General features: G+C 42.6%; 8 protein-coding genes and 4 long non-coding RNA genes across 23 annotated transcripts; 9 read left to right on the top strand and 3 right to left on the bottom strand.

Annotated features, from left to right (window-relative positions):
- Positions 1-10,128: 10,128 nt before the first annotated feature.
- On the top strand, positions 10,129-43,028 carry ADGRG4 (adhesion G protein-coupled receptor G4). Of its 4 annotated transcripts, XM_084534270.1 has the most exons (26): positions 10,129-10,279; positions 11,001-11,183; positions 13,545-13,603; positions 14,975-15,079; positions 16,836-17,450; positions 22,747-22,830; positions 23,291-23,385; positions 23,711-23,763; positions 25,278-25,317; positions 25,823-25,842; positions 27,113-27,261; positions 28,174-28,306; positions 28,826-28,944; positions 29,988-30,198; positions 30,773-30,938; positions 31,060-31,209; positions 32,074-32,196; positions 33,933-33,978; positions 34,843-34,946; positions 36,377-36,498; positions 37,310-37,578; positions 38,794-38,887; positions 40,070-40,359; positions 40,915-41,016; positions 41,852-42,004; positions 42,657-43,028. In XM_084534270.1, the coding sequence occupies exons 4-26, from the start codon at positions 14,989-14,991 to the stop codon at positions 42,782-42,784; spliced, it is 3,357 nt and encodes a 1,118-aa protein (XP_084390396.1). In that variant the 5' UTR covers positions 10,129-10,279; positions 11,001-11,183; positions 13,545-13,603; positions 14,975-14,988; the 3' UTR covers positions 42,785-43,028. The 4 variants fall into 4 exon arrangements, with proteins under 4 accessions (XP_084390396.1, XP_084390398.1, XP_084390397.1 ...); XM_084534272.1 differs by lacking the exon at positions 25,823-25,842 and having other exon boundaries at positions 25,278-25,328; XM_084534271.1 differs by lacking the exons at positions 10,129-10,279; positions 13,545-13,603 and having other exon boundaries at positions 11,035-11,183.
- Positions 43,029-52,185: 9,157 nt separating this feature from the next.
- BRS3 (bombesin receptor subtype 3) lies at positions 52,186-62,865 on the top strand. Its single transcript, XM_084534253.1, has 3 exons — positions 52,186-52,854; positions 55,328-55,679; positions 56,288-62,865. Exons 1-3 carry the CDS (start codon positions 52,424-52,426, stop codon positions 56,693-56,695), a joined length of 1,191 nt encoding a protein of 396 aa, XP_084390379.1. The 5' UTR covers positions 52,186-52,423; the 3' UTR covers positions 56,696-62,865.
- Positions 62,866-63,012: 147 nt separating this feature from the next.
- On the top strand, positions 63,013-72,318 carry HTATSF1 (HIV-1 Tat specific factor 1). Its single transcript, XM_084534089.1, has 9 exons — positions 63,013-63,294; positions 65,960-66,164; positions 66,497-66,544; positions 67,252-67,406; positions 68,536-68,699; positions 70,338-70,437; positions 70,712-70,801; positions 71,311-71,448; positions 71,870-72,318. The coding sequence occupies exons 1-9, from the start codon at positions 63,106-63,108 to the stop codon at positions 72,152-72,154; spliced, it is 1,374 nt and encodes a 457-aa protein (XP_084390215.1). The 5' UTR covers positions 63,013-63,105; the 3' UTR covers positions 72,155-72,318.
- Positions 72,319-78,018: 5,700 nt separating this feature from the next.
- Positions 78,019-86,672, top strand: VGLL1 (vestigial like family member 1). 4 transcript variants are annotated; one of them, XM_084534269.1, is made up of 7 exons: positions 78,041-78,226; positions 80,940-81,004; positions 81,804-82,033; positions 82,622-82,810; positions 82,924-83,038; positions 85,039-85,104; positions 85,951-86,672. In XM_084534269.1, exons 3-7 carry the CDS (start codon positions 81,823-81,825, stop codon positions 85,964-85,966), a joined length of 597 nt encoding a protein of 198 aa, XP_084390395.1. In that variant the 5' UTR covers positions 78,041-78,226; positions 80,940-81,004; positions 81,804-81,822; the 3' UTR covers positions 85,967-86,672. The 4 variants fall into 4 exon arrangements, with proteins under 4 accessions (XP_084390393.1, XP_084390395.1, XP_084390394.1 ...); XM_084534268.1 differs by having other exon boundaries at positions 82,619-82,810; XM_084534267.1 differs by having other exon boundaries at positions 78,019-78,226; positions 82,622-83,038.
- Positions 86,673-96,392: 9,720 nt separating this feature from the next.
- LOC311443795 lies at positions 96,393-101,493 on the top strand. Its single transcript, XR_014697501.1, has 3 exons — positions 96,393-96,717; positions 96,887-97,051; positions 101,086-101,493. It is a non-coding gene; the product is annotated as an uncharacterized lncRNA (long non-coding RNA).
- A 3,400-nt stretch (positions 101,494-104,893) lies between these two features.
- Positions 104,894-110,487, top strand: CD40LG (CD40 ligand). The gene is made up of 6 exons (XM_084534265.1): positions 104,894-105,134; positions 106,970-107,107; positions 107,974-108,019; positions 108,262-108,309; positions 108,502-108,564; positions 109,911-110,487. Exons 1-6 carry the CDS (start codon positions 104,979-104,981, stop codon positions 110,276-110,278), a joined length of 819 nt encoding a protein of 272 aa, XP_084390391.1. The 5' UTR covers positions 104,894-104,978; the 3' UTR covers positions 110,279-110,487.
- A 1,912-nt stretch (positions 110,488-112,399) lies between these two features.
- On the top strand, positions 112,400-118,255 carry LOC311443793. Its single transcript, XR_014697500.1, has 2 exons — positions 112,400-112,465; positions 117,023-118,255. It is a non-coding gene; the product is annotated as an uncharacterized lncRNA (long non-coding RNA).
- Positions 114,898-153,046, bottom strand: ARHGEF6 (Rac/Cdc42 guanine nucleotide exchange factor 6). 3 transcript variants are annotated; one of them, XM_084534254.1, is made up of 22 exons: positions 152,825-153,043; positions 151,742-151,825; positions 144,334-144,418; positions 139,392-139,519; positions 138,777-138,978; positions 136,067-136,137; positions 134,517-134,611; positions 133,303-133,398; positions 132,551-132,673; positions 131,154-131,292; positions 129,307-129,366; positions 126,869-127,015; positions 125,903-125,989; positions 124,837-124,915; positions 124,324-124,457; positions 123,903-124,028; positions 121,267-121,287; positions 120,338-120,431; positions 119,513-119,602; positions 118,641-118,740; positions 117,645-117,699; positions 114,898-117,247 (listed from the first exon to the last, which is right to left on the bottom strand). In XM_084534254.1, exons 1-22 carry the CDS (start codon positions 152,987-152,989, stop codon positions 117,107-117,109), a joined length of 2,322 nt encoding a protein of 773 aa, XP_084390380.1. In that variant the 5' UTR covers positions 152,990-153,043; the 3' UTR covers positions 114,898-117,106. The 3 variants fall into 3 exon arrangements, with proteins under 3 accessions (XP_084390380.1, XP_084390382.1, XP_084390381.1); XM_084534256.1 differs by lacking the exon at positions 123,903-124,028 and having other exon boundaries at positions 152,825-153,046; XM_084534255.1 differs by lacking the exon at positions 121,267-121,287 and having other exon boundaries at positions 152,825-153,044.
- Positions 153,047-155,470: 2,424 nt separating this feature from the next.
- On the bottom strand, positions 155,471-171,419 carry RBMX (RNA binding motif protein X-linked). Of its 4 annotated transcripts, XR_014697499.1 has the most exons (10): positions 171,296-171,419; positions 169,864-169,990; positions 169,571-169,677; positions 164,076-164,247; positions 162,897-163,013; positions 162,405-162,519; positions 162,161-162,286; positions 161,981-162,069; positions 159,256-159,342; positions 155,471-156,892 (listed from the first exon to the last, which is right to left on the bottom strand). XR_014697499.1 is itself a non-coding variant. In XM_084534262.1 (9 exons), exons 2-9 carry the CDS (start codon positions 169,970-169,972, stop codon positions 161,175-161,177), a joined length of 1,161 nt encoding a protein of 386 aa, XP_084390388.1. In that variant the 5' UTR covers positions 169,973-169,990; positions 171,296-171,419; the 3' UTR covers positions 160,870-161,174. The 4 variants fall into 4 exon arrangements, 3 of the variants coding, with proteins under 3 accessions (XP_084390388.1, XP_084390389.1, XP_084390390.1); XM_084534262.1 differs by lacking the exons at positions 155,471-156,892; positions 159,256-159,342 and adding an exon at positions 160,870-161,482 and having other exon boundaries at positions 161,981-162,087; XM_084534263.1 differs by lacking the exons at positions 155,471-156,892; positions 159,256-159,342 and adding an exon at positions 160,870-161,482 and having other exon boundaries at positions 161,981-162,084.
- A 3,388-nt stretch (positions 171,420-174,807) lies between these two features.
- On the top strand, positions 174,808-205,758 carry LOC311443791 (transmembrane 9 superfamily member 2-like). Its single transcript, XM_084534261.1, has 17 exons — positions 174,808-175,069; positions 175,535-175,602; positions 176,924-177,017; positions 178,243-178,370; positions 178,593-178,722; positions 180,907-181,034; positions 183,447-183,558; positions 186,026-186,105; positions 186,997-187,105; positions 190,692-190,824; positions 192,343-192,462; positions 192,636-192,693; positions 194,743-194,902; positions 195,514-195,665; positions 196,237-196,348; positions 197,535-197,706; positions 205,140-205,758. The coding sequence occupies exons 1-17, from the start codon at positions 174,953-174,955 to the stop codon at positions 205,205-205,207; spliced, it is 1,941 nt and encodes a 646-aa protein (XP_084390387.1). The 5' UTR covers positions 174,808-174,952; the 3' UTR covers positions 205,208-205,758.
- Positions 205,759-208,767: 3,009 nt separating this feature from the next.
- Positions 208,768-212,253, bottom strand: LOC311443674. Its single transcript, XR_014697393.1, has 4 exons — positions 212,160-212,253; positions 211,494-211,759; positions 209,992-210,756; positions 208,768-209,867 (listed from the first exon to the last, which is right to left on the bottom strand). It is a non-coding gene; the product is annotated as an uncharacterized lncRNA (long non-coding RNA).
- LOC311443673 lies at positions 210,998-212,751 on the top strand. The gene is made up of 2 exons (XR_014697392.1): positions 210,998-211,136; positions 212,192-212,751. It is a non-coding gene; the product is annotated as an uncharacterized lncRNA (long non-coding RNA).
- The last annotated feature ends 22,283 nt before the right edge of the window (positions 212,752-235,034 follow it).

Here is a 235,034-nt window from a genome sequence, read left to right as displayed (position 1 = left end):
GAGGGCAAGGAGATAAATGACTCCAGTGTTTGTTTGTTTATTTTGCCTAAAGAAGCTTCTTTGTGCGTGTATTCCACATGAGTATTCTTCTGTCCACGTAAAATAGATCCCTTCTGTCTGAATTTATGTCTCTGAATATTGTTACTTGTGCAATGCCTTAGAAATACTTTAGAGGCATTATCTAGGAGCTTTTATGACTTCTGTCACATATTTCCTCTGCCTCCCTGCACCCACACATCCACGCACACACATAGTGAGAAATGCAGGGTCAGATTCTGATCAGGTTTATGCTCATTTTACACAGATAAAACTCTTTTTTTTTTTTTTTTAACACATTTTTCCCCTCTGAATTTAATCTCAAAGTCAGTTTTGAACCCATTAGATGGCACTTGGTAAACAGTCACCCAACTAGAGCTGTACTACTGGGAAAGTCAGGAGTTCAGTTTCAGAAAGGAGCGATAAGTGGCTAGATTTGGAGCTGAGAGCTTTAAAACACAAGCATCAGCTCATCTGTGGCTGTTTTTCCTGCTTGAGTTTTTTGGGGTTGTTTAGAGAATTCATTGACAGAATAACAGCAGTACAATTTACTCTTCAAACTGTGGACTGTATTGCAGGGACAGGCAATAAATCTAGCATCTGTCATAAACAGGTTTTGTGTTTTCCCATTTGGATTACTCTTCTTTTAAAGCTCTGAATGGTGGCATGGAGTATGAAGCAAAAGGCCAGATGTTTCTCCTTGAGCATTTTCTAATCATCTGTCACCCAAAAGCTAACCATTCCATGATCCCTTTGGCTTCATATCTGTTTTCTAACTTCAATTCTGGGACGACTTTGATATTGCAATCTAAAGAAAGCATTTTGGTTTTGAAGCAATAGCAGCAAGGAGTACTGAACAGAACAGAACAGAACAGAACAGAATAGAATAGTTCAGCTGAAAGGGACTTGAAAAGATCATCAAGTCCAGCTACCTGACCTCTTCAGGGCTAACCAAAATTTAAAGTGTAGTATTGAGGGCATTGTCCAAATGTCTCTTGAACACCAAGAGACACAGGGCATCAGCCTTCTCACTAGGAAGCTTGTGCCAGTCTTTGACCAACCTCACATTAAAGAGATTTTTCCTGATGTCCAATCTGACCCTCCCCTGGCACAGCTCTGTGCCGTTCCTGCATGTCATGTCCTTGGTGACCAGGGAACAGACACCTGCACCTCCCTCCATGCTTCCCCTCCTCAGGGAGCTGCAGAGAGCTGAACTTTGCTATATGGGGCATCACTGAGTGCTGGAGAATGTGCTTGCAAAGTTTTCCCAGCAGAACTCATTTTCAAAATACAACTGTGAGCTGCAACAGAAGTAGGCTTTCCACCACGGAGAAAGGACATGTGCTCCATTTCCAAAAAATTGATCAAAACTAAGACTATAAAATGATCAGTTTTCAATAAGCCGGCAGCAAGACTTTGCTGTGTAGAGGTGGCATATGTCAGGTTTGTCTATAGTAACTAGAGTTTTTTAAATAAGAGGTACAAATCATGCACATGCTAAAAGTGTGCCACTTACATTTTACATGCATAGCCCATCAGTTATCACATATCCCTCTAATGTAATCAGTGATGTACTCTGCAATTAGGTCTCCAGTGTATCTGTCTGTAATGAGCACTGGCTCAGTAATTAGAATTGTGAGTATAAGGTAAGTGCATCACGATGAGTAAATTGATGCTCTGGGCAATGGATTCAGCAAAATGCAGGGTTGTAGCCCCCCAAGAAATCCACTCTTTCCAGTCTGTTACCTTCTAGCCTTGCATTTGTTTATATCTTTACCAAGGACAGCTAGCTTTTTTTATTTTTTTTCCCCCCAAGGAATATGAGTGCCAAACTAGCAAGACATTTACACATTTCTGCAGTAAATGAGATATAGGAGTAGCATGTGTGAATCCTTTACATACATTTTGTGGCAATGCTTGTTGACCATATAAATGACATTAATTTAAGCAGAACCCTCCAGTGTACCCACCATCACTGTCCCATGCCCATGCACAGCATGCCATGACCAACAGCCACCAATCATCTAAATGCCCAGTAGCCAAAAAACAGCTTTCATAAAGCACTCAAACTCATGCTCTAGTGAGTTTTTCAGAACAAACTCTTTAGTTTGGGTACTGTTCAGCCCTCTGTCCCTGCCAATGGAAAACTTTAGGGCTCTTGTTTGCTGTGACTGGCATGGCTTTTGGTATGATTGCTCAGGTAATAGGCACAGGTCATAGAGTTGCTAATAGAGTCTCTACTAGCTTGTTTGCCAGGACTTCTGCTTTGACATGTGAAGGTTTGGCTCAGGTCAACAGTGGTGAGTGCTAAGTGGTTTGAAATCCTGTGGTACGTGGCCTATACAAATCACTGTGAACACAGTGCGATAATACCCATGTGTATATAGACTCAGCTGCAAATCAGTGGTTGAGGTTGCATGGTATGTCCAGTGCAAAAACAAAAGGGAGAGACATTTGAAAAGGCCCAAAGAGTATCCCTTACCTTACCAGGGTGACGCAGCACCTGCCTTGGTATATGAGATTCCCAATTTCAAGGCATTTTAGCACTGGATGAAAGCAGGAGGCTCATGCAGAGGCCCTTTGAAGCTTGCTCTGCTACAGGAAATGGAAAAGAAAGAAGCGCCTAGTGCTTCAGAAGATGTGAGTGTGTGGTGCTTTCATCCACCAGCAATACAGGTTATTCTTGGTACAACAGCAACCTGCTCGGCCTACCAGGTTTGTGGGCTTGTTTCCTCTCAGGGGATTCCCAGGGACATGATTTTCAGACAGCCTCTACCCCCTGACTCAGGGCAGAATCAAGGCTGCATAGCTTGTGTGAAAAGAAATTATGACAAATTCTGCAATAACAGCACCATAGCTGTGCAACTTTTGCTGGTGAGTGGGTGGAACAACATAGGGGAGTGGGGGGTTTCCATTTCAAATTTCCATCTGAATACTGACATTTACCAGTTATTACTGCGCAGTGACATCTGAGCAAACTCAATTGTTTTGCTATCCCACACCTGGAAAAATAACTGCTGTAGTTGAGACCTCAGGGTAATAAATGTTGGCTGCTATTTACCTTTCAGTGGTAGTTCCTTATCTGCTTAAAAGTGATGCCATGAACCTCAATTAGTTCACGGTTGTACAGTGCTTTGAAACTATAAGACACTATCTACCTTTTAAGTATTATAATGTTTCTATAACATATTTTAATGAGTACAGCAGCACACTCAGTTGTAGCCCAAAGACCCTACGTAAGTGAAATAATACGTGACCCTGTGTCCCAAAGACACAAAGAAATAAAAGAAAATCTTAATTAGTTCTAAATTTATTGTGTATGTACCTTGAGTACATGGATAGCCCAACTAAGAAATCAAGGATAATGCAGATAGCTGTCAGATGTGACGGATATAGTTCCAAACCTGCGTACAATCCAGTTTAACAACAGAGTGCTTTGTGGAACAGGATGAGGATGGAACAGTTATAATATCGTCTATTTCCAGTTATTTCCATCAATGTCCAGCCCAGCATCTTATGGTTGTTCTGAGGGTGACTGTGCAGTACTATAGATGGATTTGTTTATTTTGAAATGCAGGAGTCAAGGATGAATCTGACTTCCTTATTTTGCTCAGCAGCCAGTAGTGCCAGTGGTGAATAAAATGTGTTGCTAAATTAATAAGTCATAACATTTTTTTTGGCTCAGACCATGAAGCTGTCTTTTTCTCCTTTGCACATGAGTGTGGCAAATACATTAGCCTGGGGAAAGAGTAATAGCTCCAAAACACTGCAGTGAAATGCAGTGTGATTCTGACACAATGCAGTAAGTCAGGCCATCTGTGTGAAGGAGCACCCAAAAAGGTAACTGACAAAGATTGATAATCCCTAGCTGAGTCCTGAAAGCTTAAAGAACCCAGGCTAAATTCTTTAATAATCTTCTTTAAATTAAAGAAGAGTTAAAATTAAATGAGGCATATGGGGTTGCAAAAACATCCTACAGATAGGCATGGGGACTGGCACAGAAGACAGATGGGACTGTCTTTCTTCTGTGGGTTTCAGAGACACATTCCCATTCCATCCAGTAGTACAGGACCAGGGGCTTCACAGTAGGAAAGGAGAAGGGTGGGTGAGGTGAGGCTGTCTGCTGACCCACAGCATGAGAACCCTTGGAAGAAAATGGTGCACAGGAGGACCTGTCTGAGTAAGGGCTTCTGCAGTGGTCAGGATGGAAGGAGCAGCTTCATTTCCCCTAGCAGGAACATTTAAAGGAGTATGCATATACAGGCTTCTATAAGATAGGTACTTTTTTAGCCAGAATTGCTTAGTTCCTGTTCTATGTGAGGGAGAGGAAGCTCCTGAAAATATCATGATTTTACTCAGGTGCTGGTGGAATAAGCATTGCATCACCTCAGTGAGATGCATCTGATGTCACCGCCATCTAGGGACAAGAATCAGAACAGAACCTATTGCCTTAGCTATGAATCATTCTAGTATGTATATTGATTTGGGAAGGGTTTATAGGATAGCACAGAGATCAACTTTTAGATATTCAAAATAGCTTTAAAAGAGCAAGTATGTCTCAGAACTAAATGCTTGGTGCCACCTGCAGAGATAAAGAAAGAACTACTCATGCCTGCTTGCTGTTTTTTCTGACAAATAGCTCATTTCCAGGGGGAAATGGTACAAGCACAAAGCTGTGTTCTGCGTTTGGATTTCATCTTGCTGCCATGGGACAATTTTCCTTAAAAGCCTTTGATGCAGTAGGGCCTGTTAAGTTACCATTCACTTGAACACACTGTGTGGTTTAATACTGAAAATGAAACAACATGGATACCTGCGTGAAGTGATTAAATGTAGGATTTAGCACACAGGGGTGCTCTGTAGCATCTGATCTGAAATTTATCTCCAGCAAGCTGTAGCAGAACAGAATAAATTGGGATTTATGGAAGTTTCTTGGGGTGGTGGGTGCATCAATTGCAGACATGGCTAAAGCTGGTGGTTCTCTTACCACTCTGCTCTTTGAAACTGAATAGAAAGAGCAATTACCACCTATTTCTATAATGACAGCTAAGAGTCAATGTTTCTCTTTGGTTTCCTAGCCAAAGCAGTGGTCTACATGTCAAAGCTTGCACCTGCAATTGTAAAGGCTAGAGGATTTGAAGGAAGCCAGGTGGTTTGTGTGTCAGTGAGAAAAGGACTCATCTAATGGACTCATGAAATAACAGAAGGACAGACTGTCTTGGGGGTAGGCCATGCTCATGACCCTGATTTGGAAACAGAAGAAAGTTTGCTTGGTTTTCTTCTACTGTGCTCAAGGAAACGAGACTATGTGCAATAATGTAAATATCTGGCTGGGGTTTTTAGCCTCTCTTCCTGATGGGAACAATGCAGTAAGGCCCTAGTTATTACCTGTTATAAATCAGCTCAACTTGTATGCTTCTGACTCAAGCAGAGTCCCTACCCCTTCAATTATTGCTCCTCTCATGTACAAACGCTAAAGCAAAATTCAATTAGAAATGAGCTGGGAGAACACAATTAAAAGCTCTCTCCAGCTCCCAGACTTCCTGAACAGCACAAATGTAATGTTCAGGGTGGGAACTGGGAGGGTGTTGCAGTCCCTACAAAGATAAATCCATCCCACTGAATTCAAACCTAGGCTTAGATGGGAGCACCTCCTGCACCCAGGGCTTGGAGATGCACTTTCGGCTGTGGCTCCTGGTACTCCTGGCAGAGATGTGCCCTTGACAGCTGCCAGACGATGGATTCGACCTGGGAGCAGCACGAGCTGGGATTCTGCCAGCACAAATGGCGGTCACAAAAGTATCACTAGCTGTAGATCATAACTTTTTGGTTTCAAAAGGACATTTTACTGGATGGGTAGTGAGTTCTCAGATTTAAGCTGTATTTCTTGTGACCTCAGTGAGGCCCGTGCTCTGGAATGGGACCAGGATCACCTGGAATGGGAGCAGATAATCACCTGTAGCTCATTCCACTCAGTTTGGGCTTCCGTGTATTGGAATTTTGGTATCTCTGTACAGGAAAAAATTATCTCTGTGTTAGGGCAGTTTTAGATGATAATGTAAACTAGTACAGAAGAGTGGATCAGAAGCTCATAAATCCTGTAGGCATCTGGAGAAAATACAAAGATGGCAAAAAGCTTTCATCCCTTCAGTCTGTTTTTTCTACTCTGACAAGATTGTTAATGTCAATATTATTTCAGAGGTATTTCAAAACATAAATCTGAATTGTACTGAAGAAGTTAACATGCTCATAAAGAATTTTTTTCAGGACTACTAAAATGTGTCCTTTCTCAAGACTTAATGGTAATTTTGCAACAGAAAATGGAATGATTCAGAGAAAGGGCTTGAGAAGATCTCTGGGGTGATAGTATTGATTTTACAAACACACTGCAATCCTGTTGCTATTTTTAACTGCCTGTCTCAGCTGTAAAAGGAAAAAATATCAGAAGATGCAGAAAATGTGAACAGGAAGTAATGTCAAATGAACCCTGGGGATTGCTCAGAAAGGAAATGAGTCAGGCAGTTGCTAAGTGAAGGCCGTTGCTTACTTACAGAGGAATTAAAAGAGTTAAAAGGGTGCCTTATGAAATTCCCAATCAAAGTTTTCTGCACAAAATGCAGATGGCATGAGAGTGCACTGAGAATAAACCTGTCTGGTTCAAACCGCTGAATGCCTTGAGGTTTGCCTTGTGCTAGCAGAGGTAAAATGGACAGCCAACCGCAGGCACGGGCAGGAGGCAGAAGCCACAGGACAAAGCCCTTTGTACCCAGGGCAAACACTGGCCATGTGAGCGCTGCTGTAACCATGGTCTGGCCGCTGCAGGAGGGGAAGGAAGCCCCCCTGCTGGCCAGCCCCTGGACCCCAGGTGTGATGGCAAGTGAGGGCTGAGGTACTGTTTGAGAACAAGCTGTCCTGGCCTTCACCCATCCTAAAACAGGGCACCATCTTCCTTTTCTCCCTTTGCAGATCACTTGTCTGGAGGTATGTCTGGTGGGAAAAGACAGGTGTAGCTCATTTTTCAGCAGAGGAGTAACTGGGATCTGGTAGCAGTTTGTGTGGTGCACACCGCCTACATGAGAGGTGCACCAAAATCCCCAGCTTCTTCAGGGAAGGCCCCAGAGCAATGTTTCCATCGATCAGGCTAAACCTCTGCATGAGTGTTTTGCCTTGTCACCAGATGCAAGCAGTTGACTAGCTGGAACAGAGAGAAAACATTAACTCTTCCTCCCGCTCACATTTAATATGCAAATTTAATGGATAGAATGCATTTCTCTTTGGTAAGAGACTAAGTAAGAAGACTCCTGGCATTGCACAGTAATAGGAAAAAACAAACCAAACCAAAACAAAAACAACAACCAAACCAAACCAAACCAACCAACCAGCCAACCAACCAAAAAACAAACCAAACCAAAACAAAACTAGGAATAAATCATAGCCTGCAAGACACATTAAAGAGAAGGGCTATCGCCCCTTAGCAAGTCAGGCCATCCTGGGAAAACCAAGTGCTGATGGCACAGTGTGGTGTGCTGCCAGCTACACATCCTCATGTGTTGGGCCCCTGACTGCACCACCAGGGCTAAATCCTGGTCTAAAGTAAGCAGGAATTTATACCCACTGACATGAGATATGAATCTCACCTCGTATGTTTAATTGCAAAGCTTTTGCAGGGTTTTGGTTAACATTTAGTGAAAATGTTATGATCACTTTAAGACATTCCTCGGCCACAGGAATGAGAAAAGCAGCAGTGATGTGACACACTGAATTCAGGCTGTGGAAAAAATCTTGGCTATGACACTTATCTATTTGAGTTTCTGCGTCATCTGCACTTTCCTAGCAGAATAGCTTGCATAGCTCAGGCTGCTCTGGCTCCCCAGCTGGGTGCAGTGGGGTGCACCCCTTGCAAAAGTGCTCTCTCCTCCTATTGCTGCAGATCAGCCCTGCTGTTCCTCGGATGGGTTACAGTGTGCCGCAAGCCGTGCTTAGCAACCTTTTTAGTCTCTCAGGCTCATACATTAAGCAGCAACACGGAGCTGACAGGGATGCAGCCTGTGCCTCGTTCAGCATGTGCCAGGTTGGCACAAGTCACCTTCCACAGGGCAGCTGCTCTCATGCTGCTGCGAGCCCCGAGGAAACAAGCTCATGTCACTCTTGGGGAAGCAATGAATTGAGAGCAAAATTCACACTCTGTTTCTTGCAATTCTACCTTTTCTTTTAAATGCTGTTTTGGAAAAATAAGCAGCGTTCGTCTCCTTTTTATGCTGCTTTCACTCTTGCTTCAATGACGGCATTTTCTTAGCAGGAGCCACCTGCTGTAAGCCCAGGAAAAGGCCCATCGGCAGAACTTGCGTGGGGCAACAGTGACATCCAGTGGTCCCCAGTCAGCCCAGAATCTGCAAACATCTGCAAGTATCAATCAGCCAGGGTTCAGCTCCTTGTGGCGAGTGAACTGGGTCCCCACTGAAGTCAGTGGCTGTCACTTCTGGCACAGAGTCAGGATTTCACCCTCTGCTGTTAGCACCTTGCGCGCCTTGGCATGGCTGTAACGTGATTACTGCTTTAACAAGGGAAGGACGAGAAGTTGGTTAGAGTAAAACGTAAGTGCAATTCCATGAAACTATTTCCTCCTGTGTGTCACAAATACCTCATAAAATGAAAGCTGCATCTGCAGTTTACCTGCATAGCTATTATGGTATGTGATTGTAGGCCTTTCTGCTGTTTATTGTGTATATTTACTGGGCTCACCTACTGGGAGGTCTAGTGAGGCTGAACCGTTAGTCTAAGGACCCCACTCTTCACGTTTCTCGAGGTGAAGTTTAAAGTCACAGAGTTCTGCAGGAAGGCATCTTGGGATGTACTTAATGAAATTACTCTTGCAGCAGAAAGAATCACTGCTTTTCCCTAGTGAGGTAGGCTGGAAATGGGATTTTAGTGGGGAAAACCAAAGAAGCCAAGGGAAGTGAGGAACATCCCCTCTACCTCAACAAGTCCAAAGCCCTGTGGTCTGCTCTTAGGTTCAGTCTGTGCACATGTGTCTGCAGCATCCACTTGTCTGGGTGGGCAGGGGGCAGCTAAGGCACAACTGGTTCCATTGAGGACAGCTAAATGCACTAAAGCACTGCAGGGTGGTGCAGACCGATGTGACAAATGTGGAAGATTTTATCAGAGTCCCCGTGAGGGACTTGCACTAGTCTTTTGCATGGTCTAGGGTTTTATAAATGTTGTAAATTAGCTTGTGCAGAGCAAGGCATCTGAGTTACTGCTTTCAGAGCAGACCAGGTGTCTTCAATCATACTCTGTTGTGGAGACAGGATGGTTTAAACAGGTCATTTCTGGAATATTTTATTTATTTATTTCAGTTATGTTTTGCTACAGATCTGTCTCTCCTCTTATAAAATCCCACTACAGCCACTCACATCTACCTCTGTTTTTCTTCTCTTTCATTGCTTAAATGTCCCACAAGGTGAGTCTAACACAATATTAACTGCTCTGGCCATTCTGGTCCTGTTTTAAATTCTCATCATGTCAAATGATTTTCAAGGCAATTTTCATAATCCACAGTTCCAGAGAACTAAGAGTCAGTACTGATAATAAAATCAGTTATGAGATTAACACTGCAATTTATGTAAGCCTTCATGCTGCAGTCATCCAAGGCCATTAAGCAAGGGAGTGGAGCATGGGTGTGTTGCATAGAAGTGGCATTTTCCATCCCAGCATTAAGAGACTATGTGTTGTGGTTGTAATAGCAATAGCAGTGGACTGGACCAATGAGCCACCTCGTAGGTGCTGCTGAGAGCTTCAGGGGTCGTGTAGAAGATTCTCTGTTAAAGTTGCTGGAAGAAATGTTGGTGAGGCTTGATCCTTGGGGCTAACACAACATTTGTGGCAGGTGAAAGGCCAAGGCTGAGCCACTCCGGCTGTCAGGAACCTCACATGAGCCCTTTACTCAGTGCAGACAGCTGTGCCCAGTGCTCCAGCTGTAACATGTGGTGAGTAAAGTGATTGTACCTCTTAGCAGTTGCATGCAATGAGATTGATGCAAGTGAACAAACACCTGGTGTGTATTTTGCCCAGTGGGGGATGCACAGATGTGTATTTTGCCCAGGAAGGTCTGCCAAAACAGTAGTGCTGTCTCATGGTGGCAGTAAAAGAAAGTCACAGTGGTCCTGTTGAGTGTCATGTTCTGGAAGTTCATCACATAGAAGGGCAATGTGAGGTGATGGCAGAGGAGACTGCAATAAACAAGGTGCAAGATGTTTGCTGATGGCTAGTTTCTTTCATTGGTAATCATCCAGGGGAGAGTGGGATTTTCACTTTATTAAAAATTTTACTATTTCTTGTATAGAAACATAACCAAGAAAGAAAGAGGAAAACGTGTTTCAGAACATGTTATTTTGGGTCACAAAATATTTGTCCCATTTTTAATTTTAAAATATGTATTTTTAAAAATTAAAAACAAATGTAGAAAAATTTTGAATTTTTTTCTTCTAAAAATACCTGGGATATTTTGACAGAATCAAAAATATATGTCATTCTTGAATCAGCCTGCAGCAAAGGACCTGAATAACTCCAAAAGTTTGATTGTATTAAAGTAATACTTCTTGAATGCCTAGAACTTCATAAGGATTTTACCCAGACTTCTAATGTACCTACTATGGGATTTAATAAATCATGATCAAAAAGCTTTTCTCATAGCTTTGAAATAAAAAAGGAATGGAAAAAAAATCATTTTGTGCTAAAAACCAATTTTATCCTAACAGTTTGCACAGAGTAGCTGTTAGCTACCTCCGAAAACAAAAAAAGCACCAAAAAAACAAACCCAATTGTAATATTTACATCCTTCAAAGTTTTTGAAAGATTAACACACTGCTAATCTTTTCCTTCCCACCCTTATTTAGTGATCTAATCTAATCCTTCACAATAAAGTTTGAAAGATTGCAGTTTATGACCAAGCGTGTTATTTACAGACCATATTTCTGCTGTTGCCATGTGCTGAAGGGCAGCGTCCAGAGGTCAGCCCCAGTCAGCTGCTGCCCTGTGAACAAACCCCATCCAGCACAGTGCTGAGCTGCTTCTTCACGCACACCAGAGCCCCATTGCCAGCACAGGGAGGTCTGTGGTCTAGGAATGAATACTGGCTCAACTGATGGGTATGTATTTTTGGCCTTAACTCTTGTTTAGTGGTGCATTATCCCAGGGGAACTGTGCATACATGGGGGTGTCTGTTGACAGGAAAATAAGGAGGATATTTGCCTTCAACTTTCAATCAGTGACAACTGATGTAAATAACAAAAGCTAAGGAAATGCAAAAATAACCTCTCATTTTGCGTATTTTAGTTTAGGGACCAAATGTAAATGCACAGTGATGTGAAGAAAACTCAGTCCAGCTGAGATCTAAGCATTCTCTAAACAATCTTAACTGATGGTCAGTGCAGTACTGAGGTGTTCTGAAGAGGAAGCCTTTTAGTTAAAAAATATTCAAGAAGGTTTCAGAAGGATGGCAGCCAATGAGGCCAGAAGGTTTGACAGGAATTGTAGGCAGCTGTTAAAGGCACAAGGATATGAATCTTTTTGTTTTGCTTTATAATAAATATGTCTGGTTGAAAAACATCCTGAAGAGTCATCCACCCACATTCTTCATCCAAAGAATCAAAGATTCCCAGCTCAAAGGCTATGAGATGTAATTATAGTAAGAAGAGGTTTGGGAAAGCTGAAAAGTCACCATAGCAACCTCCTGGCAAAAATCTTCGCACATCCAAAGTAAAGCAAAACTCCTTTTTATCTGAACGGCCACAGTGAGTTTGAAAGTGTTCTGTGTTCATGGCCATTTTCTGTTTCTGTTCATGTCATTGTACTTCTTATTCAGAGAGCATTGTTTTCTGCTCTGAGTCCTGAGTGTTCTCTTCTAAAGACTCCCAGGACAGTTTTGATCAGAAATTGATGTGGGATGCTGATTATGAAATCAGGCTTTGCCTGTGACTTAGTGTTAAAGAGGAGGTGCCCCCACTTGGGTTTTCTGGATCCCTTGCAATAATCTCTAGCAAAGTTAATAAACAACTTGTGTTGAATAATTAAAAACACTAAACTGAAGACAAAACAGGAAACAGAAAGAAGAAGATGGAGAAAGGGGAGAAAGGGGACAGTGAGGCCTTCTCAATAATTGCTCTGGGGTTGCAGTAGGAACTCCTTCCATACCATGATACTGTAATGCTGGTTTAACAGGTATAGAAAAAGGATGACTTCTAAAGCACCCATCCTTGAACAGTCCTGCTCTGTCCCATGCTTGAAGAATGGCTTTCCATGCAAGAGTTTATGTAAATACCTGAAAAAAAGACATTTGCAATGTGGATTTGAAGAGGCAAGTAGTTCGTGCCTAGTAATTTCAGTGATTATGCTCTGCCCATAAAAGAAACAGAGCAAAACCTCCCACTGAGGCTGGTGGATAAAGGTGTGTGGGTGCTCTGCAGCAGCTGCTGACCATGAGCAGGTCTGTGCTGCTGCGCAGGGAGAAGGCAGTGCAGAAGGGGAGTCCCTGGGCCATGGGACAGTTTGGCTAAGTGGTGCTGTAGTGGTCTTTAGAGGAGAAACTTCCAGTCTGGAATGCTTATATAAGGGTATACAAGAGGAGGAGACAGATTTGTCAAGAAAAAGGTGAAGACAGAGGACTGGATTGTTTAGGAGAGCGGAAGAGAGGGACACTTCCATCCTGTTTAGAGACTAGACTATCTAGAGGAGCAGGATGAACTGCAGCATTAAGCAGCCTTGGGAAGTTCAGGCTTTCTCTGGTTCCTCTCATCTCCCTACTCAGATCCAGTTAGAGAGCTGAACTGCTGGGAGCCACTGCCAAAACATTTAAGATCACACACGGTGCTGCAGGAGACAGGGGCAAACCCTCCAGGGTCCTGAGCAAACCATTTCCTTCCTCCAGAGCTAACTCCCTGAACTCAAGACAACCTCAAGGTAGCTGAAGTGACAGCCATGTGGGACTCTCCTTTCCTGGTGCTTCTCATTCCTCACTTTCACCACATGAAATATTTCTCAGTAGCAAGCAGCAGTTAAGTTGATCTTTACATTACAGTGTTACCCACTACAAACAGCTAGAGAGCTGTTGTAGGGAAACTGAAACTAATGCCCTTTACTGCAGCCACTCTTGAACCAGGAACAAGGGAAACACTTCATCTGTTCCTTTCTAATTTGTATTTTATAATGCTACATGTTCTGGACTTTGCTCTGGACTAAACTGAATACAACCTGGGAAGTATCACATATTGGAAGCATAGTGATTTTTTTCTTAAACGTTATTGCAAAAGTAAGCGAATCATTGCTGGAATGATAATGGAGAAGGTTGGGAGGAGAGATTTGTTGTCACAGCAGGTTTTCCAGTACCTAAGGAATGAAGTTTCAGAATGGAAGTCACTTGTTTTTCATTGCCTGACCCACTGAAAACATCACAACGTCCCACCTGATTTTCTCTTCATGTTTCTCTTTACCTATGTTTTGGCATCTGCCAGAAGAAGCAGTGTGGAGGACTTGGTAAAAATCTACCTTGATTTCTGTGCTACGCAGGGAGGTGAGTGTTTGAGCAGCACCTTTTTAAAGACTGATGTTTTTAGGAGAAAGTATGAATCACCTGAAATATGTAGGAACTTCTGTTTAGTTACCACAGGCTGGGAGCATAATGATTTATTTCTTAAATGTTATTGCAAAAGTCACTGTCACAGCACTAAATGGAAAGCTGGATGAAATTTCTTAACTTTCTGTAAATGTTGTAAAGTGCAGCTTTAAAAGGAAACTTAGAAAGTGGTTATTAACTCTTTCTCTCTCTCTTTTTTTTTTTTTTAAATAATAATTTTCTAATGTTTATTGTGCACATCGGGACACAAAAGAACAATTTCCATTTTGTCAGTGGTCAGACTGTAGTAACCCTTAGTGGAAAGCCCCAGGTATGGGTTGCATTTGATGTTAAGCCAGGTGACTTCTCTGGGTGGAGCTTGGCCAATTTAGACGATCTGAGGACAAAGTCCTTCCCTTACAGATGTTTTTTATACATATGAGTTGAAGATCTAATCCAGTGTAGTCCTAAACCAATACAAGCCCTGGCATTTGACCCCAGTGAAGTGAGTAGAGAAAGCATACCACCATGGGGGAGAGTGCAGGATGCCAGCACTGAGTCTGGGATGCTCAGAAATCTAGGCTGCTTGTCCATTCACTTGCTCTGGTTTAACTACAGTTGTCTTTGACTTCAGTCAAACTGAAGTACAAAACAGGACAAACTTCATCCAGCTTAGAGAGGCATCTTTCCATTTTGCTTTAAGTGCTCAGTGTATGTTTATATTCTTGAGCAAGTCTTTCCCCAATTACCAGTGTGTTCCCAGGGCTTAATTAATTTGATGAAAGCTTTTTTGTAGACAAAGGCCAACAGTGAGAAAACAGTTTGTCTGACTGTGCTGTCTGTGTGCAGTCTTGCATCCTGCTTTTCTTCATGCCTCTTGCCCTGGCTGCTGCCCCCTGATCCCCCATCTCACCAGAATCTGTGGCACAGAGCCATGGATGAGCACTTCAGGCTTTACTTTGCTGGCAGGATTTTCTCTTCATGTTGTCCCAACACTTGTAGGATCTTCACCAATTCAGACATTGACTCCTTCGTCAGAGCAGATTGAAACCAGATAGCAGGTTTGCAGAGTTGTTATGGTTGGACAAAACATGCACTGACAGCATGATAGCCTAGACCTCATCTCTTTAAGAAACTAGCAGAAACCAGAGGGTTATATAGCTGTTACCCCCACTGAGATTACTGATGTAGTGACTCTGCTCAGTCACAGGGAGTGAGGCCTTCTGGGCTTATGTGCTGCAAATGCCATTTCAGCAACCTGCAGAAAGCAGACTGAATTTCTCAGCCAAGCATGTGGTAAGTGTGTAAGTGTTAACATCTTTCTTTCAGAACATGCCTAAAGAATGAAGATGTTCACGTGTAGACCTGGACAGCCCCCTTCTGACAAGGCTTTTTGCATCTTGACGGTTGCTGCTGGATTTTTCCTTCTTGCAGGTAATTCCCCTCAGGATTAGCCATAGGAATGGTGCTGTCAGGTGCCCATTGCTGCTGGCAGAGGCTCGCAGCATACCCCACAGCCCAGGAAGTGTGTGCTGTTCCCTTGGTTTGTCCAAACACAGTACATATATAGAAGTCTGTCTTTTTTTTCTTGTTCTGCCCCAGTGCAAGAGTTACCCTTGCCCTGGACCTCTCGCTGCTAACTCCAGCTGGGGCTGGGGTCCTTGCCTAGTATGCATCCCTAAGTACATGCTGGCCTGCAGACTTACAGGTCTGGGCAAGATACAATACCCTCTTCTGGTTCAGTCTGGGCCACAGATGAGTCAGTGCAAATGAGAAAATATGAAAAGGTGTGAAATGTCAAGTTTCTGTTGCATCACAAGAGTTGTTCATGTTTGGAGGTAAAAAGCCTTGAAGTTTTGTCATTATTCACCTGTAAAATAGGAACTGTGCATTTAGTTGCTTCTTGGTGTTCTGGGAAAAACATGAAGCTACAGGCAGAACCAAATTCCCCCATAATAATTCAGGTGCTGAGTCAACCATGGTAAGCTGTGCTTCACACATTCAGCACCCTCTCACTCAACCATAGATCTCCAAAGACCAATAATTAGTTTTTTTTTTTTTTTTTTTTTTTTTTTTCCCTTCTTTAATTTTACTTGAGAAGAATGCAGAACACACAGATAATTTGTGTTTCTAAAATGCACCCTGTTGCACTGGGGTCACTTCCAGCACACAGTGCAGTTGGGGAAAAAAATTAGCTCTTTCCAGATAAAGCCCCCATAATAAAAAGACTGCACTTATGTTTAGATCTTGCCAAGTGTACCCACTTTCTCTCAGCTTTGGATAGAGGCTCCTAATATGTCTGCTGTAGGACATCAGAAGGGCTGACACCTAAAAGGCCTATCTGTCAGCCTGTCTCCGGTAGAGTACAATGGTACTCTGGTCAACTGTGGGATGGGTGCCAGCTCTGCCAGTCATACATCCCGTAATGATTCCCTTCTCTTTGGCCAGCCCATGAGGCCTGGCTTCTTACTCTTTTGATCCCTGATCTGAGGTGGCTGTTTTATGGCCGTTACAACTGCTGCTCTGCTACTCTGCAGAGCTGCATTACTAAAGTGCAGTGGGGTCGCATGCAGACAAGTTTCTCTCTGTGAGTGGGGGGCTGTGGCTGGTGTTACTCAGGGAGGTTCTGGCCTTTCTCAGCAAAACTTGTATGAGTAGGTTGTAAAGATATAACTAGATAATTAAAAAATAAGCAAGTCCAGAAAAAAAAAAAAAAAAGCTGTCCAGACCAATTTTCTAGAGCCTGAGAGAAGGACCATTCTGATTATTTTTATTATTAGCAGAAACCCTAACCTAAAGGCTAAAAGTCAGGGGTCTGATATGTCACTTGGGAGCCAAACATGCAAACAGGTCTTCTCCCGGAGCATGCCAGGCCAATGCCTTTACATTGAACACCCATGCAGGTGTTGGACTATGTGGACCTGAATTCTGTATTTGGTAGGTCTTGAGGGCCTCAGCATTTCCTTTGGAGAATTAAACTCATCTTCTCTTTACTGGTAGTGTGGGTGTTCTCAAAATTAAATTTCAAAACCAGCAGAAACCAGAAATAGATTAAACTTTTAATTTTCTTTTTTTGTTTAATTGACTTTCAGTGAAGTAACCTGAATGAGGTCATATTGCAGCTTTTTCTTTGAAGTGACACTTCATTTTCCTTCATTACCCTCTTTCCTGATGCTTTTTCTTCTTACAGAAACATGTTCTCTGCGTGGAGAAAGACTGGATTTACTGGGAAGGAATGAAAAGTACGCATCTCTGATCAACCACAGTGTTCCTAAGCTATGTCAGTTCACTGTGTGCGTTGATCTAAACCGGACTGCTAACACAAGCTCTTGGGCAGCATTTTCCTATGACACTAACAACACATCCACTGACATAAATGACTTAGAGCTTGGTCTCTCTGGAGAAAACAAGCAGTTGAGAGTATATCTTTTTGGCACCAGTCGAAACATTGGGATTGATTTAGCCCTTTTCACGTGGTATAGCGTGTGCTTCTTATGGGACAACAGAACACAACTGCTGAAGGTCTACTGTAATGGTTATCTCATACATAATGAAAGCATAGACAGCACTGAGTGCCTGAAGCCCAGTGGAAGTCTGGTGCTGGGTCACCTACATAAAAAAAAGGATGGATTTATTGTACAAGTAAGCAACAGTTTCATTGGAAGCTTGTACTACTTCCAAATGTGGGACACTGTGATGCATCAGGAAGAGTTACAGGCCTGTGCTGAGGGCAATATTGTCAGCTGGAAGGAAGAGTACTGGGACTTCCGCATTCCTCTAATTACTGACCATCGCCTGCGCTGTGGTGAGTCTCTGCAACAGTTTCTTTCCTTGGGGCTTGTGTGTTGCTGAGGATCCTGCAATTCAGAGACTGGGAAACCCTCCACTGCTCAGGACAATAAACAGGAGTTATCTTATATCCTGTGTTACTGCTGTGGGCCTGAGACCAGGAGTGCTCAGGGCTAGCCTTTTGTATGGCTTTCCCCACTCACACCGCACAGGCTCTTCTTGGAGCAGATATAGAGGTTGTGGATGGGGGAAAGCTGGCAGAGCCAGGATCTGCCACCAGATTCCCTTGGAGGATGCTGGCAGGTGGCATGATTTAGATGAACCTTCTTGTGGTTTGTTGTTCTGCTGGGGTACCAACCTGCTACTCAGCTGGCCTGGCACTGAGTGATATAGGTTGAACTCAGAAGCTTTCTTCCAATATGTTTAATGATATTTAACTACAGCCATTAGTTAGATGATAGCAATCACTTTTCCACAAGGCTTCTGTCTGTTCTCTGCCCTAGATGGGCATTGCTCCATTGAAAAACACTCTTAGTAGTGTTTGGTGTTATCTCACCATTCAGTCCTGATGTCTGTGTGTACTAAACAGCAATTAAATTACACAGGATTGAACTAGAGGTCTGAGACTGACTGCTTGACCGACTCATTTACGTAAAGCTTGTGACTGACTAATTTACGTAAAGCTAATGACATGCCATGATACTTAGGAGCTCAACAATAACAGGATATGCATCTTTACTAGCTCTCTGAAGATGGTGGTTTCACAGGGAGTGCAGAGGCACAGTCAGAAGTAATTGCTCAGTTTTGGTGCCCAGTTTGAGAATCTGAGAAGCCTTCCACCAGAGAGTGCTTCTCTGTCAAGCACAGCACCTGCAAACTTCACCTCATCTCCCTGTACACTTTTGCATCTCCTGCTCCAGGTTACATCAAACTGGGTCCCAAGGAAATGAGTAGAACAGGAAACAAACAACTGCTTCTGAAACATTTGTTCAGAGGGATTTCCCCCACCTCTCATTACACACCCCTTTGCTCTGCAGCGAAGAAAAGAGGCACAAATAACAACTGCTGTAAATCACAACCTTCCCATCTGTCTCTTGGCTCCTTGCCCCATTGCCTTTATCCAGGAGGTCCTGTTTCTGCACTGCCTGTTGCCTGAGCTATTTCCTCACTTGTCACTGACTGCGGGGTCGTGAGGGAGAAGGAAGGCTCAGTACATTTCCCTTTTCCAATTAACACCACTGTTGCCTTTGCCCTTGGGCCCATTTGCACTGTGAGAAAGGTGTGTGCTTGATTTGGCAAGGAGCTGTGAGAGGTTTAGTCATGTTTGCCGATGAAAACTTCAAGAAGTGTAGCACCTAAAATCAAAGGCTCCCCTCAGTGTTCCTGGACTTCGATTGTTCAAAACAGTAACTTGGATGAATTTGAGCAGATTTTTAGTGAGACAAGATATATTGGAGAGAGGCTTTCAGTGGACGGAGCATTGTTTTCCTCTAAAGTACTCCCAAGAACCAACTGATTTCCTCCAGTTAGGATTCTCCAATGCAGCCTGAGTGGCACATTCAGTCTGGAAAATGTTAGTCCAAATATTCAAAGGTTATCAGCAAGAGGAAAGCTAAAAGGCACCGAGGCTAGTCTTGCCTATGGTGCCATGTGCCTCTGGGTAGGTGTTTCACATGGGGACAAGGGATGCTAGAATCTGGCTTTTTCCAAGGAACAAAAGTTAGATGACTATCATAAAGTCCCAGTTGTAAAGGTGTTCATAACATTCAGTAGTGTATGAGAATCTGTCTTGTGTCAGCTCTTGGCAAGACCTTTGCTTCCACTATAAATCTACTGCTTACTTTAATTAGCTGAAATTCATGAGCTAGCTGTTTCACAGAGACTAACTGGCGATATAATAGATAGAGATATCAGTGAGTGGTACAAACAGTCCTGTGTGATAAAATACATACCAAGATTTCAGTCTTACGGGGGAAGCTGCACTTGGATCTAGTTTGTCCATATGGGACCATAACTACTGAGTCTATGCTAGAACATCTGAAGTACACATGTACAAAATAGTTGTGGCAAAGTGTTGCTTTGTAATGAAATGTCATGGTGAAGTGCCATTTCAGTGCTAATGACATGACTCAAATAGTTATGTCCTATGACAATTACTAGCTGTGAAGTTTTTTTGTTTGTTTGTTTGTTTGTATTTCTTTCTCATATTTATATACTCTGTATACCTGGGAATTGCTTTAGTTGTCAGGGCTTGATTTGATTTAACAATAGACAGTTCATGCAGTTGTGCTGAGAAGCTGTGCAGCCTGCTCTGTTTTGGGAATCCTACATTAATTTTGGAAAGACAAGGCACATTTAGGCAAAATGAATGAAACTGTTCATACAAATATAGAAGGAAACAGCCTTGAAAGGGTGTGTTGACTTTTTTAAGTGATATAATTATCGTAGCAATTGCATTGGCTTTACTTGGTACAAGGAGTAAAGTTATTTTCTTCCTTTTTTTTTCCCTCTCCCCCCCCCTCGGAGTTCTTGAAGATGATTCTTTACTTTTCCAGCTCAGCTGGGCCTTTGCTAAGTAATAAAAGCATAGAAGTAATAGTGTGCGTTCTTATTCTCTGACTCAGTCTTCATCTTTTCCTCCCCCTACCTCACCCACACACTGATTTCTAATTTTCTTCTTAATTTTAAATAATCTGGGAGAAGAATTAATATACAATGTATGAAAATTACTGCTAGTAATACAAAATTATGTTTATTACAGTTCGCTTATACATTGATCTAATTTTTACTGCTTCTTTTACTGGAAACAAAGCATATTTGTAGGATACCAAGTAAACCATTTATTACATTATCAAATAAAAATCCAGAACTGGAACTTCAGGAATGGTGTTGGTACACTATTTTTCTAGCTTTAAATCTCATCTGTCATCACTTCTTAGCCCTTAGTTCGTGAAGGGAATTACATACATATTAATTAAAGCAAATGAAATTACAGGATGCAGGTGGCTAGTCCCACACCTGCCTGCTGGTAATGATCCTTGACATGTGAGAATAAACAGATTTTTTTTCTCCAGGTGATAATGAGAAAGAGAGAAAGAAAGAAATTTGAATCTGTGAAGTTGTAATTATGCTTCATTTGTTAGGAGATGAAAACTGCTTTGTGAGTCCTGATTAAAATGGATTTGGGTTTTGTTTGGCCATTTCTGTATTTTTTTAATTTTTTTTCCCCAGCAGATTTTTTCTGATTCATCCTGACTGACACTGGGTGATATCATACATCACCCCTAAGGCAATGGTTTTTGAAAACAGAACAGAGCCTGCAATCACACAGCTCTATGCAGGCTCCTGTCTGGAGAGAATCTACAGCACTGTGATAGTCAGGAGGATAAACTGAACCTCAGGTTTACAAATAGTTTGGCTTATGACTTGATAAATCATAGCTTAATGTCATGTCTGTATTCCTATAAGGAAAGAAAAAAGATTTTTTTCCAAGGATAGGGCATGTCTGCACAGCACCATCCCTTCTGCATTCTCATCACACTTCCTATCTGTCAGGAATTCTTATAGCAAGACGCTCATTTTCTTCCACTGTTTCTGACAGCTTGAAGTCAGGGACGAATTATTTGTAGTGTCGTACTGGGGCTCAGGGAGCCCACATCTGCAGCTTCACGTCACAGGAAGGCATATAGGTTTCCACTAGAAGTTTAAACCCTGGGATTAGAGTCACATGGGATGCATGGATCCCAGGCCCTCCACAGCCCCACAGGTCAGGTACCTGCAGTTTTACTCTGTGCTCTCACAGGGGTGAGTGCTGTGAGAATAGGGAGTGGTTGGTGTGCATGGGTGCTGGAGGATAAAGCACAAGTCTCCAGTTTCAGGTCCTTGTGTTTTCTTTAAAGAATTGTTTTCTGTTGCCTCTAGTTTTTTGTTTGTTTAATTTCTGGTTTCTTGTTTTCTGCATATGTATGCAAACAGTGTTAGTGGATATCGGTAGGAGGTCTGTATGTTGAATATCTAGGTCTGTCTTGCAGCTCAATGATTCAAGCCTGCAGATCTTTCCCAAATCAAGAATCAGCAGACAGCCATTATTTCAGATTAGGTGTCTGACTGACTGCAAGCTGCTGATTTGAAATGGCAATGTGACAGCTTGGTCCTGGAGTTGCATTTTGCTGGAAGAGTGAAGCAGAGGAGTGAACTAATTCTCCTGTTTCCAATGGGTTAAGGACCATGGGAGAAGATAGCTTGTGTATTGTGCCTGTTCAGTGGGGTGTTTTGGCTTCAGGTGTCTTTTCAACCTCAAAAAATAATTTGAGCTATTTAGGATAAAAACAGTAGACTATTACTTCAAGCGCTTAACAGCCTCTGTTTCTGTTATTGTCCATGGATGTGTTGCTCTTGATTTAAATAGGTCAGAGATGGGCTGTTATTTTTTTAAGCAGGGGTGATTCTTACCTTGAACTCCATTAGAGAAAACAATGTTTGATGAAGCATAGCCTTATGCTACTTATTTCCAAGCACTCCTTATTCATACATATTTGGCTTTGTATTCATGTGTTAAGTTTATTTCTCTTAGTCAGAACTATATTGTCATGTCTCTGACAGTCATGTGAATGAAGAAAAAACACAAATCACCAGCATAGCAAGGAAACTGTATCTCTAGAACAAAATGTTGTGATCACGCCTTTCTTTCATCACCGAGGCCTGTAATGTTACACGGTGATTCGGTTCATTGCAATTTTCTGTAGTACGTGTGAGCAAACATCACCCATTTTGTCCCTGTCTGTCTGATGATGTGGCAGATTGCATGTGAAATGCAAAAATCCTATCTGGTTTGACAAGGTGATTCACTTCAAGGAAAATTAGCTAGGAACAAATTCTCAGAATTCTTTACTTTGAAAATATACAGGCAGGATGGCTGGCATTTATAATGGGAATCCTTATGCCAGGTTATCATTAAATAAAAGTCCATGAATGTCAATGTCTGTTTCAATTTCATTACTTTATGTTAACCCTTTAGCATTCTGTGTTTGGCACATGGGTTTTCCTGAAGAACAGCACAGACTATTCAAACAAGAAGGGAAGAGCAAGAGAGCTGCTCTTCAACATAAACAGTGGAGAAATTAAAAACAAAACAAAACCATGCACAGATGTATTTTCCCCCTTTGCCTTTGCTTTACACTTCAGAGGTCCGCAGAATAACAACAGTTCGTGACAATGACCTTTGCCCAAGGACTGTCTTGCTCCTATGAACTATGTTAATTCTTGCTCTTTGTGCCATTGTGGATTCTTAGGCCTTTCAATATTTTTTTCAGCTGGTTCAAGTGAAGCATCATCAACAACGGCTCCTACGTTGCCACCATTATCTCCGACCAATAGTGCCAATGTTACCATTGCACGTAAGTACTTTCCTAAACAAGACTGTTTTAAGTGCTGACCTGGTCATCACTGACACTGGCTGACGCCATACACATGACAGTTTAAGACTTGGTCTCATGTTTAAGCTATTGCTGCTTGGCAAGGTGTTGTATGTCAGCAAATCTTTCTATCTCTTCTTATGCATTCTTAGTATGTGGTAAAAGCAAAGCTAGTGCACCCTCAAGTAATAAAATCAGATCAGCTGAAGTGCCTTTGCTTGTTAAATTGTGATAACTTGGCCATGACTTTGGGCCCGTAGAGTCCTTAAATTCCTAGCAACACAGTAGTAATCTAGACTTAGACTCTTGGAGGGTAGAATTTCCTAAAGAGTCTTCATGAATTTGGGAATGGAAAGCATAGCCATGGCTAAAGGGAGGGGCAGTGCAGGTATCCTTCTGTGCAAACTATAGGGTTCATCTCACTTCTGTTCTCTTATTACAGTCAGCTTCTATAACGTTGACATGAACTTTTATCTTTTCTACAAAACTGAGAGAGCTCCTGATTACTATGATGCAAGGAAGCTTATAGAAAACTGGGTGAGTAGCTTTCTTTTCTCATTCTCTTTTATTTCTAGAAAGTATCAGATGATGAGGACAGCTGGTACAGAATGCAAATTTATGGAAGAACACAAAAATAAGTATCCATGTAACAATATTGTGGCGTTTCATAATCATGTTATCCAACGCATTTTTAACAGGATAAAATTAAATTCAGAAAGAAGGGAAAAGTGTTGACATTTTGCAAATATTTTTAGACCTTTTCATTGGAATTTAGAATTTTGATGACAATTTAAATTTACAAGCAGGTTTAGATAAAACACTGATAAACAAGTTAATAAAAAAATTATCATTTTCTTTCCAGTTTAATATCATATTCACTGGAGGAGAATTTGTTGTGACGAACTTTAAAATCAGGTAAGCCTCTTGCTGTATAGTGATGTCACGTTGACACTATGTCCTTTGAGAGAAATAGCAGCCATGTTCCAAATACCCATATAACATATGACCAGTCCTGTGACAGTGGTGTAAATCAGTCCCCCAGATCTATACAACTGTGATCATTTGTAGCACCCACATTTTGTTTATGAGGCTCACTTCACCTGAAAATATATATCCTACCTAATGCAAGGCAAGTATCTGCTGCCAAACTAAGAACTCATCTTTGGCCATATAAATTGGCTCATGATGAAGATGAAGCCTTTACTGCCTCTGTGGTATGTGAGCAATGAGTCATGTGGGCTGATGTATCTCGTGTGCCATCATGGCAATTCAAAGTGTGTAGAAATTGGTATTTGTGGGAGACAGAAAGGAGGGCAGAGTGCTGGTATCTGCAGAATTCACATTAGTACTGCTGAACCCCTGTTTCAGTGATAACATGTGAGTGCAAGAGAAATTGAGGGTCACATCCATTCATAGAGCAAGCATCACAGACCTGTATGGGCTGTCCAGGTTGGATAAGTAGGCACACACTGGTTCTTATCATGGCAGGGTCTAATGAAAGTACAGTACAGTTCCAAAACCCTGCTCAGAAACAAAGGCATTTTGCCCAAGACTCTAGTTATGTACCTTTCAAACCAATTAATCTGTATTTATAGCCAAACTGTGAGCAACTAAGAGGGATAGTTAGTCACTGTTTCATAAAGGTGTCATTTGTATAGTCTTTGAGTTTTATCATTTTATGCATATTTGTCTTCCTACGTTCTTCTCTGACGTCTGCAATTACTGCTTGCTTTACAAATGACAACAATACAATAACATATGGTACTATTTATGTGAGGTGAATCTGAGTCTGAAAACTGTAAGAAAAGAAATATCAAATGAAATAGACTAGCTAAAGACAGGGTTACCTGTGGATCTTCATCCCCCATGTAGAAGGGATGTTGCTTAAAAATCTCCAAGGAATTAACAGAGAAATTATTTGTGAAGTGTGTGGAAGAGTTAAACTTAAAGAAATATGAAACATGATACAATCAATTTGTACACTGATACAGGCTTTTATTATTGAATAATTGACCTTTCAAGATAAGATGTTGTAGGCATATGGAATAAGCTTAGAATACTTTCAAAGATGCTTCAGAAAGTAGATCTTGAACTGGATCCCTCCTGTCTCTGCTGTGCAGGACAGGATTGGTTGGACAATGTCAGAGATGCCATGGTCTGGTGGCATGGGGAGCAGGGTGGGAGTTGTAACCCCACAGTTGTGCATCCAGTTCTGGAAGAGGAGGAGGTTTCTGTCTGAGTGCATATCTGTTACAGTGTTTGTTGTTGGAGATTTATGCAGATACATCTATGCTGAATTCAAGATGAATTCTCTGCTGCAAGATCTGTCTCATTGTGGTCACAAGATATTTTTAGGTGATAGCATAATGGAACATGTTATATCCATATGCTTAATATCAACTAATTATTTTATTCTGGTTTGCTTGCAGGGCTAATTCTCCACAAAGCAGTGTCTATAAGATGACTCAAGTATGTAACTTGTTATTTTCTAATATTAAAATTTACTTTCTCTTATCTTTTTACAGAGGATATAGTAGTTGTATGGTCTAAATGCTGATACTATTGTGTTACATAGAAAGTATTAAATATAATGTATCCCACGTAAGTAATTGGGCTGAAGAATCACTGTGTCTCAATAAATATTGAAATGGTCTTCATAAGACCAAGGCAGGATGTGTTCAGCATTATTTTCAAGCAGTCTACCTTGGAATAGCCTTCTGATGAGCAAGCTTACTGCGCACTGCAAGATATAGATCTACCCTGCTTTCTGTATGAATTAGCGTCCATGCACTGTGACGTTCTATTTTGTCTTGATGTACATCCAGAAGTACTGTGAAATGAAGGCTACTCTAGATAATAAGGTTCTAATAACGTTTAAACCAATACGGCTCTATTTTAATGAACACACGGAGTTTCTACTGTTGATTCTAACCAGCTTCTAACTTTTTGTGTCCTATGAAAACTGAATATGAAGGCAAAGCAGATGTCACAAAGGTAAGACACATGGTTATGAACTGGATTTTCATAGTTCATACTAATTTAATAAGAATATTCTGCCTCCTGCTATGAGCCTGCTCATAAACAGGGTGAGGAAACATTATACCCCTTCTTGGCTATTTTAGTTTCAGTTTTAGTTTTTTAGTAAGTGGGAACCTTTAGCTGTCTAAAACAGAAAAACACATGTGGAGTCAGATTCACAGTAATGCTTGACTTGGGGAAATGTATTTGAGCATCCAAGGTTTCCCTCTCATGCCCCACATCTGGGAAGTCTTGAACTGATTCCATGGCAAGCTGGGAGGTTTGTGCTGCGCTATTAGAGTTGGCTGTGAGCAGTGTCTTTCACTGAGGCCAAAACAATGAGTGGAAGACTGCATTGCTGGACAGTGCCCAAGAAGTCTGCCAGGATGAATCCTGCACCTCTTCTGGAGGAAATCCTAATTGCCTTCTGACCTCAGGCCAGAAGAGCAGAGGGAACTGAGTTCCCATCACCTTCAAAGGGTTGTAAATGGTTACCCCAAAGGCCATGCTGAGTGGGGAACAACCAAGTAGAAACAGGAGTGAGTTGGAAACACGTGAAACATCCCACTCCTAAGAAAGTCTCATAGGTTAGCCCTCAGTTAACTTAGAGGTCTATTGAGGTAATCCACCCACAACTGAGAGCTTGCAACTTGTTTGTTCTTTCTGCCATGTCTGAAGCCACTCAAAAGAGAGAGACAGTCTTTCCAAATATGCTTGAATCAGCAAACATACTTGGCCGTTACAAGGAGAAAAAGATGGAAACTAATGGAGACACTGACAACAGTTAGTTAAATCTCTGTTTTTCAGGGAGCCTTGGAGTCTGCCGCTTCTGTTTGGACACAGGGGTACAAAAATACCTCATTGTTTTATGACTAGCTCACTCTGAACATTAAAACTTGGTTGAAAAATGCTTACTTGTCACAGAGATTTTCCTTTGCCAAGATAACATGATTAGGAAACTTTTTGAGGTATTTACTGTGAAACTATAAATAGATTCTTGTACCTGCATTCCCAGTAATTTGTACTTTATAAAGCATTTCAAGTGATAAGGTACTAATGTACATAAGAAGTGGCATTTGGTGACGTTTGCTGGAGGACAGCACTTATAGTGAACAAAATGCATCAGTTATTCAATTCAATAAAATTTTCTGTGTTATTCTTTAATTTTGTAGCCAGTAAAATTATAAGGTATAACTGTGAAAATTACTGCTATGGTAGCTTTGTTTATTTTGTGCTATACTTCTAGCTATGTCTGTAAGGCCATTCTAAAGGCCATGTCACTTGAAACACAAGAAGTGCTGATTCTCAAGATAAAGCTCTTATTGAATGACACTTATGAAGATGGACTGTTATCATTATATGTGAAACCTGAAGATGCGGCTGTCAGGCCAATAGGTAATACTTCGTTAAAACCTCGCTGGAAATCATATGCTTTGTAACTCTAGCTGCAAGTGTTTTATCAAACTGAAACTTTGTGGAGATGTTAGAGCTAGAAAACGTCCCTGCAAGTATCCAAACTGACCTTATCTGATACACAAGCTATAGAATGCAATGCAATGACAAGGTAGGCTAAACCATGACTCCTGGTACTGAGGCAGGTGTGAGCACCTTTGCAATGAAGGCAAGGGCAGACTGATACGGCTGCATATCTGGGAGCCCCTGCTCATAGGTGGTGCCCCAGGTTCTGGCTATTGAGGGAGACACGAGCCAAACACTGAAACCAAACCCACTGCATGCATTCTTTTAACGCTAATGCTTATTGGATCAAGCCTCAAATTGTAAGTAACCTCTTTGGTTTGGTTACAATCTTTATCAGTCCTTACAATACAGAAATAAGGTAGAGATAAGAGATAACAGACTGTACCTGAAATTCAAAAACATATTTTGGTACAAAAACTTACAAAAGGTCAAGCATAAAAGTGCAAATCTGAAGGAAAAGACATTGATGGGGTAATGAGAGGCAGTGTGAAAGTAGCTTCAGATAGATTAGAGAAGACTGCAGGATGTACTGTCATTAAACTACAATTTATGATGTTGGGAAGGTAGCATTTCACCTGAGAACTGACCTTGTCAAACAAAAAAGAAAAAGGCCTCAGAAGAACAGGCAAAATATTTAGGCAAAATGTTTTATTTCAGCCAGTAAACTTGTTAAAATAATCCCATCCAGCCTACAAAAGAAGTAAAAATTATAGCTCAATCTCAGAAGGAGCGGAAGTCCAAAACTGGACAGCTGGTCCCTGGGTGCCAAGGAATTCTTCTTTTGACTAATGAACCTTTTTAAAAGAGCTTTTTCTATTTCTTCCTCAGTACTAATGGACTGTCCAGAGAGCTTTTCACAGACAAAATACAAGGGTAATTATTCCTGGCCACTAACAAGTCCAGCTACCAAAGCTGAGGTCAGCTGCAGCAAAAACCCTCTGGAGTCTGCTCAAAGGAGTTGGTGAGTGACGAGATCATCTCATTTTGGCTCTTGCAGGGCAAACAGGAGGGTGTGCAAGGCTTCCTGTGATGAGAGTCCAGATGGTCATCTGTAATGGCACATGACAGTGACATGCCAAGGAAAACAGAAAGTATACAGGGCCAGTCCAGTGTAGGATGCAGGAAAAGGGAGTATTGCATCATTTCCATCACCTGCAGCAAGTGCAAGCCAGCATAGTAGGAAGCTGACTTTCTGCTTTAGCAGGGAGAGGAAACAGATGCACTGTAGCATTTGTGCCTTCCATTCATGGCACATTGCCCTCCAATGGCAGAATGTCACTATCTCTAGATGCATTTCAAATTGCTCTGGCATTTGGGCTCTGCTCCTACTGTGCTAAATGACTGCTAAGTCAGGTCTCACTTGCAAGTCAGTTTTCAAAATTGGGCCAATTAATAACAATTTTAGGTACTTAAATATGGGGAACATAAAAAAATGCATATTTTTTCATGTAACTTAATGTGCAGTGTTTTCATGTTTCAGTGGAATTAACATTGATCTTGAGCAAGCTTTTTGGGAAAATCCCAATACGACTGAATGTAAATTACTGGAAGAACTTCCAAATAATATCTTAGATCTTCATGATATCACTATAACAGACGGTAAGCTACCAGATATTTCAGTGACACAGTGAATCAAAGTAGAACGCTTATATTTAGATAATGTGTATGTTGGATGTCTGAAAAACTGAAGTTACAAGGTTATGTTACGTGCAACCTACTCACTTGGTCATCCTAAAATGCTTTTAATGTAAATGAATTTCGCATTTGCTTCAAAATTCTCTAGCTATTACTCTGAAGACATTTAGATTTAGAACTAAATAAGTAACAAGAGAATAATATGACAGGTTTTGCCTGTCAATACATTCCCTGTTACCATGTCAAAGGACTTCATGTTCTGTAGACCGCATGCAAATAAACACAAATTAGCACATGGAATTTGAAAGTGTATGCACTAATTCATGTGATATACAAGGTGACCATTACCACCCAGTTATATCTCTTTTTAAAACTATGCCAAACTATGCAAGCTGTTTGAATGATGTGCAAAACCAATACCATAGTTTATCCACCTACGCAGCAGTGGCATCAATAAATAGATCATTGAAAGATATCTGCAGTTGCGTAGTCTCTCTGATTCCCAGGGGTAATGCTCTCTTTCTAGGAAAAAATTACAGAAGAATGATGATATAATGAATGGCAAATACTTGTTTTTCGAACTATACCATTCATAATTTGATTTTGCTGCTATACCAGTTAAGCAGTATTTGGGTTGAGGGAGAGTCTTGTTTAATTTTGAGCTCACAAATGCTTGTAAACATGATCAAAGTTAAAACTAAATAGTATTTACAGATAATCTTTATTACCCAAAAGCAGGTGATAATATTCTTATGAAAACTACATTGTTTTCCCCCTTTAAAATATAACCTGAGACATCCAGATTTTGCTTTGAAGTTTCTGACGATTTCATGTGGAGGGCATATTGACATATTTTGGGGTCATAATTTTGTAATAGACCAGAAGCATTATGACCATATGGAGACAGAGGAAAAGCACACTCTGCCCTCCTGCTTTAACATGGAGACTTGTAATACGGCTGTGCTGCATAAATCATCTGTTTCTTTTCTTTTTTTTTTTTTTTTCAGAGAATGCACAAGATGTTGTACAGCATATTTTAGATCTCTTGCTGGATGCAACACTGGATATGAAAGAATTAGAAATCATTGCAAATAAAATTTCTGATGTTGTGAATTTAGAAGACATAAGTGTGACACTTGCAGAGAATGTATTGACTATATTGAACTATATTTTACTTCAAGAAATAGAAGATAAGAACATTAGAAAAATGACCAATATGTAAGTAATGTCACTGCACATAAGTAGCTTCGTAATCTAAAATGGAAACATGGGGAAATTCATGCTTTTTGTCTGTTAAACAATTACCACAAGAGTTAGCAATTTTCCATACTTGGATCTTAGATATTTTTGTGGTTCCTAGGGATAGAAATTGTTTTCTGTGTGTTGTCCAAGGTGCTTTTACCAGAATCAGTTCTGTAGAAGTCCTCATCACAGAGTTGTATGTGAGATCTCATGCTGCAGGCAGATCAGGGAGACTGACTAGCTGGCACCTCATCTCAGAGGAGGTCTTTACAGGTCAGCATGGAAACATGCATGACACAGCCTGGATGATTCTATGATAACTCATTTGCTTGCAGTCAACTGACCCTGTGCCAAACAAAATGCCACCTGTCCTAAGTTGGTTTCATCCTGCTCTAGTGAGTGCTCTTTGTGATCATACACCAGAGCAGAGGTTTTTATCTGATTGTCTCCTGAATGGGTATTGTAAAACTAGGATAATATTTCAAGAGATGTCTTTTTTTTTTTTTTTTTTTCTTTTTTCTTTTTTTTCTTGCTGTTGCTCCTGATAAAGTATCCTGGAGACAACTGAGAAGATAGGCTATAAGATGGCTTACACAGAAAGAAATGCATCAGTCATAACCACGTCCTTGGCTTTGCTGGTGATGCGTCCAGATCCCAGTGTATTTGAAGGACTGGCCTTTGGTATCACCTCATATGACCAAGGAGTGGATCTCAAGGTGAGAATAAGTGAAAGCTCATGGACTACTGACTAAACCAGGCAATTTCTGTTGCTGTTTTGTACTGTTGTGTATTTGACTAAAGGAAGGCAGCTCTGAGCATGTCATTTCTTTCCTGCAGATCGATGTTCAAGAAAACTCCTTCAAAAAGGCATTGGCCTCAGTGTTTTTGCCAAAATCACTGAAGACATTCTTAGGGGACGAGTACTCTGACCCAGAAAAGCATCCAAAGATCCAGTTTAATTTTTTTGGCACAACTTCACTTTTTGTGGTAACTGTGATTTCTAACAAATGCTAACATGGTAGGAATTGGTTCAGCTGTCCTTAATGTGTACAAAAGGAAAATCCCAACCGTGTAATCTGTTTTAGGCACTTTAGCATCAGACTAATGGAGCACTGAGAAATGTGCAGGGAAAATACATCCAAGCAGCAAAACCTTCTCAGTTGTGATAATGCTCTAAGAGGTGTCTGGAGACTGTAGGTCTTTTCTTCATTTTCTGTAGCTGATGTTATTCCAATACTTTTGTTCTGAAGGAAAAGAACATACCCTAATCTTCCTCTAGGAAATAGTAAACTCTTGCTTAAAAAACAGATATGGTATACATCAAATGTCATGAAAATAATTTCAGGATTTCTTTCTCCATCAAAATAATAGCAGTAGTAATATGCAGCATTTAGGAATGTTCTAATATTTGCTGTGTTTTCCTAACTCTGGGGCATGAATGTAATCTAAAAAGGAAGACGTTTCTTTTGGTATGATGAAACATATGTTATGCTGAGCAATGCTTTTCACACAGAAGAAGCATTCACAATCGTGTCTACTGTCTAATGAGCTAAGTGATGTACAACTGAATGTTTTGATGTACTGAAATGGCTATGCAGCTTTCTGAATCCAGCTGATGCATCTGAAACTGTGTTCTGCTTCTGCTGATGTGGAGACTCTCCCTGAATTTGCTACTAACTACATTTTCCAATTAAGTAGAAAGTAGCTAAAGTATATCAGGCATCCCATGGTGTTTAGCTGATTACAATTTCCAAGAAAGACAGTTTAAAAAAATGGAAGCAGCAAAGGGCACGATTGCCGGTAACTTAAATGACTTGGAATTGTTTGCATGTGTGCATTTTTCCACTGCAGGATGACAGTTTACAGAAGGAGAGGCTGAACACTTATGTTGTGGGTGCCAGCATTGAAAATTCACTGATTCAGAACCTTAATGAACCTGTGAATATAACTCTTCAGCATATAAACCAAAATACGGTAGGATATGTTCATTTAATCAGAGAGTTGTTGAAATAGAAACTATTTCACTTATCCTTAAAATAAACTGGCAACTAGTCAGATAAGTTTAAAAATTTTTGCTGACTGACCTCTCCAACATCTATCAACTAAAAGATTGACAATCCGCACAAATCTCAGTGGCTTATTTCTTTCTTGCAGGTTAGTAAAGCTTGTGTCTCCATGCTATATCCATGCTAGAAGCAAGGGACGTTTTTCTTGTTTTCTCTGAGCAATTCTTTTCAAGGAATAATTTATTTGCTAAAAAATGGCAGCTTGGGTTTGACTGAAATGTGGTTGCTCCTAATTCAGCCAATTGTTTTAGTCACCAGGAGGGGCAAATTTCAAAAAATTCAAAAACATTGCATAGATGTTTTCAAAATTACTTTGCTTTGTTTTCTTTCAAAATGATGTTTCAAAAATAAAAATCTATCTTAAATTGCTTTTTAGTGGGCATGAGTCCAACTTGTTGAATGAGTTCCTCCTTAACATTTTGGTGTTGCAAATGTTTATGGTTCAGTCTCCACACAAACACATTGCAAACTGAGGGCAGAATAAAATTACTCAATAAGATGAATTTGATTAAAGTTCAAGTTAATGACAGCTTGAAAATGCTGCTTTTTTGGCAATATGCTCTTTACATACAGTTCTAGAAAACAAAAATTTCATCCAGATATCCTCTCTCTTCTGTCATTTTTACTCCACCAGGCCATCTGGCACCTCTCAGATTTTTTTCTTGACCTTTTAAAAATATCCTAATTAAATATTTAATGAGCTATCATCCTAACCTACATCTTTGGCTCTCTTCCTAATTATATTTGGCAGTCTACAGATCACAAGTCTTAACAGCTTATCTGTTAGGGTGGCTTCCTGTAAACTCTGTGCCTTACCAAACTTTATTCATAATAAAGGAAAAGGAATCTGTGCTTTGGGAAAGTTTGCTGCAGCATTATGAGTAATAAAACAGAATGTCCCCAAGAGCAAACATTGCATTAAATATCCGTTTAAATTTGTTCATCTGCTTGTGACCTACAGGCAAGCTTTATTTTCTCTTAGGTCTCTTCCCTGACTGATTTCAGAGAGAAAGCAGAAACACTGAAATTGTGAAATAAAGGTTTTCTTATCTTGAGGTTATTACTATTGTTGTTATTTTTTATCATGTAAAATCTCAGGTTGTTATTCTAGGTCTTAGTCATAACTTTTGAATGTCACCAGTAATTAGGCATGACACCTCAGATACCACAGGAAGCCAAAGAGGTCAGACACAGGAAACAATCTAAACTGGACAACTTGTCAGCTTTTATGCCTAAACAGACAATGAAAGGTGCAGAAAGACTGGTAAAACCAGGAAAATCACTGACTGCTACGATTTCACTTAGTAATGGGGAAGGCAAAAATGGGGACCCTCTGCTGGTTTTCAGTGCCATGGATGAGTGCACCATATCCCAGCTGGTTTCCAGGGACCAGCTGTCTCACTGCTGCTGAACCGCAGCATTTTCAGTAACCTACAGACCCTCTGAGGCACTACTGTGCTACTAATCAGAGACCAAACTCTCCTAATTCCTCAGTGGGCTTTCTTGTCAAGCAGTACAGGGGAAGATAAATCAAAGTGCCATTGTTATAAATCCGGATTACAAGCAAGATGCACTGTCTGCAAGTGCGGACGATGCACAGATGTACTGAATAAATGTCACAGCCTTTTTTTTCTCTGCTTTCAGGGTAATGCAGCAGTGCACTGTGCCTTTTGGGATTTTCAGAAGAACAGTAAGTGCTGTGTACAGAGCTGTCACACCTGCTGTGTCACCAGAGCCTTTGGCTCCTTGACATGGCGTTTGAGACTTTGAGTCTGTGCTCTTCAGTGTGGCCCCTTCTGTTTTGCTCCTTTCCACTGGCACTGATACCTGAACAATCGACATTACTGCTAGTGGTTATGCCTCTGGCATTGTACAACGGTGCATCCACACAGATAAGAGGAGTTAGTCTAAGAAAAAAGCAAAAATGCTAGGAAACATCAGATGACTTCTCACAGTCACTTCAGGGAAGTCATTTGGGGCTTTGCTGTGGTCGAGCCTTGGATATGGCTCTGAGAGTAAACAGACACAGAAAGATAACCATGTATTGGGTTAACAGCTCATGTGAGAGAGGATTCCCAGTTATTATTGTTAGATTTTATTTATTTATTTAACAGAAGTTTAGCTTCTGAATATGCCATGCATGCCACGTAATTAGGGTCATAAATTTAATGTTACTAGGGAAGATGTGGCTTTTTCAGTGCTACATGCTGTCTAAACAACTTCTCTGCCCTATAAATATTTCTTGCCTTCTATATTTCCATACCCTGAAGTACAATCTAGTCAAATGGACTTACCTTCTTGCTTTCTCTGTGTGCAAGCATGTAAATGACTTTAAATATTTCTTCATTCCACCAGAGGCTTTCATCCAAGTTTTGAGATTCTCAGGCAAATATGTAAGATGTGTTCCTGTGTGAAATGTCACTTGTGTGCTGCTAAATGACCCTGCAATCTGTACTAACTTGAGCTCATCTTCACACATTCTGCATGCTGCAGAGCTATAAATGACTGAGCATGACTAACTCTACTTAAAAATCTCTTTTTCTATATTACACAGATGGACTGGGTGGTTGGAATACATCAGGGTGTGAAATGGAATATACAGATATGAATTACACAATCTGTTTTTGTAACCATCTTACCCATTTTGGAGTCTTGCTGGTAAGTATTCCATGAATCATCTCCAAAAAAGTCCCGTGGCACTAGACAAAGTCATCACTAATTTTGGGGAGAGATGGGAGATTCATATCTATACTAGCTGTAAGGTATCTGCAATTTTGCCAAAATTGATAACAACAAACAAAACAGTTATAATAATTTTTATGGTATAAAGTCCTCTAAATGTCACTTGCTTCAAGACAAATTCATTTTATGGATGTGTTTTGTACTTCTTTGCAAATGTAACTTAATACATATTAATGCCTTATTTGCTGCATTGGAAAACTGTGTTAAATTTATTACCTACCAGTTGGCAACTAATGATATTACATCTTTTCTGTAGCTTTGTCTACACTCCTTCAGGAAGGTAAATTTAATATAAATATGGGAGATATCATTAACAATCATATGTTGGCAGGAAAGGCAGTCAGTATTTTAATACACAGAAAGCTGCCTCTGAAAGTCAGATGTCAAAAAATGAGAGTGCAGAGATGGCTGCCTGAGAATGGATTGCAACAAATGCATAGGAATAGGAAAGTTCAAAGCAAACTGAGTAAATAGTTGAGAATTGTTTCATGTCCGTAGAACCCAACCTACCGGATAAAGGCTGTCCTGTCCCTTCCCTGTCAGATGCTTGCCCAGCCTCCCCTAGAGGTCAGCATTGCCCTGCTCAAAAAGAGGCACGAAAGCCCTCTCTAGGCTTTAAAAATGTGACTTCTGAAAGAGGAAATTTAAATGTTACAGATTTTAGACAACTTGCTGAAGCTGCTATTCAAGCAAACAGAAATCAGTCTGATTTTAAGAACTCGCCTCTTTTTCACTTCCATTTAAGAAATAAGCATGGATACAAGTATTTAACAGCATTAAGTCTATCATACACCAGCTATTTAGGTTACTTGTTTGAAGTTCAAAGTTTCACCAAAGAGGTGAAAACTGTAGCAGGAAACGTCAAAAATCACATCAATATCACTCCTGGCAACAGCTGGGAGAAGCAAGACCCAGCCTCCCAGATGACTTTTGCAGGGTGATGCTTTCTGGATGTGGAGAGTCCTCCTACACTCCAAGACATTTAGCAAGTTTATGCAGTTTCCCAGCATGGCAACTGCCAGTGAAGCAAACCAGAGCTTCTCCTACAAAGCAAGTTGAACAATGTTGGTGAGATATTGGAATCCTGAATTTCTGGCTTCTGAAGTACAATTTTTCTAGCTTCACAACTAAGTATTAGATATTTTAAATACTGAATATAGGAGCTGACCATACTAGTGCGGATATTCTGTAAGGCTATACAATAAGAAACATGTAAAAATATTAATGGAAACCCTCTTAAAGTAGCAGTAGGCAGAGTATAAGTTTATTTTCTTATCCATGTGAAAATATGGAAAGCAATTTTCTTTATCTGGCAAACAACTGTGATTCTTTATCTTGTAACACAGGACTTATCCCGGACAGAGATAGATGCCAAAAATGATCGTGTATTAACTCTGATAAGCTATGCAGGATGTGGTGCTTCTTCCCTTTTTTTGGGTATAACAATGGTGACATATCTAGCCTTTGAGTAAGTCTTATCCTTTGTCTTGTGTCATCTTTATTGTTTTAGCAATGATGATTTTTCTGTAACTAGCAGAATGTTCAGTAATATTTGTTAATGTGATGCTCAGGAGGCAAGAGTGAGATCTGAAAGTATAAGTACTGTTTCATTTTGACCTCTGACTGTGGTGAAACAGGAAGGACTAAAATCCTTATACGTTGAGACATGCACTAGTCTGAACTGTTCAACAACTTCTGTGTTCCTAAATTTTTGTAATTTCCTAAATGGGTATTTTGTGGATATGGGTAAGATATCATGTCAAGAAACTGGAATATTCTCTATAGACAGATGGTACATTAGATGACACTAACAGTAAAATAGAAAAGATTATATTTCTGTTCCCTTTCTGTTGGTTGTTTTGGTGGTTTGTCCTTTTGGATAGGTTTTGTTTCAAACTTTATGCACAAGTAGCTCCTGGAACAATGGGGCTCTAGCCTTAGGCAGCTGTAGGTGTTTTTCTAAGACAGTAATATTGCAAAAACAATTAACATTTCATGCAGTAGTAATAAAAATAAAAATTAAGTTAAATATCTCTTCTACTGAGTGTGAATAGCCTAGTAGGTCTTTCATGTATATAGAAGCTCTTTTTTTTCAGACTGAAAGTTGTGCTTCAAAAATAACCAAATGTTTTGATTCAAAATGTTAATGTAGATACAAATTACACTGCAGGAAGCCAGTTTATAATGTGTTGAACACACATTTATGTTACCTGGTATTATAGAATGTACCCAGCAGAATTTGTGCAATGATAACCTTCTAACTTTCTACTTCCATTTAGAAAGCTGCGGAGAGACAATCCTGCAAAAATCCTGCTAAATCTTTGTGCCACACTGCTGATGTTGAACTTGGTCTTCCTGGTCAATCCCTGGCTGTCCTCATTCAACCAGCCAGGTCTCTGTATCACCGTAGCTGCGTTCCTTCACTATTTCCTGCTTGCAGCTTTCACATGGATGTGCCTGGAGTCTGTTCACTTTTACTTGTCTCTTGTTAAAGTTTTCAATATTTACATCCCAAAGTACATCCTAAAATGCTGCATTGCTGGATGGGGTAAGTAAGTGAATTTCTTTTCAACTTCCGTGCTCATTACATTTTCTAAGATAGGGGAATGTTTGCAAAAGTAAGTTAGGACACTGAGCTAGTAGAAATGTGGTGCTTGCCCTAAGCCTTAAGGATGTATTCTTCCCCCAGGCAGGTTCATCTTAAGTTTCTCCTGCTCAAGGAGAAAGTAGCAGGAAGTGCATGTTGCACAGTTATATGCAAGGAGGGCCAATGTTTAATGTAAAGAAATGCCTTCCCTACTGATCCTGATCTGTACAGGAATGATTTATCATGCCAGTTAATATCAGTGCATGTGCCTGAGGAAGTACGAGCTCACCACAGCCTGTGCCCCTGTGTTGGCGATGCACAGAGGTAATTCTGATCTCCCTCACCAGGCCTAGAGTTCTTTGCTGGTATCTATGCATAATTCCCCTGCAGGGGATGGATTTGGCTTTCATTCATGGGGACTTCACTGATTCACCTTTCCTCTAAGCACTTGGCGTCAAGAGACTTGTTAGGGAGAAATATGAAAAGGACCCAGTGTGCTGGCTCAGTTATTAGAAAAGGTGTTATCAGAGGCAGTGACCTAGAGCAGAATTTGACCCACATTGTTTGGGTAGCCATTAGCCAAATGTTTTAAAACATTTTTTATGTTTTTGAACAGTGTGCAGCATATAATCATCTCTATCCTCAGATTTAATATTGCACATAATTGTTCTCAGGGGCAGCCATATGTAATGGCACTGGTGGCAGCAGTTATTCTGAACAGAAGAGCCAGAACTGAAGGAAAAGTGGCAAATAGGAAGTGAATGGAAAAAAAGACTGATCAAACACTGGCTGGAAAATGTCTGTCTCTGTCAGATCTTAATGCAAAATGCTGTGGTCTGCGTATCTTTTAACACTCTGCTTTTTTGTAATAATCAGTCGGTTTTATTTTACCAGATTGGATCCCTTCTGGAGATGTTTGAACATTCACAAACATTTTGCAAACACAGATATTTTATGCCTACTCATTTGTAATTTACATAAATAAGGAGATTAATCCTGCTATGCCACACATTTAATTACACTCATTTCAGAAGGAGCTTTAGGAGTACAGTTTGATCCCAAGATGTACATGTGTGTGGTAATTACTCACCAGAAATTATGACATCTTCCCATATTCTTCTTTTTTTTTTTTTTTTTTAATTGAAATATTTCCTTTTCTCTTTCTTTCCACTTTAGGAATACCAGCTATTGTAATTATTATTGTACTCATTATAAATAAAGACTTCTATGGTGGTGGATCACAGTCTGAGAACAATCCGTTCAGCAATTTGTAAGTACAATATTGCAATTGTTTTGATGTTTTTCAAAGTATCTTAAAGATTGAAGAAATAGCCTAGAAAATAAGCTATAAACCTAGAAATAACCTAGAAAAAAGGCTACAACTGCTCTCTTGCTTTTGTCTTTTCTCCGCCATCTTAACCCTCTCCTTTTGGTGGTTCTGGTTGAGTGGATCTTTTTGGACTATGTGGCTAATATATGGAGTAACTTTCACTTGAGTGAACTGGAATTGAGAACAGGAAGGGATTCTTCCAGTTTTATGCCCAATTTGGATAGCTACACTTTTTCTCTCTAGAAAATCTCTCTTCCTTTACATGACAGTTACTCAGTTTGTTGTGACATTTGTATTTGCTCCTGAATGTTCTAGATTTCTGGTAAACCCTAAAGGCAGAATAATTGCTCTAGTATGTTTCACATTTGCTTCTTCTTCTTTTTTTTTTTTTTTAATTTTTATTTTATTTTATTTATTTATCTATTTTTATGTCAGTTCACATCACTGTCTCTTTCATCTTTAAGAAACCTTTCATGATTTCAAATTCTTTTATTTTAATCATCTCAACCTCTTCTCTTTTCCAGTGGGAAAACACTGGAAATTTCTTTCATCCTTTAAAAGGGTTTTATAACATAGAGTGCGTCTGCTTAATTATTTTTTCCTGCTTTCTGTTGAGCACAATCTGATCACTTGGTGAAGATTACCTGGAATATTTGAATACTGTACCATCAGAGGGACAACACAGACCCATAACACCTCAGAGAGAAGACTGTTACCAGTTGTTAGCAAAAAAGTCAGCAAAACTCAGTAATTGCTGTACAAGGAAAAGCTAGCCAATGCTTGTCTTTCTAAACTCCTAATTAAGTCATATTTAACTTGGTTTTCCTAAGGCAGTGTATCTTTTTTGTGCACATTATTAATTTATGAAACATTTATCAAGTTTATCTGAATTTGGAAAATATTAAATTCTCCAAGACATTAAATTTCTATAACATCCATGAAAAAGGCAACCAATTAGAGAGATTCTCTGAATGTCCTTACTGGGGGAAAGTAATGTGTGTTAAGGAATGCTCATTGCTAGGTATCAGAGAACCATACATGAGGATTATTTTGGAAACCAGGCTTCGCTAGCTTCACTGTCTGCAGAATTCATTATCAAATGCATGCTTCCTTTTCTTGCAGTTGCTGGATTCAAGATAACACAGTATTTTACATCTCCGTTGTGGCCTATATCTTGTTAGCATTTTTGATGAATACAGCCATGTTTATCACAGTTCTCCTTCAAGTCCACTCTGTGACATCAAGGACACAAAAGAGACACAGATTCTGGAAGCAGGTTTTTCTCCAGGACGTCAAAAGTGCCTTCAGTTTGATGTTCCTTTTGGGCTTAACTTGGGGCTTTGCCTTCTTTGCCTGGGGAGCAGTAAGAATATTTTTCTTGTATCTCTTCAGCATTTTTAACACCTTGCAAGGTAATTTCTGAATGGAGTCTGGGTATAAATGCTACAGTTTAGGACTGTGGAACAGAAATACATTTGTAATATTATATAATTCAAGTATGGGGGAAGCAGAGAGTTCATATAGCTTTTGTGTTATATTGTTTAGCTATTTCAGTAGGAAAGCTCTGTTGAAGTGAAATGACAGTATTGTTTAGTTAGCATTGCTGTGATAGATATTACTGTTAAAGACACAAATGCTTGCTTCAGGAACATGGATCCCAATAAGTGCATCTTTTCAGGAGCTGGTACAGTCTTTTTCATCTGGGAATACAAATGGTTGCTGAGAATCTTCAGTGATTTTGAGATTATTCTTGTACCAAATGTGCAGGCAGCTCTCTCCATTACCCTTTCATATGCACAAATGACTTTCAAGTGTAATTCTGGACCAACACGATACTGGCCCAGAGGCCACCTCTCTGCCTATACATAACTTACTTTAACCTGGTGGCATACAAAAACATCAGAAAAGGGACAGAAGGTTGGAGAATCAACTTCAACAGTGTGATTTTTTTCTTCTTACTTCTTTAGGATTCTTTATTTTTGTGTTTCATTGCCTGATGAAGGATGATGTAATGAAGCAGTGCCAGGTGCACTTTTGTTGGAGGAGATTTAATCGGAAGAATTATTCTGGTAAGCATTAAGGGGTTTTGTTTAGCTTGGCTTGTGTCACATTTGTTCTACTTTAGGAAGTATGGTGTTCTTCTTAATAGTTTTCTATTATTTCTGCATTCCATTGGATGTTTTTTTTGGACTTTTTCCTCTTCATTTAACTGCTTATATGATATGATCATGAGGTGTCAGTATGCAGTGAAAAATGTAGCTTTCTGAAACAGATTCCAACTTGGTCACTAATTCTATATGTGCTGTTCATTGTTCCAGTGTGTGAGCTATGTGTTTGGTGGATTTCCAATTTTCACAAAGTTGAGATTCAGAAACTTATCCTGTATTAACACAAATGTACTGTGTCATGAGCATTGTGTATACAGTCCTGTGCATTGTGTGCTGCTGAGGAATATGTAGCTTTCCATTTGTGCTGGGGGAATTCAGCAAGAATGCTCTAAGCGGCACATGGTGTACTTTCCCTTGAGCATCAGCCAGCTCTGTACTGTATGATACAATAAGGGTAAGACTGCCATTCCTCTGCCCATGTATCTCCTGACTTCTTTGTCATGGCCTTATCTAAATGAGTATTACTGGACTTGATCCCTAAAGGGGAAATAGAAGACTGAATTGCTGGTATCCAGCCTTACCTGCACAAGTGTGACATAGCTAGTGTAAAACTTAACATCAGGAATTGTGCGTTATGCCACACAGAGACCAGTGCTTCAGGGCAGGTACAAGGATGGTACAAGAAACAAGACCGGAACTTTCTCCTCCCTGGTCTTTGGTAGTTTGAAATGTGACACACCAGGAAGAATTTCCCATACACAGTTTTATTCCTGTGCCTTCTGGTCTCTGATTTCAGACTGGATTGGATCAAGTGCATCTACACCAAGGAATTTAAACCACCGACACCCTTCCCCAGCTTTGTGGAATCTAAATTCCAATGGAACAAGCTCAACTTCGAGTGGCTCAGATTTCCTCTCTAGGACTTCTCCGGATATGAATTTTAGGATAGGTAAGAAAATAGACTAAATACTAAGGTCCATATGGTGACTGTCAAATTCCAACCAATAAAAATATATAGGAAAGCTTTCACTGCTTTGTCTATGCCAGACTTCAGTTTGGGGTTAATGGCTGCGTTACAGATGGCTTTTGCTATATGAAGGAAAGTAAGAAAACCCTTAAGATCCTGGTATGGCTTTTTTCCAAAAGGAGGGGAACTCTCAGCTTAGCTTCCATCCTAGGCACCTAAGAAATGTTCTACCCTGTGCCAGCTGGCTGTCATTCTCATGGCACCTGCTTCCAGTTAGGGAGTACTGTAGTCTATTCTATCTCATGCATTCCCAAAAATTTGGGGGATTACAGGAAACTGAACAGGACCTGCTGTGAGCCTGTTTAGTTCAGAAGAATCCCAGCAGAATATTTTGCCTTTCAAGATGGAGAAATTGTTACAGAGATGTATTCTGAAAACAGAATTCTTTTATAGGAATTCTGACCTTATGCACCAAACATTCCTAGCTGGTTTTGGAAATATGCAGATTTCTGTTAGTTTCACAAAGAAGTTAAAGCATAGCTGTATTTATTGAGTTGTGCATAGTCAGGTTTCTTTCTAAATAAGTAAAAACAAATTAGCATCACTGAAAATTTCCCCCCATTATTTTCCCTAGCTGAACTTCATTACAACCCAACTGCTATAACTCCAGAAGATAATGAGGCCAAACATCCTTATTCACAAAGAATATCATCCATGGATAAGAAGCTCCACTATCCACAGACAGCAAGATTTTTTCATTGATATTAAATTTGTTTTCTTCTGATTCTCTAATGATGGTTGTTTTTTTGTGGCATGTAGAAATAAACATTGATCTAAATAATTACTTTTAATGTACAATTATCACTCTGCACACAGTTATAGAGCTAAACTTTCCCATGATTCAACTATCTAGGCTTCAGTGGCATGACACTACTGACCACTTAAGAATATGGTCCCCCTGTGTTTCTTAGATTAGCTGTCATATTAAACAATGACTGGAAACTTTCTCTTCCTTGTCATTTCACTTCTCACAGTCTGTCCTCAGTCATATTTTTGAGCCTGTTAGCTGGCAATCTCTGACATAGATGTCTAGGTTCCTCAATGACCATGTTTCCTTGTTTTTTAAAATGGACTCTGACCAACTTACGCAAATTCGACTCAGCTTTCCAAGATGTTCCTGTCAATTGTATGTTTTTGTTTTCATATGTATTGGCACTTCTGCCTTAGATTTAGAACTCTAAAGAAGAGTCTGTCATTTAAATGTTGGAAAACTTTGCCCAGTACCCTAACATGGAATGTAGAATCAAGAAAAATTGAAATTCCTACCTGTAATGGATAATCATAACGTCACAAAACATCACAACAGTAGAGCATTAGAGGTTGGAATGAAACTGCTTGGCATTTGCTCCTGGTATCAGCAACCACTTCTGCCTTTGTTTGTGACCAGCTCACACTCAATGTCTGCAGCAGTCTCTTGAATAACTGCAGCAAGAGATGGATGAGATTTGTGGTTGCAAAAGAGGAAATTTGATCACAGTAGTGGTAAGAAGAAATGCACCATCCTGGCTACTGGGAGATGTAGCTTTCCTCTCTTACTGAAGAAGGTATTTATTTCAACAAGCGTGCTTGAATCAGTAATGTGCCTGCTTAACCAAATGGTAGTTTCAATTTTGAATTCCCTTCTCTATATCATTCAAGTGAAGATTTTTTGGATGATTGCTAATATAGTAAAATACTAACTGGTACAAATGGCAGAGAAGAAAAAAAACACGTAATGGAACGTTGTCTTAGAGCTGGTATGTACGACAGCAAATACAAAAGGTTCTTTCATTCTGTGAATAACTCCCACACAGCAATTAGTGGAAAAGATGAATATTTCAATGTACAGTAGCTACAGCCAGCCTACTTGAAATTAGACAGACCACCTTCAGATCCTTTGCTTTCTGGGAGAAATGTTAGCATTAAAAACAGCCAAACAAGTTCCACCTAGTACCCACTTGTTTGTAATTTGAAATTGCTTTTAATGAGGGGAAAAAAAAAGAAAAAAGAAATTTGGAATGAAATACCATTCAATATGTTGGGCACGTGAACTATAATCCTCTGCTTGTGTTCCTTATTTTCACTAGTAGCATGAATGAAAATTCTGTTCCACAGCCTGCTGCTGACCATAGTGCCTGACTCCCCTTGTGCACTGAACCTGGCTGTGCCACCACCAGAGTGTCCTGCCAGAGTAAGGACGGAGGCTATGGTGGGAGGCCTTTGGGGGAAGAGGAGCTTCAGTCCTTCCCTGAACCCTGTTCACATCAGTTTGCCTCTGCGGTGAGATCACCAAGTCTAGGTGGATGGACAGCTTGACACTGTTTCCTTTTTTCTAATTCTTCTAATTTCTGATTTTAAGGTCAAATAACACTGGAGTAAGTGGTTTAGAGAGCACGTGGAACTTCTATCATTGCAAGTCTTAAAAAGCACTTATGATGCTAAGACAAATACCTGCCAGAACTGGTAAAAGCAAGGTTGATTTTGCCTTAGGGCAAAGAATGGAGTGCAAGACCTGCTGAAAGTTCTGCTAACTCTGTTTTTGGTTACTCTGGTTTAAAATAAAATGGCATCCAAAGAGAATCAATACGGAAGCAACATGAGATTGGCCTGGTCTGCATACTGTAATTGCTTTGTATCATTTCTGATAAAATATGAAATGTACCTTGATTTTCTAAAGCTTTTGCTAAATGCCCTAATATTCTTAAATGACCAGGAGGAACAAAGCTTTGGATAAAAGTGAGACATGCTAGAATACTTCAGACTGCCTAAAAATGGATGGAAATGCTGGCAGGTCACTGTATGGTTCCTGCTTCAGAGGTGTAGGAGTGGGAAGAAGAGCAAGCAGCATGGCATGTAGCTATGTCACTTCTCAATTGTTGCTATTGATTTTTTTTCTTCTGTCTCAAAAGCAAAATCTGGAAGTAAATTTTTAAAAACCTGTCAACATGCTTATGTGAAATGCAAAGCACTGTTTGTTCTAGGAAGGCAGTTAGCTCACTTCCACTCTCCATCATATGCCTAATGGCTTTTCCAGCTAAACAGTATATCATTTATGTTTCAAGCATGGCATTGTTTAGGTTGTCAGCCAGAATGAAGATGTGTAATTTTCTTTGGGCTGAAATAATATCTTCCGCACTGGCACCATTACATTTGCTCTTCTCCAATGTATCTATGCTGACATTCTGTCACAGAATTGTGCATTGATGTTTTTCACAGGGAGAGGACATGCACAATGACAAGTCTAATAAAAAATTGCTATGCACTTCTGATTCACATCCTGACAATTTCAAGTGACAGGAATAGCTCCTGCAGCTCTAGCTTGGAATAGGACCTGATGGCTTGAGGAGTGTTACCAGCACGAATGAGTCCTCTGTACCCCCTTTTGATTCTATCACTTGTCTCTGTTCACTATCAGGAAAAACAGTATCTAAAAGCTCTTTTGATTTTTTAAGTTGTTCTCAGTTACTCCTAAATTGCTTATTTTTAGCCATACATACACCAGAAAATGCATGCTCTATTTTAAACTGATGAAAGAAGGATTTCTAAAAGTGTATTTATCTGTGAAGGCAATTATTTGATGTCAGATCTCAGTGAGTTGTTAACAATGGGTTAGACAACCCAGTTGCAGGCAAAACAAATAAAAAATGATAGTAAAATCCCCACAGCCTCTGTGGTGACTCAGAAGGACAAAACCCTCCCCACTCCCATCCTGCTGCTTAGACCAGCCCCAAGCCCTCCCACCCTTTGTACCAGCTAAGCCCATGCATTCAGACCCAAGGTCTGGTAGCTCACCCACAGGGCCATAGAGGTTTTTTATTCCTTTGCATGGACTGGTGGCTAAAGCTGACACCTGTATTTACAGCACATTGATATGATATGATAGATAGATATTAAATAGTGTGACAGTTAAAGGTCAGTAATTTTGTTTTAAGTTTCCTTCTGACAGTTTATGAATCTACAGTAATGGTTAGCAATATAGGTATGTACTTACGCCCAAGATGTAAAATTCTTTCTAAATTTAGAAGGCAGTTATTAGTGGGACATAGAAAGAAATGTCATTATGGGAAAAAAATTGAGATTGAAAATCAAAATACTGGGAAGATAATTACCTATTGCATAATACTCTGTGCTTTTAACTATCAGAAAGTATTTCACATGTAATGGCATTCTAATTGTTTTAAATTAAATGAATCATTGAATGTTTCAAGGATGCCCAAAAGAATATGCTTGCTATATTATTTCATTCCCTGACTGTTCCCTTGAGAGAAGAAATTCAAAGATATGTTTTAATGTTTACTTTTCTCTCTTTTCTGACACTGGTATTTCACTTGCCATTCTCATACTGAAGCTGGCTGAGGAAACTCTTGGAAAGAGAGGCTGGAATGGGATGCAAGGGTGGAGAAAACAGGATGAAAGGTATTTGGAACCATTGATGAGTAAGTGCCTTTGAGATCTTGTCACAGGCAGACTGAGTCTCACTAACTCTTCTGCACAGTCCGGATTTAGACTTAGCAACAAAATCAGAAGATATTTTCTTAGGTTTTAACCAACAAGATATAAGTCTTGTTGCTGTGTTACTGAAGGCTGCTTTTGACAGCTCATCTGAACTGGCCTTCCACCTCATCTTCATAATGTTGCAGGATGGGATGACATTTTTTTTGCTCCTAATCCTGCTGGTAAGTCTTGAGGCATTTGGAAGTGTAACTTGGCTACTCATCTTCAGTTCCAAAAACCAGTTCCAATCTAACATTACTCAGTCTTGGTGCCTGTACAGCTCCACCTGGTCTTCATTTAGTATCAGCTCTGCACAGGTGACAGGGGATAGAGCCAGTAATAGAACAATACATTTTTCTCACAAATAAGTAGTCTTGACAATGAGTGGTTAGACTCTAGTATGAATGTGATACAGATGACCAAATTGTCACTAAAGTGTCCTGAAAAGATATTCTTCTTTTTAATAGCTCCAGCTATGTTTTGCCTCCATCAGTTTTTGCCAAGGACACTGGGCAATGGTAAAAATCAAAATACAGGATAGAGAAGAGTTCCCACATACGGGTGTCAGATTGACAGGCATGGAAACCAAGCTCCTGTATTCACAAGTGAAGAAATACAGCATGGGCAGTACCTTATGTAACCTCCCATTTCCTGATGCTTGGTAGCTCCAAAATGAATGTCTGACAAGATGGGGAGAAAATGTTCCCTCTGTTTAAGGAGGGACTCAGATGCAGTTCACGGAAATGATTCATTCCATCCAGAGCAGAGCTGGAAACAGCCTTGGATTTGCTGGTAATTTGCTCTAAACATGGACTGCTGTCTCTGACAGCAAAACTCACTCTGGGTGTGCATTCACTCTTTCCCATTTAATACTTGCCTGCCTGGGCCCTAGAAAATGGACTCAGAAGTCATATGTGTCATACAACCTATGAAATAAGTGTCAAGTAAAAGCTTCATTCATACTATTGACCTGAGACATGAGACTCTTTGATCCCTCATCTTGGTGTTATTTGTCGTGCTCACAGGAATTTCAATTTAAGGGGAAGATACTAAAGGTGCAACTCAGATGCAAGTCAGACACAAATTGCACACTCCCAACCTGCAGTCTCTATAGCAGGTACCCCTCTCCCAACACAGTGACATGCTCAAAATGAAAAAATGAGGAGCTATGGTTGTGCAAATACTGCAGTGCTCTTCAGTCACGTGGGCACAGTTCCCTTATAAGAGGAACAGCAAGATGTGCTGTGTGCTTGTAAAGAGCATAGAGAAATTAAACTCAGGTCCAAGTATAATAGAGATTAGCATGAGAGGAGAGAATGGCGGTGAAAACAAAGCAGAAGTATGTATCTTCCTACCGTTATTATTATTATTATTATTATTATTATTATTATTATTATTATTATTTGCCATGAGCAGAGCCAGCTCAGAAAATGCCAGGAAGAAAAATTAATTTCAGATAATATAACTGTAGTTATCGCTGTAAACTGTGGCTTAATAGCTAGATCTGTTAAAGAACTCCAGATTAGGACTACTTGATGGAGGAGCAAAAAATCCTCCTTCTTCACCTTTATGTCAAAATAATATAAGCTAAAAAAAAAAAAAAAGGCTTCTGAGAATCACTGGACTGTTGTCCTGGAAAGAAAAGATTTACATGGAACTCAGCAGACTGCTAAGCTTCAAATAAGTTTTAAAGGAGGGGAGTAAGAGGACTGTCCGTTGTGCAGCAGAGTTCTGCTCTGTTGTGAACAGCCTAAAATAATGGGTCTGCTGGTCTCCACCATGCTGGGAAAGGGTGTGTGATGGGCTTTGCTCTGCTGGCCCTCTGTGGCACAAATGCCAACAGCAGCTGCCCAGGGAAGCTCCCTATTTCCCACCATGTTTGCACAGTCTGTCTTCTGCCTTGGTGCTTTCCCTTCATCCTTTTCACAATCTGAGGTGCTAATCTAGTACATCATATCCATTTTTTTAGCATGGCACTTCACGGCAGCTATTTGATGGTGTACTCACAAGGCATCCAACGGCACTGCTATTATTGAGACTGAGCATTAGGGCTTTTTTGGAGTGCTCAGGGTGGTCAAATGGCTCATCTGTAGGAGAGCTCTTTATCAGAGAAAAACCTTTTTAAGAGAGGATGCCATGACAGAGTCTACCAAAATTCAAGACTGACTCCACCTACTAGGACAGACAAGCTGTTCGGTATCTCTCTGTTGTTAACACCCTAAGAACATAACCGTCAGTTCACTCAGCAGAGAGACTGAAAGATACATCAGCCAGCAATAAACAGATGGCAACACTGCTGGGAGATTCAATTAAAGCAAGGGTCGAAAATGCGTTTGAGACATAGAAGAAAAAATAAGACAACTAAATAGTTTTATGGAGCACTGATACAAATAATGACCTAAGAAAGTGAGTTAAAATAAGCCTAAAAAGAACAGGTTTGCAAATACAGCTGTAGTTCCCTGTGCATCAGTTCTGAATTCCTACCACTCTAACTACAAAGCATTTTGACACATTTGTGTAAACAACAATCAGCTCTGTATGACCAGTGTATACTGAAACAAAAAAAAAAATGTGTTGCACACGATAAGATTTTGGCTGCTTTCTCCATACTTTGGTTTGGTGCAGAGCAAATGGTTCCAAAAGAGATTTTTCTGAGTGGGTGACACTACACAGCACATGGAAATGACTTAAGTCAGCAGTCACACTGCATTAAAACAGAAAATTTGCATGAAAAATACTGCTACATGATATACTCTTGAGTGTTTTATTTGCACTTTTTTTCAGCATGGAGTTCAAAAGGAACATTCATTTTCTGTGAAACGCAGTACTTTAAACAATAGTCAGAATTACCCAATTTGCTTTTCTCTTAACACCAGAAGACAAAGCTGTAAAATAACATCTTACAGTTGTTCACTATTTAGAATAAATATGTCATTATCTTCTTTTTAAGCTGGATTTTCAGATTTAAAGTCATTGGAATCTGTATTAAAAATGTGGTGTGTTTCACCTTGCCTGGTTTCTACCCATGAAACCAATGAAGAGCACACAAGAAGTGATGAACAGAAACACTGAAATTCTACCATCACTAACAAACTGTGTATCTGATGTTTACTATCTGTCTGTCAGTTTTCCTGGATTTCCTTGGAATTTTCCTGGATTTTCCTATAGAAGATGATTCTGTGTGGTTTTTCAAAATAATGTTTTTCACCTCCTGACAGTCAACTAAGAACATCTTATGTTCTATAAGGAGAGGACCTCTCTGATGAGCTAAAGCCTGCAGTAATTCAAGCTCTGTAGGAAGAATTGTGAGAAACAAAAGAGCTTCCTTCTGCCATATTCCACTAAGGAGGCAGAAAGTTGGGGAAAATATATTCTCTCAATAGTAAGAGAGAAACAAGTACAATTTCATGCTGCTGTGAAGTTGGTTAGACATATGTACCGTGCCCTATTAGAGAGAGAGTGGGAAAAACGTTTTTGTGCTTCCAGGTAATGCAGGCCTCACGGTGTGAAGCATCAGACAGAACATTCAGGTTCAGGTAGTTAAATTTAGGTTCTGTTATGAATAAACAGTACACAAAATGTCAGGAGCAAACAGAATTTTAAGCCCTTGCACCTTTCTGGGGTTGCTTTGATCTGTGACAGATGTTAGCAACCTCAAGAATTTTAACTACAGCTTGTGAGGTCTGTCACCTTTCCTTTCATACCTGAATCATCCCCCAAGCCAAACACTGGGAGCACCTCATAACTCAAAAGTTTCCAGTCCTCTGGGTTCTCTCTTACACAGAAGGATACCAGTTTGGGTCCTCTATCTTGCTGTACAAAATCAAGGGGCAGATTAAATTGAGTTATGATCTCAAGTTGTCAGCCTAAATCTGATGGGTCTGAAAGCTCTGGGACTGCACAAGGCTGGGAATCTATGCTGCTAACTGAACTTTGCTACATCAACCAACCTCTTGTGCAAATCTAGGTAAGTAACAAGCTTCTTTCAGCTAAATTGCAGTTTTAGTCAAACACCTGATATTTAATTCAGATGTTGCCCTTGAGCATTCAACACTTGGTGGATAACAATTAGTTCCTAATGTTTGCTAATACCCCACTTCTCCTATACAGGAAATCTAAACATTTTATGTAAGTATCTGACATTAAGCTGTCACAATCTGCTACAGTTGCCGAACTCTATATTAAATATAATGCACAGTACTACACTGGTGTGGGTGGACAACATAATCGGGCATCCTCAAAGACACCTAAATCTGTGAGCAACCTACATACTGTGCCTGTATAAAAGGACATATTATGGTTGATCGTGACAAGAACTTTCTTCTAAAAGCACTTACAAAAAATGTAATTGGAATGTTTAACCCCTGCACCCTTTCTGTATCAGTGATTACTTCTTCCATCTGGCCATAGCATAGGTCTACTTGCATCACTGCCTAATAACCATGGCATGGTTGTGCTTTCAAGGCTTGGGACTGGGATTTTTCATATTTAGTACTTAGATGAGGTAATTTGAATGAAATGAGCTTGATTTGTGTGTTTATGTATGTGTATAGCTAAAGATAACGGACATGGCTATAAGATGGTTTCTGTGATTGGAGCAGACTACTTTCTTCACTCCAACATCACAGCTGAAGAACAATCTGGAGGAAAAAATACTCCAGCTACTGATCTTCATTTTCAAGACATAAAACTCAGCCCTTTTACATCCTTTCCTCTTTCATTATTTATAAATAAGATTTTGACTTTCTTACTTTCAGGAAATTTAGCCCTATAGGTCACATTCCTCATACCTTAGTTTCCACTAACGTTAATCAGGGGTTCATCACAGATTACAGTTTCATATCGGACTGTTGACTGATCTAAAGATAAGAAAGCCCGTAGTACTAACACATGTGATTGAGACAGCATCATGAAAAGTTGTTTTTTTCTCTCAAAAGACTTGAATCATCAGTTGTACCATTCAAAGCCTATAAATACACGGACTATTGCAAAATAGTGGGCTTCTGTACTGCAACTGTCTGTAAGCCTGTCCAAACTTCAGCAAACTTCTTTGTTGTCAGTGGGACCATTTCAAAGGAGAGACCCAAATTTTAATGTAAGTTAATGTAAGTGTTAGCAGCGTTACAGCCATAAATTTCTATCTTATGTTGCCTTCAGGAACGTCACTGCATCTCATTTATGGAAATACTAATTAGAATGTAGATGAGTACAGGCTGTCTCTAAGGCTTTTTTTTTTTTTTTTTTTTTTTTTTTTAAAATGAATACTATCTATATTTTGAGAATTTTTGTCTGTCATTAGGTTATACTTTACAGTTTTATGTTAAATTAGTACATTCTATGCTTACCTGTATGTTTTATAAAACTATTTCAGGTTTTAATTTTATTTCCTTTTTAGAGTATTTTGAAAAAAATATTAACAAACATTTGATAGGTACTACATGAACTGTAATAGCACAGTAAATATAATACAATAGTTATTTGCCAGATACCTCCAAGAAAAAAAAAAAAAAAAGAAAAAAGAAAAAAGAAAAAAAAAAACACCATTTCTGCTACTGTCTTTAAGGAAACTCCTTTTCTCTTTTTCCTCCTCCCTCTCTGCTCCACTAGCTGAAAAGCCAATAAAAAAATTCTCCACCTCCTACACAGTTCAGAACAAGATCTGTGTGCATTTATCCTAGGCATGCTTTGAGACCTAGAAGGGGATGAAAGTAGTCAATATGCAACGGGAATCTTAACTTCAGACACTAACCTGTACCTCTCTCTTGACCTTGCTGATATGCTGCAAGCTAATTATTAAACTTTATAATTATTTTTTTTATTTTTTGGATCAATTTAAGTCCAGCCTGGGGAGAAGAAACAGTTAAAGAAATGTCTCAAGTATACTTGCATTCATCTAATCAGACTTTGTGTGCATCTACAAATGGTACAGAACTGAAATCAATCATTGATAATGAAACCACAAATGAAAAATGGACTGAAGACTCCTTTCCAGGATTAGAAATACTGTGCATAATTTATGTTACATATGCTGTGATCATTTCAGTGGGTCTCCTTGGAAATGCTATACTCATCAAAGTCTTTTTCAAGATTAAATCAATGCAGACGGTTCCAAACATCTTCATCACCAGCCTGGCATTTGGAGACCTACTGCTTTTATTAACTTGTGTGCCTGTAGATGCAACACGTTACATTGTGGATACCTGGCTCTTCGGAAGAATTGGGTGCAAGCTGCTGTCTTTCATCCAGTTAACCTCAGTTGGAGTATCAGTGTTCACACTGACTGTTCTCAGTGCTGACAGGTGGGTCTGATGCAACTGGTTTGCCAGGAAATACCTCAGGTGTGAAATTAGAAATGAATAAAAGAGCATAAATGATAATTTTCACAACAGTAAATGGCACATTTTAATGAACTGAAAAAAAAATATATCTCCCATTTATTTTTAAAATGTGTGTTAGAAAAATTGGAACAGTTCTTTTTAATAGAGTGAAGTGAGACTCTTTAAGTCTTCTGACCTTTTATTAGTTTGAAGTACAGTACGGTTTTTTTTTCTCCATTGCACAGAAAAGGTAAATTGCTTAAGGCAGGGAAAAGACAGTATATTGGTGCTATCTAGTGGTGCACTAAAGTAGTCAATGAAGATGAAAAATAAAACTGTGAAAAATGACTGAGTGGAAATCTTTTGTCTTACTCCTGTGCACTCAGTGAGGCTCTAAAATCTTAGAACTAAAACAAGTGGCATGTGGGATGAAGAGCCAAAAGTAAACTCAGAACAGACTTTGGGACAAACTACTTTCATGACTCTCATGACTTGATGGTTACTGCAATACTTATGGTAGTTTTCATGTTAGTAAGTGCTTAGTGTGAGATAATGTGGCACAACTGGAATACTTTCTCTGCTTTGAGTTTACAGTTCTTATATTATTCCATATATATCTTAACCCAGAGGTCCTGAAATTAAACTCAGGTTACAAATGAAGCATTGTTGAAAGGGATCAGTGCTCCCATCTGACTCTTTTCATAAGGAACTGCTGAATAACCATTTTTCAATGCACCTCCTTTCTGAATGAACAATACTACAATGAGATTCCAGACCAATCAGCGTGAGCATGGCAAGGAGCAGAAAAAGACAAAATTAGTTTTAGTACTAATAAAGAAAAAGATTTTCATCTTGGATATCAGCAGTTGTAGATTGTGTGTATTAGCATGTGTCCAGACTTTAAATCCCAAGTAATGCTACTGTTACTGTAACCTAAAAAAATTCGGCCAACATAAAACGAGACATACTTTGTCAGGTCAAGGGGTGCATGCAGGCTGATACCCAGACTCCACTAGTGGTAATACAAAGACAAGAAAAGACACATAGGTAGGGTAAGAACACAGTGATGTTACAACACTACACTTAAGCCTTGATACGATCTCCTGAGCAGATGTGGTTTCTGTCTACTTAATAATTTCAGTGCATTTTTCTTTTAGATCCTTGTCCAGTCTCTTCTTGAACTTGGTTAGCAATGAATTTCACTGCTTCTTTCTTTCTTTCTTTTTTTTTGTTGGTGTTTTGATTTTTGTTTTGTTTTGTTTTGACATGGCTTCATTTGATGGCTCTGGCTCTTGTGCTGGAAGACTTAATAATCCCTATCCATCCTCTCCAGGCTGCTCATGTTATATTCCATCCTTAGTATGTTTTTTTGAGATGTGTGCAGAGCAGCACATGGTATTCATGAGTTGCTTTAACCAGAGATAGATAATTGCACAATCTCTCTTTTCAATCCTTTGCTTTCCTAATAATTCCTAACATTTTGCATTTTATTTGTTACTAATGCTGAATATTAAGATAATATTTTCATTGAAATATTTATTACAATTTCAAGACTGTGGTCCTGCATTAAGTCAATTCAGCATCCATCATTGAGACACTTGTTTCTGTATTTGATTCTTCATAGTAGCTGTTATATAAATACTCCATAACATGTTTTCACAGGATAACTATATAGCAAACTTACTCAGACAGTTCAGAACATAAGTCATGTGCACAATCATGTTCCAGTACACTAGAAAAGCTCGAAGTCAAGAAAAATTGTGTTTATTTGATAAACAACAATCCACACTTCAGTTTTCAAATTAAACTTGACTAGAGGAGAAAGAGAAGAGCAGATCCTCAGCTTGTGCAAAATATTACACCTAAACTGTCTTGTTCTCTGGATCCTTTTTCACTATGTTTCCTTCCATACCAGTCTTGTGCGCCCCTGGAAAGACCTCTTCACATTGTTAAGTGTCCCTGGTGTTTTGAGAGCAGGGTATGTTGATTTGTGAGTCTTACCCACCTTTGTGGGAGCTGCTTCCTTTTCCATGTCGCCATTCCTCAGAGATTTTGACTCATCCATAGATTTGCCCAGATTTTCTCATATGTTTCACTCAGTCCGGATGCAGCAGAATCACAGTCATGAATCAACAGCAGTGTTAGCTCATACTTTATGAATGTAAATGAACACCTGAGCATTAGTTGGAGTAAGATCACTGCACTCAGCTAGGATCTTAGGAACAAGGAGGAAAGTAAGAGTGCACATAGATTGTTTCAAGTGTTTATAAGCCTGTTAACTTAATTCATACCTTTACTTCATACCTTTACCAGTTTTGCAACTAACTCTCTCATTTATCTTTCTGTGCACTATTTCTCATTTATCTTTTCTGTGGCTTTATCCTCAGAAAGTTTACATAATCAATGCTTGCACTACTACTGTATTTACTCTGACAGTGGTGTTGGTTGCTTTTAGGTACAGAGCTATTGTTAAGCCCTTGGAACTGCAGACCTCAGATGCACTCCTGAAGACCTGCTGTAAAGCTGGCTCTGTCTGGATTGTCTCCATGATACTTGCTATTCCGGAGGCCGTTTTTTCAGATCTGTATTCTTTCAGCAATCCTGAGAAAAATGTAACTTTTGAGGCATGTGCCCCCTATCCTGTATCTGAGAAGATACTGCAGGAAGCTCACTCCCTGGTTTGCTTCTTAGTGTTCTACATTGTGCCATTAGCTGTCATTTCTGTCTATTATTTTCTCATTGCCAGAACTTTGTATAAAAGTACATTCAACATGCCAGCAGAAGAACACGGTCATGCCCGTAAGCAGGTAAGTTACGATCAAGGACTAAAGTGTCCAATTTTCCATAATCTATCAAGCTGATTCAAGTCTTCATTCTTGAGTGCAAAACCTTCTCCTAATAATATGCACAGATGAATAAAATCCTCCTTCAACTCAGGGCACATTAGCAATCCAAATGCAGCTGTACACTTACGCATATACTTATGTCTCATCAACTTAATTGTGAGTGTACATGCTTTCCTAAAGAGAAACTTTTTTTTTTTCCCTAAAAGTTTGCTTTGCTTTATTATGACCCTATGAAACTCAGGAGTTATGAAGTTGAATTCTAAGCAGTAAGACCTCATCCATGTTAGCTGACTTGTACTTACTTATAAATCCTAATCTAGCTGGGATTCCCATGTGATTTATAATAGAAGGGGAATGTGCTTTTCATTGGAAATACTTTGTTAAACAAAAAAAGTTTGATTTATTTGATTTATTTATTTTTTTTCTTTGCCATTTTATGTTTTATTTTTATTTTATTTTTTTTGGTCACTAATGCATTTAGACTTTTAGACTCCTTTGAAAATCAGCACCAAGTACATGAAAGTGTTACTAATTGCTATTAATACCAGGTATGCATTATTTTCTTGTAGATTGAATCCCGCAAGAGAGTTGCAAAAACAGTTCTGGTACTTGTTGCTTTGTTTGCCTTTTGCTGGTTGCCTAACCACATCCTCTACCTATACCGCTCCTTTACATACCATTCTTCTGTAGATGCTTCCACTTTTCATCTGATAGCTACTATTTTTTCCCGTGCATTGGCCTTCAGCAATTCTTGTGTCAATCCTTTTGCTCTTTATTGGCTGAGTAAAAGTTTCCGGCAACATTTTAAAAAGCAAGTCTCATGCTGCAAGGCAAAACTTCGTACAAAGCCTCCCAGTGCTACCCAAAGTAATTCACCAACCAGAGCCCTGTCAATCACAGGCAGCACACATGGCTCAGAAATCAGTGTTACACTGCTAACAGATTACAGTATCACAAAAGAAGAGGAAAGTGTTTAGTCCATCTGTGATGAAGAATGACAGAAACTGACCAATAGCAGCTGAGTCACTACCGTCTGCATCATGGAGAGATGCCATGCGCTGCCCTGCCTCTGAAAGGATTTTCACCAGGAGTTCCTCATCTTTTAAAGCATACAACAAAGAAATCAAAGTGTGCGGCAGACGAAGATAAAGCAGCTGAAATTTTCAGCATAGGCTCAAAGGAGTTGTTCATTTGCCCAAGCATCAACATGTGCCATTAGTGGAGATCCTTGTGTTGAGCAGGACTGGAGCCAGCAAAGTTGCTGTGAGAATTGGCTGTGGGGATTGTTTCGTTCTTGGTGACTTGAGACTGGGAGCTCCCTTCTGTCAAGTACTTCCATCTAAAGCAAGCAAGTAAAACCATGCATCTTGATAAAACCATCAACCTGACAGGTTTTTATTTCTTTTCTTGTCCCAGATGTTGAAAATCAGTAAATGCATTGGAAAGCAAGTTAAAAAAAAATGCTAAAGTTTGTAGTTTGGTGTAGTAAAAAAGAAAAGCATTATGAGCCAGATCAATGCTACGTTTTGCTCTGCCAGTAACTTTGAAATTTTGGGTATGAGCTGATTGCAGTTTAAAGGGATGGCCTTCTCACATCCCAAGAAGGTCAAGGGAACCAGCAGGTGATCATCTCTCCTAAGCTGTGATAATCGTCTTTAGCCACATTTGTAAAGTTCTTTGTGATCTATAGATACTTCTCAAATGAGCAGAATTATTCATTGTTATAATGATTTTACATCATGAAATTGGTCTGGATCTTTATGAGAGCTGTAGTTTGGATTTGTAGTGCACTTTTGAAGCAAACTGCTCAGACAACCCTATCTGCCTTACTTTGGTCTGCCTCCCAGAGTGCACAACCTGCCTTTCTTTCAGATAAAACTGTGTTCAGTCCATGGAACCAGACTGGAGCTGGAGTGAAGTAGAGCCCCCAAAAGTGTACGGGGTGGGTGTCAGGCTAACCATTTCCCTATACAGATTCACTGCACCTGTAATGTACTGCTTGATAACGTGGTCATTTCTAAATCATCTGAACCTTTACAAGCATGCTGGAAGAGCTGGATTTTTCTATTGTACCAGCCTTCTATTTTTGAGTTATTCAAGTAACATCCCTTTTTCATATTATGATAGACTGTCTTTATGAAATCGGCCTTTTAATCTCAAATCCACTGATTCTGATGACTCTGCTTGTGTAAACAAGTCAGCTATAGCCTATCATGGGAAGCCTGTTTATGCCTAAAAAGCAAAGCAGCACTGCTGGCAGGGACTGTCTTCCTAACAGGAGATAGAAGAAGCAAATCTTCCAGCCCCATATTACCGAAATGTTGAATGAAACCTATTTTTATTAGGCTTGTGTACATTGAACCAAAATTTTGTTCTGTGGGAGTTGGTGTTAAAAATCCACAATAGATTTTCTATTGCTTAAAATAAGGAACTTCTTTCTCAAAAAAGAAGTTGTGCGTTGAATTATTGAAGAGAGGTTGCAACATATGAATTATACAAACCACTGCTGTCAGTCACAGAAGTTTGAATTTTATCTCTTATTTGAAAGGCTAACTAACCCTTGAAGACATAACACTCCTCCAGTTGCACAGAGCCCTTAACAACACATGGATGGAAATCCATCCATCCGTGCACTGTTATTTGAGTTCATTATAAGATGCAGGAAATCTATTTGCAGTCTCTCTCTTCTGACTGTCCTAATCAGAATAATAAAACTAATCTACAAATCCCAAAGGCATTGGAATACAACCTCTGTAGTCATCTTAAACCAGTTTAATGATAGCCCATTTTAATCCCATCAGGCCTGGCTTTATTGTACTATGCTCTTCACATTATTTGCTGCAAGACTGTAAGCACTAATTTTCAAATGGTTTCTCCATTTTATTGTACCAATTGTATACCAGGATAGGATCATTGAAGTAAATAGAAATATAACAGCACAGAAATGCAATTTATGGGAAAGCAGACTCCAGAGACCTCATCTTACTCTCTTTGTCTTAACAGAACACATTCCCTGGTACTGAGCAATGTACAAAAAGAAGACATTACACTGATATTTTCCCCTTCTCATTCTCTTTAATGGAGCTGCAGGGTGAGACTGAAATGGGCAAATAAGCCTACACACTTAAGACCCTACTTTTCTTTTCCTAGATCTTACTATAGGGAATTCTAAATAAAAGAAAGATCAACAAACATTATAGTCCCTTACAATACTCTCTATTTTAGTTTATTGAAACTTTTAGAAAATAAATATGCCACATATTTCTGGACTTCACAATTTGTCTCTGCTGGAGGGCATATTTTTCATTACAAAGTCCTTGGCGATACCTTACAGAGACCCTTAAAAATCAGTTTCCTAATTCACCATTTTCTTTGCTTTGCATGCAGCTACTTTTTTCTTGTGTAACTACTCCTCCAACTGGATGGTTTATCAATTGCTAATATATTGTATTAGAAATGTGATGTTTTTGCTATATGCTACACATATTTTGGTTAAAGACTGGCAATATTTCAAGTCATAATTTAACTATTCTATGTTAATAATTCTATATTTTCAAATCTTCATGAAATGTTGAATTGGAGTGATACATTGGTAAATATTTATTTTTATCTAAATGATCTGATGTTACTCATTCCATCTATTCGTCCAATATAACTATCCATAAAATATCTCCATGTTACCACAACTGGATTTAGGAGAAAGGAATTGTTTCTTTCGGTACCTTTTCTGAGTGTTAAAAACAGTTCTTTCAGCCCTAAGTAATATACATGTAATTCTATACAAAATATAGGAATAATGTGTGTTTACAGAAATATTGAATGTCATTTAGCAAACAATTGGCATGAGGAATTAGGGTTTTACTATTCATATCCACAATGAAAGACTATGTAGAAGAAAGGTACAAAATACTGAAAGACAAGACTCTATCAAAGGACTTGTTCATGTGGAATTTTATTGGGTAAGTAAATACTATTTTTAAGATGTGCCTTTTTATAATTTGTTTTGTGAATATGTTCACGCTGCCAGCTTTAATAGATTTAGATGTAACAAATAATGTTTGAGTCAGCAACAGGTTCAGTATGGGTGCTCTGATTTGCACTCTCAGTATAAGATACTGGTTTAGTTTCAAAAAAATATTTTCCACATAAAATTAATAAAATCATGTCAAAGCATGGATATGGTGTAACAGGCTGCATCTCCAGCAAATGGCACAGAATAACATTAAAATCAGTTTGTGAAACTATAGCCATTTTAAAGCCCACCCTCTTGTTTCCATAGAAAGCATTGTTTTATTTTACATAGTTAAATATGGTCTGCCTGCTGATGGTCATGTGTTTCTGCTAAGAATATTGCAATTAAAGAATAAGCTAAAGTTACACACAGCTACACCACTTGTACATTTCAATCAGTGGTACTTAGAATTAAAAAAAAATATACAGGCTGTGCTGCAAACAATGCCCTCGGTGAAAGGCTGACTGTTCTGTGGAATTTCCATTGTCAACATAGGAAAGATGTTTTAGTTTTTAGCACATCTGGATCCAGTCCTGCCATTTTTTCACGCAGTTAAGACACCACTTCACTCTCACTAGCATGTGTGTGTACCAGCTACGGCTCTAGCCCCACAGAAAGCACAGAAAGAGTAATAACCTTTCTGTAATTAATCAGTATTTACTGCCTCCTTGATTTAACGTAACAAAGAATCTTCTTAAGAAAAAAAGTGTTAAATGTTTACCTGATCAGCATCAGCTAGTGAATTGCTGGTTCTGCTTTAATAGAAATCAAAACACTTTATTATGCCAAGATTTTGTACTTTTAGTGGGTGGTATCTCCAGAACAACAATCAGCTCTGATGAATCAAGATTTCCTTTTATCAGTCAGAGAAGTCAGACACAGATACAAAATCATCATTACCTAACATGCTAATGCCTCCTTTTACTGTTTGCTTTGAGATATTTTGTCATTTAAAATGCTGTTTCCTGACAGTTCAGGCTGATCTGAGCTGTGATGTTCCAGCTCTTAGCCGCATCCCCAGAACCTGCAGCTCATCCTTCCACTGCTGCAGCAGCTGTGTTTGTGCACCATTAATTCAATTGTTTCAAGGACATGATTGAGATGAATGCCGTCTCAACCAAAAAAAGTTACTGGTTTTCAGCTGAATTAGCTCCCTGAGCTGGATCACTGTGCAGTCTTTACTGAAGAGGAAGAGAACAGATGGTGGTGACAAGGTAGGAAGCTACTGGATGTCAGCTGTTCCTCAGTAGCTGCCTTCATGCATGCTGTTATCTGTGGGAAGTGCGAAGGAATTTGAGGTAGTTTGTCCTCATATCTGCAGTAAAAGTGTACAGATTAGATTTACCGTGCAGGAACTGATGTGTGGCAGCTTGTTAACCCTGCTGCATGCAACCATGCTCTCACTTCCATCAAATGGCGGGGATTAAACTTTGATGTCTTACTCCCCAGGACAGTGCCCTAATGACTTATTTTAGGCAGGTCATGCAGTTAAAACACTCCCCACTCCTCCCATCACAGCTATATCTCGTAAATGCTTAGAACAATTAGACTTGGCCTCCCTGCATTTTACCATCTAACAATGGAAATTGAGGGAGTGGGCATCGAACCTCAGTAACTAATCCATTGATTATTTTTTTTCTCCTCAAACATCAGTTTAGGCTACTCTGAGTTTACTAGTGTCAGCAAGGACAATAATTTTTCTAACCTACAGTTAGATATACTTTACTTTTCAAATATGCAGTTTATGTGAAACCAAAAGGAGGCAGATTTAGACTAGATGCAAGGAAGAAGTTCTTTACTACAAGGGTGGTGAGGCACTGGCACAGGCTGCCCCAAGAAGCTGTGGATACCTCCTCCTTGGAAGTGTTCAAGGCCAGGGTGGATGGGGCTTTGGGCAACATGGTGTGGTGGGAGATGTCCCTGCCCATGGCAGGGGTTTGGAATTAGGTGATCTTTAATCCTTCCAACCTAAACCATTCTGTGATTCTATGTTAAGCCTCACATGCACCCCACCAAAATGAGCTATTTGAGAGCTATTAAGAGTTTCCTAAGCTGTCAGCTGGTAAGTGAACATGAAACAATCTTTTGACAACTATTGGAATAGCCCTGCCAAGAGAAAATTCTTGAAGCATGAAAGATGTTGTTAACTAGGCTGCGTGTTCTTTGTGTAACAGCCAAAGGTTACTAAAAGTCTATATTTATATCCTTAGCAATTTTATCTGACGGTCTGTTGACCAGACAGCTAGCTGATACTGGTCTTCTCTCCCTACAGAGCTTCACAAGCTCAGGACTGCGTCTTTGATTTTATTATCGTTCCAGTCTATATGACAGCAAAGATATATTTGTCCTTGGAATGCTTATTTCCAGAAAGCTTCTGTACAGAATATTATTTTCATTTCTGAGTGCACCGATTGCTGCGCCACTAAAGCCACCTGGCAACCTGCCCCTACCATCTCTGGTGGAGCTGTTATATTTCCATTTAAAACACCTGCGCTGTTTTAATACCTACATTTTATAGCTCGGTGTAAAACATACTGACACGTAAATAGTGTGCCTCCTCCTACTCTAAATAAAAATAGTTTTGAATACACCTTTTACCACGTAAATTTGCTATGGACGCAGATCTATCCAGTCTGCAGTGTGAAAGCCACTAGATGGCACCAAGTAAGGCTCTTTTAAACGAACTGATTCAAGATATTTTTTTTATTAAAAATATTTAAGCGCCTACAGATAACTGCACCGGCGGGTGCCTAATTACGACGACCTTTATTAATTCAAACGTATTTAAAAATCCGAAGATAAGCTCGGTGCCTTGCCAGAACCCTCTCAGAAGGCAGCGAGGGGGGCTCTGGAAGGCGTCGGGCTGCCCCCCTGTGCCAGGGTTAGGGCAGGAGCCGATGTTTTGACATTTTCCACGCCGTTTCGGCGTCATCTACCGCCGAAATGTGTTTTGTGTTTGCTTGCAGCACGATATGAACAGGGGCTCAGTGACAAGACGGCCGCAGGGGGGCTGCTCGGCTCCCTGAGGCACAGGGGGGATGCGACGCCCGACGCCCGGCGCCCCCCCCGAGCTTTTGTTCCTCAGGGTGAGTGAACGGGCACCGCCTCAGGAGGCAGGGCAGGGCAGGGCACTGCGCGGCGCCCTCAACCAGGAAGCACCCCACCGCCCCTTTCCCTCCTCCCGATTGGCTGCGCCGCCGTCACGTGACCGCCCAGCCCGCTCCTCACTGGCTGAGGCGGGGCGGGCGGGGAGGTCGCTTCCGCTTCTGCGCTGCGCGCTGCCTCAGGCCGCTCGGTCGGCGGCGGGCCTCTGCCGGTGCGCGCCTCCCCCCTCACGCCTCCTCCGTTCCTCCCCCAGTCCCGTCGCGGTTCAGGATGAGCGGCGAGGACGGCAACGAGGAGTTCTACCGGCAGCTGCAGCTCCAGCAGCAGTACGACGCCGAGCGCGGCGGCGGCGAGGGAGAGGGCGAGGGCGAGGCCGCCCCCGACCCCTTCACCTACGTGGACCCGGCCGACGGCGCGGCCTACGAGTGGGACCGCGAGAAGAAGGCCTGGTTCCCCAAGGTGCTGCGGGCCGGGCGGGCACGGCACGGGCAGGGGGCGGGGAGGGCCCGGAGAGGGCCCGGAGAGGTGGGGGGAGTGCCTGGCTCGTGTGCCCAGCGCTCCCAACCACGTCTTGCCACCCTTTCCTGGGGTTTTTGTGCGTCGAAACGCAGCGTACGTGAGGTGCAGGTGAGGTGTAGGTGGGAAACGCTCGTTCTGCGGTGTTTCCTTCGAGTATTTTAAATAGAAAAGGTGAAACCGATGCCGCCTCTCACCAGCTTCACGTGGTGAACCAGCCTGGTGATCTGCATGTAAATACTCGTGCTGCCATACAACAGTGAGGGGCTGCTACTTCGCTTACAGCTATGAAGGTGCTTTACACCATTTATCAGGGAAATCTGTTGTGCCAGTTCGTGTTTGTGGCCATGCATTCACTGCAGTTCAGAGAATCTGTGTGAGAATGAAGCCAGGTTTGTATCTCGTAGTCCTAGTAAGGTGTCCGTGCAGCAGATGGCTCACAGAGGGCTAAAACCATGTGCAAAATCCAGGCTCACAAAGCAGAACAGAGAACTGAATATTCCTGGCTCCCTGCGGGTTGCTGTATCCAGTAAACACAGAAGTTTTTTTTTTTTAAAAACTGTTCTTCCATTCCCAGTGTTCCTTACTGTTCAAAAATTTGAAGATGTTCAAATACTTAATAAAAGTGATTGCAACTTTGTGTATTGTTTAACGACTTTTTGTTCAAAGGTACCATATCAATAGATGCCACCATTTTATAGCCATGAAGAACAAAATCACACGTTGAATTCATCTGCTTTCCTTGCTTACTAGGAAAAAACACGTGGGATTTTCTTCTGTAAGCCTGGAGTATCTGTGTTTCATTTGGTTAATTGATTCCTTTCCACTTCAGAGTAATTAGTAGTTAATTATATGCTAGCATGTCCTGAAGTATTGTGTTTCCTTTCCTATAAGGTTAAGTGAACCAAACTGTACAACAGTGGGTGTGGAGGTAAATTTTACTACTTGTCCATGATGTCTGCCACCAGAACTAGTTTGAAGTCCTGATCAAGGAACTCTGTGGGTATTTGTTTTCCATGCAAGTATGGAGTCACTTAAATTCCAGTAAAAGCCCTTATGCTTGCATGCATTCCTTAATGCTTGTACAGAGGTGTTTAAAAAATTATGTAGTTGTCATGGTAGAAATGGTGCTCTGATCACATATATCGGAAGTAAAATCTTTGATCTTGACTGGTAGAATTTGACAGTCTGTAGTAGGTCATATGCTAAGAATAAATTCAACTTTATATAATAAAAGGGTTCCTGTGAAGTTGAAAATGATATTGTTAGAGAATGGTGGCTAGTTATAGGAGGTTTAATCACTAAGTTACTTGTTTTTGTCAGAGAACCTAATGACAATAATGTTCACCAGAAAGTGTAGAAGCTTTTTAATTCTCTTGATTCCATCAACTGTTAAACTGTGGACTTGCTAAGATTGCTAGTGTCAAACATACTAAATGTTATTGGATCTCAGAGCTTTTTTTTCTTCAGAGTTTGTTTTATTCTTCATTATTTTTGGCGTTAACGTCATGCCATGTCTGTAAGAGCAGCCACTTATGCTCCATGGCAAGCCTGTCTCTGTCAACTCTGCATAGCTGATTTGATTTGTCAAAAATAGAAGTTTAGAGTTGAAATATTGAGCTTCAAATCACCATGGAAGGTATGAGAGCATCATGGTCTCTTGCTACTGTCCATTGTGTCATTCTTACAATAGCATACTGGAATGGAGTTTGTTCCCTTTTGAATGCAGATAAAGCACATGCAGCACAGGTGAAAGCTTAAGACTAAGCTTTGGGAAAGAATAATTTCAATGTGTGTAACTTAAGAAAGCACTTTCTTGTGCAGTGATGGTAGTAAAATCAGCTACGATATGTTATCGTTTGCAAGTTATGTTAGTATCTAGTACTAAAATGCACTTGGCTGACAGTACTGGGTGCAATTTGTAGTTTGTTTTCAGTCTCTAAAGATAGAAACTAGCTAATATCACCTTTTATGCAAATATTGTCTCTCTCCAGAGAAGAGCAACCTAATTGTTCATAGAATAAAAAGTAAAACATATGGAATGTATTAGTAGAATATAAAGTACAACATGCAGCCATAAACAACGTGTTAATATCACTTTGTTCAAGTGCAATATTTATTGTCTATCGCCACAAATATATTTCATCTCTGAAAATGTTTCTGTGAAAAGGCAGATGCCTACAAGTGTCCGTCATTCATCATCTGTGGATAAATTGTTGGCTTACCTTCAGTGTCACTTTATCTCTTCAGTGTGGTCAGGAGCTCTTCATTTCTGACCTTCAGGCAGTTCTCATTTAAATTGAAAGCAGAAAGCTTTGCATGAAAAAAAGGCAGAACTTGTGAAATGTTTGTTTAAAACACTTCATGTACTGTGTGAAATTAATATGTTACTTGAGGTCAGGAAATAATTTTTGCTGTCTGTATGGCTTTTTACAAAGTTTTTTTTTTTTTTTTTTTTAAGTTTTAAAGTACTGTTATTTTCTATGGTGCTGTATTAGAAAATGACCATCATTAATTAAGGTCATTTGCAGAACATTAACACTAAAACACCAGTTTGGATTTGTAGTTCTTTGAACCTTTGTTTTAATTTTCCCAATTTCTTTTTCAGATAACGGAAGATTTTCTGGCAACGTATCATGCTAACTATGGCTTCCATGCAGATGACACAGACAGTTCATCTGCTTCTGGCACAGCAACTGACAGCAAGCTACCAGTAAGTTCTAAGACATCAGACACACAACCATCGGCAAATGAGAAAGGACCAAAACAAACAGATCCAAAGCAAAAATCAGAAAAACGGAAGCTTGAGCCAGGTAAGTGATGAAGTGTTTCTTTCCATGTAGGCCTCAACCTGCATAGTACCAAGTGGAAACTGTCAGTTGTTCAGTGTTACCATGAACAGTAAAGGCATATATCGTTCTGAAAGCTTCCAAAACAAATTTTAAATTGTGTGATATTTCATAGGCATCTTTCTAGGACTGTATACGAGGTGGAAAATAAGCAAATTCAAGCGTGGTCAGAGGTTTTCCTGTGAATAAGCAAAAACTTCTTAGAAATCTGATGGAATGTGAACGTCAGAAGTGCATTGGTGTGTGCTCCCATGTTTAATATATTGATGTAACTGGATTAAAATTCTATTTTTTAGGATGGTTTCATGTTGAAGAGGACAGAAACACAAATGTTTATGTGACTGGTAAGTAAAAGCATTTATTTACCTACTTTGACCTAAAAGTGGCAAAAGAGAATTGGACTTGTCTCACTGACTTCTAATATTGCATTTTTAGTCTGCCATTTGCAAACTACTTAACGTTGTTTCTGTCCACATAACATCTTTGTGACCTTTATAACTGCATATGTAGAAAAGTAATCTAAGGGACATTCTCCAGTCCCTGCAAACTTGTAAGGAATAGGTTAAAGAGAACAAGTTTATAGTTGACATGCTTTGTTTTGTATGCATCACTTGCAATTATCAGTTGCAAAATTACTGAATTTGTGGGTAGAGAAAATGGTTGTTCATAAGGCTTTTTCTATGTTGCTTAGAGGTGTAGTGGGACTTAAAACTTGGTCAGGATAGCAGCATTCATGTAGATCACTGCGAGCACTTGGAAGGTTGGTATTATCTGTAACAGGAATACTCTAGGTCTGTATATTGGGGAGCACAACAATATCACTATGTTAAACCTATTTAGAAGTAAAAATGTTCTCAAAATATTGGTATGAAGTAATATTTAAAAGGTAATAACAAAAAGTTCCAAGGGCTGTGATTTATTATTTTATATGTAGACATTTTCCTATCTTTCATTTTAAGAAACACTGTGGTTTTTCTGCTCTAGTGAGATACGAAAAAAATAATTGAACCAACTAAACATACCTAACCTTCTGTTTTAACATACTTTGTAGGTTTACCACCAGACATTACAAAAGATGAATTTGTACAAGTCATGTCAAAATGTGGTATCATTATGCGAGATCCTCAGACAGAAGAACACAAAATCAAACTTTACAAAGATAAGGAAGGAAATCTTAAAGGAGACGGCCTGTGTTGCTATCTAAAGGTCAGTGGTGCAGTGAAATGGGGTATTCCTTTCTGGTAAAGATCCTTTTGGCCACTGCCTCAGAATCATGTTAAGAAGATTCTTACTGTATCTGAAGTATAGCTCAGAACATGAGTGTCTGTTTTAAGCAGACATGTGGGCAGCTCTGGAATCACTGTCTGTGTATCTCATTTGTTTTTCCTTTATCCAGTCCCCCCCCCCCCCCCTACTGAAAATATCCATTAATACCTGCCGAAGATGTCTAAAAAGGTTCCTGTCTTAGGTGCCAGCAATTATGGTGTGGAACGGGAGACCTCTTCACATTTTACTTAGGAAAAAAAATACACTTCTGTGTGGCCAAAAACATAGAAATAATTTGATGGAAAGGAACATATACTGTAGCTGTGTGTTCATAGCTTTTAATTGAGACCTGCTTTAAGTTCAGACTTTGATTTTAGAACTGTTCTTGTTCTCAATAAAACAGCTAAAACTGGTTAATCTATAAAAGTTAGTGTTCCAGTAGTATTTCCTTCGTGTGTTTCACTTGCGGATCATTTGGCAAGTTAGTGTACACTAGTGCAATCTGCTTTAACTCTTCATGAAGCAACGGGTAGTACTAACTCAGCTGTCTTGCATTCTGTATTCTGGCTTTATAATTTTAGAAGTTAGGGCTGCTTAGCACACAAGTATAAAGACAGTCTCCCCTCTGAAGATCTTCTTGGAAAAACTTTTAAATGGCTTAAGAGTGTTAACTGTCTGCTGTTCTAGGAGAAAACAGAAAATAAGTCAACCATCTGATTTTTTTTTTATTCCTTTAAGTTCACCAGCTTGTGCATTGCAGACTAGTTTTTATGATCAACTTGGTTGATATGTAAGCAATTGCTTTTGGGAGCATTAATCTGCTAAAACAATGGTAAAGAAATACTGGTTTTATTTTGATAGTAATAAAAGAAACACATGGCCAACCGTGTGTGTTTCAGTGAAGTTTTTTTAGTCGAGACTTAGAGGAGATCCAGCCTTATGGCTGGGGAGTGTCAGGGAATTAATTTGTAGCAGAATAATAATCAAATCTTACTGGAATAATTTGACTGCACTGTTTTTTTTGTTTTTCTGTTTTTTAAAGCTTGTACTCTGTTTTGTCTTCACATAGAGAGAATCAGTTCAACTTGCTTTGAGACTTCTGGATGAGGCAGAAGTTAGAGGCTATAAATTGCATGTTGAAGTTGCAAAGTTCCAACTGAAGGGGGAGTATGATGCAAGCAAAAAGAAGAAGAAATGTAAAGACTACAAGAAGAAATTATCTCAACAGCAGAAGTTCGTATTCTTTTTTTCTTTCAGTAGAATATTGCTTGAATTCTAAGTGCTATTAGTAAGATGTTGCTTTTAGATGAAATGCTAAGAGTTGCACAAAAGCCAGAGTCTGAGAGAGAAATAGTGGAAATAATACATGTTTGGAGGGGAGGAGCTTCTAAGTTAACTGTTGACATAATGAACTTCTTCACAATTGCCAAATTAAGAATCTTCACTCCCTAGGTAATCTTCTTTCAGGTACAGAAGAAAATATTACAACTTGAGGGAGTTAAGACTTTTTCCCCCAGTGTGTGAGAATGCCTGAATTCTGTCATATTTAAGCTTACTTGCATAAGGTGGTAACACCCTAGGTGTCTATGTACTGTTTGTACCATACTTTATTTTCTACAAATGGCAAGAGATGCTGTCTTTCTTAGAAGCAAATATCAAAATATCTCTGTAGATTTCCCCAGACATCTGCCTTTTGGTATGTGATATTGTGTTGTGTTTTTTTAATTATATATGCATATATTGTTTTTAACTTTTAATAATTGATTTTTTGCATTTTGGAGGAAGATGAAGATTAAAAAGAAGAAAAAGTTTGTATAGGACTCTCATTTTAATGAAAGCAACATTCTGCTAAACATTTTAAATAATAATGCAGATATACTTTGCTGTAGCTGAAGGGATCAAAGTCTAAGAGTTAAAATAGCTTGAAATGTATCTGCCTTAAAGATATACTGCTAGTGCTTTAAGAAGTCTTTAGTGTGGAGGGGGGTGACCACGCATGAAAATAATGAAATTGCATTTGACGTCAATTTGTGTGAATAAGAAATTGTGCTTTTCTCTAAGTCATTTAGCTGTTTTTAACCTGTCTTATACAAATTGACTTCAGTTGGTGTTCCTTTTGAGTTGAAGAGCATAATTTACTTTCAAACTATCTTGATGGGGAATCCAGGCTTTCTTCGGCTGAAGTAGCAGATACAAAGAGGAATTTAAACAAGATTTTTTTTTTCCCTTAAATCTAAGATTTTGAGATTTAGAAGTGTAAATGAATTTGTCCCTTTTTATTTTGTTACAGGATATGAAGTAGACTTCTCTCCAAGAAGTATCATTTTTATGAGACAGCAAAGTCCTAGGACAGATAACCTGAATTGCGTTGCTAGTTTGTGGCAGTGGCTCTGTACACTGTGTTTGTAGCAATCTTTGTAAGACCCGAGGTGTTCTTGCGTGTTTGTATAAACATAAGCAGTAAAATTTTACCAAAGGGAATAGTGGATTTCCTTTTACAAAATAAATCTTCATTTAGAAGGGTTATTAGAATTGACACTTTTATTGTATTTGGCAGCAGCTGGTTAATCTAAATTGATGAGGGAGGAATTGAAACTTGGAAGATTTTTTCACTGTTTAGAAAAATGCTTCAATTGTTAAAGTAGCTTTTATTTGTGAGCATTTAAGTACTTGAAAACCTCAATTACTTTGTAGTAGAAATGTTAATTTTATTTTGGTTGCATTTTTAAGAGTAATTTAAATCTGTCAAAATATGTATTTTAGTTGATGTATTGCAATAAATAAAAAATTAATGATTTTTTTTCAACAAATACTTGTAGAAACAGAAGAGAGCCGCAACAATATCTTCTTACTGTTGCTTCATTTCATTAGACAGCTGGATTGGAGGCCTGAGAAGAAAGATGGTGCAGCTCGAATGCGACATGAACGCATCGTTATTATCAGGAATATGTTTCACCCAAAGGACTTTGAGGTAGGAAGATGCAATTTGCTACTATAGATTATATGCTATTATAGGTAACATTGAACTTCCTGCCAAGAGTCCACAGTAACCGTTAGAGTGGAGAAGCTAGCACAAAATAACCTTAATAAGTAGTTTATTTTGAATAAATTTATTCAAGTGAGGGCTGTCAACTCCATGCAGCTTTGAAAATACAGTGTAACACTTGATATGTGAACTCCTAATAGATTGGCAGATGTATTCCATTGGTGGTTAAGCAAAAAATGTTTGTGTGATTGCATTGCAGGAGGATCCCTTAGTGCTAAATGAGATCAGAGAAGATCTACGGACAGAGTGTGAGAAGTTTGGTCAAGTAAAGAAGGTTCTCATATTTGATGTAGGTATTTTTACATGTTGTGTTGGTAGATCTGATGTAGTCTGGAAGTGTGCAAAATAGGAATCTTTAAATATGAGAGAAGCATTTCTTTTCTTGGATTTATTTGATGGAAACCTGACCTAATCTTTCAGTACTTTAAAACTAGCTGTTTCAGAAATTAATTTTGAATCGCTTGTCTACTTTAGCCTATGTAAAGATAAAATCATAACTTCTTAGGAACTTGGATACATGCCGCGAGTCTGAAGTCTGTAAATAAATTTCTTTATAGCTAAACTAGCTGAAATGTTTTGTTTTCTGTGTTCAAAAATTCTGCTCGGTGTGACAAAAAAAATATAAAGTAGTCTTAAGCAGTAGAACAAAACATGTAAACTTACAACTTATTTTTCAAAAAAGATTATGTATTGTCAGGATGGAGCTATATCCTGACTGATTTTGTAAGGCAAGCTATAAGATGATGGAATAGTTATGCTATTTAGAATACTATTAAATAAACTTGTCTCCCCTTACAGCGACATCCTGATGGTGTGGCTTCTGTGTCCTTTAAAGAAGCAACAGAAGCTGATCTGTGCAAACTAACTCTAAATGGAAGGTGGTTTGGTGGCCGTCAGCTCAGTGCTGAAACGTGGGATGGTGTAACAGATTATCAGGTAGTCTTTCATGGTTCTACTTCGCTAAATTCTCCCTCAGAACTGTAAATGTATTCATTTGAGAAGTGCTTGGTGACCCCCTTCCCACACCCCTCCATTTCCTCCCTTGTCCTATCTTGCTTCTCCACAAAAACTGCTAGGATGCCTTCAGAAGGACAGGATTATCCTTAATTACTGAATTCAGGAAAAAGAAATAAAAAGAAAGAAAGGACCTGTTTCATGTTAAAAACTGTGTATTAGATATGTAAACATAGAGGATTGGTTACTGGATGTAAATATTATCAGTTTGCAGTCAAACAAGTCCTATTGAAGTCTTGAGGTATTATTGCAATATAAATGTTCATATAACTTTTATCTGTGTAAATGTGTTCACTCTACAAGTATGATATTGTAGTGACTTGTATAAATGTATCTTTAATAGGTGGAGGAGACTGCAAGAGAAAGGGAAGAAAGGCTGAAGGTGTGGGGATCATTTCTAGAGGATCCTGATGCAAAGGAGCAGCAGACTACGTCTGATTCAGATTCCGCAACAAGTAGTGTTAAAATGCCTGAAGGCAGACAACCTTCAAAAGTTAATGACACATCTAAGGAGGATGTAAATGATGAAGCCCATAAGAGGGAGAATAATGGTGAGGGCATTAATGAAGATGGTGCTCCATCCACAGACAGCAGCCTCGCAGGCAGTGATGCTGAAGCAGATACATAACATTTTCAATGCTTTATGAAAGCATGGTTTTTAGGGTGATGTTTGAGTTTATCCCTTTCTTCAGAGTGACTGCAGACAATGTTCATATGATATGCATTACTAGAATGTCATCAACTGTGTGCTTTGAAGTTTTCATTAAAAGCAGTATTTAATGAGGTTCTAAACGTTTGTATTAATTGGCTGTTCAGGTAAAGTAACTCAAGTTGCCAAGAATACAGCAGAACTCATCAGGCTTTTGTTCTCTCTATGCTTGTCTGTGTTTCATTACGTAAATGTAAAATATGTTCCAACACTAAAGTTTATGTAACTAAATAGAACTTAAGTAATGCAAAGCTATTACAAGATTTGTGGATTTTGCCATTAATTTTCCTGTAGCCCTCAAAACTTGGTATCTCATCCTTAAAATTACTCTTGTCCTGAGTACTTTTGATCATTTTATGGAACAGATGCTGTGATATGTATAGGGTGAATGCATTGGATGTGTTGGTATACATCAAGTAGCAAATGATAGAATAATATTAAGTTGCAAATTTTAAAGTTAAGTAGAAAACAAACAAGATTTCTATAGCTAATATAACAGAACCGAGTGAAGATAGATGGTTAAATCACAGCATTCAGTAAATTATTTTTCTTATTCTCCTGTTTAGAACTTTATTGGTGTTTAGATCTTCTTTTGAGGCTGGAATTGTGTCAAGGAGACTATAAATGCATGAGCAAACACTCTAGCCTATAATGAAAGAAGACTGATCTTAAACTTATGGTCTGTATGCAGTAGACATGCTTTTGATGGTTTGACTTTTTTTTTAGTATTAGAATAAGGGTTTTAGTTTAACTTAATTAGGATGGCGAGTATGAGTTCTCTTCAACATTTTGGTTTAGCCTTAATGTGCCCTTCAATGGGTAGTGGGGAGATCTCCCGTATTCCATAAAACCTAAAGGCTTTTGGCAACTTGAACTACATTTTGTTGTGTAAATGTTAGAATACTTGAACACATGCTTTAAAAGAATATTACTCTTTTCTATGGGGGGAAAAAAATCAAAAGCTAGCCATATATTGCTAGCTCTCTTAGAAATATTTCCCAGAACAAAGATTTAGAAGACATTCTAGCTTCAGATAAGCAGGCTTTTGAAAATAACTCTGGGGGAGCTGTTTTGGGCGTGGTCATTCTTCATTTGTAATCCCATTATTTTGATACCTAAGGATATAAGAGTAAAGATTTACGGAATTGTTAATAATATTGGTGCTAAATTCGTAGCACATTGTTCATATGGATGGCTGTTAGTGCATGTTTGTAAGGAGGATCTTTTAATTTTTTTTTAATTCATATTGGATTGTGAGAAACCATAGATGCTAATTCTTGGGTATATTTCAATCCTGAAGTATTCAGAATACTCTGAAAGTTGGTATTTTCAAACTTTGTGCTCTGAGATCGCCATCTATATTTTTTCTAGTGGTCTGTCTCATACTCTTTTTTTTTTTTGTAATCAGTATATTTGGGTAGTTATGGCAACCAGAGCATCTAAGTTAACACTTGTCATTGTGGTTACAAATTACATCCTTTTGTGACAAAATACATGGTTTTACAACAAGTATATTTGAATTCTAGGTTTAAAACTCTGGGGGCTAATTCACTTGGCATGACAAAATTCCAATTTTAATGAGCTGTATTGTAAAGGAGAACTCTTAACGCTTGCCGTCTAAGACCACTTTCTCATCTTTACAAGAGTGTGAATTGTACATTTAAGCAAAGCAAGTGTTTGAACAGTTCAGGGAATCTGAAATACTGCTTGGTATGTAGCTGCATGTGGTGGCATATTCAGATTACATCTCTGGGTTGTTTGTTCAGCCTGGGATTTTTATTGGTAAACAACACCACAGACCTCTGAGGGCACAGAAAGAGCTTTGGCACAGAAAGAATGTAAATTAATGTGGTGAGTACTGCTTTCAGTGCTCTTTTTTTCTTCCAGCTTCTAGACTCAAAGTTTTAGATCTGTTAAACTATTGTGTTCTGTTAGCTTTTTTTTTTTTTTTAAGAGAGCCTGGTCATGCAACGCTCTACACAGTTAAATCACCTGTTTTACAGTGGAATTGCTATTGATATAAGGAAGTTATTTGACAAATGTTATAAATATTGTACAGTTCTATGAAGCCTTATCATGGTATCAAATATGAAAAATAAGGTTAGTATTAGTGTTTGAAAAAAGACTTTTGAAAAATAAAGAATCATTGCTTGTGCAGTCATCTTCCTCTCTCTGGTTGATGTACAAATTTGATTGGCTTGTTTCAAAAGTAAAATGTGATGTTAGTTGCTTCACCTTTTCCTCTAGGCTTCATGCTGAAGTAGAGCACTGACAAAGACTGAGACTAAATGCTTTACTGGCTTTCCTATTAACTAGGATTCTTAAGGAAATAAAAGCTGTTTTTCCACAAAAATGTTGTTCTGAAGTGACGTTACACTCAAACTGGTATTTTCTTTTTGTCTACCTCTGTTATTCCCTAGTAAAATGTAAAAATGTATTTTTATAAATGCCTTGGTAATTCAATGAATAGTTTAATGGCTTATGGAGAGGTTAATGCAGCCATGACTTTCTTTTCAGCATTGAGACCGAATTCTTCTGATTTCCTTTTCTAAATGATGCAAGCTTTTATAAATTAATCTGAACATAAATTACATTTTTCACAAAAGTTAAAATTACTATTTTTAAAGTAAGATTATAAAAATTTTCATGGTGTAGAGCAATATTGTTTAGTACCAAATTTTAACTAATTGGAAGCTGAACAAGCTGAGTTGCTTTTAATTTTTTCTCTGAGCACTATCATAAATAGATTAGTAAAGGGTTAAAACCCCAATCCAGTTCTCACTGTATTTTTTTTCGTAAATAAAAAAATCACTAAAATGGATCTTTCCTGAGAATGCAGGGTTGACTTTATAATCTGTTTTGCTCATCAATAGCAACAAAATCAAACTTCTTGCTCAGTTTCTAATTGCCCTTGGGTTCTGTTCCAGTGTACTGCATGTTTCTTCATCCCTAGCCTTTTAGGGAGACGTTCATCTTAAGAAAAGTTGTCTCTTCCTCTCAATATTTTATGAAAACAATAACTAGCAGCAGGTTGAAACACTTTGTGGATAATTGTTGCTCAGTTTTGGACTAAACACGTTTCTGCTAATTCGCATGGTGTGACAAATTCGATGTGAAGCAAATTTAAATCTAACAACGGGGAAAGAATATCAACTAATGGTTACTGCCATGTAATTCAGCATAGGTGATCACTTTCCTAACCATGTAGTACAAAATCAGTTGCTTAGATTCAAGACATATTGTGGTTTGCTTTACAATCAAAACACTATTTAGTGGTTTGCTGGCAAGGTAATTGTATGGAATTAAAAGTGTTCATCAGAGATTGTGTTTGAGGAGCGTGGCCAAGGTAGACGTCTAGAAACAAAAAGCCCCAAAAGAACAGGCATGGAAGTTGCAACAGGTTCTCGAATGTGCATATGCAGCTGTAAAGAGAGTTAGTTTCATTTTGCATCAAAATATTTACCTGTTTCTCCTGCTGACTTTTTTTATTACTTTTTTTAATTGAATTTCAGTCCTTCATACAACTTACACTTTGTATAGGGATTGCAATTCATTTAAAATCATTAGTATGTTAAATGCAGTGCATTTTAACTAAACCATGTCCTAGTCATTATTCAGTTAAGGTTAATCTAGTCATAATTTCAAGTTTATTTAGCTTAATTCACTTAAAGGTATTGGATGCTTCATAGAAACCCAGACTTGCCTTTAAACTTTCCAGTAAAAATCAGTATCATTACCCTGAATTCTTGAACTGTATAACCTAACAATTCTTTAAAAGAAAAAATAAAAAGGGGGAGGGGGATAAGATACCTATAGATTTTAATTGGATTTTTAAATCTCTGATTTGAGGAAACATACTGCAATATAACTATGTAAGTTGTGTACTTGTGTTGATTTGGCTTGTGTGTATTTCAGTGCTCATTATACAGGGCTTGAAGTCTTACTGTCATGATACTCTGTAAAATATTTAGAGGAGTATGGAATCTTTTGCAGCAGATTGTTTTTGGTTTTTTTGCTCATTCTGTAATATCAAAGTATATTGTTAGATTAAAATTCACTAAGTTGACATGGAATTTTTCTGACAGGTTATTTTCTTTTGATAAGTTAAATTGATCATCTTCAGTTACCTTCTAGAAAAAAGTCATTTCAAAATATTTGAATAATTTCTAGACCTGTGAAAGCATCTGAAAATCCCTTGATTTGTCTTCAATTTTGTTTCTTAAAGGGGTTGTGTTTTATACTACCTTTTTAATAAACAAACTCGTGAACAAAAAGTCTTTCCTTATGAGTTCTGAGAGAATGTATTTCTTTTGTTTTTTCCTTGGTAAAAAAGTACCGTATCATTTGGTGGGCAGTGATTTCAGTTCATAAAGCATGTGTGTTAACATGCCAGAGCTTTTGAACTGGAGTCAAGTATAGATGTTGCTAGAGTTGCTAGTGCTTACACTGGGTCACATTTTTTCTTCCTTCTTTGTGGGTTTTGCCCCAGACTTCATCCTGGTTTGGTGCATTATGGACCTTGCTTGAAGATAGAATGATCAGGAGGAATAACTGCAGAAACCACAGAGCTGTAATTGAGATATTTTTTTTTCTGGTGTGTATGTCCATGGTCATGTCCTGACCTCCCTCCCACCCCAAGTTAGGACAACCAGATTTATTTTAATTATTATCACAAATCAAAACTGTTATTTTGTTGAAAGCTTGACATTCTGAATGCTAAAACCAAACACACTGGTAATCTGTTGTCTCGGTTCATACACTGGAAAGAAACAGGGATAGCAATCTCATTTTTACATGACCATTTTTCAGGGTGTTTGCTGAGGGGCTATAAATTGATGCCGCCTAACACCACTATGCTTTAACTACAAACCTCAGAGGAAGTTCATGAGCAACGTCTAAAAAAGCTTTAGCAGAAATGATCTCTGCAATATAAAACTGAATTTAGAAAGGTGGATCCAAGAGTGATTCAGGTGTTGAGGGCACTGGCCCTGCTGATGCACTGGAAATCCAGCCTGTCTCGTGGTTGAAATTTGTTTACGTGAAGAGTGTGTCAACCAAAAGACTTAAGCACAGTCCTGGAAAATCTTACTGGCTGATAGTTAACTTGTTCTGGGAGATGTATGAATCCGTTCTGTGCTGTGTTTCTACAGAGGGAATTGTCTTGTGCTGCCCTACTTTCTGCCTAGGTGAGTAAACAAACTCTTAAGCCACTGAATGAAAGAGAGAAGGTATTGTCACCAGTCTGGTGACTAGTTCACCAGTGTATTTTTCTAGCTGACACTGGTGAATTTGACCTTGATGCAACATTTTTGGAATGGCAGCAATTTGGTAATTTTGGTAAACCTACCATGAAAACAAAAGACGGAACAAACCCACTGGTTTCTTGCTACAGCACTTACAGAACAAGATTGATATTTTCATTTTCTGAAGATTTCTGTAGTCATTTAAAGAGATCCATAAATAAATAAACCACAAATGGTTAGCCAGTTTATCTGGAATGGAGATGGATGATCTCCTTGCAGACATTTCTAGTGAAACACTTAATGCTGAATGTGATATAACCTGTAACAGGAAAGTCCTTTCTGACCCTGGCCAAGCAAGCAGCTTGGCTCTTTACTATAACTTGTTTATCACTTTATTCTAAACTCTTCTGAGGTCCAGACACTGTCGTCTTGATTGTGTACATTGTCATGAAAAAAGCCCTGCTTACAATCCTATTTTCCTCATTCCTGAAACCTCCTAACCTGGTTGACTTGTTGGAGTGCATTTCATGCATTCTTAGTAGATAGGCTGAGGGAAACGCCTAGTTCAGTCACAGCTAGAGGCTAGAAAGCATGTAGGGAGTTCATGAACGTTGCTTGTCTCCTCCTGCAGTCGCTGCCTGTGTATATAGCTGTACAGGGGAAGGATCGCAAGCTGCTGGACACAGTATGACCACCCCGCAAGGAGAAAATCTTACCGGTGTGCCAGAGCTTGTGACAGTGAGTTAAGGTATGAGAATTTAATGATAACTTCAATGCATGTTCACTGGCTTTCTCAAATGCCCCTTTATTTGAAAGACACTTAATGAAGGAGAATGTTTGCTTGCTGAATTATTGCTCAGCACTTGGAAAGTGGGAATTTTTTTTGTTTTTATTTTTAAGACTGATTCAGGCAGTGCGAAATAGCAAAGAGTTCCCTATCTGAAGCTATAGTGATGGGAAATCAGCAGCACAGACACGGGCTGGGAATGTGAGAAACAAAGTGTTGTCACTTGCGGTGAGCAGTCAACAACCACATCTCTTAAGCCTGTTTACCATGTAGCCTTGTCTGCTGAAGAGTGAATAACTTAGACAATTACTTGCACTGTTTTGCCATAATCCGCTCATTCTGAGAGCAACATAAGGCTAGCTGAGGCTGTTCATCCTGAGCTCCACTTCTACTATATTTTGGCAGCAGTCTGTGGCAAGCAGACTGGAAGGAGTTCTGCCTTTTTTCCAGTCTTCCTGCCAGAAGATAGAAGAGCGAGATGTTCAGGTAATGGAGACCACAGTGCTCCAAAACCTAAGTCCTGACTCTCATGTCATTGGACTCCATGTGCCCTGAGAGGACTGAGGAAACAGGTTATATCCAGCATTCGTATGACTATTTGTTAGAAAACCCAGAAGATTTTTAAGAGGAACGTGAAAGCAAGACTGGTGATTTATTTCTTTTATCAGCCTATTTTTTTTCCTAGTGTTGTAACTGTACTGTCGTCTCAGTTCACACAAGCGTTAACAGCTGCTACGTGCCAATAAATGGTGCCAAAGGAGCTTACAATTAATGTCATGAGCAACTTAAACATGTTAATAAAGTGGTATAAAGACACAATGGCTGGCTTGCAGTGCGTGAGGAACAAGAGAAATGGTCCTCTGGGCCACAGCTAATGCCTTGTAAATTGTATGCTGATGTGTAGTTGGAGCAGTGTAAGAGGAGCTGGTTTGGAGCTTGCTGTCGAGATCATCTGATCTTTCCCAACCCTCTCTCGAGCCATATGGTTGCTGATGACTTTGCCAAACTTTCACCGCTCGGGTTGGAATTTTCCATGGCAAGCATCAGCCTCCAGCTGAGCAACCAGAAAGTTTCATAAGCTAAATAGTGTGCTGCTTTCTAAAACAAGGCTGAAGAAAAGTAGTGCCTGTCCTTGTGCTTAAACTAGTTGTTTGGCTGAGGTGTGCTAGTTCCTGTTCCCCTCATATGCCTTGGGAAGGTAGCTGTAAATCAGGAGGAACGTTTTTGGCTTAACTTCACTGCATTTGGGAAAGTTCGGTCAGTATTAAAATTTCTGAAAGATTGTCTTCCTGATCAGATAACTGTTATGGAGTATTTCCTTGCATTTCCTAACTGGTACCCAACCTGTGTGTGTCCCATCCTCACCACTGTGTCCAGGTGGACTGGAGGCTGGTGCTGGGGAAAGGATGCAGGAAAGGCAAAGCAGCTGAAATCCTAAAATGAGGACTGAGGAACTCTTGAGTTTTAACACAAATTGGTAGCTGTTGAGAGGGGATTAAGGCTAGCTGTGGGAGGGACCATGATGAGGGGGAGAACTGAACAGAGTATAGGGGGGAGGAAGAGTTAACACCCAAAACCAGATGTGAAAGCGAACGGTAAATGTGGATGAGAATTCTATAGATGAAGGGAGTGCAGGAGTTGGGAGAGTTTAAATGTCTGGGGAGGGGGCAGTGGAGAGAGAAAAAAAAAAGAGGATAAGGGGAAGAAATAGGCTCCCCCTCAGCTTTGGGGGTTGGGTGACTAGATTAAAATGACATATATAATTAAGGATTGGATTGTAAGGATTAGTCATGAAAAGGGGGGTGGATTATGGCTGGATAATGTTAATCCCACATTTCCTAATGTCTGAGTACTTGACTTTGCAGCCTGAATGGTCTTTTCATGTGTAAAAAATACAAACAATTGGAGACAGCCATTGCAGATACTTCAGACACACAGATGAACCCAATGTTTGTTGGGAAACCTCTGAGGATTGAGAGGGTTTATTAGAAAAGAAATATCATAAATATATAGGATTGGGCTAATCAATGCTTCCCATTGCAGGGTTAGGTGGATTGAAACACAAATCCTATGATTCTTTAGGTTTTGCATGATTGACCAAAGGTTTCCCTGGTGTCTGAAAAATAGCAGCCTCCTTATTGCTACCAAGGTCAATCAATTATACTATGCCATGTGATGAGCTGACAGTGGGACTGAAAAACTGAATAGAAACAGCAGGCATTTCTCACTGCATTCATAGTATGAGCACTGCTAAATATGATTTTGATTACAGCAGAATTTGCGAGGTCTGGCTATAGAACTAGCTCCCCTGCGGCCAGAAACTGCACAAATGCATAAAAACGAGGTTTTCCCAGTGCAAGCGGAGATGTTCCTTGCCCTACTCTTACCATATCTGGCAGCAAAGATTTTAAGGAGAACAAAAAGGAGTCTTACAGTCTTCTGTTGACTTCCTGCAAACGATTTTAGAGTAATTTCTGCCTTAAATCCTTAATTTCTGGTTGAGCTACAGCATATTTTATCAGTCTTGCTACCAAAGCTTAAAGCAACTGTCAGACCCACTGCCTTTCTAGGTAAGTTGTTCCCCACCCCCCCCAAAAAAAATATATAGTAAATAAGTTTTAAAAGGCTTTTTTTTATTTTAATTTGAAGTTGAGTGTGTCTGTCTGTCTAACAGGTGAAGCAAACAACTACTCACAAAAATCTTTTCCTTGTGGAGGTGTGCGCTGACAAGTCATCAAGGTACTTTCCCTTATTTTAATTTATTATTTTAAGCTTCAATTAGTCTTTTTTCTTTTTTATTTTTTTTCACTTTATCAATATACTTTTTGAACAATGCAGAAAACAGAATTGAATAAAGCATTTTGATACACTCATCCTGAATGTCATCCACAGCTACTGCCACCTCTGTATTTTGTCTAATTTACTTGTTGGAGTGCTACAGTTCCTTTAGTATCGTTCCATCCTCAGGGTATTTTTGCACAGTACCATATTCTAGGCCCAGGGTTATAAAGATGAAGGCAGGGTGAGAAACAGCAGCTGGTGGACAGAAGTGTCCATTTTATTCTGCAACAGAGCCTGTGCTATGGCATTAACCAGTAACTCATACGATGCTGATACCCACTAGGTCCATTTACTGCTTTCAAGATGCACTATCCCTTAATAACGTTATATATTGCATAGTGATATCAAACATAAAGTTCAGCAGCAAAAGATGCCGTTTTGAGTGAGTTAGATAAGTATAACTCAATTTATCTGATTGGGACAAATGCAATTCCATCATGATTCTGAAAAAAGTAATGCATATTTAATAAAAGATTTCTCCTTTTGTTATGTTCCTGAAGTATTTTGCATTAGGAGGATATATTAAGGAAATCAGAAAGAAAAGGTGAGTGACAAGGGCAGAAACCCAGATAAAGGATCTCATTTTACCAGCAGCAGTTCTTCTGGCACTACCAGTTTCAGGAGGAAGATGGGCTCATGCTGGCTGTGTGATGTAAGTTGAATAGTACTTCTTGTACCACTCTATTTTTTTTGGCAGGAGCTGCTCGTTATTGAAAATGGAGGAAACAAGGAAGCTCTCTCCAAAGCCATGTAAAAGCAAAGAACCCGTGAAAACAGAATGGGGGTCTCAGAGTGTCGTGTTTACATATTTCCAAGGGGATATTAACAGCGTGGTAGATGAACATTTTTCTAGAGCTCTAAGCGGTGCCAAGAACCCACAAGACCTGAGCATGAAGCACAAGAGCGAGACTGTTGTCCTGAAGAACGGTGAGCCGGGGTGACTAGCTCTCACTAAGAAATATAAGATGCAATGTGCTGTGTTTTCTCATGCATACCTTGTCGATGAATAGTTTGGAACTGTGTGCAAATAGCAGCAAAATCATGCTTTGAAAGCACTGGTTTATGGAGCAGAGACTTCCTGGATAAATCCCTCTCTTTGCTGGGATACTTCCCAAACTCTGCACGGGCTTGCTGGCAAGACCAGGTCCTCATTTTCCAGCTTCTGTCACTGTCAGATGCAGTAAGTGCGTTATGGCTTAATTTGTTGTCTTTTGCAAAAAGAGATTTGTCTAAGCTTGCAAGTGTTAAAACTTGGTCTATGCCAATGGCCTGTAATAAAAAAAAATGTATAATATTAATTTGAAAGCATAAGTGGTGGTGATTTAGCCTGCTTTTGGTATTAATTTATTATTAATTTTTAAGATAGGCAGCACTAAAACTGAATATATAATTTCAGTAAAAATGAATATGCAGTCTAGGAGTGTTTCCTTAGAAATACGTTGGAATTTGCCTTGGGGGGGGAAAAAAAGCAGGAATTGATGAGACTTCAGATGCTTTCTTTCTCTTTTTAAGTAGATAGCATGTCTCCCCATCAATGGAATTTCTCTTCACATTGCTCCAAACCATATCCTTCATCTTCTGCTACAAGCATGTCAAACTCTGGTCTGAATTTTTCTGCTGCTGGTATGGCAGGCCAGTACCAGCCATCAGCTCTGCGGAGTCATCCAACTCAACCTGCAGATCTGTGGCCCTTCCCTTCGATCGGTACTCCCGCTCTTACCAGTTCGGTGTATCATCATGCCTTGCCTGACCTGCACGTGGTAGATGAACCGATCTCTGACAGGAAATACGGTTCTCTTCTTGGTCTTCTGCAACAGGAAAGGTGCCTAACATCCATGCAAGAATGTACCATGAAGCAACACTCAAGTCCTGCTTGTATGACTGGACCTACTGGATTACAAAATATAAGTCAAAGTTCAGTTCCTGGGGGAGGTAAGGAAATAATACTATCGCTTTATTCTTTGATGGCAACTTATGCAAAGAGACAAAATAACACAGTCTGCCCCAAAACTGCTAAAATCTGAGACTTCTTCAGCCTGGCTCATAGAAATAGTTTTCAGTAGATAACCATTGCTGAGTACTGTGGCACTTCACTTAAATGAATATAGATATTACCCATATGCTATCAAGATCTCTAGCCTGTAGGTAACAGGCATGGTGGCACTGATGCTCCCATATTATTAGAAAGGGGTGCCTAGGTAAGAGCCCTGAGCAACTAACTTACTACTTGTGGCATTAATGATGCTGTGAACACGAGATGTGAAATTGCAGCCCTTATCAGAAAGGCTGGGTGTTTCTCTCCCTTCCCTAGTCTCAATCTGCAGCTGGAAGGATGTGGGCAGGGGGGCTGGTGGGCCAGCCTTGCCTCACCTCATGGCTAATGGCTCTCTTCCATGAAGCTGTGCTGCCCTGTGTGTGTGTGAGAGAGAGAAAGGCTAAGACTGCTCTCTGCAGTAGAGTTTCCAATCCTAAAGCAGTTCACACCAGAGTTGCAAAGATTGTTTTATTTATTATTAACAATTAATAGGAATCACAATCCTGATGTGCATCAGGACTAAAGTCCATTTCCTAGGCGCTTACGTACCTACAGCACCTGGGGCTGCTGAATGGCATTGCTCTCTTGTGAATAATTTCTGCATTTGAGAAGTTTTCTGTGACCAAGCTTCCTGGCTGGAGCCTGGGTGCTCAGCTAAGGTACAGCTGCATTGCTGCTCCTGGGCGTTCACGGATGGCAGCTTGGCACTGGCTTCCCAGAAAGTGGGTTGTGAAATTGTTTAGGGAGTCTGCTAGAAAAAAACAGCACGTGCTACCTGGTGCTTCTAGATAAAAAGGACCAGCCGTGTGAAGAAGTGATCACGAGCCTTTGGTTTTGAAAAATAACCAGCTGCAAAACACCTACTGGTTACCCAGTTTCTAATCTGCATCAGCAGGAATTTGGCAGGACATGAGCTAAAAGTATTGTTTATATCTGCATGTGGTCTGGTCCGCAGCTCCTCTTTTGAGGCTACACCAAAGCTTTGTTGTTATAAGGACCCCAGCTGTAGTTGTGTTGCTAACTTATTCCTACTAGAGTGCCTAATGCATGCCTACCCATGCATGGAAAATGCAAATTTTCTGCTCATGATAGGTACCTATATAGATTTAGCTGAAACTATACGTATGTGTTTCACAGGCATGCATACTAGACTTTTTTCAGCTATTAAGGGACAGTCTAATTGCTTTAAAGACACTGTCTGGGTTTCTAGGACTTCATTTAAGAACACGGGTAGGTGCTCTCTTCCCCAAGGGGGCAATGTGAGCCTACCAAGGTTTTCGAGCCTGAGGAACTGACTCCTCCAAAAAAAAAAAAAAAAAAAAAAAAAAAGAGATGTTTCATGAAACTCGGGTCAATAAGGGGAAATAACACTAACAACAGTCAACTTGAGTTCAATGTTTCAGAAAGGAATTGAGTGAAAAATTAAAAGAAAGGAAATGAAACTGCCTGATGTCCCACAACCACCTGCAATTAATGTATTTTCTTTAGGCATGTTCGCAAGGCCTTTCTGAATGTTTGGGGAGCCTCATAACACCACCTGTGTAACGCTGTACATGTGCTTATCGAGCAAACCAAAAAGAATAGATAAGCAACTGGCCTGTGCTCACAGGGAGCCTTTGGCAAGTTCCTTGGATGTATGCATCTAGTCTGGCTGTCAGAGTCCCTGTTTCTTGGCTCTGTTAGATATACTCCTCATTGCGCTGTGTCATGTTTAAGAACAGCTGATATTTATATTTATGGAAGTGTATATTTCTGTGCCAGACAGCACAGAGCTCCCCAGCACCTGTGCTATAGGCTGGGCTGCAAAAGCACAAGGTTTCTTTAGGAACTGCTTCCTACTTTTAGCTCTATGCTGAATCTCTGCTCATCTCCAGTATTTTTCTTTTCTTCTTTTAAGACAGGAAAGCAAACTCTTACCAGGGCTCAGAAAATCCCGGTACAAGTGCAAGCCATGCCACTGCAGGTGAGTAATGAAGCTAGCAGGTTTGGAAAAAATTAATGCTCACTTGTAAAGGATAGTTGCCTTTCTTATGCACAAAGGATTAAAGCTGGTTTTGTTTACTTCCAGACTGTATTTCAAAATTTGCCTTTCCCTCAGAGATACTACCTCCTAAAATTACATTAACCAGAAAGAGGGAAAACATTCTGTTAAAATGAGATGAAGTTAGAAAAATCACATCTACCTTAGTTTTTGTTGTTGTAGCATCAGACTGCCACTTCACAACATGCCTATTTTTCACTACCTGTCCAAGTTTCAAATCCCAGAAAGATGCCAAATGTAAGGCGGTGGATTTGTCATAATCTTAGCTGAAGAAATGTACTGTCTTCCCTGCTGGTGAGGCACAGTTTATGCTACATCTTTCTGTAGGACTTATGTTTGTTGTGTGTCTCTAGGGGTGTTGAGGTGTAGCTGTGGAGTTTGTGGCTTTGCAGCAGGCTGCTCTTTGCTTTGTATCTCAAGCATCCAGGTCATGCTGAGCTCCCTGTTTGACCTGTGTGCTAGCTCTGGTCCATTTTTCACCAGCAAACCTACAACACTGCTAGGAGGGTAGTTCTACAAAATTATTCCCAAAGTATTTGGGCTTCTGTGTTGTTCTTTGGTCTGTATCCTGTATCTGGGAGGTTACCCTGATGCTGGTTCTTTGATGTGCAATGTTTTGGGGAGACCTTGGATGGGTCATTCTGGTTATTCTAGTAAGTGCCCTCTTGCATCAGAGAAGACCAAAAGGTGCAATTTTGTTTGCACAACATCCTAAGGGTTTGCATGGACTATGCTGTTTGACAGTCCTGATAATGCTATGTCTTTCAGGTATTCAGATTCATGACAGAAGACGGGATTTGTACTTCTAGCAACAGGACGTTTCTACTTTATTCTGACAGAGAAAGTTCTTGCCATGAACTTTTATTATTTGCAACTGTGAATCAAGAAGAAATGAACTGCAGCTATGCCATGCTTTTTCTTTCAGATGGAAGAATACACATACTATTTACTATTTTAGGAATGAAAAATCTTTCTCTATTCAGTAAATAATTTCTGATGGTTGTGGTATTGAAGGTATTGAACCTAACAGACTGTTTGTTGTGAAGAAATGTTGTCTACTTACGGCTTTTTACACTTAAACCTCTCTGAAAGGACTTTCAGCACTTTTTATTCATTCTTGATAAGAAGCACAATTCTATCTTGGAGGGATGCAATTAATATAAATTCATTGCTGCAACTTCTTATCTTGATTTGATATCTCCATAGTGTTTAAAATAGTATTAGACTGTGGGCTCCCTTTGCAAGACTTCAAGACAACCACAGGCCACCAGAGAAGTACATTACTGCACTTCCCAAAATATAAATATGATAATTTGTGGCCACAAATGCAATTCACGGAGACATTCTTCAGAAACTACATAAGCTTATGCATGAAGGCTCTGTTTTGCCCTCATAATGTATAATTTTCTGGAAAACAATAATTTAACTGTAGATCTGGAAAGAAATCTAGAAATCATTGGATGTGATTAAAATCCTACTATGAGCAAAAAGCTGGAGCTGGGAATGTTTTATTTTCCCAGCCTCTCTGCAGGTAAAAAGGAACTTTTTTCTAAATAAATTGTGTGATTTTTTTTTTTTAATAATTATACTGCAGGGCTCAGCCATCTGAACAAGGTGATTTTTGATATATATATATATATTTTTTTTTTTTTTTCAAAATTGCCTTTCTTCTCTTTTAACTTTACTAATACATTTCCAATTAGTTCTTTTGTTATTACATCCACCTTTCCCAGTTTTTTAAGGCTACATGGTAAAATAATCTGGCTTCCTCTATGAGTCAAAGCAAAGATTTCTGCACTGTACTCTCTACATCTCCCTTACCAATTTGTGTTGTAAATCCATTGAAGTTATTTCTTTAAAATTTTTGTCTGCCTCTGCCATCCCCCCTAAAAGAAAATGCTGAAATGATTTATCCCTAAGGTCTGTAAAGACATATAACAATATATTTAAATGCCTTTAAAGTTTAATGCTTCTTGAAACAATTTGGTCCTGTGCATGTCGCAGAAAAAAATATTCAAGGTGAATTATTAAGTCAGTATTTCTGGTGAGCCAACCACCTAGAGCCAGACAAAGTGTGTGTGGAGAGAGTTGGGGGTGGAAATGTTTTTTTAAATGCATGTCTCTTATTGCAAGGACATGAGACATCAGTGCTTCTGCCTTGACACCAGAATGCTTCAAGCTATTGCTGCAATGCCTGGCAATGTTGTCGTCCTGCCCCTGTGCAGCAGACCTGGCAAAAGAGAGCAAGTGCCTGGCCAGCCTGAGGGTATCTTATTTATAAAAAGCCTACAATATATATTATTTCTTCCTCGACAATATTGTTTGTCCAGAATGTACTGTTTCTTGCTTTTCTGCTCAGCCTTGCGACGTGTCCCTGATGCTCTCACACTGCTGTTATGCTCTGATGACAGCATCTTCATTCCCATTCAGAATGGGTGCTCTTTTGCTCAGAAGGGCTTGGCAAGCAGCGCCCTGCATTCAGCAGCTACCATCTGGCGCTTCCCACGTTTATTTTCAGTTCCCACTCTGAATGCAGCAATCACTTTGGTGACGGGAGAAGAAGGGATGCTTGGTCTGTGCCCATTTCAGCAGCTTCCGCCTCCCTGCATGCTCATGCATCTCTGCAGAGACTGCTCCAAAGGACAGAAGGACAAACGTGGCCTGGGCATTACATTTTCTGGTAATTTACTGACCCTGTAGGAAACAGCTATTTGCCTTCATTTGGGTAGTGTGTAAGCTCACAGCATTCTGCTCCAGCCCAGGATTATTTTCTTTGAATGGATGGCTTTCCTTCCTTCTTTTTGTGATGATTGGGGCAGCTGAGATGAGAACTATGTGCTCTGTGAGTATGAACACTGAGAGAAATCATCTATCTCTTGCAAGTATGCAAGTATATTTGATACACATATCCTGTGGGGAGTATGGCCTTTTTTTTTTTTTTTTTTTTTTTTTTTTTTTTTTTTTTAATAAGCCAGCAGAACTGTTGCACTTTTTAACCATGCATGTCCCTGGACACAGACATTTGCAGGGACAGGTGGCCACATTCCAGCTCCTGCTCTGATGGTCAGATAAACTTTGTGGGTGGCTGGGAGCAGTGTGACTGGCTTAGCTGCTCCACCCTGCTTTAGTCACTTGTGAGCAGCGTTAAAAATAGTCACGGACTGTGGTGACAAACAGGAACAATTCTTTCACTATTAAAGAAAAACCTAAAGGTTAAAAAAAAAAAAAAAAAAGAAAAAGAAAAATAAGGCAGGAATGCTACCAGGTGACTTGGCCACAGCCATCTTATTGATTTTAAAGCTCTCCACCAAGCAGCCCTGCTCCTGTTGAGCAGCTCTGAGTCTTGGGGGAAGGACAAGCTCTGGCCAGAGCAGGCCTGGCATGTCTCACACCTTTAGTTCAGACAGCTACACTGCTACAAAGGTCAGGAAACGAGTGGTGGTAGGTTTCCATTTTTTTTTTTATTAAGAAAAAACTCTCCAAGCATCAAAGAAAACAAGCAGTTTTGGGAAGAGAACAGTGAATTTATGGCATCCTCCCTCCCCCAGCATGGAGAGAGAAAGCAAGGGTAGGAAAATCTTGTGATGTGAACAGAGGCTTTCATCTTCACTTGCAAATATGGGGTAGGTGAGCTCCTGTGCCCAGAAGCTACCAGGAAAATGGCGGCTGAGCCAAGCCCTGTGTGTGGCGCTCTGAAGGGCTGCCTCCTCTCATGCCATTTCCAAGCGATCCAGAGAGCTCTCCCCTGCCTTCTCCTCTATCTTGGAGGGTTTCAGCAGAGAAGCACTGCAGGCTGTTGGTTTTAGTGCCTCAGGGGCTGGGTGCTGGGACTTGTTCCCTGTTTTGGTATCACATGCCGTTTCGGAGGGCTGTGTGTCACCTCAGTGACAGTGCTGCTGTGCAAGCAGCTCGGCTGTGGTCGCATCATCCAGATATCGTGGTTTCTTTGCTGAAGAGGTGCAAAGGTGCAATTGTGGGGGGGTGGCAGCAGTGTGGGGCCCTGCTGCTCCTGGGGCTTTTGCATGGCTGCAGCTGGGGCAGACCTGGCTGGCTGGAGCTGGATAAGAGCCAGCTGAGACGGGGCAGTCCCCAAAGCATGGCATGAAGAGCGCACCCCATCCCTGCTGAGCCACTGCGACTCCTGCTGCATTGCTTGTCAGCAGCCACAGTGCCCCTCAGCGTGCCAGCTTCCTGCAGCACTGCTGTCCCCAAGCTGACCTGAGGTCTTTGAGCTGTCTCCATGTGGTCAGGTTCCATCACTCCATGGGTTTTTCGGGTCCTAGGGCGCAGGGGAATTGGTGCAGACCTGTCCTGGTTGTGCAGAAGAGCACCCAGCTCATGCTCACAGGAAAGTGCAAAGGTTTGCATCATCCTGTGCTCTTGCATCTCCATCACAGGCTCTCTCAGCCTGGGCTTTGCAGACTCTGCGTTTCAGCCTGAGCAGAGCGAGCTCTGTTTTCCTCATGTCTTTATTCACCTGGCAAGTGCTAGGTAATGGGCAAGGTAACATAAACAGGAACAAACAATGCTTTGTACACTTCCTACAGACTACCTTTCTGCCTGGGTGAGGCATAAAGTAACAACCCTCTCCCAGCCACCAGGATTAAAGGTTTCTATGCTCAGCGTTATAAACCTCTTGCATTAGCTCACAAAGCCATGTATTTACCAAAGAGAAATGTTACTCTAGGTAAATCCCTCTGCCAGCTGGAAAAACAAATTGAGTGGATCGAAGGAAACTGAATGTACTGAACACCCAAAGGGTGTCTCTTGTAATTGAGCACAGCCTAGAATAATCCTGGGCTGTCGCAGCTGTCGCAAGCTGCCTCCTGTGTCTGGCCGTCTGTGAGTGCTGGCCCTGCTGGGGAGAAGTACTCGGTGTGCATTGGTGGTGGCTGCACCCAGGGCTCAGCAGAGTCCTTGTGCTCAGAAGGCATTGCCTCTATGTTAAGGAGCAGGTCCCTGTCCATCCCAGAGCCTCCACCACAGTGCATTGCTACAAAGGAGTTTTCCACCAATTACTTAAACAACTTTTCTCCTTCTTTTTCTGTTCCTTGTTGTTCTGTCCCTTTGCCTTGCCTACCTGTCTTGTATCCTTGCTGAAGCTAATTTGGTCCCCACTATTGCAGATACCACTGGAAGATGCAGTCAAAGGATAACACCTTTTTTTGGCCTTTCATGTGATTAACTCTCTCTTGCTCTTTAAAGATTGGTTCCTATGAAAGCTTTGCTTTCTTCCTCTTTGTCTTGATTGTTTCTCCATACATATCTAGCCATGTAGACAGACAGTGGAATCTCTCTAAGGTCTCTTTACAGACAGTGCAGACAAAAAGAGTTTGTAGGCCTGAACATCCCACCCTGAAGTATAAAACTGATCAGGTAAACCACATCCTAAAAGTCCCTTGTCCTCTTCAGTAATTATGAAGAGACCCTAAAAGGTTTTTCTCTTGGATAGAGACACTTGAAGGAGAACAAAATTTGGGGAAGCATAACAAAAGGCAGCATGACACAATCTTGGCAGAGCAACTCTCTGTTCATCCACAGGCTTCACAGACCCTATCCAGCTCCTGGTCCCACAGAGCAGCCTCCATGTCCAGCTGGTTCTGGCGGTGGCTCTGGAGACCAGGACCTCTGGATTTTTACAGTGTTGTGTAGGAGTATGGTGTAACCAGAAACATCAGGTCTGGATCTTCTCAGGAAGGCAGGAAGGACAAATATCGCTTCTTGTGAACTACCTAGATATTATCAATTCTCAAGAGAGTGCCGGATAAATGATATTTAACAGACGTCACCATGTGCAGCTCACCAGGGTGAGGAACGTTGTGTGCAATCTGGGTACTGAGCTCAACTCGCTCCAGAGAAAAACACCAGGGCTAATTAAAAATGATGGGTAATTAGATTAGTACTCCAGCTGGACTTTTTGATGCATAAAGGAGGTTTTAAAACATAGAATAAGTAGATTTTAAGGAAAAAATCCTGACTTCAGTCAAGCTACTGCATAACTGAGGCATTTAAGCCATGTTATACTAACAGTTCCATCCACCATGCATTACCTGTTGATGCTAGCTTAGCTCCACATTTTAAGAAGAGTTTAGCATCAAATACTCTTTTCCCCTCCTAAGGTGTTGGCGGTAGGTGCTGACTGGAAGCGTGCAAAGAGCAGCTAGGCATGATTTTGCTCATGAATCACAAAGGTCCTTGCTAGAGGCACAGCATCAAGGAGCACAGGGTGTTGCAGGTAGCAGGACCGTGCGTGATTTACACTGAGTAAAAGGGCTGGGGCAGGAGGGGCAGGGGCTGTTTCCAGTTTGCTGTATGAAGACTCCAAGCACCCACTCATTGATCTCCCTGTTTGCTGACGGAGCATGAAACGATTGCCAAATGCTTGCCCTGGGTGATTTGGGTTGTCCTGCCCAAGCGTGGATGCAAGCAGAGGTACCCTGTTCGTGGGTGAGCAGTCACCACATGCATCCCAGCAGGATGCTTTGCTAGCTTTGGGGTGTGTGAGGAGCATTCCTGAGATGCAGGTGTCTGATTCTGGGGCTCTCCCTTAATGGGGGTGTGAATTCTGCTATCTCTTACATGTCTTATATCTGGGCACAATCACTGGGTACATAGGTAAGTGCCTGGTGCCATCTCTGCTTCGCTGCAGCAGTCCCTGCTTAGAAACCCAGTGTCTGCCTGCAGGCTTGTATTGGTACCCCAAAAAATAGTTCTTCCTTCTTGTTCCTCACACAGGAAAGCAGCCTGGAAACACTGGTGAGAAATAACTGTCTGGGAACGAGCTCTGGAATAGCTCTGCGGGGCGCTCGCACTGCCGGCTCTGCAGCAGGCTGTCAGGCTAAGCTTTCTTAGGCATTTTTCCCACACTGACAGGCCGGAGGGCACAAAACAACTGTCTAACAGTGACTAATGAGAACTGCTGCCTGTCTCCATGCAGAAACACTTGGGAAGGGAGGGGTTTCAGGGAAATAAGAGCCTTCTCTGTTGCTCCTCCTTGCCTGGGAACAATGCTTTCTGTGGTTTGCAAACTGGGGAGTGCTTGAACCTAAAGTCAGGTTTATGCCCCTCTGCACACGCATTTCCCCCATCCTTCATGTACACAGCTGAAACATGCACAGAAATTCACTTTAATCCGACTGAAAACCCAAGGGTCTTCTGGCCTGGTTCCACTTTTTATGTGTATGAAGGCAGCCACAAACAGCGGCACATCCAGTGGTTCATCCGGAGCTTCGGCAGTGCCAGGACTGCCCTTGCCTCTGACTTTGTTTACGTCAATAAGAGCAGGATTGTTGCACATCTCTGTCGGCACAACCAAAGGAAAAATTAGTGCATCTCATCGCCCTGGCTCAACTTGAGAGGTTCTGGAATTGTGTTCTGAATCTTTTTTAGCAATCTTGAAAGCAGGGACAGAAATCTGTAATTAAATCAATACATATGTAAACGAGCATCTGCCACAGAACCAGTTTAACTTCTTTGTGTTAAACGTATTTCTGTTGACGCATTATTTGTGACATATTCCTTGTATATAAGGCTGTTATTAAACTGGAATTTTGCTTGATTTAAGCAATTAAGTGAGTCAAGCCGTACAGCTTCCCTTGTCTATGCGTTTGAAGGATTTTTTAAGCTGTTGTGTTGGCTCTTGATGTGTGTTTTTGAGACTGCTCTTGGTTGACAGCTACTTTCATGATTATTTAGAAGTAGGTTTGGGTAAATTTTGCAGCTGATAATCTGTCAGTTCTAAGGTTTTCACAGTGGTTGGATATAAATCTAAGAGCCCTTCTCTCAAGGCTGCGTTTAGGTTTGGTTTGTTGCTGTAGGTCTCTACAAGCCCTTCCTCTGAAACCTCAGCCAAAGTAACAGTTTCATTAACTCCACTCTGTCTGCGGGGGCTCTAAACACAAGTAGCTCTATTTCAGTCATCTGGCATACAGTAAAAGTCCTGAGAGCAGAAAGCCATTATGGCATGAAAGAAGATGTTGTTACTCCCCATGTAGGAAGTGAGTCTGGTTGTGCATTTCCTGAGTCCTCAATGTTGCCATTTATTTCTTGGATAAATGTGATTCATTATTCTTTGTTTCTTTAAAGGGCCTGATTCAGGGCTTGGACCTGCAGTCAAAACAGCAAGGGTCACCTCTGGCTGCTTGTGTATATTATATTGCTGTTTGATATTGCCAGTGCTAACAGCAGTGCTTTGCATGCCTGAGGACATGCAGTGTGCTGCCACACACGCTGTTAGGTTTGCCACTTGTTTGTGGGTGGATTCACTGTGCTGCCAGTGACTGTGATGGATATCTGGTGCCTGGGTGAAAAATGCAAAGTTCTGATGCTGGCGTGGTAATTCCAGGAGGCTCCTTCAGGACAAGGCTCATCTGCACAGAATGAAAAGATGCTTGCTGATCCCAAAGACTTTAACATTTTTCATGGTCTGCTGCATTGAACATTACATTTGCTGAACAGACAGCAAAAGAACAAAAAAACAAAACGCAAGAATAAGGAATGGCTTGAGGTAAGGAATGCAAATCCTGTCCTCCTGCCTGATAATAAAACAAGAAGATATTTGGAAAAGCAAACTGCAAAGCCCAGTGGAAGAGAGGTTATGCAAAGCTTGTGCATGCTGCTGGTGCCTGCATGTGCCATAGTCCTCAAAAGGAGGCAACAGCAGACTGCATACCGCAAGCCAGGTCCTGGCTCCCACAGCGACCGCTGCTTCCCCGGGAGCCGCACTGCATCCCAGAGCTGCCAGCAAGTGGTGCAGCGTGGGAAGCCGACTTCCCACCAGGTTTAGCCTGATAAGTGCTACATTGCTGTATTGCATCAGCAGGACTAGTGAATTCGTGCTGTTAAGGAAATGAAAACTGGAGAGTGGCTCAGCAAGGATCAGACAGCAGGGCGCAACAAGGGGAAGGAAGTGTTTCTGCTGCAGTGCGTAAGCAAACTGTGGTGCTCCCAGCCCTGGGATGCTGGAGAGCCAGAGGTACACACAAGGCTCTCCTAAAGGCAGTGCTCTTGATGCAAACCCTAGTTTAGGTAATTGCAGACGGATTTTGGTGGGACTTTAATTTTCTTGACTATCAGCTACTGTTGGTGTTGGGCACCAAACCTTTGGTGTCAGTGTAAGGTGTCTTGTGTTCATGGTGTCCCCTGAGCTCCAGCAGGGCTGGCCTGGCTCAGTTGTTCAGGCTGCATCACAACCCAGCTCTCAACCTGTTCACAGATGCTGGCCGCAATTCATCCTCACTTCCCTGGTCTGTGGACTTCAGTGAGAGCCCAGCTGCCCCAGCCTACTACATAGGTCTCGGCCTGCCTTTTGTGAAAGCATTGCAGGTTTTCGGGATGTGGCCACACTCCTTTGGTACGTCTCCTCTGCCAGGGGTGCACAGCACACTCTACCACTCACATCTCTGAAGGAAAACATTCGCCCCTCCTGAGCCTGCACTGATGTCTCTGGAGCTTGACAAGGGGAGCTTGGCTTTTATTTCTCTTTGGATCGCATCCCCCAAGTGTCAGGGTGAAAAAGAGCCCTGTGGGACCGTGCTGTTGATCTCCATGGTTAATGGGCTGCCCTGCACAGCATGTCCTGGCAGGAGCTGCATTGTGTAAACAGCTGCTCAGCATCCACCACTGCTTTTGTGTCTGGCTTGAGGTTAATTGGCTAAATGTGCTAATTCAACAAATGAGCTGATGTTCTGGGTGCTTTGATTTTACTGTGGGATTCTCATTACCTAAGTGGAAGTGGAGGTTTCACGGCAGGGAAAGCTGTGCTTGTCTTGCTGCTGGTGGAAGGGTTGTCCTGCCTCTGCCCCGAGGTCCTGGGTTGCATCTGATGGGCACGAGACCCCAGGAGACAGCAAGAGGTGCCCTGGCAAGCTTTGGCATGCTGTGATGGCAGCTCATGTCCTGCCCACATACCCCACTGGATTTCTGCCTGGAAGGAAACCCCAGTGTCCCCCCTGACAGCCATCAGCTGAGGTTTTGCTGGCAGTGGGGATTCAGGAAGCCTTGACAGGCTGTGAAGAGGCCTGAGGGTGAGGAAGGTCAGCTGGGTGGAGATGCTTCACATCTTCTCTCTTTGAGCTGAGCTACGTGAGGGAGAGTATTATAAGCCTTCCTGGGACTGTACCAGAATCAATCCAAGCACTTGCAGGATTATTTGAAGACTGGGGCTCGTTCTTAGAGACCTGAATCACATGCTTCTGCCCTCAAGGACAAGCTCAGTGTTTTTTCTAGCGAGAGCAGGCCAAGAGGTCATTTCTACCACTAAACTCTTCGGAGGCCGTTTCCAGCATCAGCCAGTACTCGGAAAATGAGCCTGGTAAATATTAAAAGAAGATTGTGTAATTGCCTGGTTTTGTGGTTCGTTATAGCTTTGCATGGGTGGGCATTGTGGTGTGAACCTACTTTCAGTTCCATTGATGTTCTTGCCGTGCAAAATAAAAGAAAAAAACCTAAGCGGTCCCTTTCTGAAGGTCCTGACGGGCACCTCAGAGACCATGTGCTCAGATGTTATTTCATGCACAGAAAGAGGGAATGGGGGGAAATTTGCCTTCCTGCACCAAATGTAGGCTTCTGCTTGGAAGCTGCTGCGGCACGTGGCACTGCCAGAGACCTTGCTGGTCTTGGGGGATGGCTGGTGGGGAGGAGACGTGTGTGTGTGCAGCAACACTGGGGCTCAGTATCGTGCTGCAATACCAAGCTGCTACAATATTGCTGCTGACTGCAGAGGGTTTGCCTAGTTTGTTGATAATTAGGGGGAATTCTGCACTCAGAAAATCCAAAAGCTCACTCATGCTCCTCAGCAGCTGTATCTCTTGGGATGCTGAGTGCAGCAATGGAAGCCAATTCCCCTCTGAAATCCTATTGTTCTTCGGGCAAGAGCTAGCACAGTGACTCTTTTCTAAACCCGATGTGTTGGTTTGCTTTTTTTCCACCCCTGGATCTTCCCCAGCAGCAGAGATGCCCCACCTCTGGTGAAATACATCCCAGTTGACTTCTCCAGGGTATCGCGAGCATCCTGACTCAGACTACAGCAGCACAACCCAACAGGAGCCACATCCCAATGGCCCATGGCAGGCATGAAGGAGTCTGAGGGAAGGAGCTGGGATGTTTGTGGGGTTTGCTTTAATTTCTCTCAAACCACTCAGCCCCATTTCCAGCACAGCTGCCCCAGGTTACAGTCACAGGGCTGACCACACTCAGCACTTATGTGGGTAGGTTTTCTCATGGCTCAGCAAAATGGTGTCAGTTTCTTGAGAGCAGCATGTTCCTCTTCCCCTCCCTGAACACAATCCTTTTCTCTCTCCTTATGGTTCTTGCCATTTGGGTGTTTTCCTTCAACATGTTCTATGGGTTTTCCTTTCATGGTGTTTTGCAGCAAGAGAGGGATTTCTCAGGGTTTTTAGAAATCTGCTGGGGCAGTAGGAACATGATACTGGGATGTTAGCAGGAAAGCTGAGTCCCATGATTCTGCAGTTTGCTGTAAGGATCTGCCCCTGCACATGCACCCAGAGCTCTGTGTCCAATTTAAGGATGAGTGGGGTAAGTTTGCAGTAGCCTTTTCCAGATGCAGCTTTGCTCCTCCAGTGTGATGTGACCCTGGGGAGGCTGCATATGGCTAGCTCTCATTTCCTTTCATGTGGGTTTTTAGCCCCATCCTGCTGTCCCAAGGGACTCCAGGCACTGTCTCATTTCACCCTGCTCTTGCCAGGATGTGACCATGACCGGGGCTGGGTGCTGGGCTCCCAGCACAGCAGCGCCCTGCAGCAGCTGCCTGGGTGCGAGCCTGGCCCCTGTGGTGAACACGAGGCAAGCTGACGTCTCCCAGCCCACTGCAAGCAGCCTGCAAGCTCCGAGAAGTGTTTCACATCTGCTGGTAAGACTGACTTGTACCCAGAAACTGCAGTGAATTTGGTCCCAGTGTCAGAGGACCCTGGGGTGAGGCTGCAGCATTTTCTGCTGTTGCGTTCCTGGAAGGACGGGAGATGCCCGGCTCCCCACCAGAGCTGTGATTCACAGGGGCTGCAGCCACTTCTTGGAAATGCCTCTTCTCTGACTTGGGGAGCTCTGGGGGAGCTCTGGCCTGCCTAAACCCTCTCTGCTCCCTCCCTTTGGCACCTTGGGGAAGGTTGATGTTGCAACAGTGACATTCACAGCGATCAGCAGCAGTACACACACAAAGCACTGGTCATGCCTGGGGACAGCTGCAGCAGATCTGCCAACCTGGACTCCCAGCCCATGGAGGGGATGCTCCAGGGCCATGGTGTGGGCTGAGTGGTGGAGAAAGAACAGGGTGTTAAAATGGTCTAAAGCCTGCCTGGGATAGGCTTCCATCAGCTACAGACTGCCTGCACTGAGCCCCTTCTGGTCACAAAACTCAGGTGATGGAGGAGATCTTGATGGCTCTGAAAATAGCTACTTCCCTTAGGAGGGAAGTTGCTGGGGACATCACAGAATCCTTGCAAAGCCGCCTCCACACAGCATCCTGACCCCTAGCTCACCCAGCTGCCCTCTCTCAAGCCCAGCCAGAGACATGGGTGTGCAGCAGGGACCCACTGGCTGCCCTGGCTCAGGCTCCAACCTGCTGTCTGCAGAGCCAGTGCCAGCTCCCATCCATTGCACAGGCATTTCGGTGGGCAGAGCCAGCATCTCCAAGCTTTTCCTGGAGCCTTGTGCCTTCTAGCTGAAGGCAGACACCCGAGGAGAAGTGGAGCTGCCTGAGAGGGGTGGGCTTGGCTGGGGGTGGGAGCAGGATCTCAGCACTGCAGCTGCCTGTGCCATCAGAAGTGCAGGGGCTGGCTGAAAAGGGCAGAAAGGAGCAGTGGAGGTGGGCTACCTGATGCCGTGCCTTTGCATGGTGTTGTGTGAGGCCACGTCTGTTGACCTCATTACTCATTTTCAAGTGTGAAGCACCCTTTGCAGAAAGGATGCGTAGCCCAGATAGCTCAGCAGGGTGCTCAGCTTTGCTTCTCTCACCCAAGGCCCTAAGAGAGAGCATAAGGGACCTCAGAGCCTGCAGCGGCACAGAGCTCAGGACCCAGAGCCTCCAGTGCATCCAGCTGAGAGCCCATGGCCATGCCACAGCTCCTCTGTGCATTCCTCTTTAGAAAGAGAAACATCCTACACACCCTCACATCAATGCATCATCCTGCTGCCACACGGCCATGGAAATGTCCTCGTCTGCCCCAGAGGGCTACGGGGAGAGGCTGTGCGTGGCCCCTGAGATGCAGGTCTGACATTTGTCACCATGCTGCTGACATTTTCCTCTGCAGAAGCACCCTGAGGTGACGTCCTCATCCTCGTGGCTGGTGCCTCCCACTGATACTTTCTGCAGCAGTGGCTCCTTTGCCTTGCCGTGCTGGAAGGAGAGAGCTGACCCTGCAACTAGGGCTCAGCCCGAGAGATGCCCTCCCATGCTGGCAGGGTGACGGGTGCATGACACCAGGCCTGAGGCCTTCAGGGCTGTTTTTCTTCTATTTCAACCTCTGCCTGTGTCATTTCCTTTTAATTTCACTAGAGAGGCAATGGTGCTCTGATCCAGCCAGACGCTTTGGTTTAGCCTCAGCATGGCTGCAGCAGGGATGGGCAGGGGAGGGAGGGGAGCCGAGGAGTCAGTAGATGGCAGAGTTGTTTTAGCATCCACTCTCTGCCGCATCTCTCGCAAGCTCACAGGGATTTTGTGTTGGATTTGTTAGCCAGATTGCGTCCCAAGGCTCGGGCCATTGCAGCGTGGCCAAGGAGCGAGCTGTGGCCAGGCCTGCTGCAAACCAGCCAAGGCTGTGGTGCTGCAGCATGGCCAGGACAGGGCATGGGCAGAGGGCTCCTGGCAGGCACAGCAGCATCCACGAGCCCAGCTCAAAGCTTCGCTGCTGCCAGCGCTGAGACCGAAGCGCTGTGGGTTACCATTGCGGCGTCTGTTGCACACGACTGAAGGCAATGCTACCCTGCCTTTGTGTTGCTCTGTGAGAGATTCAGGATTGGTTTTGCTGGCTCAGGACATGTGTGCATCATGTTGCTTGGGCTCTCAGACTGAGCATCTATTAGGGAGCGTGGCAGTGTGTGGGTTTATATGCAGGTGCTGCCTTCTCCAAGGTATGGTCAGTCCCAGCCAGGGGCTAAGGCTTTTCTCCTTGTCTGCCCCTCTCAAGGCTCGTCCACTTGGCAGCTCACCCTTGCAATCCTGCCTCCTGTCATTTTCAGCAGCATGACTCCCGTTCTCACCTAGGGGCTGTGCAGGATCCCAAGGGATCCCAGTGACCCAAGGGGATGCACGCTGGGTGTCTCCCAAGCAGACACCACTTCTCCCACTGTCCAGCACTTCTAGGGGGACCCCTTCAAGTAGACTTGGTCACCATCTTCTCCACAGTGTCTAAATCCTACGTTAATGCAAGAGGAAACATTAATAAGCTTTAACAACCAGCCTTTTCAGCCCCTGCTGTCACCACTCAGAGTGTGGCCGATCTCACATGGAGTGATGAGACAGGAGCACAACACAACGTGCCTTTGCTTTCCAGCTTGCCTGGTGACACAAACCATGCGGCATAGGCAGACAGAAGCCCGAATGGCTCCAGCAGCAACTTGCTACCTCTGCCACCTTCCTGCACAAGTACTGCTTTGGAGGGTTGGGGTGGCGCTGGAGGAATGCTCAGAGTGGGAGAGCAAGTCAGAAGTTTAAATTAAAGGCTGCCAAATCAGCTTTGGATGATTCCCCATTGTCTGATAATTTCACATCCTGAAATCTGGCCACGGGCTGTGACCCCTTCCTTAGGTAGAGACCCTGACCTAGGGGCATTTCTCACCCAGGTGGCGGGGACCCCTGTGGGGTAGTGGGAGCTGAAGGGTGGGTGGCCCTGTCCTGGTGGGCACTGCTGACCCCCACAGCAGCCGCATTCCTCCTCTCCTCCCTGAGACTTTTGTTTTGCTCACCAGTCCCACACAGATGAAGATGCCGTGGCTGTTTTGGTCCTGTCCTGGGCTGGAGAGCCGGGGGCGATGCACAGATAAAGCTGGGCCCCCCCCCACCCACCCAATGGCACCCTGCCGTGGGAGGCGGCCGCTGGGTGCAAAACCTCCCGTGTGCTTTGCTCATCCCCAGCGCGTTTCGCTTCGGCTTTGATGGCTCCGGGTCTCTGCACCCTGTGCTGGGCAGAGCTGCTCCCCGGGATGTGCGGGGTGCTCCTGCCTTCTTCCGTGGTGACTCACGCTTGTTTGGCAGGGCCAGGGCTGCAGCCTGCCCTGTGCCAAGCTCTATTTTTAGGAAGCCAGGAGAGGTAGGTGCAGCCGTCACTGCAAGAAGTTTCTAGTGCCATTTGTGGTTTCACGGCTGCAGCGAGGCTCTGCATCAGCAGTTTGGAGATGCGCGCTCTCAGTGGCTCAGTACGGCAGGGCTGGCATCACTGCCCAGATGTGGCGAGAGCCACGTGCCCCTCCGTGCTCTCCATCCTCCAGGGGGGCTGGCTCCTCTGCCTTACCTGGCTCTGCACCCCCCCTATCCCCTTGGGAAAGACCAGCTTGGAGTGCATCCAAGGGGCTGGGGGAGAGGACAGACAGTGGGAAGGGCACAGGAGATGACAGCCCTTGGAGCAGGACAGCTCAGAGGGAGAGCAGCCCTGGCGCTGTCCCCTGCAGCCTTTCCCTGTTGCTCTTTGCTGCTCTGCAAGGTGGTAGAGAAGGGGCAGATGTCCCCTCACCTGTCTGGGCATTGGCCCCTGGCTCCTTAGCCCGGGCGCTCCCCAGCAGCCAGGCTGTGTCACAGCCCAGGACGGCTTGTGTTCACACCTGCTGGAGCCTCACAAGGTTGCTGACCTCCACATGGGACTCCATGGGTGAAGGACACCACGAACAACCAGGCTTCAGCCTGCCATTACTGCAGTAGTGGCTACAGCCAACATCTGCTGTTCTCTTCCACAGGGAGATGTGACCACCACGAGTATTGACCTCGCCTCCTATCCTTGAGCCTGCCTCTTGCTGCTCTTCACTCTGGAGCATTCTCTAATTCATACAGTTAAAGAAATGAACGGAAACTGCAATGTAACCTTTCTTTCTCCGGATGCTGGTGATGTTTTCTGTGACGTTCTGGCCCCGTCTGTCCCGTCTCTCTGGTGACAGGCGTAATCCTGAAGACTTGGGAGATATGGCAGAAGGAAAATCTAAAGAAATGGCAAAACAAATCATGGACAAGCTCAAATTTCCCTTCTAACCATAGCCCCGCACTGAAGGGACAAATTCAGGTTTCTCTTACAGGTTCCCTTTTGCATCCCTCCCACGACATTGCAAGCAAACTCCTTTTGTGACTCAGAATAAAATCCTCTTTCTGAATCTATTGTTCTTAGTACTTCACAGCACCTGGCTTTTGTTAATTGTAAAGAGTATGTGGGGTGAGCAGCACAATTTATAGAGCTAGTTATACGAAACCACAGCAGGCACCCAAAAAAATCACTCTCTTTTCGTTAGCTTTCACCTTACTGCATTCAGAACTGCTCCCAGCCTTTGACAGATCACTGTGGCAGGCAACCGGATATTTTCTCGGTAAACAAAGCCGAGTGCCGAGTGCAGTGGAGACAATTTGCTGATCAGCGGAAATACCGCAAGTAGGTCAATAGGAATGCAAGCGATGGATCACATTTTCCCATCGTCTCACACAGGCGTTATCTGGCTGGAGGAACCGTGCCCGTTTGGGTGCGCAAGCAGACGGTTATGGTTATGTTCGGAGAGTTTGGGGTGAAAGAAAACCCTTTTGGTTGCTCAGTGCCGGGCTTGTCACCAGGTGCGGGTGAACTTCACCTGCCCTGGGGAAGTCTCACATAGGCAGGCTCTTCCCTCAGGCACTGGGTCCTCCTCTGTTGCCTATCAGCCCTTTGGACCATGACCCTCTTTTACCTCTCTGCAACACTCCCCCAAGCTCCTACAGCAGCCAAGTGGCCAAGGTTGTGCAGCCACGACACAACCTGACCTTGGCAAGAGATGACATTAGCTTTGAGGATTCAGAGCCTCTTGCCCCATCCCTACCATCTCTGTGAAGCAGTAACAGAGCACCTACCAGGCTTCCTGGCATTGCCCAGCAGAGGTAAGGGCATGGCTCGACGGGGCTTTGCCTTGCCCAGAGCTCAGCCAACACCTCCTCATCGATTTGGGCTCCTGCCCACAGCAGAAGCCACCACAGGACCTGGTGATGGGGGCTGGAGGAGATGGCCAGGACTGGGTTGCCAACACAAAGCAATGTTTTCCTGAAGAGGAGCTGCCAGCCTGCCCTCCCAGCGAGGCGTGCTGACGAATCTCTGCCAGGATCCCCCCTGTCATAATTTCCACCCCGTCTTTTTTGTCAGGGTGCTGGTGACTACTGAGTACGGGTTTCCTGGTTTTCAGAGCAAGCTGGCCAGCCCTCTGTCGATGTTTCATGTTGGGGATGCTGAAGGGGAGCCGTTCCTCATCCTCACCGAACTTCTGCCTCCCCAGCCAGGTGTGTGCAACGTGGCCAGAGCTGTGCTGGGTTTTTCCGTCATTACCTGCAGCTTCTTCTCATTTCAGTGAAATGGTGATGGGTGACTATCCAGAAACGTCTTTGAAAAAGTTTCGTCTGATGGGGACGGCCAGGGCTCAGGAATAGTTGTGCAAAACCTCACTTGCTCTCTGCATCACTCACTGCTGTGGTTTCACACGTTATCGGCTGCCTCTGAGTCCTGACACTCAGGATTCGGGGAAAGTATTAAGTAATGACTTCTCATGTCGTTTTGTTTCTCATATGAAGACTTCCTCCAAACATAACTCTTCAGTTCAGAGGAAACTCTGAAGAGCCTTGGAAAATGTCGGTGATTGCCATCTGGTCAATGGATGGGACAAGGACTTTGGGGAACAGGCACTGGTGCTCGCCATGGCCCCAAACCCTATACAGCAGCACAGCTGTGGCCCTCAGTGCCATGGGGTGTCCTTGGAGATGTCCACCACAAAACATCTTCTTGCTGGTGAAGGTGGCAAACTCTCCATGGCAGACAGTGCCTGGGAGCTTGGTGTTAGCTCAGACCCCTGCCAGGGGGCCAGGGCTGGCATTTCTAAAATTAACACCAAATTTAAGATAGAAAAGAAGGAAAGGACTGGTTGGCAGTGTCCTCAGGCTGTGTGTGTGTGTGTGGGGGGTGTGCTACAGACCCATCCCAAAGCTCCTCTTGGTGCAGGGAGGTGGCAGCCCCAGCAAGTCAAGGGAACGAATGGCCCCAGAGCACCATCAGGGCATCAGCCTCAGGCTGCCCTTTGCCTGGTCACTGAATTGCTGCCAACAAAGACCCTGGCGCTGTCACACATTTGTGATTTGGGTGCTATATTTAGGCACATGGTAACCTGCCAAGGTCACAAGCTGACTGAGTTGCAGAGATGTTTGTGCTTTGTTACCAGAGCTTGCATTTGCAGCTAAGAGCACCCTAACCACACAGGACAGGATGCGAGAGATTGGGTAGATAGAAAAAGCGAATGCTGGACCTCATCCTGCCGTGCTGAGCAACCCCACAGTGCTGAGTGCCATCCTCTGCTGTGGCTGCCAGGCAAGCAGCACCCTGCTCAGTGCCCTTCTGCTGCTGGCAGGATCCGGCCCTTTATTTGCTGCATGCACATCTGATAAGACCGTTGCCTTCAGGCTGTTACTTTCAAAACAACTTTGCATGATGGTTTGATCGCTGCCTTTAAACCAGCGCCCCAGCCCCCGTGCAGGCAGCCTGGCAGCCCAGCTTCATCCTCTTTGCTCAAGCATGGAGCAAAGGAGGCCTGTCCCTTCTTGAAAGCAGGACCCCTCTGCATTTACCATGAAGTTTTGTATGGGTCCTGCATGGCTGCATAGTGTCAGATGCCTGAATAGCTGCAAACATGGGCAGGGGATGCTCAGGGGCGGGAACACACCTCTGCTGCTGGGCCAAGGGACATGGGGAGGGCACCTGAAGTTGCATGGAGGTGGTGCTGGGATGTCAGTGGCTGTCAGGAGTGGCAGTATCGTCAGTAGCCATTTTTATGCCCAGAAAATAAATATAATATGTGTAAATGGGAGTATGATCTGAGGATCCTTGTGCCCATGGATTCAGGGTAAGAACCTCACTGTGGTGTTGGGAAAATGGCTCAAAACTTGTCTCTCCAAACTGGTGGCCAAGCACTGAGACCCAAAGTCCTGCTGGCTGTCCATCAAGGAGCACGACACCCACATTGAGGTCCCAGTGCCTGAAGAGATGTCCCTTTCCCCAGGAGCATCCATCTTACTTGGGCAGACTTCACCTACAGGGAGCATGAGGGAAGGCCAGGAGCCAGCACAACCCACCTGCCTCAGCCACACAATTGTCCTTCTCATGAAGAAAACAGAGAGCAGAAAGCCCTTCCTCTCCTTTTGAGAAACAGCTGGCTTCCCAAGTGCTTCCTAACCCCTGGCAGCTTGCACCACCATTCAGCAGTGCTGCCCATGGATTCGCAGTCTTCATTGCTCTGAGACTGACTAGTCATGAAGCTTTCATCCACAACAGGAAAAAAACACCGGGGCAGAGTCAGGAGTGTTTCGAAGGCAAATATGAATATACGGAATAAGAATCGATATCTGCTTCTGGTAGGATGGTAGGAAAAAGCATGGAAGTGAACCAGAGAAGAAAGTCTAAGTAACCTTTTTTTTTGTTGTGGGAGATGGTAGTGAACAAACGTACCCACTACGAAGGTTTTTTTCCAGGAAGTGTAGGTTGCTGCAACCTGTATCCCTTGAGCAGCGGGTGCTCACACAACAGTTCTCATGCTACTTGCAAGCAGATCATTTGAAGGCGCCCCAGCGACGTGCCCGGAGGATGAATGAAGTCTACGGCTCTGCTGCACCCCGATCCATGAGCAGCACCTCTCCCAGCACCATGAAAATGTTCATGTGCTTCCTCGCTGTATTTATGGTAGTACAGACGATCGGGACTGTACTCTTCTGTTTGTATCTTCACATGAAGATGGATAAGGTAAGTGTAAAATAAGGGTGTCTCTGACGGATTGCTAACACAATTTGCCTTCGGTGTGGACAGCCCTGATCGCTCTCAGGATGAATATGGTGCAAGATGATGATGGCCACTGGACTGATGCAGCAGTGGTGTTTATACACCCATGTTCTTATTTCTGCTTTAATTTGCAACTAAGTGAAGATGTACACAGAGGAAGAGACCTGTTCCCTTCATTAACAAAGAGAGAACGGGTCAATAAAGAGGAGCTGCTAAGAGCAAACCTGGCAGACAGTGGCCAGTCTGGGAGAGGAGAGGGGGCATAAACACGAAGGACTGTTTCAGGCTTTTTGGGTTACCTGGTGGTCTTTCTGATGCCATGGCACCGGGCAGCACTGGGGCGCTCATGAAGAGGAGGAGGGAGTCCAGAAATTAATTTTTATTCTGCGTTTGCATGTATTAATTTTACCAGTATCGCACTTTAGATACTGTCTTTCTGCTTTGGGAAGGAAACAGTGGATCTTAATATTTTGTCTTTATTTTTATGAAAGGGACACAATATCCATAATCCTGTCCCACATGTGGGACAATACATTCCAAAAATTTAAAAAATTGAAAAGCTGTTTTTGAGATTGCTATAACTGCAGCTGCACTGCATGATGCTTAAAATCACCGATCTAAAACATTTCATTCCCAAAGCAGAAAACACATAGACTACCAGTTACAGAAAACCCATCTCCTCAGCAGATGCAAAGATAAGATACATATTAGTGGGTTTTAAATGTGTTGTCTTGATCCAAATTGAGATACAAGGTGGGTAACTGCTGATCTTCAAGGGCGGACAGCAAATCTGAACGGGGTGGCTTGGAGCAGAGGGTGGAAGAGGGACTTTGTTGCATTGAGGGCTGCAGCCTGGGGGCTGGGGGTCCCTGCTGGAGCCAAGTGTGGCAGCTCCAGGCTGTGACATCTGCCCCACTGCAGCAGAGCAGATGGGGGGCAGTCATAAGGGGCAGGAGAGTTACAGCTCTCTGTAGTGCTTGTGGCAGGTTTGAAACCTGACCCAACATTGCCAGAAGTCAGTATGGACTTCTCTTTGTTGCCTAGCCAAATATTATTTTTTCCGAAAACAGGTGTCATTCCAAAAATCAATCTTTTTATATATGTATATATATAATTATATAAATATAATTATATTATATCATATAATTATAACTATATTATATTATAATTGCATATATAATATATAATTATATATGGCGTATATTATATATATATAATTACATATACAATTATATATATATCATTCTTTTTCAGCTTTCTGAAATTTTTAATCCTTTTTTTTTTTTTTTTAAATAAATCTCAAACTCCTAGCAGAATTCAGCCACATTTCACAAGCTGTGTTGACCTTTTGGCAGCTTGTTTAACCTATAAGCTACCCAAAACCAAGGAGCTGCCGCTGGTGGGCTAGGCAGGCTTCCCAGCAGCCTGCCCAACCTGCTCACTGGCATTTCTGTGCCACTATCATAAGTGCAGTCCGATGCAGATTTGCCAGCCACCTTTTGTAAAAAGTAGAGTGGAAAATATAAATTAATTATTGACGCAGGTCCAGGAGGCTCAGAGCAGCTCTCCTCTCACCCAGAGCTGCAAGCCAGCGGGTCGGTGCAGCTCCAGGTGGATGTGTGTGCACATGCCGTGCCGGCAGCTCATGGAAGTCTGCCCCTCTCCTCCCGAAGCTGAGCAACTGCCACTGAGCTTCCCAGGCTGCAATTTCTTGTGGGAAGGGATAGATACCGCCTGGCTGCGCTCCTGCTTTTCCCAGTAACAGCCCGTTGACCCTCTCTTCTTTCCCCCGCTGGCAGATGGAAGAGGCGTTGAGCTTAAATGAAGACTACATCTTCCTGAGGAAAGTACAGAAATGCCAAACAGCAGAAGGTCAGAAGTCGACATTATTGGACTGTGAAAAAATTTTAAAAAGCTTCAAGGACCTCCAGTGCAAGGTAGATTGATGTTGAGTGGATACAAACCATGCTGAAGGTGCAGGGAGGATCCCTGACACACACACATCACCCAAAGGTTTTTTGAAAACCAGGGGGGGTCCTTAACATTGGGGCTGCAGAGCATGTGGCCTTTTTTATTCTTTTCTTTTTTAACACAATATTTTTAGACTGTATTGACATTACTGAAAAATCTCATCCATTTTTTCTCAAAGCGGGCTTGAGCAGAGCGCGCCCAACTGTGGCATGCCCAAGGTGGGGTGGGATGGAGCTACCACCTCTATGCTCCATCGTGGCCTGAAAAATATTGATTTTCTGCTGTCTGGCACCTTGTTGCATCCTGCACCTGGTAGGCATGAGGATACTCATGGCCACTTGATGGTGGGAGCAGCTTTATGTTCTCTTTGCCTTGACATTGATGACAGTGCAGGGCTTGGGCCAGGCAGCACAGCTCCTGCAAGGAGGAGGAAGACGTTGTGCAAATGCCTCCCCATGGCTCAGGGACACCACCTCCTGCCAGTCCAGAGACTTCTCTCATTTGGGTGCAGAAGAGCCACCTTGCACAACATTTTAATTGCACAGCATTTTAGGCACATAAAACCTAAGAACAAAAGCCTTGCAACCCCTCCCCCCCTCCACTGCAAAAAAGCAGGGCAGACCATGGCCACACACAATCCTGGGGGGCTTGGTAGGTCAGGAGCCTTCTGCCGAGATCTGGCAGGGCTGTTGGTGCCAAACAGCACCAACCCCAAAAGAAAGCATCTTTTACACAGAGGCTTTACCAATGTTTGATATGTACATCTTAAAATATTATATTTTAGAAATGTAAGGATATGTGTTTCAAATGTATATTTTTGCTGTTGTTTCAGGATGGGGCAGCCAGCAAGGAGGGGCCAAAGTTTGAAATGCAAAGAGGTGAGTGTCCTGGTGCTGCTGGAGGGCTGGGAGATGAGCGGCTGCAGGGGACAGGGTCAGGTCCTTTGGTGCCCGTGGTGGGGTCAGCTGGGCGTAGCAGGGCGTCCCCATGGGGTAGGACTGCACGACGCTAAGCTGACAGAGACTGGGTGCCAGGCACGGCTATCTCACCAGTCAGCTGCACTGCACAAAGTCAATGAAAATGAACCCAAAATTAAAACTGCGGCCTTTTCTCCTTGCAGGCCATGAGCACCCCCACTCGAAGAGCAGGAATGAGACATCTGTGGCAGGTAAGGAGCGGACACATCCAGGTCCTGTCATTGCCTCACTCAGGGGCTGCTTTGGAGACCGTGTCTCTGAGCTGGATTTGGCCTCTGGGGGAACCCCAAGGCTGGGAGGTGCTGTGGTCCTGGTGGAGAGCCGTGCTGCAGGGGGAGAGAGGGTGCTCGGCCTTCAATAACATTGACCTTTCCCAATTTCAGCTGAGAAGAGGCAGCCGATTGCAGCCCACATGGCAGGACAGAAGAGCAACAAGGCGGTGCCAGGTAAGGCAGACCCCTCGGTGCCACCCGGCAGGGCTGGGTATGGTGGTGGGTATCCAACAGGGATGGGGACACTGCACCTCCAGCACAGGAACATGTCCCATGGCACAGCAAGCCTCCCACCTGCAGGAGTAAGGCTTTCCGAGGTGAATAAGAGTTTGCAAGGTCAGCCTCTCAATCTGGGAAGGATTTCTCAACCTGAGCATGTTTGATTTAATTCTGGAGTAACTGCCAGTAATCAGCAACTGCTCTTTCCATCTCTGACGCAGCAATTCACCCAGAGCTCAGTCTACCTGTGGAAAGCTCTGTGTTAGATAAGATCAAAGAAGCGAGATGCTTGCTGCATTTTAAAACTCCCCGCTCGAGCACTTGTTGCGATTACAAAGCAGGCTGACGCTGCGCTGCGCTCAGCGGGCTGCCAGGAGCTGGTTCTGCAGCTCGGTGGTGGGGAGCAGGGGTGTCCCCATGGGCTGCACAGGCACAGGCCACAGGCTGCATGGGGTTCCCCTTGGAGCAGGGTTTGGAGCTGGTTTGCTCACCCTCACCGCTCACATGATGGTCTCTGTAGGAAGAAGGTGCAGAACCCTTCCCAGAGCCATAGCCCGGCTCAATACCCATGGCCATGCTTTCCTGGTTTCTTTCCCTCAGCTCTCTGTGCTGGCTCCAGTCAGAATTAATGTCCATGAGCTGCTCCAAGGATACCAGTAGTGCCCCAAAAGTTATGGCAGCAGCAGGTCTGTGAGGTGGACAGAGCTCTGGGAGGTAGGAGCAGCATGTACCATGCAAACCCTTGGAGCTCTGCACCCTGCCAGGGATCCAGTGCACCAAAACTGAGGGACGGTCATTTTTGTCCTTCCCTGGAGAAGTCTTATCTTCTCCAGGAGCTAGTGGAGGCCAAGTGGAGAAAGGACTTTGGAAGAAATGCAGTTTTTCCAGCTTGGAAAAACTGTGTGGCTTGGGATGGGTGCCTCTGAATATAGGAACTGAAGGGTGTTCTGGAAGTGCTCAGAGCATTTGGAGGCTGGGCCACCAAAAGCCATGGAGATCCTCCATCCCAAGTATTTCCATTTGGCTAGACAAAGAAAGCAAAGTGCTCCTCCACTCACATCATCAACACAAGGCTTGTGGAAGGCCAGCAACCAGAAACAGGGGTTAAGCATGCCCCAGCCTCAGAGACAGGGACCCATGTCCCATGGGCTGGAGAAGGTGTCCTGAGATGGACAGCACCTCCCTGCCTGCCCCACAGGGGATGGAGGCTGTGATGCCCAATGTCCCTGGGGCTATCCCCTAAAAATCAGCCTCCCAAGCTGGATCTGTCCCAGCTCAACAGCCATGCTTTCTCCTCACAGTGCTGGAGTGGAAGACGACGAGCTACGCCCCAATGAACAGCTTGATATCCTACCACGAAGGGAAGCTGAAGGTGGAGAAGGCAGGGCTCTACTACATCTATGCACAAGTCAGCTTCTGCACCAAGGCAGCGGCTTCGGCACCGTTTACCCTCTATATTTATTTGTACCTCCCCATGGAAGAGGACCGGCTCTTGCTGAAGGGACTCAACACGCACAGCACCTCCACGGCTGTCTGTGACTTCCAGTCCATCCGGGAGGGAGGCGTCTTTGAGCTCCGGGAGGGCGACATGATCTTTGTCAACGTGACAGACTCAACGATAGTGAACTACGGCCATGGCAGCACCTACTTTGGCATCTTCAAGCTGTAGGAGGGGGCCACCCCAAGCCGCCCCCCCCTCCCCAGGAGGCCCAGCCCAACTTTGTTGAGCCAAGTGGCTCTCCCTGTTTCCCGTATTTATGTTCCTCTGCCTCTTTATTGCCCTTGTTTGTTAATTTGTATATTTTGTTATTTATTAATGAGGGCCAAGGGGCCCTATGAACAGAAATGGAACAAAGTTTGAAGCTGTCGTTGTCTGCACTTTGCTGTTTTCTTTCATTCCTGACCATTTGGGAGGTGCTGGGGCTGTGCACCACTGTGCCCCGCTGGTGGCTCAGTTGTACCACATAAGCTTTATTTAGCAGGCTCTACCAGCAACCTTTCTTTCCTAACACCATAGGATGGCTCAGGGTACTCCCTCCATGCTAGGTTCATGCTTATCTCCTGTACCAATCTGCTTACAAAACATCAACGGAAAAAACATTAAAAGGCTTAGGAACGTCTCCTCTAAAGGAATCAATCAGCCATGCACTGTCCTTACGTGGTGGCTGCTGGTGATGCATCGTTGCCACCCTAACTGCCTGTGTTATCTTGAGAACTCCCTTTTTTTTTCCACCCATAGCTATCTACAGAGCTCAACAAGCCTTCTTGCTCAGAGTGGCATTGTCTCGGCCAGGTTTGCCCTGGGCAAAATTCGCCCCACTTGGCCAAGAGGGGTTATTGGTGGCCAAGGGGTGGCTGCTGATTTCAGCCCAGAGCTCCGGTAAGGCTCTGGTGGTGAGCTGAATGTGCTCGTGAGGCTGTCCTCCTCCCAGGCTGAGGGCCCTCTGCCTGTGGATTATTTCAGACTCTGTGGAAGGGGCATTGGCCACCATGGTCAGATTTGGACCAGCATTCTTCCCTGAGACATGTCTTCCCCTGGGAGGAGGACCAGGAAAGCACAGGGGTGGCAGGAACAGCTTCTTCCCAAGTCCTCCAAGAAGCATGTGTAGAGCATCTCCTGGCTGTCCTCATGAGGACGGATGTGTCCACGGTGGCACATTGTCTGGTGCTCCAGGAGAGCAGGACAATGCAGACGGGCAGGACATGCCCTCAGGCAGGGGCACCCAGGTGACACAGCTCACCAGGGCATCCCCTCACCCTCTTCCTCCAGCTTGGCACACAGGGAGGGTGAGCTGAGCCACAGAAGGACACAAGGCTGCTGGTACAGTGATTTTAGGTATCCAGGTCATGCTTATCTGAGCACAAAGACTGGCAGTACTCTTACAAGTCAGCAGGTCTGCAAGTGGAAGAGATTTCAGATTTGAGCACTCGTTAGGGTTTGCTTGGCTTGAGGCTGCGGACCTGCTCCTACTGCGGTGCTCAACTGCAGGCAGTGCCAGGACAGACGGGGCAGTCGTTGCACCACGTTGCCAGTGGTGGGTGCCTGCTGCTGTCCCCTCCCAAAGGCAGGAGAGGATTGCTCGGAGGCTGCCCGCCTGGTATCACTGTAATTTAATTTGCAGTTGGGTAGCTGTTCTTCAAAGCTGCATAACTTTGCCAGAGAACGGACTGTTCTTGTCCAGTGCTATGTATAAAAGTGTTTATTTAACTAGAGCTAAAACTGCCTGGTATTTGTGGACAGAAAAGGGAGACTAACACAAAGTGCATGGGAAACTGTGTAGCGTGATGAGGTGAATGTGGCCATGGTTGTTTTGCAGTTTATTTCAACATTTCGGGTCCCCCTGTCTGAGCACATCCAAAGCACCACACAGGCTGCATAGCTTGGTACCCCACAACATGTGCTAGTGTAGGGTTTTGCACACCATCATGCTACAGCTAACACCAGTGATGAATTAGGACATCTGTGGCTGGGCACTTTGCTTTGGAAGTCACTGCCCCTTCTCACCTGGGGCTGAGGCTTGCTTGGGGCATGCTGAGGCTTCCTGGGGCCCTGCTCGGGGTTTGGGGACCACGAGTGCAGCAGGACAGTGCAGGGGCACAGTGGGGATGGCCAGTCCCAAACACGTCCTGCAGCAGCCTCTGTACCCTTCTTGGGGCATGGTGGGGATTTGGGGCTGGGCAGCACTGGATGCATTTTGGCCAGGCTGGGCTGGAGCAGGGGGCAGGAGGGCAGTGATGAGGCATGAGGTACAGCTGTAGGGGCTCATTTAGGGGGATTTACAGCACCTGGCTAGAAGAGAAGATTCCCACACTCACCTAAGCCCTGCAGGGCTGTCTGCTTTGGATGCTGCATCAGGTCAGATACTTCACCTACCATATACGGGGTGGCAGGGACTACTGGTCAGCTCCTGCAGTGGCACAGGTTCGACTGCATCCCTGCTGCTGCCAAAACCCAGGCAGCTCCTGCAGGATGGGCTGGTGGGGGGTGGCAGGGACAGCATGGGGTTGGGGATGTGCATGGCCACTGTGGGGATAGGGTCTTGAATACTTCATGAGGGAACAAAAAGCTATCGAAGCTGTGCGCTCTGAGAAAGGAGAAAAAGTAGGATGGGTGCGAGTGGGTGGGGAGGGAAGTGCTTGCTCTCAGGCGCAGGAAACCTTCAGGAGCAGAAACGCTGTTGGGCTGAAAAACCACTAAATGAAATTGTGCAACAACAGCTGCTGCCTCCACTGCAAGTGGGGCTCCTTGCCTCGTGCCACTGTCTTTCCTGGGGCTTTTGTTTCTTGCCTCTGTTTCTTCGCTTGCCAAAAATAGCCTGTGGGATGCAGATGAGAGGTAATGCGTGGGAGGGGAGGAGATGTGTGTGCTGCCATCCAGCTGTGCATTTCAGACCGTGGCCTTCTCCTGAGCGGCTTTGTTCTCCTCCCCGGTGCCGTGGCGGACAGTTTTCCTCTCCCCGTGGAAAGTATGAAGGTCGTCAATACATTGATTTTTCCCTCACTGTGGGGCCTCTCAGTCACTTCTTGGGCTGTGGAATTTATAGTTTGTGAGCTGATTTTTCTTTGTTCTGAGTGAAGTGAAAAGGGGTTGAGGGGGAGGTGAATACACTGGGCACATTGGCAGGACCGGCACAGAGGGACATCGATGAGCCGTGGCACAACAGCATGGTCATCTGCTGGGGATGGTGCTCGCGTGGCTTTGCAAGTGTTGATCCCACTGGGAAATGTATTGGGTTTTAGGTTTGTGTAAGAAATGAGGCTTTTGGTTTTGTTTGTTTTCCTCAAACAAAAGTCATGATACCAGTTTCCAAGTGGGGTCCCCCCAGCTTGTGCCACCAAGCCGAGGGCTGCATGGCGGTGATGTGGCTGCTGATCTGACGAGCCTGCCCTAGCATCCCTTCCTGAATCATTTGGGCTGGAAAAGACCTCTATTGTCAAGTCCAACTACTAGCCTAGCAAATGATCTTTTCCTGTCCCTAGAAAGACCAGCCCTGCTCACCTGCTTCCCCTTGTGTTGCGGTTGCTGACCCCACACTGGGTGGCGAGATGCAGTAGGATGCAGCAGGCGGTGTTCTGAGCACCACGCAGCCCCGTGGGCGATAGGAGCCTTCACTTCCCACATCCTTTTGGCTCAGGCTCAGGGGCTTTGTGGCAGTGCCATGTGCCAGGGAGGCTACTGTGAATTGGCACCTCCGGGGTTTCCCCGGCCACACCAGCGGTTTGGGCTGCACAGATGAAACTGGTTTTTGGTGTTTTCTTTCCTGGTCTGATTTCACACTGATGGTGGTTTGATGCCAAACCCTGCTGCTTGGAGGATGCTGGTGCTGCCTCCATTATATTGCTTGTGCAAAGGGGACATTTGGGACCTGGCATAACAGAAGGGGACAAGGCCTGGATTTGGCTTCATGTTGGCACAAGAGGGGAAATGTTCCTTCCAAAAGGTTCGGGGTTACCTGGGTCTGAATGTGGTCCTGTTCTGGCTCCACAGTAACTCCCTGAAGCACCAATTAGGCTCAAATGTGCTCCCTTTCAGACCTCAGTGTTTTCCACCCACGGTCAGTGTGCCTTGCTTGTTTTTCTGCTTTCCTGCTCTGACTGATGTGCTTGGAGAGGAAGAGCAGGGCTGGGCACTCCTCCATGCTGAGAACAGCCATCCTCAGCCATTCTCCTGTGCCGCTGGTCTGCTGGCTCTGAGCAGCAGCCGCGGTCAAGCCCCAGACTCGCTTCAGGCACAGGTTGAGAATGTGGCATCCTCACCAAAGAGTTAAAAATACCAGCATGCAGGAGGTCTTGTCCAAGTGGTAGACCAAAGGAAATCCTGTCACCACACCTAATCCCCAGAAGTAAAAAAAAAAAAAAGTCTCAGGCAGGAAATGACTTATCTACAGCAACCAACTAGTGCAATGGAGAAGAACAATTTCTCCATAAAGCATCCCTGTTAGCAGAGTCCGTGTGGGACTTGAGGGATGGAAGTGCATCACCCTGCCCCAGGACCACCTCCCTCCCTGCTGTGGGACCGTGCAATGGTGGGAGTGACAGTCCAACTGCCAGCGTGACCATTCACACAAGCACCCCCCGGTGCCCAGTAGACCGGGGGTGAGTGGGTGATGAAGCTGTGGCGTTTTGATATCTTTTCTCAAATCAGGAATGCCCAGAGCAAGTGTTGGCTTTGCTTTCATTCTAATGTTTGCTGAGCGCTCAGTGAGGTTTTCGTATGTACCCTCTTGCTTCCCCGGGTGCAGCCCCAGAGAGAGGTGAGACAGACGCAAAGGAAGCAGCACTGAGGGCTAAGAAGCAATTTTTATCCTTCTTTATTTGTTGAAAATGTCAATTAAAAAACTGTTCAAAATAAAAACATGTTAGAAAAGTTGAACTTGCATAAGTAGTTACAGTAAATAAACCTACATGACAAAGATAAACTGGAAGGCAGCTGACACAACATCCATCTAAAGACGGACTCACTGGAACCTATTTACAAAGCACTGTAAACAAAGTAAATATGGAAACATTGCTGTCCATCTGGCATGGCTTCTTTTCCTTTTTATTTTCTTTTCTTTTTTTTGGCTTCTAGCTCTTGACAAGTGCCTGATCCAAAATGTCCCAGTGTGCCCTGCATCACATTACATCTTAGAAACATGCATATGTACACAGCATGGGTTTTAACTGAACTGTGGGCAGCAGGGAAACATTTCTACCTTCCCGTGGGAGCACAAATGGCCCTTGGTTGACTTCCTCGCACTGACTGCACATTGCTAGCCTTGTTTCCAGCCCACCCTCGAGCAGGCAGCTGGCCTGGATGATGCTGGGGCATCTGGGCACGGCATCCCAGAACAGCACTTCAGCCATGCTAACTTGTGCAGCAAAGGTCTTTATCCTAGAAAATGATTATCCAGCACAGCAGAACTCAATTGTTGACCCAATCTTTCAACTGTGTACCCAGGCAAGGATGCAGAGAGCTGCTGTCCAACTAGGATGCCCTGGAGATGGCAAATGTAGCCAGGGAAAAAATTAAAAAGCCCGTTTTGTCCTAGAAACAGCTTAAAGAGGGCTTCTTTTTACATTCCTTGTGATGATTCAGAGTCTAGTTCTCCCCAAACACCATTTGCTATGTTCTGGCTGAATTTTAATTGCAATGAGGGAGTTGTTATTATTGCCTCTATTATATCCTTCATGAACAATGTAACGGTATGACTAAGGAGCTGCAGTGTATCTGCACGCCCTGGGACCATGCTGCCCTGTGATATACATAAGACTTATTATTAACTTTAACAGAAGGTTACTTGTATAATGCTGCTAAGGAAGGAAAACATCAGTTACAAACTAGGATGTAACACCAAATAAGATGAAGATAGCCGATACATATGCATGTTGTCTGTGTGCTGTGTTCGAGGAGCTGTGCATGGATCGGGAAGGTACTGCACGTCCTTGCCCCAGGAGCATTACAGCTCTTGTCAAAGCCTAAATATAAATACCTTTCCTATACCAAAAGTTCCTTTTTCCTACAGCAAAGCCCCTTTGGGGCAATGGGGGAGAAGTGACTGTTGGCTGCACGTTCCTAGCCTTTGGGAAGGAGAGCCTAACGTGGGCAGAAGGGAGCAGGGGACAAGCATATTCGGGTGTTGTTTTTGCTGTCAAGCAGTGTTTGCATTTCATACAGAGAAAAGCATGTCCTGCAAGGGGAAGCACAGCAAAACTATAAATTCATACAATACCTGGACACTCAAAGTGAAAAGAAGGCAGGGTGTAGGAGTTTCAGGTCATGCTTAACAAAAGGGGCTGGGGACAGAACAGCAGTTACCCGTTGTGCTAATCACGAGCTGTTAGGAGGCAGTACTGTGCAACATACCTTCCCGTGCGCTCTGACAGGTGCTCCACATCTGACTTCCCCAAGGAGTTAAAATGTCTTCATGTTAATTGCACATTTTAATCAGTATCAAGGCCACACGGGAACCACAGTATTGCTGGGCTCTAGTTCGCTACAGTCAACTAATGGGGGAAAAAAGAAGGTGGATGGGAAAAGCTTCCCCAGTTGTGATTATCTGAAAAAAAGGAGCAAGGTGCTTTTTGGTTTCTGCTCAATGCCAACTCAGTAATGTTTTCATTCAATAAATAGGTACCGGTGCTTTTGAAAAGAATGAAAGCATTAAAAAGTGCTTAAGCTTCCTCTAGGAAACTGCTGCCATACCCTTTGTGAGCGGCAATCGCTAGCAGAGATTGTGTTTGCTCCCAGTAGTAGGTACGATGAGGTATTAGTTGCTGCAGATGAATTGTGAATCACGGACCGCTTGCTGACTGTTTTAGTTGTGATCGATTGTTTCTGTTTGCTTTATTTCCTTATTGGATGGAAGAAAAACTATTTTTTTTCTCTCTGACATTTTTTTGGTAACAAAATCCCCCAAACCAACAAAATAAGGAGCAAGAAGAGGCAAAGGATCCAGTTCTGCTTCCCAAAAAACACCTGAGGTCACACACCACTGCCAGCAGCTTCTCCCCAAATTCAGGCAATCAGAGACGACTTGCGCCCCGTGTCCTCCCTGGCACACTCATCTGTCTGCTTCAGCAGCCTTCTGACCAGCTTCTCCAAGTCCTTCCTGGATTTGAGCTCTTCCTCCAAACACTGTTTCATCCTTTTGTTCTCCTACAAGGTGAAAAATAAAGGAACAAAGATGCAGTTAATGCTCATGCACTTGATGCAATGAAGTACTTCTGTGCACCTGGCTGTATGTGGCTCAGAGGCAAGATACCAGGGACATTTGGCAGGTCAATGCTCATTTGAGAGGATGAACACTCATTACATGTGGTCTGAGCTGTTCAAGCAGACCCTCACCACCTTACGGACACGCAAAGAAGTTCCAGGACTAAGCAGGCAGAAGCATCCTCCTGGAAACCTAATTCCAAGCCTGGATGGAGGACCCTGTCACGGCACCATCCAGCTGCACGCACAGAGCAGCTTCAGGATGGGACCAGCAATCGGTGAGACTTTTCCTGGGCATGGACCAGTCGACTCACAGCACAAACAAAACCACTCCAATTACCTGCTTCAGTTCCTTGACTTCATCTTTCAGTGCATAAACTGTGTCAACAAGGCTCCTGCAAAAAAAATAAATACGCAAAAACTCAAAAACCAAACTAAAACAGAACGAGCTGAAGTGCAGTAAAACAGCAACAACGTGGGAGCTTTTGTGACTGAAGCACTTATGGGGAAGGTGCTCCCAGCTCCCTTTTCTCCACTGCCAATTGCAGGCATTGGGCTGCCACTGGCACTGTTACCTATGAAGTCACTCTGGAAACAGAGCCCAGGAGCATTTATGGACTACCAGCCAAAAATTCAGGGCTCTTTTCTCAACACTGAAGGAAAAAAAAAAAAAAAAAAGCAAACCAAGCAACCTTGTTCTGCTCTCTTTAAGTTAACAACAAAGGTCTGTGGCTTTGGCTTCCTTGTTTATGCTACTGCAAAAAAAAAAAAAAAAAAAAGTTTTAAAATTGAAGTGCCTGCGTATCTTTTGTTAAATGGCCCTGATTCCTTGAGGCTGTGCTGGAGAGAAAAAAAAAAAAAAAAGGAATGCACTGCCTGGGTTAGAAAAGGAGGGGACCAACCTAATAACCCAGATGCTGAAGCATTAAGCGCTATGGAGCAGACTGGGAGCACTCACAGGCAGCATCACACAGCCTCACGAGGGGTAGCAGCAGCCTGCTATGTCTGTAGCTTAAAAAAAAAAAACAAACAACAAAAAAACACTTGTTTGGTTCTGTCCTCCCTGACCCAGTTCAGCACATCCGGAGAAGCTCTGGGACGCAATAAATGCTCTCAAGACCCAGGCACAGGCTCCCAGGAGGCTGCAGCCATGTCAGAGCAGCTGGGAATGTGACTCTGTTCTCGAAAAGGGACAAAATAGCAACTGGAATAGCCCGGCATTTCTGGCACAGCCAGGATAAGGCTCCTGACCACTTCTGTGGGCGGAGGACGGAGAGGGCACTGGTTTTTAACCATCCTTCCAAAAAGTGCCAGGGGAATCTGCAGCCTTGCTTACTTTTCCTCTGTGACAGTCTGGCCATTGCTTCTTGTTTCCTCGATGATGATTTTCTCTTCCTCAGGAAGAAGGACTTGGGGGATGGAGTCTTTACGGGAGCCTGTGTGCAAGAATTACTCATCAGGAAGAAAAAGGGAGACTTTCCCTGGCGCCCACGCCGTGCCGGAGGCAGCACAGCAAATGCAGCCGTCACTCGCCCTGGGAGCGGGAGGCTCGGCAGGGTTAAATGCGGGCTGGGGTGTGCGGCTGAGCCAGAGCCAGGCCACGAAGGGAAAGTTTCCAAGAGCGCTCAGGGCACCTAAAGCTACATCATTATTTATAAATTAAATCACTCAGTTCAGGTCAAGAGCTCTCAGAAGAAATATGGTCTCCCTTCTATAAATATGCCATTATTTGATAGTTCAGTGATTTAATTTGACATCTTACCAGCAATGATAAATAGTTATATTTCCAGAGTTTAAGATGTTAGATAGGTTCTTATGAAGTAGCTTGTTCTTAACATGCAGCTGATTGAGAGATAATATTCATGCTTCCTTTCTAAAGCTATATGCAACCTGAGATTACTATCAGATTTTCAGTGCTGACAGCCACAGGCACTGACTAGGTTCATTTAATTCCTAACAAGTGCTGCAAGTGCTGGTGAAGTAGCTGTGTCTCATCTACCCTCCTACCTCCTCATTCTCTGTGTTTAGAAGAAAAACAATGGCAACTAAACCACTAGGTAGATGAAGCTCCCTTATCTTGAAGATTGAACACCACACAGTTTCCTAGCATGAGTCTCATTGCTGTCTGATGCAACCATCTGTTTTTTTCCCAGACAGGTTATCAGTGTTACAGGCAGAATGAACATTAAATAATCTGTTTGTGCCCACCTGAACTGAGAGCTTGCTGGAAGCCTGCCCCGGTACAGTATGCCTCGATCACCTTCAAGATCTGAGCATCTTCTTCCAATGCAGCAGTACCTGTAAAACATTGCAGACAACAGCTGCCACAAAAAGCCAGGTGCTCTGGATTCTTCTCTCCCAGCCTTCCTGTTCAGGGACTTCAGAGCAAGAGAGCATTGTTTCCTTGACTGACAGTCTTGGGGACTTTCCCTAATCCCTTTTTGAATTCCCTTACATTTTCTGGCCTTTGCAACATCCTGTGACATCAAGCACTATGACTAAATGGTATGAAAAAGCCCTTCTAGGGCTCACCTTAGCAAAATTTGGGGGATGATGCCTGACTTTGGGTGCCAGCAGCACAGGGAGATGGGCAGGCAGAACAGCCTTCCTGGGAGGGCTTCCCAGAGGAGGACAGTGCCCTGGGGATGGCTGGTACAGCCACAACACAATAGGACTCTGAAAGGTGAAGTCTTCATTCCTAACCCTAGTTCAGTGCTAACTTCAAATAACCTCAGGGTCATACTGCAGCAGCGTACCACTGGCCTTTCACCCCTCCCTCTCCCGAGGAATACCCCAGACTGGCTTCAGGTAGCAGTCAGGACATCTTTCTTTGCAGGTGAACATCTCTGCAAGAACAGGGGATCTGTAAGTGCCTGGGAAAGGCTGCATGTGCAGGAGCCTCCCATGCTCAGCAGCACGTAGGCTTGCTCACGTGCCACATTCAGCGCCATAAGAAAGGTTGCTCTCAAAGCCCCGTGGAGATTACTGAGCACAAAGAAACCACAGAAAAGAAGAGAAAAATTCAACACTTACTTTTCCTAATAACAAACTCTTCATCTGATGCTTTTCTCTCAGTTTTCCTTTTTGGAAGAAACTTCTTCATGGTTTTTGGACTTTTGCTGGAGTCCTATAGAGAAACAGACTCTTGTACTTGACCAGAACTAAAGGCAGCTCAAACAATGGAGCAGCTGAGGTTGAATGTGGCTATCTGTGTTATGCACAACACATTAGAGAACTACAAAGCAGACAATGGCAAAGCTGGAGGACATTATGCTTTTTGCCTTTCCCATGCACTAGTCCTTTAGCCACTGCTCCCTCTAACAGCGGTGGGAATTGCACCTGCAGGTCCAGGGCAGGACACACTCCTTTAGCAAATATCCCTCAGCTAATATCCTTTGGCCAAAGAATTCCAACATATTCACAGCACTTTGGGTCTGTTTATCAACTTCGTGGTCTTTGTTAGAAAACCTTAAATACTGTTTATTTCCTTGACTCAATTTGATTTCTAATTAAAAAGAAGTGGGCAAATGACATCTTTTCTCAATGTATACAATTTGTTTGAGAGTATACATACCCCCCAACATACACGGAAAACAAACAAATACACACAAAGTTAGTGTTTGCTTTGACTCCACAAGTAAGAAACACAAGCTTTTAGCTTTTATCTCCTTCACTGAGTTACAAGTCATGCTGATTTGGAGAGAATTAGTATATTAATAGGTTACATGCAATACAAACTTTAAGGAATGACAAGTGGCAGGAGAGGCATGCGAGGAAGTTTAGTACCACAATCCTAAATCCTTCATGAAAGATCTCTCAAAATACATTTACCAGTCACCACTGACTCTCATGTTAACTTACTGATACAGCCAGGCAAAATTAGAGTCATGCAAGCACAAGAAGCATGAACAGCAATAAGCAGTCTTTGCCACGATAAGCCAAAGAGATGTATCTACCCTTACCTTTAAGATATAAGACATCCTCTACAATGAATATGCAAAGAAAGAGAAGATGAGTGTGAGAGACTGATGATTTTACTGACCAAGTCCATTAAATCAACATTTCTAAACCACATTTAAATGTTAGTGTTGTGATTAATTTGGCACACCCTCTGTACTGGTTTTGCTATCAACATGCAAAGAACGGTGTTATGCAAAACTGAAAAAGTTACATGTGAAACGCATGGTAAGTGGGCATTAATGCACTCTGAACACGTCAAAATAGAGAACATGCCTCCTGTGTTAGTAGTAGACTTCTGTACCTATTGGTTGCTTAAGAGAAAAGTGCTTAAAATAGGCTAGCACCTACATAGCTGGTGCCAGTGCTGCAGCCACCCAGCACGCCTGGCTCCGTCGAGCCCCGGGGAGGAAGGGATGTGCTGCTCTGCCCAATCTGGTGACAATCCTCCAGGACCTTGTCTTCTCAAAGGGGACCCGCCTGGAGGGCACCTGCCATGCTCACTGGAAACCTGATAGTATCAGGCATCAGTGCAGTAGGATTTCCCTCCACACCTTGCAAATGGTCCCATCCGAGGGATGCCCGGCACAGGGAGCCTCACTGCTCTCCTGCCAGTCTGGCCAACAAAAGCTAGAAATCCCGATGTTAAAAACCCCTTCACCTAATGCAAAGCAGGCCGCTTAAAAATAGAAAAGGAAAAAAAAAAAGTGGAAATCATCTGTAAATCTTTTTCGCTTTGCTAACCTGAATCCGGACACACTGCTTTACCCACAGCACCTGCTCTGTCATTTCAAATGATTACTGGAAACAGAACAGGAAAAATGACCCAATTTCAATGGAAATAACAACAGTGCTGTGCGGTATGTGAGCAGGTTCTGGGGTTTCCTGAACACAACTAGGTATGAGGAAATGCACAAGACTATGCCATCCCATCCTACGTTACTAGTAGCCAATTAAAGTAACACTGGATGTCTGAAAATCTCTAATCTTTTAAACCAAACTCCCCTACTCCCTTCCCTGCAAATACCATTTGATATTTGTATTCATTCATTATCTTTTTGTTATAGAAAGGTGATGTGCTGAGCTGTTAGCATAGTTCACTTTGTGCCCTACTTTAATTTTGGGCCAACAACTGAACTTATTTCGTGTTTGTCGTCACAAGCTTGTGTCCATGGGCTGCATGCCCACGCCCAATGCAAGGACACGGATTTTTTCTATCTGGGGACTTAGAACCCTCTGCAGTGCCTTTACCTGAAGGCTCATTAGAGTTGGGAGGGATGCCTGTGTCCACGTTTTTGGTCCTTCCACGCCCTGCATGCTGCCATCCAGCTTGCAGCCCCATCCTGCCCCTGGAGCTCCCTGCCAGCACAGCCTCTCTTGAAAAACCTCTCGGCTCCTTTCTATGCAGATGGTTTAACTTCTGCTGTGTGCAGCCGAGAATAACTGAGAATTTGCAGAGAGCTGTGGTATTAATGATATCACTCAATTTGTGGTTTTGCCCTGCATTATAAATAAATACCATCCTTGCACTTTCACACAGAAAAATTTCTCCTCTAATTAAAGCCTTTCCTTATATTTTAATGCACCATGCAAGCACAAGACTGTTTAGTCTACATCAGGGATTTGGAACATGCAAAGATTAAGAGTGGTTTCCAGCCTGCTTGTTTGGTTTTGGAACAATTTAATTCCCAAAGTGAAACGCACTGCTTAATGAATTTTAAGAAGTAAACCTAACAAAACGCTGTGAAGCTACCTAGAATCTGCCTGGAGCAGAGGACCCACAGCCCCGCCGGCTGCTGGGCATTCCAGTCCTTGGATGCTGAGGGACTGAGCCAGACACGAGCTCCATCCCTGTCCCTGTTCCTGCTGGGAGCCTGGGCAGTGACGCTCCCAGGCTGCTGTACCAAGAAAGGCTGGTGACTCAGAACCGGAGTGCTCATTCAGTAAAAGGAACGTTACAGAGTTACTGGTGAGTAATCCCAAAAGTTTACCGCAAGGTAGGGAAGGACAGCACTGCAGTTGCAACAGGGGGTGAGAATGGGAGCTGGGGTTTATTTTGGGTTTCCCCACACCACCTCCTGCCTCCCAGGCTGGGGGTTGCTGCGGGGGAAGCGACGCCCCAGCTGCTGCATCCCCGCAAGTTACGGGTATGCAAAGCACTGGGGTTGAGCACCCCACAAAAACATAGGTGGGAATCATACAGAATACCAACAGGCCTTTCCCTCCTCCTCTTGGTGCAGCATGGCTGGGGGCTCGATCCTGAGCGCTGCTGTGACACAGCTCTGGCCAAACCCAGAGGAGGAGACTGGTGACATCCGGCAGGCGGGGTAAGGACGCTGCAAGCTACAGCAACAAAATCCCCTGCACCTGTCCCAAGAGCGCTGGCTACAGCAAACACCAGGGACAGGGCTGACTCTGCAAACACGTGCTCATGCTTTGCTTGCAGCTCAAAGCCAGCTGCAGCGACAAGCATCCATCACTGGTTTGCACGGCTGGGCATAGCTTTACACAGTATTTTTTCTCAGCATCCCTATTAACTGAAGGAGCAGCAAACCTGTGCCTTCGCGATGGGTAAGAAACCTGGGCACAAGCGCTAGGGATTGCCATGAAATCAGGGTCCTCTGCACGCACGCAGGATTACCTCCTTGTAACTCAGTGCCGCTGATGGTCTGAGTGGAGGAGCAGGACGGAGGCAGCTCAAGCTCCAAGGCTTGAGGATTTTGGGGGGTTCCAGAGGGCCACGGATCTGTCCGGTTGAGCTAAATGTCTGAGAAAATAGATGAGAAGCAGTGAAGATTGTTAGCCACCAAACAAAGTAGTCAAGCAGAGGGGGATGGACAAAGGTTCACCATGAATGCCTTTTAGATACCTGAGTTGCAACAAAATTAGGGCAGGATATATGAACAATGGTACAAGCACTGCATGGTTATAAACAAAACTGCAGGATGTGAAAAGTTTTATAGCTGTATTACCTCAATATCACAGCACGCTGCTGAAAAAGAGAGATCAGCCAGGGCTGAGAAACAACAGGCAGCAAACAGGCTGGGAGGCAGCACGCTTACCGAATGAGCGCTCCAGGACTGCGTTTTGGATACGGTGTTGCATGTCCCTTTGGTCAGCCTTTGCAAGTGGTCAAGCCATTCGTGCAAGTCCTGGCTGGTGCTGCAGGACACGGTGATCCGCTCTGTCATGTTCCCTGCAGCAGAGGGTCAAACAACCATCTTTAGCAAGTGGTAGAGATACAGGAAGAAACACAAGAGGAGCTCAGCTCAGCAGGGCAGCAAGTGGCTCCTCTGTTTGCAAAGTTCAGTGGCCAGAGACCACGAAGATGTGGCTGCCTGTCCTGCTCTGGGCTGCCAGTGCTAGGGAGCCTTGGAGCAGCACAGAGAAGCCAAGGGAACCAGCACTGGGAGGAGATAGCCTCAACCAGGAGGGACATGCCCAGAACTCAGACAATGCATGGTAAAAGAGCAAAAAGTACAGCATAGTGGTTGTGAGGAGGAGGAGGACTGGTATCACTGGTGACAGCTGCTGTTCAGACTGGTAGGATGGCCCCAGGCAGGGGCCACACTCACCTCCAATTTCAAACATGTGCTCGTTCCCTTCGGCATCTTCCAGCTTTGTCAGCGTCATTCCTGTTAAAGGCAGCTTTCCCTAGGAGAATTGAGGAGGAGTCAATGTCTGCATCTACTTCCCATGTTGTTCTGCTCCTTTCTGCTGACTCTTTGGGAACTGCCATTAAAAACTGATTAGCGAAGGCCTCAGACTGCAGGAAGAGTATCCTTTAATGTATGGATCTAGATTTCCCTGCACAATTAGGTCAACCCCCTGAGAAGAGGCTCCCATGACAACTGAGTCATCCCCAGCTCATCTGCCACCCTTTCTATTCATGAGGTGCAAACCCTTTTTACAAAGAAGTCAGGACTATCAACTTCCCCTCTTTTTTTCTGAAAGCCTTCCCTTTCCCTCTGTTTTGCATGGCGCGCTGCCCGTTCACCTTACTCCCACTGGTGGGTAAAATCTAAAGACCCAGCCAAATCCTTCCCAAATCTTCACCGTCTGTCTCACCACCTTCTCATATGACACATCAGCAGCGGAGTGTCCTTTTCCTGGAGGGCATAGATTGTTTCAGGCAACTGGAGAGAAGCCAAGCTCGAAAGAGCCTGATGGCAGCCGTTCAGAATAGTAAGACACCTGAAGCGCATCGTTTGGGGTGCCTCACACACAGGAGATTTGGGCTTGTTTATAGTGGGCTTTGTAATAGTGAGATATTGTACGGAGACAGCACAACACTGACAACCAGCTGGCTGTCTGGGGCAAAACCCCACAGCTGGCTCACAACACTTGACACACACACTGAATTCTTGAGAAGAGCACGAAGGATAGGGATTGGTGTGTTTGATTTTTATATTTTTTCTAATTTCAAAGTATTCACACTTAGCAAAAGGCTGCCTGACCAGTTGGCAGGACAAAGCTACTTGCAGTAAGTGTCCTGGCATGCATGGCAAAACCAAGCCTTGGTTCCCAGCCCATTTACATAAAACAGAGATTTACGGAAGGAGGGGATTTGAATTGGATCAGAGATATCTGATTTCCTTTTTCACACCTAAGGCCTTGCAATTTCAAATTAAGCATGCCTACCTGATAGATGAACCCACTCATCCGTGGGCTTGCAGACAGCATGAGCAAAACATTGGAAAACAACAAGAAATACCGCTCTTCTTTCTCCTGCGGGGGTAAGAATTTAGGTTAGTCCAGTTGGCAGTGTACCATGAGTACTTTCCTGCAGCAAAAGGTACCCACTGCAGCTGGAACCACAGCCTTAGAGAGACCAAACTCAAACCAATTATTTTGGCTTTTATTTCTTTACAGCATCTTATTTCTGTACCAGCTTTTCCAAGGGAGCATACATGCATTTTTGTCTGCACCCTGCTAGTCCTAAAGATGTTACTAATTTGTCCCCAGCAGTTCACATCCCAAACAAAACTCGGGGACTAGACTCTGCAGGGTTTTGTTTTACAGGTCTTCCCTTCCCAGGAAAAACTTTTTATAGCAAGCAAGTAATTCATCTATAGTGGGCACTTTCACAGACAGCAAACACCAAACATGCGGCATACATGGGTCTAACACTATTGGCAAGCATCTGCACAGGTGTGATACTTCGGGACCAGCGATGGGTTTGGCAGGGATCCCTCCAGTTCCCTGCTAAACACAGCTCTGGAGTGGAACATCATTACAGCCATCATGCTGCGCACAGGACGTGGCAAAACGATGATGCTAATGCACACTTGAAAGTCACTCTCATTTCTCAGAGTAAGTCACAGGGGGAAAGGCGGGGAATTAGTGTACTGTATGACACTAAGACACTTCTTTTGCTGGAAAAGTGTGTCACTGAAGGGCTGAAGCTAAGCAACCAGGTCTTGATACCTGACTCTAACAGACGTGCACAGTTCCAGTTGTGCAGTGTTTGTCCAGGTAAAATTATGTACCGGCATTATTTGTGAGCACTTTGCCGGCCTGGGGTCAGAGTAGTTGTCACCTTGCACAGCCGATCCCCCAAGCAGAGGGCATTTGGTCACAATGTCTTTACCTGGAAGCTGCACTCACCTCGCTCCCCCCACTCTGCACCATAACCTGGGACATGTAGATGATGTTTCCCATCGTTTTTATGTCCTCTCCTTCCCAGCGCTGAATGGATTCAGAAAGGATCTGCAGCTCAAGTTGTTTCCTCTTCCTCAGTTCCTGACACTGAGACTGGAAATCACCATGGTATGTTTTGTTAGCAAAAGTGCAGATGAAAATGCAGACCATCCTAAGGAAGATGGTTTCACCAGCCAAGCCTGCATGTGGGCTCAGTGCTCAACAGATTGCATCACATGCAAAATTTGACTGCAGTGCTCCAGGTTTCACTACTTTACCCCAAAAGAGACCCAGAATGATATGACAAACTTAGCAAAGGTCGACAGTATTGGCCAGAGTTACACATACAAAACACTTGCCATCTTGTGAAAGCATCACTACTTTTCAACCAGAAAAGCCTGCTTTGGCTCTATTACACAAACCTTGTCAAAAATCACACCACAGCAATTTATGATGTAATGAATATGTTAAAATGTCAAAGAAATTGCAAACTGTACCGAGCAAACCTTTCTTTCCAAACCAGTTCTACCTCTGAGACTACAGGGTCACATTTTCCAAACCAAGATAGCCACAGAGCTAAATGTTGCTCATTTCGCTGGTGCTCAGAAAGATTCGTCCTACTTTGCTGAAACAGCAAAAAAACTTATCCTTGCAGCACTGCAAAGCCCCCACAACTCAGATAGGCAGATATTTTCTTATCAAAATCTGCAAACCCAGAAGTGAGAACTTGGCGCAGTATTTCAGCAATGCAGTACAGCAACACAAAAGGGAGCTTCTGAAGCTGCCACGATTTGAAAGACTGCAGCGATACTTGCAGTTGTGGACTCTTAGAGCTCCATGGAGCAGCCGGTCTTGCAGCTGCTTTCAGCAAGCAAAGGACAATGCTGACTGAGCAAAGGCAGCCCTGCAAATCCAAGCAAAACTTGTTTTAACTGACCTTTCTGCCAATGGGAAAAATTGCTGCAAGGCCAAATCTGGGCTCAGTTTTCACCCACTGCTTGGTTTTTCCAAACCCTGGTTTCTGATGGAGATTTTCCTCCTTTCAGACTCAGGAAGGAGTTGAATTTCATGTAAATTCTTTGACTATCCAGATCTTCAGGCACGCCCAAAGGAAAGGCTGCCCTGGGTCTAGTATGAAAAGACACAATTTTGTGGGGGCTTCCTCTGGTTTTGCAACTACTGGGTGCTTCAGCAGCTACCTGATTGTCTGAATTTGAAGTTCTCAGGATGCAAATTCATACTAAATGCACAGCAGTCCACCACGATCTGTACAGAGGCAGCAAATGGCAGAGTTCTGCAATTACTGCTCTGCCTTTGCCCAGGAGCCTCTGGTCCCAGCCACCACGTGTGCGTTGCGAGGAGCATCTCTGCCCATCTAACCTCAAACCTATGCCAAACCCCTTTCGTTCTACCGTAATTACACTGCATTGCTCAGTGCACTTTTCAAGTAAAAAAACTTACGAGCATTCCTACAGATGAATGACATCTTCTAATTTAACTGAATTATTCCCCTACTACCTACTAGAATTAATGGAACGGGAGCTGAGTTTCTAAGTAAATGTAACATGATCGCCCTTTCCTGTTTTCTATGAACTTTCTCCTCCGCATCTTTTATCTGCACTGCTAAGCACTGAAAGCCTGCATCTGCCATGCTAAGGAAGGAAGTTGGACCACATCTGGAGCGGTTATAGTGAAAGGTATTTAATGGCTACAAAGGGAAATGACAGCTTTTATTATAATCGAAAAAAAGCTTTGCTAGGTAAAACCTTTGTGCATGTGGATGGTTTTCACCCCTCTTTTTGATCTCATTGCACTAGGATTTTGAGGGGCATAGGTAACACAGCGCACAGAAACAGAGCTGGTATCTTCCTCTGACTCATCAGTTTGCTGCTATTTGTCCATTCCCCACTGATGGCCATAGAACCAGGAGCCACAAATATTTGCACCATGGCCAGGGCCTCCTGATGCCCATGGTGCGCATCTCAACAAAGCCCTGAGCTGTCCACACAGGGGACCCTTTGGCTGGCACCAGCATTTGAGTCAGATGCCAGTACTAACCTTTCACAGCTCACCTGCAAGAGCAAGGGGCAGTATAGTTGTATAGTTTCAAGGGGGAAATTACCAGGGTAAAAAGGCAAAAGGAGATGAAAGGGACCCAGCCACCACCACTACCCATACATGGCTTTCTGCAGCAGTGCACAGAGCCAGCGTCTAACTGCTGAAACATGCAACCAGAGGGGCACTCTAGGCTTGAAACCTGAAATTAAGCGTCTTTATCACCCATCTTTTCCATTCCAAAAGACCTTTCTTTTCTTTTAAATGAGGAGACAAATGTCAGGCTTGACTCACTCTTCATGAAATGCAGCTCTGAAATGGAGTGCTCTATTTTAAGAATTGCCACCTACCACAAGAGATTTGAAGGATGTGATGGCTTTCAAGATGTCTTCATGATCTGCATGCGCCTCCTAGTGAAGGGAGAGAAAAAACCCTGCATCACTAACAGCAACAGCCCTGCAAAGCGCCCAACATGACTGACGGCTCCAGTGCTCCCAGGGCTTGCAAGGCCCCAGGGGTAGGCATCAGGGACTGCAGGGGGCAGCCCAAATCCCCCAGATACCAGTGCTGGCTTCCTCACCACCCTGCTCAACTTGGCATCTTTTAAAGCAGCTATGCAATTCAATGATATCAGCCTATTTAAAGAGTGTAAAGAGGACAGAGCAAGACTTGATATGATTTTACAAAGCTTAAGGAAAATAAATTCAAACAGGCTGACCCTACAGGCAGGTAGGGTGGATTTCTAGTTTCACATTCACAACTGGAACTTCTATAAGGGTGCAAGTATTCCAGCCATTGCACCATAAAGGATGCAGTTTCCATGAGCATCAGTGGGATCTCCAACTCTTGGTTTAAGGGAGGGCAAATCCCAGGCCAGGGAGGGGAAAGCAGGATGCTGCCTCTTATCTCTGGCTGCAGCTGCACACTGGTACGTTCCCTGGGCATTCAGGACCCTACATCACAAGCTCTTCACCATCCAGACCTCATGCCAAGCAAATCATAAGGTATCTAGGCTGTGATGCAGCTACTCCCATGGCTGTTCAGAGGCCTGCCCCATCTCCAGCTGCGCAGCAGTGCAGGGAATGTTGTGCTATATACATCCACACTGCGTATACCCACACTGTATACATATATACACTTCCCAGGGCATCACAGCTTAAACCTCAACCCTCCTTACTCATGCAATAAAACCTCTACTCCCACACCCAGCTTAGAAGCTCAAAGAAACAGGTGATGTGCATGTCTCTGCATCCACTGCTGACCCTGACATGGCATTCTGCAAAGAGCACACTGGTCTCTGTATGGTCACAGTGGCTGCATCCAAGCTCAGCTCTGCCCCTGCAGCTCAGCCAGGCCAGGCGAGAGGACGGGAGGCCAGGTTTGCCTAAGGTACAGGGTCTTATGACCTTTCCTATAAGAAAAACCTCTTGCTCAAACACAGAGGTTTTAATCCTTTGGTTGGGACGTGGATTTGAATGATCACGGCTAAGTCTGCTGAATAATTAACTGGTAGTAATTAATATCAGAAGAGGGAAAAGCAAAAACATTTAAAACCAGACCGTTACTTCTGCTTTCCTCACCTCACCAGGCAAGTAGCAGAACCAAAGCAGTGAGGGACAGAGACGACAACGATCCCTGGGGGGACAAACGTCCGAGAGCAGATCTGCTGCCCGCTGAGGAAGTCTCTACCCGCTGGCTGCTCTCCCTGCTCCCAGGCACTCGCTCCTCCGCCCCCGTGTCTGCACTGGCTGCCAGATCCACGCCTGTGTGCGCGGCTCTGCTTCCAGCCCCGAGCACAAGCCCTGGGTGAGGAATGGGGACATGCCTGTGTGCAGCAGGATTGAGCAGCCAGGGATAGAAATCCCATAAAACGGTTATAAAAATTCTGATTTATTAGGTGCTGGGCAAATAAATGCCAGCTGTAGCCTGACGCTGAATTCCACTTTGGGATTGGCCCATATTTGGCTCAGGCAAAGAGCAGGCGATGTCTTCCCACAGCCTCCCCCACCTCCCCCGCTTTGGGGCAGCTAATGTCCCGTGCAGATAGAACAGCCCCTTCCAGCTCCTTGGAGTGGGGATTAAGGGCATTTAGCAGTGTGATGCTTCAACACTAGGGGAAGGAGCAGAGATGCCTCCTGCAGTCTGGGGACAGCTCTTGCAGCACCCAGGGGCGCAGCCTGCCTGGTGTCCCACCTACCTCCATGTGCCGCTCCAGCTCCTGCAGCAGTGTCACGTATTTATCCAGCCTCAGGAAGGGTTTGCTGAGGCTCGTGGTTAAGATGAGAATGCCTGGGTTGGCCGCACCCTGGCTCTCCATGAACTTCTCCAGCTCATCACTATAAATAGATACAACAACAAGAAGCTGGGCTCACCACCGCCGAGGGCTGTGTTTTGCTGCCTCCCATTGCTCTCCTGAGGGCCGGGGCTCTCTTCTGAGCTGCACTTGACTTACAGGCATTCCAGCCTCCCCTCCCAGTAACCATTTGCAAACACAGCAGCACAAGAGCCTGCTCCCCGGGGATGCTGCGTGGTGGTGGGTGTTTGTGCACGCAGTGTCTGGGGCACATCGGTGATGGCACAGCAGAGTAGCCCAGGGCAAGGTGTCTGGTTGATGGTGTGGGCTGGCTGACAATGCTCATGCCATGCCAGGGGACGTGCAGTGATGTGGTGGGAGCTGTGCCACCGGGACCCCTCTGGGACGCTGGTGTTTTTAGCACACACAACTCCCGTGTCAGCACATTTGTCCAAGCTGATTCTTTAAGTAAAGGGGTCAGGCTAGTGAACCAAATAAATGAATCATTTACAGGAACCTGGATCTTTGTTAAGTTGAATAAAGCTGGATTTCAGCAGGTAAGTAAATATATTGCAAGCTTCCGTTACAGAAAGGGAAGAATTAAACAGTACTGCTGGGATCCTGGCTTTAACATCACTGCAGGGAGACAGCTAAGTTGCATTAGGGATGACACAATGGCAGCCTTTCAGCTTAGTGTGCTCTTTAGCATGACCTTACACAAATTCAGGTGTCTGCTCAAGTGGGACACGTTGTGAAGGAAGGCGTTATTACTGTGATCTATCAAAGAGTCTGCAGAGCAACCAGACAGCTGAACAGCAGCTCAATTATTAAACTGGGTAACTGGGTGATTTTAACAAACATCCTCCTTTTACAAGAATGTGCCCCACACCATCATGCCACGAGGGAACATCCCCCCCATCTGCAAGTGTGTGGGCACTGCAGCAGTGAGTCTGAAACAGCATCCGGGGCCTTAGCCTGTAACAAGCACAGGAGCTGCTGCTGCAAAGGGTTATTGCCTCTGCTTTACCCAAGGCAAGAGAGCTCTGCATGCACAGACAGGACCTGTGAGACCAGCTCAGGTCAGTGCATGGCAGAGCTGCATGAGCTGAACAAAGCAGCAGGTGATAACTGCACGCTGCAGTAGAGGCAATGCTGAAGAGCCCAAAGCCCCAGCAATTTTCCCAGCAGCAGGATCCTTGCTGTCAACATGAGGGGCAAAAGCCATGCTGGCTCACATACTAATGTCAGAAGTAACTTTTAAAGGAGGAATTTTGGTCTGGGTCTCCTCCTCCATTACTCACCTGTGCTGCGTGAGGACATTGACTGCGGACGGGTGGTTAGCACAGTAGGTCAGGTAGAGGGACCGGAACTGGGGCATCAGGTTCATAAAGCAGCCTCCCACACGTTGCTGGTTCTCGGAGAGCCTACAAGCACCAACACACCAGCACACTGTTATTAAGGCTCTTCATCTGCACCCTACAGCTACGACACACTCACCCATCTGCCCAGGAGCCACCCACTGCACGGGGACGCTCCCAGGTTACTGCAAGACTGGAGCACCCATCCAAACACCCATGCCTGTCACTCGAGAAGGAGGAAGGAGGTCCTCAGGTGAGACTGGGTTTCTGTGCTGCAGACAGCTCGGTACCAGCCCGGGACACAGGGTGACCCAGCCTGCCCTGTCTCACCAGCTGAGATGTGGATGGGATGCTGCAGCCCCCTGTGGCTGGTCCCGAAGGGAAAGGATTACCTCTGATAATTTGCTTTTTGCTCACAGACAATCCCATCTTCATGCCTACCACATCTCCCATCTTTGGGCTAGTGACACTCTGAAGTCAGCTGCTTCAGCAGACACCTGAATAGTAGAAATGTCAACGTTTCTTCTACCTCCTGCCAAAGCACTACCTGCTGCCTTTCTTCAATCCTGTTATTTTCTTCTATATTTAACAAGCCTAAGACAGCAGCCAGGAGGAACATTAATGAATGGGTCTTTCTATTATTTTTAGCTGCAGTTCAATAGCTTAACACCCTCAGTGCCGTGGCACGAACTTACTTTGCAACATCTTCCAAGGCTTGATTCAGTGTTTGCTGAAACGCGCTGATTTCTTCCACATTTCCCAGCAATGATGCGATGTCCACGGCGCTGAGCCTAGAAGAGTCAAATCACCAATTAGCATCAAAAGGATGTTGGGCAGTGCCTCTGAGCACAGCTCTCAGGAGTACCCCATGGTATCTGCAAGCAGCCCTTCCAAAAAGGCCTAAGAATTTCTGTTTCCCCAGATGCACCATGGGGCGTGGGGAAACACAAAACCCATGATCTGTGAGCTACAGAACACAGCCTCCTGGAGAAGATGTCTGCTGTCAAGGATTACCTTAATTGGATTTTAATCACTTAATCACGCTAATCTTCTCAGATGTTTAGCTGTCTAATAGACACAGACAGATGGGATTTCTTCCAGGGGCAGGGAGGGAGGTGTGTGCACAGACACAGAGACAACTTTGTCTTCGTGGGCTCATGCTGTGGGTTTCCTACATGAGGAGGGTCCTGCAGTGTAGCCCCTAAGGTGGGGGTTGCTTTGTTCCCTTTGGATTTTTCCAGGTTGGATTTTTCCTAACCAAAAGTACCATGTCTGCTTCTGTCATCCTGCTTCTGTCACTCCCTTACACTCCTCGTTTCAGCCATTTACTGCCTACAAGGGAGGCAGGCTGGGAGCACGGGAAATTTTCACAGCTGGAGATATCCCAATGTGAAGATTTGGGGAAGGAAGGCAAGATGCGGAGGGACTTTAAACAGATCACTGCATATATGGGGAGATCACTTCTTGCTCAGCAGCAGTTTGGGTTTAGCGAGAAGCAACCTAACCACAGGAATATGTGCTGTTGCTCACTACACAAAGAGATGACTAGGAGGTGCCACCCGGGGCTGAGAAGTCACAGCAAGACAAATTACGAGGGAAGAAGCCATGCAAGGCACACCGCCAGGAAACATGCATGCCAGGACAGCCACACAGGAGCTTGCACATGGAGGTAGCAGCCAGCCTTTGGTCGGACAGAAATGCCCGTCTCTAGCAGCTGAACGCCTGCGTGATTGCTGAGGAATGGGAAAGAGCAGAAACCTGTACAAACGTGTGGGTTTTTTCTGGTTCACAGAGAAGTTGTGAGGCTTTACGAGGCAGTAACAGTCCCTAAACATTCAAAAGCAGGAAAGTAATGAACTATGGTCAATTTTACGGGGTTCTGTCCATCTCAGATGCCCTTATATCTTACTTATCATAAGACTGGAGGGGTCTTAAGTAAGTTCCCAGAAGTGACTGTAGTTCCTTCGCATAATCTCGTTCTGTTTCCAGAATATTTTGCAACACCTAGGGTGAGAGACAGAGCACTGAGTAGATCTTAGTACTAGGGACTAGTCAAAGGAACATGACATCAGCTTCCAAGTGTGGCAAACCACAGAAGTGTATTTTACGTCCATGAATGCATTTAAAATTGTTAATGCAGAACCCAGAATGCTCAGGAAAACCCTGGTGGTTTAATTTATGGATTTTACACTGCAAACCGGGGGAGGCCTGGACAGCGGGTATTAAGGGCTGTTTCTTCTTCTCTGGCAAAGCATGAATATAATGTAAGTTCAGATCTGAGTTTAGTATTTGATTCCTGAGAGGCTCATGCCTAACCCTGCATGCAGAACTGGCTGCCAAGGTATGCAAACAAATGATTCGTGCATGCATCCTGGGACCACTGTTTGCACAAAGGCAGGCAACGATTTAAACACAGCAGTGGCTGGAATAAGGACGGCTCTTGAGATAGCTCAAGCCAGGGCACAGCTCACTGGCCACTGCAAGGAAGTGCTGAATTTGGCTTGGCCCTGCGATTCCACCTCAGCAGCCAATTTGCCTCCAGCACAGGGTACATCAAACCCACGGCCCTCGCTCCCAGTTTCAAAATGCAGAAAAAAAAAAAAAAAACACAAAAAAACAAATCACTCCAGTTTCTCAATGCAGAAGAGCTTTTGAGACAGTGGAGGTGGTTCCCAGCTGTCTGGAGATATTGTTTCTGCTTTGCTTTGTTTGAAATATATTTAGACATGCTGATGAGCATGTTTCACCTCCAGCACCGAGAGGCAGGGACATCCACATGCATGCATTTTATCTGGCTTATACTGCGGGCCTTACTCAAGCCTGGAGGAAGGTACCTGCCCCCTCTGCCAGACATCAGCACTCTGGCAGTGAGATGGCAGAACAGGCAATCTTTCTCTAACCTTTCCGCAGCCACACGTCACAGCCTGGCATACCGACCTGCTCCAAAACCAGGCCAACAAGCCAGGCTGGGAGCTGTGACCACTGCCCCTTCTCGGGGGCTGCAGCTTCTGGCGGAGGCAGAGGGCAGACAGCTCAGGTGTAACACCTCCAGCCAAACCCAAAACAAGAGATCGTGGGTCACAGCCCTAATCTGGCTCGCCTTGCACCATGATATTATCTCCCTATCTTTATCAATGGGAGATAGTAACAGACAGGAAAGGACTGGGACTGAGATATCGTGCCTTATTCTCCAACACTGATCTCAAACTATCACCTCTGCTATGCTATCTTAGTTGCCTACTTTCAGCCTCTCCTCGTGACATTTTGCAGTGACTTCCACTTGCGGTTTATTGTCTTGATAGCCCTGAATCAAGGAAATGGCAACAACTGCATTTTAAATACAGAGTCTCGTCACCAATTGTTACAAATCGTTTCAATGCTTTCTAAGGTAAGGAGACAGTTCAGAAGATTAATAATGTGCTACTTATTAAAATGTATGATCAGCACTTTAAAACTTACCACAGGGTAATAATTCTTTGTCAGCTGAGTGCTTTCAAGTCCTTTTAATGCTTTGGGAGAGAGCGGTTTATCTGTACAAAAAAACACATCAATAAATTATAGTGCACAGCTCTCATTCTAGCAGGAAGAGTCACTGCTGCATCATGTCCAGCAACCATAACATCAGCCCTGTAAACACACGACTTCAGTTGCAGGGTTGGTTTTTCTGCTTCAGCAAATTCAGGAGCTAATCGACAATGTACAGTCACCGGCTGCAGCCAAGCAAGCTGCAGCCGTGGCAGTGCACAGCACCTGGCAGCAACTCACGGGTTTGCTCCCAAATCCCTGGCAGCAGCCCCGTGTCTTTCACTGTTTGGAGCTACAGTGCACCTTCACCTGGCCCACAAAATTTGGGTTTTAAAAACGGTTGTCTACCAAAAATGCTGGATATAGTGTTTAGTTCCAGGCAATTTGCAAACCGACGCCAACACCAATCAGTAAATTAACCCCGACCCATCCCTGCAGTCAGCTGTGATGCAAAATCCATGTGTGAATGAAGGCAGATTTGAAGACAAAAAGCTCACACAAACCTGGCAGTCAATTCTTGTCATCCTTTTCTTATGCATTTGCTGAATCGCTGCGGACGCCACACGTGCGCACAGGCACGAACACACCCCCACACCAGTCCTTTCCTTGCAAAGCATGTCCCCGGCCAGCAGACCCACCACCAAGCAGGGTGTCCTCACAGCAGAGGAAGCAGGACCTCTGCTGCATTGCTGCCAGGACATGCAGCTGGGAAACTCCCACATCTGCTGGGAGATGTTCCCATTGCAGGCTGGGTTCGGTCTCAGGACCCAGGTGAGAGACCCACTGTCGCAGCTGCGGAGCCAGCCAGTCCTCAGCCCCTCGGAGGGCTGCGCTGTGCAGGGCGGCCAGGCCGGCCTTTCTCCCTGTATGCACTCAGGGAAGGCAATTACTTTCATGCTGACAGCAGGGGAGAAGCTGAAATTGATAAATTTAGCTGCTGGGAAGTGCAGCTTGACGTATTGTCTAATTATTGCCCTTGTAAAGCTTCCTGTCACTTCCAGCCAGGAGCTCTGTGTCTCGTTTAAAGGCTCGGAGGAGCCTCTTTTTTTTCAACCCAAAGGGCACGCTTAGGACACGGTGGAACTACAGACGCTGCTGAAAAACGAGTGACTCTATTTAGAGTGACAAGTCTCGCGCTTCGGAGGCGAGGAGAGCAGCTCCCGCTGGCTTGCAGCAAGGGCTGTCCCCCGAGCAGCAGTCATGGTGGGTTAGCTGATGCTCCCTGCATCCGTCACTGAAATACAGCCATGTGCCCTCCAGCAAGAGGAGACTGCTCCTCGGCTTTGTGCCTGCACCACGGGAACAAGCCCTGCTCCCACATGAAGTGGGAAGACCAGGGGGGAAAGCTTTGCACATAAAAAAATCTGATGGGCTCCTGCATCGGGATCAATGGGGGATTCATCCTTGGCTTCAGTGAGGTGCTGCTACTTCATGCAGCTCCCATCTGACTTATCCCTTGGGACTGAATTTTGCTCTCCTTTTATAAAATGGTGCTCTTCTCCACTCACTGACTTAATTAGTGATTCCTGGGTTGTGCCAGACAAGGCTTCGATCTCTGCTGCAACGTCCTGCTCCAGCTCAGACATCATTTTCCCCGAGGGAAATAGTGGGAGATGAGATATCCTAACAAAGATCATTTCATTTAGAATTAAATAAAAACTGGCCTAATTCTGAACACTTACTCATTACTTTTGTTCTTCCTTCCTCTTCTTTTTTGATTGCTAGTGTGGGAGTAACGATGTCTAATGGGGGTTGCACGTTTTGCAGCCCACTCTTTATGTCTCACGGTGTTTGAGGCCAGGGCTGATTCTGACCCACAACACTGAGCACACAACAGGTCTGCATCTATTGTAAGTCTTCATGGCACATTAAGAAAAAACAAGTTTACTGTCACGCATCCTCAGAAGCACGATAGGGTGAACTGCTTGAATGGCTATGTAACACTAAGGGCAGTTCGCCAGGGGCATGCTTCATGTCATCGTCACCCCACATCTGGTTAAAATCACATCGCAGAAGATGTTAAGGACACTTGAGACAATGCTCAATAAAGGCAAATGTCATCAGATGGATTGTTCCCTCACTCTTTTCTCAACACTGCCTGCAGCTTCACAGCAGAAAATGCATCTGGGGGAAAATGTACTATGTGAAATCAGCCATTGCTATGCACAAAAACAGGGGTCTTTCCCTACGGCCATAGAGTTTTTGTTGCTTTCCTCACTCAGACTGGGAGCATCCATTCCACCACTGCCAGAAATGGCAGGATCAAAGGCAGATGCATTGCCTGACCTAGGTCTCTAACAAAAAGCTAATTCTGTGTTTCGACACTGGAGCGACCTGACAGCTCCCCAGAACAGTGGGAGGCAAGCAGACCCACGGAGCAATCTCCAGCCTCGTCTGCAGCGATGTGCCGCTGTGCTGCTGGGGCTTGGCAAAGCACACTGGGGAAGAGGGCAAAGCAGCTCTCAAACAAGTCATGCGAAAGACTGGGCCTTCCCCTCCTGGCGCCATTCATACTTCCATTAGCACTGCTGCTTTAAGCACACTAACAGTCCTTAATAAATAGCAGCAATTTCCCAAAGGCATAAGGATCTACACTGCATTATACCACTGTCATTCAATCAGCCCTTGAAAGCAATTTGCTTACCGGTGGATTTGATTTCTCTGACGTAGTTGCTTGGGAACCAGCCTGTTTTTCCATTCAAGGTCCCTTCCCACCAGCCCCCTTCTTCAACCCGGGTGACATAAATAATGTCTCCTTTGTTAACGGAGAGTTCGTCCTCATTGGTCTGCTTAAAATTGAACCTGGCCTTTACCACCAGCTGATGACTGCCATTCTCGGTCATCTCCTAAGGAAAGAAACATGGAAAAACATTAGTGGATAGTCCAAAAAAGCAGAAGCCAGTAGGACAAGCCATTGTTCTTTGTTGTTACAGCTGTTTTTTTCAGTATTGCACTTCAAAACAGCACTAACATCTTGCTCTTGTGTAAGCAGTCCCGCCAGAGGATCACGAGGTCCCTCCCAAGAATTAATTCAGTCTCACGGTGCATTGGGAAGCAGATAAGCATCGCCCTCTTCATTTCCCAGAGAGCAGCACCACAGTCTGAGAAGCCACCAGACTCTCTCCAGCCAAGGCAGCAAAGCTGCGATGGAGATCAGTGCAGAACAAGCCACGCTGGCATGCAGAACCCAGGGGTAGTGGTCACATCCCTCTGCCCCCACAGCCATTAAACCCTTAATAAAATTTTAAATAAAGGATACCACAGGCTTGGACTGCCTCCTTAACACCCTTGCTGACTGTGAAGCTGTGCTGTTGGAGTCAGCGTGGGCACCTCCAGCCGCAGAGCTAAGAGACGACAGATGCGAACATGGCCCTTTTGACGGCTGATCTGGTAAAGCAAAAACAACATCTGAGTTTAACCCAGCACTCCCCAATCCCTCTGCATCACACCAAGCAAAGAACAACGCCCACAAGGGAAACAAGAACATGGGACAACAGCTGGAGGAGCATCTATCAGAGCACAATACCGAAGCGACTCCCAGTCAACAGTCAGGATGGTTTAGCTGGGCTGGGTTAACTCTTCCATGAGGGAAGAAGCTGAATTACATCCCAAGGCACTCCTACATTACGCCAGCCCTGTGGCCACATATCCAATTGCACTATTTGTTTGAAATCGCCCTTAAAACAGCTGAAAAATAGACTAATGCTTAGCCCGGTGCTGCCCAGCTGGGAATGTCTCTGGGATCCAAGTAAGCACCACTGAAGGTGTTTCAAAGGTTAGCTCGCAAGTGAGAGCTCTTAGGTCACCTCTGCAGCTGCAGCATGGGCTTCTCCGCAGAGTGGGGAAGAATGCTAACAGCTGTTCAGCACATCCTTCTCTAGATAAATCCTTCTGGGTTCAGTACACAGCTGAGAGAGCCTGTGCACAATTTTGATTACTGTTCATGGACTGGTGCCACCAGCCACATGAGAGAGGGATTCGGGTTCCTCTGAGGAAGGACAGGAGCTTCACCCCCAGGAGACCGACAGTGCACAGAAACCATCCCAGCAGCTCTCAGAGCTGCTTCCTTCACTCGTTGCTTTGCATACTGGTCTCTGGGCCTGATCCTGACACCACATGCCCGATGATGGAAATAATGCTGCTCTGACACAGATCTATGTTTCACAATGAGCAATTTGCTTTTACATTGACACCAAGAAACCTGCCAAAGGGTAAAAAGTTTTGTGGTTGCAACTGCCCCGTGCTGAGAGAGAATCACCTTGAAGGGAAGCACCAGCCTCTGCAGGACCTCGCAGCACCCAGCCCTAATCCTGCTTAGATGCTGCACAGCTGTGGAAAGAGGAGTTTCAAGGCACTGCAGTTTCCAGTAGTCCTCTGCTACTGTGCCTCATGCCACACTGTGGGAAGATGATCAGATCACCCCCTCTCTATGTGCCAGCATGCAAAAATGAAGCAACAGCAGATATTATCAGTTCAGGAAATTGTGTGGAGTACTTTGAGATTTCCCTTCTAGCTTCTTTTTAGATCTAAGAGAATGTCTGTATTCCAGAGAAGTTATTCTGCAGCTGTACTGTGGAGCTTGCATGCCCGCAAATCACAAAAGCCCTGAGAAGAGCAGACTGCTGTCTGCAGGTGTCACTTTGCTGGGTGTGCAGGTCCTCTGGATAACATTTGGAGTTCTTCATTGAAAGTACTGCAACAGGAGAAGGCGATCAAGTGACCAAGTGTGTGCAGGACTCAGAAAACACAAAGTTAAGACTGCTGTTTCCCTGTTGTCCTCCCATCTGAATGTCAATATGGAAAAATCATTCCAAAGGGGAAGCTTGGTGGGAGTTACTGGAACTCAGCTGGGCTTTTATTCTCCCAAGAGGATTTTTGTTTCAATACAAAAACACCTCGTCCTTAGATCAGACCTGGAGCAACACAAACTGCAAGCTCTTTGGAGAAGGGACTGCCTTCTGCTTTGTCTTTCTCCACAATGCCTTGCACAACGGGACCAGGTCCCTGACTACGACTTCCAGGCACTGCTGCCTTACAGGTCAACAGCCATACCTTAAACATGCACCGGGCTGTCCAATCCCTGCTCCAGTGATGGAAAATGTTCATGCTAAATCAAGTGTGCCATCAGTGAGTCAGTTTTCTCTCTCGCCCTGCTCATTACACAATTGCCTGATGACCACACAGTGAATTCCCAGCTCCCCAGACTGCAGCAGCAATAGCAAAACCTCTTGGTATGGAAAAGGCGCTTTGCAAACACAGTTTTTTTTTTTCTCTGAAGCACCCTGATATTTGAGCAGGAGTGGTTTCAGCTGCTCCCAGCAACACACAGACCAGGAGGGGTGGCCAGCTGCCAGTTTGAGATGTTCTTCCCTTGATTCCTTCTAAAAAGGGAGGGCGTAGACCGCGAGTCTAGACTTCTCTGCTTATTCAAGCAATCAGCCACAGTCCCACGGAAATGACTTGGTTGCTGCAGATTTTATGCTTCTCTCTGCCCCTCCCTATCTTCCAAAGCTTTTATAAATATCTGCAGCAACCTAGAAACAAATGTAAAACTGACTTTGACAGTTTGGCAGAGAAGTGTATCATTTATATTGCATCATGACAGCGTCCTATTTTATGCCTGGTCCAGCATGGAACACTGCTGCCATATGTTGCTTAAACTATGGTTAAAATAGCTGGGTTTTCTGCTCACATTCCTACACTATTTTGGGCAGAAGAGCCTAGCCTGATCCATCACAGCTGGTTTTCCTCCCCTGCCCTCTCCTTCAGATAAAAGCATCAAGCTCTGTGTTGCTGTTATCTGATGGACAGCTGCCGAATACTGAGTTTAACACTTCACCATGCCCCTGGTTATTTGCATAGCAAGACCCATGAAGACGTGAGGATTTGGACTTCAAGTGGATGCTCAGAAACACGTTCTCGCACCGCTTCCCTAGCTGTCATCTCCTTCTCGCCGTCTCCTACATGGGTGTCGGGTGCTCTGCAGGGAAGGGCTGTATGTGCAGCTCTGCCGGAGCCCTTGTGACAGCAGAAGCTGCAGGAGCCGGCAGCAGGCTGGTCCTGCCACCCCTTTCAGCCCTGGCGGACAGACAAACCGGGCCATCCGCAGTGGCGGCTTGTAGGATGCAGGCTCCTGTTTCTCAGGAACTTGGCCAAGCCACCAAAAAGCAAACGTTTTAGACATGTATTTATTTTACCCTGTACTTTTCCCAAGGGTGCTCTCTGCCTGAGCAGCTAATTATATCACAGGCATTGCGCTTTTTAACATTTAAACAGAGAAAGCATATGCTCAAACAGATGTTTGCCATGAAACCAAGAGGATCCCAGCTCCCCCAGAGCCCCTTGGGGAACACGTGATAGAAACTATTCCACTGCAAAGCCGTGTCCTGAGCTTCCCCCTGTGATTGCAAAAAACAATTTGGGGCTGTTAATCCGGGGACTGCTGCAACGACAGCACGGCAGCCTTGCTGTCCCATCGTCACCCAGGCATGCTCCCTCTGCTCCAGCAACATGCCAGGAGAGGCAGGAAAGCCTCTGACTCTGTGCTCTCAGAATAATGAAGCTAATGTCTATCACAATTACAGCATTTGCAAAGGCTACTCCTTGTCTAGGTGATCTGCATTTCATATCCACATCATATTGAACCGCGGGAATTTTCTAAATGGGGTCACTGGGTGCTGCCATTTAATGGGCCAGTGAGAGGCTGTAAGATGTGCTGAGGCTGCCTTCCCATCACGGGCAGCTGGGGAGCAGGCTGGCGGCAGGGCTGAGGGCTGGCTGCAGAGGGCCAGTCTGGCAACCTGTGGCTCTTTGGAGCAGCACTGCACACACATGCTCACGCTTACTTCTCTGTGTGTGTGTGTATGTATATGTATCATCTACCCCTTGATGTTTATATAATATATACATTAGAGTTTATGTAATAGTTTATATAAGCACAGTATATATTACTTATAAATATAAAAAGGATTTTATAAAACCTTGCATCAGAACAGAATAGGGAAATAGAAAGAAGAGTCCCAGCAATGAGGTTGTTTAACTGAGCACCCAAGCAGCTCTGCAGCACTGTACTAGCAGACAAGAATCCCAAAGCAAAAATTAAATGGAAAAAGTGAAACAACTCAAAACCAAAACAAACTAAATTTAGACAAAACACAGTAAATCAACAAAAAAACCTTCCCATGAAAGGAAAATGGCGTTTTGGGTTTTGAATTTTTCTAATTTTAATCATCTAAAATGTAATTCCCACAGGGAAATTGAACTCGCATGCTGGTGTTGGATTTTGGAGGGTGTGCAGGACTCTCTGTGCAAATCCATTTTGTATGATGGGGTGATAAGTGTTCTCCACCCAGATACACCTCTCCAGCTCAGTGCAGACGTGTTCCTCAGCCCCTCAGTAAGGAGACCCTGGTCCTTGTATCCCTCCCCTGAACACCACACTGGAACCCTTTCCTCTGTCAGTACGAAAGCAGGGAACCGTCTGTGAAGATACAGAAAACCTTTTTGTACCTCCCATCAAACCTCTGCTTTCAAAGCCCGAGTGACTGAATACATTGGCATATAGCAGCCCGTAGAGAACAGCCAAATACTGGGGATGGTAAAAAGAGAAGATGATTTGCTTTGCTTCAGCAGCCTGCTCCTGCACTGAGTGCGACAGGAAAAGTCATCAGCTGCAATTGTCAGCGTTTGGTTCCCAATTATGGGATCCTACTCCACAGAGCCCTGAGGAGGAACATCAATACAATTGACTGAGCATCTGGCAACGTTGTTTGTTTTGACATTCAGTAAAGATATTACACAGATGGATCTGCTTTTCTGCTCGGCTCTAAAACATACTACTTGAAATCTGACATTTGCATTTTGAGAGGTACATGCTAATTTACGTCGAGGCTCCTTTACAATGACCTACTTTGAGGTCCCTTAATGCTGTCAAAAATGAACAGAGGTTCCTTAGAGCAAAGAGATAATCTTGTTCTGCAAAGCGCATATAGCAACTCTGAAGCACCACATTTAAACCTGGAGTTGGTAGAAACATGAAGTATTGATCCTAGCGTTCAGTAGCAGGCACACAAGGCTGACAGCACAATTTGACAAGCCTCCAGAAATTATCATAAACAATGAATTCCCAAAAAACCCACCCCAGCATGCATATGAAATAGCATTTGAAAATACAACAGAAAAAAAACAAAACTTCTTCTTACCTTCGGTAGCTTTATTTACAGCTGTTAATGTACTCAGGACCTTGGAGAACTGTTCTCCGGTGTACAAATCATGTGGATCAAATAGCTGCAAAAAAAGAACTTTGTCAGTTTAGCACAAAACATCTCACTCTCGCGTCTGAGCAGCCCATGTTGCTGCACGGCACCAGAGATGATGAAGTAGCCCAAATGTCTCCGCAGGGCTAGGGGCTTTACTTGGGGCTGATAGTCCAATTTCCTTCGGGGCTAGGGCATGGCTGGGGTGCCAGTGGCATGGGGGGCGGGAAGGGCAGGGGCACCCATCGGCATACGGAGTGCAGTGCTGCAGACACAGAGGGAAGCAAGTGGTGCCGCCTGCAGAGAAGGGACTCCTTTGAAAATCGCTGAGAAGGTTACTGCTTGCCTTGAGGGAAGGAAAGATTTTGTTGCTATTTTTGTTATCTAAAGCTAAAGAGATTGAGGCTGTACATACACACACACACACACTTTCCACAGCAGAAGAAACAAACACAGAATTTTCTGCTGTTGCAATATGGCACATATAATACATTTACAATTTTTCACAGGAAGCAAGAAAAGGTTATTTTATGTGCAAAAATCCCACTCTAAAGAATTTTGTGCTGCTGAGTCTCAATGGCAAGGCAGAAATACACGGATAGCAACGGCTTATTTTCTGTGCCTGGTAAACCTGATCTTGTAAACCCAGCCCTCTACAAATCACCCCCACCACGAAGAGGGGCAACCTGAGTTTCCAAAGCACTGCAATCCCCACTAATACGGGAGAAAAGCCCTAGAGTTCAGACAGACTGTACAAACCCTTTCATTAATGAAGGGGAAATAAGCGATACAAAAAGCCCCTGGTCGTGGTACCACCAAGACACCACCTGCTAATCCATGAATACGTTGTCTTGCAGACAGAGGCTACAGATCTGCAAATCCAACAAGTACAAAAGGTGATTTTAAAGCTGTCCTGTCAGACACCATCTACGCACAAATACTTCCAATGTACTGTGGAGTTTAACTTGCTAAATAAGTACAAGAGCATTAATTATCTTTAGGGTAGTACTGCCCTCTAAAATGGCCCTCTCTTGCTTGCCACATACAGCTCCTTGGGTACGCTTGGCATATTTCAACGAGGAATGGGACTGGCCTTTTCTGCAGCCCTAGATGCTCGCGGTGTCTCTTTCCCCTACACATCTGTGCAGCAGAAGTCCAACACGGGCAGTACAAGGCCACTCTTTGTCGATTATATTTTTAAAACCTGACTCGGACACTCGATACTGAGAGAGAGGCTTTACCCGAGAGAAAGCAATTTAATCCGTGCTCAGAGGGGAAACACTGCTGCGGCTCACACCCGAATGTTACAAGCATTAAAATCAGCAGCTCTGGGACATCCCCACCTACCTCGGGCTGATCTGGAGCTCATCTATTGCCCGCTCTCACTCGGTTTTGCTCCTGCAGACCACGCGGACCCTGTCCCCCGTGCCAAATGGAGCGAGAACTATTTTCCTGCCTCGCACTGGCAACCGATGCTATCTGAGCATCGCCTCCAGCCCCGAGCAGCAACGTTAGAGCCTCCGTGGAAAGGGAGACGGTAACGGAGAGCCCCAGCGCACGCTGACCCCGTTGGCAGCCACTAGCGGATGCAACGTTACAGCAACGCGTCCTCACCCGCCTGCCAAGCAGCAGCGGAAAGTAAACAGCGAGGCTGCAGTGTTTGCGTGCATCCCTCTGGTGTGTCATTTTCTCAGTCAGGCCTTTTTTTCTTCCACTTCAGTAAGTCCAGAAAAACAAGTCCTGCCTTGAATGAATGCTGGCTTTTTCTTAAAGGACCAAGGTGGAGAAATACTTCCCCAGCCCTTTAATGCACAGAATAATGCTGCAAGCTCAGAGTCATCAGACCGACAAAAGTCCAGAGGAAAATGGTGGTGATGGATACACAAATGAATCCTAGCATGAAAGCAAGCAAACTTTTAGGACTTTTCTGGATGGAGAATTTGTCTGGAACAGCTACTGTGAAACAATGGGAAAAACTCTTCCAGTTGAGCCAGCATAATTTAAATTCACTCTTCTGCTTGTACCAGAATAAACTGATCTTATAGAAAAGTCCTCGTTTATGAGCTAAAAGTTGCTTTTTCCAGTGCAATCCATCCATAATGCCATTCCTAATTACAAGACAAGCTGCAAGGCTGGACGAAAAACAGAGAGGGAGGGAGAAACCTTCTGCAATTAGCTCATGGAAGAGCTGGGGGACGGAAGCAAAACCCCACTTAAATCTCCCCTTTAGGGAATCTGGGTTAAAACGCTTCTCCTACTTCCAGCATCTCGGGCAGCGAATCGCTCCGGCTGCTCCGCAAGCTCCACACCGCGGACAGACAGACAGACAGACGGACAGACGGACAGACCGCACTGCTGCTGCCAGCCCTCGCTGGCGAGGAGGGGACAGCCACCGGAGGAACCCTTCCCGCGGACACCTCCCCGACCCTCCAAAAAAAAAAGAAAAAAAAAAAAAACAAATCCCTACATAAACCCAACCCGGCAAGCCACCCGGCACCCGAAACCCCGGGAGGTGCAGCAAAAAAGTTGGGGCTGCGTTTCGAGCCCGAGCTGAGGAGCTGCGGGGAGACACCGAGGGGACACGGAGGGGACACGGAGGGGACACGGAGGGGACTCACGGCGGGCGCGGGGCGGGCGGGCAGCCCCGGGGCATGGCGGCGGCGGCGGGCGGTGCTGCGGGCCGGGGCCGGCCGCTGCGGCTCTGACCCGGAGCCGGATCGCGGCGAGGAGAAGGGGAAGGAAGGGGAAGGAGAAAGGGAAGGGGAAGGCGGCGCCGCCGCCCCGCTCCGCCCCGCCGCGGCTCCCTGCGGGAGGCAGCGGGAGGGAGAAGGTGGTGGTGGTGGGGAAGGGGAAAGGAGGAAAGGGGGGGAAGGGGAGGCGAGGGAAAAGAAAGGAGGAAAATTAAAAAAAAAAAAAAAAAAAAAGAAGAGAAAAAAGCGACAGGAAAAACGAAGGGGAAAGGATAGAAGGGAAAACGCAAGCTGTGGAAATGGTATTTGGGTATTTGCAGCGCTCTTGCAACACGGAGACACACTGCAGCAGGGCTGTGCTCGAGCCGCAGCTCGGCGGAGGCAGTGACATCCTCCCAAACGCCGTGTCCTCGCACAGCCTGCGCTGCCTGTGCCCATCTGCTCGGGAACGCGCTCCTGCGGGGAGCCTGAAATTCCCCCGACACCTCCGCACAGCAGCGGGCTGCAGCAGGGAAAGGAGATGAAGGCACTGGCAGCCCCTGCGGAGCCCAGCCAGGCCCCTACCCCAAGGGGGATGCAGGGGTTTCACAGACACCCCCTACACCTCTGGGCAGGAGGTCTCCAGGTGCTGGGTTGCTGTCTTGGCCATATCCATTCCCCAGCACTTGCACTGGTCGGTGCTGGGGACATCACCCAGCTAGGAAAGCAGGAGCAAAGACAAAGCAGAGCAGGCTTAGGAAGCACACGGATGGGGAGCCAAGAGGGTGATGATTTTTCAGCTGCCTTCCCAATGTCAAAGCCTACAAAGACTTTGATGAAACTTGCAAGCACCTCCAACTTCAGAAAGAGCTTCAGTTCCACCCACAATGCCAATGACACGCTGCACGCTTCACGGTCATTCTGGACAGTCTGATTTAATCCAGATATTGATTTATCTTCAGAAACCAGTCTTAGTTGGCAAATTCCATCCCCTTGCCAGAAGTTTTGTGGTCATACTAGCGATAAAATGCTGCTGCTGAATGGGAGTTATGATCTCGTGCTTCTTCAGCAGTAAGTGAAGCTGTTTAGTTGTTATATATGCAGAGGTATCAACAGCAAAAGCAACTAATTGTTCCCATTTTTTGACCTTAGAACAAGCTAGGGCTTTTTATCTGCTTCATCATTTTTCTCTTTCCTTGTGACCCTTCTCTTTGATCCCTCTGACATTAGACTCCCTTTGGCCCTTGGGACAGACCCCGTTGCCTTCCAGTCTCCCCCTTGACCCACCAGCATCCAGCTGCCACTTCCTTAGCAGTACCCTCACTGGACCAGGTCTTGGGTCATTTACACAGCTCGAAGCTGAAGCCAGTGTAAACAAAGTGCAGTGAGGTTATCTGCACTGCTCCTTAGTCCACCACAGAATCCCCTAAGGACAGTTAAGCTCCAAGTAAGCACCCACATCCTCTGTCGCAGCAGAGCTGGGCTGATAGGCATTCCTGATAGGCAAATTCTGGCATTGAAGAGCAGCAGGAAATTTTTAGATGCAGTCTCATTGTTTCACCTTATTACAGCACTTGTCTGATTAGAAGTAGGTGTTGACTCCTCTGCTTGCCTCCTTTGTTTTAGGACTAACACGTCTGAAGCAGCAAATCTTTGCAGGCTTCAGTCCTGGGCTGAAGCAAAGGAAGAGGCCGGATACTTACACACTGCAATGGGATGCACTATTCCAGCTCACCCCACCAGCCTGTGGAGCTCCTGCAACTTTACAGAGCCACTCGAAGCAGAAAGGTCACACAGTGTCCTTTTCCCTCCCTTCCACTGGGTCCAAGCCTATGTCTGGCTGTTTGGTGCTGTTTGCCTTGCTCTATCTGTCTCCCATTTCCTGAGACTGAGTTACCAGGACAACAAAGAAGGGTGGGAGGAAAGTGCACGTATGTAGCTCTGCAGGAGTAACCTCTCCGCATGCCCCCACCACAAGAGAGAGCCAAGCAGCATCTACTCAGCGGAAGGTGGGACTTGAGTTTCAACCATATTCTGTCGGAAAACCTACCTTCTGCACTAACCCGTGCCTTCCTAGCACACTAGCAACGCATCGTGAGGGATGTATGCAGCTCCAAGTGGCAGCTATACAAAGGCGTGTGGTGACTGAAACAAATTTAAGGCATAGTATAAAGGTAGGGATTGCTGTAGTAAAGCATGACAAAGCCATGGGGTGCTAGGAGGGGATGCTGATGTCATGAATGCTTGAGATTCCCCTGGACTAGCCTTTCATACAGGTCCTTATCCAGAGGAAGTTCTGGGCTCTGCATGTCCTCAAACATCCCCTTTTGCTCACATCTGCAACAGGAACAGAATCTCTCACCTTAATGTGCACTTGTCAGTCTCAAGACAGAAGTAGCTCAGCCCTAATGCCAGGCTACTGCTTCCTAAGAGAACTAAGTGTTCTGCGGCACTTGGAGAAGGACTGAATTTGAACTTTAGTGTTTGTTTGTTTGTTTGTTTGTCAAATCCGAAGTTTGTGTAAGCAGCAGCATGGCAGTCATGGAACTGAAACCTATTATTAAACTAAAAGCTTTCCTGATGTTACCCTTTCCTCTAGCCCAGTTACTGGAGCAGAACAGATTTTCTGTCCTGTGTTCATTTTCCTCAGACCTAACACCAGATCACTACAACTTCATTGCTGATACACCCTGGAACAAGAAGGCTCCCTGCCTGTTCTGATGCTCCCGGCATGCTTTCGGAGTAATGAGCTGGGCAGAAAATCCCTCTGAAAGGCAGCAGCCCTTCCCAAGGCAAACTAAGTATCAGACATGACGGAGAGCCACCTATAGGCATGCTTTTAGAGTGCCATTGCCAACAGGGTCCAAACAGGACAGTGTTTGGGAGGAACAAATGGCAGAAGGTTTTCAAGTTCCCTGTGGCTTTCCTTTTAGAGCACTCAGAAAAAAACAGGTAGTGTGGGGAGAGAAGAGCTGGAGAGAAACATAACACATGTACCATGAATTGTCCACCATGTCAGCTGTCCTGCCTTGAGCATCCCTCTTCACTTGGCATTCTAATATGGCTATTATTTTTTTTGAAAACAAATAATTAAAAAAAACATTTTAGCTGGAGAGATCTGAGCATGAGCTTTTATTCAGTTTTTGAGGTCTCCTTTCAGCCAAGACAAGGCTGCCAAGACAAGGCTGCCGAGGTCTCCTTTCAGCCAAGACAGCCACATGAGTATTACCAAAGCTACTGAAGGCTGAGAATATTTTAAAGATTAAGGGAGTTATAAATAAGAAACAGAAAAAGCAAACAAACAAAGTTAGAACAATTTTCTTAAGTTAAAATAACGAAGAAAAGGAATGGGGAAGATCAAAGCATCACCTGGAGCGAGATGCACAGTGTTGCTAGTCCATAATATCTGAAAATCACGAAATGACTGCAGTATTGCAGAAGTGGTTTAAATACTATGAGATGTTAAATAAAGCACAACAGTTGAGGACTACTCCTGTCTTATCTTTTAGATGTTTAAGATTTCTATTTTGTGATATTTTCCATCACAACCATTATGATAAGTTTTTAAACAGAAAAATAATCTCTGAAAATTTGAGAAAATCACATGGTCAAGTACTAGAAGACTGTCAACATTGATTTCTGATGTGACAGGCCTTCGGTGATTCTATATATATCTGCTCTTAAACTATGCTGCTGCAAAAGGCTTTAGAAATGGATTACTGGGAAACAACAGGCTAATGAAACAGTTCTGGAATAAGCAAATTTTCATGCTGGTTAGCTGAAAAGGTCTGAAGAGAAGAAAGGATCTTTGCTTGCTTAGACCTTCAAAGGAGACGTGCAGGAACAGGGTTACCATGAATTGGACTTTCTCCTCACTGTGGTGCATGAATGTTTTGCATAATGCTCAAGGATGCTGTTCCTTGCTTCTGGCAGATTTTGTCTTTTTCACAATGTTGGTATTTTAAACGAGACATTGACAGCTCTTAATTACAGGCTTCTTTTCTACTTTAGGAATGCCAGTGTGATACAAAACTCTTTAAAATACATTTTAAATCCATATGCATTTAGTAAAAAATGTAATGGCACATTAGCTTAAGTCTTAAGTAATTCATTTAGATTCTGATCTTGCAAATATGAATTATGCTTAGGCATAAGAATCTGCATGTATATAGGATCAGGAATAGCCACTGATAGACTCTTTGTCTTCGTTAGGATTGTTTATATGCATAAGGATCAATTTAATATTATGGCTTTGGCAGAATCTCATGCAACATTTGCAAAGGGATGAAAAACACTGCAGGATTAAGAGTATTTAATCTTTATAGTAAAACAAGGCTAAAAACTGCAAGCCCTTACCTCCAATAAAAATCAAAACAAAACAAAACATGCACAGGTTCACCCTGCTTAGCTCTGTTTAGACAGAACTCCTGTTATTGACACATGTATTTTTACCTGACCATTTAGATTCTTCTCAAAGATGTGGAGGAACCTGTTAAGCTCACAATCAATACACTTCAAGTTCTCCAGCAAGAATATCAAATTACTGATCCTCCTATTTATGCTATTAATACAAAAGACTAGGAATGACTACCAGTTTTGTCCGTCTAGCATTTGGCTTCCATTCAGGTTTATTAAACAAGCACAATATTACAACAAAATAATGTAAAGGATATAAGCTTACTTACCTCCACTTTAAGAAGTGCACAGCCTTTCAAGAACTCTTGGATATTACTGATGCAATCAGCTTCATTTTTAGGCTCCAGACAATACTAAAGAAACAAAATCCACTGAGATCATTGCATTACCTTCCGCATAGCCTCTAGTCAGAAGGCCTGCATGAATATTGACACGTGTGTTTTATACTGAATTAGGGAAGCTTCTTAAGGGGGCGGATGGGGGTGGCAGGCAAGCTGTCGAACCAGGAAGAAAGAGCCACTGGAGGAAGTGATGCATAAATTGAAATGGTCGGCATCTTGTTTTGAATGTCAGCATATGACAATGCCCTAAATGACAGGGGGAAATTGATGACTTTTAAGAACACACAGTCCCAAACCATCAGATAAGCAAAAGGAGCTAGCAAGTTTGTTTGTTTGTTTTTTAATAATAAATGCTCCTGTTTTATAGTGCAGATTTTTTTTTTTTTTTTTTTTAATTTAACAGCTTCTCTTCTGTGTTGCCATTTCCTATCTCTCACTGGAGTCCTTCCTTTTTTTTTTTCTCCTGCAGTTACATAGCACTTTTGGACTGTCTGAATATATGCCTTGTAAAACTGTAATATGAGGTACTCACATGATTTAAATGACTTCAGTACCAATGGATTTGCTGGACTTGGAACAGCTCAAAATTGCATAGATGTAATGTTAATTTATTCCTAATCTTGTTCTCTAGTGTACTTCCTTATTAGCAAAGTGTTTTACAGTAACAGTTCTGAAAGAGTGCATTTACACTGTCGTAATTCATGGTATTTAAATAAATGTAGACAAACTGCATATCCTATTCAACCCCACGATTTTCATCTCTGGTAGGCCCAGTGTTTCCTGTCACTGAATGAACATGCGCTAACTCAGCCAACTGCTACCGTCTGGGGTTGTTTTTCTGGATGTCAAGAGACAAAACCAAAGAAGTAAGGCTAAATCATATTCTGCTCTCAGGTGTAACTAGCAACTTGAACGTTAATCATTCATCTAATTGATGAAGAAAAGAAAATGTTCTCTCAAAATGACCATGCAGTTATTTCAGACTAGCAAAATACATCTTACGAGAATTACCTTTTCTGCAGATCCCGGAAGAAGTCGATTGATGAGTCTACAGAGCACGGTTCCATCTTTCAGAGAAGTTTTCAGGAACTCCTCTGGATCATCTACTATTTTCTTAGGGGAATTCAGAACTCCTAGTGAAATAAGCCACGTTACAATTTGCTCTTCTGGATTCATTGCTGAGACTTCTGCCACCAGCGCAGTTCTGCGCAGAGGCTTGCACTAACCCACATCCGCGATTACATCTTCCTGCCTCTTTTGCTGGTTGCAGAGCTCAAATGTGAAACTATTTTTCTCCCTCCTTTTTGCTCAGCACCAATGCTCACCAAAGCTAAACTATCAGAAGTAATGTTACTTTAAGGTAAGAAACAACTTTTTTTACAAAACGCTTTCTAGCATGCTCTGTTAAAGAGACAGTGAAAGCAGATCTTCAACTATTGTAAATAGAAGTATTTAATGTGGATATTTTTATTCCACAAAACCTCTTACCTACTGACTTTCTCCTTTTGCCAGACACTATCATCTTGTAAACCTGGTATTAACTTGTGGCTATTGACCAAAGTACTAAATGTCTTTAATACACTGAGATATTTAGAGGTAAAATTGAAATTCCCACTAAAGATGACTGGGGGTGAACGTCACAATAACTTTAAATAACATTTCTTAACTTTTTCTGTAGTAAGCCTTGTTAGTAAAATTGCCATTTTAGTTGCCTATTTTCAAGACATTTTTAAAAAATAAATTCTGATTATCCACTTAATGTACAAAAAAAAAAAAAATGTATTTTTTAACTGTTTTACGTAAGAAACACATATAATCCAAAATGGTTCTTTGGATGAAATGTAATCTCTCAGAACAAATATCGTAGGTAACTCTGAAAGTTCACAACTAAGTCACCCAACGTTGCGAATGAAAATTTCCAGCAATTTTACTTGTCCTATTAAAACGGCACTTCCTACCAGCTCTTCAAGATCTACTGTCTAAAGAACAAGCGTTTTCAGTTTTTCACCCTGAACTGGGAGATATTAACCATCAGTATCGGCCACATTAACTTAGAAGAGCCCAGTCATTTGCAGTCTCCATTTGCAACTGCTTTCACCAGCTCAAACAGAAAATAAAGCAATTTTCCCATCAGTTTATGATGCCTACCTAGAATATTATGGATTAAAGTAATAAAACAGGAAATTATCCCAGAGACAACTTCTCAATGACAATATTCCAAGCCAGTTCCTAACCTTGTTATTGCTTTCAAGACACCAGCTCTGCTAAACTGCTTACACAGTAATTTGAAGTGTAGAGAGAAATAGAACAGTAACATGAAAGCTACATACAATGAAAATGCATGGCTTTGTCTCATCATTTTCCAGGTCTTATGCTTGGTACTTGGACCTACCTAATTATCACTTTTAATAGCCACCAATAAGAAATCAACATTGCCTTTTTAGGATTATACAGACTTTTGACCTCTAACAGGATGTGGAGATCAGTTCTACACTGTGTGAAAATATAGCACATAGCAGCAGCCAGCGTGAACAGTAAAGCAGGCTGAAGCTAAATCACAAAACCGTGCCATCTGGGAATGTGCATCTATAGCTATCCATATGTGTGCAAAATGTTTCAAATTAATTACAAGACCTTTGGCGTGTTTTTGTTGTTGCTGTAGTTTGGTTCGTTTAGTTTACAGTTCTTCTGAGCACTACTCTGTAGAACTGAATACAGGCAATCTCCATGTTCATAGCTTGCTTCTTCTTTTACCATACCTACAGTAGGTAAGACAACTGGTAATATTCATTCATCTACTGGGGTCAACATGTGTATAGGAACACTATATATATATGGAAGACATCCACTTCAGCCATCTAATCAGAACATAGCAAGTTTCTGATATATAAGGCAAGAGATCATGTGTGTTGCTATTTCAGTAGATGGAGAATTACACACTCATCCACAGTTCATGTCACAAACCTGAACACAGAATATGTCACTCACTCTCTCCTACAAACTTTTTTTTTTCCCCCCCACAGATAGGCAGTTTTAGAGGTTTATGCCTGTTTTCATGTGTTGCAGCCAGGCATGTATTGTGCTAATGGTTTAAACTACAATTAAATGAAAATACTTCCTGCATCTTGAATACTTAACAAGAGCTTGAAAGGGTGACCTCTTACATATTCAGAACCCCCACTCCCCCCCCCCAAATTTAAAACATTTCAGGTAAGCCACTTAAAAGCCAACTTTTCAGAAAAGCATCAGCACCCAATTAGTAATCTTCCAGTTTGTTCACCTACCCTCACAGTAGAATTAGGTCTGTTGTGGAACCCAGAATATGAAAGTATACCACCTACCAAGCAAGGAACAATTTCTTGTCTGGTCTTTGGAAAAAGCTTCAACATTGCTTGTTAGTTAAGAGGAATGAAACAAATGAATTGTCTACCATCTCTTGCAGAGTCAACCTCCACCCCCAAGTTACCAACAAGCTTTTATTTGCAGCCTGATTTACACCAATAATGACCATATTACAGTATTAGGTTTTTTTTTGTTGTTGTTGTTTTTTTTTTAAAGGAAGGAGGAGGTCTAGATCAAATTAACAAACAGCATATAAAATCAGTAACAGGAGCAAGTTACAACAAGTAACAAGAATCAAGAAACCATTCTAGAGTGTTTGTACGCAAGTCACTTTTATGTAACTTTTTTTTCGGCACAGATGAAAACACCCAACAATGCTTTACATTTAAACCATTCATTTTCAATGTTGAAGTCTGAAACACAGCACACGAGCTAATGAGAATACACCAATGACGTGAATTATGTAACATTTCCAGTACATACGAATCTTTTTTCATGCAGCTCATACACTGGCATTAGCTTTCAGTTAGAATCTAGTTTAGCCTGAACAGCAGTACTGAGACTATAAGCTACTGCTGAAAAAGAAGTCTTACTATTACAGAGGATGACTATTTCTTTTCAAAGTAAGGTATGGTCTCTGAGACCACAGACCACTTCTTAACAGTATACCACCACTACAAAGTACTTGTTGGTAAACATTTCTACTATGCAAGCGTAGCTGAGTAACGTGATTTTCTTAAGAACAAATACATAATGCTTTTATTTAACTACGTATTTATTAGCCCAGGAAAATATTGCTATTATACCTATTTGCTATACACAGGCAGACTTACTGCTAGAGTCTGCAGTCTGTAACTGAAGTTTAGTGATACTCTTATACCAAAAAAAATAAGTTATAAATGCCTAGGAAAGGGCATAAATGCTTTTTCTGCCTTAGCTTCTTATTAGTAACAGAACTGTTTAAATGAGAAAAGTTTGTCTACTGTTGAAATACTATAAACTGTATCAGCCATCACTAAGTACTTCTGTCAATGTGAAATTAGTTTGACATTCCAATGCCTGAGGATTACTCTCACATACATTGGCACATCAACACATATTTAGGACAAAAATGCATCAAAACCAAGAAAATATTCTGAAGAAAACATCGTTTCTATGGAATTCTACACCTGTTAAAAGATGTGCTGCTGGGTGGAGTTCTGTAAGAACCTAGTATACGTAAAAACAGATCATTCTCGAGATTTATCACTACATCATCTCAGTACATCAACACTTTCTTACTCTACTCCAGAAGGCTTGGATAATTATAAAACTGTTAATGTAAGAATACTGTAAAACTTCTGATGGTTTCTTTGTGAGGTAGAATTTGCAGCAATTTAGTCCTTTGCAATTTAGGTGACTAAAACCTACTTTCATATAACTGGCTATTTTTCATCAGAGAGGGAAAACACTGCATGTGAATACCCTGGATTATTTTTCTGCTGCACAATCTACTGATGCATGAATATTGAGACTCTTGGAAGATGTTCACTGCAAGACACAATAACTGATTTCCACCTATCTGAACATATTTTGTATCCAAGAGATTAGTAGCACTAGGCAATTCCCTGAATGGTAACACAACCCTCTAAAACAAATACTGCGTAACACCATGCTCAAAAGACAAGTTCTATCAGCTGCTTTATGTTATCCTTCAATTTTCCAAGCATATCCACTGCTGCACTGCCATCTTCTACTCTGAAAAAAAGGAAATTCAAGTTAATATACTCTCAGAAACTAAAAAACATAAAAAAGCCAAACTAAGTTGTTTTTGCATATTCAACAAATACATTTGGATTATTTCCAAACTGTCCCAGGATCATAAAATACATCAGAAGCTAACCATAGTAATTAAAATGATCTGAAAACAATTGTTAATGATATGGAACAACAGTGTCTCTAGACTGAGTACCAAGTAATGCCCTCCTCTCCAATCCTGTCTACCTGAAAAACCCACTGTTTTTTGACCACTCAACAATCTTTTAAGTAACCGGTACACACAAAGGTACCAATTATAAATAATGTGCTACAAATTCAATAAAACGTAGGATAAAAAAGCAATCAGCTTTCTGAACTAGTACAATTAGTTTTTTTTTTTAGAAAGTTACTATTACCTTTCCTGCCAGGCAGTCACTTCAGTTCTATTTACCACTGCCTAAACTAAGATTATCATAATTCCTGTTAAAAACTTGGAAATGTTTATAAGCTGCAGAGTAGGCTGAGAAAGCGTGTTATTATTTTACTATGTTTATTAATTACAGTATGGCCCACACTAAGCACTAGCAAGTGAAAAAACACATCAAATAAAGTAAGTAGCCCTTAATTTTTAGAGAGCTTTTTTCATTTGCCTAGAGCAAATCAGGGGGGAAATTTTCTACTTCCCAACTAATACAAAGAATTTAAGCTAACGTGGCATATATGTATTATGAAGTTGAAAACATTCTGACACAATCTATATGATGATTTGGCAAAACCTTTTAAAGTCACTTAGGATGCTGCATATTAAAGACAGTCTGTTATCTCTGTTAGAGAATTCATGACCTGGACCAGCCTCAAACTTTAAGTTTGATAATTGACTCCTAATTTTTTGTAGGTGGGGAAGGGTGCAAAAAGAACTTAATTTAAGATGTATTTCCCTAATCCACCTTGGTACCCTATTACTGATACCAGTAATTCAATGAAAGAAAGGGTTGTTTTTCTTCATCCTTAAAAAGACAGTGGTAATTCAAGCTTTGTCTCCTTTCCAACAGGATATGTGATTTTAATATTTTAACAGTCACACTCAAGAGTGCCACAAAGACAAGGAAAGTAGCATTTTTTGTTCATTGAGATTTTATCAGTAACAGCAAAATATTAAGTTGGCCAGGTTAACAGCTTTTATTTAACTATGTGCATTTTCCAACTCTGAATAGAAAATACACTTGATGCTTCTGTTTTTATCTGAATTAAAATCCAGTACTCTGAAATGAAAGAAGAATTTGTCAAGAGCATCATGTACAAAATATTACTGTAATGTTCTGACAAAAACATTCTATATAGAATCTTAGAAAAAAACTAAGCAGACTGAGATTATAATACCACACAGTATGCAACAAAACCTATCCATTCAAGATGGATCTTCCCTAAAATCAATGATAACGCATTAAATGAACAACACTATCAAGTACAGCTTTTTCTTCTCACCATTTCAAAGCTGGTTCTCAAAAGCAGTACTTGAAAGTAACATCAAAATATGTTCTTATATTTATAGCATACTTTTAATACTAATAAAAAAATAATTATTGCAAAACTTCCCTAAGTATACACGCTTCTTACATCAGTACTGCCCTTGAAAAAAGGACTTGCACATATCCATCACTCTATGCTAGTTTTTAACAGGCATTACACACTTTTTTTTAAAAATAATGTTTGTTTAGTGGACAAGTTCGCCAGGGCACTATATTAGTGGGGCAACCACTACTGCTTTCTTTTTTCCTGCTAAGTATCAGAGAAACAGAACAGTGACACTTTTACATGAGGTCTGAACAGTTATTCCAACACTGACTTGTCCCTCCACTCACAGAGAAAATTAACTTTTAATGTGGTAGGCTTTGAAATCGTGAAGAACAGCTGACCTAAGAAGTTTAATGCAATCTTTGACATGAGTGTAAGCCTGGAATTTAATCCAAGGACACTCGCAGATTAACTCATTGTTGAAGACTACACTTACTGTAACTATTAAGTTCTACATTCTGCATATTTAACAAGACCGATTAAAAGTCTGTACCAACATCTAGTACTTGGACTTTTTGGTCTTATTTAGTGAAGATTGCTAAATTAAGCAAACTCTGTATCTTTATTTATGATGGACTTATATTTTATTATCTGCTGTTCTTAAAATTGCTGGTAAGATTGTCATTCTTAACTTGGCAATTAAAAAGCCCAGCAAGACCACCTCCTCTGAAATATGCTATCAGCAGATCATAAAGGATTGGTTAGCCACCAAGAGCATACAACCAAATCTATAAATACAGAATCACAAGAAATCTTCCATCCAGCTACTTCATTAGTACAATAATTACCTGTTCTATTAGTACAGGCAACACTCATGTCTGCCATCCACAGATGAACCAGCGTTACTTCATTGGCATCTTCCAGAAATTATCACCCTGCAATCAAAGTAAGATAGAACAAACTGAGAAGAGTACATTAAAAAATGCAAGTCAACCTACAGTGCTTCCCCCCATTTCAAGTCACAAGCTTGGGTTTGCAGATTAGTTTCTTGCAAGTTTTACTACTTCTCTTCTAAGTGGTGGAAGATTCACTGGCTTGGAATGGACTGGAATGACTTAGTGATAGGTTGCATGGCTTATGGATTCTCATTCCTTTTCAATGGTGCACTGCCATGTTAAATCCATAAGTTGAACGACAAAATTTACTGAGGACTAAACAGTAGCACAATGCTTTTGTTTTGTTTTTAGTTGGAGGTCTTCATGTCTATTACATTCAAGAGCATCTTTTGAACTTCGTGGCTTTACCTGAGTCATAACTTGCCACAGGTTCTGCCACATGTGCTAGATATCCCTGTAACGTAGTGTCAAACTAGTCAGGCATCCAACTAAACGTCAAGTTTGCAATGGCTTGCTTCAAACTCCCAATAGCCGAGATGGTATTTGTCAATCTAAACCAATTCCTGATTTCACAAGGCTTTTATTTTTATAATAATAGTATATGCAGCCTGTTTAAGCATCTTCACTGAAAGATACCGGGCACAAAATATCCCCTCCCAACCCTACGTCACAGCATTTTGTCTAACAGCGAGCTGCATTCTCACGTCTTTAGTTTCAAAATCAGTGCCATAAATTCTTTTATCCAAGAAGAAATGTTGAATTTGGAGAACTTCTAACGCATTGAAGCTTTTCGTTTCCTTTTTTTTTTTTAAATCTAGACAGCACTTCCATTGCCATGACGTGCAGCTTGTCTTACTGTACTAGAGGAAGACAACTTGATTCAATTTTGACTTAGACTGAAAAACTAGTTTGCTTTGCTTACCATCTTTGCTGTTTCACAGGCATTTGATGCTTTAAATCAGCTGTGGAATGCTGAAAGTTTCACTTGTTTTTATGAAGCCATAAGCCTTTGAGAAGTGGAGAGAAAGACTTCCTTGCTTATCTTATTTTCTCCTTTGGAATCAAAGATGTTCCTTTAAAAGTGAAACACTACAGAGTTGCAAAAATTTGAAACAGTATGAGTAAGCATCGTTTTGCAGCTTCTTTGATGGAATTGGTCAAACTTTTTATTTTTTACTTTTTTTTTATACAGTATTCTGTAGCTGACTTACAAGTACATGGTTCATTTGAAGGGGACATCTTTTTAAATTCCCCATGAAACAGAAGGAAGGCAAAAAAAATAGTATTATCCACTTGCTTTTTCATTCAGGTTAATTGAATGATATCCTCTATTTTCTTTACACAAGGATCTGAAGGCATTTTGAACTGGGAACACTGACTTCAAATTCTAGACAAAACTGAACTTTGTGTGGAATATCCCCACCACCCTCCACATCACAATCAATACTTTAAGAATGAGATGCTGAATATGTAGAACAATCCAGCTCCATCCTAGATGGTTAGATGTTGTGTGGAAGATCATAAGAACTGCTTATTCCATTCATGAGGAAAGTCAGATGGGAAGTGTGGCATTTCAGGGAAACTTTACTTTGAAAATTACAACACTAGTACACAGCTCAACTTTTATACATTTAACATCTGCCTTTTGAAAGAAATGTTAACAATTTTGAAATGAAATTAAACATTGGTTTAACTTTTCTTCACAAAAGCATAAAAGTCATGGAGGGGAAAACTTAACAGGCAACAATAAAAAAAAGGTAAAAACAACTTTTCCTTTTAGTAGTCCTCTGGTAGTAAAGATAGAACAACTTCCACTTTTTTTTTTTGTTTGCGAAATTATTTTTCTTGGTCCAAAAAATTTAAGAGTGTTTTTAGTATCTGCTTCTGCCTCCACCTCTGTCAGATCTGCTTCCGCCACGGCCACCACCTCTGGGTGCTCCGCGGCTTGAACTACTGTATGAATCACGAGGCGGTGGATAGCCCCTTTCCATGGATGGGGGAAGACCCCTGTCTTGTCTTCCAACACGATCACGGCCACTTGAGTAGACATCACTTCTGCTGCTTGAGTAACTTTCTCGGCTTCCATATCCATCACGTGTGCTGCCGTAATCATCATATCGACTGCTTCCACCATAAGATGGCGGGGGCCCTCGTGCAGGTGGAGCACTACGTGAGTTACCTGCAGGGTCAATGGTCAGGTAATATGGCAACACCATAAGTTATATATAACAATTTCAATCTGAATTTACAGAACTGCTGTATTAAATGTTTACTGTTACTCTTTTGTATGTATCGAGATGCTCTTTATACAATCTGCCATGTTAAGGGTACTTAAAGTGGGAATTGAGTATCAGGCAGTGAGTGGATTTAAAGACTTTGAAGGAATGCAGACGGTGTTTATTCAGGCAGGCTCTTTACTGGGTATTCCAGAACAGCTTGTTACTTTAGAGAAGAAACTCAGACATTTTCCAGAGATAGTTGCAATTCTGAACTGTAGACTTTGCTTCTTTAGTTTATAGCTTATTTAACAAGACGATCAAATGATAACCAACAACTGCACTTTCACTGTAGGGGAAAAAAGCGTGCCACTTCCCCCTAAAACACGAGCAACCTAGTAAAGTCAGATTTTAATGACACCTGTAAAAATTACTATGTGAACCTCAAAATGAATTCTTACCATAACTCTCATATGAATCTCTGTAGGATCCTCCACTTGGATGATCTGAGTAGTCTCTGTCACGCCCGCCACCGTATCCGTCACGATCACTGTAAGAGGAAAGACTACTGAGACTTAGTATAAATCAGCTGGACCACAGCAGAAATAAAAGGACATGGACAAAAATCCAGTAGTAGATACCTATAGCCCCTCGAGGGGTATTCATCACGTGAACTGGAATGACCATAATCACGATATGCATAGTCCCGTGGAGGTGGCGCATAGTCTCTTGTATCCCTGGAACTGGGATAATCTCTACTCGAGTAACTACAAAGAACAAGAATCAAGTTGTTAACTACATGTCACATTTCGAAACAATCGGGTATCAAAACTCTTCTCAGAAGAATTTAAAATTAAGCCAAGCTAAATTAGTAAGAAAATTTACCCGTCTTTAGTGCTGTAGCCATCATCTCTTGGAGACATGTAGACATCTCTTCGTGATGGCATCGGTTCTCTGCGTGGAGGACCACCATAACTGTCTCTCCCACGTGACACAGGAGCTTAAGAGAAGCAACCCAAATTTTACAATTTAACCAGTGCTTAACACACAGAACACTCCTCAAGGCAGTATTAGCCAAGTATTAGTAAACTGTTTACAGTGATTTAGGAACACCATCTGCAGTTTACCTTTACAATAATTTACATTTCTGCTTGTATAGTTTTAAAGCAGCACTAACAGGAACATCTTTAGAATCACACTAAATTATACCAACAGCTACAAAGTGGTGTAAATAAGAGAACTGACAGATTAGTAAAGAGAATGCACTAGTCCACAACAGATTTAACTTAAAAAAATCAAGGATTTGCATTAGTTTCTGAAGACTAACATACTGCAAGATGGCTGACTAAACAATAATGTAGTTTATCAAGTTCTTACCTCGTCCTCCCATACTACTGCTACGCACTGGTCCTGAAGGTGCAGATCTTTTAGGTGGAGGGCCTCCACTTCGTGGAGGTGGACCTCTCTTCATGGGAAGTGGTCCTCGAGAAGACCCTAGAAGGGTAAGCCACACACCTCATTACTTCTGTGGTACTCATCTATATGCCCTTAAAAGCCTGAACTGCAATAACTGCTGTTACCACTACCATGTCATCAACAGCAAACCTCTAATATTAGGCACCTCAAAACCCCTTTTTCTTGTGTTTTGGCCACTACTAGATGCTACTGGCAGAATTGAGAGCATGCCAAATTAACTCTTTCACAGCTTAAATTCCTTTTAAGAATTGTCTTACAGAAGTGAACTGAAAGCCACAGGGTGTGATGCAAGGGAGAAAGAAAACTGGTATCTGTCATCACAGCTTAAATGCTGAACAAGTTACTGTCCTCAGAAGACAAAAAGCCACCTGGGAAGATGTACTAGAGAAGATCCTACATAAAGAGGGAACAGAGGTACTGTAGGACCTACTACACAGACTCTCCAAGAATGGAGTTCTCACTATTTCTATCTTTTCCCCCCATTACACCTCAGGTGCTGCTTTATTTTTAAATGACTATTTTGATACTGAAAAGTCTCTAAATAAAGATATACCTAAGTTAAAGAATATCCAGTATCAAGTAGCATATTACCCCCCCCCACTTCAGAAAACTTCAACTTAAAACACTGTAACAAGTAACATTTAACTTCCCTAATTGCCATTGTGACCCAGAAGGATCAGTCATTTAAACACCTACAGTTTACTGAGTTTAGACCACTTTCTACATACAAACAGAAGGCAGTTCCCTGTCCCTGGTGGAAGAGAATCACTTTTTCAACTTGAATACCAGAAAGCTTCCTTTCTCACGTGCAGGGCAGGAGTTTTGTTTTTCTTTCATAGCCAAAAGTCAGGTAGAGTGTTAGATGTAGAAGGGAATCTTCATATTTGAAAGCCTTTTTCTTAAGGTGTACTTGCCCAATCAAAATTTGACTCAACTGCCGAGATCATTATTAAAATGATGAAATGTGAACAAGGAGTGCACTATTCAGCTCTTTGACTTTTCCAGTAGGATTATTGTCATCTTCCAATGGGATTGTCTTGTATGTTGTCCAAGTATATAATGAGATAGGTAAATACATACCCAAGTGACTCCCTCTTGAAGGTGGTCCTCTTGCGCCACTTCCGCCTCTTCCACCTCTAAGGCCCCTGGGAGGACCTCTGCTTCGTGGAGGGGGTGGCGGCCCACGCCTACCACCACTTTCAAAGGAGGGCTTGGTTGCTTGTTCCACTTTAATTGCTTTCCCATCTAATGACTAAAGAAGAAGCTGCTTTACTTATTGCTCAGTCATGTTTGTATTTCTTAAATTAAGCCCCTCTTGCTTCACTATTATAGGGCTTCCATTTTATAAAGTTAGAGCAACTCTAGAACAGATTTCAGTCTTCAGTATTAGTCCCCATGTACTCAGCAGCATGTTGGGCCTATTTCTACAGTACTTCATTCTTGTTGTATTGATGAAAAATACATAGCAGCATCGAAAAGGATTTTCAGTCAAAACAAGTGTCCAATGACTACGGCAGCCCCATGTCATTTATACTGTAAATGAAATATGATTTATGAGTTCCAATTTACTTCCAATTGCCACGAACTTTTGTACCAAACTGACTGCACCAGTAGTTACAGGATTAAGCTGAAGGTATCTTAGCTTCAGTTGGGGTTTCTGGCAATGGGGAGGCCGTTTAAGTACATTTGCTTGATGTCCTGATTAAACGGTGATCGCTGAAGTATTTAGAAGTAATTTCAGCATCTACAAAGCAGACTGAGTATGGTAATTCACCCCTCTTTTCTACTGTTTCAAGCTGGGTTTTCAAAGAGGTGACTGCCACAAATTACTCTTACTTGCTTTTGCAGAGGGGACTTTTCTTTGAAGTGTATTTTCTGGAGCACAGACCTGCAGTAACAGGAACTCTGCAGCCAGCTTATTATACCTCAAATATGAGCAGGTAGTAAGACATATTGAGTAACTTAAGTTTATCAAATTTCTGTATCGCCTTTCAGACACCTCACATTTGGTCAAGAGAACAGAGTCAAAATCACAAGCTCTGCTGAAGTTGGCTTACTGCACATCCATCCTGGCAAATATGTTTATTTGCCTTTTTGTTAAATATCTGACTCTGCTACAATACTTAATGAATTAGAAGGGAAGTGCTGTTAATTGCACTTCTTTACTGCAATAATGGTCAAAAACTGACTGCCAGCAGTATGTTACTCTTGACTGTTTTATCTTGGTAAATAATCACCAGCAATCTTCTTCACTGAGATCTCCCTTTCTGAAATCATCCACTCTAGTAGCTCATGTATTCTGCCACCAGAGTTGTACCTATTGTTTGAAAAACCTGTGTATATCCAAAGGTCTTGACATTGTGAAAAAAAATACTAGCAGAAACACACTGATCTTGTCTTTGACTTAATAGAAGTCTTTTAATTATATGAAGTTTCTCAAAAACACATCTGGCATGACAAGCTGAAACATTCCAGGAGAACGCATTAACACCACTAATCCCTGGAACTTAGTTTGTATCTCATAATTTTGCCATCACATCTCATATCTCAGTCATCCTTCTCAAAACTGGAAAAAGTAGGCTTGAAGCCTTAAACTTTGCCATCACAACCGCTGCTGTCCTATTTCATGAGAAGTTCCCGACAGCTTGTTTGATTTTGGAAACCAAGTATCATCACTTTTCATTACCATGGGGTTTTGAGTATCTGGATGCCAAGTCAGTGTGTTTTTTTGATTTGCTTTTTTAAATGTAGGGAGCAGAGTTTCACCAATGATTTCTATTTCCTTATGTCTTGAACCCATGCATCTCACCAAGACAAAACACAGATTTCTTTTCAAACTGCTTTCCAGCAGTCCTGAAATCCAAAAAGTTTTTTAACCCAGAAGGCATTTGTGAAAGTTTGTCCTATTTTAAAGGAAGGGAACATTTTCATGTTATCAGTTTTCAGGTCAAGTAGAGAGAGGTCTGATCTTAATGAACAGATAAAACTCAGACAAGCCATCTCAGAATAAGGAATTGTTTTTCCGATGGGCCCAAAGAAAAAAAACACTGTCAAAATGAACTGATTAGTTGGTGTTTATAATCTTGAATCAGTGTTACAGCAGCATTTGTAGTATGGTGCGGGCACCACTGAGTGGCATCACCTTAGTACTAGAATGTGGGGAAGTCTACTGAACAATCATCTAAGGCTAGTAGTAGATTTGAAATCATAATTAAAAACTCCCACATGTGAAATGAACAACCTGTACCATTTTGTACTGTGCCAGGGAACCTCAAGCAAACAATTAGAGAACTGTCCTGCAAATTGCTCATTTTCTGACAAAGAAGTTAAATGTAGTGTATTTTGAAAACTTCAATGGCCATAATTTAAGAGCTCCAAAGAAACTTGCATGAAACAGCAGCCTAGCATCACATAGGGTTTTCCTCTCAAATGGAATATTTCATTATTGATGCTGCAGTGACTCCACCATGTTCTTTGACATCACATCACGAAGGCTTCCTTTTGCCAAATACATTCAAGAACTGAAGATAATTTCCTATCAGGCTGAGCTGCTGCTTATTTTATCAATGCTTCACCAGAAGAATGGGAAATAAGTTTCTGATGATTAGAGGAAGACAATCTTCTCTAGTGCTGAGTACAGTTTAGACCGTCATTTGGGTTGTCGTATTTGCTTCCAATATCTCAACACACTCCAGCTGGCTTGGCAGCTCTTCAATTGGAAGAATGGAATGCTTCAAATGGAATTTTATCTCTGGCTTGTCCCGTATGTTTCTCTAAGGTCATGTTCTCTTTAATTATAGATTTTTTTTTCCCCTCAGGGCTTAAGACCAGAAGATCACAACAGCCTGCTTCACAGAATGTTCAATACATGCTTGGAGTATTCACACTTGTATTTAGATATGCAGGTCCATTTCATGACATCAGGATATTGACTTTACTGCCATGCAATTAAGGTTTTTCTGAAGAATTCACTCTAAGATTTTTACTAACATTTTTTACTAACATTTTTACTGTGCTGCTCAGGCTAAGATTGATCCAATTCTGCAGAGAAAATAAATCTAATTGCAAAAATTGCCCTTCCCCCAAAACTGTTCTCTTCTGACCTTCAGGACTAAAATTTTCAACGAACAGGCATAAACTAGTCTCTGCTTGCTTCAGTTTAAAACAAATTCTTTAATCCTTTTCTTCCCTTCCCCCCTCCCAACACAGCAACTGCAGATACACTCTTGCAGAAGTCATTGAAGTCAGCCTCTTCTACTGGCTGCAAGTTTAATTTTTCTTTGGAATGACAGAATGAGCTACACACAGGCCACACAGAACCTTCTCCCCTGCCTAGACTGTAACTTATTCCTTACAGATTGCTTGAACTATTTATTGTCTGCACAGTACTTCTGCTGCTGTGTCTTTTGAAGTGCCTGGAATTTTCATTAGAACTCCAACCCATCACTTCCAAATGTGAAGAGAAGCTTCCGTTTCAGACAGATTAGAACGATCTCTTCCCACAGCATTCCTCAAGCATCACTCCTCTTCAGATCTAGAGTACAGAGTCTTTTTGAAGTACAAGCATCACTTATTGTCCAGAAGGCTTTCTCAAGATGAGGACGAGAGGCTACCTCCCAATAATCTTCCACATCTTCCATATCCATGATTAAACCATGCTAGACCACTACAGAATTGGAATGATATATAGTAATACCTACAAGGTTTATGTTAAATGGTCATTCTTGGTCAAATCCTGAGTGAGAAAGTTCTTCTCATACTTCGGTGTTCAAATTTCAAAGCTGATGGAGGCATGTTTAGGCTTGCAGCTCTGAAGACAGAATCCATTAGAACGATGACCCACAAGGCAATACCTTCTAGCAGTTCTTGAGTGATGCATGTGGTGCAGTCCGAAACAGACATCTCAGACAAGAATTAAATCTCATTTAGCTACTTTACTGAGCATTATTTGCATGAATGTTTCCAGTGTGATCAAAAAGATTAGTACTAAAGATGTAGATCAGTCGGTGTTTTATTTTCAGAGGCATTAAATGAAAATGGTGCACTCCACAAACAATTCCTAAGACAGTGACTAAAGTCCTTTCAGTCTGACAGTTTTTGTTGCTTCAAGTTACCATATGTGAGGGTTCAGTGGAATGATTAATTCAGAGGAAATCAGGGTTTCAAAACTGCAGGTAAACAGGTCTTCAGAACTGTAGCAAACTACACAATGGGAGGTACATTTAGTACCAGGCACACCTTTAAGGATGTTTAGACCAGCAACAGAAAGGACCTTATCTGACTTGTCACTCTCCACCTTGAGAAAAATGACTAACTTGTTTAAAGAGGAAGCAAGCCTCTGAAGAAAGCAACGCTAACCATCATGAGACTGTCCTCAAGCACACAGGAACTAAGAAGCACACACAGCAGACACAAACCAAGGAATAACTACATTTTACTATATGCATTCTCAGTGAACACTAGAAAAAGATTTTTTTTTATTGCTAGAAGCACAAATACTTATATGCATTACCTATGGACTGCAACAGGTATTTTTCTTTCAATTCAGTATCTTGCACCAACAGCTATTAAAAACCGAAGTATTATTCAATCATTGTTAAGTAGAGGCTTTAACCTTACAAGAAAGCACCACCAGAAGCACTGCTTACAGAAAGGCCGATTCAGCATGACCTTAACACCTGACCTGTTCAGATTATGCATTAAAGACCGGAGACTGAAAATCAAGTTAACTGAGATGACAGCTTGCACTGTCTAAAAAGACAGTATCTCTTTGAAGATAGGCTGCTGTTGACTATTAAGTTACAGACTTGCATCTATGTTTTCAAACACATCCTGAAAAAGACACAGATCAGAACAGCTTGTTGAAGGAATTTACATTATCCTGATGCTAATCTCAGAAGTTTTTGCTCCAAATTTTCAGGTTTTATTTTCTTTTAAAGCCATTAAATACATATTAGTTATTTAGTATTTTCTCTAGTAAGTAATATAGTTCCACTGTAGGGTATAAACAAGCAATTCAATTGCTAGTTAACTGCAGAACTATTTCACGGTAACTGGAAAGATGCTCCACATACATGCCAAGCAGGTTGGCGATGCAACTCACATATGTAAGGACACCTATAAATTAAGGGTGCATCAATGCACCACAGAGTAGGGAAGTCAAATTAAACCCATGTTAAGGGGAACATTCATACTTTTCAGGTAAGTCACTTCCCCAAATTGTAATTTCTACAGCACTACATTCAAATACAATAAAAAAAAAAAAAAGCATTATAGAACATGAAATAGTGAAGAGCTGTCTACTAGAAAATCATTTATCACCAATTGAAAAAGAAAACTATGACTGACTGATGGTCAGGCTTCACTTTCTACTGTCATATCCAGGATAAGGAAAACATGATTCCAACTTCATGGAAGCTCAGAAGTAATACATTTTGACAGATTTAAAGCTATGACTTGCCTCCAGGATCTTCTAGCTGATTGTCTTTCCCAGTGTTATTATTAGTTAATTTACTCCATAGATCAGTATTTCTGGTTAGTAGCAACAGCAAAGTGTGATTGATCTTAATTCCTACCTTTCCATTCATGTCTCTGGCAGCATCTTTTGCATCTGCTGGACTCTCGAACGTTACAAATGCAAACCCTCTGGACTTGTTGGTTTCACGATCTTTCATCAAGAGGACTGTGGAAATAAAGCTTTGTTATTCTTTTTCTGTAATTAGGATACAACACAGCCTTTATTTAACCTTCAAGCTCAGAACTTCTTAGAGGACGTGAAGGTATCATCATCTCAGATGATCAACACCAAAGAGTCATCACAGCTAAGGTTTTTTGAATCTTACAGTTTTTTTTTTTAAATTGTTTTTACCTTCCACAATGCGTCCATATTTGCCAAATACAGCCTCAAGGGCTTTTTCATTTGTCTCTGTGTTCAGGCCCCCGATGAACAGTTTTCCGGGACGATCTGCTTCAACCATTTTGATGCTACGAATGACCTATTAAAAGCATACAGCTGTCATTAACAAAACATTAAACTAAATGAGACTTCCAGACAACCCCATGGAATATTCAACTTTCCTCAAACATTCAAGGAAGTTTTCCTTGAATGGGATGTCAAGTAAGCGATTTGATGTATAATGGACAAAAAAAACAGAGTAATAGGCTAAGGCAAATAGCTATCTCAAATAGAGTAAGTCAACTTTGAGAAGTAAAGCAAAGCACTTTCAACATCAAATAGTATTGGTGAACATGGAAAAGCAGGTTTACTGCCTTTTTGCCCTTGATAATAACCCTAGGGCTTGCTCTTGAGCCCTGCCACAGGTTTTCCAATAAATATATCTTTTGCATCAATATAAAAAAAGTACTTAATTTAAAGCCAGGTGGGCCAATCCTCCAAATTAAGCAGCACCATTTACATTATTTTAAGAACATCGAGGCTACGTCAGTCAGTCTTGGCCAAGAGAACACAGCAGCCTGAATGGATGCCACTCCATCACTGCAACCCTGCACAAGGAGGCCACGGCTGAGGGGAGCGGGGAGAGAGCAGAACAAAGACAAAGCAAAGCAAAGCCTGGCAAAGCGCCTGGCGCCTGTGGCCGAGCGTTACCCGCTCGCCTGCAGGCGGGAAAGCCCGCAGCGGGGCGCCGAGACAAAGCAGCCCCCTGAGGCGGGGGCTGCCAGGGGCCGGGCCGGGGCCGCCTCAGCCTCACGGGCGGCGGCAGAAGCCGCGGGGGCCGCCTCCTCCGTGCCCCGCGGAGCCGGGGAGGGGAAAAGGAGGAGGAGGAGGAGGACAAGGAGGGGGGCGGCAGACCCTCGGCGCTCTCCACACACCTCCACAAAATGGCGGCCACCTCCGGCGGGGACTCGGCTCCCCGCCGGCCCCACACGACGACCGCCTGGGCGCTGACCCGAGCGCGCGGCCCGACCCCGTATCCCCCATCCCTCCGCCCCGGCCTTCTCGTATCCTCCCCGGGGAGGCGGCGAGCCCGCGGCGGGACCCCGCGCGGAACCCCCCGCACCTAAAATGGCGGCCGCAGCGCGCCCCGCGCGCCTGGGACCCCCCCGCGGCCCGCTGCGACCGCGCTGCTCCCTCAGCTCGGCGCTGCGCGGGGCGGGCGGGCGGCCAGGCCCGGCTCCACCGCACCTCAGACCCGATGCTGCGGCCTCGGGGAATCCCCGGCTGCCTCACCTACGCACCGCGCCGCCGCCCTCTGCGGCCGGCCCACAGGCGGCGGCGGCGGCGGCGGGACCCCGTTATCCCCGCTGCCCGGAGCCCTCCGGAGCCGCCCGGCGCCACTCACCCCCTATCCCGCCGTGCCGCAACTGCGCAATGAGGGCGAACAAAGGCGCTGCGGGCCTTTATAGCGCTGACGTCACCGGCCGGCCGGGGCCCCGGATGCACGCGGCGCCGGTGAGGAGGGAGGGGGGGGCCGGGGTCTCCCTGGGGCCGCCTCAGGCTCCGCGCACCGGGGGCACCGCGCTCGGGGTGCGGTAGGAGCGGGGAGCCTCGCTGCTTTGGAAATAAGTCCCTGTGAGGGTCAAACTCGGTGGAAGTGTCTGTGTGGGAGTTCAACACTTGGAGCAGTCTCAAGGCTCTGTTAATTAATATATGTGTATGTCATACGCCAGGCGGACGTCAATTCCCCTTCCTCAGAGACTTAGGGTGACCTGAAACAAGCCTGGTTTAAAATGAAATATATTATTCACAACACGGATTTTCCCACTATTTCAACTACCTCCATTTTTAATTATACCTGAAGTTGAATGGTGGCTATTTTGCCAAGTAAATTTGATAGCTGAAAAGTTGGGAAGAAGTCTGTGCATACAGAAATTCGCTAGGTTTCCACAGCTTGCATTTGTGTTTCATCTAAACTGTCAGCGAGGCCTGTTTTCGTAGAGTCACCACAGTATAAATATCATTCAGTCTTTTAACTTAAAAGCAAAAATGGATTTTTCTGTTACCTTCTTAAAAAAAAAAAAAAAAGGTGACAAAACCAAAAGGGAAGTTGCCTGATTGTTTATTCTGTGAGGTTGTAAACCGGATAGCTGTTTTGTAAGTGCTTTCTCAATTTGTTATCTTTTACAAAAATTCAAAAAGCGTAGCTGGTTGCCAGGATTACTAATGTCATTCCTACTCTTTGCGGATCCCTTAAATTGATTCCTACAAGATGGAAAAAATAGGGAATTGTAGCTTAATGTTTTAGGGGGTTCATATAATTCCTAACTCATCCTTGTACATTGAGGGAATGGTGACAAGATGTATCACAGTAAATTAATACACCTGGTTCCTATGCTGAAATTCTACTAGCTAAAAACCAGGAAACTCAGAACCCCATGTGAAGCTCCCTCATCTCAGGTTTGAGTAATAAATAGGGTGCCAGCAGCCAGTCCCTGTGCATTCCTAGGCATGGATTTGCTGTGCTGTGGGATGTTAGCTGCGGGGGCCAGTTTCCAGAGCCACTCCATGTTCTGGTACTGCGTCGGCATCAGTGGCATCAGGTCCCCAATGGCTTTTCCTAGGGCTTCTCAAAGTAATCGGAAGGGGTGGTATAGTTTTCCAGGCCGTGTTGTCTTGTGGCAGTCAAAGGAGACAAAGAATAAGGGTCCAGCTGCACATTCTCATCCATTTTCTTAGCACTTGCCCAAGCCCTCTGTGTCTTGTATTCACTAATGTGGCATTCTTCAGACTGTTCTTCCTCAGAGGTGCCGCAGAGTCCACAGACTCTATTCATTCTGCCCAGTGCACTTACAGTCACATGGCTACATAATTGTCACATCCTGATAAGAGAACACCAGACCCTATTCTTATCTTCAATTTTTCAGTCCCTTCTGTTCAGTTACTGACATTCAACTGCCCTATGTGTTAGTGAGAGCAGAAAGCAACATTGCTTCAGACTACCTCATAGATCTGCTGAGAATACAAAAGAAGGTAGCGCTCAAACACTCTGGACTGCAGTATGTACTTAAAAGATAACTTTTCAGCATAGATGCTACAAGTTTCTGGATGATGTTACTGTCTATAGGAAAAGGGAAAGATGACCTTCTGTAACTCATGCAGAAGGGTAGTACTTTGGATCCTCCTTTGGATCCTGCATTTTTTCATCAAAAATATTGGCCTTTCACCAAGTTCATCATACTTTGGGCTTAATCCAGATAAAGGGATCAGGAGAGCTGGGGATGAGGAGTACATAAATAATCTGATCACATAAGACTTGTTTTGGGGTTTTTGTTTGTTTGGCTTCATTTTTAGAAAACCAAGCTAACAAGCATATATAATCACAGAAACAGATCTGCACATACAACATCTAATCAAATAAGCCTGAAACAAAATCTAGAGAACAAACTGCGTATCTTCCAAATGTCTGAGCAGAGAAAGAATTAAAAGTATGTTCGAAAATGTAATCAGAATGAATAAAAAAGGAACATAATTCCCTCCAGATATACAGTCCAAAACTAATAACTGAAAAGATCAGATTAATACTTCCATGACAAAGAACAATTTTCTGGGCAGCTGTCACTTGATAGGTATTTGTAGAAAATCAGTATTTTTGCTCTGTGCAAATCAGGATAGAGTGGATCAAAGCAGCACAAACCAATTGTTTCTAGGATTAACTTTTGTCAACTTTCTCTAAACCACAACTCCATTATGTGTTTCTCCCGAATAACCTATTTGGGATCTAGTTGTGCTCCCTTTCAGTTTAGCAATACAAGATGGATCACAATTCCCTGATCTATAATTGGAGCTTCCTGAAATGACATCTCATTTTCTCCAGATTCAACAGAAAAGACACGTGAGATAAGTAATCATTACCCTTCCTTTATTCTTTCTCCTTTTGCCCATTGCAAAATGGTAAAGGCAACACACCACTGACTTATGAGTTGGATAAAATTGTTGTGCATAGAAGTTTTGCATGGGAAATGCACGTGTAACTTCACAGATAGATTGGAAACCAGAGTGGCAACAGCTTGCCTAAGCAGGAATTACAGAAAGGAAGATGGAGACATTACCTACCCTGGATCAAGAGCAATACTTTTAGCTTAATGTCTCAGCAGTGAGTTTACATCTTGCCATAGTGGCATGGAGCTTGGATTGCAGCCAGTGCTTTCATATGCCCTGCTTCTCAGACAGGCTTTGCAGCTGCCCCTGGGCACTGCTCCTGCCTTTGCTACCTGAGCAAGTGGTCCTGGAGCCTGACACCACGCTCATGGCACCGCTGTAGCTGCATCATAGGGGGGAAGAAGCAACACCAAGAGCTGGTGTGCATCCCACTGGCTGTAAACATCACAAGCTGCTGAACCAGATATACAAACAAACAACAAAAATAAAACACTAAACCAAAAAACAACCAGCAGACAACCCTCCCTGCTCTCCCTACAAACCCCACCACATTTAATTCTTGAAAGCGATGGTTGCAACCAAAGGTTGCAATATCTGGGATTTCCACCCCTAATTTCTGAGCTGGTAAAGATCAAATTTAAGTTTTTCTCTGCTATGCAGGGGGCTAGAACCTGGAAAGAGGTTCTGGTATTAATCACCCGTAGGAGGCTTTAGGAAAAAGAGCGCCTTTCTATTTATCGTGAAACTGGAAATAAATAGGGAGCACCGCAGAAGGTGCAGCTGCGTGGAACCCAGCGCCAGCAGGGGAGTAAGAGAAGAGCAAGGACTAAAGTGAGCGTGGAAGGCGAGGAAGAAGAGAAATCGCTTCCCCCAAAACGCCCCGGAGCCAGCCCCAAGCTCCGTGAGGAGCGGAGCGGCCGCGCCTCGCAGCGCCCTACCTCAAGATGGCGCCCGGCGCCTCACCCGGCAGCACGCAGGCGCCGCGGCCCCAGCGCTGTGGTGACGCCGCCGCTGCCGGCCTCCGCCTGGGCTGGGGCTGCCTCCGCAAGGCGCTGCCGGGGGGGTGGGAGTCGGGGCTGCCGCCTCGCCTCATGCTGCCTTCGCCCCCTGAGGCTGGAAGATGAGGCTGCTGGCGGCCGGCATCTTGCTGCTGGCCCATCTCTGCACCGCCTTCTACCTGCCCGGCCTGGCGCCCGTCAGCTTCTGCGACGACGACAAGGAGAGCGAGGGCTGCAAGGTGAGAGAGCCCTGGCGGGAGGCCCGGCGGGGCTCCCCGATGGCCGTGCAGGCACCGAGGGGGCTTGACGGGGTTTCTGCGACCGAGGAACCCTCCAGGCGTGAGCCCCGGCCGGTCCCTCTCGGGACGGACCTTTGCTCCGGGGAGTGACACCCGCCGCCTTCTCCCGGGCACACCTGGCGTTTCCCCCGGGAGGGCGGAATTCTCCCTTTCCCGCCCAATTTTTCAGTCATGACTGGAAAAAAAGCAAATTTCCCTTCATTGCTGCAGCCTCCTGTGGCGGCGGGGCTGCTGGGGGATGGCTGTGGCGTGGCCCGGCGCTGCGGTCGGGGCCTGTCAGAAGAGTGCAGGAACTGTGGCGTGCTGCAACTTTGGTTAGCTCCCGACAGTTGCTGATGCGCCTCGTGTTGGCCGTGCCTCTGATTTTGCAGATTTGTATTTTCATACTTCTCTTCTCCGTTTCAGTCGCTAATTGAGCTCTTTGTGAACAGACTGGACTCGGTTGAATCGGTCCTGCCATATGAGTATGATGCGTAAGTACACCACGACAGGCTTCCAGAAGCATTTGGAAAGTTTGTTTTCTGTTCTTAGTGCAATGATACAACCCATAACACAAGTGCTCTTGTTTCCTGTAAGCCTTGTTTTGGGTGTACAGAAAGGATTGTTTTGGATGTACAGATAGCAGAGCAAATCCAGTGCTCATCAGCAGGACTAAAATGCAACAGTGGAAAGGATGAAGGCCAACCCTGTGCCTCCTGACCACCTTCTGTTACTGTTAAAGATGAGGCTGTTGAGTTTCTACGGGTTCTTTGCATTTGAGCTCAGTTTTAGACTTAGCACAGACTGTTTGACACATTTGAAACTCCTTCCTATTTGTCAAATCCAAATCTTTGTGTTTTTTGTTTCTGGCAACTAAAGTAATTGAAAGGAAAGTCACTGTTATTTTTCTTTCACTGCCAAAGCTCTGTATTTAATTTTTGGGTTTTATTTTCACTTTGATTGTTGTTGATGTATACTATATCTACAAAAGCACTGCTAGTAAGCAGTTATACGCAATCAATAAAATCGTCTTGCTGTTTAACATAGAAAAGAGAAACTAGCTGTTAATGTAGCTCTAACACTGTGTAATGCAACAGTAGCAACAAGGCCACAGACTAGCTCAAAAAGTCAACAAAATCTCTATTTGCACTAAACTTTATGAAAGCCAATGAATTTAGGCCCACACATTGAGGAAAAGTACTTATTCAGCAAAGATAAGTGAATCTCTTTTTCTTAACCTACTGCTGCCCATGTTTAAATAATAAAGACACAGAATGGTTATATTTTCGCTCCAATTTTCAGCTGTTTCAGACTATATTGAGTCAAAAAGAGTTGGTGAATGGTATTTGGCAGTGTGGAATATTAATATTGGAAGTACTTCTTTGGAACGTGTTTCATATTAAAGAGTCTTTGTAAAAGCCCCTTTAAGAATGGGGGGTGATTTTTATTTTTATTTTTTTTTCCAAGAGAATGGACAGACTTTTTTTTTTTTAATGCAAAACATGATATTGTTTGTTTAAACTGTTACTTGAAAAGACTGTTTGGACTAAAAGCCATGTGTTTTGTTAAATATACTTTACCTTTGAAATACCTTGGTTGAAACTGACATCAAATAGGAATATTTCTATTTAATATATACAGAAGCACTTATACTTTTATTAACAGCTGCAGGCCTACTGAAAGAAACATGAAAACTGCAATGCTAAGGACAAAACTTAAGAAATTGTTTTAGGCTATTATTTACAATTATATGGTAATTAAAAATTAAAGGTTATCTTTTCTACTGTGTTTTTTTTTTTTTTTTTTTTTTTCCAGTTTTGACTTCTGTCAAGATAAGGAAGAGAAAAGACCATCAGAAAATCTTGGGCAAGTGCTGTTTGGAGAGAGAATAGCATCATCTCCATATAAGGTTGTTTCATCTCTTAAATACAATCCTGTTTAAATTTGATAGCTCTCTTTTTAATGGCTGTAGTCTGTTGATATAGCTGAAGACATGGCTGAAGAATTTGTGAGTTTTTTGGTTTTGTTATTCATTTAAACTTTGTACAGTTTATGCAATAAAAATGAACAAAAAAATCCTTCCAGTCCCAAAAGCATTGAAGGGTGACTAATAAAAGTTAGGAAGCTGTGAGCCAGTAATCACTCTTCCCTCCTGTTTCTCTATGATAGAGGAATCAAGAAACTAAGTAGTTCTTGAACAGCTGGGTATATAGCCTAGAGTGTTAGGTGATCTGAAATCATTTTTTGAGCTGTAATATAGGAGGCCATAAAGTGCTGGTTCAGGAACTGTTTCACATACATCTTAGTTGTGCTATCAGGCAACTTCCAGAGTGGGAAGAGAAGCCAAGCTGGGGCTTATTTCCTGCTCTCCTAGAGGTCTCTTTCTCCTTTATTCTCTGAGCTAATGTAGTCGTATGATTGCTAACCACAAGAAGCTTTTAAATACAAAGCATGATGTGTCATTTGGGCTTGATACCTGTAATTTAAGAACTGTAACAGTTATGTCTTTGAAATGGCTATATAGTACAGTAATTAAAAATGCCCTGTTATTGGTTATCGCTTAAGCCTTAATAATATTAGAATTTTCAGTCATGGTCTTAGTTATGTTAGCTCAGTAACAGGTAAATCCTAACTGGGTTAGAATACCAGTTTGATATACAAATGTGAGCATGTTAGCATTAGGTGGTGTCTGCCCTTGAAGCATAGACATTGTGCAACATGTTACATTTTTGGCAGCGTTGTCTGATAACTTAAATCATGAGGGAAACACAGCTAAAATTAAAGCAGAACATTAAAAAAAGATTTAGTTAAAATCTGGTGTAACAGATGACGAAACTGTCAAAATAAACTGTTAAAAATAAGAAAGCAGTACCTTTTCTGCTCATTTTCAAATGTTGATCATCTGAAGGTTATTTATCTGGGCTGTTGTAGACTTTTAGCAACATGAAAGGGGAATACAGTTTCCAGATATACAGAACTCTTGAAATTTAGTCAAAGCAATTTATTTTATGGGGAATTCTGCCTCAAACTTTCATGTCAGGGATGTACGTCAAATAAGTTAGCTTTACAGGAGAAGTCTGGACAGATTATTGAAGCAAAACTTAAATTACTCTCTTTGTGTACTTTCATACCAGTTCACTTTTAAGAAGCAGGAAACATGCAAGAAAGTTTGTACAAGGTCTTATGACCCAGAAAACAGTGCTGATAGGAGCAAGCTGGCTTTCTTGAAGAAAGGAATGCAGTTGAACTATCAACATCACTGGTAAGCTGAAATGTGTGCTTGAGCTTTTTTCAAGTTCCTTTTTTAGCATCACGTTATTTTTCTTCTAAGTGGTTGCTTTCTTCCTTCTTCTATCAGATTGTTGTCCTCTACTGTGCATCTTGTGGGTGCTACTGAAAACTGTGCATTACATGGATGTTAAATGTCAGTATGAAATAAGGTGCCTATCTCCTGAGGACTTGTTCTTTGATAATTTCTTTATAGGATTATTGATAACATGCCTGTAACATGGTGCTATGATGTGGAAGATGGACAAAAGTACTGTAATCCAGGATTCCCAATAGGATGTTTTGTTACTCCAGATGGTAGAGTTAAAGATGCTTGTGTTATAAATGTAAGTGGTGGAACTTTTTTCTTTAGTATAGTAGATGTAATTTATTTCAGAGTTTTATTTTTAAGCTTTGTTTTCCTGAAAAATAATAGGTAACCTTGTAAGTATAGTTAATATTCAGAATGTGGGCACTGAAAAAACAGAATGGCTTCTTTTGTATGCAGTGTCTTTCTGATAGAAGTGTCCAAAAAGACACTTTGTTTGTTTGTTTGTCTACATGATGCTATAAAGTAACTGTTTTGATGTCTGAAAGCCTTAGAAAACTCAGAGTTTTTGTTCTGAAATGTCATATGTATCCATCTCCATACCTATTAATTCTGTGTCCACACAACTTGAATTGTGTCTGTGTGCAAGACCTTTTATGGATTTCACATACAAGCTGTCTAGTGAAGATCCAGAAATGAGCAGCGCTCTAGTTGCAAAAGCTATGTCTAGCACAGTTTACAACCTAAATATCTCAGGATTTTTCCCAGATGGCTGGAAGATAACACAGCTGTGATAGAGGAAAGAATTATATTCACAACAGTTTGAAATGTGTCACTCATCCTGGGAGTTGTATGGTGAACTACTGCTGTTACATATATTAGTGATGCAGTTCTTCTGAGGTGGAGGACCACCCTCTTGAGAGAGCAGTTTGCTGTGGCTGTGCTCTGCCACATAACTTACTGCTTGTATGTAGTGCAGTCAATTTATTTGTATTAACATGTGATGCATTTATCATGCATGTTCACTTAACTCTGAAAATGGTCGGTGATTTGAATAACCTGCTCTAGTTAGGTGTTCATCTCTATTACTTTGTGATGTTATGCTGTAGGGTTATTGAGAAGATTGATTTTATGTTACATTGATACTGCTGTCTTGGAAGCTTTGTGGTACATGGAAAATGTTTGTGGCAAAGTCAGTAACTTAAACAATTTTATTTTTTTTATAGGATGAGCTTCATATGTAAGTGGCAATAGTTGAATTTCCTAGTGAGTGCTCAGGGAGATTGTATGGTATATCCATGAAATGCTGCACACATTGGGTGTGCTAGCTGTGGTGTGGGTGCTTTGCTAGTGTAGCTGCAGTACTCAGCTTCAGTTTTAGTCTGTAGCATCTCGTTGCAAAGCACAGCAGTAGAAGAAAGGATTGCTACCTTGGCAAATAAGAACGTAGCACAGTGAATATGACTGATTTCTGGGCTGAGTTGGGCAATATCATTCTTCTCAAGAAGTATACCTAAATAACTATTTTGGAAGATGTAATTATCCCTTCAAAATGGGGCAGAAAAGAGGTTGTTACCATGCAGTGTCAGAACTACCGTTCATCCTCACATTTATGTAGCTAACAAATTATATTACTGCCTCAGCTGCTACTTTAAATTGTAGGGAAAAGGTACCTAAAGATAGGGTTATAGTATGATACAGGCATGATTCTAGTCTTCTTCTGGCAGTTAAAGATGAGGAATCCAGATAACTTTAGTGCAAGACACTTTAATGTTTTGCTGAGAGGGACAGGAGAGGAATATTTTATGGCAGTTGGAAAATGGCTAACATATAAAACCAAGAAAGGAACTTTAAAATTAGAAACTCAACTGGAAGTCCATTATTCTGGTCCCTTAATTCAAGTGAAAGTTATAGTTAAAGTTTTCTAAACAATGACAATTGTGGGAAGAAAGGAAAATTCAAGTCAAATTGAATTGACTCAGGTATCTACTGTGATTTTTTTTTTTGAATATGAACTTTATATAGTTCTTCAGTTCCAAGTTCTGGAAGGATATGGATGACAAAGCAGAATAGCTACTGAAAGTGAAAGGTACTCTTTTGAAGCAGAACCTATTTTGTCAGCTTCAGTAGCTGGAGTGTCTACCAGGTAGGCTGTATGTCGGGCGGGAAGCAGTGGCAAATCTGAATTACTGGCAGCTTGAGTAAGATCTTTGAACTTGTTTTGGCAGCTTTGTGCAAAAATAGTGTCATACGCTTTTATATCTTAATAGAAACACGTGATGCTTTAACTATGATGTGGGTATTATTTAGATAACATGCTACAATGTACTGTTTAAGAAAATGTGTATATATTTTATACAAGCATGTAGAAAAATGTTTTTTCCTGCTCCTTTATTGGACAGTAGTCTTATTCTAAAATTCATGACTGCATTGCGCCCTCTCCTGCTGGAAGTTTCTTAAGCTCTTGATGATATTTTTTTAGTCAGAGTTTAACAAGAAGAACACTTTCTACCTCTTCAACCACGTTGACATAACAATCATGTACCATAGTGGGAAGGATGAAAACTGGCCTGGTGCAAGACTGGTGATGGCACGACTGAGACCACAAAGGTAAATCTGCATTAAAGCAGCAAATTCTGGTACTGAGGAATCTATCAGTAGTTGCAAACTTTGAAATGATGTTTGGTGTTACTAAGTTCTGAGGAACCAGTTATTTTGAACTCTGGTAAAGTTTTCAGTATACTGGTTCACAGCTGGAACTGTTTGTAAAGAGCAGTTCCATGGCTGTAAATGTCATATAACTTTGCTTTTCAGATGTTTCCCGAAGTCCATCCTGATTGGAAAAACTGCTTTTGTGAAGTCTTATAACCTGACACAAACAATAGAAGCATTCTCATGTTTATATTGATTTGCATATAGTTGTGCATATCTTTCCTTTCTAAAATATGTTTTAGATACATAAGAAGCATCCATTAATTGAGTTAAAGTTTCCCTTGTCATCTCTCTTACTTTTGCTGCACTGCACCCCAAATGTGCTCTGTACAAAGGTACAGATATACTTTATATATACATACTATATTTGTACAGATATACTTTTTCCTGCGTTAGTTTGAATACTGAGGTTCAAGTGAAGTATCAAGTTAATACTGCCATTCAAAACAACATAATATCTGAGAAGACTGACTTATCTTCTTATAAGTAGCTTTTTGGTTTCTGCACTAGTAGGTTGACCAAGAAAGGAGATGCAAGAATTCAGAGGTTGGACTGAAGTGATTACTTTGGCCTATTGCCAGTTTGCTCATGCATAGTTAATACTTATATGTATTTGAGAACTGCAGTTCAGTCTTCCCCTTTTCTATAGGGATTAAGTACGTTCTTAAATTACGTGACTACAACTTCTCAAATTAAACAGATGTATATGATTTGTGTGGAGATTTGGGTGTAGTTTTTTTTTTTCTTTCTGTTGCCATGGCATGGTGTAATTTTAGTGAGTTATACTTGCTATGCATGTTTATTCCTTCCATTTACCTCTGCTCCCAGATGGTGGCAAGAAGATTCTACCAACCTTCTCCATTTTTGTTTAATGCTTTATCGCTTGCATCCTGAATGGTTCAAAAGTAAGAGAACTTGATTGTAATGCAAACCACAAGGGGGCACAGTTAGGTTGCACATAACCTTGATTTTGTCATTCTCTGACCTGATGTTTTGCTTGGTGCTTTGCTTCAACCTTTAGCCTCTCCCAGTGGGGAGTATTTGAGGCTGGAGCACCCTAGACTGTTCATGAAAGTTTTATTATCTTGTAGCTTGACTCAGTTGTTGTCATGTAATAATGCATATAAGGAATAATTGTGTAGCTAAGCTGGGTAACTACATCTTGATTGAGAGGATGTGAGAGGGAAGCTATTTTCCAGTGTTAGAGAAGATTCACAGGAGAAAATTCAACCAAACTTTAAGGTTTCTTTGATTTTGTGCTTCTATAGCTGTAGTAAGGTGCAACAGAGAAGGGTTTATGCTTTTGAACTGTAGAATGTTGTTTGGAGTTGTTCTATATTTTTTGAGTATTAAAGACTGAAGAGAGGTGACATTAGACTGCTTATATAGGAATGGAAAATGAAAAGGTTTACACAGTCACTTCTGTTGCCCCAGCGTTTAAAAATAAATAAAAGGCACCACAAATCCACTAAAAATAAAATATACAACCTTCCCCTAATGACACTTGAGGGAAAATAAGAATCTGTGGGAGACTGATAAAGTCTCCATCTTCCTTGTTGACAAGCATATACTGATGTTAAGTCCCTCATCAATAACGTGGTCTTGTTTAAAATGTGGAGGAGAGGTATGATGGCAGAGAAAGGCGTATTTCATGTTAAAACTTACCTTCTTACCAGGTAAAGATCTTCAGGTTTCATGGCCCAGTTAATCAAGCAGCATATTAGTTTAGGACTAGGATGCTGTTCTGATGTGGCAAAAAAAAAAATATAAGTGGGTAGGGCAACACTATATCTCCCATAGTTTTGGAGGTCTTAATTTCTTGTCTCTCACATACCTGGCAATCCTGAGTGTACCTGTAATGTTCTCAAGTGCCCAAAAGTCTGAACATATATTAACTGAAGATAGTGTTCCAAATCCCTGGGATGCTTTCTAGGGAGATTTTAACTCACTGCAAGTGCTGGTAAGAAATAGTATTCAGCTCTACTGTGACTCTAAAGTTGTTACAGAAATTATGAATAATGATGCGTAATTATATACATGTATTTGTTTCATATTATCTGTAACTACAAACATAAGAGATAATAGAGGTATCTTTGAAAATCTTTGACCTTTAGTGGTAGAAACACGGAAAAGCAAGTTCTCAAGGAAGTTGAATAGCTGAATCAAAATTATATACAGAGCTCTTCCTGTTCTTTTTTTTTTTTTTTTCCCATTAAAAACCCATTCTGATTACCCTTAAAAAGAAATTGTGAAAATTCCTGCTGTTGATTAGATGTAATGTTATTTTATTTAACTATTTTTTTTCCTTAGTTACAAACATACAGATGAAAACAACTTAAGCTGTGAAGGTCCACCTATGGAGATTCCTGGAGAATTCAACAACAAACTGAATTTGATCTATACTTACTCAGTGACATTTGAAGTAAGTATTGAATCTGTTATATGTAACTCCCCAAAAGTACAAACCCAGAAAAAACGGATAATTTGCAAAGAACCGTAACTGGGCTAAAGCAGTGTAAACTCCATGAGGATGATCTTGTGAAGCATTTTTCCCCAAAACTATGATGTTTCCATTGCTGTAGTTGCAATTGACAATTGCATTGCTGTAGTTGCAAGTGACACTTGGAATATGTAGAGACTTTTTGCCTTCATCCACCCGCCATCATTACCATCATTCAGGATTCTGTGGGTCAAATATCCTCAAATTTTATTTGTAACTGCAATCTTTGCTGTCTTATTGAGAACCAGATCTCTTGGTATTAGAAAACAAATGGAAAAAATATAGACTTCAGTTTTGCCCTGTTTTATTCAATCTAATGACTTTCTGTTAGTAATAACTTAAAGAGTTCTGTTCCTTGACTTATACTGCGTTTTTCAGAGTTTTTTTGTCTGATGGTGCCATGCTTTCATTTGGTAGCATTTTTTTTTTTCTTTTGGGATAGTGGGCCATTTGTCTTTTAGAGTATTATGCTTTATTCAGCCTGCTACAACTTAGTCAGGAGGAAATCTGACTTTCTTGCTACTGTGTCTTTACCATAGCATGGAAAGTGAGCCTCCTGTGGGGGTGAGAATAACGTGGTTTGAACTATTGCAAACCTTTGTGCCTCACTTCCAGTCTGTCCCGAAGGCATGGTTATTCTTCTGATGTAAGACACTGATCTAAAAGGATTTGGCTTGAGACCACCGGCTTATTTTGCATAGGCAGTCAAGTAACAGCTTTCGTTGTACCAAATGGAATTTGATTTGAACCAGAGATCTTGAGGTGCGAGGCTCTATATGCTGTTACTTTTCCTTTGAGACTCTCTGATTTTACTACGCGATTGAACCTCCTGTCTATTAACATTTTTGTTTAAATTTTGATGATGAATTGCAGTGTAGACTTGCAATGTGCACTTTGTCCTGTTATAGATGCAATGTGTTAGGTGTTTGGGCTATTTACTCTCTTTTTCTTGGGAATAGAGCATGTAAGTTTTAACAGCTGTTGGTTCAGATGCTTCCAGCAGATGGCACTCAAGGCACTTCAAAATTGACTTTTCTATTTTATCCATTAGCTTTGATTTGGAATGAAAGAAAAAATAAAATATATCAGGCATTATCAATAGTTTCAAAATAAATTAAAAGGGTAGTATTCATCTGTGAAAAATATTTTAAAAGAGGAGAACATTAGTTTCAGTAATCTTGAATACATAAACAGGTAAAATGCATTTATTGCCCTTTTTGATATGAGAGCTGATTTCTGATGAGAGAACTTTGGTGTCTGTTCTAATTCATTATAAAAGGCCAAGTATTCAGCTTTGTGTGTGTGAAAGGTTACAATTGTGTCTCACATGTTTAATACACAAGTGTACAGAAGTGTAAGCACGTGAGCAGTTTGATACTCAAATAACAAACTTTAAAACCACCCTTCTGGAACATCTGTCCAAATTATCCTTTTGCTACTGATCAGCTACAGATTGTGCTAGTAAAGAGTAACTTGTGGCAATTTCAGCCACTTAGCTGTATTGGTGCAATTCATTGTAACTTTTTTTTTTTGATCCAGAACACCACTTGAAACTTAAATCCTAGGTCATTGCCAGTATAGTCTAAATTTTGATAATTAACTGTACAGTTTTATCATCTGGTAAAGAGGCTAAGAAATTTGTATGAACTTCACACCAGTCAGGAGACAGAGTTTAGTAGCAGGACAGCAAATGTACCTTCCATGAGACTAGCTGGTGGAGGATAAGGCTTGGAGGTCAGAAGAAATTATCGCTTGTACCACTTTAACACGAAGCATCTAGAGGAGGAGGTAGGAGAGGATGGAAGTCTCTTTTGAAGAGGAAACTTGCTGAAAGATTTGTTCTTATATCCTTCAAAGGGAAAACAGAAATCAAAGTTGTCAGTGGGTATGTTGCCAGGAGTGGAAAATAGTCTGTGTCATATACCATTATGGCAGGGAGCAAGAAAGTTTGTGCTAAACCCATTAAAGATGATGAGAAAGGGAAAAATCCAGGGGAAACTAGAAACATGCTCATAAGGTGTGTTGAACAAAGTTGAAGATTCATGTCATGTGCTATGCTGGGAATATCTTGTAGCAATGGCATGATTGTATTTGGGAGTTGCAGGCAGCTACATAGCAAATCATGGGAAGATGAGGCTTAGTGAAGCCCCACTTGAAGGTAGAAGGCACGAATAGGAGATTTCAATAAATGAAATATTCTTTGAAAGGCTCAGGAGATGAAAAGAATTATTAATGCACAAGGGAGGTCTAACATCCAGGTCTGATACCAAGCTTAGATATTAATGCTGAATGGAAGGTTTCTGGAAGAGATTGTGTGTGCTTATTTCTTCTCAGAGACTGCAACAAACTTGTATTTGTCTCTATTAATTGCTATTTAATTTCTTTATAGGAAAAGAATAATATTAAGTGGGCTTCCAGATGGGATTACATTTTGGAATCCATGCCACACACAAACATCCAGTGGTTTAGGTATGACTTGTATTTATGCAGTGAATAACCTTGCTGGGGAGCACAAAGGTTTCTTATTTGTGCTTCTAGAGATACATAACTTCTGCTGTGGTAAAACAAAGTCTGTTAGTCTTCAGGCAAGTAAACTTTCTTGTTTTCATATGTGGAGTGACTTATCAGTCTTGCATCTCTTGGGAGCAACCGAAGTATTGCATTTCACCAAAGGAATGCAACATTAGTGTCCAAAAGGAAGGCAACCTCTATGGTCTTACTTCATCTCCATTTTGTAAAACTTCTGAGAAGTTGCTGCTCTGCAATGTTGCTATTGTTACTGACTTTTTCCATTTGTGAAGTAAGAGGTACATATGTGCACTGCATGTTTTGTACAGAGCAGCTGCAAACAAAAAAAAGGGCTGCTTTTATGAGTAAAATATATCAAGTAAGTATATGATTTATGTTGAAATTATAATGTGCAATATTAAGTGTTTGAAAAGGCTGATCAGATTAAATATGTATCCAGAAAATACTAACTGGCATGATGTAGATTTGATGGGTTCATACATGTAAAATCAGCTTTGAGAGCTGTAGCTGTTTCACTAGGAAAATACCTTTGGAGCCATATAAAAAGGAAGATGAAGAAATGCAATATGTAACTGTCTTGAGAATTAACAACGTAAATAGTATTCTTGCTTCTGTCTCCTAAGAAGTCATAAAGGTACACAACTTAAAAAGGTGTATCTTCTCTGTATGAGAAAGTACTAAAAGGTCTGACGGAATGTCTTGTCTAATATCTGAGTATCTGAGGCTATTCCTATTGACTTGATCTGTACATGTGGTTTTGAATTGGAGTGCATGTCCTGAAACCTGAATAAGCAGACTGAAAGCCTGACTTTTTTTTTTCTTTACCTACAGTATAATGAATTCCCTCGTAATTGTTCTCTTCTTGTCTGGCATGGTGGCTATGATCATTCTGAGGACCCTTCATAAGGATATTGCAAGATACAACCAGATTGACTCTTCTGTGAGTAAGATTTACAGCTTTTGTATATGTATGCATGTTTTCTGGCAATGGGGATATCTCTCAAATAGTGTATACAATATGAAGAGATGTATAACTATCTAGAATTTGAAACATGATAATTTATCTGGCAGTTAAAAATAGCTTTATTGCTATTTCATCTCTCCTAACGGAAGGAATAAATGGGCAGATATGACAGTCATACTTCTTGGGAGTCGTTTTAATAACTTTTAATATGCAAGGACAGACTTCAGCTTTAGGAAGTATGTGGAGTGATTCACAGATTTTTTCTTTTGCTAGTGAAGAAACTCATTTTTAAAACATAAGTCCCTTTGTTCCAAAGTCTTAACAAAGGAAAGCTGGTGTTTTTATTTTATTTTTAACATAGATTTTCACAGCATACCAACAGCCACAGGATACACTGTAGACATTGAAAAGCTGAAGGAAAGTGTTCTGTCAGTGGTTCACCATCAGGAGGTATCAATTGCTCTGAGTCCTATGACTGCATTATGGAGTCAGTCAGGATGTACAGAGGGTAAACATGTCACTGATCTAAGCAGCCAGTAATGATCTTTATGGAATCTGCATCACTGGAGATACCAGTGCAATCTGGACATGGTTCTGGGTAACCTGCTCTAGGTAGCCCAACTTGAGCATGGGGGTTGGACAGGATAACTTTCAGAAATCCATTTCAACCTCAGCTAGTCCGTGAGTCTATGACTGGCAACCTGGTTGCTTCTGATTATACAGAAGATTCCTTGTTAGTGCAGCCCTGTTTGTAGTCATGTTACACAGATTTAACACAGGAGCTGTGCTGTAATTGTTGTAGGTATACGTGCAGCACAGAAACAAAGATTTTGCTATCCATTTGGCATGTTTTCTTTCTAGAAGTGTGTTTAAAAGTTAAAACAGCCAAACTTGTGAAGAGCAGATATTTTTATTGATAGCCGAGTTTTCCCCTCTTGATGACAGATCAGGCTTAAGAACTACTGCAGACAGGTATTGTGTCTATCTGAAGCTGCAGTAAGAAGCTCCTTTGTTGTAACTTTTCCAGTTCCAAGGTAGTAGTAGTTTGTCAGGTAGCTTGTCCAGAAAGCAAACTCTCATAAGAAATATCATACTATGCACCTTTGTAAGGTAAGCGAAATCCTTTAAAAGTAACTGACAGTTATAGCAAAATAAATAAATAAAAATTAAACTAAGGGCTAATAATGGAGTAAAATTAATGTGAGGAACAGTATTTTCTTGCTAAATGTGACAGGAGAGATTCTGATTAATGTAGACTAATACAAATATATGTTGCCTTCTGTCAGTGGCTAGAAAGTGTGATGGAATCATATACTCCCTCTCTACTGAGGAGATCACAGTATTGTATTTTGTGTGCAGCATGACTTCAGTACATTTTCAAGTAGTCTCTAGCTGTGTTAGAACTACTTGGCGTATGCAACTGTTTATTTTGCTAATACAATTATCCTTGTAATCCCTGTATCAAACTGAACCTGGTTTGTGTGACCAAAGCTTGTTGCTGACTGCCTGAATCCATTACAAGTTCTTTTGAAATATTTACCCCTTCAGAATGGGAAAGGGGCAAGTCTCTATGGTGGCTTGCTACCCTGGAAGAGAATATAACTGATGGTGAGGGGGGAAAAAAAAAAAGACTTGACCAGTTGACTGAGAGTGAAAGACTGAATGAAAATTTACTCTTTCTAATCAGTAGAAGTGGTATTTGCAAGCCAAAGATGAGAAGTAATGTCAGATACTATAAAGGTTTGAATTTGCACTGTCGTTGCTGTCTATCTGGATAAAAAAAAATACTTTAAATGCACAAAAATGTTTAATATTGAAACTAAAACATCTGAAAGTACTTTTATTCTTCTGTGTTTTTGATATTTAATGTCTTTTGTTAATGCAAATGCAGACAGTAATTAAAGTGGAAGAATTTTTCCATGTTCTTTAACTGCTCCTTTTTATGAAGCTCCTGTTTGATCTCTCAATTAAATCATGTTCAATATCTTATACTGTGTTGTCTTTTTATTAGTTGGTCATTCTTAATGTGATAAAGAGTGAGACTTTTAAAAGTTTGATTAGTTTTTACGGATAACAGCAGGGATAGGTCCAACTTTCAAAAATCCACTTTTTTGTATTCTAGCCAGTGTAAGAGACTTAAAGATCTGTTGTAGTTCAAGGAGCTGATTTTAAAAAGGTGTGAAATAATGGTGCAAAAGAGGGTCCAGTCTGAGGAAGATGCAGTGAATGAGATTAGTAATCTCACTTAGGGAATGCTGGTGGTTCACTGGAACACTTGAAGGGAGAGAAATGTATGGGCTGTGCATTCCAAACTTGCACAACATTTTCCTCATTTTGTCAGGAACTAAAGTATTAAGTGTTTATGCTTAGTGTTCACCATTTTGAAAACAGATAAAATTTAGCTTCAGATGGTAACCTTTTACATTCTTTCATTCCTTGCAGTTACCTGAGAAAAATCTTCCTTCTGCCTTTACTTTCTTATCTTCTGAACTTCAACTAATTATGGTGACTTAAAAGAAAGTGTGGTTTTCATTCTTCTTTAACTAAACAAACCTTTACTGGAAGAGTACTGATGTGTTGGAATTATACTGAGATACCTGGTATCCCTTTCTTTATGGGCATAGTTACAATTAGTGTTATCTTGTGTTTAAGAAACATTTCTCAGTTTTTAATATACCAGACTTCTGAGAGTAATTTCTAGCTAACAAATGCAGGCAGAAGTATCAGCATAAGGAAGACAAAGATAAGATGCTTTGTGTCATTCACCGGTTTGGTCTGTATTCTTTGTTGCACCGTTTCTTGTGTGCCGTGATTTTGGTGTTTAAACAGTCCAGTGAACTATATGCAATTCGCTTGGGTTGAATGAAACCTGGAGCTTTTAACTGTATGAGGGAGAGAGTAGTCTTCTTGAGTGGTTGTTTGCTTGCAGTTGTGTGTTTAGGTTTTGTTTTCTGTGAGGGGGAGGTATTTGTTTTTAGCAACTTCATTGAAAAGCTGTATTCTTCAGCAGTGGTTCCTTAGTACCAATGGACTAAGGATTCCTCCCTCCCCCCATGCCATCCATCCATTCACTTCTGTCAGTGGGACAAAGAATATTTGTACTTGCCCCTAGTGAGTCTAGGGAGCAGACTTTCTTCTGGAGTACAGGGAACAGACCACTTAATCCTTTTCAGTATTGTCATTGAGACTGATATGCTTTGGAAGAGGAAAAAAAAGAAAAAAAGCTTAGCTTGAACTACATTGAAATGCTATAATCCAAGTTAAATTAAATGAAATGTTTTGTTTTGGTTTAAATTTAGAATGATGTTACATGGTTTGGCTAATTGCACTTTGTTTTTTCTTGCTCTGAGATGAGGATTTTCTTGATAAATCCTGCCTTTTTCTTTCACTGAACCATTAGGGGGTTATAAAAATCAATGAGTGATGAATCAGATGCAATTAGTCTGTCTCTAGAACTAAGCTGGAGGTTAATCAAACTCTAAATATGTATTTCACTTCTTGTTTCTGTTAATTCACTACTGCGTTATGTATTTTTGCTAAAGACATTGTTGATTTTGTACAGGAAGATGCCCAAGAGGAATTTGGCTGGAAGCTGGTTCATGGAGATGTGTTTAGACCTCCAAGGAAGGGAATGTTACTGTCTGTCTTCTTGGGCCAAGGAACACAGATTTTCATTATGACATTTATTACTTTATGTAAGTAACTTTTTAGTTTGCTAAGGTGATGTGTTTGTAGTGCAATAGTGTAAGAAAGATACAATGTTTTTACACAAATATTAGAAGCCTTCTTTTGGAAGTGAAGTCCTTCCTTTAATAAAATAAAATATCACTGCTGTTTCATAACAGTAATTTAGATAGCTTCAGTAATGTTATTGGAAATGATCCTGTTTAAAATGTTGTGGTACCTGGACCAGTTCAGATTCTTCATGATTGCAGTATTGAATCTTCCCTGTTACAAGCTTCCTTAAAAACAAAACAACAACAACAAAAAAAACACAGTTTGTCATGGTGTAAATTATCTAAGGATCCAGTTATGCAAGTTCAAAGACGTATAATCAAAGCTTTAATGTTCTCAGAACACTTTCTATCTAATACGTTTGACACAACAGCCTGCAGCCATGCAGAAATAAGAGCTAGAATGCATGCCGATGAAATAATACTGACATAACATTGAGATAATGACAGTCTGCAATAAATAACTAGACATGTACGTGACTTTGGTACCTGTCACAAGTCAGTGTTTTATTATGTTATCTATAAAGCATATTACCATTCTTTTTTCTTTCATTTTTTTTTGGATTTTTCTAGACATCATGGTCTTTCAGTGCTACCACAGAACAGCTCTTCTTTTTTCTATTCATTAAATGATGCTGTAAGACTAATATAAACTTCACATTATTTTCTTTGTGGGTTTGTTCTTCATTATTGATTATAGCTCTTTTTAACTTACTTAACCGCGGTAGTTTTCTGCCCAACCAGAGTGCATAGAAAGAAATTTTTCTTTCTGCTACAAACAAAACTTTCTGCCTGAGATCACTAAAACTCCTTTTTTGAGTATCTCGCTGTGCAGGCCTCTATAATTACTTTGGACTCAGACAACTTTTTTTTTTGTTTGTTTTTATAGACAGGCCTATTTTCAAGGTAATGCGTTCTTGAGATAAGTGTTGTCCATCGTGGTGGCTGAGTGCTTTCATGGTATTTCAAGCAACTGACTTAGTCTTTCATCTCCATGTTTATTTCTATCTTAAAAGGCAAACAAACCACAACCCTTAGCTCTGTCCAATTTTTCGGCATGTCCAGACCTACTGTTCTCACATCTGCTTTATGGTGCATACCAAACTTCTCTAATTACTTACCACGTGTGAGTAGTGGCCATACGTGTTTACAGCAGAAACATAGGATGTTGGAAGCAGGCTTCTTCAAGCTGCATTGTGGTTCAAGTTCATTGCTTGTCTCTGGGGAGGGGTGTTGCTTTTTAGTCTGCTGGCTATGAGACTCTTCCTGTAAAGGTTGACCTGGAAATAATGCTTTGTTATGAAGGAAACATTGATGGTAGAGGTACTGTCATATGTACTCTCATACTGTATAAGAGAACTTATACATGTAGTCTCCATCTGAATACCTGGTGGTGGAAGGGGGTAAGCCTGTACTCTGATATATGTTACAGGAGAATCTGATGTTTCAACGAATATCTAAATCTCTTTGTATCTTTAGTCCTAGCTTGCCTTGGTTTTCTTTCTCCTGCCAACCGTGGTGCTTTGATGACCTGTGCAGTTGTACTGTGGGTCTTACTAGGAACTCCGGCTGGTTATGTGTCTGCTAGAATGTACAAGAGTAAGTAGAAGCATTTGTTTAATGTGGCACAGCAGGTTAAACTCAGAATTGCTGAGCTTAATACTTCCAACTGGAGCTCATGTCTCAGACAATAAACCTGCTTTGTGCTGCCCTGCTGTAAAACAGTTGGAAAAAGTCTACACCTTGAAATTGTTTTTCCTTCTTCCCTTCAGCATTTAGAGGCGAGAAGTGGAAGACAAACGTTTTGCTTACAGCTCTGCTTTGTCCTGGGTAAGTGCTTCCCCTTGGTCTTAAAATTCCTCTTACCTTAGAATTCTTTTGAGTGACCAGTTGAAAAATGTTGCTTAGGAAGTTAACTTCGGCAGTGTAGCTCTGTTTTAATAGGCAGTTGATCTTAAGCCAAAACAGATCTAAGAATTTGGAGAAGTTTAATATGCTTCCAGGTGAGAATAATGCAGAGATTCTCTAACGTTGTAAGCCTTTATATAAATGTAGGTAATGTCCAGTTTCTGAGATTGCTGTGGTTGTGTATAACACTATGGCCAATGCTGTTGTGCTTGGGAAGAGTGACAGTTCTCCTACCTTTCCTTTTCTCGTAGCTCTCAAGACCTTTTGTGAGAATTAGGTCAGTGAAGAAAGGGAATAGAAACTAATTTCTTCTGCAAGTCTTCTGTATTTCGTGGTTTCAACTTTGGCTACATGAAGTTATCCTTTGACAAATGCCCTTGGCAAAGGTTAAGGAAAAGGTTATAAATTTTTTAAGGTATTTCTGCCAAAAAAAAAAAGTATAAATTGATTTCAACTAACATAGACCTTCATCAAATGAAATGTAATGTGTTTGATAACAACTGAGTGTAGTATTTCTACGAGATCTTATTTCTAAACAAAATGTGCTTCAGTCTCCCTGCTGTCATTTAGATATTATCTTGAGAGAGAAGAAACTATTTATCGGTGGAAGAAATATTGTTGTGATCATTTAAACTCCCAAATAAATTAAGTTTCACAGAGGAAGTAAAATGATTGGGGATGGTAAAATAGGAACAGATGTCTTGATTATGCTATGCTAGTTCAGTGAATTTGCATAACATCATAAACAACCTAAGGCACTTAGAGTCTCAGTAGACTGATGGGTTTTCATATATGCAGGTTGTTGGTTTTTTTTCTAACTTTGGAGGGGGTAAGTGGGGTCTGCATGAAAAGCGTGGGCAGATTATAAAATGGATTTATTTTTTATTCAACAAGATGCATACACCGTAGGTAACTTTGAATGTGCTTATTTAATATGTCTATTCCCCCAAACGGTTTTGGCAAGTGTAAGGCTTCTTCTGCCTGCCTATTAATCTAGTCACACCCTCCTTCCCCTTTGTTTCTTAATTAAATAGAGTGGAGTGTGTATGCTTGCTTAAGGGTAGTATAAATTCTGCCTTGGGAACCCTTTTTTAACAAAACACAGAGGATGATGCATTTTGCTGTGGCCCTTTCTGAGGCTGAATCTTCGTGAATTCAGAAGATTCAGAACACAGGACAGTGGGAATTCAGTCAGGCTTTTAAATGGGTTTCCCTTGTAGAACGTTAGAATGTTTTGTATTACTTTCAGAATGGGATGTTTGAAATCTTCATCATTCATCTTGGAATTGTTTTTCTAAGTTGTTTAGAAAATGAGGTGTATGCACTCTGTGTGGGAGGAAAGAATAGGTCTGTAGATATGCCATAACTGATGACATATTTATTTAACTTCTCCCAAAGTGTGAGCTACTGAACTGTGTAACTTCATAAGGTGTTAATAAAACAGCTCTTGAGAGATCTTCCCCATAACATTCCATCCTTCTGCAATGTTGTAGTGTGGTGTATGTTTGTTGTGAGACTGCCATGGCCTCCTAATTATGAGATTTTTCTATCACTGAGTATGTTTGTTTTTTTCAGAGAGAATTTACTGATTAGAAAGGACCTGTGTAAAGGAGTTAAAGACTGGCAATATTAGGAAAGTTGATTCGGATTTGAGATTTTTTTTTTTTTTATTTTTTAACTAGTCTTTTAGCATAGATTTTATAATGGAATCTTTCTGTTACTTTGTTTTATGTGTACTATCTTTAGTTAGTGGCTTTACCATAGATACCTGCACTAGAGGCATTGGATGTTACAAGCATTTTTATATCAACTGCACTATTGCTGAAAGTAAATAGGACTGTTAGAGAATGAAAGACTGCAAGAAGCAACATTTTTCTTATGCAGGCCTTTAGCTGGCTTGGTTTTAATACTAACTGATATTTATTATTTCCTGAGTGTTTTTTTTATATTATCTGTTGTTTTTGTTTTCAGAATTGTCTTTGCTGATTTCTTCATTATGAATCTCATCCTGTGGGTAAAAGGATCCTCCGCTGCCATCCCTTTTGGTACTTTGGTTGCTATCCTAGCCATGTGGTTTGGAATTTCAGTCCCACTAACCTTTATTGGTGCATATTTTGGCTTCAAGGAGAAGGTAGGGCTCTTTGAATACATTTTTGAAATACACTTGTCTTCTGCAGCTGAGCCATTGAATCCCTAATACAAGAACTGGTTTGACTGAAATACAGCCCTGTGACTGAAATGATGTTTCAGTTTCTTATGATTTGAAACTGTATATATGCTCATAAAAAAGCTGCACCAAACTTTTTTTCTGACTCCTGGAATCAGAATTTGATAGTGCTCTTGTAGAAGTCTTAAGCGCTTGTTTCTTCTACTTAGTAGTACTTCATCCTTTTCAGTTTTGAAGTAAATTCAATTTGTGTTTCAGTAGTTTGAGATAATGCCAGGCAACTAAGTTTTATTTTATTTTATTTTATTTTTTTCAATCAAAGACGGCAGAATTCTTTCCTCTGTGTTCTAACTTGTTTAATGACCAATAGCTGGAGTGTTTAAAATGTGTGTATTTTTCCTAATGATAGATATCAGGTTTGTAGGTTTTTTTTAGTTTGGTAACTTGTGATAGCTTATGGATGAAAAGAATTGAAAGTTAAGTTTATCAAATCTTTAGATACTTAATACTAGGGAAAAGTAATCTTATTTATGATGTAACGATTTATCTTTTAATCATGTTAATTTCATTCAAAGCCTATTGAACACCCAGTTCGTACAAACCAGATTCCTCGCCAAATTCCGGAACAGTCCTTTTTCACAAAACCATTGCCTGGTATCATAATGGGTGGCATCTTGCCCTTTGGCTGTATTTTCATTCAACTCTTTTTCATTCTGAATAGCATTTGGTGAGTATTGCTTTGTTGTTATTACTGCTCTAGTTACACTGGTTTGATAGCGAGCATTGAGTTTGAACATTCTAAGCCAGTTAGTATGAGGAATAACAAATTTGTCATGCAGACTTTTTTGGAATTTCTAGAATCTGCATATTTTTTTCCTATGCTTAGAAATTATATATAAAAAAAATAGTTCTTATTGACACCCATGAAGCATAAAATTAGAGTCCCAGTTGTCTTGTTCTATCTTTCCAGCTCTGAACAGCACATACAGTTTCTTGCTGCAGTGCTTAGGCAGAGCTTAAGCTATTGTATAACTATAATGTAATCTATGAAACTAATTATATCTAGCAGTTTTAGCTCTTAAATCAGATCAATATCTTGGGATTCCATCTTCTGTAAAACAAGGACTCCACCCCTTCTGAAATTTTTTTCCTGTCTGTATGGGTGTGATGATTTTTTGTCTGTTTTTATTAGCTTATTATATGGCCATGTAACACTGTAAGTTAACTCAGAACTTCAGCTGAAAATGATGCTCCTATTTATTTATTTATTTATTTATTTATTTATTTATTTATTTTAGGTCTCATCAAATGTACTACATGTTTGGTTTCCTGTTCCTAGTTTTTATAATTCTTCTAATTACGTGTTCTGAGGCTACAGTTTTGCTGTGCTACTTCCATCTCTGTGCAGAGGTAAAAAGTACAGTTCTGATGTAGATATCATTTCTAGCTAGAATACGTTAGAAGTAGTATTGAGGTGTTCACATATACCGTGGTGTGCTGGACACCGTAAATGGCTTGTATTGTCAGCCCTTGACGTTCCTATCCTGGCCACTTCTCTGAAATGCACCTCCTGCTTCAAAAACTTATTGTAGTTTTTCCAGTGGTACTACAACTACCATTATAAACTGCCTGCCTCCTTTAATGGTGCAGGTGTTTCTGAAAGTACATGGACATCAGCACTAACCTTCTGATCATACTGTTTCTGTTCATAAGTAGGCTGAGGAGGAAGACTGCTATGCAAACTTGTCATACAAGACTTCAGGCTTTATTTGATGGTTGTTTTATCTTAGTGGTAGAAAGCAATGGGTGTGCAAAGGGGAGAAATTTTTCAAGTTGACTTATGAGATTTGCATGTGCTTCAGGTTTTATTAGACTTTTTTTCAGCACTGAAATTTATATCATTAAAAGGTATCTTTCCATTAATGTTTGGGAGAAGGCAAAACCTAAGGTTTGTCCTGTCAAGCACTGCACAATGTTTCAGTATCCAGTTAGTTAAAGGTTTTGTGTGCTGACCAGGGCAGATTTACAAAAACTCCCAGCATCCATAACATTTGTATTCATTGCAAGCAGGGAGAACTTCAGTCTTTAATATCTGTTCCTCACAGTTAGTGTCTATTGTGCTTGCAATTAAACTGCATACTAGAGCACCTGTGCTACTTTTTTTTTTTTTTATGGTGATATGTTACTATTTGTAAAGTTGCCAATCTGAGAATGAGCACTAACAACTTTAAGATTAATCCATTGGAGCAAAAAGTCCCTTTGCATACATGTAGCTGATAAGTAATATTGGTACAGATATGGCAGGAAAACCTACATTTACGTAAGACAGTGTAGACTGGACCTTTATTTTCTGCACCCACCTGCAGTAGATAAGCACAAATAAACAGCCTTGATCCTAGAATAATTTAATGTTAATGGTGGAAACAGTACAGCAGACTTTGAGGAAAAAAAAACTAGTTATGTACTATGTTGGTTTTTTTTGGAGATACCTTTGATTCTTCAAAACTTGTTTCATGAAACAATGCTATCTTTTAAAAAACAGATTATTTTTTGTTTTCTATGTGATTTATCCAACTTATTGGTTTGTTTCTTTCAGGATTATCACTGGTGGTGGCGATCGTTTTTGACAAGCAGCTTTACAGCTGTTTATCTCTTTATCTATGCAGTTCATTACTTCTTCTCTAAACTCCAAATAACAGGAACTGCTAGCACTATTTTATACTTTGGTTACACAATGATCATGGTCTTGATTTTCTTCCTTTTCACGGGTGAGTATGGCATTCAATGTAAAATGAATGCAGGGGTTTCATTATTTGTCTAAATTTCACCTAACATTTCTTGTTCCAGTCTGAAACATTAAATACAATTTATGACTCCTTGGTCAGTATTACTTTTATGGTTTGTGAAACCACAACGAGATATTCTCAGAGGCTTTTTGTTTAACTTGAAATTACTTTTATAGTGCAATTTTCTTTTTATTGCATATTATATTAGCAGCGAGTTCAAACCATTGTATTTTCAAAGAGCCTTTCTTGTTCACTTTGATATCAGGGGTATTTAACTTAATTTTGGATTTCATAATTGGTTCTATTTCTGTAGTTAAAGATTGTACTCAGTATATGGAGGATAAAAGGTATTTTCATCTTTCACTATTAGTAGATGAAGCAGAATGGTACTGGACAACAATAGTGAGCTCTAGTACTGTTAGCAGTAGGTGAATCGTGTACCTGTTGAATTGTGGCACCCCTTCTTAATGGCATGAAAACACCTTAACTGGAGGAACCTCTTTGAAATACAGCTTTCCATTTTAGTAATCTAGTTTCTGTTCCTGATGGTACTCATGCAGACTAAGTGCCTTTTACATAATTATTCCAATATTCATAGTCATGTGGCTCAAAATATAGTTTTGTGGTTGATTTGATGGGAAAGCCATGCCAGTTTTACCATGTGAAATTAGAAGCTCTTTGAAGCTTCTAATAGCCAGGAGTGTTCTGTATTGGTGTTCTTCACTGCTGCTGTTCTGTATGTAGTTTTAACACATCAAGTTATGTATTACTCTACTTGACATGGGAAAGTACTGCAGTGATAAAACTAGAAGAAATGCTAGTTCATGTATAATGATAATGAGTTGTTTATAAAACCAGCCTTATGTTCATTCCTGAAATTTGTTCCAAAAGAAACGGATCTCGTTGTGGATGGTACAATGGCTCACATTGTTACTTCTTAACATCTACCTGATTATCAAAGCCTGCCATAAATACTTTCTGTTTTCTTCATGGAATGTGTCACTTAACTCCCTTGATGCAATTTAGAAAAGAATGGCTAAAATAAGTAATGAAAGAAGCCTTAGCATCATACTTTGTAAGTTCAGCAGTGAGAAGGACCTCCTTCATCTTTCTGTCTCTAACACTAGTTGAGTATGTACAAAAAAGATAGCACTATTCATATTAAAATGCTGAAGAAAACAAATACTCTCTAGAAATTAAATTTAATAATAATAACTGTTACCTATTCCTAGATCTTTATTGTTGCTTGTTATTTAGAACTATCTTCTAAGGAAAGTCAAAAGAAGCTTTAAAAACAAAAAAAAAAAAAGGAAAACAAGGAGGACTTAATTCTTCTAATTCTTTATTATTAGGAGGCAAACACAGAAGTTGGCATATTGCCAGTTAAAACCCTGCTTAAATCCTGGCAAAACAGACAAGCTCCAGATGTCCTCTATAATATATATATAATATATTTATTAAAAAGAAATTAAAAAAACCCACCCTGTAGTCTGAAATGTTTTAATTACTTTTAAACTAAGGCAATATGTTAATGTGTCTGGGTTTTAGCATAGGTTAGCTGCTGTTCTGCCAATTTCAATTTCACTTACAAGATGCAAATTGGTAGAATTAAAAATATCCCTTTCATATATAAAACGATAATTGAAACTGTCATGGCAGCTGCTGAAATGGCATTAAAAGCTTCAGATGTGCTGATCCTGGAGTTCTTGATGTGGAGACCAGTGAGGCCCCAAAAGTACAATAATAAATAATAAACTGTGCTGCTGTTACTGCTGTGATGCTGTCACTTATATTTATTTACTTATTTTTAAATATGTTGGTGGCTGTGCTATATTTGTAGTTCATGAGGAAAGCTTTTATGTGGTCACTTAAAAAAAAAGTTGTTGTAGAATAGCTAGTCACTAGAAAGGTGAAAGGTGTGTAGAGTGTGTAATAAATCTTTGCTAATTTAAAATGCAGTAATAATTTGTTGTCCAGTATTTAGTTTGATAGTTGATGTTTGGGCTGAAATTTAAGCTACTGCTGATAAATGATTCAAAGTTAAATGTTTTCAGCTTTATTTTGTAGAATATTCCTTAATAACACTTGCTTTGGAAAGTAAGGGTCCTTCACAAGTTTATGGAAGTTAAATGTTTTACTAACATAACTTGGCACACTGTTTGTAGTAACAGCATTCTTCCTGTACGTATGTTCCCAAAATGGGACGTCGGCCTGTTCCACTTAAGTTAGCAGTAGGCTTTCTGGTTTTCTGTGTTGCATACTAGGTCTCAGCAGCTGTGACAGAAATATGAAGGGCAGTGTTAATACCTCCTACATAGCAGTGTGTTATGTTACCGTGAATGTTACAGAAAAGATTGTAGTGAGTAACTATATAGGAACTGAATACTTGTATGGCAACAATGACAATAATATAATCTGGTGAAGACTAAGCATGCACACCCAAACAAGACAGTTTTATTTCAACGTGCAGCTAACATTTCAAGAAGGAATAAGTATGGTTAAATGTGGATAGCTACATGATTACATGCATTTTATGCTAGGAGACAAAAATGCTGATCGTAGTCAAAGCATGTTGCTTTAGTGACCTCTATTTTTGAACATCATTTTCACTTGTGGGTTAATGCCATTTTCAAAATTGAGTTTTGATCTTCTGGGTAGATTGTGTTTAGAATCTGAGATTCTGAAGCACCCACCACTGTGCAATGATTGAAACCAGTATGATACAGAGAGCTTTTAAGGTACATAAGAAGTATCAGCCAAGTGCAGAGTGCTTTTCTATTTGCTTTCTTACAAATTGTTCGTGCTTTGAATTCTTTTTTCTCCATTAAACAATAAAGCTAGGAGAGATGAATAGAGCAGAAAAGTCTGCTTAATGTATTTTGGCATTATTCTGTGGAATAATCCTTGTTTTTAACATTGAATCTAAACTAGTTTACTAATAACCTTCCTTTAACCAGTTAGTTGCTAGCTTTTGATCTTCTTTCTCATATAAGAAAACTGTTGCTGAGTGATATTACAGGCCAGAGTATTCAACACTATAGGAACTGGAGGCCAAAAACTCAAAAAAAAAAAAAAAAAACAACCTGAGATGTCAGTTTGTCCCTAGTAAGTATAAACAGGTGCATTGGACGTATTTTGCTTCCTGGATGGAGAAACTACTCAAGGCATCTTTACAATTAGGTACTTGAATTTAACTGTCTCCCACAAAAATGAACTTTTAGCTGTGCCTCCCTAGGAAGAGCAGTCATGTGCAGTGGGCTGCAGTGCACTAGGATGGTATCAGCCTCCTAGACTAGTAGGGGTTATTTAGAGAGGCAGAATCTTAAGATATGAAGGTCACCAACTTAGGGAAAAATAAAGGCTTATTCTGCGAAAGTGAGTTCTTAAATGTATGTTCAAATGCCTTTTCATATAATTGAAGCTTCTGAGTACTTGTGATTGGTTTAAGGTAGACATTACCCACAAAATTAATTGATCATGTTAAATTAAAACAAACAGACTTTACAGGCTCAGTGGAGGAATTGGTGTCAGGCTTGGTATCTTTGTGCTGTGAGATTTAATAGATTTGCATATTAAAGCTGTGAAAACCTTACAATGGAAAGGAGTTTAGACCAATCATAGAATAACTTTAGAGGTTACTTCTTTGAACTCTTGATGTTTTTTTGTTTTGTTTTGTTTTTGAAAGTACTTACTGCTAGAATGTAACAGCTTTAAGGGAAAAAAGACTTTATGTCTTTATGTATCTGTTTTCAGTTTTGTTGCGTTCATTGATGTGTGTCAGTGAAGCAGCAAGCTGAAGAGGTATGCTCTTTGTTGATAGTGCCTCAAGACTTTGATTTCAGTTTGAATGTGTTTGAAAGAAACATATGTAAGCAAGATGCTTGGGTGATTACAGCTTATCTAGGTAGTCCTGGTATTCTAATGAGAGAAGCATAACTTGATAATTTGAGAGGGATGATTTTTATTTAGGAACAGGATGTGCTTACAAAAATGCTCAAGATTGAAGAGCTGAGTGCTTTTCAAGAAAATACACTTCAAGTCATGCTACTTTGGATGGCTAAGTTGTACTGTAAGTAGTGCAACCAGTAATGACAACTTTACTGGGTAGAGCGACAGGTGTAGGAAACTGGTTGTATGCTTATCTGTATTAAAATTAACTTTAGTTAAAGCAAAAGAGGAATCTGAGAATCTGCTACCCAAGTCATCACTGTCCTAAAGGTCCAGTATGTTGAAGCTTTTGTATAAAGTGCTAAAATTTGTAACAAATGGCAGATTTGTGAAACGGTCTAAAATGTAGGAAACACTCTGGCTAGAGGGGGTTTTTTTTTTGTTTGTTTGTTTTTTTTAATAAAACCAAACTAGGTCAGAGTTGTTTTTCCCCAGTCATTACTCATTTGAATATCCCTTTCTAATTTGGATATGTACTGCTCTATAGAAAATTGGAAACCTTCTGACAAAATTTGTGGACCTCTTTAGAAGTTCATGGAATCACCGGCACCTGTAGGTCTGAGGTGGGCGAAAAAAAAAAAATGAATATCAGTGGAACCAGACACTGTACTGCTTACATTCTTTAATAAATAAATAAGCTTTTCATTGCACTAACAGAAGCTATGCTGTAGGTAAAGTAGCTATACAAGGAAACCTTATAAATAACGTTTCCTCATGTCAGTTTCTATCCATTAATACTGATCGTGTAAGATCAACACACCCATGCACTGACCTTTATGATCTGTAGAGCAATCCACACCTGAAATTTGTAGGATACATTTGTGTCTCTGGGGAAGAAGAAATTGCTGTTCTGGTAAGCCCTAATTATAGATGTAGGACTAAAGCACTGTGGAAGTAATAACAGAAGGAAACTCCGCTGACAAAGAAGGTAATGAGTACATAAGGCTCTATTTTAGGTGATGAGTCTAGCCTTTCTCTCTTGAGCTTGTAAGTTCATGCTTCAAATCTGGTGTCTGACAAACATTACCACTTACTGCTTGTGTTACAAAACACTGACTTACTCTAATTCCAATACATTGGCAAAATTTCTGATAAAGTTTTAAAAAAATGAAGTGGGGGGAACTTGGTCTTTGATTAGCTAAACAGGCCTTTTTAAGAAGGAAGTTGAAAATCAGTGTTACTGAAACCTGTGAAAATCTGTTTATAGATAAAATGCTTGTTCACAGTGTGAAGTCTGCTGATTCTGCTATAAATGAAGCCATGTGTTTTAGAAAGCTGGTGTATCATAAAAATTCAGAACAACAGGGATTGGAGGAAAATGCTGTGCATTTAGAGTATGTTCCCATATTAAATTATGACACGTTCAGAAAACTGGTAAATCTCATTCTTGTGTTAAAGTTCTACCATTTTCTTGTGATATTACAATTCTGTTGTAGAACAGCAGATAGATTTTAAGGTATGTCATCTGTTAAACATTTGGAAGAAACATTGCTTTCAAAGCCATAGAAGGCTCAAAGTGGGCTATATTATAAATACAACTAGAAAGCAGATGCTGACCACCATTATTAGGAAAAGAAAACATGAGAGTAAGGTTTAGAGTAACAATGCTGATATTGGAGTATTGGGCACAGTAGGAAGGAATGAGAATTGACCATAAACTGCAAAGACTTCGCGATGTCAGGCCTACAAAGGAATTAAATTCCTTCTGTGGTTAGTGTCTGATCTCCTATCAAGAGCAGTAAATCTGCTGTCTCCTACTGTTTCAGAGGATGATAACTGCAAACTCAGAGGGAAAGGGTAATCTGTGGCACGTAATAGTAGGCTGTCAAAAAGCCTTTAACTGCAAATATATGTGGTAGCATGAAGGACACAAGAATTGGCATATAGATAATAAGCATCCAAAGACAGATTCCTCACTTACCAAATGCATAGATGGAATCTGAAAGGTAGGAAGTGTAATGAATGCAGAAGAGACAAATACCTAATAATGAACCTCCTAGTTAGTACACCAGTCTCAATGAAATAGTGAAAAAGGTTGGAGCTGATGTTAAACGTGGGCTGTAGAAATAGAAAATGAGGAATATAAAATTGGTGGAGCTGAATGCATCACCTTGAAAGTGATGGTAGTGTAGCTATTAAGTGTTGTCACATGGATGGTGTGTAGTTGTGTCTTTGAGAAATGAGTTCAGCTGAAACAGACTTTTTTTTAACTGGCAAATATTAGTATCTGCATAGCAATTTACACATAGGTAAAAGCATGAGAAACAATGCGTCACTTCCCAAAGTAGCTTAAGACTTAATTGTATGGGAGTCAATGTCTCCTTGCATAGGAAGTTTTTAAAGGAATTCATAAATAAATGTGCTGGACAATGTCTTTGCGGTTGTCCCATAATAGTTACTGTGGGATGAAAAACATAGTCTTGTTCTTCAGGTTAAAAACAGAAAACTGGTATAGCCAATCTCATTCAGTGTTGTCATAATCTCTTCGTCATCTTACTCTGTGGCACATGTCAAGTCCTATGGCTTGAGTTACCAAAGTACAAAGTGCCTGCAGAGTGTTGTTTTTTTTTTTTTCTCCTGTTGGGTTGGATGGCTAAAGAAATGGATTGGTAAGAAATCGAGGAAGGTTATAGCCAAGAACCTTAACAGCAGTACTCCAAAGGAGGGGTGTGAGAACAGAGCAAGCATGTTAGTGACACTTTCTCTCAGCCTTCCATCACCTGTGGCTCAAAGGCATTTTTAGCACTTGAAATGGTGTCTCTGTAATTAATAGCCTTTGGATTTCTTTGTTCATTAATTTGTTCAGTTGACTGAAACATCTATGTTTTTATTATCCGTAGTGACTTGTGGCAAGCAAATCCACAGCTTGAATATACTTTACATAAAAATTGTTCATTTTGGTTTGAGCTTGCTAGTGCTAGTTTGTTTGATTCTTGCTCCCAACTGCTGTAGTGCTCAGAGCGTTGTTTTAGCGAAAGGAAGTAACGGGATATACAGAGTTAGATCATTGCTGTTGAGTGTCAGTAGAGCACAATGAACAGAAAACCAGGCCAGGTGGCTTTTCTGAAGCTCATGTTTTCTAGCATAAGTCATAGATGACCATGAGATACTGTAGCCCTTAAAAATAAAATAAAATAATTTGAATGATTTAGGTAAATGTTGACTTTGCTTGTATCTAAAAATCATTTTCTTAAATGGCACTTGTGTGCCCGGTAGTGGTGATAGTAGCACCACCTTCAGTGCATTAAATGTCCATCCAGTAGTCTGGTCCTAAAAGTCATCTTTGATCTAAATAAATAACTTAGCCTGGGGATGAGTGCGTGTGTTGTTAAATTTAACAAGTGTTGTTATTTTGGATAGTTAGCTGGATTACAATGTTATATTCTGTCCTGCTGGGATATGCTTGTTAAATTTTTCTCAACACAGACTGGAGGATTAAACTAACCATTTTCACTTTCTCATTTTAGGAACTATTGGATTTTTTGCCTGCTTCTGGTTTGTAAGTAAGATTTACAGTGTTGTGAAAGTGGACTGAAAAGCTTCAAAGTGTCTTTTGAACATATCTCCCTTGCTGTTTGATATTTTTTTTTTACCATGTATTGAGAAACACACTGTGTAATTCTAATTTGTAAAAGCTGAACAGCAGACTAGAGCTTAAAATACATTTTTTTTTAATGGAAGGAAATGGCACCATTGGAAAAAAAAGTTTACATCAGTATGTTCATTGAACATGTTAATTCTAATCATTCTAAAACTTGTATCCAAAATTTGATTTAGAAGAAATAAAAACCCTGTGAACTAGTTTATTTGAGAGATGAATGCGTTATACCAGTCCTCCAGCTGAATTTTCTTGCATTTTTTTTTGTAATTTTTTTTTGGTTTCCAATTATATACCATCAAAGCACAGGACTGTCAAGTAAATCTATGTAAAATGTGAATTTTTAACTTAACTATGATTGTACATATTATCCTATACCTTCTGTACAACTAGATATCTTCTTACAACTGTACATGCTCTTAGTGTAACGTAGACTTTATTAAAAATATCGACACTGGTTTTTGTTCAAATAAAACTGCACAACTCCACCTGACTTGTTGCCTTTTTTGTTAATTAGGCCTTCACTATTTGAACGCAGATCACATTAGCTTAACCCGTTGATAGCCGTCCAATTTATATTGCTTATAAGTAGCTTGGCTATGACATCCATGCACTATTTTTCTTGTATGGATGGAAATTGACTCTGCAAACAGGACTGCTATGCTACTTGAGTCTATGTCTCTAGGATGGCCAGAGGTTTATGAAATTGCTGTGCTTCAGCTGTGCACTTTCTTTCTCTCCACAACATTTTTGCTTAGCAAATCTTTGCTTTCTATACTAGAGCAAATTCCCTTTCCCTTCTTTTAGCAGCTTGAAACATGCATCTCATTGTTCTTCATCCTAGGAAAACTCTGCAACTTGTCAGAAGGTTTAGCCGTGAATCTAGTGGGCTTGAGAACTGATGATTCTTAAAGGTGAAACCTTTTCTTCCCACTCTGCAGAGCTGTGCTTAAATGCTGGATTACATGATATGGATATTTTAATAGCTTCTTCAGTTACAAGATTGCAGGCATTCTTCCCTCAGGAATGTCAAGGCTTTAAAGAGACTCTCCAACATCTTGAATTGCACTTGAGGCTGAGCAGAAAGTCACTGCAGACATAATTCAAATGGCTGTGTTACTGGCCCTGCTGGAGATGAATAAGGGGATGTTCACTCAGATTAATGGGTGAAATACTCAAAGCTTATTAACTGGCATATGGAAACATTCATTGCTGGAAGCTGCTTTTCAAGGTCTAAGCCAGCAATTTAACAAGACCCAAAATGACTCCATATCTTTTCATAGTCATATAAATACCAGGTAATTGTAGTTAGTGTTTAATATCCTTTCAAAGCTGTAACTTTGGTATGAGGATTTCAAGTTTCACCTCTTGTAGTTCCTTCCAGGTTACTTATGTGTGGGACAGATCACCTGGCTAAGTGGATGTACCTGGCTACATCTGCAGAACAGTGCCTGTGACATTTAAAAAAAAAAAAAAAAAAAAAAAAAAAAGCTTTAAAAATCCTGATGCTTGGGGAACAGGATATGAATATAAAGTTCAGGTGAGAGGAAGCTTGGGTGGAGTGTGCAGCCACAGTGGAAACCTCACTGCTCAAGCAACTAGAGCATTAACCGAGGAGTGGCTGTGTCGTACTGTTGTGCTCAGGGTTATACTAATAGCTCTGTTTCAAGCGGATGCTTTTCTGCTGCTTTCAAATTATTACAAATTTGAGAAGACTGCTGGTAGGTCCCACAGAGCACATAAGCCATATACATGTACTTTTTTTCTTTTTCCAAGGCAAGACAGGGAGCAATTTCAAATGAAAGCTTACAAAGCACATACAACAAGGATACATGTTATTGCATGTACTTTTAGGAGTTCTTCTCATAAAGCTATGACAATACAATATATTTTATTCTGTGGAATACCAGCTTTAGACAAACTGATTAAAAAAAGATCCAAGCACTTTAAAGTTAGTGTACCAGGAGGAACTGGCAACTGTCAAGATTGTTTCAAGTGAGGTTCAGGTATGCTTTTGATCACAACTTGGCCTCCCGACTGTTTTACCACCAAAATCTCTGCTTCCACTTCTGTTTTGCCCAGAGAGCTGCCATGAGAGAGATCGTCTTGCAGTTATCTGCAAGTCCAAGAACACCGTTCCCTCTATTAAAGACTTAATGCTCATATTGAAATTGATGTTGCTCTGTTTAAAAAGGTCCTTTCTATTAAATCATATATTTAATATTTTTTATTTTATTGGATACATTAAAAAAGAAAAAAAAAAGCATTGCTGGCTGAAGCTCCTTTTCAATTTTACGTGTTCAAAGGCAAACGAATTCATGAGAGAATTTGGAGCTACAATTGGCGTGAAATGCTGGCAGGAAATTTTGCCAGATTAATAAATATGTGTTTCACAAGAGACAAAATAAAATGAGTTGTAAAATTATATTCACAATGCTTTCTCTGCTTTACTGTGAATAGTAGGGAGTTAAAAAGTAAAGCTGACTTAAGTAAGTTTCTGAAGCTTGCAAGCAGGCTAGAGCCATGGCTGTAAAAGTAAAGCCAGTCATTCTCATGCAGCCACTAAAAAACTTTTTTTTTTTTTTTTTTTTTTTTTTTTTTTTTTTTTGTGGCAAAGACAATTTTTCTGCTGTTATGGCCTGTCATGGGCTGTATGCTTATGTATATTTAAAGTGAATTTTTAAGGTGTCTTTCTTTTTTTCTTTTTCTTTTTTTTTTTCGTTTCTTTTAAGTATGCTACAACGGTGAGCTGGGCCAGGCTGTATCTTGACTAGTGTCTGAACCCTGGCTATTAAAATCCAGAGGGGAGGTGGCAACTGAAACCACAGTCAATGATGCATGTTTCAAGACAGTTTGTCCATTGTCGTTTTCCCACCAGCAGGCAGCAATGAGATTTGCTGTCACTACTGTGCTCCCCTTACCGAAGAGACAATTCCCCTTCTCGTCTCTTGAAGTCCTCCACATCTGAATATTTTTGCTGGTCCCAGATTTGAGATTTGTACAGTTTGGAAAGAATCTGGACATAACCCTTGGAAAGAATTTTCTGGCATCTTTTTTGACTGAGGAAAAGTTGAAAGCTGTCTTTTGGCTTTACACCTCCCCTAGAGAAAGCCACAGGGCTGCAAGTTAAACGCAGGTTGTTAGGAGCATGTATCAATTTAAAGGTTGTGTGCTTACCTAGCCAGAAAGCAGTAGACAAATTCCTTGGTTTTAATTTTATTGGGCACAGAATAGGCTTTCCTCTATGTAGAACAATGGACTTAGTAAAGCATTCCCTATCCTGTTGCCGGTACTTGAGCCTTTCTGCACTCTATTCAAAAATAAAAATAAAAAAATTAAGCTAAGGTTTACCTTTTCTGAAATAGAATTATAGGTATCTACAACCCATTTTTGCATCCCTCCCAGTAATGGACTCAGAAAATGAAGTAAAGCGTCTCCCTTGTGAGACTCTTCTTGTAAGAAACACCCAAATCCAGCAAAGTTTGTAGAACGTCATGTTTGTCATATTTTAAGTAAATCTTGACAAGTTACAAAAGAGCCTCAAAGAAGGAAGGAATTTCCGTGCTGATGTTTTACATTTCATTCTACTTGCTTGAATGGTGTTGCACAGACACAACGTCATCTTCACTCCCAGTTCAGAATGAAAACGTCAGAACAAGGCCGTGCTGATGTACAGCGAGGGTAAGTCAGGTGCCAATATGCATATGGGATTCATGCGTTACCTATTTAAGCCTCTTTGAGGACTAAAAATCTGTGCTGCTCTGGGGGAGCTATGAACATCTGAGCATTACACCCTGTCCCTTTTGCCAGGGGGTTGCAACAAAGCCAGAAGGGGAAAGTGTTACGAGAAGAGATCAACCTGTTTGTTTTAGCCTCTTTGTTAAGAGCAAAATGGTGACTTGACGCTGTATGATTCACTTGTGGAGAACAAACTTCCTGTGGCAGAGAGCAGGTAGGAAAGGATTTAACAACAGCCTAAGCTTTCCAGTGGGAGAACAACCAGCCATGCAACTTGCCCAGAGACGTGGAGTACCCTTCTTAGTACATTTACTTTACACCCAGGTGAGATGTCTCTGACTTTGATGGGATAAAAGGAGGATGGATGCCTTTCATGTTCTATTGAGATGCTGCAAGCCTGTACCCAAAACCTCAGGTCAGAGTCACTGTCGATTTTGGCATCCAAAGTAGCTACAGTTACCGTGTTCACAGTGCAGTACTTTATCTTCCCAATCTAGATGCCTCCTGGTTACAGTGCTAATTAGCATTACTCATATAAAATAGGAAGCCCTTAGACTTTCCATGAAGTTATTAGTGCCAGGATTTTATAGATAACATTAGCCTCCATGGAGTTTACCCAAGGTAATTTATGTTCTATTTGCAAGCAAAGGAAAACTCCTAGTTGTTTGACATCATAAAACAGTAAAACCAGGAGATTTATTGCAGGGACAGAGGGAACAGGGCCCTTGAGCTGCTTTGTTTATCATAAAAAGTCAGGTTAATCAGATGTGCACATGTGCCTCCCATATTTTCTGGTTCAGTTTTCCTCCCTGTGCTGCTCCTTGACAGGCTTCGCAAAATGTGAAAAGGCGTGGGAGACCTGGCAAAAAAAAAAAAAAAAAAAAAAAAAAAAGTGGATTCTACAGTATGAGGATTATATTTGTAAATCTAGAGGGTATGTGTCTCCCTCCTGAGCTACCATTAGGAGAGAAAGGACATGTAACTGAGCTATAACTTCTCTCAGCAAAGGGCAACATAGGAAATCCCTGCAGCTGTGCCTCTGCTCCTGGTGTGCTGCTGAAGGTGCAACGCCAGCACCTCAGGAATGCTCATCCCCGAGGATACAGCTCCAGGCAAAAAGAGACACAGTGAGGAAACCTGAGTGTCCAGGCTGGATTAGTTAGCTTCGTAAAAGACAATCCCTCTTCCAGAGGAGCTTTGCTCATTTTTGTCCTGAGACCATCGTGGTTGCAGCAGCCCTGCCTCTTCTTTAGGGGCTTTTTGAGGTCTTGATGTGAGTAATAGCTGGGCATTTTGGGGGGTTGCAGGAAAAAGCTGCTGCCTTGAAGGTGCTGTGGCCAGCAGAAAGAAGGTGTTTTCCCCAAACTGTGCAGGCCAGGTCTGCATTTGGCTCAACTCAGCAGATGTTGCTGGTGCCTTTCTCTGCCCAGGTGCCTCATTGTCTGTCAGTCATGTGTTTGGGGTTAAACGAGCCAGATCCAGAGACTGGAAGAAGAAGAAACAATCCAGATAATCAGATTGGCAGGGACCAATGTGGAGCTTCTCCTCTGCCTTAGCACGGGGTATTTTTTCCAATAATGTTCAATGTGTTCAAGCAGAGTGAAATGGCTGCATGTGGTCAGGTATCCTCCGGAGTGGGGTGGATGGGGCAGCAGTGGGCAGCTCCTGGCCAGGCTGGGGGAAATGTGGTCACACAGCCAGGTGTCCTCGCTAAACTCCTCCTCTAGAGGTTGCATTGGCAGTGAAGCCTTGGTTAAAGGGGAAGAAAAAAAAAAAAGAAGCAACTAGGTTACTGAAACTACACCAAAACAACTGCCCGTCATCCTTCATGTGTTGAAGGCAGAAGGAGTCCCATGGAAATTAGGGATACTGAGGCAGAGGAAGAAGAAAAGCAGATCAGGTGGTTTAGCATGTGTCTCCGTGGGTTGTGTGAGCAGCTCCAGCACCAAAACCAAGCAGTGAATTGGTGCTCGTTGTGCAGCTGTGGGTGGTTAAGCAGCAAAGCTCTCAGGGCCCCCTGACTGCCATAGGGAGTGCTCCCAGCTGCAGTGGGGAGAGAAGCTGGGGCAGGATGCGTGTGCTGGGGGAGCTTTTTCTGGTCCTGTGGTCCCGAGCAGCAGGCGGTAATGTGAGTTAAATGGTGTGCTTTTTGAGTTTTTCCTCTCTGAATGGGGTCCTAGGAAAGAGGAGGGTGTTTTTGGCAGTGTTTGGCATAAGGGTTGCCTGGTCAGAAATGGGGAGGTGGGAGCTGGCTTCTGGGGTTCCCTGCAGGGTGGGGGTGCCGCTGGGCTGGGAGGATGACTGAGCTGTGGTGGGGTGTCCCCAGGCTGTAATGGCACTGCTACAGTAAGGGCCGCTGGCCCTGCAGGGCCTAAGGGTAGGGAAAGGGTTGTCCTGAGCTTGACTGAGACCAAATGGCTTTGGGGTGAAGTGCCTGAACTGTGAAACTTAAACTTGAGTGTTGAACCAGGAGATGGGGGCTTACCTCGTGGTGGCAGGGCAGGCGTGTTCCTGCCATGGGTGCTGAGGTGTTGTGGGTGACACCAGCTTTTTCTGCTTGTTGCCTGCTGGGGATCTCATTAGCTGCTCCTTGGGACCCAGCCACAGGGATGGGCCCCTTTATTTCCCCCTTCTTCAGGCTCTGAATGCCTCTGGAGTTTTCTTCCTTCTCTTTCCTTTAATGAGCTGTGCTGCATGGAGCTAAGTGGGGAACATGCAGGCACGGATCTCTTGGCTGAAAGAGTCTAATTGCTAGAATAGGAATGAAATAGCCATTAGAGCGTTTGCTGCTAATTAATTATTGTTTGTGGCTGCTCAGAAGTGGAAGGGTACAATTGTGGTGTAACAGACTTAACAGTGCTCAAAGAACTCCTGCTTATAGCTGTGGGGGACCTGAATGCTGATGATTACTGGTGGTGTGCTGTGCTGATCTCCTAAGCTAAGGACCCCCCCTGTTTTTTCACGTTTTTGGCAAAGTTTTGTGTTTTGCCACTTGCTTGTTTTAACTAGTCTAAAATGGCTGGTGTCTCCTTTACCAGTCAAACTGTGCATGGTAGGAAGTATCAAAGAACTAGTTAATCTGCAAGACTGCTTAATAATATCATTATATATATATATATATATAAATATAGTTACTAAATACAGGACATACCTTTTGTCTGGCTTCCTCACTTCTTAATTTAGAAAAGCTGGAAAGCTGGTGTGGAGAAGAGGAGAAATCTGCATGTAGAACCAGCAGACTGATGGCTGACAACAAGTGCTTGTGATTTACAACGGGGTAATTTTCCAGCTGCCATAGTTTGTGTTAGCACAAATGAGAATTGATGGCAGCTTGAGTTAACAGTCTGTGCGGAGAGGAACTGGCACGTGGTGGCTTTGATCTCCTCTGCCACAGGAGCAGCCTCTTCTCCAGCCACCCAGAAGGAGCTGGTGAGCTCTGGCCCTGCAGCTGCCTGGACGACGTGGGAAAGGTGCACAAGTGTTGGAGCAATCCCTGGAAAGGACTGAGTGGAGCAGAGCCCAGCAAGTGCCCAGGGTGGCTGGGAGAAAACTTCCTCTTGCTTTCCCTTCATTCCTCCATGTGCTCTTTCTTTCCAGCCCCATCGCTTTGCTTCTCTGCTGTGCAGGTCACCTCAAACCCTGTCTGTGTTGTGCCACTTCCTCTGTATCATGCCCTGCTCCACAAAGCACTGGTGGAACAGTGGAAGATGGTAAATATATTCCAAGATGTGATGTGTTGCCAAGCATCAGGGTGATGTTGAGCCTATTGGACAAGGACCCAAATGGACTGCGTGATGGTTTGAAGTAGGATTAAAAAAAAAAAAAAGTCTGTGCCCTTCTCCTTTGCTAATTGCCAGGGGATATTTGGGGGACTCCACATAGCTCTGTCTCTGCGAGGATGCAGAGGCTAGGGCCGCAGCATTGTTCTTGCAGAGCTGGAGTAAGGTGGATGCTGTGGTCATGGTGGTGCCCACCTGTGTGCATGGGGCTGCCTGGCAGCAATGGAGCAGTGATCAGTGGGGTACCAACATAGTGCATGGGGAGAGCAGCACCAAACGTGGGGCAGGCTGAGGCTGCATGTGGTTCCTAGGCTGGGCAGGAACAGTACAGTTACAGGTAAAGTACATTGTTTATAATGTAAATATTATTTGTTTCAAGGTTTTCCCCAAAGTTCTTAAGTAGTTGTTGTTAGGAAATATGACACATACCAGTCTCTGAAACTCTGAAAAGTGGCAGTGAGAGGAGCTAGTGGGAAGAGTCTGAAGTACGTAAATATGAATTATTTAAAAATAAACAAACAAAAAAAAGTTCACTCTCTGGTTGCTTCTTGCCATGGTATCTGACTAATTATCATGTTACCAAAGGAGTGCACAAACCTGCAAGCCTTGCTGTTTGGAGTGTCTTGATAGGTCTGCTTTTTTTTTTTTTTTTTTTTTTTAATGGAAATAGATACAACTTTGCTATTATCAGTCTGGTTCTCTTTTGAATTTTGAATTACTTTTTTTTTTTTTTTTTTTTTTTTAACTAATAGTCTATTTTATGTAAACCTCTTAGAGATTAGGAGTTGATTTCAAAGATCATCCTCTATAAAGTCTCTTGATCATATTTTATGGTTCCTGTAACTCATGGGTGTAATCTCATATCCCCGGGATATTTATGACATGTTCGCCTAATTCCCCATGGTAGCTAATCTCACTTCTCTACCTTAAAAATATTAAAATATCTTTAAAGCAAGACTGGTAAAAAGGCAACTTTTACAGCCAATCTTCAGCTCCAATTGCTCCTGCTGAGGAAGTCATAATGATGAATTTGTGACATAATTTCTGCGGCAACATGCTGGGATTTCATAAATGGGGATGGTGATTATAGAGCAGGATCAGGTGAAGCAGGATTGTGATGGAAAAAGCCTTGATTCAAATGCAAATTGTTCAATAATGGCATAGGGGATACCAGAAATTACTGGCAATTTATTTTATTTGGGTTAAGCTCCTCATTCAGTCTTCTCCGGTCGGAAAGTCACTCTTTTAAGGAAACAAGCAAAAGAAATGGCTAGAAAACAAATCTCTCTCCTCTTGAGAGAATGAAATTGTTCTAATTCACTAATAATTAATCAGTTAGTGTAATTGTCATTAATGTTCAGCATTTCTATGACTCATCCTATTGAAGACTCTCCAAGTGCTTCGCAGACCCTAATTGATTCCACCTTCCCTGGAGCAGGATCCCATAATCTACCCCAATTTCTGGAGACAGTGAGAAGCACGGGCTAGGCACAGAGGCTAAATGATTTTCCCAGTGTTGGACCGGGAGCTGGAGTTCAGGTCTACACTTCACAGACCAGCCTCTACCTAGCTGGGCTTCGGCAGTCGGACGGTGAATGCTGGCGCCACGAGGTGATGTGATGCTGGTTGCAGCCTTGGAGCAAATCTGGCAGCGTTCTGCTGTCTGGCACGAGGAGCGAAAGCTGGTGCAGCTGCCACCAGCCTCATGGGCACGTGTCAGCAGTGTCACCAGCAGAACTGGCTGCTAGTTGGTTATTCTTTATGACATTAGAAGCAAGCTGGCTTGTTTGGGGTGGCTTTTTTTTTTTTTTTTTTCCAAAATAGCTTGGAATTTAAACTGTTTAGCTAAGGATTAAACTAATTGCTTCTGCAAAATGCTGTTCCCACACCATCTAGTGCGCATCTGTTAAGTGGGGAGGGATAACTGAACCAGTTGCCAGATGGTCCCCTGGATTTGAGTGGCCAGAAGCCAAGGAGCTGCCAGTTGGCGGTTTGTGGGGTTCTAGCAAAGAAGTCACGCTACGTGCACATTCCCCTCGGTTACTCCTTTCTGCCTTAATGAAGATACTGTCTAATGCAATAAAGCAGCCATTAGCCTCCTGCCTGCCCTCCCCTCTCCCCAAAAGCAGCCAGTTTTTAAAGTCTGATCTGATCTGACTGGAGCAGGCTTTTCCAGGAGCTTGGGTTCTCTGCACGCTATGTGTGCAAATGCACTTTCTCAAGTACACGAGGTATTCAGCCTCGTGCCCACCAGCTGCCTTTCTGCACTGTAATAGAAAGTTGCTGTCACAGTGCAACTGCTGTTTGAAAGTGCTTGCACCTTTATTGTTAGCAAATCAGGAGGACTTCATTGTTTACCCTTGATTAGTCAATGACACCTCCAAAGGACATCAGCATTTTTAAACTCCAGCCCAGGAGCTGCAAGTAATGCTTTGTTCAAAAAACACATCATATTTGCTGTGCTTGAAGGAAGACAGTCATGCACTAGTGGAAGGCAGTGTTATATCAGCATCTGAAAGGCTGCCTATAGTAGGTGAATCCCAGCACCCTTGTTTAAAATTCAGAGCATCTTTCCTGGGGCTGGACCACTGCTTGGCAACCTCGAAGGTGACAACCAGGCAATGTGTTTTTTGTGGGACTGCTGCTGGGGCCAGCCATGGCATCCAAAATCTGCCCAGGACTTGGGTCTCGTTTGGTTTCTGACAATGCAGAACTAGACCAGAATGGAGATCGCATGTGGTGGGTGCTGGAGTCACTTCCAGGTGTAGGACTGCTGGCTCCCCAGGAACGCTGGTGCCTGGCTCTTGCTGCTCCCTGGGATGTGGAGTGGTGATGGCCAGCTTGAGCTGTGTTTCCACTCAGTCTTTGTGCTGGCAAGGCTTCCTCTTGTCTAGGAGTCACAGGAATCCAAAGCTGCTTGCTGGGATAGGGAGGGACAGAGCTGGGAGCAGGCGTTTTCTTTTTGGCGGAGTGTTTACTGAGAAATACAAGGTTTATGTGATTTACGTTGAAGTCCGCAGTATAAATACTCTGCTGGATTCTCTGTGGTGTGATATGCTGTTACTTTCCTACCTGGGTTGAAGTTGGCGTGCAGTAATGTGCACAAATCTGCCTGGATGAAATACTTGTCAGAAAAAATAATTAATAAAAGCAGTGGGTGTATTTGGGAGGTGACTGTAATCAAATCCAACAGCTCTGGAAAACCAGAGCCTGGAATTTAAGAAGCATTTGGACAGTGCACTTAGTCACATGGTCTAAAATTTTGGGTAGACCTGTGTGGTGCCAGGAGTTGGACTCAATGATCCTTAAGGGTCCCTTCCAACTCGGGATATCCTATGATTCTGTGATCTAGAGCCTGCACTGGTCCATAGGGAAGTTCCTACTGAAGTGGGTGGATTTTATAGGTGGGAAGTCCCTCCCTCTGGGAGGCCTGTCTCTGCTGCCCTGCAAGGGGAAGGGGCATGGGCTCTGCCCACAGCTGCCCCAATGGGTATGGGGCAGAAAGCACTCAACTGGAGGAAAGTTAGCTAAAAAGGGGCTTTGTTCTTTGAGGAGGTCTGGTGTGGTGCATTACAGAATGTTTTCCCCTCTTACACCAGTAATGTGTCACTGCCTGGCTGGGTGACCCTGCTGGAGTGGGGGCTGCAGGGCACGGGGCTGCGGAGCTCTCCTTGGGGACAGCCACACAGAGGGAACGTGCAGCAGACTGAGTTACAGGCTTTGAGGAGAATTTACAGCTTCAACATTAAAAAGCACTTTGGCAGCAGAAAGTTTGGTTTTTGGTTTGCTGTCAAGAAAGTGGTGGAAATGGACAAGTTCCAACCAAAACCACTTGCTGGTGGGGAAGTCAGCAACAGTTCCCTCTCTTTCCATCTATAAGTGAGGGAGAATCACAGCATTTCCAAAGCCTTCTCTGCCTAGGACAGACCCAACCATTTGGCTCTGTTGCTAAGCACCCCATTTAACTCCTTCATCAACTGGGAGATGAATTCCTTTTTCCTTAAAGAAGGGGTGTGTGCGTGTGCCCCCAGTGTTGGGCTCACAGCTTCCAAACCTACCCAGGGCTGCTGAGAAACTCCTGGTGTTGCAAAGTAGTGGTTGTCTCCTGATGTGGTCTGTGCTAATGGCGAGAGGTTCTTTGGGCTGAGGTCCTGCCCTGGGGAGCTGCCCTGGGCACGAGGAAGTAAAAGAGCCCCTTGCTCTGTGCCTGGGGAGGGATTTTGCCGAGTTGGACCCAGCCTTCAGGAGAGGCAATGCCTGTGTGGAGGCTCACCTGGGATGCAGCGTCGCTTGGAGAATGTTTACACTGCTCCTAGCACAAGCAGGGCCAGCACTGAGAGGTGTCTTGCATAGGCAAGAGAAGTAGCTCTGGCCCCTGAAAGCTTTCTTCCAGTCTCTCTAGGCTTGCCATGGAGCGCTGGGGCGTGTGGCAAGCCCTGACAGGGCCTCTCACTCAGTGGCTTCCCTGGGCAGGAGCTGCATGGGGTTGAGAATAGCACAGGGCTATATACGGAGATGTTTGTGCTGCGGTTAAAACCCACGTCCTTTTGTTCCTCCAGAGGAGGAACGGGATGTTCCCTGCCAAAGCACCGTCCTCTGGAGGAATGATGCCTGCTGGCACTGCTGCCCTCTCAGAACAGCCCCCGGAGTTGTGGGGCACCTATGCCTTTTCCCACTAAAGCTGGAGCAAAGGGGAAAGTCTTCTAGGAAAAACATGCCTGAACGTGTGGGGTTTGGGTAGGGATGAGGGCAGGAGCAGGAGAGGCAGTAGAGGTGTGCATGGAGGATCTCTAACCACTTTTCATTCTCACCTGGGGGATGTTCCTGCTTCCTCATCTGCCCCAGCCCCACAAGTGCCATGGAGCTGGCTTATGGATGCAGCCAGTGCTGCGCTGTGCTGGATGTGGCCCTGGACCTCCTGGCAGCTCAGGGCTTGTGCAGGCAATGATGCAAACTGAGGGTGAGGAAACAAATGCCGTGAAAAAGAGGCACTTGTATTGCCGGCAGTGGCTGTTGGGGACGTTGTGAATGCTTTGGCACCCTTTTTGCCTGTACTGTCAGTGTATTTTGGTGTGGGGGGTTCCCACAGGAGGGGTAAGCAGCAGAGAGGATAGCAACAGGGGAGGGGCTGGGACCCTCCTGCAGGGGGGGGATGGTTCCAGCTGAGCGTTTCAGACCTCCCAACAAAGAAGGGCGTTGTGTGGGGGAAGATGATTGGGTTATTCTTTTCCTCTGGTAGCTGTGAGCCTCTGGTGGAGGGTTGGAGCTGGCCTGTGGCAGGAGCAGCTGCTGGACCACATCCATTGCTGTGTGGTGGCTCTCCTGGCATCCTTTCTGCCTCACCCTACGCCACCCTCTTCTTGTGCCTGCTCAGTTTCTCCTGCTCCTGCCTGCAGCTCACACGTGCGACACTGGGGGAGGACAAAATGTGCGTGTGGTGCTGGCGGAAGGAGAAAGTGAATGGAGATTTGAGCTCAGAAAGGAGTTTGGTCTGCTGTGCACTTGTAGGGATGCAGATAAGGTCTTGGCTGAACTTTCTGAGGAATATAAAGTAGAAAATAGCATGCTGACTGTCAAGAGCTCTGTGCTGCTGCTTGGATGTTCAAAGGGCAGGGCCCAGGGGGTGCCCTAGAAAGAATATTGGATATATCACCAAGTCAATGCACGTGGGCGTGCAAACTCCATTGGTGCAGTCATGCTCTGACCTGCAGGTCCCTGGGAAGGGAGCTGGTGCACCTCTGTCCTTGGGAGGCACTTCTGAGAAATACAGGATGAAAAGTGAAACATGCCTTTATGGTTGTTTTTAAGGATGAATCAAAGAGATAAAGGCAAACTGAGATACTGAGAAGGTGCACATATGGAAGAAGCTCCTTTATTGAAATTACAGGCACACAAATCCAGAAAAGCCTCATGGGTTGGGTCTAAGAAGCTTACCAAAATCAGCACCTAATCAGTGTGATCCCTCCTTGCCCGGGCTACAGGGTAACTGACCTTCAGAAACTCAGGCCTGGGATGAGCATGGCAATCCCTGGAAGCACGCAAGGGGCCCCGCTCTGCAGGGATGTGACCTGGGGCAGAAGAGTGAAGGAAATGGTCAAGGGCAAGTGCAAACCCCAGCCCCTCAGAGTCCCAGCTCCCTGAGACAAAGCTGAGCTGTGATGCTCACAAAAGTTTCTTCAGAAATGATTGATGGTGAAATGTTAGCTTTGGTGTCTGTACCCATCCATTGCATTTTCACCAGTTACAGGGGCTAAGGTTTGCCATAGCACTTCTGCACAGAGGATCCTTGCAGAATATGAAAGCCCCATGCAGCTTGGAAATGCCAGCCTGGCTTTTGCAAGCCATCCTGCTGTGCAGAGCTGCATCACTGTCATGCATCCAAGCCATTAACGTGCGAGGAAATTTGGGAGATCATCACTCAGAACTCCACATCTTCCACGTAATGGTCTTGATTCCTCCCAGCTCATTTGGAATCCGTTTGGGGGTCAGATGAGAAATGGAGCAGGATCAGAGTTAGCCTGGGGGAAGCTCCCACTTACGTGCGTTTCTCTCTTTCCAAGAAGAAGACTCCAGCATATGCATGCATAGCAGAAAGTGGTCTGGGCAAAGAATGCGCCCTCAAAGCAATTCCAGTTCTGTCTTGGGGATGCGCCTTGCGTTTTGCAAACACTGAACTTGGTCCAACATGCTCTGCATGTTCGAATATGGCTTCATGAGCACGTTCAAATGAGAGACTAGTATTAGTAGGCACTCTCGCTTCAATTTATGCTAAAAGCCAACAGATGGGGGAAGTAAAATGCCAGGAAACCAGGCCCCCGATCAGGTGGTGTTAGCTGTACTCATACTGTATTTAGACAATAGGCTGTATTGCGTATTTGGAGACTGATCTTGTGAAAATGAAACCCTGCTGGTGCTAACCCACAGAGGCTTTGCACGCTGGGAAAACGGCCAAATTCCTCTGGAAAATGGTGAATCTCCAGCTGGGGGAATTAATGAAAATTCACTTTTGCCAAAAAGCAGAATTTCATCTTTTTGCATGACAGAGTGGCTCTTGCTGCTGGAGATTCCCCCTCTCCTGCCACCCCATCTCATGCACACATGGCAGACAAATACCCAAAACTGCTGCAGGGAAGAAGAGTAATCTGTTCTTTGTATCTGCTAAGGCAAGGAGTCAGGGGTTTGGGCTGCAGCAGGAACGTGTGGGCTTCATGCCTGGAAATCCTTCTGAGATGTTAGGAGTCACCAAGGACGGGATTGCCCAGGGCATTTCTGGCACTGGAGGGCTTGAGGACAGCATGGTAAATATGTTTGTAGGGATGCAGGCTTATATGATCTTGAGGTGGGGGAACAGACCAGGGAATCTCTCTTCTTGCTCCACTCCCTGTAATTTCTGAGATGGCTGGAGGAGATGGCTGGCTGTGTAGCTCTCCTGCTCCCAGCGCTGGCCTCATCCCTGAGTTCCTTTGTTTCTGGAGAGCTTTGTAGTGGCTTGGCTGTTTAGTGGTTGGATCTGGCTTGTTTTTGACCCTTCTGCAACCCTTTCTCTCCAGCCAATGCAAGACTAAGCTTTTGCTCTTTATACCAGCTGTGTTAAATGAGCTCCCAAAAAAACCCTGCTCCATCTTATCTGCTTGCTCAGGCTGACTTCAAGGAGACCAAATTTGCAAGGACCACATGCATGAGGCAGGATCTCTAGAGAGCAACAACTCGTCCATGGTTAAGACTTTCAGGAAACTTTGACCTAAATAACTTTCCCAGGCTAGTTTTCTCAAGTTTTCTTCTCTAATTTCCAGCATGTGGTTCCTGAAGTGGGTGTGCATTTCCGTCGCATTATGTGAGGAAAGGAGAGGAGCTGAGCTAGATTGCAGGACATTAGAATCTCTCATAGATTGCTGATGACACAGGCAAGATAGCGAAGCAACTCATAGACACCAATCCTGACATGGTTTTGGCTTTTGAAGTGCAGTATGAACACTTGAAGGATTTAGCTCTTAGCAGAGCTTGTTTACCTCCTTCTGAGTAGAAACCTGATCAGTGTTCTTGTAAAGCCTCATGTTATCTTCAGCAGCTTGTGGTGAATGTTGTCTTGTTGATCTCTCTTAGTCAAACTGTCTGATAAACACAACTGGAATATGAAGCCAGTTTTATCTTCAAATACAGTAGTTACATGTGGAAGGGAGAATCTAGCAATGTGCTGCTCTACCCATGTCTTGCTGTCCTGCTGAAGGAGAGCAGGCAGGAGAATGATCTGGAGGATGGGGCACAGCTGTGTTGGAGAAGAGCACTGTTCTTCCTCTTAAAATCCAACCTTTGTCTTTCGTACTGGATTTTTTTTTAATTTTATTTTTTTTTAAATAATGGGAAAAGAGGGGTAATTCTGATTTGTATTGTGAATGGGTTGGGGGAGTTTTGGGATTATTCCTTCTATGTCTATCTTAAAGGACTTGCAATGGGTTGCACTTGGGGGAAATCTACCTAACTAAAAAGACAATATCTGGGCCTAAAGTTTCAACCTCCTTGAACTATATTGTGTGCTCCCTGATGAATAACCTGCAGAAGGGTTTCTGTCTGTAGGGGAAGGCACAAGGCAGTGCAGTTGTAGCCAGGGATGAGTGAGGGTCTTGCTTCTAGCTTGGTAGGTAGCAACAGCTCACCTGCATGCCTCCAGCAGGTGAGTTTGCCTGGTCTAGGGACTTGGGGCAGATGGAAGGGTTTGGGGAGCCTGGTGGCTGTGGCCCATAGAGGCACCAAGAGCTGTTGCAATGCTGGTGGGTGGCCAGGTGGGAATCTCCCCTTGCTTCTTCCTTCGCATAGGAGGTGTGCTCCCATGGGGACCTTTGACACCTTATACCAGGGCTTCCTTGCAGGTCCCTGGCCACTGTGGGCTCTGCTGTGATTGTGGGGCTCCTGGGGCCAGCACCCTGCCTGCAGCTGTGCTGCTGGTTTTGGGAACTGCCGCACCGCCTTTAACAAATAGGGGTTGCGGGGAGAAATGAGAACATCTTTAACCACCCCAGAGAGATTTGGGTCGTGCTTATGACTTGGATGTTTACTTGATGAACAGTGAATTGACGCAGTCCCCCCTGCCCCTTTCCAGCCCTTGGGAACCACTTGTGAAATGAATAGCAATTGTTCTCTGCTCAATTAGTCATCCATAAGTGAATGCCTCGTGGTGGCCGTCCCCAGAAAGGCGTGCAATTGATGCATTTCACCAATGGCTACACCAGAAGGATCTCTCTTTGCATGGCAAAGTACAGGGAAAAGATACAATGGCTGCTAAGTTGTCCTCGGCCTCTCGAGAGGAAGCGTGCTGCAGTTGTTGTACGGGGTGCCACTGAACCAAGCGCAGTGCTCTTGAAACATATTGAGCTTATTAGAAGTGCATGTTGACTCTGGGACTTTGGTCTGACTGCGTGGCAAAACAGTTAGGCCAACGAATATGTGATAATGTTTTTTATAAATGTGATAATTAGATAAAAGAAGGGGGAGTTGGAGTTTAGACTCGAAGACACTAATTAAATTCACATTGACAAATCAACATATTGGTCTCATATGGATTAAAGCAGCCCTGAAATGATTCTTTTGTTTAGATTACACTAATTAAATTCACACATTTTGCCAATCCACAACAGTTACCTTAAAGCACAGACAGCTGAAGCTAAAGCTCTGAGATGCATTTCAGTGAGCGTGCTGAAGTTGGAGCATTTCTTGTAGAGCTAATAGCTGAGAATCTTAAGAAATTTGGGGGCTAATAGTTCGTGGAAAATTTTATACCCTCACAACCAAATGCTGTCAGAATGATGCATGCTTTTACTTAAACGCTGAGTGCTTAACTGCAGTTTTAAATTATGCTCACTGATGAGGTAATAAAGTATTTCAGTAAATATGTCTCAGAGGAGAACTTGGGAAGGAAAAAACACACATATTCCCAGTAGCCAGTTTGTTCAGGTCAGTATTTAAAAACCATAGGTCACACGTCAGAGAATTATGGCCTGCTGCTGGCAATATTTTTGGAAGTTAGGACTTCATAAATATATCAGCTACTCAATGCAGGGCTGCCCCACAGCAGTTTCTGAGCAAAAGCCAAGGGATATGAGCTTAAAAAACAACCAACCAACCAAAAAAAACTAATATATATTTCTGCAATAGTCAGTTTCTTTCATGTTAAGGCTTAGAAGACTGCTTTTTGGGTGCTGAGCACAGCCCTGGTACCTGAGCAGTGGCTGCTGGCTGTCCTGTACAGGCAAGATGGGTGGATGCCTTGAAGGCGCTTGTAGAGTTGCAGGCTGGTCTGAGGGCACAGAGCATCCTTCCCTTCAACACCACTGCCTTTCCCTCCTCCTGCACCTGGAGGGGACCCTGACCACGGCCTGGGCTGGAGGCTTTTCCCCATCAGCACTGCAGGGCTGTGTTTGGCACTACAGTCTGGACAAATCACGTCTCCCATCCTTAAGGACAAAATCTCAGTGCAAGCAAGCATAGCTGCCTTTCTTCTAAGGTGTGAGGCCCCCGCAATAATCCCAAGTCATCACCATCTAGTCATTAGCAAATATTCTATTTTCTGTCAGTAAACACAATTTAAGCACTTAGCAGCTAAGCTTCTTAAGATTCATAGCTGATGAGGGAGCAATTAGGACAGGATTTTAGTGAATACACACGAACTGGGGGGCTCCCGCGGGGGGAATGGCGAGGTTCGCGAGCTCGGTCTAGAAAAGAGTTCAGACACACAGCAGTAAAACACACTTTAACAGGAACTCTTTACTTTGGGGCTAATTATACTAATCTTTGCTGTGTTATCTGTTTAAACTCTGGCTGTCAAGCAGGCAGCTGGCCCAGCTTCTGCCCGTGGCTGCCCCTGCAGCCACCCGGAGTGGGGAGAGGGGGGTTGCACAGCAGTTGGTGTGTGCTGTTGCAGCAACTTCCAGTAGTCGAGGAAATAGGGTGAGACTTTTTCTGTCTGTGTTCCTCCCAGAAGGTTTGATAGTCACAGGGTTCGATGATTTATGTGGAGAGACTCGGGCTTTATTTCACTACGAGCTGCACTTCAGGTGTTTCCAGCTGCAAGTGACGGTGAGACTGCAGGGCAGTTGGAAACCAAAGGCAAAGGGCCCTTCGTGGGGCAGGGGAGGGTGGTGATGCTTTTCATTAATAGGTTTTCATCTTTTCTTCTTTTTTTTTTTTTTTTTTTTTTTTTAAAGCACCAAGATTCAGACTGGATGTAGAGTGCTTTAGAAATGCAAATTGCATTAGTTTCTCTCTGCTGTCAGTGCAGGTGAATTGCATATCACACAAGTGACGCAGGCACATAGGGTGAAGGAGTATGTTGGTGGATAAAACCAGCACCTCTGGGTCTCCTCCTTCCCAGCTCTGCTTTGAGCAGCTGTGGGGGCAGCTGGGTGAGGGCTTGTGCCTAGGGATGGTGCTGTGCCCCGAGTCCTCCTACCACAATGTGGGTTACTTGTGGGGAAGGACAGGGGAGAGCATGGTGGCTTTCCATGTAGTGACCAGCTCCAGGTCCCATTGCAGTGCAACATGTAGCAGCTGTAGGTCCTTGTCAACTTCAAAGGCCTTTACAGATGTTAATTAACTAATCCGGCCTAATATGATCTGTTTGTCAGTGACTTACACTTGTTCATCCACAGCCACATTGGGGAGAGGGTTGGCTGTTGCTGCGTGGGTAAGGTAAGGGGTGATCCCGGGGATTGTCTGATAGCATTCCTTGTGGATTTTCATTTTTGGAAAAGATATGCATTAATTGCAATAGAGGGCTTCTGGGATGCTCCGTCTGGCAGGGCCTCAGACAGGGAGGTGGCACTGGGTACCCAGGTGGGACCCAGTAGGGCACGGTCCTCATGGCACTTGTGTCTCTGGGGTGGGCAAAAGCTCCTGTTGGAGCACCTAAAGCTCCTTAAAGCCCCTGGCTTTGTCTGGGCATACTGTGGGGGTTGCTGCAGCTAAAGCTGCAGTTCTTGTTCAGCTCTGCTGGTGACAGTGTTGTCTGAGCAAAACACTGCGGCCCCTCTCAGTGCTGCGGTTGTGTCCCTGGGACAGCCTGGCTGGGGACAGACGGACAGCGTGGGCCAGGGGGGTGGGAGAGGAGGTGGGGTTGGAATGGGGGAAAACAGGTGAGGAGGAGGGAAGATGGGCAGGAAGATGAGACAAAATTTAGCTTAAGGCTCAGACACTAGGTTTGCTGAATTGAGCCAAAGTTCAGACCAATACTGCTGTGACCAGCCTCAAAATGTCCTGTGTACTGGAAAGCATTCAGGTACTCAGTCTACATGCAGGGAAGTCCCTGAGGTGCTGGGCTGCTTCAGATCTCTGATGGCAGGGATTTTTGTGGCATTGCACCAAACAGCCATACCAAGATGCTGGACGGTCACATGGAAGCAAGAGGTGGCAGCTGGTCATGAGCCACCCAAGCGCTGGAGAGCAAGAATGCATTTTTTATCTGTTAGCTCCCAGCAGGCATGTAGCACTGTCCAAAACAAGATATTTGCGTGAGTTTATGTCTTTCCCATGCCTTGCCATACCCAGGCACCTCAGCTGTGTAATTCCACTCTGCAGGATCTGTCTGACACAGCATCCCCAGCCTGCTGCTGGTGGTGAGCTCTGCCTTTGGCCTGCTGTGAGCAGCCACCTGGCACATAAGGTGTGTCAGAATGGTGCACAGTGAATGGAAACTTTGGGAAGTGATTAGTTAACGAATTAAATAATTGCACGTTGCCCTTCTCTCTTCATGTAAGCATAATGAGTGCACAATTCAGGTAATAAGCAGAAACCAAGGGCCCACAGTACCTGCTGCTGGGCTGAGAGAGCAGAGGAGCTCCTGGGGCTTGGTGTGACCCCAGCCTGATTCAGACCATGAATGTCAGCTGGTGCTTCCAGTCCTTGGGATACCAGGCTGCTCTTAGCTGTCACCTGTACTCTCCCTTGGCAAGTGTCTCCTGCTGCTGCTTATTCCTGGAATTTAGATGTAATATGGCTCTGAACATAAGTTTTCCCAGCCTCAAGGAGGCTGACAGGTATCTCAGTTGTCTTTTGGGGGGTGTAGCAATTCTTTTGTGGCCTTCTTGCAGGCTTCAATCCTAAAGCTGTCCCTTCTCTTTTTTTCAGAGGAAGCTTTCCTCCAAAAAGAGACCATCATAATAATTTGCTTAAGACTCAGATTCACAGCAGCAAGTAAGATATAATTGCACCCTTTGATCTTCAAAGATCTCATCCAGTGTCTGCTGAAGTCAGTGAAAGCCACTCTGCTCGACTTCAATGAATGTTTATGATACACAACTCTGAAATATCCTTCTATTTTATCTATATATGTCTGATGCCTCTCTGCTGAAAATAAACTTCAGTGTTTAAGTTTGGGCATTTTAACATAATTTTACGTGGCATGAAAGTGTTTCATATTTGAACATGAAAGGAGTAAAATTTGTTTGCCTAAAAAAAACAACTGCTACTAAAGAAGTGTGTGGCATCAAGCCCAGATCACCTAATAGGAGTTTGTGCAACACTTGTAGCTGCATCAGCATTGCAGAAACAAGTGCTCCGTTGCTAATGAGCTGCCTGCCAAGCAGTGATGCTGCCATCTGAAAACCTTCCTGGTCCTTGGCATCTGCCTGTAAAAGAGATGTATGATATACAAGCCCAGAAAACTATTTTAATTATGCCAGATTAATTTTGCATATAGTCCAGTGTTTTGGCCTACTGTAAAACCAGATCTATCGATGTAAATGCACTAAATAATTATGAGATCTACTTCTGTGGGTGGGTTTAGTGTTTTCTATCCTTAGCAGCAAATGTTACGGACTAGTCCGGAGGGGAAGGTTTTAACAGCATGAGGAATTTGTAATAGAAATCAAGTATTAGTACAAGCAAGATGATATCTTGGCCAAATGAGACTTGATTACATTATTAATCTTGATAGTTATACATGATTTTGTGTGCACGTGATTTGAATACTGGATTAAAAAGCCAGGAGATAAGCCACTAGAATGATTTGGTTTATTGGAAAATCCCAGTGAAAAGGTGCATTTAGTACTGATCAAAACTTCCATAGACTCTGGGTAAGGTTACAGGATTTTGTCCTACCTGGATACTGAAGGGGGTCCTTCCCTGCAGAAATCCCATACCAGAGACCCATTGTAGAGGTCACACGCAGCAAAGCGTCTTGGCACGTGCTCAGGCATCCTGGCCACCAAGGAGGAACGGAGCCCCTTGTTGCTGCTGAGCGTGTGATCGTGCTTTGATGAGCAGGAATGGTTTTAATGACACACTAATGATTGCCAGCATTACAGCATCAGCATGTTTGCTTCAAATGTGTCACCACGTAATGGTACATACCCTCTTGTGAGCAGCCATCACCGTGCCACCTCGTTTTCTATTTTTCCAGTCTAACTGGTCTCATCCTATTTTTCTGTTATTGCTTTGCACAGCTTTGAACACCCCTCTCCATTCTGTGGTGCTTGGGGTCAGGGGAGCATCTGCTTGACCTGATGTGTTAAGAATCCAGTAAGCTGGACCCCAGACATCTCAAAGACCAAATATCTTGCACTTGGTTGATGTTTTTGACATCTGATAGCTTACTTTTTCTATCCATCCTTTAAATTTCCTATTTTTTATATGGACTAGTTTAATGGGGTGTAAGTCTGTGTTTAGTTTTACTATATTCACTTTTCAGTGGGATTACTGTAGCTCTCCTACCTCCTTTTTGAAGGCTGCTTGTGGACTCTGTAGTTCAGCAAAGCAGAGTGCTGCAAGAAAAGGTAACTTCTGTTAAAAAAAAAAAAAATCAACAACAAAAACCACTGAAACCTTACTTTGCAGACTGATTTTCATTGCAGCAGCACAGTTATTACTCTGAGTCCCTTAGAGTCTGTTAGGAATGTACTATGAATGGAGAAAAAGCCCCCAGAGAGTCTTTGAAAAGGTAAACACATGCTTGTGTTCAGCGTGTGTGAGGAAAATACGATAGAGCATAATCTGCAGTTAAAATAAGTATTACCAGCTCCTCTAAGAGACTGAGGGTTTAGACCATGTAGAAGGAATAGGGAGTCTTAGTCATTATCATCCCCTTTGAATTTATCTTCTTAGGCACCTGCTAACTGTTCATTTTGGGATAGTGACAGGATGAGAATACTTGTGTCTCTTCATGGCAAATAATGCAGCAGCACTTCTGAGAGCGGAGTCTAAGGCTCTCCATAGAGAGGCCAAAATTATGCACTGCAAGCAATTATTTTAATTTGTTTTAAACGCATGATAATCACTCCATTCACTCCCTCCCCCCCCACCTCTTTAAAAGCTAAGCCCATGTTGCTGCATCCCACAGGGATGCTGGTCCTCTGACAGCTCCTGCTCACAAGGTGACAAGTGCTGCATGGGTGATTTTCCCACCAGAAGGATTTAGGCTTACAGTTGCCACCACATGTGCAAGGCTTTCTTATGTTAGGAGCAACCTTAGGAGCCAGACAGAGCTGCTGAGACAGATGCTGCTGTGGAGAATGTGCCTGTTGGTGGCGATGGTATTGCATGTCAGGATTGGGCCAAGACACAGAAACCTAAAGCTGTATCGTGACCAAAGAGCATAACTGCCACCAGGAATGTTTTGGAGCTCCTGCCATTAAAGATTACATTACATACGGCCGGGATAAACTGGACACAGCTTGGTTTTAATGGTGCAACAGTGACAACCAGTGGCCACCTGGCTAATCCAAGATGAGTGCCATCCCTGCTGGCCAGGCTGAGCACCCTGGGGTGGCACGGGCAGGGCTCTGCCCCAGCAGAGGGAGATAGGGGCTTGCCAGCACCTCCCACAAGTGGCAGCCTCCCATGTTTTCTGTGGCAGGGTTGGGTGTCTGGTACCAGGAACCTGGCAGCTGTAACACTGAGTGTAAATGGCTAGAGCGTGGGCAGGGGAAGGGTTTGGGATTAAGCCTCTGATGGCATGGATCTGCTAGTCTGCAAAACCTTTATTCCGTCCCTGCATGCTGCAAGTGCATGTGACTTCAAGTACAACAGAAATGGCATGTGCTTAAAGACTTGCTTTGTGCCTCCAGGAGGGAGGAAAGCAACAAATGTCTATTCCCCAGAGGTCTGCATGTCACCCAGCAGCTCTGCTGGGACGCTGGGAGATTTGCATCCCACAGGTGTATGGGTTGTCCTGAGCAACCTGACCACCAGAGCCTTTGCAATGGGACATCCCAGAGTAAAGGAAGTGTCTTTAGAAGATGTTTTGACTTGAACTTGAATAGCATTGTCCCCTTATCTGTTGGAACAAGACTATTTTGGGCAGGGGCAAAGCAGTCACATCCTGCCTGCCCTGTGCCTCAGAGCAGTTCCCTCCTTGCAGCCTCAGCTCACTGTTTGCTCATTTTGGTTTTTCCCTCCCACCCCAAAGAAGTCATTCAAGTTATCAAGTACTTGTCTGGCTCTTTGTGTGTGGGGCCCCGTGCCATCAGAAATGCTTTTATCCCAATAAAAGCAGAAATCCCAGTGCCTGCCTCCACCTAGGCTCTGTTGCATCTTGCTTGCAGGATCCTGGTGGACTCGGCACGGTGTTCAGCATGTGGTTTTACCGTAGCCTGTCCCCACTTAGAGAAGTCAGGAGCTGTGTGGGAGCTGATGAGCTTGAGGTCCTTGTGCTCTGCATTTGCCATCTGTTTTGGTCAGGTCTCGGTCCCTTCCTGGAGCCACTGCAGGGTGTGCACGTGGAGTGGGCAGCCTGGGCTTCTCCCCTGTGTGTTTGGCAGTGCAAAGGCTGGTCTCCTTGCTGCTCATGGATCAAGAGTCTATACAGATATAACCAGATATGTACAGGAAAATGTGTTTTCCTAAGCAAGGACTTGAACAACTCAATAGAGCTAAGGTCTGAACTGATCTTGAGAATGTGGGAATAAGGGGAGCTACTTGCAGACTGACACAGCCCAAGGATATTGACCCATCTTGCACTCCGTGGGCATCTGCAATGCCTCTGAGATGAAGAAACAGCTGTGGGATATTCAGCAAGCAAATTCTGTGAGAATCCAAGGCTCTGGAGCTGCGTGCATGGGGAAAACCCTTGGGTCTTGGCACAACGTGAACATATTATGCATCCTAATTTAGGGTGAATTGATCATAAAGGCATCAGAGCACCCAAACACTGAGCTACATCAGGAGTTTAGCTCCAAGCTGTTCAGCATCCTGCTCCTCAGCTGGAAGGGAATGCGGAGCACAGTGGCAGCACGGGTGCACACAGAGCCACCGGCACGGCAGCGCATCCCGTGGTGCCAGGCATCGCGGCACAGGCTTGGGTTACGCTCTGCTCCACTGCTGAGCCCTGTTTCTCTGCCCAGATTGGGCTAAAAGTAAAAAGTAAAACAGGAGGTGAAAACCCTTACTTCTGTTTGTTAATCTTTCTTCTTTCTCCTTTCTTTCTTTTTTCTTTTTTTTTTTCCTTTTTTTTTTTTTTTTTTTTTTTATTAGCAGGGCTCCTTTTTTCTCTCTCTTTTGCCTCAATAGAAAGAAAAAAAGTTTTGTCAGCACTCCTGTTTCTTTTGTTGTTTTCTTTTTCTCAGAAGTCTTTTCTGCTTTTATCCTAATCCCAGGCATGCATGAGGGAACAGTTGTGCTCTGTTGTTTGTCTGTTCTGCTAGTTTTGAACCAGTAGGGCTCCCGCTTTGTTCTCTTTATTTTCTGAACACAGAAAGGTAAAAGAGTAGGAATAGTGATTGAAACTCTTAAGAAGAGAAACCTTCGATATTTATTTAGATTTAATTCATTTTTTGCTGTGTTGGTAATAATTAAGGCATGATGACAAATAAAAAAATAAAAGAGGAAAAAAGAAAAGGGAAAAGGAAAGGAAAGATACCTCTTCTCACCCCTCCGAGATCGGAGTTTTTTTGCCCCATACATTTTAAACTCATACCCCTCAAGACCCTGTATTTTTAACCACATTGCTCAGTTTATTCACTCTCTGAAACCAGACAAAAAATTTAACTTATATCTTTTTTTTTTTTTTTTTTTCCAGCATGCAGAATCATTCCTTTGTGGAGGTGGTTTGGGGATTCAAACACGTACTTGGAAAGCATCATTAGGCTGTTTTACCTGATGTGATGTCAGCCTGACTTTCAGCTCAGATCTGGGTTTTTAACCTTATATTTATGGCCTTAAATCCACTCTCACGCTTTCCAGCTATTTGGGGTGGGTGCTGCAGAACTCTTAGTGGGAGCTTGTGTGGATTTTCTTATTTTGCAGTATTTCTTTACTATCTTGGCATACCAGATGATAAATGGCCCAAAACATTTTAACAAATTAAACTAAAAGTAAGCACCAATCCATCTGTTTCTGTTTCATCCCTGCAAAACAAACCTTTTATGATTTTGGTATCCAACATGTGCTTGTTCTCTGTTGCCATGGAGATGCTGTAGGCCTGAAATTTTTTCACAGGCTCTTACGATGAAGTTTTTGAAAACTGTTTTGATTAATTTTTCCTCCACTTCAACTTCTCCCTCACTTAAACTGTTTTCCCTTTTGTTTCACACTTGATTTATGGCAGGTCGCTGTCATTTAAATAGATGCGCGTTTTGAAATTCCTTCTTTCTGTTCTAATGCAAAGAAAAAAATAACCCATGCAAGTCATGCTGAAAGACTTGGTTATTGTTGCTTGTTGGATTTCTGCTCTCTGTGGTTGTCGGGCCTAATTCAAAGTAATTCAGGCTACTCAGTGGGGGCAGTGCATAGCTCCACAGGAAATTATGATAGCAAAAGTCTTCCTGTAGAGCTCTACACTTGGCACTACAAAGTGCCTCAGGCTGCAGTTACCTGAATAGGGTTGAATTAGACCAGACAACCGCATCATCCCACTTCTTAATCTATTAGAGCGATATACAAGTGGCAATTGTTGATTGCAAAAATGGGATTAAGAGGCTCTTCAAGTGAATTGATTTTCTTGTGAGAACAAAAAGAGGAAAGAGAAGGCTCGTTTGAATCACACAGCCAGAAAGTTTCGTGAATGGGTTCCACTCCAAATGTTAGAATTAAAGCAATCAGTGTTTCCCCATGGAGTGCGCAGGTGAGAGGAATAAACTACTGAAAAATAGAAAATGATGTCTAAAACTTAGTTTGTGGTGCTCTGGCCAAGTGCTGGCTCCCCCACCCCTCCCCTCTCTCCCTGCTCCCGGCAGCAACAACAAATCCTTCTTTCAGCCAAAGACTTTGCTGCTGTTCAGCAGCCTCTACTTATCAGTCTAATCTTTATTTTTACCAACACTTTTCACTTCTTTTGCTTTAACTCGGGGAAGCAAAGGGGAGGAAAACCGCTTCGACTCCTGTTTTTCCCTGAACCTCCCATCTATTCTCCCTCCCTAGCCCCAACCAAAGCACCCCAATGTCCTCGTTGGAGCAGGTCTCACCATCTGCTTTGGGCTGGAAGCTGAGGTGCCCCACGTGCATGCTGCCATCCCCAGATCAAAGTTTCACTGCATGAGGAAGGTAGGGGCTGAGGTGTCCCCAGGCCAGGCACCTTGCTGGATGCTGTGAGGGCAGTGCCAGCTGTCAGCAGCTCCCTGGGCATGGGGGACAGAGATGACACTGGTCAGAGTGGGTGGCGAGGAGCGTGGTGTGGGGACGAACCACTGCATGGATGGGAGGAGGTGGCGAGGGCAAGAGACCCACCCTCCCACTGCATTTGGAGGGGTGGAAGTGAATTTGGAGCAAAACCACCATCCCGATGCTTTACTTGAGGATTCTTGATGAAACTTTTCTTTTGGGTAGGCAGGGGTAGGAAAGGGCTGGGTCACTTTGGCACTAAAGACGCTTTTTATAGCCAATGCACCCAATGTGTGTATTCACAAGTGCAGTGACTCCAAATAAACCAAGATGACAAAATGTGCCTCCTGTAGAAGGCTGTATCTGTGCTTCCGCTATGGCTCTGACAGCAGCAACTGCCCTATGTCCCTCCCCTGCACACTGCAGCCCTGTTTGCCTCTCTTTCAGATGTAACAGTTTCACAGGCTGTAATTTCTGAAGATCGGGTTCTCTCTTCATCTCTGCCCCCTCCCAGGGAAGGACTTTTCCAAAATCTCAGCAGTGGGATGCCAGGAGCACTGGGCAGGTGTCTGCATCCACAGGGAGCAAGTGGGTGCAAATTCCCCCTTTGCAATAACATTACTTCTATAACTGCTATTAATTGCTCCATATTTAATTACCTAAGATTGCATCAGGTCTGTGTTTGCACACGCTATCAATTATGTCATAATAAATGAATTTCCTTTTCAAGATCCCCCCTAGCCGATGGCTGGGCTTCTGTTCCTCCTTGACTGTTCTGACTTTGAACAGGTTTATTCAGCTGTTGTCTGCTAAGCCCTACAGAAAAGAACAATAGCTTCTGATCTGCCTTTTATGGGTTATTGGGAACTGGTGGTCCGCACTACAGCTTTGGTCAGTGATTAACCAGAGTGAAAACAAACTACACAAGGCTAAGTTGATGTTGGAGGAGGAATGAACCCACTTCATTAAGGCTTTAAGAGGAAACCTTTTCTTCTTCAATGCTTGTTCACAACTTTTCAGGTCTCTATTTAATCACGTAATTCTCTCTAAGTAGGAAGAGAAGCTTGCCTCACAGCGAGAGGTCTTTTGCCACATGACAACTTAGAAAGATAAATTATATATAAATATCTTCATGGTTTTGTGGAGAAGAAGCCAAATTCAGTTTTGCTGTGTGAAGCTAATTTACTAGTTTCTTAGGTGCTGTGTGCTTTGCAACATCCCGTTGTGGCAGGGCAAATCTTTGCTATTACTGCATTCACTTTTGGTGTGTGTGTGTGAAAATCATATCTGGGCAGAGCTGGACAGGGAAGGCTGACAGGGAAGGGCAGAAGAAGAGGCAGCGATAACAGCATCCCTCCCATGCAATGCCATGATGGAGGTGCCCATTAGGATGGGATAAGCCTAATGGATGGGAAACCCATCTGTTAGGTAGGGTTTATCCCATCACCTAGGGAAATCGCACCTCCCTGTGCCCTGGGTGTGCCTCTGTGGTTGGCACTCCAGTTGCCCAAGGGAGCTGGGTGCTGGAACAAAAGGCAGGAGATTTGGGATGGGTAAATTTGGTGCTGATGGCCCCTAGTTGTCAGTGTGCATGGTGTGCGGGGCCCAGCCCTCATGCTGTGCTGAGCAATCGCCCAAAGCGCATCACATCAGGGCAGCCCATGTGCTTTTGTTTAGCGTAATTTATTATTTTTTTTAGCGTGGCAGTTAATTATGGTTTGGGGAGCATATGACTTGGACTCAAAGCTCAGAGGTGATAAATCAATCCCCTGACTCCTCTGGGGCCATACGGCAGCAGCAAAGCTTGTTGTTCCCGCAGCCCCCCGCTGTCAGTGTGAGCCCCAACAAGCAGCCGGTGCTGGGACGGGGTTGGGTTGCTGCTGGGTGGTCATGGGTCTCCTGGTGCTCTAAATGAACCCTCAGAGGTCTCTGTGGGGATGTGTAGGAGATGTCACAGAGCAGAGGTGATGCTACCTCTGGGCACCTTGCGCGGGTAGGGCAGCCTGCTTTTGCTGTGGTTTGCTGACACCCCAAAACTCCACACCCAATACCCCAAATTCAGTGTAAAGCCTGGATCGGAGCGGTCAAAATCCCCAGCTGCAGCTGTAAGGAGAACAGGGAGCACCCTGGTGTAAGGGGTACACAGGGGTAAGCCTGGAGCATGGGACAAAAGTGCTGGCCTGGCTGGATGACATCTGAGGTGGAATGTCTGGTCCCCTCTTGGGGAATCAGTAGCTGCAGTTACACAGGTGGGGAGATACAGGGACAAAGCAGGCAACACATCTGTGAAGGAGACCTACCACTTCCCATAAAGTCAAGAAAAGTAATAAGTGACAGCTTCTTCCTTAAACGTAACAGAGGTGGCACAATCTTTTCTCCAGCTATGCATCGCAAAGCAGCACTTTGTGCAAAACTGTCATTTTGTTTTCTCCAGGTGTTCTGTAAACTGATTAATTTTAGCTACAGAAATGTTTAAATACTTCATTAGCTGAATTCTTTGAACTCGAATTAGAGGAACTTGTTGAAATAATGCAATGAAGCATTTTTGGTAGGAGCAGAGAGCAGGGGGAAGGAAGGCTGCAGTGTGCTGGGGAGCAGCATTGCTCTGCTGCAGGTGAGGATTGAGCCCAGTACAGGGTTTGGGTACTAAATGACAGTACTAAGCCATCTCAATTAATAATTAAAATATATGTTTAAATAATGCATCAAGGGAAATTGCTTAAATT

Source organism: Aythya ferina (assembly GCF_964211825.1).
Source record: "Aythya ferina genome assembly, chromosome: 13".
Classification (NCBI taxonomy): domain Eukaryota; kingdom Metazoa; phylum Chordata; class Aves; order Anseriformes; family Anatidae; genus Aythya; species Aythya ferina.
This window is presented reverse-complemented; position numbering and strand designations above follow the sequence as displayed.

Bases quoted from the DNA above. Each gene is read 5' to 3' on its own strand.
- ADGRG4 (XM_084534270.1), top strand. From the start codon at position 14,989: ATGAAGATGTTCACGTGTAGACCTGGACAGCCCCCTTCTGACAAGGCT. The intron at 17,451-22,746 runs GTGAGTCTCTGC...TATTTTTTTCAG, and splicing joins TGACCATCGCCTGCGCTGTG to CTGGTTCAAGTGAAGCATCA. The intron at 27,262-28,173 runs GTAATACTTCGT...TTTCTTCCTCAG, and splicing joins TGCGGCTGTCAGGCCAATAG to TACTAATGGACTGTCCAGAG.
- BRS3 (XM_084534253.1), top strand. From the start codon at position 52,424: ATGTCTCAAGTATACTTGCATTCATCTAATCAGACTTTGTGTGCATCT. The intron at 52,855-55,327 runs GTGGGTCTGATG...GGTTGCTTTTAG, and splicing joins ACTGTTCTCAGTGCTGACAG to GTACAGAGCTATTGTTAAGC. The intron at 55,680-56,287 runs GTAAGTTACGAT...ATTTTCTTGTAG, and splicing joins ACGGTCATGCCCGTAAGCAG to ATTGAATCCCGCAAGAGAGT.
- HTATSF1 (XM_084534089.1), top strand. From the start codon at position 63,106: ATGAGCGGCGAGGACGGCAACGAGGAGTTCTACCGGCAGCTGCAGCTC. The intron at 66,165-66,496 runs GTAAGTGATGAA...TCTATTTTTTAG, and splicing joins AAAACGGAAGCTTGAGCCAG to GATGGTTTCATGTTGAAGAG. The intron at 70,438-70,711 runs GTAGGAAGATGC...ATTGCATTGCAG, and splicing joins TTCACCCAAAGGACTTTGAG to GAGGATCCCTTAGTGCTAAA.
- VGLL1 (XM_084534266.1), top strand. From the start codon at position 81,823: ATGGAGGAAACAAGGAAGCTCTCTCCAAAGCCATGTAAAAGCAAAGAA. The intron at 82,034-82,618 runs GTGAGCCGGGGT...TCTCTTTTTAAG, and splicing joins GACTGTTGTCCTGAAGAACG to TAGATAGCATGTCTCCCCAT. The intron at 83,039-85,038 runs GTAAGGAAATAA...TCTTCTTTTAAG, and splicing joins AAGTTCAGTTCCTGGGGGAG to ACAGGAAAGCAAACTCTTAC.
- CD40LG (XM_084534265.1), top strand. From the start codon at position 104,979: ATGAATGAAGTCTACGGCTCTGCTGCACCCCGATCCATGAGCAGCACC. The intron at 107,108-107,973 runs GTAGATTGATGT...CTGTTGTTTCAG, and splicing joins TCAAGGACCTCCAGTGCAAG to GATGGGGCAGCCAGCAAGGA. The intron at 108,565-109,910 runs GTAAGGCAGACC...TTCTCCTCACAG, and splicing joins GAGCAACAAGGCGGTGCCAG to TGCTGGAGTGGAAGACGACG.
- ARHGEF6 (XM_084534254.1), bottom strand. From the start codon at position 152,989: ATGAATCCAGAAGAGCAAATTGTAACGTGGCTTATTTCACTAGGAGTT. The intron at 144,419-151,741 runs GTAAGTAAGCTT...CTTTTTTTGCAG, and splicing joins GTGCACTTCTTAAAGTGGAG to CTATTTGATCCACATGATTT. The intron at 124,916-125,902 runs GTAGGCATGCTT...CAATTCTCCTAG, and splicing joins TGAGTGGGTTCATCTATCAG to GGAAAGCTGCCTTTAACAGG.
- RBMX (XM_084534262.1), bottom strand. From the start codon at position 169,972: ATGGTTGAAGCAGATCGTCCCGGAAAACTGTTCATCGGGGGCCTGAAC. The intron at 169,678-169,863 runs GTAAAAACAATT...TTATTTCCACAG, and splicing joins ATATGGACGCATTGTGGAAG to TCCTCTTGATGAAAGATCGT. The intron at 164,248-169,570 runs GTAGGAATTAAG...CTTCTTCTTTAG, and splicing joins CCAGAGACATGAATGGAAAG to TCATTAGATGGGAAAGCAAT.
- LOC311443791 (XM_084534261.1), top strand. From the start codon at position 174,953: ATGAGGCTGCTGGCGGCCGGCATCTTGCTGCTGGCCCATCTCTGCACC. The intron at 183,559-186,025 runs GTAAGTATTGAA...ATTTCTTTATAG, and splicing joins CTTACTCAGTGACATTTGAA to GAAAAGAATAATATTAAGTG. The intron at 186,106-186,996 runs GTATGACTTGTA...CTTTACCTACAG, and splicing joins ACAAACATCCAGTGGTTTAG to TATAATGAATTCCCTCGTAA.